Raw genomic sequence first — 288,358 nt, 5'->3', positions numbered from 1 at the left:
GTCGAGTCGAGTTTCAAAGAAAACTCGATCGAACTTGCTCGTGCCCATCCCTACACGAAATACATAAAATGATCACTAGATCTGAATATAACTTTAGTCTATTTTCAACGTAAATACTACAACTTTGGAGAAAATAAATTCAACTTAATTTACAAAAGTACCACTTCATTTGTGGAAGAGCAAGGTATGAAAGGTTACGACAGGAAAAAGGACAAGCTTAACAATTTTAGAAGTTTCCATTACCATCTTTAACATAATCCATTTATAGAACCTCGTGTCAATGTCCATATATTATATTGCGTAGTCGGAATGCCAATCTCTTCCTAAATAATAACTTAATGACCTTAATACTTTTCGTTCAGTTTATAACCTTCTGCAATATGAAATATGAGAATACACGTTAAGGTAGAATCTGAAACACATGAGCTCCAAACGTCAAATCGCTCCTGGGCCTCCTGCGACAAAGACATGCACGAAAACTCTTTTCTGCATTTTCCGTTCCGATTCTGCATCCACGAACTTGAATCTTAATTTTTGACAATCTATGTTCTAACCAAATTTGGTTGTAATCCCTTAAGTAGTTCTACAATAATTTGTCTTTCGAGCGGAAAAGCAAACAGAGTATATATATAAAGAATTGTAGGTAAGCTAAGCTCCTTAAATACGAAATGAAATTTGTTAGCTAAATGGCTAAATGTTAAACGATTGTGCCCTTTAGGCTAAAGGAGACGGACGACTAAGTCAAATGAATAATGATAAAATTAGGTCCTTGTGTTTGCTCACACAGAGTTGAACCTGAGACCCTGTGCACCAATGATCCACATGATAAGCACTAGAGTAGCGATGGGATGAGTGAGAAAATAAGTAACAGTAGTTTAAATTGGTTTTAGTTAAACTTGAATTAACCTTTAATTTTATTTTTATACGGGAGTGGCAAAATATGATGTGTACTGTACATTTAAACAGGCAACCAAATTTCAAACTTATAAATTAAATTTAAAATACTCAAAGTTCAGTGCTGAGAATTATATATATAGTATATATATAGTATGGCGCTAAATTCGTCGTACAAAGGCAGCGGAGTGATTCTTGGGAGTAAAACAAAAAAATTCCAATAAACATAGGGCAGAAATCACATCGTTTACGTGTTATAGGCTGCCGAATTAATGAAAAAATGAATTTTAATAGTACATTGCTCCAAAACTATGGGACCTAATGTACTCGGGTCAAGACTTCACTTAGGAGCTAGTATGTGCCCTATCGAACACTGCATATTTCAGAATCCTGAGGTGCTTCCACAACAATTTTAAATTGAAAATGAAAATGAAATCTTTGAGTTTTACGTCCCACGGTTATGCCGGTTAGACTAAAGTAGACGGTGATGATGAATGATGAATGAAATGGTGGAATGAAGAAAGTGGGAGGAAACGGGAGAACCCCGAGAAAACCCACGCACACGGTGTTTGTCCACCACAAAGTTCACTTGGCGGAGGCTGGGATCGAACCCGGGACCCCAAGCAGCAGAGGTGAACGCTCTACCACTGAGCCACCGCGGCCCCAATTTTAAATTGAGGGAGTTTGACTACGGGCCTATGATACAAAGCACTCTCCAGCTATTTCCATAAAAATTGTTGCTTGAGTACCTTAGGATTCTAAAACATGTATTTTTGGATAGAGCACATACTAGTTCCAAAGTGAAGTGTTCACCCGACTACAGTAGGTACCATAGTTTTGAAGCTATGGACCTTTAGAATTCTTTTTTTTTTTCATGTTTTCGGCAACCTATAACACGTAAACGATGGGATTTTCGCCCTATGTTTATTGGAACTTTTCTGTTTGCTTTATTCTCAGGAATCACTCCTCTTCTTTTGTACAACGAATTTAGCACCATACTGTATATATATATATATATATATATATATATATATATATATATATATATATATGTATGTATGTATGTATGTATATGTATGTATGTATATATATATATATATATATACATATATATATATATACACACATATATATATATATATATATATATATATATATATATATACATCCTCACGGCATTGTCAAGGCTCTATATTTGTATTTTACATTTGAAATTGCTACCGGGCGTTTCTGGCTGCCGTATACGGTCGTCCCATCATCACCCTTGTTCTTCGTGCGCACAATTATTCGAAGAACTGAAAACGTACTCTGTACACAAACAGTTTATGGTTGTGAACTCGGAAAGCCAGGTACTTCTGCTTGTATAGGTCAAAAGGTGGGAGGAAAGATGTGTAGAATGTAAAGAGGCTGCAACAGTGACTGATACTTGTAGGAAAAATATTCATTTGTAGTTCGTGCACATTCCGCCTGTGGCGCTACTGTGGCACAACGTATGTTATAACTGTATAACTCTTATACACCGCTTATAGGTCTATTGGCGTAAGTAACGACCGAAACTATGTTGTCAGCTCTGACTGCGATAAGGCACTGCTGTGCTACTTTTGCTTTTCTTTTTCTCCCTTGTCATTTGTGAGACGCCAAACATCTTGTTTTTGCTTGTTGCACACGCAGAATGTGTTCCTGCGTAGCAAAGTATTTAAGAAGTTAACTACATATTCTTGTTTACGATAGAAATACGATAAATACTTTGAATTGTAATACAGTTTTAAATTGGTTAACTGTTGAAACAATACGAAAATAAAGCTGTACTTGCAATGTGTATTAGTCGAAGACGTAGCTGCTGACAGTTTTGAATACAGATTTTCTCGTGGAAGAGTTTCATTACATTAGAGGCGAAAAGCAGTACTGCAAAAATACATGTAGTTCATATTGAACACGATAGGAGGCTATGTACATTTCAGATTTTGCAGGGCGGGGGAATTGAATAAACGATGGGTGAATATAGTACTGTAAAATTTCTGGTATATCAGATTGAGCATGCTCGGGAAATGTCCTGGAGGGAATTTGGAAGCTCTAGCCTCAAGAGCCACCTCTATAATTATCACTGACTGATATTTTCAATAATGTGTTTTATGGTCTTATGTCCGTGTTCTCATCCTTTTCCTCCCCCTCCAACTGGATACATACTTTTTCTATTCCAAAGTTTTGTGCTAGTTTTCTGCCGAAACCTTGAGTTTTGTACTCTCATCGGTTTCGAGTTAGTTAATTATTTAAGTTTGGGATTCCCTTTCTGCATCGAGGTTATATGAGGCGTGGAGTCAAAGATTATGATGAAATTTAAACACAGTAATCGTCCAAATTAAGTATGCGACTCCCACGGGGAATCGAACGTGTGACTACTTGCACGAAAGGCGCGGGTGCTAGCTACTAGAACAACGGAAAGGGCGTCACCATTTTCCAGTCTCTTCAGAATTAAGTTGTATTTCCATCTTACAAGTTGCGCGTACTTGTAGTGTAAAAAGCAAATATTTAAATTAAAATTATAAAACAAAATCTTAACAAAATCTTTATAAACGCCTAATAATATAAGAAAAGCTACCAGAACAACGGAAAGGGGGTCCCTATTTTCCAGTATCTTCAGAATTAAGTTGTATTTACACCTTACAAGCTGTGGGTACTTGCAATATTAAAAACAAATATAAATTAAAATTATAAAATAAATCTTATCAAAATCTTTATAAACGCTTAAGACTATAAGAAAAGGCCAGATATCTCTCCTCGTATGCCGTGGTGCTATTTAAAAAGTATACTTTAAAAATAATAATAATAAAAACTCTACAGTCGCACCTACAACTTTGGATGGCAAATAGTCTAGTTTTTCTTAATGCATAAGTTTACATTAATTAAATTCAAAGGTTGCATTCTAACTTCTTTTTAAATTGTATCAAAATACCACTATACGTCTTAGCACTAATTTAATTCGCATATGGATTCGCATTTAATATTCGTCCGCATTTAATAAATATTTTTGATTGCTTTTAAAATGTCATTCGTCCTGATTCTTCACGGATAAACTTGAACGGCATGAAAACACTCATTATCCATATCGGGGACTGACCCGGAAAATATGGTTTCAACACTAATATCGATCATTACAATTATTTTTAAAATGGGAGCTCCCCCTTCCCCTGTCCTTGCGATGCTAGGTGCTCCTTACTCTCCCGAGTATTTCATTCTATTTAATAGATTGTAAGACATTTCAAGTTTAGTTGGAATTAAACCAAGAGTTACATAATTATGTAAGAAAAAATGTTTAAGTGGCACAAATCAACGACTTCCGGTTTAAGATTGATCACTCTAGAGCAAAACTCGTTAGTAGAAGCTGTTTCTGAAAATCGATTAAGCGTAGTGTTGTAAATAGAAAAAAAACCGTTCGTTTTTTTTTCAGAAATGTACGTTTTTTTTAGAAATAAAACATTGCCTCTCGTTTTTTTTCTAAATTTCGTTTTTTTTCAAATAGTCATTTGTAATGTATCTTACGTTATTTAAGTCTGAAGTATTTTTATGTAGGTGTAATTACCACAAAATGCAACATAAATTAAACACTAGATACTGATACGGTACAAATATTTTACAATTTATATGAGTAGCGTACCTACTAATAATCCGTGTTTCTGTACTGTTTCACCAATATCAACGAAGAAATAAAAGTATAAATGAAAATTTGTTTTTTTTTTCGTGAAAGTAGGCCTTTAATAAGTACGAAAATAATATCACGAACAGTATAAAATGTAAATAACTTGTCTAAAGGTAAAAACTAATACTAATTTGCCTACTAATATTTTCTGAATATCATATAAATAATTTGTCGACTAGATATATGATATGCATTGCTGGCTCTACCATATGTGCAACACGTGCGTTTGCACTGGGCTGCAATATCTGTCATAAGTGTTTTATTTAAAATAAATATTTCTTGTTGGAGATAGACTTCATGATCATGGTAGCTAAATTTACTAAGCCAGGGGGGCTATGACGCAAATTGCGTCATTGAAATATTTGGGGGGATTAAAAATCTATATAAATATGCTTGAGGGTGTGTAAAAATTAATCGAAAAGATTTTTTTACATGGAAGAACACCTACGGATAGACAATTGAGGGGGGGTGCGTCATGGACATGAGGGGGTTGCACCACTGACTAAGCTGACCTTCTATTTGAATATTACATTCATAAATTATGTTTAGGTCGCATTAGTTTAAGTAACATAATCAGTGCTAAAGCAAATGGTAAAATAAATCCCAGAATAAATTGCTTGATTGTTGTCAAATACAGGAACTCAATTCTCGAATGCCTGTCCCCTTTGGTTAGTTATCAAAGTTCTGATACGAAAGCTTCTCTTGTCTTTGTCGCAAATAAGATTGTTATCATGGAAAGTGGAAACACTTTTTTTTTAAAAAAATAAAATAACAGATGTAGAAGGAAAATATAGAAATAAAGGTAAAAGAGCTTGTTGCACTATAATTGCAAACTGATATGTTGAGATTGAAACTCGATATTGAATTCTATAAAAATGATTACCATCTTTCAGATGTATTTGCTTTATCTTTCACTAACATAATAGATTAATATTTAAAGAAAAAAACAAACACAACAATATTGTATTTGTAGTAAGTATTTAAGCCTTTCTGAGTGTGAGTGTAGTTTCCCTCCCTTTCGTTGTTCATGCTGGAGTAGCATACTTAAAATCGTGACTTTTAAGATTTGTTCTTTCTGGAGAAAGATTTAGGCGGCAAATTACGTCATTGCGCGGGCGACAAATTGCCTGGGGTCGGCCCGATGATATGTACATTCATGTCCACAATGATTGTCGCATATCTATAACTGTCTTCTTGTAAGAATATAATTTGATAATGATTTTGCAGGGTACTTTTAATATTACGTGTATAATCGGAAAATGTATATTTGTTGTAAATTTCAAAGGAAAAGAATTATAAATACGAAAATGAGAAAGAGTAAAAGAAACTGTTGCTAAATGGAAAGAAAGTTTTATTTTTGTTTTATTGTTCTTATTTACTGCTGTTTTGACATGAAATTTGTCACATACATGTCTTTGCCGATTATACACATACTAATATTATAAGAAATACCAGGCGGATTCGTTATCAAATTATATTCCTACAACAACATATTTATATACATACAACAATAATCTTGGACATGAGTGTACATACAAGACATGAATATAGGATGACATAATTTGAAGTAATGCAGGGTGTTTCAAAATGAATATTAGGGTTTTGAAACTTTGTAGTATCTATTACAATTAACTTACAATTATAAGTATTATCAAATAAAAGAGCAACTCAAACAGTTTTGTACACACGCATGCCATGCATTGTTTCCTCTGTCTGCCGTTAGAAAGAGCAAGAGTGCAACCGACTGTGTGAATTGAATGTTTTGTGCCATATGGCGGAAAGTTTATGGGCCTTTCTCACCTATTGACTCTATGTGTGCCATGTGACGAATGAAGCTCACATCGAACACTTGAAGCAAAAACTGTTTGAGGTGTTCTTTTATTTGATGTATTGTTTATAATTGTGCGTAAAATGTAATAAGTACTGCGAAGACTTAATTCCCCGATATTCATTTTGAAACACCCTGCATTTCTCAGCATCAGTATTGGAACTAAGATGTAAAAAGGAGAGATTGTGATTGTTTACAACAACGATATTATTATTAGTTAAGACTATAATTAATACAACAACACAAGTTAGTAGTCAAAAAATGTAATTAAATGTACACTCGTAACCCTTTCGGACCCAGGTGGCCAAAGTGGCACATACGGATATGTCAATTTTTTAATCCGATCCTGTATGGTCACTAATTAAGATATCGGTATATATATATTTCTTGCCAAATATGGTTGGTCCATAGTTTATCATTTTAGTTTCTTTTTCTTCTGTGTGTCGAATTTCCCTCTCAAATTTCACCCCAGTCAAAAATTCGAGAATTTTCGAATTTTCTTTATTACTTTTCCCCTGTAGCTTCATTCGTTGTAGAGAGACCTCCTTAAGACTTGTCAGGTAGATACGTCGGATGGATACCTAATTGTTGACATCAATTGGACGGGCTTGCGCGCAGTGTTGCCAACTACGGAAATTAAAATCTCCTTAAATTTGGGCAAAAAATTCGAAATTTTTGTTATAAACCGTACCTATACGTCGGAATGCAAGTCAACTTACGTCAGTCGAACATTTGTTCTTACTGAACAAACTCGGGTACATATCGTTACAGTGGGGTAATTAGGGGAAGCATGAAAAATTCGGATTAAGGTTCTAACTCTTGATTTCCCCCTACTTTTCTCTTCATCGAAATATATTTTTGGTAATTAAAAGCATTGTTTCTTAAATATCGCCATGATACTTGTAGGATATATTAGTAATGTACCAGTGTTTATTTTAAGATAGTTTTCGTCTGTCTGGTAGCAGTGTTGCCACCTACGGAAAATTTTAATTCAATATGTTAGGGGAAAGTTACGTGTTTTGTCTATTATATCCCTCTTGTTCGCTACATAGGAACAAAAGTGCCAGTATCTGAAAGTCTTGTCTTTACCCTTCACAACGCACTATAGAAAGTTTCAATAGGATAGTTAGGGGAAGTACAGTTAAGGTTTACAGCAGATCTTGTTCTCTAAGTGGAAAGATAACTGTGATTTTTTTTAGGTAGACTGAAATATTTTTTAATGACCTGCTTACTTTATTAGATATTGTCACAATACTTGTAGGGTATATTATAGGGATACCAAAGCTTCTTTTAAGATAGTTTGTGTGTGTCTGCTAGCACTGTTGCCAGCTACAGAAAATTTTAATTTCCGATTTTAGGGAGAAATTTTGTGAAAAAGTCCCTTTTTGTCTCTATTATTTCCCTCTTGTTGGCTACATTCGAACAAACGTACCACTGTCTGAAAGCCTCGTCCTTGGCCTACACAGCACACCATAAAAAGTTTCGGTAGAATAATTAGGGGAAGTACAGTTAAGGCTTATAATAAACTATGTTCTGTAAATGTTAAGAAAATTGTGAATTTCTGAGGTAGAATGAGATTTTTTTTTAAAAAAATCATGCTTACTTTGTTAGATATCGCCATGATACTTGTAGGAAGTATTCTTGGGGTATGAAGGTTTACTTTCAGATACTTTACGTCTGTTTTATGACAGTGTTTCCAGCCAAAACAATTAATTCCTGATTTTAAGTAAAAAAAAATTGGCAAATTTCCCTTTTTCCTCTATTATTTCCCTCTTGCTCGCTGCGTTGCAACAAATGTACCACCACCTGAAAGCCTTCTCTTTAGCAGAACGCACCATAAAAAGTTTCAATAGGATAATTAGAGAAGCTGTAGCCCCGGCATACCTGTTGGTTTTTGCTTCTGAGGCGTAAAAAGTGTCAACATTTCATGTGTATGGAAACAGAGAATTTTTTCTTTCTCTCTTTGAATGGAAGCCAGCGACTTTAGATTTTCACTGTACCTTGTCAACGCACCAAAGAATTTTTTTAGGTGACTTAAACATATATGGCATCAGTGGTGCTAGATACAAAAATCTTGAAATTCGGTTAGGGATTTTTTGTAAATTTTCACCCCTACATTTCCCTCAGTAATTTCCCACCCTCTCGCAACACTGCAATGTAATGTACACCAAAAAATAGCCACATTCCTTTTCTAAAAAACGAGGTCTTAACCATATCAATAGGGTAAATGGTTTTTGAGCAGTAAGTCACTAATTGACAAAGTAGGAAAACGCCAAAAATGATCTGGGTCCGAATGGAATAATCACACGATTTTGCTCGTATAGGTACAAGGAAACAAACGATTTGTAAGTTACGAGGGCTTCGATTCAAGTTCTATTGATTATTTCAATAATCTTCAAGATAAATCAATAAATAATAGCTGCCAGAAAAAAAACAGACATTTGAAAAAAAACATGAAAAAGAACGATGTTTTTTATTGAAAAAAAACTTCACAGAAAAAAACCGTTTTTTTACAACACTAATTAAGCGTCCTAAGAATGCATATTATCTATGTTCTTAACATACAACTAAAACAGGAAGTGGAAGCGTTTAACTATTTCCTGTTTTTAACGTTGATTGCTATGGAAGAAAAACTGTAATAGATAACAAAACGCTGTTTTCCATAATCGATTAACCTTCCGTTCTCATCTCCATTCTTAACCCTATACTAAAACCGGAAGTAGTAGGCATCAACCCTTTCCGGTTTTAACGTTGATCTCTGCAGAGCAGAAATCGTAACCTGGTTTTCTACAATCGACTAAGAATACAGTTCATCTTCATCCTTTACCCTTTACTAAAACTGGAATTGGTAGATATCAATCTGTATACGGAAGTATATAGTAAGACGCAGTTTTCTGCATTCAATTAAGCATCCCAAATATATAATTGTGTCACCAATCAAATCCCTCTACTAACATCGAAAGTGGTATAAATCTACTGTCACTTCCTATTTCATTATTAATTACGAAAATATTGTGTGAGCCTCTTTAGTGTCTTCATCAGAGTTTATTCAATACAAGCCTTCGTCTCGCTGGATGCTTTGCCCTCAGACCAGCAAATTTGATCGGTCTAACGCTTTCCATCTGAAACCTGCAATCATTAGCGTTTGATCGGCTTACAGACTCGCACTTCAAATACCTGCAAGTATACTGAATTTAAGTTGAAATACCTGGGGGCTTTGCTCCCAAGCCACCGTGTGTGATCGGCCTATGGCCTTGCATTTTATATATCTGGAAGCATATAAATTTCAGTTCAAATACCAGGTTTCATGTTTTCAACTTTACGGGATCGCGAGATATAAACATATTAGTATAATAATAACTGTAATATCCACCTCTATTCTCTTCCAAACCATTTTTCCCTTCTAGATCACAATCAAAAACGCTGAAATATGTGTCTAATTCTCGGGTTTACAGGGTAAGATTTATAATAATATTGTACAGCTAGTATTTTGGTCCATCCCGTCCGTTACTCCGCATTAAACTCTTGAACGAAACTGAATTTGACTGCTGTTTTGTTACAACTCATAGCTAGTATAATTATCTCGAAAGAGTTCGTTAGTAGAGGATCATATACCAGGAGGTTATGGATCAGAGTCCATAAGTGGTAGAAATCAACCATTTTTGCTTTTAATGTTGATCCTGAAAACCAAAAAGGGTAATAGAATGCAAGAAACAGTTTCCGGCAGTCGATTTAACATCCCAAGAATAACTTTCAACTGCATCCTTAATACTGTATTCAAATAGAAAATGGTAGAAATAATCTAGTTGCCGCTTTAACATTGAACGGGGAAAAACGGTAATATATAGCGAGAAGCAACTTTGGGAAATCGACTGAAATATTCCAACAACACCTTTCATTTCCATCTTTAACACTTTGATAAAACTAAAAGCGGTAGAAATAAACAATTTTCGGTTAATTTTTCATTACTGTGGAGCAAATGTTGTAATACATAGCGAGAAGCTGTTTTCGATAATCGTCTGAGCATCTCAAGAATACATTTTGTCTATTCATAACACTCTAATAAAATCAGAAATGGCAGGGTGTCTACTAAAATTCCAAAATGAAATTTCATGACCTTTTCTTTAAAAACATTAAAATTCGTAACATTCTCAAGAGCGAATTTTAGTGCGACTTGGGCCAATTTTTTATACACGTGATAGAAGCGTGCTTTGCTTGTGATTTGGTAGCGTTTAAAACCATAGACGTTTATGGTCGTGAAGTTTGACGTTTCATAGAACAAAATATTCCAGTCTGTATTTATATATGTACAGATAAAATGAATCGTGATCCAAAAGCAAAATTTCGTAATTTTTCTTGACTTTCATGACCGTTTTCTAATTTCATGACTTTTAAAATTTCTTTCGTGACCGATAGACACCCTGGTAATCCGGTATGACTTCCAGTTTCAATTTCATATACATAGAACATAAGCTATAAGAGACAGCGAGAAGAGTTTTTTTAATTAGTTGGCGCTTTTCAAATAAGTACCACCTCTTCATTTACTCTGCAATCGAACGTAATTATTAGATATCAACCACTTCCGGTTTTAGCGTTCATCGTTGTACAGTCTTGTTTAAGAAATTTTGACCACTCACCCTACTATGAAAGGTGATATTCCTGCAACCGCAAAAATAACTTATAATGCTGTGTCTCTAATCTTAAACGACCAAACAAAATTCACATTTACTTGATTTATTTCTAACTGTAGGTAAAACTACAGGCCTTTTCAAAAAGAGATAAGTGGCAAAGTTTTCTTGAGCAAGACTGCAGTTAGGTATGAATGTATGTTCTGCAGACACTTTTCCCCCTTCAACCCCCTAACTGTCAAAAAAAGTATGAAGCCACCACTGACTATTGTACTTTAACACAGAGGGATAACCCAAAGTGAGATAGCATAGGCTTTTATGACATTTAAAATCATAGAAACACACATCTAAAACTTATAACTTATAGTGCTGTCTTTGATTGAAAAAAATAGTATTTGATCGAAATAGGTGTACTAATAGGTGATTAATGCGAACTTAAAGTTAAGTATGTTGCATACAGTTGTTACAGGTATATATGTATATACATTCCAGCTCTCACTGCACATACGCATATACATATATTCAGTTGAGAGAAGCATGAACATGCATATATGTGTAAGATTTACAGCCTCTCTCTTTCCTTCTTAGAACGCGACATGTAACCCGATTTTCTTTTTTCTTTTCCTCACACCATCATATTTTCTTTTCTCTTCCTTCAACAGAGCTTCTAGCTAGTAGATGCAACATGTTTTCTTTCTCTTTTAGCAGCTGTTTGGACTACAGCCAAATGTATCTCACGCTTTTCTCCCTTCTCAGTTTGAGAAAGACTTATATCCGCCACAACAATTCCCGAAGCGTCTTTCTTTCGTTTCTTGATTCACAATCGTTGCTCATAAAAAATTCTGATTGGACAACTTCAACTATGCAAATTAACAAAAAAATTTCCGTGTTACTTAGCCAGCATGAACGAGAAGCTGTTCATATAAACCATCAACAAAACTAATGTTTTTACCATGCAGTATCTCCAACTAAATATTTTTTCGGAACGTTCCAGGATTTTAATTTTTCAAGATATCGCTTTAAAACATATAGGGATGAATTCACACCATTACTAATAAATATGATGATTGTTAAAAGTGAGTTGGCAACACTGCAACCTCACCCCGAAATAATGTTAATATTCAACAGCTCGGTCCCTAATTAAGCGATTTCAAAAATTCAAACGGGAAATGAATACTAATAACGAATTTTATGAAATGCATAAATGGTTGCATAACCCTCAGGGTATTTCTCCCTTTTTCAATATCTCTACAAAATTTCATGAAATCGAAAAAATAAAAATATTACAGTATTTTACATTTAATTATAAGACGTTTTTAAAGAATAACATTTTTCCAAAAACTCAAAATAAACCCGTAAAAAATTCCCGAAATTTTGAATTTGTAATAATTCGGCTAAATACCAACTGATTTTCAAAACCCAAACGGCAATCAATAGAGAAATAAATTTACTGTCTATCGAATGTCTTGCAGGGTGCATAACTCTAAGGATATAATTACAAAAAACTCAAATAAATCCTTTATTTATACATGTATCTTTAAAATTTAAATGATAATATGTTCTGTATATCCAAAGGTCTTAGTTTTTTATAGTCTTGATACTATAAAAACACTTATACTCTTAAAACATATTTAAAATTACAAGTTTCGATATTGATAACGATACCATAAAAACACTTATACACTTAAAACATACTTTAAATTACAAGTTTTATTTTTGTTATTTTTTGGATTCATTTCTAATGTAAAACTGATGTATTTTATAACCATTATCTAAATCTTTAAAACCATAATACTTAACAAACAGCTTATAATTTTTCAAATCTTTCAACACTTGCTCAGTTTTGTCATTATACCTTTGTGGTAATAAAGTCTTATATTTCTCATCTAAATGTACTAAAACTCTTTGACCGTAACGCAGTGTTTGAATCAATTTCCATAATGTTATCTCGTACGCTTTACCTTTTTCTAACTCATCTATGCGAACGAATCTCAATGCTTTAACGTCATTTTTTATTCAAATAAATAGCCATAGCTTATTTGATACAAGGAAAATGTTGTTTTTTTGAAAATATTCATAAAACCAATCCTCATTTGCATACAGAAAATTTACATATAATTTACATACTGAACTCAACAGTTGGATAATTATCTTTTAGACCAGTGTATTTAATTTTTATTCCATCTTTAACGATCTCATCAATCATTTTATCTGTTAAGTGTTTTGTAAATCTAGGTGGTAAAAAGACTTTAAACTCCTCACACTCAACTAAAATGCTCTTTCCAAACTCAGTTTTAATATTTTCCATTTTCACAATCTTATATTCTGTATTTAATTCTAATTCTTTTAATCCAATATCTTGTTTTTGCTCAAGACTTCCAAGTTTATTTAAAAGCTGAATATGACTCGACATCGTATTTATTATATAGAAAATCAATCAACACACTTCAAGTTTTATCTTCACCAAAAATATTTAAATATTTTTATCAATTTCGTTTATGGAAAAACTTCCATAAATCAATACAAACATACATTTAACTATCTAAAACTCTTCTACTACTTTCTGATTCTTAGGATCATATGTAAAGTTCTTTTGTCCAATTAAAATCGCATAACATATAGTATTAGCAGCTACAGCTTCTGTAAAGTGTGCTACAATCTTTATGTTTGTTCTCTCATTTACCGATACATTCTTCCTCTTACTACAATTAATCACATACATTGGTCTGTTATCTATAAACTCTTTAGGATCATAGTACATTTCGGTATTACCACATGTTATTCTCTTAAATGCAGTATAATCTTCGTGCATCTTAAAATAATCCCTGTTAGCAATATCTAAGTTTCTTGATTCTTTTGGAAATACCTCATTCCTCCCATTCTTAAGATAGATATTCTTTACCTTACAATGGTCGAACTTACTTGCATCTGCTGTTTGTTAACCACTTCTATCAGTTTGGAACATTACAACTACGAAATCAGGCATCTCAAATTGTCTAGAATTAAATTAAGTAGTAACATCGAACTCCAAGAAAGAGCCTACAACAGTCTTCTGAACACATTGATAAGTTTGGAATGAAAACATAATTTTATTTTCTTTAAGAATATTCAACTTTTACTTGTTTTCATAATTAGATTCGTATTCAACAATAGGCATTCCTATCTCTATACTTTTTATTGTTATTTTTCCATCATGAGGAGCTGTTGCACCTGCTTCTGTCCCAGCACATTTGTACAAGACATCGTTATTGTTGTTAGCTTTTGTAATTTTTATTCTCAATCCACCTTTCCACATAACCTCTTTATAATCACTTTAAATGCCTGGAATTAAGATTAATCGGTACAAAACACTAAAGTCCTTTCTTAGACCAAGTTTATCATCTGTTTCAAATCCTGCTTGTTTTAAATATTGAACTTCTGGTTTGGAAATCTTTAATGTTCCAATAGCTGTAAACGTTATTCCTCATAGTTCAATCTTATCTATAACAACTCCATGCTTTCTAACCTCAATTTGAGAAAAGAAGAATGGTAAGAAGTTATCTCCAAGTTTTATAGTATCATTTGCACCAAATTTTCCTCCAACTGCTGCACCAACAACTTCAAAAGTCATATGGAAATCTGCTTTGTGTGGATGTATGAACCCATTCCCCACATCGAAATCATACTCAATATTTTTGTTAGCTTCATTCAAATTATTAAATGTTCTTTTGTTAGCTAACTCTGTAACTCGTAACTCTCAACACTATCCATTCATTATAAAGAAAATCTTGAAACAACGCTTTTATGGGATGTACCCATAAAAGAATTATACATAATAACATTTAAAAATTTCTAATCCCCATCCTAACTTAACCTTAGTATCATAGCAGTACCAACCCCCAAAAGCAGCTAATCGTTCACCAATTCACGCATCACTACTAAATGCTCTTTTCCATGCTTTAGTTTCTAATTCCTTATCTGCAATATGTCTTTACTCTGTATCTTTATTGTCTCTGTAGTATATATCGTGTTCTTTACAAGCCTCATCTAATGGGTTAATACCTTTATCACCTCTTTCTAATCTTTCTTGTAGCTTCCCGGACCACCATACGAAAATCGTAGAATATGTAATTCAAATGTGAGTTTATTAATCAAATCATTTACTAATCCTTTTCCAAGATTCTCATCATTCCAGAATCGTGGCGGTAATGTAGTTAAGATCTTAATCAAATAACCTATACCTTTCGGGTCATTAGGGATAAACTGTGAAAGCTTATTATTAATCATACTCACTATACCTACTTTCTTATTATAAAAGTTATTATTACCAGCCTTCTCTTCTCCATCTATAACTATTAACCGATCAATTAACTTTTTCACATCATCCATCCATATATATTCTTTAGGTATCTCGGTATATTGTTTAATTCCTTTACTAGTCCTTTTAAGAGTTGGAGGTAAAGATGGTTTAATATAATTATCCCAAATAGGCTTGATAATATTAATGTACTTTGAACCTCTACTAGATGCTACCTTTTTATCTCGATTATATTTTTGGAAGGCAGCATCTGATTCTATTATTATTTCCTTGTACTGTTCAAAATCGTCATCATCATAATCTTCAATGGTTTTATTAGTATTCATCGTTAACAATTCCCATAGACCTTCTGTTCCTTTATAAGTTTTACCATTAATTATCAAATCATCACCACTCACTTTAACTTCAGAATTTCTATCTTATTTATTATTTTCCCATCTTCTACAGTTATTATTCCAAATACAGTATCATTTCTTTTACTATAATATTTCGTTGCAATCTTACCAAATGATTGCGCTGTTGTTAAAGGTTCTACCCCTTCCACTTTGTCTTTAATTTGTTTTCTCATTTGTTTTATTTCTCCTTTTATAGGCGTACCACTACTACTTGGGAACTATCATAAGTTATCTTTTTAGGTGTTTCTAGTAGACTAGGATCTATTGAAACCGTCTTATGTACAACTGGAACAAGTTCAGTTATTAGGTTTTTATTTTGTTCTGCTACTTCTTTGATCTCACTTCCCAAGTTTTGAATAGCTTCAATTACATGTTGTTCTTGTGTTCAGTTATTAGGTTTTTATTTTGTTCTGCTACTTCTTTGATCTCACTTCCCAAGTTTTGAATAGCTTCAATTACATGTTGTTCTTGTGTTCAGTTATTAGGTTTTTATTTTGTTCTGCTACTTCTTTGATCTCACTTCCCAAGCTTTGAATAGCTTCAATTACATGTTGTTCTTGTGTTTTAAATTTATCATATATGCCTGCTCTTTCTTTCTTCCAAGATTTGAAGGCCTTTATCAAAAACTCCTTTAACTTGATATTCTTATTAATTTCTTTCTCATCCATTTATTATATAGAAAACGAACAAACATCAATAAACGTGAAAAAACGTCAAAGAACATCAATAATCATCAAAAAACATCAAACGTTTATAAAGTGTTTTATTTTGTTCCTATACTTACCATTGTTTACCTTCCTTGTCATATCAATTACTATAAAACCATAATTTTCTTGCCAACATTTTTAACATATCTTTTTAAATTTATCATAAGACATATCTCCCCCAACAAACTCATTATACACATGTTTAAGATTAGTATCATCTTGTCTAAATATGCATAGGAAGTTAACGTTATCTCTTATAAGCTGTTTAGGTACTTTGAATATGTCTGTGCATGATAGAAACAGTATAAATGTCTATGTCTACCTCTTGTAAAGTACTTTCTAACAGTATCTTGATTCTCTAAAATGTAATCGTCAAACACAACTACAGAGTATTTTTCACATTAATCAATAGGTACAATAGAATTATTACCGCTTAAGAAAGTTGTCATTTGCTTCTTAAACTTTAGTTCTGCTTTCTCAAATCGATCTTTTAATTGCTCATACTTTGGCTGATTCGTGGTTTTATAATATATATAGAAGTAATTATTGTTTAACCAACCTGGCTGTAATGAAAAATTAAATAACAAAAAAGTTTCACCACACCCAAATGGACGCACAATAAGACATCGAAAATCATCAGGTATAAGCTCTCCATTTCTTTTCTTAACTATTGTCTCTTTTATCATCTTTTTTACATCCCAGTTAATAGTTTTCTTACTCATTTATTATAGAGAAAATCGCCTCTTTTATGATCTTATATCTTTAAGTTTTTCTCTGATCTTAAGCAACGTATATTCGTTATCCATTTCACCATTTAATGTTTTTATCATCTCTAACTGTTCTTTAAATGAGTTAATACAAGTGACAATGGTTTTATATTCATCTTTGCTTTTGCTTATGTTTAACTTAGAAGACAAACCTGTTATTATAGCTCTTCCAGTTGCAAAAGACTTGTTAATATTGAGTAAATTGTTACAGGTATAAAAATATTAATAAACCCAATTGTTGCAGAAAGTATAACCGATAACGTGATCAAAGTGTAATATGCATATTTAACAATTCGTAGTATTCTCTTTTCCTTCTTAAAGTGTATTCTAACTTTTGAATGACATCTTCTATTAACTTAATTACTTTCTCTGTCGGAATATCTCTAGGTAATTCAAACTCATACATTTATTATATAATAAATATCTAAGGTATTTAAGTTAACGAGTGATACTTCTGTTTTAAAAAAGAAACTCCATTACGAATTAGACAACAGTAGCAACTACTTAAGCATAGGATTAGTTGGGTTTTACAGTACATATCTAACTCCAAACATAAAAACAGCAAAAAAGTTTCTCATATGGCGATAGACAAGTTTTTATACCAGAAGGGCAATATAATTTAAAATCACTTAATGAGTATTTAAAATCTCAATCCATCAACATAACATTATCAGAAGATCATTTAAGAAATAGAGTTAAAATACAAACTGATAGTAATGATGTTACAATTGGGGGTATAGGTACTGTCCTCGGGTTTAATGTTCGTGAAGTTTTAGAAAAAAAACAAATATTGGAAGTAAGTTGCCAAAGTTTCATCCGTTAATGTTCACTGTAATATAGCAGATGGTATGTTTGTTAAAGATACGGAATATACAAATAGAGAAACAGGAATTACAGCAAAATTTAAAAATGATGCCGAGTTTAAACATAGCATTATTTACGAGCCTACTTATCCATTATTTTTCCCTATATCTAAAGACAAGGTTGATAATTTTGAGATAAGGATAACAGATTAGAATGATTCCTTAATTGATGTTGGTGGAGCTACAACAACTGTACTTTTACAAACTAAGATTTTCTCTTAAATAAATAGGAAGATGTGTTCTATTAAAGGTTGTATGTTTAGTGTTCCTTATAAAGAACTAAAGGATTTAAATATTGATCATGTATTAACAAAGAAACAACTTAGTGATAAATCTAAGAAAATTAAAGAAGGTAAAGGAATGGATTTAACTTTAACTACTGCACAAATGAAAATATTAAGAAAGAGCATATGGATGGTTTTATCTTTACAATTCCAGCCATTTTATCAGCTTTAGGAGCAGTTGGCTCATTAGCAGGTGGTGCAGCAGCGATTACTAAAACTGTACCTGATGCTAAGAAGAATAAACAAGAACTTGAAGAAAAAAAGACACAACATGTCTATAGAAGAAAAGCAGGAAGGAGGTAAAGCAAAGAAGTAAAAAACTAAAACCATTGACCAACTTCGATATAGAGAAGTTGGTTAAAGAATTAAAGATAAAACGATTTAGAGGCGTATTTATGAGTGATGAACTTCCAAAAAAACACTATATAAATGAGTGTGGTGTAGTTAAATTTGATAAATCAGAAAACATTGGCACTCACTGGATATGTGATTGGAAAGATAGCAATGAAAAGTACGTGTTCGATTCTTATGGTTGTGTTCCTCCTAAACAATTAATACAATATCTTGGTACCGAAAACTTCTTTTACAATGACGAACGAATACAAGACTTTAATTCAGTTATGTGGTCATCTTTGTGTTAAGGTTTTAAATCTTCTAAATCAAGGGTATTCTTTTAGTGATGTTAAGTATATGATTAAAAATGATTAAATATTATTAAGTTTAAGTACTTTTATGGTTTATATCCATAAAAGTTTTGTTTTAAGATAAATATGGAAGCTATACACAATAGATTTTTAAATTATTTTGAGAAGCATGAGGATGAACTAAATGCACTAGTTAAATATAAGTTTAATTGGTACTGTCTGGATGTTAGTAAGATAGACTTAAAAGATAAAAACAACGTATATAATGTTACTGGTTTATGAAAAATGTTAATACCTAAATTTTTGTGTACAGAAGAAGAGTTGACAAAGTTATATCCAATAATTACCTTAAAGGACATGTTGTCAAATTATAACACCGGACCATTAAAATGTAGTAATTGTGCTGGTAAGTCATTAAAAAAAGGTAGGAGTAGCTACATTTGTGATTATTGTTCTGTAACGAATGGTTGGGTTTACAGTACTAATGAAGGAATGAGAGCTGCTTGTGTGAGAAAACCATGGTATGATACTATAAAAAGATTTAAGTTACAGCTATCCCGTTTGCAAGCTTTACAGGATAGAATTATTCCTGAAGATGTGTTGAAGGTGTTAAATGAATTTAGAGATATATCAAGATGAATTTAGAGATATATCAAAACATTTAATATCAACAAAAGATGTTCTAGAAGTACTAAAGAAAAATAAATACACAAAATATTATGATGATGTCTATTTAATACACTATCTCCTTACCGATCAAAAACCATTAAACTTACGACATATGAAAGAAACACTTATAAACGAATTCGAAAACTTATACGAAACCTTTAAAGAACTGTATCCAAAAAGAACATTGTTTATTAACTTAAAATGTGTATTGTACTATCTGTTGAAAAAGCACGATGTTCATGTTGATATTGATTTTAAACATTCACCTAAAAAATAGAGATGTTAAAGAAATGTTTTGAAAAATTAGGATGGGCATTTCTTTTATAATAAATGAGTATAGATATATTTGATAATGTTAAAGATAGAAAAGGTGATGTTAATATTAGTGAAGAAAAATTAAAATTGTTGGAGAATTTAAATGATGTTGTTAGCGTATGTCAACTTAGGTCAATAGAAGCTCAATTAGAGAACGATAGAAAACGATTTGAATATGCATTAGAAACGTTACACGACACATACATAAAGAAAGAAGATTTTCAAAAGGTTAGGATGGATACTACTAAATTGATTATGCAGAAAGAAACCATACCTCTATTATATCGATTGAGAACTAAGAATGTTAAAGATCCAATCTTTAGAATATTTAATCTCTCTAATGGTTACAAATTTCTCTATAATGGAAAAATAATGCACATAGAATTAAGTTTGGATAAATACTTTCTAGAGATATATTTAGGTGATACTTTGATAGAAAATGTACCCTTTAACTTTAACAAGAATGATATAATTACAATTAAACCAAATAAAAATTCAGCTATGGAAGAAGGTCAATTACACTAGTTAACAAATTTAAACTTTTTGTTTGTTACATGAGAAAAATCACCTGATCTTAAAGGAACTTTTTGCGCTGAATTCGAATATGTACTCGGTTTCTCTCCATCACGTAGTTTTCCCGCAACAGAGGGATTTTCGGGAAATTCCCTCAAAAATTTCCCTTTTTCAGATATTTTATTCCCCCAGCTCCTGTCCCCTTACATATAGTAACATAGAAATTATACCTGAGTATACCTTGATTTATATTTAATAAACCCTAAAAGTTTCGTAAAAATCGCTTTGTTCTTTCTAGAGAAATAAATATATTTGTATGTATACTGTGTGCACTGTTTATTGCACCTGATAGTAATGCTTTCAGATCTCACGAGTTGGGGTAAAAACGATTTGCTTTATTACTACAAACACAGACATAAAAATGAATATTTACAATAGTCAACAACACACTTGTATTGCTCTCTGTAAATTAGAAACGTGTATAAAAATAGAATGTATTTCCAACGTATATTTTTTTAAAACGTACAGTATATGTATATCTTAATACATATATATACAATTCTCCAAGTTTTTTCGTTTTGTTCATGAAATGGTTATCAATATTTGTTATCAAATGTAACATAATGCAAAAGAAAGAAACAATGGAATACAGACTCATTGTTGACAACAATGAACTAATGCAGTCTGAATTTTCCACTACGGTATCGTTTCCCCCCTCCCCCCGCGCATTTCTTTCTTTCTTGTGTTCTTGACACCTGGTGAGGTTTTGTACATTTTTATATTGACGTGTGGTTTAACACTACTTCACTTTCAAAGTTGTCTTTGCTGCTAAGAGTGCTTTCATGATTGATCTTAACGGCATTATACCCAACTAAGACCAGAAGTTTAGTTTGTGATCAGTACAATGGCATCAAGAGGACGGCGTTCGTGTGTTAACTCACCAAATAGTTTTTGTTATGTGTGTGGCCAGTTTGTACTTAAAGGACAGTGTAGATCCATTACGCCATCGGTGAAACTAGCATATTATATATATTTCGGATGTCGTGTGGGAGATCAGGACAAAACTTGGGAACCCAACATAATTTGTGCGTCGTGCTACGTCACTTTACTTGCATGGGCCAAAGGGAAACGGAGGTTCATGAAATTCGCTGTACCAATGGTGTGGAGAGAACCCACCAACCATCTGGATGATTGTTATTTTTGTCTCACAGTAGTTAACGGACATTCTAAAAAAAGCAAATACACAATATGTTATCCCAACGTTAAATCCGCAATTAGACCTATTCCGCACGGGAATAAACTTCCACTTCCCGAGCCCCTTCCAACTGGGAAGAGATATGGCCAAAAGACTCTGATGATGATCATGACCTTGATGAACCATCGACATCAACATGTACATCCAAGGATCCAACGTTCATCCCTGACTGTGTTCGCGAGCCACATTTCATCCGGCAATGTGAACTTAATGACCTAGTCCGTGATTTGCACCTAACAAAACAAGAGGCGAAACTTCTGGGATCAAGGCTCCAGCAGTGGAACTTATTGGATGCAGAAACGAACATATCAGTGTACAGGAAAAGACATGTTCAATTTTCAAGCTATTTCTCAATGCAAGATAATGTGTGCGTATGTACGGATATAAATGGGTTGATGGCGGAGCTAGGAATTCCTTACGTTCCAGAAGAGTGGAGGTTATTTATCGACGCGTCAAAGGCCAGCCTTAAAGCTGTCATTTTACATAATGGAAATAAAAAACCTTCTATACCACTTGCGCAATCAGTGAAGATTAAGGAATCCTATGACACCATGTCAACTTTGCTAAATCTTATAAATTACAAGGACCATTGTTGGCAAATATGTTGTGATCTCAAGGTAGTTGGTATTTTATTAGGACTGCAGTGCGGTTACACGAAGTACCAATGTTTTTTATGTTTATGGGATAGCCGAGCTGATGACAAACATTATGAAGTGAAGGAATGGGAACCTAGAGTGAATTACGTACCTGGAGAATGCAACGTCAAATACGCTCCTTTGGTAGATCCTAATAAGATATTACTACCGCCACTTCATATCAAGTTAGGACTTATGAAAAACTTTGTCAAAGCCATGGACACATCTGGTGAAGGTTTCAAGTATTTGCGAGATAAGTTCCCTAACCTGAGTGATGCTAAGATTTCAGCGGGAGTGTTTATTGGTCCCCAAATTAGGAAATTAATGCTTGATGATAGCTTTGACAGCAAGTTAAACAGTGCTGAGCTAGCTGCCTGGACAGCATTTAAGTGTGTTGTGCGCAACTTTCTGGGCAATAACAAAGCTGAGAGTTACACAGAAATCGTACAGGACATGATACAGAAATACAAAGAGTTGGGTTGTAGGATGTCTTTAAAAATTCACTTTTTGCACTCCCACCTCAGCTTCTTTCCTGCTAACCTAGGTGCTCTCAGCGACGAACAGGGGGAAAGATTCCACAAAGATATAATGGCAATGGAGAAAAGGTACCAGGGACGATGGGATCCTTCAATGATGGGGGACTATTGTTGGGGTCTTGTTAGAGAATGCAACATTTTTTACAAAAGAAGGAAGTAGTGTACGTTTTTGTAACCCAATGGAAGTTTCATATATTGTGATAGTTTTGATTGTCTTTTCATGACATTTTGGTACATTTGTATTATTGTTTATTGTAAATTGTCACACTTGTAAATTATATTGTATTATATTTTATATATGTGTTTGTGGTAATAAAGCAAAACGTTTTACCTCAACATAAGAGATCTGAAAGCATTACTATAAGGTGCAATAAACAGTACACACAGTATACATACAAACATATATATTTCTCTAGAAAGAATAAAGCGATTATTACGAAACTTGGAGGTTTTTTTAAATTTGAATCAAAGTATATTTAGGTATAATTTCTATGTTAGTATATGCAAGGGGACAAGATCTTGGGGTGTAAAATAAATTTTTGAGGGATTTTCCCAAAAATCCCTCTGTTACGGGAAAATCGTACGTGATGGAGAAAAAACGAGTGCATATTCAAATTCAGCGCAGAAAGTTCCTTTAAGAAAAGGTATTTCCTTTTATGTAACAAAACCTTTCTTAACTAGTGTTATTGTTTGTTGTAATGTACATAGAAAGAGAACTTTCCTAAGGACGTTTACTATATAATAAATATGGATATTTTTGGTAATGTTAAAAGTATAGTAGAAGAATCTAGAGTTTTTACATCCTGGGTTGAATATTAAGAACAAAAGATTGGTTAATGTATCTAATGTTATTGATAAACAAGATTTTGTAACATTAGAACAGCTTGAATCAGTGAAAGAAGAGCTTAATTTACTTACACGAAAAGAAATCGTTGAATTTCGATGTCGATTGGCAGAAGATGATCTTGGGAAACCAGCCTTCTTGTATATAATTTAGCTGCCGCCTACAAATTTCTTTATAGAGGTAGGTTAATGCATATAGAATCGAGTCTTAATAAACATCTTATTGACTTATTTTTAAATGACGCTTTAGTTGAAAGTTTTCCATTACACTTTAATATGTATGATCAGTTAACAATTAGACTATCCAAAGATTCTGAATTGAAAGAACGTAAATTATTATTGCTTATTATGTATATAGAAATAGAAGATGAAGGTGAAAACGAATCAAGTGATGATGACGATAATGTTAAAAGTATAGTATTTGGTAGTGATACATTTTAATTTTTTTGTTGATTTTCTATACAATAAATAATGATGATATATTGTGTTAAATGTAAGAAATTAACAGATACGGAGAAAGATACTATTAGAATTGAACAAACAAAGAATGGAAGATATCTAAAGAAAGGCATTTGTTCTGCATGTGGTGTTACTAAAACTGAATTCGTTAAAAAGAATGATTGACTATATGATGATAAAGTTGTTAGAGAAGGCATTATAGAAGAAATTCGCAAACCATCTAGAAAAAACTTTGACAGATTAAGTGTAGTTATAAAAGGTATCGATGATCTTTGGCAAGCTGATGTTGTAGAAATGGATAGTGGAGTATTAAAAGGTGTTTCCAAATTAAATAAAGGTTATAAGTATCTGCTAACGATTATAGATGTGTTTTCGAATATGCGTTTGCTGTCCTGTTAAAGATAAGGGTGGAAAAATGTTACAGAAGCATTCGAATCCATATTAAGAATGAGAAAACCTAGTAACTTACAAACTGATCAATGTAAAGATTTTACAATAAGGAATTTAAGAAGTTAATGGAGGAAAATAAGATTAATCATTACTCACTCTATAGTGGTAAGAAAGCTTCTGTTGTTGAAAGATTTAATAGAACACTTAAACAGAACATGTGAAAGAAATTTACAACACAAGGGAATTATAAATGGATAGAGATATTACCAACATTAGTTAGTGAGTATAATAATAGAGTACATAGAACAATTGGTTTAAAGCCTATAGAAGTTAATAAGAAGAATGGCCGAACAATATTGGAGAAAGTGTATCAAAAAGAATATAAGCGTGTTAAACCCAAATACAAATTAGGTGATCATGTTCGTATAAGTAAATCGAAAGGGTTATTTGAGAAAGGATATACACCTAATTGGTCAACAGAAGTATTTGTTATTAGTGAAGTTATTTCATCTAATCCACCTACATATACAATTAAAGATTTAGAAGAAGAGGATGTGCAAGGTAGATTTTATGAACCAGAACTATTAAAGACGAAACAGAAAGATGAATACTTGGTGCAAAAGGTGTTGAGAAAGAAAGGTGATAAAGTATATGTTAAATGGCTAGGATTTGATGATTCACATAATAGTTGGGTAGATAAGAGTAATGTTGTAGTGTAAATATAAATGTTTGTCTTTTATGGTTATTATTCCATAAAAGGCTAGCGAACCGTTACTCTATGTGTTAGATGATTATGATAAGGTGTAACGATTTCAAAAGAGTTAATACTTGGTAAGACAAGATGGGAAATGAGAATTTATTTGTGTGGGTAAAAACTCCGAAAATGATTAAATCAACATTTTTATATAATAAATATGAGTACTATGGATAATTGGTATAGTTTAAATGATATTTGTTACGAACAGATTAAAGGTAATTACTGGTATGGTATTTTTGGTGATTTTAAACTGATTATAGATAAGAGTACAGGATACTTCAATGCTAATAAGTTGTGTCAACGTGGTGTGAAAATATTTGATAATTTGCTGGAAAATAAAGAATCTCAAGAACTAATAGAATACTATAACGAAAGAAAACAACCTCTATAAACGTAGGAGTTTCTCTACATACCTAGTAAAAGGAGGAGACAAAGAAACAACATCAATTATCTCAGGAACATACGTTTATGGAAAATATTTATTGCTATAGCTCAATGGTTGTTTAAAGAGTTTTACGATAACTGTTATGATATTATTGAAGACTACTTCGCACAAGATGCCGAACAATACTTTGACGATAAAGAACAACTACAAGCGAAGGTACAAGAGATAGAACAACAAATGAATCAATTACGTATAAACAATAAGAAACAAGAAAAAGAAATTAATCGTCTTAAAACAATCGCAGCACCACATACAGATGATATTTCAGAAGATAATTTTCTAATCATATACAAGAAGAACAAACCTAATGATCCTTTCCCTTATTATGCTATTCGCTGTCAGAAGAGAAGCCCATATAAGGCTCTTAATGAAGCAGAAGATAAATATCCGAATCATGTAATAATATATGAAAAGTTTAGAGATCCTAACAGTATTAAGCTATTCAACCTAATGCAGCAAGAACTAGATATTCGTAAAGGTAAGGGTAATGAATTTTGGATATCCTTATCAGAAGAAGATTTGGTTAAAGAAATTGATTGTTTATATAACCGCTTAAAATCTGATAATTAAGGTTAATATCTAATAATTAAGGTTAATATCTAATAATTAAGGTTAATATCTAATAATTAAGGTTACGACTTTTATTATATAATAGTCATAAAAGGTAATTAGTTAAGCATTAAACAAACCATCTGTTGTAACATCGAATGCCAAATTCAATATACAACCTAAATCGGGATTATTATGGTATTTTCTTATAACTCTCCAATCCACAAAATGTCTAAATAAATATATAAACTCTACAGAGAGGTGTTGATAAATTGAAATGTTATGCCAATGAACTCTGTCTTTGAACTCTGCAATAAATCCTTCTGTTAAATTTTGAATCATTGAAATTATTTCCCAATCTACTTTGTCAGCATAATCTCTTATAAGGTTTTCTGATAATTGATGAGTTCCAGATAAGCGCCACCAAGAAACTTTATCTGCATGTTCTCGTATAAAGGCTTCAGAGAGTTTGCTTCCATAAGATATAGCATCAAAATCAACTTTGTCTATAAACTCATTAATAAATTCTTCAGATTAGTTTTGATTATACGATACTTCTTTCCAATCAACTCTATCTGCAAATTCTCTTATAAAGTCTTTTGATAAGTCTTAGCTTTCCGAAATAATCTCTCAATCAACTTTATCAGCTAATTCTCTTACAAACTCCTCTGATAATTTTTCCATGAACATATTTCACTCAAATTAACTTTCTGCAGATATTTACGTATGAATTCTTCTGTAATGTGATCATAGTTATATTCTCCCTCATAATCATCATAACCTATAGATAACCATTGTTCATCAGTCAGTGAATCTAATATGTCATCAGACAAGTTCATAACGTTCGCATAGAGAATGTTTTGTATAAGAAATGAGTTGTTTTCTTTAGTGGCTTTCTTGAACAAATGATCGAACATACATATGGACACGCTAAAATTTATTTTGTCTTCATCATTATAACCACCAATATCTAAATATTTACATACACAATCAAATATAGGTTTGTAAGATAATATTTCCTTGGCACTAGTCATGTTCGTTTTTATTCTTAGATTTTTTTAAAATTTATCTCATTTTTTGTTTGTTTGCTATATAATAAATATGGAGAAAGAATTTGATTTATTACATGATAAACTTAAACTAATTCATCATGATCTTAAACTCTTAGCAGCACTACTAGAGAAGCAAATACAGTTGAAGGGAAAAGAATTATTAATAATGCAACAGAAAACATCTGATTTGAGTACTGATGATGAATATAAATATGGTAGTGATGATTATGATGATGATGAGTTTTCAAAAAATGATTTAATTTTAATATGTGTATATGTAACTTTGATGGGTTATTCTCATCAAAGTCGTGTTCTAATACAGCGCGTAATATGTAGACAATGGCAGGAGTGTACAATGTTAAGCGTTGTATTAGGATAAATGGAAGTAAAAATAGTGCAAAAATGATTAGAAATAATCCGGCGAAGATAAAAATTGAGTAGCAAGATTTTCTATATAGTAAATAAGATGAGTTATTATAATAGATTTACTGTAATAGAGTTAAGGCGACAATGTAAGGAGAAGGGAATCAAAAGATATTCCCGATTAAGAAAACATGAAAAAATAAGCCTTCTTAAACAATATGATGATGAACGAAGCAAAAGACAAATTAGAGATATATTCCCAGTTAAACAAGAAGTAATTGAAGAACCGAAACCAACACGTATACCTATAAAAGTAGAATTAGAAGGAACAGCATTAAAGAAGCGTTTACAAACTATTAAAGTTGAAAACATAGGAGGATATAAAGACACAATAAAATTTTTAGATACAAGTGGAAGAGTTGCTATTAAAATCAAAGAAGAATTAAAATTTCACCCTGTTAAAGTTAACCTTGTTTTCATTTGTGACTATATTAAAGATAAAGAAATAAAAGAGCGCAATTTTGAAACATCAAACGAGAGAATATTAGAATCAACTGACTTAAATGAATATATATCTTATGCCAAACCAAAGCTTCGTATAGAAATGGAAGAATTTGAAGGTTGAGGATCAGGATGGACGTTGCATCAAATTAAATATTTACAAATTAGATTAAACAAGTATGTACCATTAAGAGCTTCTTTCTATATTGAACTTTCTAAAACCAATTAAAGATAAGATAGCAGTGATTAATATTAAAAATAAAGACAATAAATGTTTCTTGTATTCTATTGCAAGCTATTTAAAACCTATAGACAGATGTTCTCAGTATCAAAAACCTTCACATTATAAACAATTTGTTAATGAGTTGCAAAAGAAGTATTGTGATAACATTGAATTCCCAGTACAATTAAAAGATATTCCAAAATTTGAAAGAAGAAGTAATATTTCTATCAATTTTTACAGCTATGACAAGAACTATAATGTATATCCACTTCAAATCACAAAAACAAAGCAAGAAAAACATGTTAATTTATTATATATAAAAGATGATCAATACAATAGTAATTTTTGTTGGATAAAAGACTTATCACGATTAATAAGAAGTCAAGTGACAAAACATATTGAGAAGTTATTCTTTGATAGATGTTTAACAAGACGTTTTAGAAATGAGAAGCAATTACAGAACCATGAGCTATATTGTAAAGAGCATGAGGCTGTTAGAATAGAACTTCCAAAACCATACGACAATCAAATAGAGTTTCAAAACTATAATCTATCATTAAGAGTTCCATTTGTCATATTTGCTGACTTTGAATGTATCTTATGCAAGTTAAAAATAGAGCATAATTGTAGTAAAACAGTAAAATATCAAAAGCATGAACCAATGAGTTTTTGTTACTATGTCAATATTCAAATGGGGACTATAAAGCTCCTGTTAGTTATATAGGTCCAGATGCTGCGAAAGTATTTATTGAAATGTTACAAAAAGACGCAATTGAAATTATGGAAATATATAACAGGGTAGTTGATATGACCCCGCTTAGTGAGGAAGAAATAGAAGCTTATAACTGTTCGGATACTTGTCATATATGTGAGAAAAACTTAAATGACCTACCACCAGCTGTTGAGAAAAAAAATATATTAAAGAAGAAAATACAGTTCTATAAAGATAGAGATGATATGAGTGAAAAGATAAAAGGATGGAAGCATGACTTAAAAAAGTGTTTGTATAAGATAAATAAAAATAAAGCAAAAGTAAGAGATCATGATCATTTAATTGGAAAGTTTAGAGGTGTAGCTCACAGTTATTGCAATTTAAACTATAAGAATCCTAACTTTGTTCCTGTATTTCTTCACAACTTAACTGGCTATGATACACATTTGTTCATTAAGGAGTTAACTTATGATACGCAGAAAATTAAACTGATCGCTAATAATGAAGAAAGGTACATAACATATAAAAAATATGTAAAAGCAGAACCAAAAAAAGATGGAATAAATTTAAGATTTGTTGATTCATTTAGATTTATGCCAAAGAGTTTAGCAGAGTTAACTAGTAATTTAAAACCAGAACAATTTCGAGAAACATTAAAGTTTTTCCCGATTGATAAACTTGATCTAGTTAATACTAAAGGTGATTATCCATATGACATTTTTGATTCATTTTAAAAATTGAAAGAACCTGTTCCATTATCTCCAGACAAATTTACAAACAGATTAACAGGAGAAAAAATGAGTCCTGAACGTCATAAGCTTCATGTACGAGTTTGTAAAGAATTCGATCTGAAATTAGGGGAAGACTTAACTGAACATTATAACAAACCAGATGTCCTTCAATTAACAGATATATTTGAAAACTTTAGAGATGCTTGTTTAAAGGCCTATGGATTAGATCCTGCATGGTATTATAAAGCACCGTGCTTATCATGGGATGCAATGTTAAAGATGACTAAAATTAAGTTACAAATGTTGACTGATTATGATAAAATACTAATGTTAGAAAAGGGTATACGAGGTGGAATCTCACAATGTAGTAAAAGATATGTAAAAGTTAACAACAAATATATGCAGGATTATAAAAAAGATGAGTGTTCAACATACCTAGCATATCTAGACGCAAACAACTTATATGGGTGGGCGATGAGTCAATACATGCCCTATAAAGACTTTAAATGGATTACACCTTGCAGAGATATAATGAACATTCCAGAAGATTCAGAAACTGGTTACATAATAGACGTAGATTTAGAATATCCGAAGTATTTACACAACAAACATTCTGATTTACCATTAGCTCCAGAAAACATGTGTCCACCAGAATCTAAACAATCGAAACTACTAACAACACTTTATAATAAGGAGAGATATGTAATTCACTATAGGAACTTAAAACTATATATGTCGCTTGGAATGAAATTAAAGAAAGTGCATAGAGTATTAGAATTCAAACAATCAGACTGGTTAAAAAAATACATTGAATTAAATACAAATAGTAGAACGCAAGCTAAAAACAAGTTTGAAGAAAATTTTTATAAGCTCATGAATAACTCGGTATTCGGAAAAACAATGGAAAATATTAGAAAGAGGCAGCCCATACAATTAGAATGTGATCCTGGAAGAGTAGAAAATTTAATTGTAAAACCTAATTTTGATTACAGAGAATGTGTGTGCTATACAAATGAAAAATGAGCGATTAACATTTAATACGCCAATATATGTTGGTATATGATAGAACTATCAAAACTATTAATGTATGATTTTCATTATAACACTATGAAGCCAAAATATGGAAACATAATAGATTTATGCTATATGGATATCGATAGATTTATATATGAGATTGAGAGTGAAGACTTTTATAAAGATATAGCAGAAATAGTTGACCAGTTTGACACGAGTGAATACAAGGAAAATAACATATATGGACTACCACTAATAAACAAAAAAGTAATAGGTAAGATGAAAGATGAGAATAAAGGTAAGATAATGACGGAGTTTATTGGATTGAGATCAAAGATGTATGTTTATAGAGTAGAAAATAAAGAAGAGAAAAAAGCTAAAGGAGTAACTAAAGCTGTAATATCAAAGGAGTTGCAGTTCAATGATTACAAAGAAAGCTTATTTAAAAATGTTAAAACGTATAAAGACATAAACCTCATTAGAAGTTATAAGCACGATATATATAGCATAACCGTTCATAAGCTAGCATTAGATTCTTCAGATGATAAAAGATATATTATGCGAGATGGTATAAATACATTAGCTTTGGGTCATTATGGGATAGAGTAAATGTATAATTATAAGTAGTGTAGTGTAGTGTAGTGTAGTGTAATTTTAGATGTAAGTTTTTATGATTTTAAATGTCATAAAAGCATATTCAATCCTCCCTCTGTGTTAAAGTACAATAGTCAGTGGTGGCTTCATAATTTTTTTGACAGTTAGGGGTTTGAAGGGGAAAAGTGTCTGCAGAACATATATTCATACCGTACTGACTGCATGTGACAAACGGCAATAGATACACACGGTTTTTGTATTCGATTAGGCGTCCCTATAATATATTTCAACTCCACTCTAATCACTAGTCTATAACACTAAGTGGTAGATATCTACTACAACTTCTGGTTTCAATTTTAATTGAAAAATATTGGGTGATCCTGTTTACGGTCTATAAGGGATTTTGTTTTAAATGAAAAGTCCTAAAGCCAAATTTCTTGTTTGTAACTTTCAGAGATCCTGACAAGGAACATCATCTTAGTGATCCAAGCCGATTTTGATTAAATTTGGCAGGGATATACTACACAGGAAAGAAACGAATACGTGTCTTTTTTATTTTTTGCGGAAAAAGGGTTTGAGGGGCAAAAGCCCCCACCCAAAATTGTGAAAGTGTTCACCCGAAGGGCAAGAACAAGTGGACCGAAGCAAATAAATTGTACACACATACACTAGACATAAAATAAGGGAATATATGTTTCGTGTTTTCCGGGAAAAATCAGTTGGGTGGGGCACAGAATCCCCTCCAAAGATGTAAACACGAAATTTAAAAAGGGATAGTAAGTGTAATGCAAAAGTACCTGAAGCACATGCAGAATTGTAATCAAACTCGGTGTAGGAACAATACACAAAGAAAAAGCGAATATCTGTTTTTATTTGCTGCGGAGAAACGGTTTGAGGGGGCAAGAGCCCCACCCAAATTTGTGAAAGTGGGCCCCCGAAGGTTCACCGAGATACCATACTCTTTCAAGGCAAGTATTCTCTGTTAAACGTAAAGTGTGGATTCTGGCATGTAATCTACTATTCAGGAGTAGTTTCCATGAGGTGGGCTTTGACGTTGAGAGAAGGTGGATATGTTGAAGGTAAATTATGAAGCATGAAGTGTAGATCCTAATTTATTTCTGTGTTGACCACACAATGTTTCCCCACAGTCAGTGCATTTGGTAATGCGTGTTACAAACATCTTGCATGTTGTCCATGCATAGAAATGTACGTCTAGTAGTACTGACAGGTAGTGTGTTCACTCAATAAAGGTTTCAAAGTAATGATAGTCCACAAAAAATGTTGCAAACACACCAATCAACAACGAATCACACCAACTTGTCCACAAATATGCACGTGGGTACGCTATTCGTGTCGAAAGAGTACTCTGCAGTGTCTAAAACTGTGCTGGTCGTTCTGTTGTGTAACCGATCACATGGAAAGAGTATTTAAGCATGTCTCGATATAGTGACGAGGAGAATTGATTATGTGTCAATGATTGCAATTTTATTATATTGTCCCTTATATGCAAGTTCAAGTCGGACCGTTGCAACATCACTGCGTCAGAAAAGCGTCGCACAAAGATCTTCCACAGCCGAAAAAATATACATCCAGTGGTTGTAGTTTCCAGGTTAGGCCCTGTGGCATTGTGCGCAACGTTGTATAGTTTTCACTCAGTTCTATTTCGCGTAATGTGTTTTCACAATGGCCACGACATCCATCTAATAGGAGAACAGTATTTTGTTGCGTTGTTGGAAAATACACTTCAGTGAACCATGTTTGAACATGCTCTAGGCAGCTAGGTAAATGTTACGTGGGAGAAACATACTGTCCTGCACCCTTGGACCGAACTTACCTTTTGACTCCTTCAACACAACAAATAATGGTGATAGCAAGATCCCATCCGCAGATATTATTGGCTGGATTGTATAGTTATGTGTTGTCGCACTCACAGCTTGAACAAGTGTTTCGACTTTTTTCATGCCCTGCAGTGCCAAGGTACGACCGGCTTGCATTTCTAGTTGGAATCCGCTTTGGTCCGAATTATAACCGTTATTTGGCTGTATTCAATAATTAGTTGTTTCACATTGTCCACAAAGTCACTTACAATATTAGCGGAATCCTCGTCGTCTACTGCATGTGCCGTAGATACAAATTTTGTCACTTTACGCGACACAATGCTGTGTCTTCTCTTAAATTGCCACAGCCAGGTATGCGATGCTGAAAATGAAGGTATACCTAATCGGTTACTAGCTTGCAACGCCCACCTCCGGAAGTCCACATCGTGTATTGGAAAGTGAGCGTTTAGAGCATCTTTAAACGTACGTAGAACGAATTGTAACACTTAGCTAGTTTGTCCTTCCGTGTCCCTCTTGCAGCAACTTGTTTTTCCCATCGCACGAGCTGTTCCCTAGAGGTAACCTTCATGTATTTCGATCAGACAGATCCCACCGAATGAGGCCTCTTCTTACCACTTTTCTAGTACGTGACGGCATTCCGTTTATACTCAAGGGTGTCGGGTACAGCACATTCTTCCGCGTCATCCTTCGATGGATAATCTACGTCGTCCTGTTCTCTTCCTTTATCGTCATTTGCACGAGCTAATGTCGTAACTATTTTCATCTGCAACGTTGTTCCCGCTTTCGTCCAGTCTTCCACCTAATTCTGTAGTACATTTGCTACATGCTTTTCCTCCGCGGCTATTGGTGTCTCCGGTAGATGTATTACATCGAAAGCAAGGTGCAACAACGCTATAACTTTTGCAGCATTTACTGCATCCGTACTTTCGTTTGGTAGGGTCCTTCTTCTCTCTGTCTCTTTGTATGCGTGTGTGTGCGTGTGTGGTCTCTGTGCCATATATATCATCAGGCGTCGATTATGAGTTCTATGCAATCAGTATACATAATGACGCTTTTCCGGTACATGTTTGTAATAATGAGCGAGTAAATACCCCTTTGTGTACTTATCATGTTCCTTATCGCATCAGCTGCCCCTCCCGACTGGAAGTGTAAGTAAGATAACATCGTAAGATCAACAACAGTCCATACAAAGTTGAATATGTTTGCATAACTTCTTTACTATTCTTTGTCGTATGCTGTTTGCATATACTGATCTTACGAATTGAATTAGCGTTCGTTGTACTTAATGGCAACTGCACACGTAACACGTCCATTGTAAACAACACAAAGAGGTATAGTACATACAATTACATAATAGTTTTATTTACAGAATATTACATATCAATACTCAAGATAATGGGAAGGAGCGCTGAAAAACTTTAGGATTGACCTATCCTCAATTCACGTTCCAAGAAGCTTCACCATACTTCATATTAAACATCACAATTAATTTACTACTGCCACCACCACCATTAGTCATAATGATAATAATAATCATAATAATCGCTAGGCTTCCCTGAGGTCGCTATTCTTCGGTTCCCTTGTGCTATCATTTTACAACTACAATATCTGTATACAATTTCATTTGCTTCGGCTTTTGCCCCCTGACACCGTTTTTCCGCAGCAAGTAAAAACACGTATTCGCTTATTTTTTGTGTATTATTCCTACAGGGAGTTTGGTTATAATTATACATGTTCTTGAGGTATTTTTGCATTACACTTACTATCCCTTTTAAGATTTTGTGTTTACATGTTTGGAGGGGTCTGTGCCCCACCCAACTGATTTTTCCCGTAAAACACGAAACACGTATTCCCTTATTTTATGTCTACTGTATGTGCACAATTTCATTTGTTCTTGCCCTTCGGGGGCACACTTTCAAAATTTTGGGTGGGGGCTTTTGCCCCCTTAAACCGTTTTCCCGCAGAAAATAAAAAAAACACGTATTCCTTTATTTCCTGTGTAGTATCTCCCTGCCAAATTTAATCAAAATCGGCTTGGATCACTAAGATGATGTTCCTTGTGAGCAGTGTTGGGCAAAATCAATTGAAATCAATTGCAATTGATCAATCAATTGAAAGTAATTGCTCTGAAAATCAATTGCAATTGATTACAATTCCAATTCATTTCAATTTGTAATTGACAATTAATTTCTATTGCAATTGAATTCAATCATAAAATTTGCAATTAAATTTTCATCAATTGTTAATTGTTAATTGATCACCAGGCAATTGAAACTTTTAATTCTTAATTGTCAATTGCAAAGGGTGCAATTGAAACATTCAATTGTTAATTGCAACTGACAATAGAAACTTGTAATTGTTAATTGTAATTGTTAATTGCAATTGAAATCAGCAATTAAAAATGAAGATAAGAAGATGTGTGTGACTGTATTGTCCACTTGTTATTGTTTTACATATTTCAAATAAGGTACTTATAAGAAATGCTGGATGCCAACCATTACCTACCATCTTTACCCCCTCCCCCGGGAAGAAAGTCGTGAAACTAAGTATTGTTTAAATATATTATGTTTATGGTTCTATTCCCCTCGAAAGAACTCTATATGCCCGTCATGCATACAATACTAATGAGCACGAGCGAGTTTGAGCGAGTTTTCTTTAAAACTCGACTCGACTCGAAGCAGACATATTTGAGTTCGACTCGAGATCTCGGCTCCAAAAAATTTCCCCCAACTCGAGTCGAATTCGGATCGAGTTTCCAGTCGAGTCGAGCCAATTCGAGCTAAATCCTTTGTGTAGTTCCAAGAACTACTATCTTCAAGTATCCTACATAGACAATATAATTATCAATGATACTACTACTACTATAACTATTTATTATTGTAACACCGTGTACCTGTATAAACATGGAACATAGGCGGTTTGTGTCGGAATACTAAAAATTAGTTGACTGTCGATCTCGGTAGTCAAGAAATCTTCAGGAGGGAAGGACATTGGTAACGAGGTATTTGGTTTGAGGTAAGAGGAGCAAGTATTGGGGCTCGAGCCAAAAATTGTTAGAAGTTATTGAATTACAGCCAAACATGTTTAAAACTGCTCGACCCGGGTTTAGGGTTATGAACGACTCAAGCAGCTCGCTCAGAGCTCATTCACATATCGAGCCGAACCGAGAAGTGAGCCGAGCCAACAGCTCATCCAACCGAGCCAGTTCGAGCCGATAGCTCACACGAGCCGAACCGAACCGAGCTGATTGCTTACCCCAACCGAGCCGGTTCGAGCCATTGGCTCAGTTAAGCTGACTCGAACCCAGCCTATGGACTCGTTTCAACGGAGCTGGTTCGAGCCATTGGCTCCAATCGAGCCGAGTCGTTAAGTCGTCTTTACCGAGCCGGTTCAAGCCATTGCCTCAATTGAGCCCAGTCGATGGGTAATTCCAACCAAGCCAGCTCAAGCTGTACGCTCAGTTGAACCGAGCCGGGCCGGTTGACTTCACTATTCCGGTTGGGCTTCTACTTTTGCTAAAAAAATTGGACCGTGCAGTTCTCAGCCTTAATGGTAAGAACTACAAAAAATGTTATGAAATCATTAGTTTTACGTCCCACGCTTATGCCGGTTAGGTTAAAGGAGACGGTGATGATGGGAAATGAATGAAATGAAGAAAGTGGGAGGAAACGTGAGAACCCCGAGAAAACCCACGAGCACGGTATTTGTCCACCACAAAGTCCAAACTGCGCGAGTTGGGATCGAACCAGGGACCTCAAGCACCGGAGGTGAACGCTCTACCACTGACCCACCGTGCCCCCTGGTAAGAACTAGAGTATTGGTGCTCACGGCGTCATTAACTTGTTCCACCACCAACGAATTTCGAGGTACTTTGTTTTGCATCTTTTGTGTGGGTTTTGTGTCGCTTTGTGCGCCTATTCCCACATTTTGTGCATCACCAGAAGTGTGTCAAAATGGGCTTCCAAGATGGGACGAAAATGACCCACTGTTCCGCCCCTATCGAATTTCGAGGTCGTTAATTTCACATCTCATACCCTTTTGTGCGCCTATTTCGACGTTTTGTGCGTCACTGGAAGACGGTCAAAATGGGCCTCGAAGGTGAGACGAAAATGACGCACTGCTCCGCCACTACTAAATTTCGTAGTCCTTCCTTTCGCATCGACTAGTGAATGTTTCGTGCCGTTTCGTGCCCTAATTTCCACGTTTTGCGCATCACCAGAAGTGTGTCAAAATGGGCCTCCAAAGTGTGACCAAAATGACCCATTGTTCCGACACTATCGAATTTCTAGGTCGTATCTTTCGCTTCGTTTAGTGCCTATTTTTTTTAATTTTCTGTACCTACTTCCTCGTGTTGTGCGCCACCGGCAGTGAGTTAAACAGGCCTTTAAAGTGGGAGTTAAATGGCTCACTGTTCCGCCACTATCGAATTTCGGGGTCGGTTCTTTCGCATCGTTTACTGTGTAATTTGTACCGTTCTATTCTCCTACTTTCACGTTTTGAGCATCACCAGAAATGCGTCAAAATGGTCTATCAATGTTTGAGGAAATAGAGCCATTGTTCCGCCACTATCGAATTTGGTGGTCGTTTCTTTCGCATCGTATAGTGCCTGCTTTGTACTGTTTTGTTCTCCTATTTCCAATTTAGTGCGACAACGAAAATGGGTCAAAATGGCCTACAAGTATAGCGGAATAACTTAATGCTGTTCCGTCACCATCGAATGTCGAGCTCGTTTCGTTCACATTTTTAATGCATGATTTGTGTCGCTTTGTGCATCAGTGGGAGAGGGTCAAAATGGACCTTGAAAGTGGAATGAATATGTCTTTTTCTGCCATCTTTGTAGGTCGTCTTTGACCCAATTTCTTTGACCTACAAAACGTGAAAATATGCGCAGAAACGGTAAAAACATGCACTAAACAATGCGAAAAAGCGACCTTGAAATTTGATACTGGTGGGAGAGTGGAGCACTTTTCTTCCCACATTGAATGCCCATTTTGACCCCCTACCATTGATTCACAAAACGTGAAAATAGGCTTACAAAAAGGTACAAAACACGCACAAGATGATGTGAAGGAAACGACCTCGAAATCGTTCCTGACGGAACAGCATTAACTTGTTCCGCCATATTTGTAGGATAACATTAACCCATTTCCGGTGACGCAGAAAACGAGGAAATAGACGCACAAAACGACGCAAAAAATTTCCATGTAATTAAGCTAAATTTCCATTTAAGTTTGTAAGCTTAATTATATGGAAAATTTTATACATTTTTCCTTTACGTTGGTCTACTTTACGTTGATTTGGGACTTTTAAGTTTTATTCAGTTTTCCACTGAAAGTATCTATAATTCAATAAGGAAATAATTATAATTATAATTATTATCTATATAATTGAATTCATTGTAATTTGTTCCATAACAAACACTTTACCATTTAGTACTAGCTGTTATGCCCGTTCTTCTAACGGATCAGATAAAATATCAATGTAAACAAACTAAACAACGGGAGAACAATGAAGAAACATTTCTAAAATTGGATATATTTTGTGTGAATATATATCCAACAACGTACATGTGTTTTCATTGGGAAGGCCGATGGGGGCTGAATTCGAACGTAAACACTATCGGGGGTGTCACTATACGTCTGAGCAACCCCAATAAATATGGATTCGACACAAATTCTACTAATTTTACATGTCCCGGTGAACCCCCCTCAGACTCTCTTGGTTCGTATTGTGAAAAAATCTCTGGCCCGCACCAACCCCCAACCAATACCGCGAAAACTATGAATGTGAAACTAACATCTGCCATTTTCTACTACTTTTTACATATGCCGGTAAAAGTCCCTATAATCCTCTGGTTCCAATTTTGAAAAAAAAACAATGCCTCTGGCCCATAGCTGATGGGGGCTGTATTTCGAAGTCAACGCCTGTGGAACTATCACCATTCATCTCAGCGACAGCGAAAACTATGGATTTGACACTAATATCGGTCACTTTCCATTATTTTTACATGTCTCGCAATTCCCAACCCCCGGTGACCCCCGACCCGCATACAATGGTGGCTAAATTTGAAAATCATCGCTAATGAAAGTATCACCATTGATCTCAGCCACCTCGAAAACTACGGATTTGACATCGGTCATTGTGGATTATTTTTACATGTCTCATTTTCCCCTTTATAATGCCCCCCTTTCTTAGCTGATAGGGGCTAAATATGAAAGTGAACGCGGTCTTGAGTTTCACCATTGAACTCAGCTATCCCGAAAACTATGGATTTGACATTAATATCGGTCATTTTCGATTATTTTTACATGTCTCGGAATTCCCCCTCTGGTGCCCCAAGGCCCGCATACAACGGTGGATGAATTTGAAAGTCATCGCTAATGGTAGTGTCGCCATTGATATCAGCAACCGCGAAAACTTATGGATTTGACACTAATATCGGTCATTTCCTATTACTTTTACGTTTCGGTATCCCTCTCCCTTTGACCCACGGCCCGCAGCCGAATACGGTGAATTTGGAAGTTAATGCGATTGGAGTTTCACCATTGATCTCAGAGACCGCGAAAACTATGAAATCGACACTAATATCGTACTACTTTTACATGTCCCGGTAAACGCCAACCTGAGACCCCCTGGTTCGAATTTTGTTGAAAACGCTTTGCCGTGGTGTGGGACCTTGACCAAGGTATCTTTGACCAAAATTTGGTAACACTCGGTCGACTTTTCTGGTCCCCAGGCCGGTCCCGATAAACGTCCCCTGGAGAACCCCTAGCAAGAAATTTTTTTAAAAAATCTTCGTCTTGGTCTGGGGTCTAGACCAAGCTACCCGTGAACAAATTTTGAAAAGTTTCGGTCCACTCGTCTCGTCCAGAGACCTCACAAAGATAGACAGACATACACACGAACAAACTCTATTTTATTTATATTAGAAAGGTCAGATCCGCCCTTATTGTATTAGTACGGTGCTTGAGCGATTGGTCGTAGAAATTCAAACTCCGATGAACGATAATTTTATAGGCTTGTTTTATTACAAGTTTAAACCCTTTAGTCAGTAGAGAAGAGGGCGTGAATCATGGGTCAGAGTTGATGACAATGGCTTTTGGTGGGTCTGTGGGTCACAGTGGGTAAGAGTGGTTTGTGGTGGGTGGTGGGTCACAGTGGGTCACGGTGGGTCGTGGGTCACGACGGGAGATGAGTCAATTGGTCATGGCTAAAGTTTTCATTGCCCTACGCCCTCTCTGAACTACAGTGTTGAAAATTAATCACTGAAAATCAATTGCAATTGATCAATCAATTGAAAGTAATTGCTGTGGAAATCAATTGCAATTGAATCAATTGCCAATTAATTTCAATTGCAATTGAATTACAGAATTCAATTGCAATTACTTTCCATTGCAATTACTTTCAATCGATTGATCAATTGCAATTGATTCTCCTTTATTAATGGCCAACTGCAATTAACAATTAACCATTACTTTTTTCTATTGTTAATTGCAATTAACAATTAAATTTACAGATTAATTGTTAATTGTTAATTCAATTGAAATTTGCCCAACACTGCTTGTGAGATACCGACATGCTATTATATGAGTAATAATTCCTATTCTCACCTTTTTCCTTCCCCTTTATTACTAAGATATAAAAGAAATGCTGAAAGGCGTGTTAAATTATTTTAAATTGGAAATCCAAATACCAAAGTTCAAGTTCCCAGTCCTATGCGTTTCGGAAATACGGGTATCTTATTAAAATAACTCTCACCCCAATTCCTTCTCTTTTCGTGATTTTTCAATTTTTTTTCTTAGTGGTACCCCACGTCACAAATCCTATGTAGGTGTAAATTCAAAGTTTCTACGTAGTCCCTAGAGCAGTGGTTCCTTATCTCGGGTTGCAGTCACTAACAGAACTAAATTCAAAATTACAAATATGATGGATGTTGTAACAAACATTTAATTAAATATCATTTAAACACGAAATAACTATTGTGTATGAACTATTGTTTCAGTAAGGACAAAACTTGTAAAATACAATATTCCACTGCTCTACAATGCTATGCAGGAGACTTGCTGGAAAAAAAATATAAATTTGTGAGGATATGGCTATTATTATTTACTATTATTATATGCAAGCCAGTTCTTCGTACGGGTAGAATAAATTTATGGGAAATATTTGAAAGTTATATTTGATCACCCTTTCCCCGCTGAACAAAGTGACATACAGTAAAACCACTAGTTCGACCATGTTAAAAATGTGTTTCATACGATGCAGTTCTTTTACGATTCCTTTTTCCAAAGTGAGTTGATAAAAAAAAACTGGCTCAGGTGCTAAATATGTTTAAAAATTCATTTCAGATGTTTCAAACACTTTGTCATTTCGGTCATTTTGTGAGTGTACAAAACGGCAAGTTAAAAGTTTAAGAAATGGCCCTGTAACCTCTTTTAGAGGCAGCATTTTCGAAAACATTGGTGCATGCCCACATGGTGACTTCGTTAAGTAAAAAGTTTATGTACCTAGTTTCATCTCCTTGGCTTGGAAGATACTTAATATTCGCCGTATATATTAACTCCTCCACCCTCTTAGGATAAGAATTTTAATGAAACTGACATATTTAAAAAATGGCTTCAGTCAAGTGCTAATTATGTTCTAAAATTCTCAATCATTTTTCATGAGATGAGACGGAAGTGGAATTTCCTAGAACGCTGGGTTACGTGACTACTTGGCTTTATATTAAATTTCATCTTCATACATGAGAGATTTATAAGATATTGTACTTTTGTCAAATAATTTAGACGTTGACCCCTCCCCTTAGAATGCGTATTTCAGTGAAAGTGATATGATGAAACCATGCTCTAGAGTAGTTCTAAATATGTTCAATAATTCGGCTCGAACATTCTATTATGATGAGACAGCCAACGTCGATTTGAATGTCGAGAAATAACTAAATTAATTCCTTCTCCTTCTGCTTAAAAGGAGAATTTCGAAAACTGAAATACGTATTCCATTCTTTTCAGTTCAGAGTTTGAATACCAAATTTCACGTTTGGAATTTAAGCGAATTTCACATTTCATGACATTTTCTGAATAAAGTGGTAAATTTTAATATTATAGAAATCGTCTCTTTTCTACATCTTTAAGAGGGGAATATCCGGAAACCTACGTTCAGTTATTTTTAGTTAAGAAATCAATATCAAATTTCACACCTCAAACGTAAGCGAATGCAGAAATTTTAATAGGTAGACACTATCGTCCATCCTCCTCTTTGGACGGAATTTTCGGAAAAGCTGAACAACTATTGGTTTGTTTTTAGTTGAGTTTAATTTTGAAATTTCACATCTCCCATATAAAGAATTCTTACATTTATAATTTTCAAAAAAGAAATGAAATAAAACAGAATCTAAAAATTAATGTTATACGAATTGCTCCTTTCTTGTTTTCGTGCGGAATTTTCAAAAACTGTGAGAAACATGTTCAGTTATTTTTAATCGTTAGTTTATATGCCTAGTTTCATCTTCCTTCCTAGTTTCATCCTTCTTACTGGCGTGCAAAAAATTCACGAACATGATTGTATTTAAGTATTAACACTACAGTACTCGCATGAAATTGTTGAAACATGAGTGCTCGTGCGGATTACGATTGTAGTCCACTAGATAAATAACTATATCTTAGTGGTTATCCAATCGGTATTTTTTACATTATTTTTGTGGGATTTCACAAGCAATAAAGAACACATTTCAGTGCAAACATTTTGTTTTTTAATGCACGAAAAGAATTAGAAGACAAAACTTTAAAATGCGTATGCAATTTACTATATCTTTGTAAATGTTCGTTTATTTCCTTACTATTTGATAAAAAATTGAAATAATATAGGAAATTTGTATTTAAAGTGTTAAAAACTGTTATAAAAATAAAAAGAAATTGTTAAATTGTTTGCAAGTTTAACTTTTACACTTGAAAACAACGAGAAAAGTAGGAAAAAAATTTTAGTGTTTCAGTCACAAGAGTCAGTGCAAAGAGTGTGCTTGTGGTCAGAGCAGATCCACTTACTGCATCTGAAACATCTTTTTCGGGTACCCTTGTTTCTTCATCTTCCACAAAAAGGTTTGATAAGTTTCATAGCCACAGATTGCAGGAAGTCTGTACGGTTGATCATAGCATCACTGTTATTTGCTTTGAAAACAATGAGAGCGATTACTCCTGCAACGTTTAACACGTGGAAGAAGAGAGTGAGTGGCCATCTTTGCCAATTCCTGGCTGTATAACACTGGCGACACAATTTGTCCAATATGTCAACTCCATATTTAGTGTTGTTCTATCTTAATAACTATGCAGTGTAGGTATGATGTTATGACGCTGTGTTCTCGTATTTCTTGGGTGCACTAGATCAATATACCATCTGATAATTCTGTCCTTTCCAATGTAAAATTGTCCGTGAGACCTGTCTTCCAGGATAACACCGTTCCTTTCTTCATCTTCTATTTCTTCCAAATCGTCACTACCACTTTCTTCTGAGTCACTACTCGACAACATCTTCCTCTATTTCATCTTAGTCTTCTATACTCAAAACACTTTCGTTGTCACTTTAAGTTTCTGTTAGACGCTGTCGTATCTGTTCTTGCTCTGACATCTTAAACTAACATATATCACATATATTTCAGCGAATAATGTGAAATAATACATTCAAAACAAGAACAGTTAAAACGTTAGAAAGAAAACAAACTATCACGTCAGTACTCGCACGGATTACAATAGTAGTCCATGCGAAAATAACAATCCGTATTACATCAGTGCGTTGAGTTTGGGTGCTATCACTCGACTAATGGTGTTCTAGAAATGGGGGAGGAAGGTAGACGACCGCTCAAAGTCGCAAGTGTTGCCAATCCTCAGATACCAGAAAACTGAAACCCACTGGACTACAATAGTAATCCGCGCTAGCAGTGTAGTGTTAATGTGTATGAAAGTATTGTTCAATAATATTTATACATAAAATAAATATGAGCTAAAAACTCTCGTTTACGTGAGTGATCATATTGTCTCGCTAAAATTTTTGCGACAAATTATTACAACTGGTAGTAAGATCTTAAACCATTCTCAGTGTGAGATGAGTCGCCTATCGTTTATGTAATGTTATTAATGTAAGGGATGATATACTCTAATTTCATTAGAGTGAAGGTAAGTTTTGTGTCAGTGGAATACTGTTACACGAATATTGAATTATGAACGGCAACTCTCCCACTCATTTTGTTTTTAAACTTAGGGTTCATTTTCTATGTTATTTTATACTCCTACCTCACTAGAAGGTTTTGTTGTCATTCCAAAGGGGTGCGAAGAAACTTTGAATATATGATGGGTAATGGAGACTTATAAACTTAAGTGGCGCTGGTTAGCGTAAAAGTGTGGCAGATATACTTCTATCCGGCCTCACTCTTATCGTAACAGTACGAAAGAGTGGTAATGAACCTATTTCATGTAGTTATTGTATTTAAATATGTGTAATCCTTGTATTTGTGTGTAACAATTTTATTTCACGTAACTTAGTTAGAATGGCGTAAGAAGTTTAAGAATGTTTTGTTATCTATATGCAAGTTTAATTATAATATGTGTAAAGTAAGTTCGTTTATTTCCTCTTGTGGAATATTAAAATGTATAATTCTAATTAATCGGTGTTTTATCTATATGTCTGGTAAACCCAATAATTCATAATGTCTATTTCTTTGTGTTCACATTTTCTAGTTTTCGCATTTATTGTTGGAAAATTATTATCATTATATTTCATTTTATTATTATCATTATTTTATTATCGTTATATTTTTAATTATTATCGTTATATTTGGATTGTGTATTTCGTAATAGTAACATAAATAATTAATTCAATTTACAGAAATATTTAAACGTATTCACGAAATTTAATGAAGGAAATTGAAAATTTTCCTGTGTAAAAAATAAATAAATATAAAAACTGATATGATAAAGTTCTTCTCTGGCAAACCTGGCCGATTGCCCGAGAAGAACTTTATCATATACGCCACCAGGAAAGCTTCAAATCTTACTTCAAAACTTGTTATATTGTAAAATAAGTAATTTTAATACTTTATGCTTAAATAATGTCATTTTTGTATAATGTTTGTGATATTATTGATAGTAAGAGCGCATATAGCAATATTGTAAGTAAAATATTAAAAGCTTATCATGAGATTTACTTGTATGTTAAAATATAAGTCATGCACGTGTTATTTTTAAATTAGTAACAGTGACAAAAAAGGTCTTTACATACAAAAGCCTCAAAAATTTTTATGTATGTGTATACATACCCCACGAGTTCGTAATTTCTGCGCTAAAATGAGACATTTTCATGTGACGAAATGTCGCACAGCTAAAGTTCTTACAGAATTCTCAGTGAATTTTATTCTGAGTTGACATTGGGATGGTGTTTAATACTTAAGTAAAGTCACAGTACAGGGTTCTTGAACGTTTATCATTGTTCAATGGTTCACGTACATTCCTTTCGACCGCCAATGTAACTGCTCCAAATTTTTGCTTGTTATATTTTTCCGTTTTAACGCAAATTCTGCGTTAGTGTGCTTTGGTGACGTTCAATTGGTTTCCTACAGTTCATCATGTGTGTTCCTTCCGTTAATTGTGCTGCCATCTTGGGTGATCAAAGAACTTGGCGGGTGAACTATATTAATAAAAGGTGTATGATAGACAAATCTCCGTCAAAGATACTAAATTATTCTAATTTCTTCGACCTAATTGTAGACTTCTACAATTATCATGTTTCTTGGGACGAATCGCCTTATAAGTCGTCAGATAAGACGTAAAGAACTATTATTGTAAGAAGATTCATCAGATTTAGAAAATGAAAGGATTCACACCATATGATCACGAACATTCGAGTCCTTCGTCGGACTAAGAATTTGTTCTTTCAAGAAATTTCCAAGTGATACTACGAACTGACTATAATATTGGGGTGAAGTAACTTTGTAAATTTATACAGTGTTGCAGGTACGTTCAGCTATTAATAAATGGCACTCAAAGCATTTATGATTATTTGTTCCTTTTCCAGGAACATATGACTTAGGTAAAACGAGACTGTAATATTTCACGTAACTTATTTGTAAAAGTGGGTGATGTTCTCACCTAATTTCTCTATTACATCTTCGGTCTTCTCACAGGTGAAACAGACCGAGTCTGGACTGTTACATTAGAGTAAACTGCGCCTTCCTGGATCGTTGTACGATTGACGGATAGACGAACCTTCTGAACCTACTAGTAATATAGTGCAAAGCTGTATTACTTGGAGGAAAAGAATTGTGCGTACTCTGTGGGAACCGTCTAATGATAGGATATGCCGGGTCGCGCGAAGCTGTACCGTAATATCTTAAGTATTTTATCGCTTTTGCAAAAAAGTTTCGTGATTTTCTTTAATAATTTATAAATCTACAGTAAATGATGAGTGTAAAATATTTTTTGTTGTTATTGCGTCACTGGAATATAATCAAACAATTTGCATTTGTTAAAAATCAATTGTGATTCTTCTTATAGCACAAACTCACACACACAGGTCACCTACGTATATTTTTGGAAATCTTAGCACAACGAGGTCGAAATAGAAAACAAAATGACAATTTCATGTGTTTCAATAACCACAAACACAAACAAGAAATCGTAATCAAAAGTAACATTTTTAAAATTGCAAGTTTAGTAAGCGTGCTTTTCCTTTCAATACTGTTTTCTTTGCTCCTAAAAATAGCGTACCTTTTCCTACTTCTTACACAATAACCCTATGATCCCAGTTAGCAGACAATAAGCTACTAGTGTATATTTCATACATAAATACATCACAAAATATTATACTATGATCACACAGTTGTAGAAACAAACGCTTTGGGAGGATTAAGAATTATTTCTTGAAATTACTCCTCGGAAACAACATTTTGGTCTTTATTTTAACTAAATGTTGAAAAATATATTTAACCTAAGTATGAGGAAATAAATTCAACATACTTTTATCAACATGTTCTCTTAAATGAACAAGATGTCAAGTAATACGATTTACTGTAACAATTGTGGACACCTCCAACGTATTTGGAGTCAGTATCTCTACACTCTGGCCTATTCTTTGTTTCAAGTCATCTGGTATTTACGAAGCGAAAGTGCATTCACACTTCTAATATTCATACCCTGCAACATTAGACAATCATCAATACTGTAAAGGTTGGTTGGTTGAGAACTGCACAAAAGGTTCTACAATTACTCTAGTTTGTTTCGAATATATCAGTGTAGCAAACAGCAAAAAAAAAAAAAAATATATATCCACGCCACAGCAAAGTACAAAAAGTCAGGTAGAAGACCCTGGTTAGTATCTACAGTGTGATTGATATCATTACAAAATACAAAGAAATATTATCTAACCTTAGACTTACCAAGGAAAAATCAATGTTAGTTAATCACTCATTTAATTTTACAGGTTACAGTATTTTATATAATCTCTGAATCTTTCACATTATTCGTTTTAACATTACCTTCATTTTGTTAGTTATCAGTTTTAATATTTCTACCAAAACTTTATGATAAAATATCAGATCGAGGTGGTTTGACTCCAATTTTTGCTTTAGAGAATACTATTTACCAGCGAAACCATCGTATTTTTTAAATATGTTGTTGTTATTATTATTTTTCATTTATACATAAAATCTAGCGAGAAATTGTTTTGATGTTATATTACTGGTTCCCAGTGTGCTCGGAGAATGAAACAAAAGAACGAAAAAGAAAAAAAGAAAGACAATTTAAGAAAGTAAAAGCAAGATATTTGATGTGTATCAGTTCAATTTGCTAAAACCATTGCATCAGTAGAAAATATACCATATGTTTCAAATTTGACAGATATTCATATTTTTTTTTAACATAACGTGCGTTTGTGTAATTTATTCCCCAATTAAAAATACAAGCATATTTTTATTAGAAGCATATACAACATCAAAAGAATACTTGTGTTCTCTTGTAACACACTGCAATATATCATTCACTGTCTTTTGCTATATTCTAAGTAATTGAGATCTGTAATTTCGTACAGAAGAATAAACAAAAATGAACTAAAACATATATAAATATGAATATCAATAAATGTTTCGGATAATATTTCAATTGGATATAACTCCATTCTCTTTTTCTCTCTGTTAGCATGTGCATGATTCCTGCATCTCTTTTCTAGATCGAGAACTTTAAGCAAGGAAATGCCGTCGTATAAATTGTAAGAAAAAATTGAATTTACTTACTTAAAATTTGAACCTACGACCCAATGATTTAATCTAGTGCTGACACCAACTCTTGTTTCCTAACTTGAGAGGTGTGTAATGAAATGATGGTTGGAAGGAAAAAGAACGGAAACAAAAGTTTGATTTTTTTTAAAAAAAAGGAATTAAACACAGAAATTTTCGGTTTCTCGAGCGGAGACTTAAGTAGAAACAATCATAGTTAGGAAAACCCGTTTAAAGAAATCATGAGTGTGACACGATATTTCCTTCTACCATCGAAACATGTGAATCTTGTTAGTTATTTAATTAATAAGGCTAACACATAAAAGAAGCGTTTTCCGTACTAAAAAACACGGCCCACTTGGTACAGTAATACTATTGCCGAAAGTTCATGTTTTCGTGCACTACGGTAAACAGATTTTTTACACGCTCCCCTAGCCAGCTGTTTTAAGTTGGTCACAAAATGTATATCATGGGGTTCAAAGTGGAAAAAAATGAGCCTGTGGCGCTTTTAATACATGCCTACTACAACCGCTAGTACTATTACTAATATCATCTATTTTTCTTGTTCTTCTACTACTACTATTACTTCTACTATTACTGCTACTAATTTTCTGCCCCAAAATTAGTAAATTCCGAATTTTTTCTGAGTATTATTATCATATTATTTTAATGAAAAAGTTTTATGAAAAATTAAAAATTGTTCCTTAGGGAGGGTTTGAACCCGCGCCAAAAGCGTCTGCCGTTGTTATCCCGCAGCTCTTGCACTGTCGGCCACGAGGGCCGACAGCACCAATCGTTTGATTTCTGCTATATGTCCACTACGTAGCAAAAAACGGATAACCAAACAGAACCTACTATTTAGTCCCTAATTCCGAGAGCATTACTCTCCCGAGATATTAGTTAAAATAATACATTACTATCTGTCCAAATGATTTTTTTTTCACTGGTCTGCATTGTTTAGTCCTTCTTTAAATCAATGCTATAAGTCGTGGTAGACATACATCCTTGACCAGGTAATGGCAATTGCTTTGGAAGCAAATGAGAATGCAATCTGTCACATATGTAGTGATTAATATTAACTATGTCAACGATTATTAACTTATATCATAATAAAAGAAATACCAAAGACGTTTAAAAACGAGGAAACATAACGTATAACTTTGTAACTGGAACCTAACATACACATGCTCAGTGGCGTATTTACGATATTGTTTCGGGAGGGGCTTTGCTAACTTTCGGGGGGGGGCATTGCCTGGAAATGTGAAAATTCTGCAAGATATTTCATTTACTTTGCTATACTAAGTAAGATTTCAGGGGGGGCTTAAGCCCGGAAGCCACCCCCCTAAATACGCCACTGCACATGCTAATGACCAACCAGTCATCGTGTAGTGAACTGGTTCAGTGGTCAACCCGCTCGGTCAGTAATCTGGAGGTACTCGGGTTCGATCTCAGCTACTAAGCTTTTCTTAATTTAACTTTTTTCCTGACAACTCATCGGCCATGAAACACGTTTTATTATCTTAAGACATTTGAATAGTTGGATGTTTCTATAATTAAACTATCAAATCTTCACGAGAATAATAATAATTACCTCCTAGAAGATTAAAAGTTAGAAGCTTATTACATGGAGAGCGTGGCGTTTGGCAAGAATATAGCGGTCTTCTTTACTATTGCTCAAGAGAATAATAATAATTACCTCCTAGAAGATTAAAAGTTAGAAGCTTATTACATGGAGAGCGTGGCGTTTGGCAAGAATATAGCGGTCTTCTTTACTATTGCTCAAGAGAAGAGGAATTTCTCATCTCGTTACCGAAACAAAAGAAACAAAATCAAGGCGAGAATGAACATTTCATTTCGAGACGGGATATGGCTAACTCAAATGTTCGTCTCGCTTTCGAGATGACAATTGATGCGAGACGAAAAGTATCGTAAACATTTCTCGTTTTATCTCGTTTGTCGGAATAGTACTCGTATATGTCAATTCTTTAAGTAACATTGCTTTTACACTGAATCTTACACACTATTTTGTTAATTTGTATTTCTGAGCTTATCGATGTAGCTGGATGTAGATATTTTTGTAGCAAAGCTTTTGCTATTACTTCTGAATATCCTAAAAGTTTGTTTGTTATATACCTTATTGTTCACTGATATTCAGTTATTTTTATTTCAGTTATTTTCCTTGAAACGTAAAATAGAATACTTTCTACATGAAACTTAAGTGAAACACTAGTTTAATATTTGCGTAGTTGCGGAGTACTCTTCTAAAGGTTCGGACCTCATTCCTGAAATCTCGATTTTTCTATAACTTTTTCTTAATGTTACTGCAACTTTAATATGTATTATTATTATTACTACTATTATTATTATTATTTATTATAATTATTATTAATATTAAAGTTGTGTGAATTTAATGGTTCCCCTCTACCAGAAATATTAAGCGTTATCCTTAAGGTAGCTTTAAACATAGCTCACTCAGCTCTGGAGCTTCAGTCACTGGATAGATCCCAGGCTCCATACTGTGCATTGTGTTGACAGACACCATGTGTGGAGGTTTCCTCGGGGTTCTGTTTTCCCCCACTTTCTTCACGCCCCTATTTCTTTCATTTTCATCACCGACATTTCCTTGAACTTAGTCGTCATATCCATGGAACGTAAAACTTAAAAACATTAATTTCGGTACCACTAATGGCAGTATTATTATTATTAATCACGATTTTAGACCTCCATATTACATTCTATTCTATTTTCGGACTGAAGATATTTTCGGACTGATTCAGTGGTACACTCCTGTTCACATAAACTTAGAAACTAGTTCAAACATTATTTTTTAAATGTAAGCCTAGATCTATCATAATTCTTGTAGACTTATATAGAAGGATTTGCATGTTCTTCTTATAGACACTAGCTCCAAGTTGTACATATGCCGCTAGTAGGCAAGCGTGTTGAGCCGCTCCGTCTTTGTAAAGAACTTATAAAATTTAAAGATCGAGAGTTCGAAACTCTTTCTGATACGTTTTATTTATTTTTTAACCTGAAGATATGACGAAATAATTAAAAGTGTAATACTTTTTACAAGCGTAAATAAAAAATCTGATGATTCGATATTAAAATTGGTGTTTACTTCCTATATTGCATTTTTATGGTCGCTTCAGGCGTAGCTCACTCAGCTTTGGAGCTTGTGTCGCTGGACAGATCCCAGCTAACCACAGCGTGCAATGTGTTGGACAAACACTGTGTATGGAGGCTTTCTCGGGGTTCTGTTTCTTCTCACATTCTTCACTCCTCTATTTCTTTCATTCTCATCATCGACATATCTTTGAGATAAGCCGGCATAACCATAGAACATACATTTAAAACTTCAGAACATACATTTTTGTAACGGTTCAATAGACTTTCTTTTCAGGAAAGTTTATTGGAAGCCTTTTCTTTAACATTTAGCTGCTTATAGGGACGTACGAAGGGCTTATGTCTAGGTAGTGGGACACATCTTTTGCAATCCGGATTATTTTGTAATTTTACCTAATGTTACTGGCGATTTTACAAAGTTTAACAAAATTTATCCTCATACGGAATTTGAATTCTATATTATTCATATTCATATTCATATTCATATTCATATTCATATTATTATTATTATTATTATTATTATTATTATTATTATTATTATTATTATTATTATTTCTGAAGATTTGAGTCCTTAATATTACGTCCAATTCCAACAAGATACAGGACGTTTTCCTATTGGTTCAGTCGTACCGTCCTATTCACATAAACTTGGAAATTAGTTTTCAGACTAAGTCCAAGAAAGTAAGGCTAGATCCGTCACAATTTCCGCAGATTTATACAGAAGGAATTACATTCCCCTGTGGTTTCTACATAGGCGCTAGCCGCAGGTTGTACGTATGCTTTCAGCAGGCATTAGTCTTGATAAATAACTTGAAAATTTTGAAGATGGAGAGTTCGAAACTCTCTCTCGGATGTTTTATTTACTTCTAGGTAGAGTTAAATTTCCGCTGCTCCCTGCATGTGCCAGATACTAGTATGGGCATTTTACACCAACACATTTTGCAACATATCTACCAAATAACTTAAAACAGAGAATTGTCCAGAGAGTAGAGATAATCACTACAGATACGTTGGCGGAGGTGTTCACAATAGCTATAGTAAATCAGATTATTTTGTCTTGATATTTCACGAGAACATGCTGAATAAGAGTAAGTTGATATTATCTATCCTTTCATAGGTTAATTATATTAGTAAACATTAAATGATGAAAGTACCACAAAAAGCTGTTTCCAAGGAATAATTTTCAAGAAATGTTTCATATTCCTCGCGAGGCGTTTTCTCTACTTTAAATGTTTGTCCTTAGCAAATCAATTATTGATGTATTTACATGTACTACCTGTCAAAAATACTTCTATATGTTTCCTACCGGATTGTATTTTATCCCTAGCTGCTATGAAACTAAAATACTACACATTACCCAATAACATTTCTCCAGTAGTTTCCTATTTATTGATCAGTTAAAACATTATTCCTGGCAATCGTAGCGAAAATTGTATTTGCTTCTTTTTTTCGTGTATTGTACATAAAACACAGAGTGGAGGTAATAAAAAGTAAACAAGGAAAAAATACAATGCGATGAAAAATTCCTCGAGAAATCACTCAATGAAGCGCTATTCTTACAAGCAGGTCTTGATGGTGTCCTCTGTTCGATTACCACTGAAGACATACGTTTTATTTTCTTTAAAACTATAGAAGTTCTTTTTAATTAGCCAGTCATCTGAGAAAAGGAAATTGTGTACAGAAACAAACATTTTACTTTACTATTTACCTTATTGTGAAGAAGTATTATTATTTCTTTCTTTTCAAACCGTGAACAATAAGTAAGTGAATATTTGTTAAAGGCGTTTATAAACAATATCCATTGGTTTGTCGTTGGCAAGGTTCTACACCAACATAGTCAAAGAAAAAGCCACATAGTCAAAGCTATTGATAAAAACAGAAGATACATGCTTTATGTCAGATGCTTTTTAGGTTTACGCATGAACTTACTAACATTATTACATTTACGGATTGACAGATAGAACTATTATTTTACGAGGACAAGAAATGAAGTTTGAGCTGTTAGTGGCGCAAGTTTTAACTGGACTTAGACATTTTAAATTGAAAGCTCAAACCCCGGTAGTTGGTTTTTCGAAAGTTCTAATTCTACTGAATATCAGGACGGAGTTTGAGAATTTGAGCTTTCGGTGGTCCTGCAGCGTGAAGTTGGAAAGACCACCTTTCAAATGGTCTTAGGACCTTTAAATTGAAAGCTCAAATTCAGGGAGTTTTTTTTGAAAGCTCAAATTCTGGTGAATATCTCTACCGAGTTTAAGCTTTCTGTGGTCCTGTAGCGTGAAGTTGGTGTGACCATCTTTCAAATGGACTTAGAGCCTTTAAATTGAAAGATCAGATTCTGGAAGTTGCTTTCTCTGAGAGCTACAACTCTACTAGAATGCTGCACGGAGATTCAGAATTTGAACTGTTAGTGGCGCAGTTTTGAAGTGGACTTAGACCCTCTAAATTGTAAGCTCAAATTCCGGGAGTTGGTTTTTTGAAAGCTCAAATTCTACTGAATATCTGGACGGAGATTGAGAATTTGAGCTTTCGGTGGTCCTGCAGCGTGAAGTGGACTTACACCTTTCCATGCGTGAAGTGCACCTTTGAAATGGACTTACAGCCTTTATTAAAGAGATTTGGTATACATATGTTAGGATAGAGTATGTTCGCAACAATTGATAATTGAAACAATGAAATCACCTTACATTATTGAAAGGGAATTATTTATTTCAATGTTTTACGCTAATGCTCTTCAGGTTAAAAATGAAGGACAATTAATGAAAGGTTATTACTTTTATGTGTTCTACCGGAAATAGAACCCGGAACCGCATACTCCAATGGCGCACGTGCAACTGGCTATACCAACGGGAAGGGATGAAAGCTAGTATTTTATCTGAGGATAAAAATTCTATTCAATATTATTTGCAGTACTTTACGGACAGCCATTTACCTCCAACAAAGAAAAGCAATTTAAGTCCCATAGTTATGCCAACTAGGTTAAAGGACGCGGTGCTTGTAAGGAATGAATAAAATGGTGGAATAAAAAGTGGTGAGAAACAGGAGAACTCTTAGAAAGCCACACACACACGCTGTATCTTCCACAAAGTTCACTTGGGATTGAACCAGGGACCGAAGACGCCAGAGGTGAACACTTTAACACTTTTTAAACTTCCTTACTTATTCTTTATTTCAATCACATTTCACGACAGAATCGACACAAAAACATCGAGGATAGTTAAAACACACTCCTTACTAATACAGAGGGACAGGAAATCCTCACGATCGTCAGTCTAACGCTTCAGGCTGTTGAGCTACTTCCAGCGGCTTCCACTGAGCAACTGCGGCTCTAGCTTTGAAGGAATATTTATTATCTTCACCTTCGCAATCAGCTATGGAGTCACAGTGATAAAATTATACACAAAGATTGTTTTATTTAATTAGTTACTAAAATATTTACGATAGAGCAAAAATACCATCCTGTTTGTAAAATGTTTATTATCTTCATGAAGCAAAGACTGAATATTCTTCTTGGGTATAAAGCTGTCGCTTCTACACTTTTAATGGACAACTAATAGTTTGTGTTCATTATTTCTGTCAATTTTCTGCAAATTACTTGCAGAGACCATTCAAGTAAATGTTTTAGTTTTGTAGAATTTCATTAAAGTTTAATCACATGTCATTACCATTTGAAATATTTATAAGTTTCTTCTTCCGGTTAGAATAATGATTAGAAATGAAGTTTCGTCTTTTTATAATATTCCTGTTAATTGTAACACTCTTTTAAAAGGACATAATTCTGGATTGCTTGGAAATTTTCAAATAAATTGAATCAAGACGATAATAGTAAGAAATATTATTAGAACAAAACATTCCTGTTTAGAAAACTGACATAATCATGCTTTTCCAAAAAAATAGACAGTGTAGGAGTGGGATTCGAACTGTTGATCGTGGATAAATACAAAATATATCGGGAGCGCGGGCAAACCGTCTATTCTACGAAGGTATGTTTAATTTCATTCTCTTAGTAGACACGTTTCAGGAAATCACTAAAACAAAGTTCCTGATCGCTTCACATATTTTGTGGCTTACTTCGTTTTAATTGTTTCTTTGCGTATAAGAGGTTTCATACCTATGATTATTTGAGGTATGCAATATGTATAGTAACTAACATTATGAAAGATCAAGTTGTATTTCTTATAAAGCATAAAATTCCTCTTTCTCTGTACATTTAACCGCACGGTTGCCACGTTTACGAAAATGAGACTTAGAATTTATTTATGAAAGTTTCGGATACTTCTTTTCATTAAATATATCTGCTTTATATATTAATTTCTTACAGGTTTTTTTTTTGGAAATATATGTTTTTTTTTCATAATTCTACGAAGACATTTAACATTTCCTAATATAAAAAGAAAGTTGTTTTTTTATTTATGTAATATTGAAAAACATGCAATAGAAATTCTGGGCAGAAGTTTACCTTCATCTTGTATTTATACTCCATTAATAGACACAGACAAAAACACTTTCCCCCATTTTGTTATTTGTTTAAACAAATCACGTAATGGCGGAACATTTGTTTCTTTCTTACTTGTTAGCTCTAAACTTCATGCGTCTTGATTCGTTTTTTCTTTTGTGGTTTTTCCTTGTGCTGAAGAAATAAAAATGGTTCGGCATGTACGGGAATAGATTTGTGGACAAAACATTCAGACGACATAGCTATCGAATACTCCAGGAGGGAGGATGCACAGAGCAGACAAAGGGATCTCTTTATTCAAGAGACATATGCGCATTACCCTAAATAAGTTACCTCGATCTGTATGTGAATTTACACAACTGCTTGGTCTTTAAATTTTACACGTGATTTCGCAAACAAGTTATTAATAACATAACGCTACATGCAGCATTGATAAAGCATTAAAGGTAAAACACAATTTACAAATTGTAGTCGACCTTACAACCCTAATAACAAGAACGATTCTATTCAAGTTGTTACCTCACCTTAATATCTAGAAGAAGACCCTGGTTTGATTCCTGGCAGGAGCTCATGTGTTTCTGATTCCAAGTTAATCAGTACGTCCCGTCTCATATAGCCTCGCTGTTAAAATGGACATTAAACTAAAAATCAACTCCACCTATCTAAGAGAAAGGCGAAAGAAATTTCAATATTGCCACCAGCTAACAAATACTTGTATTTCATTTCTTGTCGTCGCAAAAGAATAGTTTTACCTGTCAATCCATAAATGTAATAATATTATTACGTTCATGCAGGCGCATGAAAATGTGTAACGAATGAGTTAAAAATAGAAGATTGACCTATTGGGAGATCAGGAAATTAGATGAGAAGGAAATGGAGGAGTCAAGTCGGGAAATGTTACGTTCTTTTACGGGCAACGTATTAAAAATTACCAACTGGGATAAGGGCTTTTCGTTTACAAACGAATACGTAATATCAGCAATTACATGGGTTGAGTTTGTTAATGATAGCTTTTATTTTACTTCCCTTAAGGGTCGGTAGTGTAATATTATTGTTTTAAATGTACATACCACAATAAAAAATAAGAATGACAGTAAAGAAATTTTACGAAAGAATAGAACGGGTATTTGATCATCTCCCGCAATACCATATGAGAATTCTGTTAGGCTGTTTCAATGCGAAGGTAGGACGAGAGGTTATTTTCAAACCGATTATAAGGAATAAATTTCTGCATAAGGAAAGTTGTGACAACGGCGTTAGACTCGTGAACTTTGCAAATCCAGAAACCTTATCGTGATGATTACAAAATTCGCACATCGCGACGTTCATAAATATACTTGGACCTCACCAGACGGAAAAACACACAATCAAATCGATCACGTTTTAGTCGATAGAAGAAAACAGTCTAGTACAACTGATGTTCGATAATTCAGTGGAGTTGATTATGATAATAAGAGAGAGACAATCCTTAAAAAAGATTGGAAATATTCAATATCTGAAAACGGAGCGGTTTAATTTAAAGAAATTAGAGGAGAGTGAGGTGAGAGGGAAGCCAGATTGAAGTGTGGAATAGATTCTCGGATTTAGAAGGTTCAGAGTGCACAAGTGTTCAGGATACTTGGTTGAAATTAGAGATAACATTAAGATTTCAGCAAAAAAAAATATTGGGAAACGCAGAAATACGCAGAAACAAACTATAGTTCAACCACGAATCCACTAAAGTAACAGAGAAGAGATAGCAGAAGAAAGTGTTGGGTACAAAATCCGAACGAAATAACTACATAAAATTTCACTGTAATCTGAAAGAACACTTCCAAAGCTTTTAGAACAAAGAAACGCGTTTTTTGGAAGCTGAAATTAATTAACTTGAAGATAATAGTAAAAATAAAAACATTTGGGACATGTATAAATAAGTTAACGGACTAAAGAAAGGCTATCAATTTCGTGCTTATATATTAAATAAAGCTAAAGAAACAGTTCTCACTGTTCAGGATAGCATCTTAAATAGATGAAAAGATTTCTTTAACGATTTGCTTAACACATAGCCAAAAATTAATGTGCTTGGTGAAAGTGAAATGCATACAGCATAACCGTATATTTCCAGAACCTAACCAGACAGAAATAGACGCTTTAAAAATATTTAAGAAACACACATCTCCGGGTGTAGACGTAATTCTGGTTGATTTAATTTTAGCTGGAGGTTAACAATTCCAGAGCAAGATACACAAACTTATTCTCCTTATCTGGAACAAGGAGGCATTACCACAAGAGTAAAAAGTATCAATCATTGTTCCAGTACAGAAGAAAAGCAACAAAACTGATTTAATAATTATTGAAACATTTCTCTTCTGTCAACATCCAATAAATTCTCCTAAGCATTCTATTAGAAATATTGACTACATACACAGATGAATTATCGGAGATTATCTGAGCGGATGTAGGTAAAATCGATTAACTATCGACCAGATATTTACCATTCGACTAATACTTAAAAAAGAAATGGGAATACAATAATCAGGCACAACAATTATTGACTTTAGACTAGGGTAGGAGGGAAACATTGTACAACATGCTTACAGAATTTGCAATACCGAAAAAGGCAGATTAATTAAGATATGTTTAAATGAATCCCAAAGTAAAGTTCGAGTAGAGAAATTCTTTTCACGAGCTTTCACATTGAGAATGGCTTGAAAGAGGGAGATGGGTTGGTGCAATTATTATGTACCTTTGTTCTGGAAAACACTATAAGGAAAATCAAAGACAGGAATCAGGTCCTAGAGCTGAATTGTGTTTACCAGGTTATGGCGTATGCTTATGATGCAAATTTAACAGGGGATGCTAAAATAATAGAAAGGAATGCAGAAATCTTACTTAACGCTTGCAGAGATATGGGCTTAAAAGTAAATACAGAGAACGGTGAATAAATGGAAGTTTGTCGAGATTGTAATATTGCATTTTATGGATGCGTTAAAATACCAAATTATGTTTTCTTTCGACAAAGTGGATACTTTCAAATATCTAGAATTATTATTAAAAGACCAAAACCATAATCACTAAAAAATTTGGTGTCAACTGAAAACATGGATTTGATATTATTATTCAGTTAAAAATCTTTTGTTGTCGCGAATTCTGTTGCGGAATTTGTAGCTTAAAATATAAAATGATAATCGTGCTTATTGTGCTGTATGGTTGCGAAACATGGTCACTGACTCTGAGAGAAAATCGCAGACTGGAAGTATTTGAAAACAAGATTCTTAAACCAATATTCGAACTAATAGAGGAACGGGAATGGGGAATGGCGGAAGCTTCATAAGGAGAAACTGCATAATTTTATACCGTTTACAAAAACAGTGTTAGGGTCATCAAGTCTGGGAGGCTGAAATGGGCAGGTTATGTTGCCAGAATGGAAGAAATTAGAAACGTTTTCAAAGATCTAAATGAAAATTCAAATAGGAAAAAACGAAAATTAGGAAGACCGAGGCGCAGATGGGAGGACAATATTAGAATGGTTCTCATAGAGATTGAAATATGTAGTAGAAACTTGGTCCAGTAGGCTAAGGACAGAAATCAATGTATAGAGCTTTTGTTAACTCGGCAATGAATCTTCTGTGTCCATAGGCCATAGAGCTATATGTTAAGTTGTTGATACATTTAGCTTATTTTTATTTGACAGAAATGTTATTAGAGGAACTAAAACGTTTTTCTTTGGTAAAGAGGAATTCGATTTAAGGTTCTCACAAATTAGCTATTTACGTTCATACTAAAACAAATTGGTGGTGATTTTGATATAGGGCCTAGAAAGGCATCCATACTTTCTTTCAAAGTATATATATATATTTCCGTTTGTATAGGCGCCCTTTTAGTAGACTTGTCCACCGCCCTCGTTAGAATCCCAGCACGGCCCTGATAGTATTACATTTTTCCTTGCCGCGTTTATATTACGTTAATTCTTTTGTTTTTTTCGTATAATGCACGAAAAAAAAAACAAATAATTTTTTCTCTACGGAACACTGTATCAACTGATCAGCAAATAGTATGTTACTGGCGAAATGATATGGGGTAATGTATAGTAATTTGTTCACATAGCAGCTAGGGGCAAGATACTACCCCACATAAGGTTCTTTGACAGATAATACAGTACATACGAGTAATGTATTATCTGAAAAGTGGGGTCATACAGTTAGTGTGTAAGAAGTATGGAAAATATACCCTCTCTTTACAAATAAGGCAAATAATTTTGAAATGTAAAACTAACCTACTAGACTTGTAAGCTTTAAAATGTTACTTTTAATGAAGATTTTTTGTGACACTTGTTACGTTCTCCACTGTCATTTTAGATAATATTTCGAGCTGGTTTTGCTTGAGTGTGCTGATGATTCGCTTGTGATTTGTGTGTGTCATATTGTGCTGTATTAAGTGTCCCAACTGATTTTTAGTAAATGAAAACTCTTTGACACCATAACAATAAAACTATTTGCATAATCTGTTACAGTCATAGAAGATAATTATTTACAGAAGATTTGGCATTTAAAAAATCACAAAATTGCTGCAATAATTACAAAATAGATAAGAAATCTACCTTGTTCCCGTACATCAATGTTAAGGTTATTTATTCTGCATATTGATGTGACTTTTGGAAGGGGAGATCGTAGCCCCATATCTACAAGCGATGAGCATCAGAATATTAATTCTGTGACATTTGTATTTAATTTGACGCTCATTTTGATTTCTAAAAGCAATGACATTTTTATGAAAGAATCACCTTGTACGCAGCTATGTTCCCCTAAGGCGACGCGTTACCAAGATAGCATTCCAGATTTAAAATTCTCATACCTCGTTAATAGAAGAGCATCAAGTTTCACATTAATTTATCCGAAAGGTTGCTTTTTCCAGTAAGTTCCTTCTAAAGATATTTATGGTAAATTGTTCATGTGATGTTTAGAACAGAGGGTGTACCCTTACATTAATCACTGGGACATCCAAGGAGCATCTGAGTATTATTTTTTTGAAATTTGTGATTCATCTGACACTAACTGTCATTTTCAAAATAAAATCTGGAGCTTTTATTTTTCAGAGAATACATGGGAAATAAAACTACATCTGTTTTTCAGTTCCGTTTGGTTCCGGTTAACCGTTTGAAAATGAATATCCCAGGATTATGACAGTAATTTTAAGCAAGACCATGATTTAAACAAGTGAATATGAAAAACAAACTAGTGTAATGAAAAAGTGGGAGTAGACGAAAATATCGGTCTGTCTTGTGTATATCCACGAGCACCATGTTATCCACCGCAAGATCACTTGCCTTGGGAACAATCCAGGTACCCCTCCCATCCGATAGTTTAGTAGTAGGGGTCCCCGGTGGGAGAGCCTTTGAAATTTTAAATGTTTTCGATATATTTGTTGGAGAACCTAATATATCGATATAAATGTTTTCGATATATTTGCCAGACCAATTTGAGAATAGACAGAAGTTAAAAAGATATTTTGGGTGAATAAGAAAAAACAACGAGAAAGTAGTCTGAAGCACCGGGATGCAGTTAAGGGTTCGAATAAGTCTAAAGGCAATTTTCTTCATCATGTCCTTACGTGTTTGCGTGTCACCTTTTGTTTTCAAATTTAAATGAGAATTCTCTGCACTATAGTATTTTAACATGACAGAAATGAGAGTATAATTCTTATTAAAACGTTTGAATCGTAAATTAGACGTCTTATTAAATCGTAAATGTGTGCAACTTCCTACATACACAAGTGTTTTTCCTCTTACTTAAGAGAGTCGTCTTAGAGTAGTGGCGTGCGCATTCGTTTCGTAATGAAAGGGTCCTACGTTAGATTCCCTATTACGAAACTACAGAATATTTTATCACTCGCAATTTTGGTACTGCTGATTGTATAATAATATGAAAACTATTCCATTTCTCTCGGTCTCGCAGTTGAACAAATTTCTTCACAGGTCTAATACTAACAACATCACGACATATGTCAACAACCTTTATTTGTACTGTATTATAACGTACCGTGTGTAGCAAATAATTCATGAATACATAAAGCTCATTTTTAGGGCCTAAGCCTTAGACACTAATCCTTCAAAACTATGCCTTATAAGGCAATTTACCATGTAAAAAACAAATTCTTCCCTTTTCCTGTCATTTTCAAATGCATATTTACATGTATTTCAGGCTAATTTCATACATCCGCGTGTCGTTTATTATTCTAGAGATTTTAAACCGAGAAATCGTATAAGTATTTTTTTAAAAGTAATAGCAATATAGGGAGTAAACACCAATTTTAATATCAAATCATCAGATTTGCCATTTACGCTTGTAAAAAGTATTACAGTTTTAACTATTTCGTCATGTCTTCAGTTTTTTAAAAAATAAATAAAACATATCAGATAGACTTTCGAACTGTCGATTTTCGAATTTTACAAGTCTTTTTACGAAGAATGAGCGGTTCAAAACACCTACTACATGCGTATGTCTACCTTGGAGCTAATTATATATATGAAGAAAATGCAATTTCCTCTGCTAATTATGCGGGAAGTGTAACAGATCTATGCTTACTTTTTTCGACTTAGTGTCCAAATTAGTTTCCAAGTGTATGTGAACAGAAGTGTAACACTGAAAGAGATTAAAAATATCTTTAATCTTGCTAGAATAGGATTCTCAAGTCGTGAATAATAATAATAATAATAAGATGAGGATGTATGGTATGATGATATATGAGCATTAGTTTACTCCTTCAATTGCAGAAAGGGTGTTGGCTGAAATTTTATAATTTCCCTCTACTTTTCTGAATGCCTTATCTATGGTTAACTATGCGAGGACAAATTCTGCTTCGTGCTGCGGAAATACACGCAACGAGAGACAATTCCATCGCAAGCATTAATTTTGTCTTTCAATTCTAGAAGGGTGGTCGCTGAATTTTTAATATTTCCTTTTAATTTTTGTTTGTGCTATATATTTGGTTAACTGTGCAACGACAAATTCTGCTTTGTGCTGCGAAAATACAAGAAACGAGAGACAATTCCATCGCAAGCATAAGTTTTCCCATTCAACTGAAGAAAGGGTGGTCGCTGAAATTTAAATATTTACCTCCACTGTTTGTTTGTGCCTTATATATGGTTAACTGTGGGAGCACAAATTCTGCTTTTTGCTGCACAAATAAAACCAAGGAGAGACAATTCCATCGAAATCATTCATTTTGTCTTTGAATTGTAGAAAGGGTGGTCGCTGATATTTTAATATTTCATTTATGCTGCACAAATACAAGTAACGTTAGGCAATACTATCGCTATAATTAATTTTTCTCTTTGAAGTGTACAAAGCGTGGTCGCTGAAATTTAAAATTTCCCTGTAATTCTTGTTTACGTTTAATATATATTTAACTACCGAGCACAAATTCAGCTTTGTGCTTCGCAAATACAAGAAACGAGAGACAATTTCATCGATGGCATTACATTTCTGTCTTTCAATTGTAGAAAGTGTGGTCCCTTAATTTTTAATATTTCCTTTTACTTTTTGTTTGTGCTATATATTTGGTTAACTGTGCTAGGACAAATTCTCTTTGTGCTGCGAAAATACAAGAAACGAGAGGCAATTCCATCGCACGCATAAATTTTCCTATTCAAGTGTAGAAAGGGTGGTCGCTGGAATTTTAATATTTCCCTCTACTTTTTGTTTATGCCCTATATATGGTTAACTGTGCGAACACAAATTCTGCGTTCTGCTGTACAAATACAGTCAACAAGAGAAAATTCCATCCAATGCATTGATTTTCTCTTTGAATTGTAGAAATGGTGGTCACTGAAATTTTAAGAATTCCCCATACTTATTGTTTATGCCTTACTTATGTTCAACTGTGCTGGCGCAAATACAAGCAACGAGAGACTATTTCATTACAAAAATTAATTTTCACTTGGAAGTGTAGAAAGAGTGTTCGCTGAATTCTTAATATTGCCCTCTACTTTTTGTTTATGCCTTATATATTGTTAAATGTGCAAGCACAAATTCTGCTTTGTGTTGGACAAACACAAGCAAAAAGAGACAACTCATTCGCAAGCATTAATTTTCTTTTTCAAGTGTATAAAGGGTGGTCGCCGAAATTTTAATATTTCCCTGTACTTTTTGTTTACAACTGATTTATGTTTAACTTTGCGGGCACAAATACAAGCAGAGAGAGAAAACTTCATTGCAAGCATCAATTTTTTCCTTGATGTTAGAAAGTGTGGTCGCTGAAATTTTAATATTTGATTCTACGTTTTGTTTATGCTATATGTATGGTTAACTGTGAGAGCACAAATTCTGCTACCTGGTGCTCAAATACAATCAACGAGAAACAAATCCACCGCAAGCATTAATTTCCTCATTCAAATTTGAAAGAGTGTTCGCTTAAATTTTATTATTTACCTCTACTTTTAGTGTATGCTTTATATATGGTTAAGTGTGCGAGGACAAATTCTGCTTTGTGCTAAGCAAATACAAGAAAAGAGAGAAAATTAATTTGCAAACATTAATTTTCTCTTTGAAGTGTTGAATTTGTGGTCACAGAAACTTTGATATGTCCCTCCACGTTTTTTATGACATATATATGTATTGAAGCGGTGCGTGCACAAATTCTGCTTTGTCCTGCACTAATATTAGTAACGAGAGACAATTCTATCGAGAGCATTAATTTTCTCTTTCAAGTGTAGAAAGTGTGGTCGCTGAAATTGTAATATTTCCCTCCACTTTTTTGTTTATGCCCTATATATAGGTAACTGTGTGAGCACATGTCATGCGTTGTGCTGCGCAAATACAAGCAAGGAAAGACATTTCGATCGCAAACATCAATCTTCTCTTTGGCGTGAAATAAGGCTGGTCGCTGAAATTTTAATATCTCCCTCTAGTTTTATTTTATGCCTTATTTTTTTTTAACTTTGCGGGCACAAATACAAGTAAAGAGAGACAATTCCATTGTAAGCATTAATTTTCTCTTTGATGTGTAAAAAGGTGGTCGTTGAAATTTTAATATTCCCCTCTACTTTTGGTTTATGCATTATATCAGGATAAATGTGCCAGCACAAATCTTGCTTTGTGCCCCACAAATACAAGCAACGAGAGACAATTTCATCGCAAGCACTAATTTTCTCTTTCTATTGTAGAATTTGTGGTCACTGAAATTAAAATATTTCCCTCCACTTTTTTATGACATATATATATTGTAGCGGGGCGTGCACAAATTCTGCTTTGTCCAGCAGAAATAGGAGCAACGACAGGCAATTCCATCGAGAGCATTAATTTTCTCTTTCAAGTGTAGAAAGGGTGGTCGCCGAAATTTCAATATTTACCTCTACTTTTTGTTTATGCCCTATTTATATTTTACTGTGCAGGCACAAATTCTGCGGTCTGCTGCACAAATACAAGCAAAGGGAGACAACTTCATCACAATCACTAATTTTCTCCTTTGAAGTGTAGAAACGGTTTTCGCTGAAATTGTAATATTTCCCTCTACTATTGTTTATGCCTTATATATAGGTAACTGTGTGAGCACAAACTCGGCTTTATTCTTTTCAATTACAAGCAACGAGAGAAAATTCAATCGAGAGCATTATTTTTTTCAAGTGTAGAAGGGATGGTCGCTCAAAATTTAATATTTCTCTCTAATTATTTGTTTATGCCTTATATATGGTTAACTGTGCGAGGACAAATTCTGGTTTGTGCTGCGCAAATACAATCAACGAAAGACAATTCCATCACAAGCATTAATTTTTTCTTTCAAGTGTAGAATTTGTGGTCGCTGAAATTTTAATATTTCCCTCCACTTTTTTATGATATATATATATATATATATATCTATATATATATATATATATATATATATATATATATATATATATATATATATATATATATACTAGCCTTTGGCCAGCTGGGGGCTTCGCCCCCAGACCCCCATATTTGCTCGGCCTACGGCCTCGCATGTCATATGTTCGTGCATTTATTCTTAATGTTTCCTTAAATCGGCCCAACATCCCCAGATCTCATATTTATCATCTTTTGCTCCTTAATACTCTGCTTAATAACTCACAGTTTATTTTTTTTTATAGCAACCTTTGTTTTGTCAACCACAATTTATTGACTTATTATATAATGAATGGTGATGTTGGATTCTCATTTTCAGAGTTTTTTTTTCTTATTTATAATTTTCAAAAAAGAAATCTGGGATTTTTGTTCGACCATAACTCTTGCATATTTATAAGACAAAAGTCGAATCTTTTTCTTGTAACTTTGTAGTATTTCCACACCACCCCTGTGGTATCCTGCTACACGCATACTCCTTTGAATGAAAGCCTTTGTTTCGTCATGTCTTTCGTATACTAACAAAACTGGAACGTAAGTGGTATTTGTGTCTGGGAAGGTTCGTATCATAGTGTCAAAATGAAGTTCAATATGATTTGTATTTGGACAGGCACCAAGCATTCTCCATAAAGAAGCTTAAAGGGATTTCTTTTTGCGTAGACTCTTATGTTACCATCAAGTATAATTGAAAAGAAATTTTTGCAGCAGACATGTATCATACTCCGAAATGAAAGTCCAATGGTGTTGTTCCCTGGGTAATTCCATAGCTATCACTCACTAAAAGGAACTATCGTAGAAGTTGTGGGTATACAACATTCTTTACAAAAGCGGTTCCTTCAATTATTCTTTCAGACTGAACCAGTAATACAACTGAATCCCTTGATCGGACACGTCCAAGTGCGACGTACAGTTGGCCGTGAGCGAATACGTCACTCAGAAGACGTCCCATATAAATAACATTCGAAAAATTTTTCAGTTCCCCATTAAACCACTTTACGGTTAGAAATTTTTATTTATGATGATTCACTTCCGTAAAGCTAACGAAAACGTACAAGCATACCGAATTTGAAGTTTTTATTCCAATTCTAAGTACCTAAAACATGAGATTATAGGTCCAGAAAAAGTCTCATTTAAATAACATGGGGAAATTCTTCATCCCCTCTTTACACCCTCTAAAAATTAAAAATATTCCCTTTTGGCAATTTTCCTGTGGGTTTGTCCCGAAAAGCTATAATCATGTCAAATTTAATCATTGTAGCCCTGCAGGAAGTGCTCAATAATTTGAGGGTGTAAAAGGTGTCCCATATAAATAACATTGAAAATATTTTTCAGTTCCCTATAAAACCACTCTAAAGTTGGAATTTTTTACTTTTGGCAATTTTTCTGTCGGTTAGTCCTGGAAGGCTACAATCATGCCAAATTTCATCATTCTAATCTTGCCGGAAGTGCCTAAACATTTTAGGGTACAGAAGACGTCCCATATAAATAACATTGGAAAGATTTTTCAGTTCCCCATTAAACCACTTTACGGTCAGAAATTTTTATTTATGATGATTCAATTAGGTAAAGCTAACGAAAACGTACAAGCATACCGAATTTGAAGTTTTTATTCCAATTCTAAGTACCTAAAACATGAGATTATAGGTCCAGAAAAAGTCTCATTTAAATAACATGGGAAAATTCTTCATCCCCTCTTTATATCCCCTAAAAATTAAAAATATTCACATTTGGAAATTTTCCTGTGGGTTTGTCCCGAAAAGCTATAATCATGCCAAATTTAATCATTGTAGCCCTGCAGGAAGTCCTCAATAATTTGAGGGTGTAAAAGGTGTCCCATATAAATAACATGGGAAATATTTTTCAGTTCCCTATAAAACCACTCTAAAGTTGGAACTTTTTACTTTTGGCAATTTTTCTGTCGGTTAGTCCTGGAAGGCTACAATCATGCCAAATTTCATCATTCTAATCTTGCCGGAAGTGCCTAAACATTTTGGGGTATAGAAGACGTCCCATATAAATAACATTGGAAAGATTTTTCAGTTCCCCATTAAACCACTTTACGGTTAGAAATTTTCATTTATGATGATTCACTTCGGTAAAGCTAACAAAAACGTACAAGCATACTGAATCTGAAGTTTTTATTCCAATTCTACGTACCTAAAACATGAGATTATAGGTCCAGAAAAGTCTCATTTAAATAACATGGGAAAACTCTTCATCCCCTCTTTAGACCCCCTAAAAATTAAAAGTATTCACATTTGGAAATTTTCCTGTGGGTTTGTCCCGAAAAGCTATAATCATGCCAAATTTAATCATTGTAGCCCTGCAGGAAGTGCTCAATAATTTGAGGGTGTAAAAGGTGTCCCATATAAATAACATGGGAAATATTTTTCAGTTCCCTATAAAACCACTCTAAAGTTGGAATTTTTTACTTTTGGCAATTTTTCTGTCGGTTAGTCCTGGAAGGCTACAATCATGCCAAATTTCATCATTCTAATCTTGCCGGAAGTGCCTAAACATTTTGGGGTATAGAAGACGTCCCATATAAATAACATTGGAAAGATTTTTCAGTTCCCCATTAAACCACTTTACGGTTAGAAATTTTTATTTATGATGATTCACTTTCGTAAAGCTAACGAAAACGTACAAGCATACCGAATTTGAAGTATTTATTCCAATTCTAAGTACCTAAAACATGAAATTATAGGTCCAGAAAAAGTCTCATTTAAATAACATGGGGAAATTCTTCATCCCCTCTTTAGACCCCCTAAAAATTAAAAATATTCACATTTGGAAATTTTCCTGTGGGTTTGTCCCGAAAAGCTATAATCATGCCAAATTTAATCATTGTAGCCCTGCAGGAAGTGCTCAATAATTTGAGGGTGTAAAAGGTGTCCCATATAAATAACATGGGAAATATTTTTCAGTTCCCTATAAAACCACTCTAAAGTTGGAATTTTTTACTTTTGGCAATTTTTCTGTCGGTTAGTCCTGGAAGGCTACAATCATGCCAAATTTCATCATTCTAATCTTGCCGGAAGTGCCTAAACATTTTGGGGTATAGAAGACGTCCCATATAAATAACATTGGAAAGATTTTTCAGTTCCCCATTAAACCACTTTACGGTTAGAAATTTTTATTTATGATGATTCACTTTCGTAAAGCTAACGAAAACGTACAAGCATATCGAATTTGAAGTATTTATTCCAATTCTAAGTACCTAAAACATGAAATTATAGGTCCAGAAAAAGTCTCATTTAAATAACATGGGAAAACTCTTCGTCTTCTCTTTACACCCTCTAAAAATTAAAAATATTCCCTTTTGGCAATTTTCCTGTGGGTTTGTCCCGAAAAGCTATAATCATGTCAAATTTAATCATTGTAGCCCTGCAGGAAGTGCTCAATAATTTGAGGGTGTAAAAGGTGTCCCATATAAATAACATGGGAAAGATTTTTCAGTTCCCTATAAAACCACTCTAAGGTCCGAATTTTTTACTTCTACTGATTTACTTAGGTAGTGCTAACGAAAATGTGTAACCATACCGAATTTCTAGTTTCTATTCCAATTCTAAGTACCTAAAACATGAGATTATAAGTTCAAAAAAAGGTCCATTTAAATAACATGGGGAAATTTTTCATCCCCTCTTTAGACCCCTTAAAAATTAAAAATATTAACTTTTGACAATTTTCCTGTGGGTTAGTTCCAATCATGCCAAATTTAATCATTGTATCCCTACAGGAAGTGCTCAATAATTTATGTCAGCTCATGTAGTTTTATATATAGTTAGGATATTGTAGCTGTGCGTGCACAAATTCTGTTTGTCCTGCACAAATAGGAGCAATTAGAGACAATTCCATGGAAAGCATTAATTTTCTCAAGTGTAGAAAGGGTGGTCGCCGAGATTTTAATATATCCCTCTACTTTTTGTTTATGCCTTTTTATGTTTAACTTTGCGGGTATATATACAAGCAAGAAGACACAATTCCATCGTAACCATTAATTTTCTATTTGAAGTGCAGAAATGGTGCTGGCTGAAACTTTAATAGTTCTTTCTACTTTATGCTAATGACTTATATGTGGTTAACTCTGCGAGAAGAAATTTTGCTTTGTGTTTTGCAAATACAAGCAATGAGAGACAATTTGATCGCAAACATCAATCTTCTCTTTGGGGTGTAGAAAGGGCGGTCGCTAAAATTTTAATATTTCCTTCTAGCTTTTGTTCATGTCTTATATATGGTTAACTGTGCGAGCAAAAATTCTGCTCCGTGCTGCACAAATACAAGCTATGAGACACAATTCCATGGAAACATTAATTTTCTCTGTGAAGTGTAGAAACGGGTGTCGATGAATTTTTTAATAGATTCTTTTACTTTCTGTTTATGCTATATATTGTTACAGAGTTAAGTGTCGAAGTCCTAAGCCGGATTCAAATTATGGGGTGAGACGCCGCGCTTTTCTAATTGTGTGTGTCGAAGAGAAAGAGAGAAAGGGAGAACGGAGTCAAGTGAGGCTTTGATTGTATTAGCAATCTGATGCCTCATTGACTCCAACCCACACTCATGTAATAGTGGTATGACCCTGGCTTTGATTTGCCCAAATCACAGTGCTGGGTCGCGGCTGTAAATTTATTTAACATTACGCAAGCAATAAGTACATAAAACATTGTGTATATGGAGCTGAACGTGAAATTAAGATGTATCAGTAAATGTAAAATAGGTACTTCCGCCCCGGCGTGATGGGGAAAATCATAGAAAACTAGAAGTCTTGACCACTATTGGGCTTGCGCGTGTAAAGCTTCTCCAAACTCGTCAAGGCTCGTGATGCAGCTCTCGAGCTACGTCCCTAAATAGTAGAAAATGCGTGGAACGAAGTCGCCTTATAAGCGAGGCCCTTAGCCAAGCTCAGTTTTTCGTTTCAGACATTCGTCTAGTGTAATTGGATCTTCGCTCCGGACGCTTGTTATAAGATCAGTTATGTGATTATTTTTTTAAGTTCCCTTGATATGGGATGAGCATTTGAGACTTGTCATAAATTGACGTTAAGTTACGACGTGAAGATGAGACCAAGTTTCCATTTCGGAATTTACCACTCCCCATTTGCCCAATGCAAGTTGCAAGTACACATTGTCAAAATTACAATTTTCAATAAATCGCGGTTTAGTGTGATAGCCTTCTAGCATCCAGTTTTGTAATGTAGGTGGTGTGCCCACACATGTCATGTGGTAATACTTTAAGCTTGTATTTTGATATTTCCGAATTTTAAAATTCTTTGCATTTTCATTTTTTTCCTTATTCTTATATATAAAATTAACGATGGAAATGGTCTCTTTAATTTAGTCATGCTACCCCTCCCTATCTGGATTTAGTTCACAGTCTTCATGAGTTACTTGGGTTTCGATTTCCAGTACGAGCTCTTCCTCTGAAATACAAGTGTCCCCCCCATTGTAGAGGCTTTGAGGGTGGCGAGCACCAACCAAGAGTAAGTGAAACTAAAATAGTAACTTACTAAGAAAGAAGGAAATCGGCGACTTCCAGTAGATAGTTCTGAACTAAAGGAGTGAATGACTATAGAAGTAAAATTTTCATTTACTACTGTAGTAAATTTAATTATTCCACAAGTAGTGGAGAGCACCATCAAAGAGTACACTACTACATTAGTAACTTTAGGAGTAAATAAGACCAAAATTTACTCCTAAGTACTAGTAGGAGTAAAGTTAGAGAGTAAGATGAGCTCTTTGGTTTCTGCGTGTTAAATATCGAATTCTATGGATTACCTGGTCTACGAAGAATATAAGGAGATGGCAGAAGAGGTACACATCCCAAGAATGAGGCTTTTAATGAAGAGAAGAGATCCATTTGCGATGTATAGCGACAATGATTTCAAAGAGCCGTTTGGGTTTAGTACGGAATCTTTCGAGTCCCTGTTTGGTATGCTGGAGCCGTAAATGTAGCATAATTCTGACAGAAACCGTGCTTTGTCTCTTAGCTGCAACTTCTTTTGCGGCTTGCAAATATTTCGCACTGGTATGTACTTATCAAATTATAGCAGGGGATATCATTAACTGCTGGAAGAGCTTTTAACAGAGTGGTAGACAGTTCTATTGCCTTGAAGCCACTGTATATATCAATGCCACAGAACCAAGAAAATATATCAACGAACAAAAGAGAATTCTATCGAATTGGTGGATTGCCGAATGCCATAGGGATCATAGATTATGTATATATATATACACATACCTTGTCCTTCTGGAGCACAAGCAGAACTATATAGAAATAGCCAAGATTTATTTTCTATCAATACAATCATTTATGATGTCAATATGAAGTTTTTGAACATGGTAAGCCGTTGGCTGGGTTCCACACATGATGCATGCATTTGAGACAATAGTAGAGTTGCTGTAGAATTTGGGGGGCGCGGTGGCTCAGTGGTAAAGCGTTCACCTCTGGTGCTTGGGGTCCCGGGTTCGATCCCAGCCCCCGCCAAGTGAACTTTGTGGTGGACAAACACCGTGCTCGTGGGTTTTCTCGGGGTTCTCCCGTTTCCTCCCACTTTCTTCATTCCACCATTTCACTCATCTCTCCTTATCACCGTCTCCTTTAGCCTAACCGGCATAATCGTGGGACGTTAAATTTAAGATTTCATTTTTGCTGTAGAATTTAATAATGGACAATATGATGGGTTGCTTGTTAAGGAGACAGTGGGCATTCTCTCTTCAAACACCTTATGACTCCTGTATTTCTACCCCACATAAGAAGCCGAAGAGCTCTAGACTAGAACCCGTATTGCTACAATATATGTAATAGAACTTACATTCTGTGTTGGAAGAAACGTTTCCAAATTCTTACTAAAACAATGCGAAATAAACAGAACACGTGTCGGAATGTTATTGTGGCTGCTGCAGTTCTACATTACTTTGGAATAGAACTGAAAGCGTGTTTCACCTTAATGCTATGGATGCGAATGACATCAACCAATATGCATTTCATACAGAAGCAGATGCTGCAAGGCAATCTGTCAGAAGGTTTATTATACTAAATAATTTTTAATTGAAATTGTACCTAATTTTCTAGTAAAATAACAAGCTAGTGTAAAGACTTTTCTTTCTTAAATGAATAAATAAGTCACTTCTTTTATTTACGTATAATTTTATAGTTACATTTCTCTGTTTTTCTTTTCTTTTACTTTTTTCTTTTTTGCAATTAGGGAATTAATATTTTCTTTTTATTCCTTATTTCAGTACACAAAGTTATACAATAAAAGTGTTTTGATAATCTCTAAGAAAAACAAGATGTCTGCTTTTATAATTTTGCTAACACAAATTAATATTACAATGTGGTAATTAGAAAAATTAAATGTACTAATACTGAAATAATATACACAAATGTTATGTCCTGTGGAAAACAAAAACACATAAACCACTAAAAAATATCAAGCAAATAAAATATGTTTTATACATATCAAACATATTTATATTTATTTACAAAAACAAACTTTTCGAACATATTGTCTGAAGAACCGGAACCTGAAGTTTGCTCTATTTCATTCTTGAACTTTCTATTTAAGGTTATGCTCTTCATCCATGATTTGTCTTTGTCTTTCAATTAACAACATTTTTGCATTATATTCCTCTCGTAATAAACGCATTTTTAACGAATGAAGCTCGTTTTCTTTTGCCACCAACTTGTTCACTACAACCCCATATTCTCTGCCTTTCTTCATAGGCACATCTTCCGATAAGCTTCAGGTACCGATAGAAAACGAAACGCACGTGCCAGCAGTGTCAGAAATGGCTTACTTCTTTAGTAAAATGGCGTTACTACTTTAGTTACAACTAAAGAAGTAAATAGAAATTGAGCTCTCCAACAGTTACTAAAAGAGTATATTACTACGGAAGTAATTTACTAAAGTAGTCCACACTTAAGAAGTAAAAGTTACTACAAGAGTAATTTATACTAGTTTGGTGCTCGCCACCCTTAGAGCACTTTCTCATCATCTTCGAACCAGTAAGGCCTAAGACGTCCCGCTACTGAGGCTTAAAAGGAGTTGGATTCAGTACCAACTTTGACATACTGGGTGGAGAGCAGATAAGTGATCTTGAATACGATTTCACAAAAGAAAGTGTACGCGATACACAACGGCAATCTCCAAAACTTATAACAGTTTTATGGTGGAGATGCTGGGTAACGAACTGTGTTCTTGAATCCTTGAACAAGTCCCTGGTGCTCGCTCCTTTCACTGGTGAACCAGAAATCTCAGTTGTGCTTTAGAGCCAATCGCGAGTGAATTTTATCGAAGATTTTCTTTTATACATAAAAGGGTAAAGTGTGTGGTGCGAAAAACGAACGAACAAAAGACGGGAATTTTTTTTTCTTTTTTCTAGTCAAGTGGTGTGTCTGTACTATGTAAAGTCATTAAAGTTCAGTGGCGTACTTGGCCTGGGCGGTGTTCAGCTTATGATATACCAGTATAATTCTTCTGTTCTAAATAGTGCGTTTTACAAGGAGTAAAGTGGCGATCAAAATTTTATATTCTCAACTTCTCTCGCTTTATGTCGTTATAAGTCAGCGGAATACTTGCTAGGTTCCGCAGAGCAAAACTCAGTCTACCTCACGACGTTTTCTATTGTAGTAACGGAAATGAAAAACCGGGACGCGAGTGTTAAGATATAATTCAGCTTTTGTCTCATGTACTTGAAAAATACTAAACCTGCTTATGCTTCTTCTAGCTTTTAGGGGATCACAGTCAGTTTATCGCTGGACAACAGAAAAGTCCGTTACACGGGATGAAAGTTCGTTACGTTTGTCCGGCGATAAGTGGTTAAAATCCCTACCGTTTATTTTTGGGAAGGATCAGACAGAGTTTATCTCTGGACAGCAGAACCGCCCGCAGGGATGAAAGTTCTATAGTCTTTCCGGCGATAAGTGTTTAAAATCCTTTTCCATGCAAGTTTGGGAGTCACAAGCATCTTATCCCCTTGGTTCAGCAGGGCGCCCCTATACTAGAGGTGTATGTCCTACGGCTGCCTGGGAACAACTGCCTAAAACTATGCAAATGCAACAAACCAAAAAGAAAAATATCTGCAGGGACATGATCCAATGGTTGAATGTTCATAGTCCCCTGTCTGCATTAAGAAATTAAAACGAAAAAAGTAAAAGCAAAATCATTATTATAAGTGAACAAATAAACATTTTCTTTAAAATAAATAGCAGTCTAGTCACTATCCGTTTTCCGTTCTAAAAAGTAAAGCAAGTTTATAAAGAAAGGGAAGTTGAGTATTCAAGTTCAAAGGACGTTAAAGAAAGACACTGAAATAATAATAAGTCTCATAATAAGTAAGATTTGACGTAGCAGTTCCGAGGGAAGTAGCTTTCAGTGATTAAATTCCTATTATATCAGAGGAAATAGGTTGATTACACGCTGCCCTGGTTTAAGAGGCCATTGACTAGAAAAAACAGAGTTATTTATCAAAAATGAGCTTTGCGAAAAAAATAAAATAAAAGCTTAGATTTAGGGCAATTCCATTGTCCTAAGAAACTCACGGGCAAGAACCGTTATATTTTGGGTCGGTGGAGTAATTATTATTGTATTGAATGTAATAAAGTGAAAGTACACGGGCATTCTCCTCCTCAATTTGGCCGTTGGAAAAAAGAACCCAATACCGAGATATCTGGATTAATGAAGTCAACCCAAACATCTCGAATCAACTACCACTAGCCCTCAAACTCGTGACGCACCGGCGAGTTGCTACGACCTATAGCCGCTTGCCGCGTCCAGTCCTATCCCGACTAGATATGATACAGAAATACAAAGTGCTGGTTCGGGTGATAAACTAACACCAGCCCCTAGGACAATATATGTTAATTCAGATACTGACTAAACTCCACCGGGGTAGATCCGAAAACTCTAGTGAATGAATTAAATTTAAAAGACGAACTAGAAATCGCAGAACTAATAACTGCAAGTCAGGAATGCCCTGAAGTAACAATTGAGATGGAATCAACATCAGGTGTAATACCTTAAGTTAACAGATAAGGAAAATAGATTAAGCATCTTAGTGTTAAGTTCGTGAAATAAAGATAGTGGTGTCTCAAAGGAACCAACCAGCCAAGTAGCGTTATATTTTCCTATTAAATACGAACCGTCAGATCCTACAACGCCGTTCCCAATCTTTTTATGCTGGTAGTAGTGATGAAACAGTTTATGAGGAGATCGGCCCTAGAACTACATATTCCAACTTAAATACTGAATCACGAATCTCAACGAGTATAGAGCCAATTTCCACTAACATAGGTCACGAACCACTGACCTTAGCGAGTGAAGAGCCAATTTACGAAAATGTTAGCCTCGAACTCCAGACTTTAACGAATAAAGACCCAATTTATGCGAATATAGGAACCGAACCAAGGGAAACGAAAATTCAGAGTCCTGACGAGAAAAATGAAAATGAATTGCTCTCTCTGACATAACCTAACGATGAAGCGTTAATAGACCAGATTAGGCATTAACTACAAACAGAACTGTCTTCTGCAGTAGGAAAGTTAATTCGACCTTTAACAAAACAACTACGGAACAAGAAAGTACAGGTCATAGTTGTTCGTCGCCAGGGTGAAGATGAATAGAAATTAGGTATTCTTTATCAAGCTGACCCTTTAGTCCCCTTTGAAGGCTTATTACCTGAGGAAAATGTAGTTGGGAAGTTTTATATGGAAATACAGAAAGAAGCTTTTCAAAAGAAGGATGTTAACGTTCAGACCGAATATAATTTTCCTAAAATGATCAGGATTGACACGGATCGTGACCTCAAAGTTATACGGACAACAGCTACTCAGACCAACACTGTTACGTTTGAAAATAGCCTTACCCTCCAATAGAAACTGCAATATTTGGACAGTATAGATAACAGTGGTCAAACGGAGATATTAGTAGTGCAGATTCAGATGGGGTGAATTTTTGAAAAATGATTGGTTAGGATACGAACTGCAGCAGTTACAAAATGAAGAAATAGCCCAATTTCAAGAAGACAATCCGGAGTCTCCTTCTGCGTCATCCCTGGAGGATGAGTCAAAACCTTCTTGAAACTCCGAAGAAGAACTCCAATATGTCCATTGGGATCCTCCTACGGTTTCTACTCCCCGAGTAGTGAACCTAGACCCTCCCACAGAGGACGCCGATCAGAGAAATGATCTCGTCGCCCCTGCTCCAGTGGAGAGGATGTTAGACGATGAGAAGAAAAGTGATGATGCTCTTCACTCAGTTTTCTTCGACCACCAGAAGCGAATTGTGGAAAAAGAAGAAGAAGACAAGGATTCCTGGTCCAAGAGTAGAATAAACGAGAATATTCGTAGATTATTTGATGAAACGGAAATTGGTGCGTCAGTAATTTGTTTAGATGAGGTAGAAAACAGAGACGATCCCTCAACCCCTCCAACCCAAAGTGAATCTAATAAACACACTAACAGTGCATATAATATTGGATTACAAACTTGAGCTAGTGCTAGTTATAAACTTAGTTCCTATAATGAGACTAGTGAATCACCTGCGACTAAGGAAATGAAAAAATATCAACAAGAGGAAAAGTTAGATCCCTTACAGATAGTGTTTGTTTCGCCACCTAGCAGCGTAGTTTCACCTACGACTCCGGTGGAGAAATTAGAGTTTAGCGAAGGAGAAAGGACAGAAAAATCAGTACTTAGCGAGCAAGATAGATCTTATACATCAGAATCTAGTTAGAACAAACCTCAGGGTTAGAAAGTAGAAACGCAACGGATACCGACTATAAATCAGTTTCTAAACATTTCAACACCTCAGCTTCTTTAGACAGGCCCTTAGACATGACGAATGAGCCTTTTTCACATACATCAAGTGAAGACAAGAACTTTGACAAGCAAAAATCAAATTTCCGTCCTTTTAAAAATTAGATCCTGAGGATAACTAACTAACTAACTAACTCTATGGCCTATGAAACCCGGAGGTTCAGTGCCGCGTTCACAAAAGCTCTCCACTGACTTCTATCCTTAGCTAATTTCATCCAGTTTCTACTTTGTATTCCTATCTCTGCGAGATCCATCTTAATATTGTCCTCCAATCTGCGCCTAGGTCTTCCTAATGGTCGTTTTCCGATTGGTCTTCCAGTCAAGACTTTGAAAGCGTTTCTACTTTCTTCCATTCTAGCTACATGACCCGCCCACCTAAGCCTCCTAGACTTGACGACCCTAACAATGTTAAGTGAAACATATAAATTATGTAGTTCCTCGTTATGAAGTTTCCGCGATTCCCCATTCTCGTTCCTCTTGAGTCCCTTTTCCACGAATTCCCTGCTTTTAATCGACATTTAATTTCTTCGTGAATATGATTTTCGTCTGTTAATATTGATCCTAAATATTTGAAAGTATCCACTTTATCAAAAGCATTATTTAATATTTTAACGCCTCTACAATTTGCCGTATTACGGTCCCGACGCACTTCCATGTATTTAGTTTTCTCTGCATTTACTTCTAAACCCATGTCCCTGCAAGCGTTTAATAAGATCTCTGCATTTATTTCTACTGTTCTCCTATCATCCCCTATTAAATTTACATCATCAGCATATGCCATAACCTGGTTAATGCCGTTCAACTCTAGGCCCTGGTTGCTATCTTTGATTTCCCTTATGGCGTATTCCAGCACAAAGTTAAATAATAATGGCGACAACGCATCTCCTTGTTTCAGGCCATTTTCGACGTGGAAGCTCGTGGACAAAAATTTTCCTACCCGGACTTTACTTTGGGATTCACTTAAACATATCTTAATTAATCTAATTAGCTTTCTCGGTATTCCAAGTTCTGTAAGAACGTTGTATAATGTTTCTCTCCTAACCGAGTCGTAAGCCTTTCTAAAATCAATAAATAGTTGATGTACCGGGGTATTGTATTCCCACTTCTTTTCGAGTATTTGGCGAATGGTAAATATTTGGTCGATAGTTGATCGATTTCGTCTAAATCCGCACTGATAATCTCCAATAATTTCACCTGCGTATGGGGTCAATCTTGCTAACAGAATATTTGAAAGGATTTTATAGGATGTTGACAGAAGAGAAATGCCTCGATAATTATTACAGTCAGTTTTGTCGCCTTTCTTGTGGATTGGAACAATGATTGATTATTTCCACTCTTGTGGCAATTCTTCCTTGTTCCAGATAAGCAGAATGAGTTTGTGTATCTTGTTCCACAATTTTTCGCCTCCAGCTAAAATTAACTCAGCCGGAATTTCATCTACACCCGGAGATTTATGTTTCTTCAATTTCTTTATAGCGGCTTCCACTTCTATTCGATTGGGTTCTGGAATATACGGTTCTTCGGTGTGTATCTCCTTTTCTCCACGCACATTAGTTTATGGCTGCGTGTTTAGCAAATCGTCAAAGAAATCTTTCCATCTATTTAAGAGGCTATCCGTATCGGTGAGAACTGTTCCGTCAGATTTCTTTAATATATAAGCACGAGGTTGATAGCCTTTCTTAAATTCGCTGATCCCCTTATACATGTCCCGAATATTTTTATTTTTACTATTATCTTCAAGTTCCTTACTTTTAGCTTTCAAAAAATTCCGCTTCTTTGTTCTAAAAGTTTTGGAAGTTTCCCGCCTGATATCTGCGAAATTTTGTGTAGTTGTTTCATTCGGATTTTGTAGCCACCGTAATTTTGCCTGTTTTCTCTTCTCTGCTAGTTTAATGCATTCTTGGTCAAACCATGGTTCGTTCCTACGTATTTCCGCGTGTCCCAATTTTTCTATTGCTGAACTTTTATTGCTATCTCTAATTTCAATCCAAGTATCCTCAACACTAGTGCACTCCGAGTCTTCTAAAAACCGCGAATCTATTCGAAACTTCAATCTGGTATTCCTCTCTTACCTGGCTCTCTTCTAATTTCTTTAAATTAAATCTCTCCGTTTTCGGACATTGAATATTACCTTTATTGAACGATAATCTCTCCCGTATTATCGCTTCTACCAGGTAGTGATCAGTGTCACAATCAGCCCCCCTAAACGACCGGACGTCAATTATGCTAGATTGTCTTCTTCTATCTACTAAAACGTGATCAATTTGATTATGTGTTTTTCCGTCTGGTGATGTCCAAGTGTATTTATGAACGTCACGATGTGGGAATTTTGTACTCTTCACGATAAGGTTTTTGGATGTTGCAAAGTTCACGAGTCTAACACCGTTGTCATTACTTTCCTTATGCAAACTTTCGTTCCCTATAATCGGTTTGAAAATATCCTCTCGTCCTACCTTCGCATTGAAATCCCCTAATAGAATCTTCATATGGTATCGCGGGAGTTGGTCAAATATCCGTTCCACTTCTTCGTAAAAACTATCTTGTATATCGTCCCCCTTATCTTCAGTTGGAGCATGTACATTTAAAACAATAATATCACACCACCGTCCCTTAAGAGTAATAAAAGAAAGTCTGTCAGTAACAAATTCAACCCGTTTAATTGCTGGTAATATTCGTTTGTGAACGAAAAACCCTGTTCCTAACTGGTGATTTTTATTTCCTTCCCCGTAAAAAACGTAAAATTTCCGGAATTCTCAGATCCATTTCCTTCCCACCTAACTTCCTGAACTCCTACTAAGTCCATCCTGTATTTCTCTAACTCACTCGTTACAGATTTTAACGCGCCTGCCCTATAAAGACTTCTAATATTCCATGTTCCAAATCTCATGTCCATTTTCTTTTGCTGATGTCGTGCCAAGTTATCAGTCCTTGTCCGAGGCTTTTGTGAATGTTTCTGAACAAGTACCTTTTTTTACAGGATGAGGGTGTTAGCCTTACCCAAACCCCCAAGCTGGAGGACCACTCCTAGTCGTCTGTCCGCGACTGCTTATTCAGTATATTCGCAGCTAACCTCTATATCTAGAGGCCTTCTCCTCGATCCGCAACCTGAGGACGCGCCATGCCGTGGTGACAGATCCTGTGGATAAGCATTGTATAAATTTGAAATCTGAGTAAGAATTTAAAACTAGTCCGGCTACCGAGCCATCTATCCCATATAGTTTTGAGAAACCTAAATTTACAGGTACACTTGAAACAGGCCAAGTTAGCACCCCTCCTCCCGAGGGTGACAATCAAAATTCTGCTATTATTGCTAAACCACGAGCATTTAAGATCTATCCAAATGTTGAAATTCCCTCCTTCTCTGGTGCTAGACAAGAGTGGGTGGAAACTTTCCTACAAGAATAAGAATCAGTGGCTAGCATATACGAGTGGTCGAACCCAGAGATAGTAAATTATCTCCCTTGCTGTTTGAAAAGGGAAGCTTTCTGCTTCTATTCAGTAGACATATGAAACCTTCCACCCTTAAGCTATAACGAGCTGAAAGAAAAACTTAAAATGGTGTTTCCTAGTATTGAGTACACCGCAAGATTAGAATATGACGTGGAAATTAGGATACAACAACCTAATGAAAGTACTTTAGCCTTTGTTTAGAAGATGATGAAGGAACTGAATTTCTTACGAGGTTGGATTAAGGAAAGTGAGCTGATGAGTAAGCTTAGAATGAGTTTGTTACCAGACGTCCTAAATAAGCTTATGCTTGAAGTGGATGATGGTGATAATCTCAAACAGTGCATGCAATATCTTAGAAAATATCAGACAGCACAAAGGTTAGTTAGTCAGAGGATTATTTATGACATAATATGTCAAAATGATTGTTTGGACTGGTCAATCCTTAAAGAAACTGCCCGACCTGGATTTGAACAGGTTAGTTCTTCTTACTCAGACGAAGTAGTACCAGAACCGGAATATAAAATGTATAGGAACACTCACCAAAATATTTATACTTTTGGCGACGGGCGAGCCCAGCTCAGTACAGTAAAGATAAAAAATAGGAGACCGCTGGGCGCAAGGGTCAGAAATCTCTCTGGCTTCGAAAACCCTCCTGTCACCAACATTTCCACTAAACGAGAGACTGAAGGGTTATGCAAAGCTTAGTGGGGTGGTGAGAATAGCGTGTTGTTTCAAGGATCACTTGAAGACAACCAGGCGAAGGTTTCTAGACGTAGATATAGTTGACCCATAGTTTTGCGCCTATGATGTTATTTTAGGGGTAGATTTTTTGCACAAGTATGTCACAACAATTCATTCCAAATACTTGGAGCTAGCAGATAAAGACGGGAATCATGTGGAAGATCTATCGTTCACAATCCCAAAAAGGTACAAATGGGCATCGTCAAGGGTTAATTCATACTTTAGATTTATCACATGTTGAACGATATCCACTGTCAGTAGTTATGTTAGAAAAAGGATTGCTTAACGATTTCCAATTGGCACAGGACAATAACGCTAGACAACTGGCCTTCCCTAACCCTCCTCGTAGAAAAAACTAACTTATTGGAAACAGAACCTCCCGCTCAGGAGTAAGGATCCGTCTCCAAAGTTGGTCACTGGAAACCCCCTAAATCCCGTTGCTAGTGTAGCTGATAAGAGACAAAAACTCTATGCTATAGGAATCACATCTTGAGTATTCGTGCGTTCCAGGGAAACTACAAAATTTCCCTTGGAGCCTACGAGTAGAACAGATGGAAACGTTAATAGGCGTGAAAACGCAAGACGTAAACGAACTAAGAAAAGCAAGGTATCTTCCAGTGCTCCTGAGCTGGAAACTATCAATTCGCCTAGCTTAGAGAAAGGGGAAAAGAAACTATCCAACTTGGCTCTCATGCAGGTCCTAATGGAACTTTGGTAGCTGTGGCAAATGTGGCAAATCCATGTAGGTATGTTGTGGCAAATCCTTTGAGGTTAGATGAAGAAATTGTTGATCTTTATCCGGACACTACCTATAAAGTGCACATTCCAGAAAATGCCCGCGTGCCGTCCAATGATACGTATGACAGAAATTACAGCGCCAATCGGGAAAGTGCATATTTGGGAATTCATACCGTCCAAAGGAATTCAGTATTGGCACTCCTGCATGATCCCCAGGGGACCATCTTTTACTCAGAACGGAAATATTTATCTAACTATTTTTAACGGTTCGGATCGAACTGGAACTTTGTCTAAAAACCTTTATTTAGGGAAACTTGTTCCCCAGGTTGAGTCTTTAAGTGAAGAAACAGAGAAGGACGTGCAGGCTGTTAATCAGATCATATACCTTACTAACAAAGATGAAACAGACGATGTAGAAGTTTCTGGCCAACCCCGAAAAGTCCCACAAACGAAGGGAGAATTAGCTAAATATCGGTCCAAACTTAAACCCAGGAGAAAGAAACCAGTTACTGGACTTACTGATGGAATTTAGGGATGTTGTAGCCTGGGACAAATCTTTTCTTACTGCGGCCACCGATAGGTTTATGTGCCTCTTGGAGGTCATCACAGATATTCCTGTCTCTCACTCTCCATATAGAGAGACATCAAAACAGGGAGAGATAGTCGCAGAAGAGATCCAGAAAATGTTAGACAGTAATAATGTCCGGGATCCCTTATTCGGCACCAATTGTGATAGTACCTAAAAAAGATGGCTCCACGAGGATATGTTTTGATTATCTATTTTATAATAAGATATTAAGACCCAACTTTGTGCCAGTGCCGCGCAAAGATGATATACTAGCTTTCTTAAATGGTACCAAATTCATAAATACGTTAGATTTAAAAAATGGGTATTATCATATGCTCATCCGGCCGTGTGATGTAGAGAAGACTGCATTCATCTGCAGCCGGGGAAAATTCGAATTTTTGAGATTACCATTCGGTCTAACCACGGCCCCGGCCCTTTTTCAAAACATGATGAATGCCATCTTTGGTGACATCATGTGGAAGTATGTAGTATGTTATTTAGACGATTTGGTTTGCCCTGGTCCTTTCTTTCCAGCTCTCATAAAGAGAACGAGAATTATTCTATCTCGGCTCCGGGAAGTGAGCCTAAAACTCAAAACTAAGAAATGCTATTATGATTATGAAGAAGCCTCGGTGCTTGGTCACATCGTCGGTAGACGATGAGTTTGTGTAGACCCCGCGAAAATTGAGGCTATATCAAAGGTACCATACCCCACTACAGTCAGAGAAATGCGTAGTTTTATCGAACTTTGTTCATTTTACCGAGCTTTTGTTCGAGGATTTTCTACGATCCCAAATCCACTCATTTCATTGACTAAAAAGAACGTCAAATTTGATTTTGGAGATACCGAGAAAGAGGCATGGGATACTTTGAAGTCTTCTTTCATATTAGCACCAGTCCTCGCACACTTTAACCCGAGTCAGAATGGCATAGTCTATTCGGATGCCTGTCGAGACGGAATCGGTGGATAAAACGCACAAATTAAGGAAGATAATAAAGAACACCCGATAGCCTATTTTTCGAAATCTTTGACTCCAGTGGAGCCCAATTATTCCATGGTTGAGCTTGAAGCTTTAAGTGTTCCTAAGACAATTTCGAACTTCCACTTTTTATTGGCAGTTCGCCCCTTTATTGTTCGGAATGACGCCTGCGGCATTTGCTATCTAAGAAATAATAAGATGCTAAATTCTCGTCTTTTGCGCTGGGCCATCCGTTTATAACCTTATCAGTTTACGATTGAACATGTAAAAGGCCGCAATAACGTTACCTCAGATTTCTTGTCAAGGTGTCCGTTAAGGATGAGTTTCCCTCCAAATTTAGTCAACAAGAAGACTGTGCAGACGCGTGAAACCTAGTGTTATGCCCTAACATAGGTATAAGGACAATGCAAAGAGAGGATGATAAAATTAAAGAACTAATACAAAAGAAGAAAGATAACCCTACTGATCGTGCTCTAAAACCCTATGTGGTAGTTGACGGTGTTTTATATCGAGTCATGAACAAAGATAAGAAGCTAGTGATACCGGAAAAGGCTATGCCCGACATCTTACTAGAGGACCATTCGTCTCCGCTGTGTGGAGGCCACACGAGATTCTCTCGCACGTACTCTAAACAGAACGAACGTTATTACTTTCCCAACATGGGGAAAATAGTTAAAGAATATGTCCGCTCTTGTGACGAACGTCAAAGGGCGAACATCCCTCGAGAAAAGAAACAAGGTTTTCTGCACCTCTTACCTGTAAAAGAGGTAATATTCTCCCGTTGGAGTTTGGATATTTTTGGCCGATTACATAGCTGTGCAGGCTACAGTTGCATCCTGGTTATGGTAGAAAATCTTAGCCATTTCGTAATATTAGTACCGCTGCGAAAGGTGAAAGCTCCTACAGTGGCTAGAGCCATCTTGGACGAGTTAATCACGCGATTTGGCCCCCCAAAGGAGATATTAACAGACAGGGGAACTAATTTTTGGCAGAAATAATGGCCGAACTAAATGACTTATTTGACATTAAACATGTTCGAACTGTAGCATTCAAACCGTCAACCAACGGGCTATGTGAACAATTTAACTCTGTCATTGCAAATTTCCTAACTAAGTACACGCCTAAGCAGCCTACCATGTGGGCAGAATATGTCCGATTGTGTGCATACGCTTATTATGTATCAACCTCCGCTATTATAAAATACTTCCCATATGAGATTGTCTTTGGTCCAAGGGCAATATTCCCCACTCATTTGGACACCCAGTATCAATTCACGAAAATACAGGAACATCAGAAACAACTAAAATTAATCCGTAAGCTAGCTCAGCAGGCCATGACACAAGTACAGCAACAGACTAAATAACGAGTTGATCGCAATAGACAGCCTATTAAGCTAAAAGTTGGTAATTTAGTATTGTGTAGAGACTACCTACCGAAGAAGGATATTTCTCCTAAATTGACACCAAAGTTTATGGGACCGTTTTACCTAAGAAGTATTTCTCCCACAAATGCCTGTAAAATCGAATTAGTGGCAAACCCTAACCACACTCAGATTGTAACCATTGAAAGGTTAAAGAAGTATTTCCCCCGAGAAAACTCACGCGTGCTCACTCAAGATTTTAGCAATAGTGAGGACAAGAATGGTAAGTGTAAAGTATAGGTTGACTATGAAGTCTAGTCGCCTCAATTTAGACATATTAATGCCATACCAAAAAAAGAAAAAAACTTGGAATATATCATTTATTGAGTGTGTTGAATATCTCATATACCGCATAAACCTGTAAAAGGTGGAGTACCCGTATTTAAACATGACCTATGGCACACCGGACATGTACATACATAACTATAGATAGAGCCTAAAGGTATACATACATATTGTCATGACTCGAGATCCCCTCCCTCAGGATAATTTGAACTCCAGCCCAGCCACAGAGGGATGGGTCACTAGGGTCAACTCCTGTCACTTTTTCATAATGTTAGTCTCACTTTATTACACGTATGAACACTAGGTCTTCCTAGGTTTTTCCGAAAGCAACGAAGGGATCTCTTACAAACATTAACAATGTGAAATGAAAAAAACTGTATAGTGTACTCTTCGAGAATCAGAAACAAAAAGTTGCTGCTCCTCTTCCTTCCTGGGATCCATTCCCCTCTCCCTTCGATGCTATAAGAGGCACTAGTAGGCCATGTGTAAGAGGCACTTTTCTTAGTTCGGCAGCGCTAAGACTGATCTGAGGATCAAACAAATCACTTTAAAATTATGGCCCTACCATACCAAGTATGTTAGACGCGTCACAGGGAAATTACGTCGAGTCGATACCTACATGAATGTTTTGTCAACATATTGGGATAAATATTTTTTTTGTTCTTTGTGTGAATGTGGCCGCCGCCGACTGAGTTACCCTTCTTCTTCTCCTATAAAACTCCCAATATGCTGACAAACACGGAGAATATATAAGGAAAACAAGCGTTGGTATAACTGGAAAAGAAATTAATATTATTAATCCCAAACATTTATACATACATGTGTATATCCCTGTATTACCGCGTATACTCAACCCCGGCTTTAAGTCTACTTCGTTGCAGCTGCAAAGTCTCTCATTCAAGTCAGAGGCATCCATCCGTTGCCGACACTTATTTCCTTTATTTCTTTCTCTCCAGGAAACCCACCGCTCTCCCTCTTCATGTCTAGGAATGTATTGACCTGGAACATAAAATAGATTCAGTATTTTTTTGCTCACCTACAGACTTACTCCTACCTATGATACACATGTTAATGTTTACATTTCGCTTTACATTTTCCTGGGTTGTCTACTCGTAAATTAAAAAAAAGGGGACTTGGTTCTCCCCGCCAGACATTTACATAAGCTCCTTTAACTATGCCCATTATTCCTTTCCAGGGTATCATCTTGAACCTTGCGTTTTATTATGGCCATGGCACGAGGTGACTAGGATGAGCGACCTCTACCGCTGCGTAATGTTAACTCTGTCGCTTCTGCTTATTTTCTTTCCATTGCTGGGGTCACTTTGAACCCCAATCTCTTTATCCCCTACGAATTATCTTTTCTTGTCACCAATGAATCCCCCATGGACGGGCCTGTCGTGTATGATTTTGATAATTACCTTTTGGCTACTCCTTTTTCTTCCACGGCCGACCTTTCCTATGCTAACCAGTTACGTATAGCAATACACGAAGCGTCCACTCACACCGCCTTTAGTGCTGGCCATCACCTCTTAAAGGATGTTCTGGGGAGACTAATGACTCATGTCCCTTATGCGACGGTCATTTTTACATACGGTAAAGCCGCCACCGAGTTGCTACAGGTCAAACTTCCTAAGCGACTGTTTATGGACCTGGCAGTGGTGTGCCCCAACCCCTGGCACCATTGGCTCGCGTATCCGGAGTTGGGGATTGAATTTACCTGCTCGGTGGTGGCACATCATGGCATCGATCCCACGCGCTGTGGCCACAGCGCGCTAGAAGGTATGTACACCTCTTACATTAATTGTAATCTGCCTTCCTCTAGTCCCAGTAACTGGGATCCGGACTAAGGGGCCTCTGGGGTGTTGCCTACCCAGTATCGCACCCGGGACCATTTGCACATCAGATGGGTATGACTTCATTGTCTAGTGCCAGGTCCCGTTGACATTGCAGTCCCGTTATGCAGTCTCGCTACTGGTCAGTGCGCATGCTATACCATTGAGCCAGTGCGTCCTTGCGCCCGCTTCTGAGGCGAATAAGTCAGACACCTCACATGAATGGGCTAGAGCTACCACTAAACACGGACGAAGCGTCCAGGGATATTGTCCATGGCGTGGTTGTCGTGCCCAACTTATATTCCCTAGGTACGGCCAGCCTCCTCCCCCTAACTTCTCCCTCTCTCTCTCCTACAGCCCTATTCTTTTTTCGTGTGCTGATGCTACCTTCTCTTTCCCAGAGGCGCTCATATTTCTCTAGCCTTTTTATGAGCTTTGGTCTGCTCTCCCTCTTCGACTGCTACAACTCTCACCTGCCTTTGTGTACTCCACCGATGACTTGCCCCGTTTGTTTTTCTTTTGAGCCCGTTTAGCGATTATTATTATTTTTTATTTTTTCCGGGTAGTTCAGGCGGGAAGCGTATTAAGTTAAAAAATAAAAAATAAAAAAATAAAAAATAAAAAATAGGGAGAAATACGCCTTAGTCTCTGTCATACTTTTTCTTCTGCTGCTGTGAACACCATACATATACGTGCAACTTTCCTGCGACCCTTCTGGGCGAGCACAAGTAAACTTATGCTGCTGTAAAATTGCTAAGAGATTGAAGAAAAAACTACGATGTACTAGCGTACTGTGCATATTGCACATAATGCATTTACAATTATATATGTATCGGCCATATTTTTTTACAGACTAATGTAAATAGCGAACCGTGAACTATACTTCGCTACCATTAGTTAGTACGATCACGCTACTTTTAGTTATGTTCAACCCATGTCGAATTATGATCAACTAATAACAGTTATGTTCATTAAAACTGATACTCATTCTAGACTAATGTTTTCAGTTATAAGGACATTAATGCTGTTTATCTCACTGCTAACATTCTAATTAAATAGTTACATACACCACATATTTTAACACTTCATCAAGGATATAGGTAAACATGTTAGCTTATCGATTGCTATTAAAACAATTAATGTTAGTATACTTAGTGACTTAGTGTTAAGGCTACCATAAGTATTAAGTACGGACATTGGGTGTAGATCGAGGCCCCCATTTTTTTGTCGTCCCCGCATTGGGTAATGGGCTAGAAACCGCTTCTAGTTCAATTCTTGTAACTAAGACTAGACCTTGTTTATATTAATTATCGATATGTTATGTACATTAACGGTTACATAAATAAGATCATTGTGGGCTGTAGTGATTTGCTAGCTATTGTCTTACCACTACACCACTATACTCATGTTGTTCAATCATCCCTGTGTAATGGCCTTGATACAAGTTAAGAGCTAAGCTCAGTTTGATTAAATCGCACACAACGCCGATAATACAAAGCAGAGTGGTATTAAATCACGCTTTCACTTACACATTTTGTAATTGGGTTAAAAAATCGAATAATAGATTCCATCACAATTCACACATTAAGGACACTCGAGCGCTGTCAACTCGTTTTTAATAAATCCGGTATATACCAACTTAATTCTAGTCAGAATAAAATTTATGATTACGAGACTTAAAAACTATAAGTCATGAGACTTTCAAATTGGGTGGCCCCTTCCATAAGCGTCCCTGTTTGATAGGTGGGTAACATCACATCACAGCAGCGCACAACACCGTTGACACACGATAAGTCAAAGCCAGATAATCCGTGCGAGTGATATACGAAATTTAGTATATAAATTTGTGAATTTAACGTTAATTATAATTTTAATTGGAATAAGTTAAATGTCAATCAAACAGACAAAAGTAGTGCTCTTTCAAACTTAAAATTTAATCGAATATCATTTCTTTAATGAAATTTCTTAAAATGTTTGTGGATAGTTCCTAAAACCCGTCTCTCATTCAGCGTTAAAACTCGAGCAAATCACCTTCTATCAGGTTACGAGAGTGAACCCAGCTGCAATCAGTTGCTCACGATAGTTGCGCGTAACTTCAACATTGAAGAACACATCAAACAACATTTACAGCGATATAATATATAAATAATTAAGGACAGGGGAACGAAACTACAACGAAACGAATAATAACAATAATGTTGCCCGACTAATCATCACGATTGGGATACACCGTAGTCTCTGTTGAGCAATTGGTTCTTAACAACCTCTCGTTCGATCCCCGATGAATTCCTTCTTTTATCCTATATCTGAATTGTCGCTCCGCACAAGCCCAAGCTTATAATCGGATTGGTTACGTGTAAGTAGGTTAAAATCAAATACCTTCAATAGAAATCTAGTTTTAACACATCATCACTATCTACACTAGGGGTCCCGAGTTCGAGACCCGGAATATTCATGTCAAAATCAATATCATTGTCAAAATGATCTCAGTTTCCGGTAATTATTGGCATTTACACAATCGCGTCCAACTTTGAAAAGAAACAGATAAGTCTGAGATCGAAACCCGACGGACGGACGTTCTGTATGCGGGGCACGATCTAAACAATGGTAAACACCGTTTTTACCAACAACCTGAAAGAACAAACCACAAAGCAAAGGACTTATTTAAATTCAATCGTTCTTATATCTACTAACTGGCCAGCTGAAATAATAAGATAATATGAACCACCCTCTAAGAATAAAGTGGTAGAACATGTATGGTAGAGAAGGAGTGGTAGAAAATAGTACTAATGTTTCCAGCACACGAAACTCTCGGTTACAATTCATTGCAAAATAAATACGCAAACACACTCGGAACTAGAACCTCGACACTACAAACACACTCGAGTCCCCAGGTTCAAACCATAATGCTATTTTCTGTGTGAGAATTTTTCGTTCCAGAACTTTCATTCTAGAAGCCTGCCAGCAGACGCCTGCCCAGGTGAGAGAGGTGAATGAACCTGCGCGCCTTGCATTGGAGATAACTGAGCATTCTTTTCCTTTTTTATTATTTTTTTATTATTTAATTATTGATTTACTTCTAAAAGAAATTTGTCACTTCTCCTTTGTTATTCCTACTAAGCTACCTACAAAATTATACAGATATAATAAATAACTCATAATGTGCACAATATAAGACTGTCTCCTCCCCTTAGGGTCTAATTTGTCAATAATTAACTTTACAGTGTTGCATCAAAGTTCAAAAATTCCTGTAATATTAATTCAAGGAATTAATAGCAATTGAGATAACGTATCATTAAGGATCTAGTGAGACACTTTTAAAAAAAAGGAAATCGGCATACAATTTTTAAAAATATGCACGTTAACTGAGAATTACTCAAATGCTTGTTATGCCCTCTTGTGGGATATGTCTTATCTTGAACACTATACGTACACAAGTTGTAATAAGGCGTAAAAATACAATTGAATTTCAATTATGAAATATTACATGTTTCCAATTTATATCACCTTTCCTGAGATTTTTTATTTTTTAGTTTAATTAATTGCCAAAAATATTGAAGATACAGTGGAACTACCCCCTAACTTTGTTCATATGCTGGTCAAAAAAATCTAATATGGATAATTCCAAACTAAAGACAAAAATAGTAAAGTCGAGAATAATTGAAAAAAAAGGGAGAGAAATGCTCAAAGGTACATTATCTCAATAAAGCTACGGGAACTGCCATCTACATGAAGTAATTTGTTTAATTTCAAAGATATAAAGAAATTTAATTAAATATTGTTGAATCTAAGATCTGCTTGATAATCCTATGGTTCACTAAGTTACTTGAAAGCATCTCATCAACACGTTAAGTTTTATCTTTGTTAAAATTAAAACTTAAAAAAGCGTAGATAATGTTAACATCTCAAGGTATAAAATATCGTATACAACACAATTTCTACACTCATGCATAGCAGTCCAAAAGACCGAGCACACTCATTCTCTATTTTAGAAATAAATACAAATCTACTTATCTGACAATGTTATGATGTCCCTAGTCTGAAGTGCTTGGCGAACTGGTAGAGCAAATGGCATCTTTAACAGTATATGAGATATTCTCTCTGAGTTGCGTTGCTAAACCTCCTTTACTACCCTCACCCCCGAACATACGTAACCTGAGCTGATAATTTACAAACCACATATCATTACACCAAGCTGTATAATTAACTAACTTCCGCCAAGCGGACTCAACCCAAACTTCCTTTTAAGACTCTACCCCTTAATCTGACCACTTCTGAAAACAAAATATACGACAAATGTGTGCTAATAAGACAACTAATTCCCGACATTTTAATAACATACAAGGTATTGCCTATATTGTAAATTACCTTGGATTTATTCACCATATGACTCATCACCCACTAATCATTCTAGTATATGAAAATTATATTTGACAGTCCACTTTCCTCCATCGTTATTATTCCACTTACGAAGAAACAGACCAGATTAGGTAAATAAATCATCTTGTGAAAAACTTGTCCTACCGTGGTATTATCTTCATTTCAACACAGTCACAGCTCAAACAGAAGAGGCATCCTAATAGTAATATGTGTTCAGCACACATATACATATTTACAGATTTCCGCTTCCATTCGTTCATGGTACAAAATTGATTCTTAATCTCATTCTGATATTTATATTATCACACACGCTATTTAAACAGGTATCTCTATATCTAGTCTTTGACGATATGTGGACAGCACACTCAAAACATCTGGATAAAGATATTTTCCCCGTTCGATTCTCACTTCGAGATAGCTTCATTACTAGTAACCTTCACAGATCCATTACATACCTTTCCTAAACTGATGTGTGGTCAGCCCCATAAAAATTCCGAATTAAGTTAATATATTATTATCATGCTTCCATGTCCTAATCCTCGACACACAACATTAGCAATACCTATGCTATGCATTAAGGATGAACAATCACACCTATTCTCCCGAGAAAGATACATTTGATCATCCCGTATAAAACAAGTACTCCGAACAAACCAAGGTTATTATGTCTAGCATTAATGATAATGTAGTCTAATAGTCTCTTTGATTTCAGATTCCCATTCATTGCTATCCCAATGTGACGCCTAGAGTAAGGCCCCCACAGTCCTAGTATCTGGCGATACCAAAGGGTCCAGATCACAGCTTGTCGGCCCCATCCAGGGCTGATTCAGAGGAACGATACAGAAATCGATTTTTTGAGATCCATAAATTTTTATTATTGGACAACAGTTATATAAAATCCGAACCTCCATCCCGATACAGAACATCTCTGTGCCACAAAAACTTATGAACTTCTGCAGTGACAAGGAAATTTCCTTCATCTACAGACAAACTCCCAATTGCAAACAACAGTTCATTTTTTACAGGTGAAAAGCTCTTCTAGTACCAGAAGAAACACAAAATTTGGACAAGTGACTATTCTCATAAGCAAAGGGAATAAAATTCTTTCCAATCGGCGTTGTGACAAATCATAACCAGATTGTAATAATAAACAAACAGAGAACCTCAAAAGACCATGAAACTCTACTCGGAGTAACTCAATACCAATGTAATAACCACGATAATAATGTAACAAAACTATTGAAATTTGTTGCCTGATATATGGTTCAAATTCCTATAATTTGGTAAAGTAATACACAAGACTCGTTTCAGACAATTGAGAAGTCTATACGTGAGTATGGTAATCGTATCTCCATATTCTCATTGAACTAAGTTGGAGACCGTAATTTTTTGTAACCCCAGGACATTTATCTTATGTCAAAAACAAAGGGAGAAAGAACAAGAACGTGTTTTATTGAATTATCCACTGCACATTGAAATTATTCATAAATGCATTCAACCTTTGCTCAACAACAGGATATATATATATATATCCATGTATTTAGTATCTATGTAAAATTATTCTCTGTATAGCTATGCCACTTACAATATGTGTTTAAAGTTGCAAGTGACATTTTTGGATAACTTGCGTGTTTTTATGTTTAAATAATGCTTTTAATTTAAATATTGTTTAATATAAGTATATTGGTATTGATTTGCATGTTTTAAGTTATTATTATTATTAGGTTAAAAAATCCAGATCTGGTCATTGGGTGATTAATTATTGTTATTATTAATTGTATGTAAATGTAATTGTTGTATTTACTATGTATATTTATATTATTTCTATTTTCAGCTATTACAAAAAATACCTCTAGTAAAAAGAATAGTTAGATAGCAACTCTGTTGCAGAGAATAACAGTCAGTTTCAAAGCATTCTGAGAAAGCTTCTTTTTGGTAGGAGAACGTCCTCCTCCCCACCATTCGTTTTTTCTACATAGCTTTCATACGATAGCTTTCCTATATAAACGGAAGATTTTTACAGGAAAGGGGTCAGTTGACCGTCAGTCTTGGGGGAGACTTGGAACAGTCTCCAAAATGTAGTCTATAGAACTTATTCGGCTCGGTGAGCCGAGTGGGAGCTTTTCTCCTCATAAGAGAATATTAGGACTTCAAGTAAAGAAGGGGGAGTATTACGGTAGTCTTGCTTAGACTCGTCAGGTTCTCCGAGTCTTAAATAGGGCAGAAGGCATGAGCTATATTAGGTATTCTAGTAGGTTTTTATTTGTAAGAGACTTTCTTTCTTGGACTAAAATGAGGTCCTGTGAGAAGAAGGGATATAGAAAAATAATTCTTATACTAATTCAAGAAAGAATTTTGCTAGGGAATTAGGCCCTGTAGAAAAGAGACACCTGAGTTTCTATCTCTCTTGTTTTTGCATTTGTATATGCGTTCATCTCTTTGTAAGGAAATAAAAGAAGACATGGTAAGTCCGCCATACTCCTATGTAATTAAAGTTGTTTTGGAACATTTAAGTTCCTGCCAATTCTTCATTTTTATTTTAGAGCCATCTAATTAGAGACTTTAGTTCAGATAGCTTAGAGCAAGACTTGAAAATAATTTTACTCCCTTCAGTACAGGTCAGTTATATTATAGAAGACTGGGTTATACGACTAAGTATATCGATAGTTTAAATTTACTATCATTCGTGGACTCACGCCATATCAATAGTAAGTGAAAGTTTTCTAGTATTACACAATCAAGAGAAATTTAAAAAATCAGTCTACTTGGTCGTTGAGGTTTCTCGGAGAGAGACCGAAGAAGCTTCGTCGTATGTAATCAATTAAAAGTCAACATACGAAAACAATAAATTACAGTATGGCTACAGTTTCGTTGTGCCGTTAGTACCTGCCAGGACTCGAACCAAGTGTCCTAAGTTCGAATCGACGAGTACATCAGGGCGAGTAGCATGGAACTTTTGGCTCATGCACACATAAGAAGTTCGAATCCTGAACTTGGGTGCGAAATTGGACAATTTTCGATGAAGTATGCATAAGGATGGTTGCAGCTTAACAAACCCTAGTGGCAGGGGCCGCTTTAAAACTATCCAGGATGTCGGAGATAGTAGCTGAGATACAACTTTATTACACTTGATGGATATTTACGCTAGCTGTGTTGTGGAGAACTTCAAAGTGACTAGTGTTGGTGCGTGTGTAAACTTCGAGTTCAAATTGATTTCGAATAACTGTTCGAGACAGTAAACTATGAAAATCGGGAAGCAAGATTGCTTTCCCAGTGAATTAATTTTTTTGTTTATTAATTTTTCATTCTTTTTTCAGCAAAGGTATTGTGTGAATTCAGTGGAAAAGTATTGTGTATTATGTGGTAAAAGTTATTCAGATTAGAACTGATCCAGACTATAGCCAATTCAAAGTGAACCACATGATTGACTAAAAATTAAATACAAAGATAATTTTCAAGTAAATTTCGTGTTTAATACTTGTGTAAGTGAAGTGTTTGAGTGTGGTGAGAAGGGTCAGAGTTTTCCTTTCTTGTATAGTTAAGGAAAAGACTGAAAGAGACATTGAACTTTAAATGAAAAAGTGGGCCCTCTCACACAATTAATTGTTCTTTTTTTTCGCAAAGACGCCGGATATGCAAGTGACACTTTTGGATCACTTGCTTGTTTTTATGTTTAAATAATGCTTTTAATTTAAATATTGTTTAATATAAGTATATTGGTATTGATTTATATGTTTTAAGTTATTATTATTATTAGGTTAAGAAATTCAGATCTGGTCATTGGGTGATTAATTATTGTTATTATTAATTGTATAACGTGGGTTCCTGTCACCACGGCATGGCGCGTCCTCAGGTTGCGGATCGAGGAGAAGGCCTCTAGATATAGAGGTTAGCTGCGATTATACTGAATAAGCAGTCGCGGACAGACGACTAGGAGTGGTCCTCCAGCTTGGGGGTTTATGTAAGGCTAACACCCTCATCCTGTAAAAAAAGTACTTGTTCAGAAATATTCACAAAAGCCTCGGACAAGGACTGATAACTTGGCACGACATCAGCAAAAGAAAATGGACATGAGATTTGGAACATGGAATATTAGAAGTCTTTATAGGGCAGGCGCGTTAAAATCTGTAACGAGTGAGTTAGAGAAATACAGGATGAACTTAGTAGGAGTTCAGGAAGTTAGGTGGGAAGGAAATGGATCTGAGAATTCCGGAAATTTTACGTTCTTTTACGGGGAAGGAAATAAAAATCACCAGTTAGGAACAGGGTTTTTCGTTCACAAACGAATATTACCAGCAATTAAACGGGTTGAATTTGTTACTGACAGACTTTCTTTTATTACTCTTAAGGGACGGTGGTGTGATATTATTGTTTTAAATGTACATGCTCCAACTGAAGATAGGGGTTACGATATAAAAGATAGTTTTTACGAAGAAGTGGAACGGATATTTGACGAACTCCCGCGATACCATATGATAATTCTATTAGGGGATTTCAATGCGAAGGTAGGACGAGAGGATATTTTCAAACCGATTATAGGGAACGAAAGTTTGCATAAGGAAAGTAATGACAACGGTGTTAGACTCGTGAACTTTGCAACATCCAAAAACCTAATCGTGAAGAGTACAAAATTCCCACATCGCGACGTTCATAAATACACTTGGACATCACCAGACGGAAAAACACATAATCAAATTGATCACGTTTTAGTAGATAGAAGGAGACAATCTAGCATAATTGATGTCCGGTCGTTTAGAGGGGCTGATTGTGACACTGATCACTACCTGGTAGTAGCGATAATACGGGAGAGATTATCGTTCAATAAAGGTAATATTCAATGTCCGAAAACGGAGAGATTTAATTTAAAGAAATTAGAAGAGAGCCAGGTAAGAGAGGAATACCAGATTGAAGTTTCGAATAGATTCGCGGTTTTAGAAGACTCGGAGTGCACTAGTGTTGAGGATACTTGGATTGAAATTAGAGATAGCATTAAAACCTCAGCAATAGAAAAATTGGGACACGCGGAAATACGTAGGAACAAACCATGGTTCTACCAAGAATGCATTAAACTAGCAGAGAATAGAAAACAGGCAAAATTACGGTGGCTACAAACGGGATTTTTTGAAAGCTAAAATTAAGGAACTTGAAGATAATAGTAAAAATAAAAATATTCGGGACATGTATAAGGGGATCAGCGAATTTAAGAAAGGCTATCAACCTCGTGCTTATATATTAAAGAAATCTGACGGAACAGTTCTCACCGATACGGATAGCCTCTTAAATAGATGGAAGGATTTCTTTGACGATTTGCTTAACACGCAACCAAAAACTAATGTGCGTGGAGAAAAGGAGATACACACCGCAGAACCGTATATTCCATAACCCAATCGAATAGAAGTGGAAGCCGCTATAAAGAAATTGAAGAAACATAAATCTCCGGGTGTAGATGAAATTCCGGCTGAGTTAATTTTAGCTGGAGGCGAAAAATTGTGGAACAAGATACACAAACTCATTCTCCTTATCTGGAACAAGGAAGAATTGCCACAAAAGTGGAAAGAATCAATCATTGTTCCAATTCACAAGAAAGGCGACAAAACTGACTGTAATAATTATCGAGGCATTTCTCTTCTGTCAACATCCTATAAAATCCTTTCAAATATTCTGTTAGCAAGATTGACCCCATACGCAGGTGAAATTATTGGAGATTATCAGTGCGGATTTAGACGAAATCGATCAACTATCGACCAAATATTTACCATTCGCCAAATACTCGAAAAGAAGTGGGAATACAATACCCCGGTACATCAACTATTTATTGATTTTAGAAAGGCTTACGACTCGGTTAGGAGAGAAACATTATACAACGTTCTTACAGAACTTGGAATACCGAGAAAGCTAATTAGATTAATTAAGATATGTTTAAGTGAATCCCAAAGTAAAGTCCGGGTAGGAAAATTTTTGTCCACGAGCTTCCACATCGAAAATGGCCTGAAACAAGGAGATGCGTTGTCGCCATTATTATTTAACTTTGTGCTGGAATACGCCATAAGGAAAATCAAAGATAGTAACCAGGGCCTAGAGTTGAACGGCATTCACCAGGTTATGGCATATGCTGATGATGTAAATTTAATAGGGGATGATAGGAGAACAGTAGAAATAAATGCAGAGATCTTATTAAACGCTTGCAGGGACATGGGTTTAGAAGTAAATGCAGAGAAAACTAAATACATGGAAGTGCGTCGGGACCGTAATACGGCAAATTTTGGAGGCGTTAAAATATTAAATAATGCTTTTGATAAAGTGGATACTTTCAAATATTTAGGATCAATATTAACAGACGAAAATCATATTCACGAAGAAATTAAATGTCGACTAAAAGCAGGGAATTCGTGTTACTATTCGGTTCAAAATCTCTTGTCGCCGCGAATTCTGTCGAGGAATTTGAAGCTTAAAATATATAAAACGATAATCATGCCTGTTGTTCTGTATGGTTGTGAAACATGGTCGCTTACTCTGAGGGAAGAACATAGACTGAAAGTATTTGAGAACAGGATCCTGAGAAGAATATTCGGACGCAAGAGGAACGAAAATGGGGAATGGCGGAAGCTTCATAACGAGGAACTACATAGTTTATACGGTTTACCCAACATTGTTAGGGTCGTCAAGTCTAGGAGGCTTAGGTGGGCAGGTCATGTAGCTAGAATGGAAGAAAGTAGAAACGCTTTCAAAGTCTTGACTGGTAGACCCATAGGAAAACGACCATTAGGAAGACCTAGGAGCAGATGGGAGGACAATATTAAGAGGGATCTCGCAGAGATAGGAATACAAAGTAGAAACTAGATGCAATTAGCCAAGGATAGAAGTCAGTGGAGAGCTTTTGTGAACGCGGCACTGAACCTCCGGGTTCCATAGGCCATAGAGTTAGTTAGTTAGTTATTATTAATTGTATGTAAATGTAATTGTTGTATTTACTATGTATATTTATATTATTTCTATTTTCAGCTATTACAAAAAATACCTCTAGTAAAAAGAATAGTTAGATAGCAACTCTGTTGCAGAGAATAACAGTCAGTTTCAAAGCATTCTGAGAAAGCTTCTTTTTGGTAGGAGAACGTCCTCCTCCCCACCATTCGTTTTTTCTACATAGCTTTCATACGATAGCTTTCCTATATAAACGGAAGATTTTTACAGGAAAGGGGTCAGTTGACCGTCAGTCTTGGGGGAGACTTGGAACAGTCTCCAAAATGTAGTCTATAGAACTTATTCGGCTCGGTGAGCCGAGTGGGAGCTTTTCTCCTCATAAGAGAATATTAGGACTTCAAGTAAAGAAGGGGGAGTATTACGGTGGTCTTGCTTAGACTCGTCAGGTTCTCCGAGTCTTAAATAGGGCAGAAGGTATGGGCTATATTAGGTTCTACCTTCTAGTAGGTTTTTATTTGTAAGGGACTTTCTTTCTTGGACTAAAATGAGGTCCTGTGAGAAGAAGGGATATAGAAAAATATTTCTTATACTAATTCCACAAAGAATTTTGCTAGGGAATTAGGTCCTGTAGAATAGGGGCAGGGTTTGATTCTTGAAATGATACATTCCATATTTAGGTGGATATGGCATTTAGATTAACAATTCCCAAATACTAGAATTTTTGAGTACGTGTTCAAAACTGAAGCTGTATACGGTTTTGGTCGGTTATAAGGTAATTTGTTCCTCTTGCAGGACACAATAGGTTTTTATGAACACTTTGAAAACAGATTTCTGGGTTCGATCCCTCGAAGTGGACTCGTAAGATGCTACTGATAGAGTTTTGGATATTTTTTTTTGAATCACATCTCCTAATTCAGGGTTTATGGTTCTTAACTAACCTTTATCTGCCAGATCTATTTAAGAATCTTTCGCTACTATAAGGCGAACTCATTTTCCTTACCTACCTATCCCTATAATAAGTATTTAGATAGATATCCTTCTAGTGCATCTCCTATTTAAGGGAGTACACGAAATAGGGTCGTAGGCCAGGGCTTTTGATGTAGTGAGTCAATGCCCTTTATAAGTTAAGGTCGACAGAGGACGCTTTTAGTGAGGGCTAACCCTTCTGTCTGCCACAGGCACATGATTAGAGAAAACTTAGCTTTATTAATTTTACTAAAACTAGAGAATAATTAAGGAAATAGAGAAGAGAATACCCTACAGTATTTCTAATGCACTTTTAAAGAAAGATATTACATAGAATTATCAACTTTCTCTGAATAAACTTTTAATAGGAGTAACTCATGTGTTATGATTTCATATGTTGATAAGATCCTGAGTTGTAAACCTATTAAGTTAATTACCCTAGACATTACATATTTTATTTTAAGATACGAGTCTGAATATAATTTATTATATTATATTTTATTTTTTAAAGTTTGTCGAAAATTTTGTGATAGAGACACGAATAGCTATAGCTCACAGTCTGACGGATTTTAGAGTTACAAAGAAAAAGTAACATAACCATATTATAATTTTTATTTTTCGACAAACAAAGTTTACAACAGAAAAGTTCGGCAGAGAAGGAAGCATATGATTGAGTTATCGATCAAGGTCATTTGATTTAAAATTAGAGAACGGAACATACTTCCGGTGTTAAATAAAAGTAAAATCTTCTATCACAACCATAGCTTTGCTGTGGCTAACTTTTGCGTTTAAAATCTAACCTATAAAAGAACTGGAACCACCAACATGATGGAACACGATCCCTGTAACTTTACGACCTAGATTTCCTTCTAACTACAAAGAAATAACTCTCGACTTCGTTTTGTATTTAGAAACATAAAATAAAATATAAATGCTAATACAAATACTACTTCTAATACTAATAATAATAAGAATAAGAATACTAACAATACTAACCTATAGACCCCCCAAACATCCCCCTAATTACGAAGAAACCTTATAGCGTTTCCTTGTACAGTCCATTTCAAAAACATGTACTCTAGTATGGTTAATGTAACTGCACCCCAGACCATTAGAATTTGTATCCGATATTACCGTAGGCCATTAGGGCATAGACTAACACACTAACCATAGGGCCAGTTCTTCAACTATTAAGTCTCCTTCTTGCTGACAGAACCTCTCATAGAAATTAGATCCATACTTATTCGTATTCAATCCCAGGGTGCGCTAAAGTGGCTAATCAACCTGCCATGTCTGTATATTGCCAGTATATGTAAATGTCAATGTGTCTAGCGTGATGCATACCGCACAGGATGAGAGAACCAAATCAAGGTCGCTTCAGCAAACAAAATAAGTTAATTTAAAAAATACTTTGATCACTAGTATAGCACAGAGTTATGCAGTAAGATTGTAATATATTGCACTTATTGCAACCAATGTAGATAGTAATAGCTAATAATGTTAGTTATATTCTTAGATAAAATTAGATTTAATTTTAACGTCAAATGTTTATAGACGAACTCGAAAAATTTAGTAAGCATTGTTTCTTAATCGTTAGTTGCTCATTATTCAACATACAATACCACATTCAAGTTATATTACATACACGCTTTAAGCATTTAGCATGCGATCGATTCTTGTATTACAAGAAATGTATTACAGGATATGTAACATTGTACTTAAATAATTTTCAAGTTATATTTTTTCTTATATGCCATAAATATTCAACATTCACATGATTCCTGTTTTATAGGAAAGTAGAGTATCGCCTATGCTTTGCTTATCATAAATGGTATATTGGAACAACATACTGAATTTTGTTCACTAACTGTAAGGCACAACCCCGCAAGGTTTTCAGAAATAGGGCAAAAACGGTCGAGTGTACTATTCTATATCGTTATGTGTTTCCCATCTGGTTTATACTATAGACAAGAGAAACTGTTCTTGTAATTTTGTTATGCAGATCAGTCAAACTTTAAAGAGCTTCACGCCATTTTTTGGGTGTACTTGACTTTGATCTTTTTATTTCTTTACTAAATCATGTTAGTAGCCTGAAACAATCACATTTAACTAGAGATGCAAGGGCTCGAAAAAAAACCGGCTTTTTTGGAAAAAAACTCGGTTTTTTCTGCTTCGCTTTTTTGCTTGGGAAATTTTGGGCTTCTTTCAAAATTCTGCCTTAAATTGATAAACGAGATTTTGTTTCGCTTCTCTATAACACAAAAAGTCATTTAATTAGTGGTTGATGTCGATAATAATATAAAACCTCGAAAATAAACCATCAATTTCGAAAAGACATTTCAAACAGTTTTACTTCTCAACATATTTACATTATGAATTCCAAAGGATTAACCAATGTATATAATAAGATTTTTTTAACCTCCTACATACAAAAGTAAGCAGGGTTGGCAAGAACCGTGGTTGTTTTTGAAAATGCCAAAACCCCGTTCTTGAGGGGGAGTTTAAATTAGGCTTTTTTGGTTTAAACCAGGCTTTTTTGGGTTTAGATATTTTGCTTTATGTATTTATATTACATATTGACAGAAATAAGTTTGTTTCTCCTTGGTGGTATTATGCAACAATGGGGTTATGCTGGAAGAAGTCACATAAGCTTAAGGAAATCCGGTCAGTAAATTTCTTAAATTGGGAAGCTCCCGCCCTAGCCATCGGGAAAATCCCGTCATTACTCTAAATGTAAAACAATAACGGAAAAATCCTGTTATTGCTTTGCATGTAAAATTTAAAGGTCAACACATAATCAGTACGCTAAAACTGAGGTACTAAATTACAAATTCAGTACGTGCATATCATTGAAAGTCCAATCTAAGCTAATGTTGGAAGCTATGTAGGCAATCGATAAATTTTGCCAATTTCTATCAATATATTTAAGTAACCCTTGGCTTCTTTATAAAACAACAGGCATTCAGGCATGCAGAAATATACAATTTGGTTTCGTTTCGTATGTTCAGGCTTAACATCCTTACGTAATACCGAGGTTATCAAGAAGAAGACTTTCGTTTAAAGTGACATCCGAACCGCTACTTTGTTTACGCATCTCTGAAAAAAGGGTTGTGGTTCGACCGAGAATTTAACATGGGACAACTTGATTAAAAGGTGAAAAGAAAATAAAACTAATGCAAATTGTTTGATGTGGGGAAACGTCACCATGAAGTTCACACGATTCGCATTTTTCGTTCTTTTTATTTTCTTGGTTTAAACCAGTTGTTAATTTAAAGAAAAAAACTAGCTGGTGTGAACCAGCCAACCCTAAAAGTAAATACTTATTTTTTTGAAATACACAAATAACTAGCAAAATTTTATGTAGTATTTTTCAAAATATTCCACACCCTCTTTTTGGATCCAAATAAAATTAAAATAAAACATAAGAAGAATACTTAGATTTATATGATACACTTAAAGGCTGCACATCTAGAGCTTTTGTTTTTGTATATTCTTGAAATTCTACAGTTTTATATAACCGCCATCACGGTTTACTCAGTCCTCAAGTTTTCTGAATTTTTAGCAAAAGGGATTCAACTTATGAAGGGTATGAGGCAAGAACATGGCAACCCACAATTTTAGTATTTTAAGAAATTAGAAATTTTCTGCAGCACAATCCATTTTGAAAGTCGGTAAGCTAATTTTTTACATAAGACTATACATGAAGGATTAAACGAAGCGGTATGCGTAGCTGTCTATCTGGTGCTGCATAACTCAGCAATTGAAAATTTGTTAGTTATCATGTTCTTGGCTCACACCCCAGTGGCGGCCGGTGGATTGTGGTTTCGGGTGTTACAGTACGAACGATAAGAGACAGAAGATATAAAGTGGACTAATTGACTAATCAGCATAACTTTAGATGCAAATGCTACATGACATGTTAAATTAAATAAAATTCTGTTTATAATAAATAAAAAAATGCAGAACATTTTATCCGATTAATCATATTAATTAATTAGTAAGTTCATTCTTGTCTCTTTGATTGGAGCAAATCTGTCTAATACATGCTGGTTGAACTCTGGTATTCTTATTGTCAGGTCTTTTTCGATGGAAAGCATAACCAATGGTGATAACCTTTCTTGGGACATTCAATTCCTTGAGAGTGTCAATTCCTTTTCATGTAGAAAAATACTTTTCGTCTTTTGCTGACGCCATAGGTACAGTTAATATTAATTTCAGAAGTTTTGTTCTGTAGATTCACTAAATATTTTTCTAGATTATTGCGAACTATTCATTCTAGCAAACTCAGTCCCTGACAGTGATCCGAATTCCTCTTCAGCGTTGACTGAAGAGAGTTCGTAACAGAGATTAGTGTTATAAAAAAATGTCAGTTGAACACACTTTATTCACAGTTTATCCGGAAAATTTAAAATGAATTGAGGAAATGTAACTAGTGCAAACATTACGGTACTGCCATAAAATATTCAGTAAATTTAAACTGGATTTTTTCGAACACTCTCCTGAATTGACCTATGCTTGTTTTGTCTAAGCCTTAATTGCAAGCTTTTCCTGAATTGAAAGCTGGTCAATGTTTTTTCTAACTTATTTACAGAAGTCACGGTATACAATTCATTCAGAATTTGTAGGTTATTTACAGAATTAATGCACACACAATAAAATAAAATCTAATAAATAAAAACCAAAATTGTGATACAAAAGAGGTACTTGTAAAGGGGCAGATCCAGGGGGGCGATCGGGACGATTCCCCCCCCAGAAGAGGAAGCTTTCCTATTTTATCCCAAAGTTTGGAGCCCTTAAAAGTAGCAGTATGACACAAGTCTCTTCCCCCATTATTGAGACTTTTAGAGCACTTTCTCATCATCTTCGAACCAGTAAAGCCTAAGATGTCCCGCTGCTGAGGCTTAAAAAAGTTGGATTCACTACCAACTTTGCCATACTGGGTCGAGAGTAGAGAAGTGATCTTGAATACGATTTCACAAAAGAAAGTGTATACAAAGCACAACGACAATCTCAAAAACACATAATAATATATAAGTGCTTAACAGCGAGCACAAACTCTGCTTTGTGCTTCTCAAATACAAGCCACGGCAGAAAATTCAATCGAAAGAATTAATTTTTCTTTCAAGTGTAGAAAGGATGGTCGCTGAAATTTTAATATTTCACTCTAATTTTTGTTTATGCCTTATTTATGTTTAAAAGTGCGGGCATAAACACAAGTAAAGAGAGACAATCCCATTGCAAGCATTAATTTTCTTTTTGAAGTGTAAAATTGTGGTTGCTGAAATTTTAATATTTCCCTTTAGCTTTTTGTTTATGGCTTATAAATGGTTAACTGTTCAAGCACAAATTCTGCTGTCTGCTGCACAAATACATGCAAAGGGATAAAATTCCATGGCAAGCATTAATTTTCTCTTTGAAGTGTAGATATGGTGGTCGCTGATATTTTAATGTTTCCCTCTACTTATTGTTTATACCATGTATATTGTTAACTGTGCGAGAAAAAACTCTGTACTTTGCGTCACAAATACAAGCAACGAGAGACAATTCCATGGCAAGCATTAATTTTCTCTTTCAATTGCAGAAATGATGTTTGCTGAAACTTTAATATTCCCTTCTTCTTTATGCCTATGGCTTATATATGGGTAACTGTGCGAGCACAAATTCTGCTTTGTGCTGCAAAATAAAAGCAACGAGAGGCAATTCCATCGCAATTATTAATTTTCTCTTTGAAGTGTAGAAATATTGCTTACCGAAATTTTATTTTGTCCCTCTATACTTTGCCTCATATATGGTTAAATGTCCGAGCACAAATTTTGCCTTGTCTGGACAAATGCAAGTAACGAAAGACAATTCGATCTGAAGTATGAATGTTCTCTTTGGGGTGTAGAGAGGGTGGTCGCTGAAATTTCAATATTTCCCTTTAGTTTTTGTTTTTGCATTTTATATGATTAACTGTGCGAACACAAATTCTGCTTTGTCCTGAACAAATACAAGCAACGAGAGACAATTCCATCGCAATCGTTAATTTCTCTTTTGAAGTGTAGAAAGGGTTGTCGCAGAAATTGTAATATTTCCCTGTAGTTTTTGTTTATGCCTTATATATAGGTAACTGTGTGAGCACAAATTCTGCGTTGTGCTGCACAAATGCAAGCAACGAGAGGTAATTGCATCGCAAACATTTTGTTTTCTCTTTGAAAAGTAGATAGGGTGGTCCTTTAAATTGCAATATTTCACTCTACTTTTATGCCTTATATATGGTTAACTGTGCGAACTAAAATTCTGCTTTGTGCTGCACAAATACAAGCAACGAGAAGCAATTACATCCCAACCATTACTTTTGTCCTTCGAGTGTAGAAAGGATTGTCGTTGAAATTTTAATATTTCCCTCTACTTTTTGTTTATGCCTTATATATGGTTAACTGTGTGAGCACAAATTTTGCGTTCTGCTGCACAAATACAAGCAACGAGGGCGAATTCGATCTCAACCATTAACTTTCTCTTTGAAGTTCAGAAATGGAGCTCGCTGAAACTTTAATATTCCCTTCTACTTTATGTTTATGCCTTATATATGGTAAACAGTGCTAGCACAAATTGTGCTTTAGGCTGCACAAATACAAGCAACGAGAGACAATTCCATCGCAAGCATTAATTTTTTCTTTGCAGTGTATAAAGGTGGTCGCTGAATTTGTAATATTAACATTTACTTTTTGTTTACGCCTTATGTATGGTTAACTGTGATAGCACAATTTCTGCTTTGGGCTGCACAAATTCAATCAACGAGAGGCAATTCAATCGCAAACATTAATTTTCTCTTTGAAGTGTAGAAATGGTGGTCGCTGAATATTTAATATTTCCTGCTACTTTTTGTTTGTGCCTTGTATGTGGTTAACTGTGCGAGCACGAATTCTGCTTTGTGTTGCACAAAGACAAGCAATGAGAGACAGTTCCATCGCAAGCATTAATTTTCTTTTTCAAGTATAGAAAGAGTGGTCGCTGAAATTTTAGTATTTCCCTTCCCAGCTGAAAGTCATCTTCGTTGACAACGTGTTTTGTTTTGTCTTCATTCTGTAATTATTGCAGAAAAATGTTCTAATACCTGCAGCATAAATCAGCACAAATTGATCACAATTTTTTTTCTTGATATCTGTATGGTAGGGGTTGGTTTTCAGAATGTGTTCGCCAACTTGACGTCACTTTGGGGACCAACTTTCTTTTCTATTTTATTGTTTAACTATTGCGGAACACATTCTAAAATCTGCATATATATTAGCACAAATTGAGCACAAAATAAGTTTTTGATATAGTCATTTTGGGATTGTTCTTGCGCGATGTGGTAGCTAACTGTATGTCAGTTTGGCGACCATCCTGTTTTCTTTTTTCTTCATTCTGTAATTACTGCAACAGAAATTTTAATAACTGCTAGATAAATCAGCACAAATTGAGCACAAAATAAGTTTTTGATATAGTCATTTTGGGATTGTTCTTGCGCGATGTGGTAGCTAACTGTATGTCAGTTTGGCGACCATCCTGTTTTCTTTTTTGTTCATTCTGTAATTACTGCAACAGAAATTTTAATAACTGCTAGATAAATCAGCACAAATTGAGCACAAAATAAGTTTTTGATATAGTCATTTTGGGATTGTTTTTGCGCGATGTGGTAGCTAACTGTATGTCAGTTTGGCGACCATCCTGTTTTCTTTTTTCTTCATTCTGTAATTATTGCAACAGAAATTTTAATAACTGCTAGATAAATCAGCACAAATTGAGCACAAAATAATATGTTAATAATAATTTGTTAATATCTCTAGGGGAAGGAATTGTTTTTCGCAATGTGGTGGCCAACACAAATTCTAAAAACCTAGGATAAATTAGCACAAACTGAGTACAAAAAGATGTTAATATTAGGGTGATGGCTATACGTGTGATCGCCAACTTGACGTAAGTTCGCTGCTCTTCCTCAAATTCTCTTACATTACGTTAATTTTGACTTGATTGCGTGGAACTTGTTCCTTCTTCTTCCTTTTAACAATACATTCCAAACGATATACTAATTTGTCCCATTTTCCCATTTCAAAATTTTAATTTTCAGTTGAATCTTACGTTTAACTTCTGACAAATTATTTTCTCTTCCTTTAGCCAGGGAATAATTTTGATACGTTTTCACATGAGAACTTTGCAAGTCCTACTAGCGCATATACCTTGGTTGTAACTGGTTCTGGGTTGAATTCCCAGTAAGACCCAAATAATAATTGTATAATCCTTTAGTTGCTTTGCTTGCTTGCTGTCTTCTCTAGCATAAAAAGCATAATCGTGGGACGTTAAACTAATGAATTTTCATTGATTTTTTATGAATGTGAATTCTTTTGGGGAAGAGGAGCTTAAGAACAAAATTTCTTCTTCATTCTTTAAAAGTAATATGTAATAGGATATCTTGCCTTTTGGGATTGACTAGTAAAATATGATTACAGTTAATCTTTCTTTTAGGATTGTTTTTGAAATCCAGAATTTTGTTAACTGTAGAATAAAATTATTGATAAAACAGCAGCGAATGGGTGTGTAAGTGGAAGTATAATTGCTTTAGCACATAATAAATTTGCAATTTCTATCACATTCTATGTTTCAGGTGAGAAAAATTAATTCAACTCTTTTCACACACAATATAATCTTGATACTTGTGAAATTAGTATTATCTTTGTGTCTGTAATACGTATGAATTTGTCGATAGACTTCAGAGGATTGAGTTTATTCTGTAAGCACAAGTTGCCTATAGTTCAATCATATCCGATGTACGACCGTCTTTAATAGAACCTGACCCTTCCCCTTTTCTATCTGAAAAGCTCTGTATTGTTATCCACATATGAAATTCAGAGACAAAGGCAATCCTCCACAACCAGTTGTTTTTTTATTTCAAACTTTAATATTTATATGTGCTTCGTATAGTTGTAAAAGGTTCAGTGGCTCTATTTTTTAATCCTGAGTTTAGGTACCTAAAATTGGCACTCATTTAATGGATTGATGTAAGAAGCTTCTGCGTGATTCTCGGCCAATTGTTTCATAGCCGGTATCGTTTAGAATTATGCAAGTGATTTTGTTATGCAATACATTTTCACTCTAAGAGAAAGAAGGAATAAGGAATAAGTCTCAATGTTAAACTCTGTGCAAAGTGAAGTTACGTATAACTATCAACACAATTATAATTGTAATATATATGTGTACTCTAAGAAAACTGAAATGGCTTGAAAAACCTGGCGGCGGACTCTGGGTCAAAACTTCTTACCTTGATACGTTGTGTTTTTTTTCTTTTTAATGAAGATAAACTTTGCTTCTCTTTCTCTATCTGTTTAACTGTTTCAGATTTAGAGTGACTACAATCTTGAACTAAAACTTTGTTAACACTTCAATCTTCCGCCAAATGGAACAGAATTAGTGTAGAGACTCGGGGCGGTACCTAAATACTGGAAACCAGTTAGTTGGTCTACGATTGTTCCTCTGATTTTAAAATAGCCGCAGTTACCTTTAATACCAGCTACCGCAGTAGCTTTTCTTTTTGTCCTGTAGTATTCTCTGCTCTTCATCAAATTCTCTTTCATTACATTAATTTTGACTTGATTCCGTGAAACTTGTTCCTTCTTTTTCCTTTTAGCAATACCTTGCACACGATATACTAATTGGGCCCCTTTTCTCATTTCAAAATTTTAGTTTTCAGTTGTATCTTACCGGAGACCCTCCGTGCAACCCTGTGGTAAAGTTTCTTACCTCCATACCTGGTACGGGCACTTATGAAGAAATGCTTATTTTCTCCTTTTGACATTTGTTCTACTGTTTCCGATTTTCAGCGTGGACAACGGACTTTATGCTTTGGCTTCTCCCTGAAATAATAAGCATTTAAGGGAGCGGATGGATACAGCTTGATATCTATTGGTTTGTTTAGGCTGAAGTTAGATTAGGCAAAAATTAGATAGAATCAACCTAGATGGATTAACTTTCAGTTGCAGACAAATATGATTCTGAAGTTTACACTAGTAGTTGCCCATTACATTTAATTTATTTTAGGTATAAACTATTAAAAACATTTAAACGAGTAAGTGCTAACTTCATAGGACCATGAGGCCACGGACTGTATATTTCGAATCTCGACGGCTTCAGCCCTGTTTCAGTTTTTAGCGTCCTTTTTAGTTAGTTCATAAAGTAAATAAGAGAATCGCTTTTGATTCGTGGTGGAAGAAACTATCTGCAGCAGTGTTAGATTTTGTTTTTAAAAAATTAAAAAAGGCCGTGTCGGTTCTCCGAAAACTCGTGAAAAATACAAGCAATACCCAGGTTAAAATGCCTTGCTGGTCTCAACAAGAATTCAACCAGGAATTGTTATGGAAGGTTGCTGATTTTTGCTGGATATGCTGGATGGAGCAAAAGGTTCCAAAATGGACCAGATATTCTGTAAGATTTTACTGTATTAAGGTGGTCCATCGTATATTTAAACCTGTGTAGTTAATAGAACGACAAGTGCTAAATTTCTAAAATTGTCAGAGATAGTAAAAATGTTAAATGCCTCATTACAAATTAATGTTTATGCAGGTTTTCTACTGGTCAGGAAAATGACTTGCAATCTTGGCAAGTCGGAGTAAGTTTATAAAATATAGTTTTTCTAACATTAATTCAAGCTTCACCAATTTCTGCTTAGACAACCATTAATGATCACAGTATGGGACATTGCTGAGATTTTTATGGCAAGTAAGTGGAATGTACGTATAAGCAATTGATTACTGTTGGTCTCTATAGAATGAATAGTCTCATATATAAATATTCACCGTTATATATTTCTTATTTATATGTCAATGTAATCCGACATCTGTCATGAATGTCAGAAAGATTCTTGAAAATGATCAGGGAAATACAAGGAATAGTAGTACTATTTAGCCAACGTAGAAAGTGAGGCTATATAATAACTTAAGAAGATATTTATCTGTTCTTTTTCTTGGCCTCGCCGAGACCGCCATCTTGTTTTCCGTTCTGTGTGCATCGTCTATATTTCTAAAGTTCAAAGAATTCCTTGATAGCTTCGGCTGTTTCCTTTGTTTTCTCTTTTTCCATGTAAGTACTGTTGTTACCATAATTTTAACCTGTTCTACTTAAGAAACGCATGTTTCGAAGCGGTGCGGTACGTGCCGAAGGAAATCATCTGAAAGAGCTTGACGAACCAACAGTAAATTTCATTGGTTCGTAATCGCTCTGGGAAATCCTTTGCGCACACATCGCACAGTTTTGAAACACATCTTTAAAATAAAACATTTATGATTTCGTAAGTGATCTATTAAGCTGCACTACCTTCTAAGTTGAATAATATTTGAAATATAGGCCTCTGAAGTTCATTTCATATGCTTTTGGGAGCCTACATCTCTCATATGTAGATTTTGTCCTAAGTACAAGAACAGTTTTTCTTGTGTTGACACCCATTTTTTTGTATACGTATTAATCTAACACCCTGTATGCACCTGGAAATTTGAAAATTTTGACAAGGAAAAGTCAGAAAATTTTCGGTCGCCACAATAGTTGAAATTATGGCATATTTCCTTAAAGGTCACTAATATATTCCTTGTATAACTCCTTATGCTATGCCATATTGTAATTATTGTATCTTTGTCAAATGTGAACAATATGTAGGTACTTAAAGTAATAGTTTTATCTAATATTTAGATATAAATCGTAATACAGGACATATTGTACCACAGCAATTTCAATATTTTTTTATAGTTTGTATTCCATGTGTCTAATGTTTAGTTAAGTGAATTTCAGAAAATACATTTGTGTTTAACAAAGTTTTTTTCTTAATTTTGTTAAAAGTGTACTACTTGTAGAATAGTGAAGATGCACTTCATTGTATTCATTTTCACTACTAATCAAGACTTTGTTCTTTCCATTTTACCTGCGGGAAGTGTAATGGATTATGCTTCCACTGAAAAGGTAAGAAATTCCCTTTCAAGTGCTCTCTCTTCCCGCAGGTGCATGCTGGTTGTATAACATTATATACAGTGTATTGTGTTTATATGTATATTGCTTTACATGCAGTGCATATGGTAAGGCGCGGTGGTCTGTAGTCTCTAAAAATGAGTGCAATTGGTTGATTTAAATAAGAGTAGTATACGTGAAAGTTTATGCAACTTTTCAGATGTAACAGCTGACTACAGCATTTCGCATGATGGACTAGAACTTCAAATTTTGTTTTCCTCTTTATGTTTCAGTAAAACTTGTAAGAAAATTCATCAAGGGACGAATTCTGAATCTAAGCTCACTGGCCGATTCAGAATTCGTCCCTTGATGAATTTTGTTACACAGAATTTCACACTTGTATGCCGTGCATACTCCAGCGCGCTTCTTCCTTTCAGCCAAGTTCGGCATTCCACCACCACTTACAAGTGGCGCTCTAAGTAGAATTATAATTGATAGCGCGCTAGCCTCCAGATAAGTCAAAAATAAACAATATATTTATACGCAGAAGTTAAGTAAATCCCTCTCCGCATAAATGTTCTTTAATCTCTCTTTTTTATATTATTATTTAACGTAAAATCGTTACAAACTATACCAAAAAGCAAAGACAAAATGAGAACAGCCCATCATGACGTAGTCAGCAGTTACATCTGAAAAGTTGCACAAAGTTTCACGTAAGTAGTAGAAAAATTATCAATCTGGGTCAACATAGAACATACTAGAACAACTCAGGAGCCCCTGGGAAAATGACCACCGTGCACCGTGAGCCCACGGTCTTTTACGACCTCAAATTTAGGGGTGAATTTAATCCCTTTTATGAGCACCTTTTAGGGGGTGTATTCGATCTCTTTTATGACCACTTTTAAGGGGTGAACTCGTTCCCTTTTACGAGCCCCACCTGGGAATTGACCACCATACAACGTGAGCACATGGTCTTTTACGACCTCCATTTTAAGGGGTGACCTCGTTCTCTTTTACGACCTCCTCCATTTTAAGGGGGTGTACTCGTTCCCTTTTATGAGCACTTTTTCAACCCTTATTTTAACATAGGAGATAACACATAAGATTACGAGCACATAGAAGAGAAGATAACACATAACACTACGTAACACACAGCAGAAAAGACAGATAAGAATATGAAACATAGAAGGGGTATATTCGTTCTCTTTTATGAGCATATTTTTTAACCCCTACGAACACAGCAGATAACACATAAGAGTATTCCAGCTCCTATTTTAACATAGCATAGAATATATGGAGACTATGAACATACAGCAGAGCAGATAACAAACATAACCATCTCCATTTTAGGGGAGTATTCATTCCCTTTTATGAGCATATTTTCCAACCCCTATTTTAACATAGCAGAAATTACACTGAGACTATGAACACACAGCAGAACAGATAATACATAGCACAGCTAATAAAAGAACATGGCTTATTTTCCATCCCTTATTTTAACATAGCAGAAATTACACTGAGACTATGAACACACAGCAGAGCATAAGAGTACGTAACACACAAGGGTGTATTCATTCTCTTTTATGAGCATATTTTCCAACCCCTATTTCAACATGACAGAGACTACGAAACATGGCGGACATAGCACAGGGGGTGTATTCATTTTCTCCACCCCTAATTGAACATAGCAGAAATTACACTGAGAGTACGTAACACACAAAAGCTCCATTTTAGGGGTGGACTCGTTCTCTTTTATAATTACTTTTCCAACCCCTATTTTACCATAGCAGAAATTACATAAAATTTTTTTCAACCCCTATTTTAAGACAATGAATACCTATGTAACATAGCGATTCGATACGCTCTTTGAACCGATTTGGATGAAACTCGGCATATGGGGGTTTTCGACCATGCTGAGTACGAATATCATACTTATTTTTACCTGGGTCCTATAGTTTATGTGGCATACGCCCTTTCTATGACAATTTGAACCAATTTGGGTGAAACTCGGTATATGGGGGTTTTCGAACATGCTGATTACAAATATCATACTTATTTTTTCCTGGGTCCTATAGTTTATGTGGCATACGCCCTTTCTAGGACAATTTTAGCCGATTTGGGTGAAACTCGGTATATGGGGGTTTTCGGACATGCTGATTACGAATATCATACTTATTTTTACCTGGGTATTATAGTTTATGTGGGATACGCTCTTTGTATAACACTTAAAACCTAATAACTCAAAAACGAAGCCACATATTGAAGTGCTGTTTCCAAATCTAGTAACTGGTCATCAACTACTAAAAGTTTCAAAAATAATGGTCATCGAGGTCAAAGGTCAAAATACTTAAAACCTAATAACTCGAAAATGGAGCCACATATTGAGATGCTGTTTCCACATATAGTAATTGGTCATCAACTACTACAAGTTCCAAAATAATGACCATTGAGGTCAAAGGTCAACATACTTAAAACCTAATAACTCGAAAACGGATCCAAATATTGAGGTGCTGTTTCCAAATCTAGTAACTGGTCATCAACTACTACAAGTTCCAAAATAATGATCATCGAGGTCAACATACTTAAAACCTAATAACACGAAAACTGAGCCACATATTGAAGTGCTGTTTCCACATTTAGTAATCGGTCACAAACTACTACAAGTTCCAAAATAATGATCATCGAGGTCAAAGGTCAACATACTTAAAATCTAATAACTCGAAAACGGATCCAAGTATTGAGGTGCTGTTTTCCAAATTTGATAATTGGTCATCAACTAGTACAAGTTTCAAAAATAATGGTCATCGAGAATGGTCATCGAGGTCAAAGGTCAAAACTCGAAAACGGATCCAAGTATTGAGGTGGTGTTTTCCAAATTTGGTAATTGGTCATCAACCACTTCAAGTTCCAAAAATAATGACCATCGAGGTCAAAGGTCAATCTCGTAAATGAAACCACATATTGAGATAACGTTGTGTGATCTATTCAATTTTGTACAAAGCAGAAAAAAAGTGAAGAAGGAATAAAATTGAGAACATAATTTTAACTAGCGCACAATTTCTGTACCTTTTTGGGCTATTCAAAAGAAAGCAAAGATAAGCCATATTAACTAGCTGAGAATTATTTAAGCAAAACGAAGAAAGCGAACATGGACCATTTTACTCAAATTTAGATGGAGTATTTATCTTTGTATGAACCAGAAAAAAATGAAGAAGATCCGTTTTGACTAGTTCAATATTTCTGTACAATTTTGTACTACCCAAATAATCACCAGAAAATCAAAGAAGGGTCATTTTATACCTTTTTGTGCTATTCAAATAATAGAGGCAACAAATTTCAGTGGTCTATTTTATTTTTGTACCAATCAGAAGAAAAGCAAAGATATGCCATTCTCAGACTTTTATACCATTTTGTACTACTCCAATAAACGAAGGAATACCAATCAGAAAAAAAAGAAGTGAAGATCAGGTGGATTATTTTCTTTTGTACCAACTGGAAAAGAGAAGAAGAGCTACTTTAACTAGCTCATTATGTACTGTTTAAACAAACGAAAATTGAGCATTATGTAACTTTTGAACTACTGAAATGTTCTATTTTTGTATCAATTAGAAAAAACCGAAGAAGGATCATTTTAACAAGTTCATAATTTCGATGTTCTACTTTTTATACCAACGACAAAAAAATGAACTAGCTGAATATACGAAATAATAAATTTAAGTGACCTATTCAATTTTGTACCAATGCTGAAATGTCATTTTTAACTGGTTCAGAATTTTAACACTCAAATATACAATGGAATATTTAGTTTTGTACCACCGAGAAAAAACAAAGAATATTGTACCATTTTGGAGTTTTCAAATAAACAAAGGACTTATAATTTGTGTCAACTCTAAAAAGGATCATTTTAACTAGTCTAATAAACGAAGGCATAAATATGATTGAGACCAGAGAAAAACCGAAGAAGGCCCATTTTAACTAACTGAGAATTTCTGTACCTTTTTGTACTATTTAAACAAACGATGAGATAAATTTGAGTGACCTGTTTTTTGTACTAACCAGAAAAAGCGAAGAAGGTACCTTTGTACTAGCCCAATGAACGAAAGAACAAGTTTGGGTGTTCTACTTTTTTATACCAAACGAAGAAGAACCATTTTAACTTGCTGAGTATTTTATACCATTTTGTACTACTTAAATAAACGAAAGAATAAGCGAAAAAAGACCTTTTTAACTAGCGCAGAATTTCTGTAACGCAAAAATTAATTTGGATGGAGTAACAAGAAAGAAAGCAAAGATATGTCATAGTAACTATTTAAATAAACGAGGAGATAAATTTAAGTGATCTATTCCATTTTGTACCAAGGAGAAATGTCATTTTTATCTAGCGTAGAAGGGCTAAATTTGAGAAAGCGGACATGAACCATTTTACTCAAATTTGGATGGAGTATTTAGCTTTGTATGAACCAGAAGAAAAAGTAAAGAAGATCCGTTTTAACTAGTTCAATATTTCTGTATAATTTTGTACTACCCAAATAAACGAAATTTTATTTTTGACCAATCACAAGAAAATCAAAGAAGGGTCATTTTAACTAGCCAAGCAGAAAAAAAGGAAAGAATTAACACTTTGTACTAACCAGAAAATAAGAAGGGTCAGCATTCTATAATTTTGGGCCATTTATTGGGGTGTCCTATTTCTTTTTTTACCAACGAGAACCATTTTTAACTGACTTAGAATTTTATACCTTTTCGAAAAATTTGTATCAAATCGAAAAAAGCAAGGAAATACCATTTTAAATAGCTCAGCATGTTATAGCTTTATGTGTTTTTGGTCTACCCAATTTCTTGACCATGTTGTACTATTTAAACAAACAAAGGAATAAATTTGTGTGACCTATTCACTTTTATAGCAAGCAGAAAAAGGAAAGAATAAATTTGAGTGGCTTAAGCAAAGAAGGTCAATTTATACCTTTTTGTGCTTGACCTATTGAAGAATGAATAAATTTTGTTTGCAATTAAAAAAGCGGAGAAGATCTAGTTTCTGTACAAACCAGAGAAAATCAAATTTGTCTAACCTATTCACTTTTATAGCAAAGCCCCTTTTAGTTTTATACCAACCATGAAGGTCCATTATACCATTTTGTATTACTCTATTTCATTTTTGTAACAATTAGAAGAAAACAGCTCAGAATTTTATACCTTTGTGATGTTACTTTTTGTATATTTTTGTGTCATCCAGAGAACAATTTAAATTGACTCTCCCTGACAATTCAGTTGCCAGAGTCAAATGTTACTTATCTATTAAATTCTTAATATTACAGTACTACAAATTGATCCAGTTAACAGTTCAAGTTCTTGTATTCTTACACAATCAAATGCATATGATACAGTGGGCTCAGTGTTCATTTACAGAATTAAATAATTGTTTATCTTTCTCTAAAAACATTTCTACTATTTTGTTGATATAATAATCACACTGTAATGTATTCATATACCAGATTAAATTTTTCTCCACAGTATAAGTGTTCTTAATATTACAACCTTTAAAATGCTTCTTTAAATAAAGTTTATAGATTTTCTCTCTCATTTCACATTTAATTAAGATCGTCCACACCTTTTGCAATAATTCGTAATCATACTGCAGCAAACAGTTGTGATCTTTTTCATTCTCATTATGTTTAGAACATGCTTCACATAATAATACTGAATTTGGTGTATACTCATTAAATAATTGTATAACACATGTATGACTAATACTTTCACTAGTACACCCGCACTCATTAGCTTCCAGTTCAAAACAAATAATATTTGAAACACTGTCATCATCACTTTCCGGGAGTATTTCATCATTATATCTATTATAGCGTCTAAAATAATACACATCTTCTATTTTCTGTGTTGGATATATGATTCTCACTTTATCACGTAATTCATCTGGCAAATCGGGGTCAGACGGGTGAATTAACAGTATAGGTTTTCGTTTTCACGCTGAATTTCTTTTTCTCTAGGAGAAACATAAACAATTTCCATGCTAGTCATTTTTTCTGCTCTTCAGCAAAAACCAATTAAATAAATAATTTTATATACCTACAATGAAAGCATTCTATACATTCTCCGTGTTTAATAATATGTTTCAAGCAATATAAAACATCATGATGTATGTTCTATTATTTTCCAAATATACTCTATAAACTTATATTCCATTATAATAAAATATATAAATGCAAAAATATATATTTGTCTTTTTGACTTAGACGAGGAAGGAAAGTTCTAAAAAATAACTGAATCGTTGAACAATAGGCAGTACCTTACAACCTTCACTACATTAGGAATACAAATGTTAAATATCTGTAGCAACATGGAACTTTGAAAACTTCTCTTACTTTGATATAATCTCTTCTTCTGCTGTGATTCAAAATGGTCAAGTATGCTGTTACGTTAATTGCTATGTAGTCTGTTCTACACAATTATGACTCAAATTTAGCCCTTCGTTTTGTTTAAATAATACAACATGCACTAGAAATTCTAAGTTAATGGCATTTCTCCTTGGTACAAAATGGAATAGATCACTTATATTTATCCCTTCGTTTTGTTTAAATAGTTAAAATGGCATATCTTTGCTTTTCTTTCTTGTTACAGAAATTCTGCGCTAGTTAAAAAGGTCTTTTTTCGCTTTTTCTTTCTTTTATTTGAGTAGTACAAAATGGTATAAAATACTCAGCAAGTTAAAATGGTTCTTCCTTGTTTGGTATAAAAAAGTAGAACAACCAAATTTGTCCTTTCGTTCATTGAGCTAGTATAAAGGTATATAAATTCTGAGTTAGCTAAATTGGACCTTCTTCGATTTTTCTAGTTAGTATAAAAAACAGGTCACTCAAATTTACCCCATCGTTTGTTTAAATAGTACAAAAGGTACAGAAATTCCAGTTAGTTAAAATGGGTCTTCTTCGGTTTTTTCTGGTTAGTACAATTTTGTTCTTTCGTTAAAATACTCAGCTACAAAATTAAATAGCTCACTCATATTTATGCCTTCGTTTATAAGACTAGTTTAAAATGATATAAAATGATCCTTTTTTGCTTATTCCTTTGTTTGTTGAAATAATACAAAATGCTATAAAATACTCAACTTCGGTTTTTCAAATGCATTACTTCGTTTAATTGATTTTAGAGTTGACACAAATTATAAGTCACTCAAATTTATTAGACTAGTTTAAAATGATATAAAATGATCCTTTTTTTTGCTTATTCCTTTGTTTGTTGAAATAATACAAAATGCTATAAAATACTCAACTTCGGTTTTTCAAATGCATTACTTCGTTTAATTGATTTTAGAGTTGACACAAATTATAAGTCACTCAAATTTATTCCTTTATTTATTTGAATACATCAAAATGGTGCAATTTGTTTTCTTGGTGGCACAAAACTAAATACTTCATTGTTTATTTGAGTAGTAAAATTATATAAAATAGTCCTTCTTCGCCTTTTGCTGAGCCATTTCTCATTGGTACAAAATTGAATAGGTCACTTGAATTTATTATTTCGTATATTCAGCTAGTTCATTTTTTTCTCGTTGGTATAAAAAGTAGAACATCGAAATTATTTTTTCGTCACAGAAATTATCAACTTGTTAAAATTGTCCTTCTTCGGGTTTTTCTGATTGATACAAAAATAGAACATTTCAGTAGTTCAAAAGTTACATAATGGTCAATTTTCGTTTCCTTAAACAGTACATAATGAGCTAGTTAAAGTAGCTCTTCTTCTCTTTTTCAGTTGGTACAAAAGAAAATAATCCACCAAAATTTTATTCATTCTTCACTTATTTTTTTTCTGGTATTCCTTCGTTTATTTGAATAATGGCCCTTCACTTTTTCCAGTTGGTACCTAAGGAAATAACCCAATCAAATTTTTCTGGTTCGTACAAAACTAAATACTTCATTGTTTGTTTGAGTAGTAAAATGGTATAAAAGTCTGAGAATGGCATATCTTTGCTTTTCTTCTGATTGGTACAAAAATAAAATAGACCACTGAAATTTGTTCCCTCTATTATTTGAATAGCACAAAAAGGTATAAAATGCTGATCTAGTTAAAATGACCCTTCTTTGATTTTCTTGTGATTATTTGGGTAGTACAAAATTGTACAGAAATATTGAACTAGTCAAAACGGACCTTCTTCATTTTTTTCTGGTTCATACAAATATAAATACTCCATCCAAATTTGAGTAAAATGGTCCATGTTCGCTTTCTTCGTATATTTAAATACTACAAGATGATATAAAATACTCAGCTAGCTAAATTGAACTTTCATTTTTGAGGACACAAATTATTTCTTTCTTTCACTTGAATAGCACGATAAAGTACAGAAATTATGAACTTGTTAAAATGATCCTTCTTAGGTTTTTTCTGGTTTGATACAAAAACAGAACATTCAAATTTGTTCTTTTGTTACTTAAATTCTGAGCTAGTTAAAATTGTCATTTCTCGTTTGTTTAAACAGTACCTAATGATATAAAATTCTAAGATTGTTGAAGTGGCTCTTCTTCACTTTTCCAGTTGGTTCTTTGCTTTTCCTCGGTGTACAAATTTATTCCTATGTTTATTTAAATAGTTAACATGGTCCTCCTTCGGTCTGTTTTTCTAGTTGGTACAAAACTGAATACTTCTTCGTTTATTGGGGTAGTACGAAATAGTCCTTCTTCGCTTTTTTTTTCTTAGTTAGTATAAATTTATTAATTCGTTTAATTAAAATGAGCATTTTTCGCTTTTCTTAGGTTAATACAAATTTATTCCTTCGTTTGTTTGAGTAGTACAAAATGGCATTCCTCGTTAGTAAAATAGCAAATAAACCACTCAAATTGATTCATTCTTCACTTTTTCTGCTTGGTACAAAACTGAAAAAGTCACACATGTTTTTTATCCGACACGCTGTTTACATGTTATTAAGGCTTAAATATTTTACCTTTGACCTCGATGGTCAGTGTTTTCAGAACATGTAGTAGTTGATGACGTATTACTAGATTTGAAAAGAGCACCTCAATACGTTGCTCTGTTTAAGAGTTATTTGCATTCATTGGTTCATTGGGCTTTCATTATTTTTGGAACTTGTAGTAGTTGATGACCAATTACTAAATTTGGAAACACCATCTCAATATGCGGCTCCATTTTCGAGTAATTAGGTTTTAAATACTTTGACCTTTGACCTCGATGATCATTATTTTGGAACTTGTAGTAGTTGATGACCAGTTACTAGATTTGGAAACAGCACCTCAATATGTGGCTCAGTTTTCGTGTTATTAGGTTTTAAGTATGTTGACCTTTGACCTCGATGATCATTATTTTGGAACTTGTAGTAGTTGATAACCAGTTACTAGATTTGGAAACAGCACCTCAATATGTGGATCCATTTAAGAGTTATTTGGTTTTAAGTATGTTGACCTTTGACCTCGATGGCCACTATTTTGAAACTTGTAGTAGTTTGTGACCGATTACTAAATGTGGAAACAGCACCTCAATATGTGGCTCTGGTTTTGAGTTATTAGGTTTTAAGTATGTTGACCTTTAACCTCGATGGTCATTATTTTGGAACTTGTAGTAGTTGATGACCTATTACTCAATGTGGAAACAGCACCTGAGTATGTGGCTCCGTTTTCGTGTTATTAGGTTTTAAGTATGTTGACCTTTGACCTCGATGATCTTAATAATTTGGGACTTGTAGTAGTTGATGACCAGTTACTAGATTTGGAAACAGCATTTCAATATGTGGATCCATTTTCGAGAAATTAGGTTTTAAGTATGTTGACCTTTGACCACGATGGTCATTATTTTTGGAACTTGTAGTATTTGATGACCAATTACTAAATGTGGAAAGAGCATCTCAATATGTGGCTCCGTTTCTAAGTTATTAGGTTTTAAGTATGTTTACCTTTGACCTCGATGACCACTAATTTTGGGACATATAGTACCTGATGACCTATTGCTAAATGTGGAAACAGCACCTCAATACGTTGCTTTGTTTTCGAGTTATTAGGTTTTAAGTATTTTGACCTTTGACCTCGATGACCACTAATTTTGGGACATGTAGTAGTTGATGACCAATTGCTAAATGTATGATATTCGTACTCAGCATGGTCGAAAACAACCATATGTCGAGTTTCATCCAAATCGGTTCAAAGAGCGTATCGAATCGCTATCTTTCATAGGTATTCATTGTCTTAAAATAGGGGATGAAAAAGTAATTATAAAAGAGAACGAATACACCCTTAAAATGGAGGTTTTTGTGTGTTACGTAGTCTCAGTGTAATTTCTGCTATGTTAAAGTAGGGGTTGGAAAATAAGCCATGTTCTTTTATTAGCTGTGCTATGTATTATCTGTTCTGTTGTGTGTTCATAGTCTCAGTGTAATTTCTGCTATGTTAGAATAAGGGTTGAAAAATATGCTCATAAAAGGGAATGAATACACCCTTGTTATGTTATGTACTCTTATGTGTTATCTAATCTTCACTATGTTTCGTAGTCACTGTCTGATGTGCTATGTTAAAATAGGGGTTGGAAAATATGCTCATAAAAGAGAATGAATACACCCTTGTGTGTTACGTACTCTTATGCTCTGCTGTGTGTTCATAGTCTCAGTGTAATTTCTGCTATGTTTAAATAGGGGTTGGAAAATATGTCATGTTCTTTTATTAGCTGTGCTATGTATTATCTGTTCTGCTGTGTGTTCATAGTCTAGGTGTAGTTTCTGCTATGTTAAAATAAGGGTTGAAAAATATGCTCATAAAAGAGAACGAATACACCCCTTCTATGTTTCATATTCTTATCTGTCTGTTCTGCAGTGTGTTACGTAGTGTTATGTGTTATCTTCTCTTCTATGTGTTCGTAATCTTATGTGTTATCTCCTATGTTAAAATAAGGGTTGGAAAATATGCTCATAAAAGGGAACGAGTTCACCCTCTAAAATCGAGGTCGTAAAAGAGAAGGAGGTCACCCCTTAAAAAGACCATGGGCTCACGTTGTATGGTGGTCAATTCCCAGGGGGGGCTCGTAAAAGGGAACGAGTTCACCTCTTAAAAGTGGTCATAAAAGAGAACGAATACACCCCCTTAAAAGTGCTCATAAAAGGGATTAAATTCACCCCTAAATTTCAGGTCGTAAAAGACCGTGGGCTCACGGTGCACGGTGGTCATTTTCCCAGGGGCTCCTGAGTTGTTCTAGTATGTTCTATGTTGGCCCAGATCGATCATTTTTCTACTACTCACGTATACTACTCTTGATTAAATCCGCCAATTAAACCCAATTTTTAAAGAATACAGTCCTCCATACCTTATCATATTCACTGGATGTAAAGCAATGTACAGACCAGTACAATACACTGCAGATAGCATTATGTCACCAGCATGCACCTGCGTAAAGGGGAATACCTGAAATGTGATTTCTTACACCTTCGGTGGGAGCATATTCCATTGCACCTAGCACGTGGAAGCATTTACACCCTAACGTGTAACAAAGAGGTATACTATATCCCTAGTTACACACACTAAGGTGTAACTAGAGTGGAACAAGAAAATCTTGTCATCCTAACGTGTAATGTTACACCTTCCTTTCCAGTTACACCTTCCAACTTACCAATTACACCTCAAAAGTGGCTGCATTTATGTTCCACCCCAGGGTTAGGTGAAGGCAATGAAGTTACTCCTCAAAGGTGTTTGTTTACATCCAAGGTGTAATAGTTATGCGGCAAAATTTGCAGGTCGGTTACACTTATAAAGTCTTTGGTAGCACCTTACAAGTGTTAGTTAACACTTTTGGGAGCAAACTTACACCTCGTGGGTGTAGGTGTGCGAACTCGATACTGTACACCTTTGGGGTGTAACCAATCAGCCGCTGGAAACTTCACACCATTCACTAACACTTTGAGATGGAACCTAAATGATGTCACCTTTTTGGTGTAAAGTTACACCTTTTTTATTTACAGTGTAGTTCGGCCATTAGTTTTTGCAATGTGTCAAGCAAATGATATTATTTTTAATTTCTGGCACCGTTATTAATTTGGAGCTTTGACACGTAGCTGGAAATCAAAAATATATGGCAGTTACTGTTTCGACGGACCTTGCTTGAGTTTACCCTTCATACATATGTACATACATATTGAGATACATCTGCAGAATTCTTTCCAAGGGAAGTAAAAGACCTATCCTAAGGGGACATAAGACTAAATCCTATTGCAATAGCAAGTTGGACTGACACAAAACATCGATAATGCATACATACTTTAATGCACTCGTATATACTGTATCATATAAAGCAACAACATTTAAGTACATATTCTTATTAACAACAGTATTATAGTATTCAATGTAAATATTGCCAACCTGCGTTGCTTCTGACTTAAGTTGAATAAAACTCGACTAAATAGAGCACTCTGAGCTCCCCAGATTGATCTACTTAACATTGATTAACTTTGGTTTTACTATTCGTTTACTCGCATTTAAGAGAGAGGTAATCGGGGATGATCCACCACTGGTTGTATTAATTGAGAGCCACCGGAGCCCTGCCAAAATGATAACAGAAACTTCTATTTTAAATATGTGTATTTGACAGATTTGTTAAACATTTTGTGTTCAAAGTGTTGTTAGTGTAATGTGAACTCAGAAGGTTGTTGTTTGGTGTATGGATATGTATATGAATTGGATTAGCACAGTATCTGGTTGTGACACATACATGCTGGTGATGATGTTGGAGCCAAGCACTGAATATCCGTATTCAAGAGACAACAGTTGGTTGTACTTTATCGTTGATAATTCAATTTGTAGTATGGTACTTAGACTGTTGTTCTCAACACTCTGTGTCTGTTGATATATATTACTGACTAATTACTATAATCTCCCACACTGACTGAAAGCTCTCTCCAACAATTCTCCATCCTCAGTGAATAAAATAAAAGCTTTTATGCAACCCAAACGGCTGACATTCCAGAGATATGGTTTGAGCACTCGGACCGATTTTCATCCACGTGTGTCCCAGATCTTAAAATATCTTATTCAACCAAATTCTCCCAACCTCAATTCAATCATGATGACACGAAACAATGTCACTTTTCTGATGTCATCATTGTCTGACGAAAGTGTATGTGTTGACAAATTAATTACATAGCATTATAAACTTTTGTTGTCAGAATAGTATGCGTACAATCTGAAATATACACATAGTGTTTCATCTGCACATATCTTTTAAAAACAAACAAGATTAAATCAGGTTTCTATAATTCAAAATAATATAACAAATTAATCATAGATTATCTATGTTCTAGACACCCCCACCGACAAGATTCCAACTTGTCGTCGCAAGTGGACGCCAAGATAAGTATTTGAAACATCCTGTATTCTATTTAACTGAGAGTTATAAATAACAGCAAGATCTTGGAAATAACTATAAGACATTATTAAATACAAAATGGATAATAATTGACTGGCAGTGCAATATTATATAATATAATAACCATGACCTTAAAAATTGAATGAAAATTATACATAATATAGTAAACTTATCATAATTTATCTAAGTGTCCGAATAAGGAAGTTTACTGTATACAATTTACAACACATAAAAGTTTACCAAAGCTTAAACCATTTCTTCATTACTGAAAATGTTATTACTATTATGAAACTTGAACTCTTTCAACGTAACTCCCGCTGTACGTAACTCCTGTAACTGGGTGTCTGCGTGATAGGTTGTAAAATAACAAATATATAACATATAATGGAAACATACATAATATATAATATAGTGGAAAATAAAACATTTTATTGAATTCCTTGAATCATCCTTCTCTCAGTGGCTCTTTCATTCGGTTTGAAATCAAGAATAAGCTTGAGCCATCTGTTGGTTGTTTGTCGTAGTTTGTCAGTTTGATAATAAAGCAGAAATATTCACACTTATCTCTCCTGTTGCTTTTAATTCTTCCACTTGGAAAGACAAAGACGAATGCAGTCTAATGCAAGAGAGACGAAAAAAATATATATCTTAGTTATTCATCTTTGTGCACATGAGAGAGAGAAAGTGTAGTATAGAACGAGAGATCCGATAAAAGTGCTGATGCAAAAGGGGTGATCTGCCCTTTGTACCCAATTTGCCTGACTGAGTTACTGTTGACTAAATGGTCTCATGCGATCACTCACTGCATAGTAGAAAACTCACTAGTTTTTTCACTACTTATAAAGACTAATGAAAACAGTGAGAAATTAAAATTTGTCTTTCCCTCTTCTTCTATTTTTGAGGGAATAAATTACACTGCACGCAAACAAAACATAGCACATATACTTTTGTACTATAACAAATGTAATAAAAGATACAGGGCGTCTGAAAACACTAGTTTATTTCCACTCATTGTTCCCCTGTACTAACTTTTCCTGTTATCAAAATTTGCAACATTAGTTCACATCCGGCTACGCTGGGTGATGGAATGATTGATAAACGTCACTTTGCCCTGGGGCTCCTTCCGTTTTCTGTTGAAAAACTGGACTAAATTAAGCAAACATTGCACGGGACTATGCCACTGTCGTGTTGTAACTGGAGAAGTTCACGTTGGAGTAAACTTTTATTAAACTTTGGATATTTTGAACTGTTTTTGGAAACACACTTTTCCACTAAATCCAGTTCGGGCGTGAAAATTTGCTCGGCAACGGTGTTTTGGCTCGTTTTCTTTGCTTGTCCTTTGCAAATATAATCTTCGTCGTGTGTCGCCTCTGTGCTGTTTGTGTAGTTTTGTGTATTTTCTTTGTTAATTTTGTATAAAATTTCTAGTGTGTCAAGTTTTGCTTGAGTAAGGATAGAGGGGGTAGTGGAAAAGAATGTAAAGATGGAGGTGATGTTGGAAAATTCCTCTGTTCCTTCAAGATGGCTGAATCGCTTATTGCACATACTTCCATGAGTGTCTGAATATTCCCCCTGACTTGTGTTTGTGATTGAGCTGGATACCTTTTCAATGTTAATGTCATAGTGATGGGTGTCATTGTTAAACAAATTCTTTAAAAAAATAATATCGTCGTCATTCGTCTGTGTTGTAGAGCAAATACTATTTTCCTCTTTGCTTTGTAGTGAATCTAATATGTGGATGTGAGATACAGACGTCTCAGAAGAAATTACCTTCTTGCCTTTTAAGCTCCATTTTTATACACTCCCAGCACTATTAAAGCAATGCCCAGCAGAAGTGTTAATGCTACTGCTGATAGTAAAATAACAACTTATTTTTCCATTTTTTCTGCAATAGAGATTAAAATATGCTTTCGCCAGGCTTGTCATATCCCTAGATATAATATCTTGTACTAGCTCCAAGTATAAAATTGTACACTGTTATATATTAAATACTTAATATTTAGTAATATTTTGTTTACATATTTACACACATCTAAATCTGGCTTTTATTAGCAACTGAATCTCGCGTCCAGCAAGATTATGAATTGGGCTAATTTATATAAAACTTCTGTTTTGATATTGTACACTGAATCGAACTCAAAATTGATTTATTAAAACAATATCTATTTTGATTACTGATTTTAACGTAGTTACTTCTGATAGGTTAATACCTCATCTATTGTCTACGTAATATTTTACTTATATCTATTTTTCATTCATACATCTCATATATTGTTTTCTTGCACAATATAATCGATATTTATCATTCAAAATTAATATAATATTATAGTAAATAAATAGTAACTTTCATTAATAGTAATTTTATAGTAACACATAATAGGTACCCTAAATATCTAAAAATATACATACTTACTTCTATCAGTTATGTTATTATTATATAGATAAATATCAGGCCTTCACTAGTAAATAATGAATCATTAATCAATTGATAGGTAATAATTCTCATCAATAATTATCGATTGATTGAATATCGATTCAATGGAAATCGATTGATTTTTTAACTTAAAATTTTCCGTACACTATTCTTTAATGCTTGTCTCTGTGAACTTTGTCTCTTCAAGTATTTTATGTAAAATAATATCTGCTTCATATAACACAGTACATATATAATGCGATAAAGTCAATATTTTGCTTTTTAATCCATTTTATTCTATATAACCGATAAACAAATATAACAACGCTATCGATATAACAACACATTCTTACATTAATATTATATTTCTTGTTTTAGCTTGACGAAATGGACATTTCTGCTCTATTTATTATAGCTTATTTATATATATAACTTAAAACTATATTTACTTAGTTTTGTTCTTCCGTTTTTCGCGGTTCGCAATTTTTCAGTTTTATATAGCCGTCCGATAACGTACCAAGCATATTTTCTTGTTTGCAACTTTACTATATTATTTTACAACTGTTAAATATATAAAAGTTTTCCTTATTTCTTACTTCCTCATAAACACTTTAAAATTTCCAAATATCCTAATCTTAATTTCTTCTTATATTTAGTTGATATTTGATTAACGATATTCATTTCAAAATTTCATGATTTTAAAATTTCTAAACTTTAAAGTATTTTAATTTATGTTTCCCTTTTAGTGCAAGGTTATATTTGTATTTGTGCATTTAGTACAAGAGAACCATCCACACTTACACCCATTAGTGCAAAATATATTTTGCACTTTAACTTCAATTTTCATATAAACTTAGTACCTTATTACAGTATTAATTAAATTATCAAAATATTATTCAACATTTATTTATTTTTATTATTATTTATTTTTTTCCAATTTTTGATTCTACAAATTAATATCTCATATCTCTTGTAGTTTTCCTCTTTATTTTTCTATATAATTAATATTTGAGTATTATCTTTTTATTTTATTTACCTGTTTTATTTATATATTTAATAATTCTTAAGTCGAAATATTTTCCCAAAATATTCGGTAAGTAATATTTACTACTAAATTAATATTTACATGCACATTAGAACTATTAACTGAACTACATTAACTATAATATTTATCCCAAATTATAACTTGCAAACCTCGTACTATTTTTTGCAACGCTTTTATTTTGATAATTTATATTTTTTTATTATCAATAAGTGCTTTAAATCCATACTTACGATTTATGTTTTACATGTCTTTCCTACGGCTTATCATTCCTTATTTCGTATGTTGAAATGAGTTTTGATACTTTAACATAAATAAAAGTGGATAATATAATGATAATGGATAACACTCTTAAAATTCCTATATTCGCGTATATAATATATTCACTTTTAGTTGGAGATCTGGAATAACCTATTTTATTTTTAATTTTAGCATTTTTTCAGCCAAAATATCCAGTTCTTGCGTATCAGTTGTGAACTTTAAATGTTATTCTGACCAATTTCCTAACAAAGTTATAATCTCGTTTGAGAGTTGTAAAATGTTCTTCCTCGAAATTGCAATGTCTCCGAAAATCAGATTATCAAATTGTTCATAGGGAATAAAATATGATCTATTACCTCCAAATTGAACTCTTTCCGAATGTACTTCTTCTTGTTCACCCAATTTTGTCATATAATCTGTTTCTAACGATAAATTTAACACAGCGGCATGAGTGTAAGAATTCGATATATTAGAATATCTTTGTGATCTTAGTTGACAGTGATCCACAGAATTTTTGAATATTAAATAGTTGAAACATTTACATTTCATATTAAAGTTAACACTATTACAAAAATACAAAAAAGCTTTTAATGTACATTTATTCTTTTCCAAACTATGAAATTTTCCTCCTGTAAAATATACCATTTCCGGTAATATATATAATAATATATTCGATTATGGATGAGAAATCCCATTGTTGTTACCTCATACATTTTATATATACTAGTTTCTTAAACAACTGGAGTTCTTAATAATAGATCAACATTATTTTGGTTGTAATACAATTTTATTAAATTTTTTCTATAAAATAATCTAATATCCTACGAATATACTGTATGTTTTACTACATCGTGAGAATTTATAAAATGCGAAACCTTCTGATTACTTAAGATATGATATGTTGGCTCGTCAGTAAAATATTTTTCAAAATTTCGGAAACACTTTTTTTGCCATGTGCAAAAATAAATTTGTTAAGATATTCCGTTGAGCTTGGTGTATATAACAATTCTGATCGAAAACCATCCAATATTTGCTTTTCTTTAACAATTAGACCATTAATTACACTAATTTCACCATTCATAGATTGTTTTATTCTTCTAACTTCATTAGTTAATACATTTTCATGTTCGGTTAATTTATTTATTGAAGCTGACATTTGTTGTCCATGCACTAAGTTATAAGTTGATAGTCCAATGAAAGAGAATCCTAGAATCCATGAGAAAATAGATCGCCTGTTTCTGTTATTACTCATGCACTGAGCTATACCATCCTTATATAAAAATGTACATGTAATAGAATTCAAAATGTTTGTACGAAATTCTAATTCTTGTTTACGAAATTCTTCAGAAGTACCTGGCATTTCAGGACAAATTTCATGTATTGGAACTGACTCATGAAAATTTACATGTAATTTGACAGTGGTGTATACCTCATTTAATGTATGAACTGCAAACGAATTTTCAGAAACTGCAATTCCTAATTTTTTCAACGTATATTGCTGATGTTCTGCTACTGATATCATTACAACTGCGATGCCGACTAATATTAGTTTCCCGATCATAATATGACGGTTTCTTTTTTTCTTCCACAATGCGTAATTTATGGAAAATTTCCTAAATTAACTTCCTACTAATTTATTTACTTATTATTATTATTTTTTCATATTTATGATTGTTTCAAACATTTTAAACTTAATTAACTACAATATTAAATATCATTATTTTACTTTATTTTTGTTTATTTTTCTTTCTAACCATATAACACTCCACGAGACGAGACCATTTCCTGTCCGTCAAGACATTAGCCTTTGGTCCTTTGGAATATGTGAACACTAAGTTTATTACCCAACTAGGTCGGGCTAACTCGAACTATGTCGGTGCTTATACATATAAGAAAAATAAATTTTGTGTTTACTTTCTGTTTTTGTAATGACTTAGCATTTTTTCTCCCTCTACTTCCTCTTCAATAAATGGTTTTATTCTACGAATTTCAACTGAATCATATTTTACTTGTCCCTTATTATTAGAGTACTTTATCTTATATGAATTGTTATTGAACTTCTCGACAATTTCGGCTCTAATATTATACTTTTCTGCAAAATATGCTGGCGTCCCTGGTGCTGTTATTTGACGAACTAAAAACTTTTGACCAAATTCATAACTTGGTTGATCGAATTTTTTCTCCATATACTTCTTTCGTGTTTTAAACCGTTTTTGCAAATTTATATGTGCTAAATCTCTAGCTTCTTCTAACGTCGCGAGCCGGTACTCATTGTATTCATGTTCGTACGGGATATCTAAGGAATTGTAAAGTGGTGTTCTAGCCTCCTTACCAAATAACAAATAATAAGGATTATACTCCGTACCATCATGGATTTGTGTATTCAAAGTAAATACAATACTTGGTCATACAACATCCCATGAGTTCAACTTCTTTTCACAGTTGTCTCTCATTACTGTTTGTAATGTTAAGTTCATTCGTTCCGCCTGCCCAATTCTATAATGTGCACCCGTGTTGGCGAAGTTTAGATGAATTCCAATCTCTCTGCCATTTCCTCCATTAATTTTCCACGATGTGATGACAAACGATCTAATAAAATTTGTTTTGTTATACCATATTTCAATAATAACTCCTCGTACATTGTCTGACATATCGTTTCTGCGGAAACAATTGGTATTGACCTTGCTATTAAATATGTCGTAGCCTGATCCACCATAACAAGATGTATTTATGCCTATGGGTACTCCATACTGGAAAAGGTCTAGCTTCATCTATCACTACGCTATCCCACGGTTGGTATTGTGGATACGTCTGAAATGTAACGGAATACCCTCTGTTTTCTCTTATTTATTTGAGAGCTTATATAAGATGTACATTTATCATGAAAAAAATTCTTCATATTAGGAAAATAAATTTTCCTAACTGCCTTTGCATAACACTTGCTAAACGAGAATTATCCTCCTCCATATTGGTCCACATGGAATTACCTAAAGCATGCTGACGCAAAGAAAATGAAATGCACAATAAATATCGTTTTGCGTTAGCAAAACTATGTATTCTATATAATCTTCCCTATCTTATTTCGTACACTCTCACTTATTTCTGCAGTTCAGGTGTACATTCGTCTGCATGTTTTATCGCAATTATCAGGTGACCAAATATTTTATTTTCCTCTGCAACTCGCCTACATCTATGTTTTCTTCGAACGTCAAAAACGTGTCAATTGTATCCAAATCAAAGCCATTTTTGTCCGGAGTTGTTCTATTCCTACTTAATACATTTGACGGATTTTTACCCCCGTTACAGTGAACAGGGATGTAGTTGTACTCCTTTGATTCCAAGGACCAGCGGAAGAGTTTAGGTGATAATTTAGGACATATTTTCAAATGGGTAAGGGCTCTACAATCGGTATAAAACTCGAATTAGTTCGCATATAAATAAAATTAAATGATTAACTTGCTGCTAATATACTAATCAGTTCTTTTTCCACAATATGTCTAGTTATTTTATTTGGTCTTAGTAGCCTGCTATAATATCCTAATGGTTTCCAATCACCAATTTCTTGTTGTTGTAACAACTCTGCTCCTACTGATTTTGAACATGCATCCGTGCATAACGTGAAAGGTCTCCCCTGTACATATGGAGATAAGAATGTAGCAGATAATAGTGCAGCCTTTAAATCCTTACAAGCTTTTTGCTGGTTTTCATTCCACACAAACTTTTGTCCCTTTTTCAAAAGTTTCTGTAACTCAGCTGTTAAATTTGCATAATCCTTACAAAATATCCTTATATAATTAGTTGACCCTAAGAATGATTTTAACTCTTTCGCGGATTTCGGTGGTTTAAATTCTTTTAAAACCTTTACTATTTTTCACCAATCTCATATCCACTCTGACTTACTAGATGACCTCAAGCTAACTCTTTTTGTTTCAGGAATTGACTTCTCTACTGAAAGTTTCATGCCGAATTTTCTTAACGTTTTGAAAACATTCCTCAATGCTTCTAACATTTTATCCTGTTCATTCGTAAATACAAAAATGTCATCCATGTAATAGGACACGGATTCTACCTATATGTTTGACAGTGCCATTGCCATTATCCTAGAGTATACAGCCGGTGAACTCTAGTAACGTTGAATTAGGCGAGAAAATCTATAACTTCCTCGATCTAGTATATTAAATCCTGTACAATCACGTGATTCTTCCGTGATCGGCACTTGAAAAAGGTCGATTTAATATCTAGCACTGGGTACTACTTATATCCTCCCATACAGAATAAAATCGAATGTATGGGGGTAGAGTTACAGTGAAAAACTCTGCATGCTTGTTTAACTGTCTGGCATCCTACACACTTCTCAGACTCACGTCTGGTTTCTTAATAAACAACATTGGGCTGTTATATGGACTCGAAGCCTACTCTTTTATGTCCTGTTTTTAAAGAACATTTATATGCTCTCTAACTTTATCTCTCAGCGCTACTGGTACTGGATACTGGCGCCTAAATGGAACTTTGGTCTTTAATTCAATGTGATAGCAATAGTTCTTAATTTTGTCTATACTTTCTTCCATGCAAACACATCCGAATACGCCCAGCTTAAGAACTCCAACTTTTGTTTTATACTACTCTTCAATTCAATTATACTACTCTTCACATATATTCAATTTTGTTTTTTCAAATCCTTCCTAGATTGTATCACTTCCTCAATCTCTTGCTGTGTCAATCCCTGATCTATTAACTCCTGCTCTTGGACCTAACCTTCTGATTTTACTATATCCTTATTAAATGTTAGCCATACCCGTTTCTGAGTAGGATTCACTACTTCCATTGTCCGATTAGGTGCTAATAGCGCTCTAGGAATAAAAATATTAGGAACAATTACTTTATTTCTAGGAGGTAGAAATGTTTTCTTTGCTACCACAAATTTCGTAACCAAGCATACTCTTAAAATATGCGATATTCTATCTGAAAGATTTAATGGACTATTATTAAACCTATCTCTTTTTGCAGGTGGTCCAAATCTCTGCAAAATGATCTGTTTCTTACCATAATGAATTTGACAATTATGCGGGTGTAAAAAGTCATTGCCAATCAAAATTTGACTAAGGGAAATCCTTAATAATCCTTCATATATGATGAAAATTACTACCATTTATTAAAAATTGAACAATTGCTACTGTATCAACTGTCAGCAAATTTTCTGTGATGCCTCTAATTTGGGTTTTCTCGGGAATAACTGTAGCATTTGTTGGTAGTAATTCCCCTCCTATTGTCGATAATTGCGATCCTTTATAAATTGTTGATTTTATCCTTCGATTTGCAATATAAATTGGTAAAAATACCATTTAATTGTCACATTCTATTGAGGATATTAATTCTTTCATTTTCCTAAATCTATTACCTGTATATGTGCCCATTCCATTTACAGTTTGTTTTAGTTTGAAGTCTGAGTATGTGGACTATAATAAGTCATTGCATTTAATTTTTGTGGAGCAATTGTTATTACCACTGGCTGCGACTGTGGAGCCTGTTGAGATACCATTGGTATCTGTTGATAATATTGCTGTTGGAAATTTGGCTGAAACTGAGGATTATACTGATAACCATTTTGAAAACTATTTTGAAAAGTCTCCTAAAATTGCATTGTCCTCTTCCATTTCCTGATCTATAATTATTTGTACGTCCTCTATTTCTTTTGTTATTATAGTTACCATTCGTTCCATTGCAACACTGATCATTCCAACACTGATTAGGTGGTGCATAATTATTGTATATTTATTTGAAACTGATAAACATCATGGTGAATATTGAAGTTTGTCTTCTCTTCCTTCCGTTTGGCTAGCAGCTAAAAACGTCTGCCGTTGCCGAATATAACTATGTACTAAATCAGTATAAAATTTTGTAACGATATTAGATTAATAACACCGGTACGCAAAATAAATAAATAAACACAATTTCTGTTATTGAAGCAAAACAGAGTGCTATATAATTTGGCCATGAATCCAAGATTAATTGCTGACTTTTTTCATCGGCCTCAGTTTCCATGAGAAAGTGGTTTTCCTGCATGCCTATGGTAGCTTATGTATGATATGTATTTGCCATTAAGGCTTGGTCTCACAATAATAGTTTCTTAAATAAAGTTTCAAAAAAATCAACATTAGTACACAAAGGAATAAAAGAGATGAACAGCCTAAAAGGAATTAAAAATTAAGAAACATCCCTTCAAATACAATACCATCAAATCCTACTTCAAGTACAATATCGCCATAATTCTCGGTCTTATGTATGCCTGAAAAGTTCTTGCACACATTAACAAAGGAGAGCCATGCCATTTTCTCAACATCAGTCAAAAAGTGAACAAAATTCTCACCATTCATTAATTCCCTAATTTGAAGTCTTACAAATTCCGTTATTTAAGCATCACTGATCTTTGGGAACTTGTACTGCAAGTAGACGAATACACTTAATTTTTGGCTGATGCGTTACACAAGTTTTTGGTAAGTCACTATTTAACGTGCATTTTTAGGGGCAGCAATGCCCCACTTTTATTTGCAGGTTGCAGATCAACGCTAGCAGATTATTTTTTTTCCCAAATAGTATTTTTTCTGACATTGCTGTTCCATCCTTACAGCAAGCGGAAGTACTTTGTGTATCCCTGCTATATGTTAAGGGAAATAGTAATTACATTTAGATCTCCGTCTATATTTCATTTGTATGTATCATGTTAGATAAGAATGAGAAGCAGTTTAAAATTTTCATAAGTCTCCTTAAGGTCACTTAAATGAGCAATGGAAACAGGGGGAAATTCTTTCCCGTTGTGAAGAACTGCTTTGAAACTCAATTTACAAACTGACAGACGCTCTTATTATACTGTATACATGGCCAGTAGTATTTCGTATGCATTTGATATTGTTACAGAAACACCTTCCTTGGAGAAATATTCCGAAAAAATAGCTTGCTGGTCACGAAAACTGATAAATAAATACAATTTCTGTTACAGCTGGTCGTGACAGCTGATCTTGATAACTTTGTGTTAACATGTGATGGGAATTTGATTCACAGTGCATTTCAAATATAGGGTCGGCATGTGTGGATCCCCAATCTTATGATCCTCCTTCTTGGACCTTAGCAGGTTCATGATACCTGATCATCACATTTTCTGAACGGTCAATATTCTTTGTTTTCGACCTGATTCCAACATTGTCTGTGGTTCAGTTGGAAAGCCATAGGATATTTTCTGGCCGTATATTTTCTGTATATAATACTGGCCGTATAACATGTGTATTTTTGTGATAGCCCTGAATAATCTTTTTTCTTAGAAGGTCATTGGCGGCTTCCAAAATGTTTAATTAAGTATGTAGCGCTTCTACCGTTGCAAACCTTTCGAATGATATGTTATTCAGGAAGACCCTATGCAATCCCAAGGATATATTATGGATCTTTTCTTCTTCAGTCGCTTCAGGTATTAACTGCCTTATTGCTCGAAACTTACGTAAAAAGTATGATTCTATGTATCCATTCCGTTTTGAACCGCGAACGATTCCGGTTCTGCTTCACACGATGTGACCTTTGCCCTACACAATGCTACTAACAAAGATTTAAAATCGGCATAGGACATTCTATCAAATTGATTCTGCTTTTTAAGCTGTGACACGAGATCTAGTGCTGTGTCTTGTAAATATCTTGGTAGAATTTCCTTCTTCTTGGCCGGTGACGATGACTGCATGTTTGCAATATAGTCGAACAGCATAAAGATTTTGTCCGGGTCTTCATGTATGTCTCCCGCAAACTTCGTCAAATATGGCATGTTATATTACTTGCACCATTTATGATATTTGTGTTATTCTCTTCTGATGTGTATGTTTGACACACATATAGTAGGGATACACAAAGTACTTCCGCTTGCTATAAAGATGGAACAGCAAGGTCAGAAAAAAATACTATTTGGGAAAAAAATAATCTGCTAGCATTGATCTGCAACCTGCAAATAAAAGTAAAGCATTGCTGCCCCAAAAAATGCACGTTAAATAGTGACTTACCAAAAACTTGTCTAACGCATCAGCCAAAAATTAAGTGTATTCGTCTACTTGCAGTACAAGTTCCCAAAGATCAGTGATGCTTAAATAACGGAATTTGTAAGACTTCAAATTAGGGAATTAATGAATGGTGAGAATTTTGTTGACTTTTTGACTGATGTTGAGGAAATGGCATGGCTCTCCTTTGTTAATGTGTGCAAGAACTTTTCAGGCATACATAAGACCGGGAATTATGGCAATATTGTACTTGAAGTAGGATTTGATGGTATTGTATTTGAAGGGAAGTTTCTTAATTTTTAATTTCTTTTAGGCTGTTCATCTCTTTTATTCCTTTGTGTACTAATGTTGATTTTTTAAAACTTTATTTAAGAAATTATTATTGTGAGACCAAGTCTTAATGGCAAATACATATAATACGTAAGCTACCATAGGCATGCAGGGAAACCACTTTCTCATGGAAACTGAGGCCGATGAAAAAAATAGACAGCAATTAGACTTGGATTCGTGGCCAAATTATATAGCACTCTGTTTTGCTCCTGTAACAGAAATTGTATTGATTTATTTATTTTGCGTGTTATTAATCTAATATCTACAAAACTTTATACTGATTTAGTACTTGGTTATATTCGGCAACGACAGACGTTTTTACCTGTTAGCAAAACGGAAGGAAGAGAAGACAAATTTCAATATTCACCATGATCTTTATCAGTTTCACATAAATATACAATAATTATCGACCACCTATTTGAAACAATACTATGACTTCGTAAGTGGATGGTAACGAGTCGTCGTTTGAAAACATAGATCTAAATGTATATGTTGTGCATTTTTCACGAAGTACATCATTCATACAACATAGTATGTTAATTTGAAGCGTCAATCATGTATACATTTGCCAGTACATATAGTATATATAACTAAATATATTTTCTTGTTTATAAAACTTTATCAAATTGAACAAAATGTAAATTACTGTCTTCCAGTAGTGATCAATGCATTAGGAACACCAATCATTTCTCGATGCTGCGTGAGTGGTTTCTTCAGGGTCTTTACATCATGCTAAACTTATTTTATTACATGTTTTAACATGTTTTAAGGATAATTTCAATAGAAGAGTCTAAATATAAATAGACCCCTAATAATTTTTAAATGATAAGAATCACTGAAAATTCCCCACTATGATAAAGAGATGTAATATCTATATGTGTGAAACTTTTAAATTTTGTGATGAAGGAAACTTGGAATTTATACACGATAAACAATCTTTTATCTCCAAAGTGTAGCAACATTGTGTATACGGTATTTTCACTATTACCATATTAATTGAAATAATAAATAATAGATTGTACTTACGGGCACATACAAAATCTGTAACAAATAAGGAAAATAAATTTAACCCGAAGTTATTCTGGTATATACTATTAGCTAATAACAAAATATCGGAATTTTGTCATTCACTTAAACCTGTTAACATTGTCATTTAATTCTGAAATTATGCTCAACATTGCTTAACAAATTTCAATTCGGAAAGTCAATACGAATCACGAAAAGAATACCTGTTTAAACTATACAAATTATCAATATCTATGTTCTTACTAATACTCCAAATGTTTAATTCTTACTACTTTCTTGAGTTACCAAGCATGCGCAGAAACTTACACACAACAGTAAGAGTATGAACATAGTAGAACGACCATAACACTGCCAGTAGTGTTTTTTTCACGTATTACTTAACACCAGGGGTGTAGTCATTCTCATTTGCGAGCACTTATTGATGTAAAGAAGACTACGGCAACATAGAGAGCAGAGATCTAAAAATAACAACAGCATTATCAATACACAGTCTGGTATCACTTGTAACATAGGTGTCGTTAGTCACACACACTCATACAAACACTTGATTGCTCATGCGCAGTAAAATTAAATTTACAATTTAGTAGACATTAAGCGCATGCGTAGAACAATTACAGTTCCAACTTCGACTTCAGCTTCCGATTATAAACGCCACCACCGACAACAGACTAGAACATAGAAGATTATGACCAGATACTACAAAGGCCACAACTCTCTCTCACACACACACTTGGTTTACGGAGCACTTAGTAGCTCATGAGCAAATCGTTCCGACTCAAGCTGGAAAATAAAATGAAATCTTTAAGTTTTACATCCCACGGCTATGCCGGTTAGGCAAAAGGAGACGGTGATGATGAGTGAAATCGTGGAATGAAGCAAATGGGAGGAAACGGGAGAACCCCGATAAAACTCAGGAGCATGCTATTTGTCCACCACAAAGTCATGGGATCGAACCAAGAACCGCAAGCACCGGAGGTAAACTCTCTACCACTGAGCCACCGCGCCCCCTGGACTGAAGCAGGAGTACAAGTTTTGGTTCCGAATACACAGCATAGAGAAGCTGCGCCCGACTACGAACATAGCAGACTTTTTAAGATCACGCAAGAAAGGCTACGGCACAGCAGCAGCAGACTACGCAACACATATTCCAACTCCCAGTGTAGAAAGGCTATGACCACATGCAGAAATGCAGTAGCGGTGCCTAAATAACATACAAAGTCAGTCCGTTTTACTCGTTGGCTCTTTTACGATGATACAGTGAAGCAAAGATTACAATGAAGACTCCTGTTACAATTCCGGTTCCGATACCACGCAGCAGCCGACTACGAACATAGAAGAGTTAGTAATTCATCGGAGGGTGTGTTTTTGTGACCGTTATGAAACCTTTGGCCTGTTTTTCATTTCCCAAAGCCCATACAATGTATACCCGGTTTAATCGTTTGCTCCTTTACAACGGAAATATTGTATCAGACATTCAAACACACACACACACAACACACACACGGCGCACTTGGTAGCGTATGCATAATAAAATTAAAGTTGCAATTTAGTAGAAATAACACGCATGCGCAGAAATATTAAAGTTCCGATTTCGAATACTGTTGCAGTACCTGTTACGATAACACATGAGCAGCACGAAAGTATGACTTTGGCGGCGCTGTTTTATTGTATCCTTTTATGACTATGACGTACAGTGTAGATTTTACCTTATAGTTTATGTGGGATACGCTCTTTTATAACAATTTTAACTGATTTGGATGAAACTCAGTATATAGGGGCTTTCAAACATGCTAGATACGAATATCAGTTTTGCTTTTACCTAGGCCTTATAGTTTATGTGACATGTGCCCTTTTTCTGACGATACTAAGAACATGCATAAAACTCGATATATAGGGGCTTTCCAATATACTGATTATTAATACCATCTTTGGTTTTACTTAGGTCTTACAGTTTATGTGGGATACGCCCTTTTCCCAACCATTTTAACCGACTTGAACGAAACTCGGTGTATAGAGGTTTTCAAAAATGCTGATAACGAATATCATACTTATTTTTGCCTTAGTCGTATAGTTTATGAGGGATATGCATTTTTTACGACAAGTTTAACCGATTGGGAAGAGCTCGGTGTATAGAGGTTTTCAAAAATGCTGTTTACGAATAACTAACTAACTAACTAACCCTATGGCCTATGGAACCCACATGTTCAGTGCCGCGTTCACAAAAGCTCTCCACTGACTTCTATCCTTAGCTAATTCCATCCAGTTTCTACTTTGTATTCCTATCTCTGCGAGATCCATCTTAATATATCCTCCCATCTGCGCCTAGGTCTTCCTAATGGTCGAATATCATATTTATTTTACCTTAGTTTTATAGTTTATGTGAGATACGCCCACTTGATGATAATTTTAGCCAATTTGCATTAAATTTGATATATAGGGGTTTTAGGACATGCTGATTACTAATAACATCTTTGCTTTTACATACGTCTTGACATTTATGTTGGATACGCCTTTTTATGACAATTTTAACCGATGTGGATGAAACTCGATGTATAAGGGTTTTCGAACATGTTGTTACGGATGTAATATTTACGTTTACCTCTGTTTTATAGTTTATGTTTTTATACTCTCTTTTTATGACAATTTTAATGAATTTGCATTAAACTCGGTATATATGGGTTTTAGTACATGCTGATTACGAATACCACCTTTCCTTTTACCTAGGTCTTATAATTTATGTGGGATACGTTTTTATAGCCGTTTTAACCACTTTGCATAATGCTTGGTGTATAGAGGATTCCGAACTTGGTGATTACGAATATATTATTTATTTTTACCTGCGTTTTACAGTTTATGCGAGATACACGTTTTGATGACAATTTTTGTTTTTCTGGAATATTACGATCACTTTTTCATTTAGTAAATGAAATAAAATGGCTGCCCGAGTTACACGTTTTTAATGTGAAAAAGACATGGCAACATAGTAGAGCTGAGGTTTTAAAAATAGTAATTTCGGTTTCTCAGTGGTTCGCTCTAGCCTCGCGCATCGTTTTTTAGCTTATCCGGCATATTTGTCTGACGTAAAACTTAATAATTGCATTTCGGTTCATTTACGCACATATACACAAACACACAACTATACGCGTATTTGCGCACTTGTTACCTCCAAGTTGGGAGACCGACTTGTTGGAAATAAATGTGCATAAGAAACTAGAAGAGATACAAAAACAAGAGTGAGATCAAAATGCAATAATTTTATTCATATTTGCGGTGGGAAAATACTTATGTCGCTATTTCTGGCTATTTCTTGGGAAACACGTGTGGTGCCATACTATATTTATTGGATCCTGATGCCAACATCTCCTGCAAGATATAAATGGTATCGGTACCAATAACATATCTGGATGATCTAATGTTACACACACACACACTATTAACATTCTTCTACAGAATTGCAGGCGTTATGAGGACCTCTACAGTGTTGCCATATTTCAGTTATCTACAGTGTAAAATAATAGCACAAAGTAGAAAAGTACACGCAGTTTTGGAGAAATAAGTCTACAAGAATTTAAAAATGTGCGGAAAGAAACTACATAGTTGTTTATATTTAAATTATCAGATATCCCTCAAGTGAACTTACTACACTACTCTTTAAATCTGGTAACTACGTTAAACCGGGAGACACTATGTATGTTTAGTCTCCACTTCGCTTTATCGGGGTAGAATTGGGTATTTAAAACAAGTTCTACCTGGAAAGAAACAACTCGTTAGTAAACATGCAAGAGGTCATTCGCGATTTCCTATGATCACAACTGGTTCCTGCAGTTGTTAATAAACACTCAGAAGGATGTATTAACTCTCCCGCCATTCAAAAAGTTCCTTTACCTTCTGCGTGACGATGACGTAGTAACATTCTCACGACAGTGAGACTCCTTTTATATCACATTCGTCGATAGAAAGGAAAAACATAAGATCTGAACTGTTTCGAAAGAAAAATGTTAATACAGAAACATAAATAGGATATGCTGAGAATTTTAACGCGTAGCAAATTTTTGCATTTTCTTGCTAAGTTCTTAGACGTTCAATATGGGACATTTGGAATTGCTTTTCGGGTAGATGAACAGGACTTTTGATGTTGCTTCTGTATTGATCATATGGATTTAAGTGTATTCCACATTTGATACTTTAAGAAACAACTTAATTACATTGAAACAAGAGCACTCAGTACAAAAGTTGCACATTAGAAAATGACGGACAACTTTGTTTCCACAGTTTGTATGTAATTTCTAGAATTAAAAAAAATATTCTTGTAATAGTCGTGGTCACTGTGTAAGATAATTCTATTGGCCATCAATATTATATTACTGAATGCGTCTCTAACAAGGAAACTTACGGAAGTATAACTCACCGATTTAAATGAAACTTTGCAGATTTGTACATCAAAAAAAAACTTATTTTTTCTAATTTCGGCAATGGTGCGCGTTTATGGTCTCTCGATAACCCTTTGAACGTTCAGGAAGGTTTTGGAGCATAGACAGAAAATAATGATTTAATATTGAAGAAACGAGGGAGGTTTTAGAACAGCTGATTCAAAATCTGACGTAAAAATTTGAAAATTTAAAATTGCGGATCCAATATGTTGATTACAATGAACAAGTCTTCTGGTTTGAGATTGTTTGTAGTTAGTCAAGACCAGTCATAGGTGGCAGTAGTTATTGCGAGAACTTTGCATCCGGTTTGAAAGCTTCACGTTTGATTAAAGTGAGTTTTTGCACCTATCACTATTCAGGGTGCTTGTTTAAAGTGAGGCTCCTCACCTCTCACTTGTTATGATGCTTATTGAAAGTGAGTCCCCTCGCTTCTCACTATTAGAGGTTTTTATTGAAAGTGTGTCCCTTCGCCTCTCACTAGTGGGAGGCGTAATTAGGTGATTTATATTATATTTGAGTCCTCCTCTATAACACAAATTAACATCTCCGTAATAATATAATTAAGATCCAATCTTTGATTCATAAATAGGTTTTTCTCTCATATTTGCAAATATTATTACGCATCTGTGATAAGAATGCGGTCATTTGTAATAAAAGCCTCCTACGTTTGACAATCCCATAACATTCTATTTCAAATATTGTGCATAATTTTGCAATTTGTGCGCAGTAATTGCTGCAATAAGGTGTGCGTTGTGTAAACTATGTTTATGCATCACACATCTTTTTACGGAATATCATTACTGTGAAACGTGTTTCAATAAATTTATAATTATAACAACTGAGGATATATGAAACTCGTACATATTGAAAGCGAGGAGACTCACTATAAACAAGCTCCCCGAATATGAGAGGTATAGGGATGAACTTTAATCAAGCATCTCGTTAAAATAAGTAGAGAAAGGTGTTTCAAATTGTTCTGCAACCTCCTCGCAGTAACCCTTGCCTGCGATAGTGGATAATTGCTCTTGGCTAACTGCAGACCATTTCAAACCAGAAGACTTTTGCAATTGTAATCACCATATTCGATCCACAATTTTGCATTTCCTAATTTTGACATCAGATTCTGAATCAGCTGTCCTGAAACCCCCTGGCAGTATGTTTTCTTTCTACATTAAGTAATTGTTTTCTGTCTGTGCTTCAAGATCACCTCTAACGTGCAGGGTAACCTCTAAAGTTTCTTCTACTCTTAAACCCGCACCAATGCCGAAATAAAAAAATACGTGTCGATTGTTTTTCGATGTGTTACAAGTCTACAAAGTTTCATTCAAATGGGCGAGTTTCACTTTCGTAAGTCTCCTTATGAGATAAACATCCTATCCATAAATGTTTAATCTGTCTCTGAAATTTACTTTTTAGATTAACTTTTAAATAAAACGTGCATTTTATATATGTTTAATAATATAATGCTTTTCTCAATATTCACTATCGCTCCAGTGCTCTGGATAATAATAAGTAGTTTAATGTAATCTTTTGTCGTGCAGAACGGAACGTACATGGACATCTCATGTGCTTCCGCAGCTTGATTGTTTATTGGTTCAGATTTTAGCTTGCCTTTTGAGCACTGAATCATTTGACACGAACTTCCGCCTTATCGTTATGTCCTAACCCCTTCAGTTCCCACTCAGAATGTTGTTGTTTTCAGTTCATCGTCTCTTTCACCAGCTAGGCTATATGAGACGTGGACCTACTGTTTAACGTGGCTGTCGAAACACATGAGTTCCCGCCTTGAATCAATTTCGCGTCTTGTGCCGAACGTGCATATACCTACTATATAACAAAATTGCCAGCTTGTGAGGTGGAAGTGGTCGGATCAGAGTCACAGTCTAAATCTTTTTTTGAATTTGTATCCGAGATCTGGAATTGAATCTAAATTGGGAGATATAGTTCTTGTGATTCAGCGTGTTAGTAAACAAGTAGTTCCCCATCTCTTTCCAGCATTTGAATCATATCAATATTAGTAAGTGAAAAGTATTGGTAAGATACCGAAATAGAACATTTATATTTCTTCACAGGTGACTTCAGCGAAATTAGGGTTGCCATCCTTTCGGTGTTTGCCGAGCATGTCCGACATATGGCGATTTTTCAATGCCAAGACGTCATTTGAATTATATTTGAATAGTCTGACATTTAATCATATTTATATTTGTTCAATATTTTACTTGAAAAATTAGTATGTTTCTCAATTGCGTTAGAAAACTGTCCTTCATTGGTTTTTAATCAACTCTTTATTAAAATTGATTCTCTAAAATGTGTCGAAGTCCAAACTTTAAATTTGATCTCATCTAACTCGGGAAATAAAAGCCTGCACATCATATTTATTTCACATGAGTACAACGTCAAGATTTACACAACTTGCCAAGTTTGATTCAGATCAATGAGTTTGGTTGAATTTGTACTCTGTAACTCCCTTTGATCTTTCAGAAAATAATCAATGAAAGACGTTACTATAAATGATGAAAGTTATGTAAGTAGTTATGTAAGCATAGGCATATAGCAAACTGAATAAGGAGAAAGGTGCATACAAGAAAGCAACGAGCATCTAAATGGTGCAGTTATAAACAGATTTGTTTTTTGTATAGAAACAATGTGTTGTGCTTTTATGAAATAAAGATGATGATGTAAAATGAAATGCAGTGCATACACGCCAGTCACAAACACAGTGTCAGGTATATGAATGCAGGTTAGTTCTTCTGTCTCGGGGCGACTCGAGACTGATGGAAACAAGGGGGCAGCCCAAGGTTAATATTGAAGTCAGACATTGTGCTACAATGGAAACAAATGAGGAAGATGATCGGGTATATGATATATATTAAAGATGTCTTGTTCTTCAGCTGTAGGATGTGTGGTTGTTAGATATAACGTAAGAAGAATGTTTAATGCTGAATGTAAATATTTATACGGTGCGTCAGTTTCGGCATCAGCTTGTAAAGTGTCAAGAAGTAATGGATGGGAGGCTGATAGGCGGGATAGTATGTATTTCAAACGAAGGTCGGCTATATGTTGAATAAGGTGAGGGAAACTGATATGTTCATATGTCAGGAAGTTCGGATATGGTAACTTTATACGATATGCAAGTCGGAAGGCATGGCGTTCCAATATCGGTAAACGGTCGTAGAACTTTGTTGGAGCATTGCACCAAGCAATGTGACCAAATGTTAAGATAGGTCTAAGGAACATTTTATATGTATTTAGTAGCAATGGGGCGTTTAATCCCCAAGTAGTTCCAGTTAGCCGACGTAGAAGGTTGAGTCGTATATTAGCCTTTTGTGATACTTTTTCAAGATGAGCCTTCCAGTCGAGTTTTGTGTCGAATACAACCCCGAGATATGTTGCCGTAGATGATGTTTGCAGAGAATGTTCATTACGCGTGACTTTGATGTTTCGCGGATTATGATGAACCTTGGAGCGGCGTTTCGGAGCTAAAAAGACTAACGCTTGTGTTTTATCGCTATTGATAGTAAGTTTCCAAGTTTTGTACCATTGCATAAATTCACTGAGAGTGGATTGTAATCTCATGCTAATCTGATGCATAGTTTTGGCAAGAGCTAGAAAGGCCGTGTCATCGGCATATTGAAATAAGTACACCTTTTGCATAGGTTTAGGTATATAAGAGGCATACAGTATATATAAGAGTGGACTGAGGGCAGAGCCCTGTGGAACGCCACAATACGGAAAAATGGGATGTGAGATGGCAGATCCTATGTATACATATCCTATTCGGTTAGCTAAAAATGAATATATGAAACGTAAGTAGCAGATAGGGAGGTTTAGTTTCTGTAATTTTTGTATAAGCCCATAATGCCACACTTTATCGAAAACCTTTTCAATGTCCATTAATAAAAGGCAAAATGGAAAGGCCTTGTTATATTGGTTTGTTATTAGTGTAGACAGCCGAAGTAACTGGTCGTTAATGGAAAAACCTTGGTCGAAAACCTGCTTGGTGTATGGGCAGTAAGTTATGTTCTTAAATATGTAAGTGGAGCCGATGGACAAGAATTTTCTCAAACAGTTTACTGAACACTGTTGTCAGTTGTATTGGGCGACAAGAAGACACAGCGTGCGCTGGTTTATGAAGCTTAAGAAACATGCAAATCTTGGATACCTTCCAATCCATTGGGTAAAAGCCGGTGCGCAGAATGAAGTTGTAGAGAGCAACAAGTAGTGTAAGTAAAGTGAGTGGAGCTTCTTTAAGGAGCCGGTAGGAAACATGAGCGATGCCTGGTGCAGGTTTCGTTTCTTACGAAGTGCGCGTTGAAGTTCGTGAGTAGTGATTGGTTCTGTGAGAGGATGGTCGTTATCTATGACGTGCGAGAGTGATGGTTGAAGAGCTGGGATAGTAGACAAATCTGCGCGGTTGTGAGAAATATATGACATTCCAGGCGTAAAGATCGATTGTAATTGTGTTGCGAATGTGTTAGCCTTATTTTGGTCGGTAAGAAGAGGGACATCATTGTCCAACAGAGGGTACGATATTTTAGTGCTTTTTCCTGTGAGTTTATGAAAGGTTTTCCAATATCGGTTTGGTGAGGCTTCATCGGTTAGTTTGTTACATGCGCTGATCCAGTTGCGACGTTTATATGCTATGAGATAATTTGTACCAGTTCTTTGCCATTGTCTGTGTTGACGGAGACATTCTTGGTTGCCGGTTCGTTTATATTCTCGAAATTGTTGGCGTGATTTTTGGAATTAAAGGTAATGCAATCAAATGGCAACATTATGGCAAACATTTTTTTCTGGGAGGGGATATAGTAAGGGTATACTTTTCATTGAATACCTTCAGGGTCCAACGACAATTACAAGTGACTACTATGCCCAACTGATTCCAAAAGTAAGGCAGGCAATCAAGGGGAAACGCAGCTACACATGAAAGTGCTGCTGCTGCAGTACAATGCTTCTACTCACAAAGGTCACCTTTCCTCCACCGCTATTGCCGATGTCAGGTATGAAATACGTGAGCACCCTCCCCACTCTCCAGATCTTGCCCCAAGTGACTTTCACGTGTTTCCCAAGATTAAGTAGCACCCGCGAAGAACAAAGTTTGCCAACAATGAGCATGTTATGCAGGCTGTCGGAGAATGGCTTCCAGTATAGCCGTTAAGGATTTTTTTAAACTGGTATTCATGCTCTAGAACATTGTTGGGATAAGTGCATTATAGTGAAAGGGGACTATGTGGGAAAATGGAAGATCTTCTATATCACGAATTATCGAACACTCCTCGTAATATCATTCACCACTGCCTACATTGCCTATTCACCTATATATACTGATTTTCCTTCCTATAGAAGGTGAGGGGGCGGTTTACAACTCCTATGCATGAAACTTTGCCTCTGTCGTCTCCCACATTGTATGGAGAATATCTCACAAGAAAACAATGTCTTTAGATTTATTTAGGATCAAATCAGCAGCACGTCTTCAAAGTTTGGCAATATTGTTGATGAACTTTTGGTGTTTGACGTTTTGTCAAGCGTGCGTTCGCAAGACGACTCCACAAATCGTATACCGAAATCTTTCGATGTATCAGAGGTAAAGCAAAACATTTATGTGATTGGTGTAGAGCCCATGTCGTTTGGTCACTGCAGTTAAAGAAAGAAAACAATCTATAACCCAAGACACCAAAGAATAGGAGTGTAGACATGCCAACACCTTACAAAAGTAAGCAAAGGTTTCCAGTGCATAACTAAGGTCTGTCACTGATATTAATTATGAAGCAACTTGGCACAGTGGTGACGGAACGGGTTTTGTCTTATCCATCTGTATACTAGAACAGTGATGGGCAAACTACGGCCCACGCGCCAGATGCCACCGGCTGAAACATTCTATCATGTCCGCAAGACGAAAAATGATATGAAATCTTTAAGTTTTACGTCCCACGCATATGCCGGTTAGGGTAACCCCTTCAGTGCGTAATTTCCAGATGCGAACCGCTGTAAAAAGTGTAGTTTCTTAGAACTTTGGAATTTGTTACCTTTTAATAACTTTTGAACCTCTCAAGCAATCACAATGAAATTTTCGGCATTTTGATCTTTGTTGCTTTTAATTAGCTACTATAACTTGTCATTGCCGTATTTATGGTTATCATCATCATCATATGGTTAGGTTACACAAAATTTGGAATGCCTCAACAGATCAAGCCCAATTTTTCTGTGTGGTCTCTTGGGGTTCCTAGGTAAGCGAAACTCACTAAATATTGTCGGGAATAACATTACTCATACTATGGGCAAGTATATTCTAATACGCAATACAAAATAGCCAAAGAAAAGTGAAAGCGTATATATACATCATCCGCACAGCAGGTGCGTTTTGAAGACACGAACTCGCCACCCACACTGAAGGGGTTAAGGAGAAGGTGATGATGAGAGATGAGTGAAATGGTAGAATGAAGAAAGTAGGAGAAACGGGAGAACCCCGAGGAAACCCACGAGCACTGTGTTTGTCCACCAATAGTTCCGCAGTATGGGTCCTGATCTACAGAATTTAACTTCGCTTCTGAATATCCGTGAATCCCACTTTAATCAATATTGTGAGAAACTTGTAGAAATGCAGTACAAAATTCATTTAGCACTTCCACTTTATATTCTTTCAATCATGGGCTTAGTATTACAAGAAGCTTTTTTTAAGAAAATGTATAGGCCACCAGATTATTCTTTTTCTTTGAATATTAGCCCGCGAAAGTGTTTTTATTTTTTTCTTTTGGCCCCTTCCTAAATAAGTTTTCCCATCACTGGAATAACACCCAAGAACTGTGCAAAACAGTTTCGAGGTTCACACCTCCTCCAGGGGTCTGGAGGATCGTTGCTACCACCTATTTGCTTGATACTACTATTAGCACTGTGGGTTTAATTAATAGTATGCATGCTTGTGATAGAAGAACACAAATTTATCGAATTAAAAAGTTGGTGATTGAAAAAGTTGGATCATTATATAACAGTTAAGAAGCAGTTCTTATCAAAAAGAGAGAACCATTATGGTAACCAAGTTTTGCTTCTCATCGTTCTCTCTAACTAGATCTGATACAAAGAATGTATTTATTTTATTTATTTAAGTCAGATATACGAGGGGTGTTCAAAGGGAAATGTGAAAGATGACACTGTGGACATAATGGAAATCTTTGTAAGAAAGTAATTACCAGACGCCTGAGCACAACTATCCCACTCTTTATGCAATCCATTTGGTGTGATAGCAGCCAATCTTCCACCGTTTCTTTCAGTTCTCGTCCGAGTTCAACCGCTTGCTTTGAGATGTCTTTTTAGCGGACCAAACAGATGGAAGTCGCAGTGATATATGTCCAAACTGTAGGGCGGAGCTGCTCCCACTTCAACTTATTCAGTACACTTCGTGTGACCTGCGAGACGTGTTGACAAGCGTAATCGCGGAGCAGAATCACTCCACTTCCTCACTGACTTGTTGGACACACAATCTCTCCCGTATACAGTCACCATCCGGCGATGAATATCGACCGATTAATCCACTTTTCCCAGTCAGAAATCGGATAATACCTCGCTGCTCCTCAATCATCGAATGTTTCATTGCGAACGCTATTATTTACTCACACACACTGCCGAGTCAATTCGACTTGGACGGACCACATAATTGCCTGATTCTCTCCTGCATCATGTGAAAGGCAGCCACACAGGGCACAACCAGACCGGACACTACATTCTCTCCTTAGTTGTCGCAGTATTTTATTTCAAAGCGATATATTCCTATTTCAACATACGACGTTTGGTTTTTACGACGTTTCGTGCCTTTTCATTTGAAAATTCCTTGAATGTATGACCTCGAAGTACGGGTCTTAGCAATGAGACCGCGAATGCACTTTAGGTATACGTAGTCCCGCACACATTATCAATCAATCCAAATAATTACCGCCATTGTATGTCCTTCGTGACAGATTATAATTATGGTTCCAAATCAGTTATGCTAACTTCAAACGTTATAAAATCCCACTCGTGGTGTAGAAATACCCATTTTGCTCTTGAATTTCCCACGTTATGCTAATTATAAATTTACGAAAATTGCAAAATAAGAAAAACAGAAGTACTGAATGTTATTTTCTGCGATATATAACACTAGTTAACAAATTTAAACTTTTTGTTTGTTACATGAGAAAAATCACCTGATCGTAAAGGAACTTTTTGCGCTGAATTCGAATATGCACTCGGTTTCTCTCCATCACGTACAGTTTTCCCTAACAGAGGGATTTTCGGGAAATTCCCTCAAAAATTTCCCTTTTTCAGATATTTTATTCCCCTAGCTCCTGTTCCCTTACATATAGTAACATAGAAATTATACCTAAGTATACCTTGATTTATATTTAATAAACCCTAAAAGTTTTGTAAAAATCGCTTTGTTCTTTCTAGAGAAATGAAATGAAAATGAAATCTTTGAGTTTTACGTCCCACGGTTATGCCGGTTAGGCTAAAGGAGACGGTGACAATGAGTAATGAATGAAATGGTGGAATGAAGAAAGTGGGAGGAAACGGGAGAACCCCGAGAAAACCCACGCACACGGTGTTTGTCCACCACAAAGTTCACTTGGCGCGGGCTGGGATCAAACCCGGGACCCCAAGCACCAGAGGTGAACGCTCTACCACTGAGCCACCGCGGCCCCTATTTCTAGAGAAATAAATATATTTGTATGTATACTGTGTGCACTTTTTATTGCACCTGATAGTAATGCTTTCAGATCTCCTGAGTTGGGGTAAAAACGATTTGCTTTATTACTACAAACACATACATAAAAATGAATATTTACAATAGTCAACAACACACTTGTATTGCTCTCTGTAAATTAGAAACGAGTATAAAAACAGAATATACTTCCAACGTATATTTTTTTTAAAACGTACAGTATTTGTATATCTTAATACATATATATACAATTCTCCAAGTTTTTTCGTTTTGTTCATGAAATGGTTATCAATATTTGTTATCAAATGTAACAGAATGCAAAAGAAAGAAAAATGGAATACAGACTCGTTGTTGACAACAATGAACTAATGCAGTCTGAATTTTCCACTATCTTATCGTTTCGGTCCTCCCCCCGCGCATTTCTTTCTTTCTTGTGTTCTTGACGCCTGGTGAGGGAGTTTTGTACATTTTTATATTGACGTGTGGTTTAACACTATTTCACTTTTAAAGTTGTCTTTGCTGCTAAGAGTGCTTTCATATTTGATCTTAACGGCATTATACCCAACTAAGACCAGAAGTTTAGTTTGTGATCAGTACAATGGCGTCAAGAGGACGGCGTTCGTGTGTTAACTCACCAAATAATTTTTGTTATGTGTGTGGCCAGTTTGTACTTAAAGGACAGTGTAGATCCATTACGCCATCGGTGAAACTAGCATATTATATATATTTCGGATGTCGTGTGGGAGATCAGGACAAAACTTGGGCACCCAACATAATTTGTGCGTCGTGCTACGTCACTTTACTTGCATGGGCCAAAGGGAAACGGAGGTTCATGAAATTCGCTGTACCAATGGTGTGGAGAGAACCCACCAACCATCTGGATGATTGTTATTTTTGTTTCACAGTAGTTAAGGGACATTCTAAAAAAAGCAAATACACAATAAGTTATCCCAACGTTAAATCCGCAATTAGACCTATTCCGCACGGGGATGAACTTCCACTTCCCGAGCTCCCTAACAACTGGGAAGAGATATGCCCAAAAGACTCTGATGATGATCATGACCTTGATGAACCATCGACATCAACATGTACATCCAAGGATCCAACGTTCATCCCTGACTGTGTTCGCGAGCCACATTTCATCCGGCAATGTGAACTTAATGACCTAGTCCGTGATTTGCACCTGACAAAACAAGAGGCGGAACTTCTGGGATCAAGGCTCCAGCAGTGGAACTTGTTGGATGCAGAAACGAACATATCAGTGTACAGGAAACGGCATGTTCAATTTTCAAGCTATTTCTCAATGCAAGATAATGTGTGCGTATGTACGGATATAAATGGGTTGATGGCGGAGCTAGGAATTCCTTACGTTCCAGAAGAATGGAGATTATTTATCGACGCGTCAAAGGTCAGCCTTAAAGCTGTCCTTTTACATAATGGAAATAAAAAGCCTTCTGTACCACTTGCGCACTCACTGAAGATTAAGGAATCCTATGACACCATGTCAACTTTGCTAAATGTTATAAATTACAAGGACCATTGTTGGCAAATATGTTGTGATCTCAAGGTAGTTGGTATTTTATTAGGCCTGCAGTGTGGTTACACGAAGTACCAATGTTTTTATGTTTATGGGATAGCCGAGCTGATGACAAACATTAGGAAGTGAAGGAATGGGAACCTAGAGTGAATTACGTACCTGGAAAATACAACGTCAAATACGCTCCTTTGGTAGATCCTAATAAGATATTACTACCGCCACTTCATATCAAGTTAGGACTTATGAAAAACTTTGTCAAAGACATGGACACATCTGGTGAAGGTTTCAAGCATTTGCGAGATAAGTTCCCTAATCTGAGTGATGCTAAGATTTCAGCGGGAGTGTTTATTGGTCCCCAAATTAGGAAATTAATGCTTGATGATAGCTTTGACAGCAAGTTAAACAGTGCTGAGCTAGCTGCCTGGACAGCATTTAAGTGTGTTATGTGCAACTTTCTGGGCAATAACAAAGCTGAGAGTTACACAGAAATCGTACAGGACATGATACAGAATTACAAAGAGTTGGGTAGTAGGATGTCTTTAAAAATCCACTTTTTGCACTCCCACCTCAGCTTCTTTCCTGCTAACCTAGGTGCTCTCAGCGACGAACAGGGGGAAAGATTCCACCAAGATATAATGGCAATGGAGAAAAGGTACCAGGGACGATGGGATCCTTCAATGATGGGGGACTATTGTTGGGGTCTTGTTAGAGAATGCAACATTTCTTACAAAAGAAGGAAATAGTGTACGTTTTGTAACCCAATGGAAGTTTCATATATTGTGATAGTTTTGATTGTCTTTTCATGACCTTTTGGTACATTTGTATTATTGTTTATTGTAAATTGTCACACTTGTAAATTATATTGTATTATATTTTATATGTGTTTGTAGTAATAAAGCAAAACGTTTTACCTCAACTTAAGAGATCTGAAAGCATTACTATAAAGTGCAATAAACAGTACACACAGTATACATACAAACATATTTATTTCTCTAGAAAGAATAAAGCGATTATTACGAAACTTGGAGGGTTTGTTAAATATGAATCAGAGTATACTTAGGTATAATTTCTATGTTAGTATATGCAAGGGGATAAGATCTTGGGGTGTAAAATAAACGAAAAGGGAAATTTTTGAGGGATTTTCCCGAAAATCCCTCTGTTACGGGAAAATCGTACGTGATGGAGAAAAACCGAGTGCATATTCGAATTCAGCGCAAAAAGTTTCTTTAAGAACAGGTATTTCCTTTTATGTAACAAAACCTTTGTTAACTAGTGTAATTATATATCCGCAAATATAGATTTTCTACGTTCGTCAAATATCTTTTAAAGAATGATTTTCCTTAAAAGAAGCAATTTAGCAGGTTGACAGAAACAAATATTTTGTTTTCAAAACATATTATTTCTGCCACTCCTTATCTGTGCCATTATCTTGTACTGGATGCAGCAACAAAAATTAAAATGAAAATAAGAAGAAAAGGAAATACGAAAAATAAAAAAAATCTTCATTTCGCAGTATATATTTTCAATGCCAGAGTACAATTTAAGTTTGTTTGCGGCTGATAGCAGTTTTTTTAAAGACATGTTCCTCTACCATGTGTTTGTAGCATAAAATTACAATTAACCTGATTTTAGATTGAAGATTTATTAGGCTATTTTCGGTCCATAAAATAATTGTTGGCGTCGATAAGGTGTAAAAATCCCACATAAAACTACGCTGCCAATTTCCACGAAAATTCCCTTTATCCCTTTTCTAAAAGCAAATGTTAAAAAATCCTACAATATGGATTTCTCCCACAAGTTGATATCATTGGTTCAAGTTTTAGTGTTGGTAGTTGCTTCAAATACAAACCCGAGCAATGTGTTTTGGATATTACATTAGTGTGCCTTTTGTGATATAGCCTAGGTGCTAAAAAGGGAGACTTAATTCGAACCAGTCGATCAATGAGCGTTGTCAGTCATTGGTCATTTTCACACATTACAAAACCAAAATTAATTTGCGATTGGAACCATAGTGCTAATTTAATGTCATTATAGAAGCCCTCCAAATCTTCGTGGGTTGTAATGTCAGGACCTTTATCGTTATACAAACACCTAAATTAAATTCTTTTCTTAAAAAGAAATCTCTTCTACATGAAATCTTATGTCAACATACTATTACTACATACTATGTCAACATACTATTATTATGAAATTTACCTATTTAACTTCTATGTTCGGTGATTTTTCGATATACAGGATTTTTGACAAAGTCTGGACGGATTTAATTTGCTTATAATTTTCATAAAAATGCTCATAATGAAATCAAATAAAGTGCAAACGGTACCGGAAGGATTAAATTTTTAGTTGGCAACATTGTTAGATAAGCATGAACTCTGAACACGTTGAAAGAGGGAGAGGGAGGGCAAGGGTCAGTTTCTTACCAAATACCATCCATTGTTGTTTTCATTATTGTTTCAATATTGACTGTTAAAAGTAAGTTTTAAGATGTATTGAAGTGTGCGTCTTTTAAAGAAATAAATAAATGAAAAACTCCTCTGAGAAGACTATTTTTTTACCGTATCAAAGATGACGACGGTGAAAGGAAAGCGCAATGTGTTCTGTGGTACGCAGAGCTAAAATCATAAATTCTTGTGTGTCCAAAGTTCACCAAAGAGTTCAAAAAGCCGGCACCTACTGAGAGTGCAATCCAAAAGTGGCATGCTAAGTTCTTAAAGACAGGAAACGTCCTGGACCGTCCTCGAAGTGAGAGGCCGTCAACATCGCCTGCAACAGTGAGCAGTGTAAGGGAAAGCATTATCAACAGCCCACACAAGTCGAATTCTAGACGGTCCATGGAACTCGGAATCCCACAGACAACCGTATTTAAGATAGCCAAGAAGACGATCAAGGCCAAAGGTTACAAAATCAAGATAGTCCAGGATCTGCATGATGAAGATTTGGACATTCGGTTGAACTTCTATGACGCCATGCTCAAGTAGTTGGAACATGGCGACGTTTTCCTTTCAGCCATCATGTTCTCAGATGAGGCAACCTTCCATGTCTCCGGGAAGGTTAACCGACACAACTGTCAAGGTTTGGGGCACGGAAAACCCAAAGGAATTTGAGACACTTGAGAGAGATAGCCCTAAAGTGAACGTTTGGTACGCTGTGTCCTATGATCATCTGATTCGACCGTTCTTTTTTGAAAAGGAGACCGTGAATAGAGATTCGTACCTGGATATGTTGCAGAAATACCTTATTTCGGAACTGGAGGCACGTGGAATCCAGAACGACATCGTGAATCAACAGGACGGGGCACCCCGTCACTATGCACTCAAGACGAGACAGTTCCTTGACTAGAAATTCCCTAACCGATGGATTGGCCGCCGTGGCCCGACCGCTTAGCCGCCAAGATCACACGACCTTATCTCCTGCGACTTCTGGTTTTGGGGTCATGTGAAAACGGAAGTTTATGCAAAGAAGCCAAGTGGTTTGGGAACTTAAAGGAAAAATCAGGGCGTCTGCGGCTGGCATTTCGGATCAAACACAGCGGAACGCTATGAATGGATTCCAGCGCCGCCTACGCGAATGTGTGGACGTAAATGGCGCCCAGTTGGAGATGTGCCGTGAATAAACTGAGCTGGTGCAGATTACAGGCTGGTGCAGATTAATCCTTCCGCTACCGTTTGCACTTTATTTGATTTCAATATGAGCATTTTTATGTAAATTATAAGCAAATTAAATCCGTCCATACTTGACGAAAACCCTGTATATCCGTCCGTCCGTTTGCTAAGTTTTCTTCAAACTAGAGTAGTTTACTGAAGAGTAAAAATCGAAAAACACGATTTTCTCAAAAATGACTCCAACAATTCTTTTATGTTCCATAAATCAATATTTAATTAAGAACCCTGTATTGTGGTATGAGACATTTCCCTGGAAAAATCTTCGAGGGGTAGTTTATTGTTGGGGTTGAGCTTTTTATCGATACTTTTCTCAAAAACAGCTCAGCATATTTTATTCGTATTTCATAAATAAGTATTTCATGAATAACATGCAATAAGGCATAAGTGATTTGACCTGAAGAAATATACGAGTGAGAGTTTATTATTGGGGTGAGTTGTTTATCAACGATTTTCTCAATAATGTCCCAGCCGATTTTGTTGATAATTCATAAATATTTCTTTAGCAACCCTATATTGTGGTAAAAATTATTTCCCTGGGAAAAATTTACTAGAGTAGTTTATTGTTGTATTTTTCGGCTGCTTTTAGTTTTAAAAAACAACTCAAGTTATTTTATAAAGAAGTATTTCATTAGTAATCTAATAACATGGAATAACTCATTGTTCGTGAAAAAACACAAGGGTAGTTTACTCAAGGTTTTCCCGGATAATTTTCTCAAACGACTCAGACAATTTTGTTCAAGTTTCGTAAATATATGTTTCATTAATCAGATAAAAAATATTGCTAAACTAGCATGATCGAAAATGATCCACAATATGTAGTTTACTCTTGGGGTGAGATTTCTAACGATTTTCTCAAAAATGACTCAGGTGCTTTTCTTAATATTTGAAAAACAATTATTTTGTTAATTGCTCTAATGTACAATATGACATATCTAATGAAAATATCTGAAGGGGTGGGGTATTTTTTGGGAGGAAGGGTGAAGTTTATTCAACTAAGTTTTCCAAAACAAATTATTTTATTCCTTTTTCCCAAATACAAGTTTCCATAGGAAGTGTGGCCTAAAAGTTTCGGAAATTGGAGCGCCAAAATGTAGTGCGGTGGCCCTTATCTTTTATAAAAATCAAGACTATAACTTTTTCCTACTCCTTGTTTATCAAAGCAGAATTTTGTTCATATTAGTTACACAAGACGATAATTTTATCATTTTCATTACCGTTTCTGTTGTTATCTTAAGGTTTAGTCCATAAGCATTAAGCATTATTTTTATAATCATGCATCAAATTAATCAATCATGTTGTAATTTTCAGTTGCGGTCGTAAGATTTATAATCAATAAAATCCTATTGGTGGTTTTGATTGTATCGAAATCAGTGACATAGCCAAGATATATATTTAGGAATTTCGACTTTATACTGAAAATAAAAAGAGTTATCGAACCTATATTATAGTGTGACTTACAATCTTCGCCTTACTTATATATTTCCAAAGTCCTGACCTGTTTGGTGGTGACGTCGCCGGGAATCTATCTTGAAGCAGCTTTGACAATGAGTATTATATACGACATATACGGTATACTCGTATATTCTTCAGATTAAACAGAAAAACACTGTCAGCGTTTAACATTGGACACCTTACAGTGTGGAGCGGAAACGGCTGGAGAGATTGGAATAAATCCGAGATTTTAGATTGAAAACCTTCTATTTCCAACAACTTTCCTTTTTCTGTTGTTGCATCTTTATCATAACAAAGTTCCGGTCTTTTGATGCACCCAGTATACTAGACGAGTGATCTGGAACCGGCGTACCGCGGCGCCAGAGTGCCATGGCAAGGTGAAAAATGTAATGCAAAATTTTAGATATCGTGAGAAATTATTTTTTGAGTTATTATTATTGTTATTAGAGTCTATTATTGTTACAGTTACTATGCTTCATAAGCTTGTATAGTATTTCGTTCTCTGTCGTATTTTATTCTCTATATAATTTCGTCGGTTGTTGGAACAAAAAACGAAGACGTTTATGACTGCTACGCAGTGACGACACTAGAAGGGACCAGGGGAACGGGCGCCTTCCGACCATATCGTCCGCCTTCCGTCCTCGTGACAACCTCCGCTTCCCAGGCAAGCTGTATTATCACACAGCAGTTTTTGGGTACACAAAAATATAACTGGGTTTCCAAAAATGTATTTGCCTCTTCAGACACATCCCTTCCCCCAAGAAAGTAAAGCTGGTGTTGTCACTGCTTCCACGGTGCGTGTTTCGCAAAAAGTACAGATAGCTAATTACAAGATATCCGAACTTACCGTTAAGACCAATAGATCACACACAACAGTTGAAACGTTGTTAATGCTACTTGTAAATAATGGTGAAAATAGTCCTAGGCTTAGATAATAATGAAATTCCAAACTTTCTCTCCCAGCCGACAATCAGTCTCCGAGTTCGTTTTCAGCTAGGTAAGGGCACGAAAGATACAATTTTGTTATTTAACAGACTCAGTGAAATGCGGTTCGTAGAAGGAGGGACTATAAAAGAGGCCAGTAATTGCATTAATGTCATTCTCCGTCATGTTCGTTTGTTGCGTGGAGCTATCGATCCAAAGTTTCGTTTTATGAATGTCAATGCTTGTCCGCATCGAACAGCTGCCGTGGCCGCCCTCCTTGAGGAAGAAAATATTCATTAAATCTAATGGCCAACGTATTCCCTGGAGTTCAACCCATAGAGCATGCTTGGGATGCTCTAGGGAGACGTGTTGCCGAGCGTATACCTCCGCCAAGTACTCTTCCAGACGTTCGAAAAACTCTCACGGAAGAGTGACAGACAGTGCAAAAAGAACTGTTTGCCAAAGTACGATTTTTTATTAAATGGTCTGTATTGGTGAAAAACTAGAAGTGACAATTACCGTCTATGCCCTCCCAAAATGTCGTTCCTGTAAAGAGGATTTTTGTCTTCTAAATCCGCTATTTTTTAAATAGCTTAAATTTTAATAAAGTCACTTAAAAATTTTGCATTCTTAATAGACGCCATTTATTATTATTTTCGTTTACATGTTATTAATGACCAGAGTAGCCTTAGTCTCCTTTCAAGAATATAGAACAGAGTAGAACGATAAATACTTATAGAATACTCGTATAGAATACTGATGGAGAGATACAGAATATAGAGGGATATAGTGATATAGAATACTGATACGAAGCTAAATCTGCTGATACCTCAGTTGATTAAGTTATGATAAAAAGACAACTGAAACTTTATCCAAACAGAAATGATCAACAAAGCTTTTAAATACATTTTTCTTAGGTATTCTTGTGTTTGAAAATAGTTGAATCCATTGCTTCATAATGGCCTAACATATTATGATAAAGGGAAACATTCCTGTAAACACTAAAATGAGGAAACGCGTGAGCGCGTCGTGAAACGGGTACTGCTGAAGCTCTAGGCTACTCAATCGAGAAATATGAAAATATAGAAAGTAAAAGAATAGCTCCTCATAAAGACAAAACGTTACCGGATGAGCGCAGAATAACTCCATATAAGCATGGGCATCTCTTGAATGTTACAATTGATGGGTACATCTAGACTTAACTAAAGTTATGTTGAAATGGTAAGGCAATTGGATTTGTATTTGAATTAAAAGCTAATGGGGTTTCAATATTTAGCCTTCCAAACTATGTTATACATAAATATCGGAAGTTTTACAAAACGGCTGTACGCGACCTTCCATTTGTCGACGGGGATTAGAGCAAAACAGGTGATATATATATATATATCGAGAAGTGGGTTTTGAAAATCGATTCAGCGTCTCAAGAATAGGCACAATCTTATCCTCCGTTAATCCTATTGAAGTCCTAAGTGGTAAAAGTCAACCTTTTGTAGTCTCAACATTGATCGCCTTAAAATTAACACAGTAATAACAGTAATAATCAAAAATCTTTTCAAAACTTTACGCAATACTATGATTATTACTGGCTCATTGGCTACCACTCGTATCATTGGCTACGACTCATGTAGCTTCTCACTTGAAAAGAGCTGCAAAACATGTTGTTTTCGGGAACCAATTCAATTTTTGAAAGATTTTAGAATCTTCATTCATATGGTGTTAAAATCGAAAGCATTATAAATTTAATGTTACTTCCTGTTGAAATATTGATATCCATAGAACAAAACGATACGATATATCGAAAAACAGTTTTTTAATCGATTCCCAAGATAGGTTTCTGGTTACTCCGTTCAAACAGAAATGGTAGAAATTAAGCATAACGGGAGCTTTACTAGATATTGACAAATAGTTTCAAGAAATCGATTCAGTTTCTGAAAAAAGAATCTGTATTTCTTTACTATAATTTCAAATTGTAATATTTTACTACTGTTTCCGGTTTCAATATTAATCTACACAGGGGGAGGGAGAGAGAGAGCGCGAAAGTAAGATATAGAAAATGAGATTTCTTGAATCTATTATGCTGCTGAAGAATAGATTCAATCGGCTCTGATAATTCTCTATTCAAACTGGAAGTGGTAGAAGACAACCGTATCTGGTTTCAAGATTAATTGCCATAGAATAAAAGCTTCAATATATAACGACAAGTTTTTTTTAATGGATTGAACGTGTTAAGGAAATATATCTGTTGTCTGTCTGCTAAAACCAGAAATTATTACTATACTTTTTTCACATGAAAACCTACTTCAGCGGTAGCCAATGATACGCGATATTTCTAGGTATTGCGACAGATATTGACAAAAAGCATAGTAGTACGAAATTCCGTGTGACTATATACTGTCTGTCATCTGCCCCACAATGATGACAACATCGCTTCACTGCTATTGAAGGAGCAGGAAACCTTCTCAAAGGTATTTATCTTGACATTTAGAAAGAGCTATAGTTAACGTTTCAATATCAATCTCCGTACATGAAGAAAACCGTAAGGTATATCAAGAAGCGGTTTTCTGCAATTGATTCGGCATTCCAAGAATAGCTCCCATTTTCTCCGTTAACCCTTTTCTAAAACCGGAAGTAGTGGAAATAAACATTTTACGGTTTCAACACTGATTACCATAGAAAGAACGGAGTAAGAGATAGGAACAACCTGGTTTCTAGAATAAATTGAGCATCTCAAGAAAATATATCATCTTCACTTTCTCTCTCTATTAAAGCGGAAATGGTAAACAAATTACTACTGCTGCTAGTGTCAGTATTGATCTGCATTGAGATAAAACTGAAAGTTATGTATGAGAATCGGTTTTCTGTGATCGAGTCAAGGTTCCAAGGATCCATTGAGTCTTTGACCAATTTAATTAAGAAGTGGCCAACGTAGAAAATTTCTGGTTTTAACGTTAATCTCGATACAGCAAAAATGGAAATAGATAGCGAAAATCTGTTTTTTGTATTCGATTCATTGTCCCAAGAATATATTTTTTTCACTCTTACCTCGGCACTAAAGGCGAAACTAGTAAAACTGAACACTACTTCCGGTTTAATTATTGATCTCCATAGAGCAAAAAAGATAATACATAGAACTTTTTTGTTGTGTATTCACAGTCCGAAGAACATGTAATCTCTAATCTTTTCCTCTATTGTAATCGAAAGCTACATATCTCCTGCAGCCAGTTTTAATATTGAATATTCATACTTTCAAAGTATACCGTGCTCACATTGCGACACGAAATACTGTTGTTGTCTCTACTTCAGTATTTTATAATTCATTATAGCTCTTTGCCATCACAAGCAGTCCACTTGAAACGAATTTTCAAATTAGCGATTCTCAGAAATTTCATCGTCCTCACATGCGAATTGTCAGCTTTAATACCATCATAAATTGTAGTATTTATCCCTTTCCTCTCCCATGTACTACCGCCTCTCCCACAATACAATTATTTTCAACAGGGATGGCCTAAACTATTTTTGTCTCCAGTTTCGTTCATTTCTTCTCTATTATTCCCTATGGGCTCCGGTGAGTGGGATCGCTGGTTTGATTACGCCAAATAAACTTTGCGGTGGACAAACACCGTGTTCGTGGGTTTTCTGGGGGTTTCTCAGTTTCCCTCCATTTTCTTCATTACACCATTTTATAACCATTACTATCTTCTTTAGCCTAGCCGGCATAACTGTGGCACGTAAAAGTGAAAGACTTCGTTTCATTCCCAATGGGCTCTTTGGATTTACGTTTTACATAGCTACGGTCGCATGTTTTCCAACAAAATTTTGGATAATTTTAGTTTCCTTCTTTAGTTCCCTTGTAGCTAAATCACCATCGTTAGTCTTCGATCCAGAAAACCTGGATTCGAAAAACATTACTCATATTACTGAATAAACTAAATTAATCAACGCTACTATTACGTATAAGCCCTACCTACAAATAACTTTAGAGCACCACAATACGAAGATAATCAGACGGCAAGGCCATTCTACAAGAAATACTGTCACTCATGGCGCAAACATAGGTCGAATGCCTGCATGTCGCAGGTATGCTTATGGTTTTCATGAGCTTGTATAAGGCTACCGAGTAGTCCCTTCTTAAATTGTCATAAATAAAGAGTCCAGGGAAAAAGGGGATGTCCATTTTTACAATTTTTTCAGGAAATGATTTTTAAAGTTCAAAACATTTTATATCCCAAACTAGTCGTGGAAAATGCTTCAGTTTTGGTTTACAAGTTCTTTATTATATTGGAAACTAGCTTGCAAAATCTTATGTTGAATATATATTATTGTAGGTTAAAGTATACAAGAAAACTGACATGAGGTTGGTATATACTGGGAAAAACGGGTCTATTGCAGGGAAAATAACGGAAAAAAGAGGCAATTGTTTTTCAAATTATAAGTAATATTATTAATAATATGACATCTTTGTTCTCCTTTACTCCGCTAATTATTTGTTTTGATGTTTCGTATAGAAGGCTTAACCGCAGAAGACATTCAGAGCATACAGATCCTACCATTTTTCTTCCTAGGTAGACAACTTCCCTTTAAGAAAGAAGAAACGATCTTGTAAATTCCATCAATAATTAATGTTGCTCATAGCATCCTATTCAAACTGTTCTCAACCGATTTAACCCAGTTCCTTGATGTACAACGAAAATCTTGGAAGTGTACTATTATCCTCTAATCAATATCAAGTACGGGAGAGTGAAATAAATAGAACAAGTGGGGTACAAAGTTTCATTGAATTTGTTGATCTGAGAGTCAACGCCTTATTAACGACTATTTGACATTGCTTACGGAAAGATGCAGTTGCTTAAGCAAGTTTGACGACATTAGAATTTTAAAAATCGGGTTATGGAACAATAGTTATATACTTTAACTCATTTAATAGTAATTCATTGGATATACGTGTATTGCACGCATGCCCGTGAAAGATCAATATCACGAATGCATAATATGATTTTTACAATCTGGCCCTCTTTTTATTCGATTTTTCTTCTTATTTCATAGTAATGTATATGCGGACCTTTGCGAATTATTGCAGTGTTATTGAGTTGTTGAGTTGAATTTCAGTTTAGCGTCCCTTTCAACAGCGAGGCTATATGAGACGTGGACCTACTGATTAACCGTGTGAATCCGATCCACATGAGCTCCCACCGGGAATCGAACCCGGGTCTTCCGTGCAGTGTTACTGTACTATATTTCAACATTAATACAATGGTATAAGCGTCCAGCTTTCCGACGCGAGTCATTTATGGATTAAAGAATTCTCCCTCCAATAAATCTGGTTAGTGGTGGGCCATTTGTTAATAGTAGGTGAATCACAGAAGAAAACCAAAGTCCATTATAAGTCTCTCGAGGTATCACAAAACATGGGTGACTTTTCTCTACTCGAAGCTCATGAATGGCCTAGAGTGAAATGAGCATTTCCCCAAGTACAGTGGTAAGAATGATATCCAATCACGAATTATGACACTGTAGATTTACTTACTTTATATGGTGTAGGTTTAACTCTGCTGCTTTTAATTACATTATTCCAATCCTCTGGTATTTGATCTCTTTATTTTATGTTCATCAGTCTCATGTTCTTATCACGTTCAAGGTAGGAATGACACGAACTGGGAATGTTTCTTGAAAGAAAATTAACACCGGCCTTTCATGTGCAATGCAATGAAGGCATCTGAATAAACTATAATCCTTATTTTGACTGCAAGAGTAACAGAAAAGGTCAAGATTATGGATGTTGGGAGATGATTTGTCTTACTATTTTTTTAAAAAAAATAGATTGTTGAAGCTACATTTAGCTATATGATCAGTCAACACTGGAACATAAATACAGTTAAACGTTATCGACAAAAGAGACAGAAAAATAAGAGTAAAATGAATTCCCCTTTCTTCCACTGTAAGTGATGTCGATACCTCCTTCCATTTTAAAAGGATTTTTAAACTCCTATACCAGACTAACCGTAAACCTTTTCCCCCTTTTCGATATATTGAATGAAACTCGCAGCGTGCTCAACAAGATTGCATGAAAATCGAAATTTTGCCCAAAAGTGGACTTCCCGCATTTTCCCCTGGACTCCTCAAACGTTAATTAGACGGTTGCTATCTTTCCTTTGGTCGAGTTCTTTCTATAAAATGAGATTTTTCATCTTTCTAAATTTCTCAACTGTGAACAGTTTCGAAACATCATGACCTTCGTTGACAGTCGGAATTGGAATACTTGGTTTATAATTTTGGTACAAGTTCTCAACGAAATTACTCGTTCTCCAGTTATCTTTCCTGTAAATATTTGTAACAGCGTGTTAATGTCTTTGCTCTGTCTGCTAGATGCTAGGTGGGTTGAGCTTTCGCATTACCTACCCATACCTCAATTGCGGAAAAACTTCTTGGTATTCAATGGGTTTTCTCGGTGTTCTTCTGTTCCATAACGGAGACAATTATACCATAAAGTACCAGATTCCCAAAAATGACGACATAATCACGGGCACTGATACAACGGTATGCGTCAGCACAGAATCTACTGAAAACAGGATATTTAAGCCTACAACGACACAGAGCCGTCGACATGTTTCACTGTTGATATTGTGCCAAAGCGTCATGGTCCATTATGAAGGCCATCTATGTCAGGTTATATTCATGTCATGTAACTTGGCAGACTGATTGTCGACGCCGGTTGAGGAAGGTTCTATTTATACTTCTCCATTATTTGCTCCGCAGTCATACAACGATCCAGGGTGACAATACGCCGAATGCTTAGCGAGATCTCTCAATGGCGGTTTTGTTCCATATACTCTTTCACTTCGCGGATGATGATTTGCCGTCAGTTTTGTAGGTTGTTCTCACTTTAGACACTGTCGTTTGCGGAAAACCTAACAGGCCTGTAAGTTTTGTTGCGCTAGCAGAACTTGACGGAGAAACAATTTTCCTTCCTTGAAAACTAAATAGAACTCTCAGTTTACAGTAAAACTGCTCAGCTCACTGTCCATTCACGTTCTACTACCACTCACGTAGTATGGAGTTGGCCGTAACACGCCACTACCATCGTCTCAGATCTGTGGTCACCGCGTAATCTTTAGTGACCTAGATATATGACGTGTTTCCTACTACAGGTGTGACTGTCAAATAGTTAAGCATTTGTAGATCTGGAAGAACAAATATTAATACGTTGGGTATATTGAGTAGAAGTGTATTTAGTGAATTCGTTGATAGTCCTTAGAAAATACAAATTTAATTTCGGATATTCTGAGGAAGACTTACTGGATTTTCGCTTTCATATTCCCTAGTGGTTACATGGTTAGCATGTGCGCCTTAAGAGCGTGAAACCCGGGTTTGATTTCTGGTGGGACTCATGTGGATAGGATTCCGCGTTACGCTGCATTTCATGTTTCCTATAGCCTCAGTGCTGTATAGGATGTTAAGCCCTGAGTCAACCAACAACTCTTGCGTAAGGATCAGAAGAACGGATGAATGTGATGCAGATATGTAAAGAAAAAAAGATGATGACAAAAACCACCAAAAATAGACTAAGGTTGGGTGTTAGAAATCAAAAAGTTTCAAGTGCGCTAAGTGAAAGATGTTTTTCTGTGTTGAGAAAATAGAAACTGTCCTGATGATTTGCATGTAAAGTAAAACAGATATGAAATACAGAAGAAAGAACGGACATAATAATAATAAAAATTACAATTTCAACACCAAACTTGGCTCCGGAGGGAAGTCATGTCCGTAAAACTTAAAACTTTTGTCGTATCTCACTGAGAGAAGAAATGCTAATGTTCCCATTTTTGTTATCAACAATCAGAACACGAGAAAGTATTACATCTGTTTGTTTTACGCAATATCACTTTATTTTTTACTGTCGTAATTAACCTTACAAGCCGCCTTTGGTAGACACCTTTAAGATATTGTGCTTGTATTTTGATAGTTGAACAACTCTAATATACATAGTGCACTAGATAACAAATGTACTGAAATTCACAGGTTTTCTTTATTTTTTCGCCTAGGCAGATTCGGGTTATTAAAATAAATATACGTAGGTACTGCCTTCTTACAAAACGTCATTTCTATGTTTTATTACACTTCAATTTAAAAATATACAAATTTCCTTTTCCTACGATACAAATACACAAATATATACATTTGTATGACTGCTGATAATTACCTGGGCTTGAAGAGTTTAAATAGAAAATATCGAAATATTGTGAAACATGGACATATTAAAGCATTAAAAGTATCGAAGAATCGTAATATCTTAATACTGAAAAATACCAAAATATTGAAAAATATTGAAATATTAAAAACATCGATCTTGAAAGTTTTCGATACTTAAAAATATCTACGAATCGATATATCGTAACATCGCACAGCTGTAAGTAGGACCCGTCAACGAGGATTTTCTTTTAACCACGGTTCCTCTTCGAGTATGTGTTTTCCCCGTAAATTTTGTAGAATTTCATCACTTTGATCGTCACCTAAATGTTGTTACTCGCGACACACTCAGCATACTTACCACTTTCACCACGCTAACACCATATATCTGAGCTTTAATAATTTGGCATCTTTGGAAATTAGTTAATTTATTTTACTTTATGACCGCTTGCTCGATACAGGCACACTACTATTCTACTGAGACTCAGAATACATAGTTAGCCCTATCACCCCCATCAACAATCAAGGGCTGTGGTCGCTGCCTATCCTTTGCCAAACCAGACATCATACGTGTTACCTACTCCATATGTTTGAATTAATTTTGATAAATCTCTTTGCGACATACGAGGCCTGTCTAAAAAGTATCCGACCTTAATTTTTTCCACGCAAAGTAGTGATTCTCAGGCGGCGCCACCGTGCACGGTGGAAGGAGGAACCTTAGTGCGCATGCTTGAATTTTTTCACCGCGTTCGCGTGTGCCAGTCGTGAGCTGGTGGTCGCGAAGTGAGGTGCTGTTGGTAGTGTTCGTCGGATTTAGTGTTTCTCGCAAGATGACTGAACGAATTCAGCAAAGATACTGCATCAAATTCTGTCAAAGGCTGGGTGATTCTCAAAGCCAAACAATTCGTAAGATTCAGCAGGTGTTTGGAGAAGATGCGATGGGTGTAACACAAATTAAACAATGGTTCAACCGATTCAAAGATGGCCGCACATCAGTCGAGTGTGAGCAGCGTAGCGGCAGGCCCCAAACTGCACGGAATGCAGCTGTTGTTGAGCGGGTGAGAAATTTGGTGATGGAAGATCGCCGTTTGACATTGCGGGAGATTGCAGAAGATGTTGGAGTGAGTAAAGATTCTGCACATGCAATTGTAAGTCTTCAAGCTTGGAGCATTCTAGTGTACCTCTTAGGATACATTTGTTTTTGCTCTTGTTCAAATAAATTAACTATCGCTTCAGACACTGGTCTTAGACCTTCTTACATGGAGCAATAGAAAATCGAAACACACGGTATGTACGCTTCCAAATTCGGTTCGAAGGCCAGTTCCAGTTCCAATGCACACGACCAGACTGTCAACATATTTAACATAAAAAATATAACAGGCTCTTAATAAAAGCTACTAGCATATTTTTATAACCCTATGTAACATTGCAGAGCCAATAACAAAGAAATATATATATTTTTACATCCTTAAACCCCTATGTAACATAGCAAAAATTACGCCCTTTTAACATTTTAGATAAAGAGAGTTTTGACAAGAGTGTGGCATATTTTTACATTTCCTATTTAACATACCAGAAATTAACTAGCGGTGACTGCAAACTTCTTCCAGCTAGAAGCATTTTTCTGCTCCGACAAGAGAACTGTAATTTGATCTATGTTGTAGGTGTGTTTGTATTCTGCACATAAAGACAGAACGTTCATAATTTCAATAAATCATTTTCGTATAGCTCAACAAAATGATATGACTAGTATGCGTAATTTTTGAAGTGCAGCGCGGAGTATATCCTCATTATACAGTTCAAGAATACCAAATTTTGGGTCTACTGCAGCGGCCCCGACGAAGCACCGGGTGGGTGTAAAGTACCCTTCAAAAGACCAGTGTGTGCTAATTATGGGACACGGTAGCTCAGTGAGGGAGTGCTTAACAACTGTGCGTGGGGATCCATCGTTCGATTCTTTACTAAGAAAGTTTGTGGTGGACAAGATTGTGTCTTCCCGTTTAGTCTAATTTCTGATTCCACCAATTCTTCCATTATTGTTCTCCCCTAACCTAAAAAGGCATAATTGTAAGCCGTCAAACTAAATTATAAAAATACGATTTCAGAGATTCTACTACTGTGTGTAGTTTAGATAATTTTAATGGTACTAAGAATATGTTTTTATTTGTTACAAAAATAATACCAGACTCTTTCGCCTCTCCCTCCTTTTCCTACCACCGTAAATTTCTCAAAGTAGAAGAGAGTGTTCCTGTTTTTTAAGTTGCATTGATCGCTGCATTGTGCATTGAAAACTGCTACCATCTGATTAAAGGATTAACACAAAATTCTGAAGCCAAATCTTCTCTTACGGAACAATAGAATGACCACGGGGTTAGTCGCGTCTCATTACGTAATCGACGTTTTCTTCAGAAGCAATTGACAACCGCAAGTAATGTTGGCAAGACTAACTTCAAGGCGAGGCATGTTGAATTAAAATTTACTAATGTTCTTGTTCTATTTTACAAGCGTGCTTTGGGAAGCTAAATTAGTTTACTAATTTTAAAAATAAACAAAAAACTAATTTTAAATATTTATTTCGTAGCTGTTATTACTTTTGCAAAAAAGAAAAACATATTCTTATCATCATTAAAATTATTGAAAAATACACATAATAATTAAATTTCTGACAACGTATTTTATTTTTTTAGTTTAACGGCTCACAATTATACCTTTTTGGTTAAGGGATAACAATAATGGAAGAATTGGTGTAATGAGAAATTAGGAGGAAACAAAAAGTCATAATGTTGTCCATCGCAAACTTACTTGGTAAAGAATCGAACGAATTATCCCTACGCACCAGAGATAAGTGCTCTATCACTCAGCTACCGTGTCTCCCAATTAGCACGCAAATTGGCTGTTGAAAGAAACTATACCCACCCTGTACTTAGTCGGGGACACTGCAGTAGTCCCAAAATGTGGTATTCTTAAACTGTACACTTAAGATATACTCTTTAATTATGTCATAATTTTTGTTATGCGCAGTCGCGTGAACTCCAAGTAGCCTACCTTTTACATGACATAATTAAAGAGTATAAGGTGGGTTGAAATCAGGGGAGGTGTTGCTCACAATTTGAAAAGCGTATATGCATATATGCACAACTTAAGCTTCCAGAAACGATGGGAACAGAAGCAAAGATTGTGATAAATAAATTGAAGAGAGACTAGCGTAAAACATATAGACAGCGCAAGATCTTATCGAGACACAATTATTGTTTCTATCTGCGTACGTACTTCGACTTTCGGTTGCCCAAGATAACAAGGTCTGGGACAGATTAATCCATTTGAACAAGAGCGAAACAAATGTAGGCTTAGAGGTACACTAGAATAGTCTAATTTTGAAGATTCACAAGCACATTTGCAAGTCACAGATTCATACACATCTGCATAAAATATGTTCCAAATTTCACACTATTTTATTTCCTTCGTTTGTCAAATAAAAATGTTAGTTTAAAAATAATAATAAACTAAAGATTTATTTTAGAGTTTAACATATAAAAAACTAACAATCCAATATGTAGCTTACCAATATGTAGTATACAGATTCATTAAATTAATTCAAACATATAGAGTCGGAAACACCTAAGATAGCAAAGGACAGGCAGCGACCGCTGCCCATCATTGTTGGTGGGAGTGATAGGGCTAACTACGTATTCTGTGATGCTCAGTAGTATAGAATGGTAGTATGCTTGTGTCGAGTAAGTGGTCACAAAGTAAAATAAGTTAACTCTTAGTTTCAAAAAGGCCAAATTATTAATGTTCAGCTATGTGATGTAAGCCTGGTGAAAGTGGTAATTGGGCTCAGTTTGGCGCGATCAACAACATTTTGGTAACGGTCAAAGTGATGAAATTCTACAAAATTACGGGGAAACCACAATCTCGAAGAATGGTTAAAAGAAAATCCTCGGTGACCGGTCCCACCTACAGCTGTGCGATATTTCGATATATCGATCGATAGATATTTTCAAATATCAAAAATTTATAAGATCAATGCTTTTAATATTTCGATATTTTAATATTTTTCAATATTTCTTCATTTCTCAGTATCAGGTTATTACGATTCTTCGATTCTTTTGTTACTTCAATATGTTCATGTTTCGCAGTATTTCGATATTTTCTACTTAACCTCTTCAATCCCAGGGTATTTATCTGCAACAGTAGAGAAAGCAAATTTGTATATTTTTAAATTGGAGAGCTATAAAACATACAAATGACGTTTTGTAAGAAGACAGTACCGAGGTATATGTATGTTTATAACCAGAAGCTGGATAATCGAAAAATAAAAGAAAACCTGTGAATTTCAGCATACTCATTATCTAGTGCGATATGTATATTAGAGTTATTCAACTATCAAAATCCAAGCACAATATGTCAAAGGTGTCTACCAAAGGGGTTCCTAAGGTAAATTATGACACTAAGAACTAAAGTGATATTGCTTCAAACAGTGACGAAGGTGAAAGTCTATTTCTGTTATTTGCTTGTTAAAATTCCACATAATGTAATGAACTGCTATGCTATAATGTAGCAGTTGTCACTAAATAAATATAACTAAATTACACTATTATTTTTTATGGGAGAAGTGGAATATTCTAGGAAAAAAACAACATAAATTTAATAGTATGAAGTTTATTAAATACTTAGAGTTGTAACATACAACAACATAGACTTTGAGTACTTCAACAAGAGTAGTTTAGATTGTTTGACAATGAACTTTATAGTTTGATATCATAGTATAGATTGATTGATTTATCGGATAAAATATTCAGGTAATTAAGTTAATGGAGATGAATGATAAAATGCAAGTATAGGACACCAATTCTTAGTCTTGAAATTTGACTATGGGTATAAATAAGATTTTGAAATACTGCATGACATTTCTAAGCTGGAAATTACTGATGCGAGAAGTGTTCGTACATACCTTGCAGTAGCAGTCATCTAACTCTTAGAAACTTGATGATAACCAACCTTTCGAATCTCTGACTCTCGAAGCTCCGAATGTCGGAGTATCTGAGTCTCTGAAAGTCCGAATGAATTATTAAGATCTTGAGGCCCCTTTTTATTATTTAACTAGAGACACACCCAAACCTCGTATCAGTCAGTTCCTCCTTTTGCGTCAGATCCACAAATATTGCTCTTTTGCATTCTGATTGGCTCTTAACAAGGACCGCACCCAGGATACATGGCATGATACACGTGGACGGCGTGACAGTCACCGGCGAAAAAATTCAACATGTTTTCTAGACTTATCCATATCTATCCATAACTTGTCCATAGATTCTTAACTATTTAACCAACTTTCCTCACTTAATGCGAGGCCACGTTGTGGAAATCGTGATAGTGTATCCTGTTGGTGAGTAAGCATAACCTTCAACAAGTAACCTCCCTACGAAAATTGCGCAGTACGAGCTACAGTAGTCACCTTCATAAGTTATGCGTATTTCCTTTCTCTGTTGCTAGATTGTGGCAAGCCAAGAGAGAAGAATGCCTTGAATAATTCATATTAATCCAAAATAGCCTTTTCAAATACTTCAATAAGGAGCAGTGTAACCATATTTTTGGGCCAAGTGTCACATTCCCACTGCTTCATAATTTTCGACCTCGATAATTACCAACAAGCGAGCGTTGAAGCCGAAACATGGGTAACTTACTTTCCGAGTGGCCCTCGCATTGAACAAATCGAAAGTATATAGAATAAACATTTTGCAAAAGGGAAGGATATTGTATGTCATGCACATAATTATAAGCCTGTTGTCAGCATAGTCTTATTTCACTTTATCTGTACTATAATACAGAGAACATTTACAACAAAACTGGTGTGTCTGTTCCTTCGATAACACAGCTAAATGGAAGAAAAGTGATTGTGAGTAACATCAAGTTAATAAGCATCTTACTTGGTATAACATATAGCGTTGAAGAAGTACGATATTAAGGTTAAAGGTCAACATCCTTTTGAACATACTATAATTTCAAGTAATTACGTGAATGAAATATTACATTAACGTTGAAAAATCAATAATATTTTGAACATGCTACATTTGTAAAAGTTACATAAATGAATGACCACATTGAAGTTCTAAATTCAATAATAGGTTGAACATGCTGCATTGGCAAGAAGTTACTTGAATGAAATACTACATTGAGGTTGAAAAATCAATAATATTTTTAACATGCTACATTTGCAAAAGGTTAACATTATAACAATCTATTAATGCCCTGGATGTTCAGAATAGTTAACAGTTCTCATCTCCTCCAAGGATTCATTACAACAGAATCATGCATAAAACGTTGAACGACAAACACCCATATTTTATTGGAAATTTGTTACGTGCTAGGAGAGGTCATAGATCGAAAATAACGACATATAGTAAATTAGATTACTTGACAATAAAAGAGAACCGTTCGGTTTATCATTCTAACAATAACTTTGTAATGTTCAGAATACTATCTTAGATTCGAACTCATTTCTTTTAGTACCATTGGGCTACTAAGGTTAATGTTCTGGAATTTTATTAAAATTAAGTGTTTATATATATTACGTATGTTAAATGCTTACAATCTAGCGAGATGTGTACCATCTCATACTCAACGAAATAAGGTCCCATTAGAAATTGAACAATACACTATTAAGTAGGAAGTAGAATTGTTATAATTAGTACATAATGTGATATACTCATGGGCAAAAAATAGTTTGTAAAATGTTACTACATTACGCATATTGTGATATTAACATTATGCTTATGAAATGATTAAGTGTGGTAGGAGAAGCATTAAGAATGGGTTAAGAGATTGACGCATTTATGGCATCTAATTGAGTGATATTAGCAATTGATTTACAACAAGGTTCATATTGTTTATGAAGAACAAAGTTCGAACATGAATGGAATAAAGTTATGCCAATACATAGGTTATGGTAGGTTATGGTAGATCCGTCTTATTACGTCATTTGCAAAATGAGTATATTTGCGAATTAGCCACCCCAACTAAATAATTAGAAATAACAACCATTAATGGGGTTTAGCTAGAAATATCTGCAGTTACATAGCAATGTAGAGAGTTTATTACGTAAACTTGTGATATCTAGGTGGGCTGACGCACATTCAGTGACTACCATTGATTTGTTAGTTTTTTTTTTGTTTCTACAATGAAATCCTAGTACGGAAGATGAAGAATGAAGGGTGGGCTACTGTCACTGGATTTTGCAGGTTCGTAATTCTGCAATTTTAAATTTAACAAATTACACAAGATGAATAGAGGTTTAATAGTGAGTTGACGTGTAGTCACTGCCTTGAGTATACATGATATGTATTTAAATGTTTGTTTGGAACCCTGTTTCGTTTTTGGAACCCTTCGAATAATGAGTAATCTTCTCTCTTTCTTCTGTTATTTACTTTGTGTAGCCAATGAAGCGAAGAAAAAGGATTTCAGATTGTCAATCTGTAATGAAGGATAATCGAACCGATGATTACTCGCATTCAAGAGTTAGAACTTATCCCTAATACAAGTTTTTAAATCAACGTTTCCGGTGGGCTATTCTACTAAAATCATGACGACTGGACATAAAATTTTAATTTTAAAAAAAAGCAATTTTAATTGTGCATTTCCTGCATAGACGATTTACAGCAGAGGAAGGATTAGTTAACAAGTATTATGAGTCGCGTCTTGGACACACCACAGTGCGCTGATATGGGCTTCCTCTTTACGCATTAAAGTGATATTACATGAAACTTGTGTGAATACAGCGAAGAAAGCAGAACAGTGTTTCCATTTTTGATTGTGAATTTCAAACCAAGGGAGGGTGTAAAGAACTTCTACAACTTATATTCGGTCAATCTCTTTTGTGATATAGATATATTAGAGAAGAAGTGTTGGGATGGTAAATCTTAAGTTTGACGAATGGTAGGAAGTGAATCCCAACCACCTAATATAGTTTGAAAATGGGGATTTTGTCATTATATTGGTCATTGCAAATTATTAGTGGAAACCCGGACGGGCGTTAGACTGAAGTTTGAAGACTTTCGTATCGAAGTTTGTTCTTCAAATATTGGACCCTAAGTAATGAGGAGGTACGCCACGTATGTGGCGTGCAGCGTTAAGTTTGGGCAGCGTTAAACTGAAACAAGGTATATTACAATTTATTTAGTGTACTTTAACTGCAAATTTTCCTTGTAGAAACCTTGTACTGCAAATTTTCGTCGTTGGATTATCACCGTTGTAGAAATAGACAAACAACAAAGCGAGGAAAAGGAAAGTTTCGTTAACTACCTAAGTAAATAGCCATTCTCTACTTTCTTTTCCTAAGTTCTACTAAACATCATCTAAAATAATACATTAGTACTGGATGGTCGTGATACTGTAAGTGTTCCAGGAGCACCATGATTTTCGATGGGTGAACTTATCCTCTTGAAAAAAAAAACAGCCTCCCAAATTTAATTCCAATAGCGGTTTTAAGTATCTGAAGGTTTAACCAGTTTTAGAAATATCTCCTCCCAGCACTTGTCGTTAGTGTTGAACGAGACGACTCTCGTGCCGTATTCAAGAGTTACTCATGAAACAAAATGTACTTTAATATTATTTTTTAACTTTAAATATATATATATAAATAAACTATAATTAACAAAATCCAAATAATTAATACATATTAATAACTATAATCACCATTAATGAATTTTATTAATTTTATAATAAACAATTTCTGTAGCAGCCCAATACAATTAATAGGTTGAAGAGACAGTAATAAAAAGGATGATTAATTTATTTTAAGTTGTATTTTTATATTTTGTTTCTTTGTATTTTATTCTATGTTTGCATGAATATGAGAACATTGGTGTAAAATATCTAAAGATTTGCGTGTATAACTATATAGAAATCATTGAGTATGTTTATTTATATGAGTGTTCTTGCTCTATCGATAACAACTTAGTTAAAACTTGTGATGATAATTTCTTCAATTTTTCAACTCTACGTGTTTTGAATTCGGCATGTTTTGTATTAGATGTAATAGATTTTAATTGGTTCCTTTTTTTGCTTATGCCTTTTCCTTACTCTTTTTCTTATTCCTGGAGGGTGGGTCTACCCCAGTCGCAAAATTAGCAAGGATCTGAAAGCATGACTAGTCCGTTTTGCGATGAAGGATCCATTCTTGATACCCGGTAAGCAATGCAATAACCTATGATCATCCAATTGAAATTAATTGTAAATTAATGTAGTTATTGAGTTATTTAATTTAGGCATTTAGATTATTATTATATGCGTACCAATATTTGGCAGATACACACTCAACAGTTCACATTTTGCTTGGTTTGCATGGATGGTTTACAACTAGAGAGTCGCGAGTCTACTTTGTTTCCTTAGTAATAAAATTTGAAAGAAGTTAAATTAGTAGATTGTCTTCTGCTTAACAAAAAATTTAGAGAAATATGAGTATACTTACAAATTATGTCAAAAGAAATATTATTATCTGTAAAGAAAAGAATTAGATGAGTACAAAATCATACTATTTCATTTTAATAAATACCTTTTCGTACGATAAGATTAATGTGATAGAATTATTAAGAAAGGAATTATATCTTAGAAAATAAGATTAGAATGGAACAACAGAACTTCAGAAGAGGGAAATTGCATTCGTCAACATTCATTGATATTATAAGGACACAAGGAGGTTTGAACTACTGACCGCTAACCATCCCAGATACTTGTGGTACAAATGCGAACGGTAATACCATTTGTACGTGAGTATTTATAATGGAGGATAGGAAACTTCATTCCATAGATGCTGCATGAGTTAAAGGGGACTTCTTGGTTTGTATAACCCGACAAATTGCATGTTTAGTCATGGCCTCCGTAAGGCACTAGCCTGACCTAACATATTTTCACTCATACCGTTTGGCTAGTTCCGAATGGAATATTGTTGATTCATCTCACATGCTCTGACAAAGTGGATGAAGGGAGGTTCGAAGATTTTCACACATTAACACCTACGCAAGACGTAAGCAAGGCTTAGATGCATGGAACCTGGATAAGGTATATGTGGAGTTAGTAATTAGGATGAAATGTAGCATGAGTAAGGATATATAGCATGTAGTATTGAGAAAAATTACTTGACTGTATTATCACTCTTTTTGCATTTTTGTTATTACGTTTTTTTCTGGTAGAGTCTTTTCCCGGGAAGTATTTTCCTGTAGAGTTCCTTCTTCGCCAGATGTTTAATTTCATAATCGGAATCATATTTACTTGATTAAGGTGTTGAATTTTCTGGGAGTTTACCATCCAAGGGTTTTTCCACGTGAGGTGGTATACCGAATAGAAAATAAACTTCCTCATCCTCAACCACGTCTGAATAAACAATATGCTGTTGTTTTTCTTTCTTTAAGGGTGCTGAAGCTAGCTTGAGACCAAACTCAAAATCACTCGTTATAACCCCAGGAGACTATTCAAAAGAATTAGCTGCAACTTCATTAGAAGAGTCAGTCAATTTTTCTGGCTTAAGGAAAATTGTTCCTTTCGCAACCACAGGTTTGTATTGTGTACTATCCAAAGGAGTCAAGGATGGCATTTTATTACAAGTTTCTTCAAATTTAGCTAGATTTTCCTTATAACGCTGCGTTTGCGTTATCGGTCGCCTCCGCACAAAATCCAGTAAACTGTACTACTGTGGATGGTTTATTCGCTGTTCAAGTAAAGTAGGCGAACTGGCTACTGGTAAACTTGCTTGCTGCGCTGGCAAATCTGTTGCTTCTTTTGCCATGGGACACAATTCTAAGCGCTAAGCCTTCCTAAGCGCAGTTTTCTGAGCGAGAGATTTCCTACAATACTAGCAAGATGCTTCACCCGATTTTGCAATATACCAAGCATGAAATTTTGGTGCAGATTTCTTAGGTTTGGAAAAGGGAATCAATCGAAAGACATCGCGAAATACTTCATTAACTGTTCGTACTAATCAAAAACATTATCGGGGGTATTTCACTATGAGCAATATAATAATACAACTAATTGCCATTACTTCACAACAACTTAATAATTAACTTAATTTAACATACACAATGGACATAATACATAAAAGAAACATGAAATGAAGATAAGTAAAGATGTCATAGGAGCACCACAAAATGTTTCGTCCCGTAAAATGAAGAGGAAGAAAATCTTTGGACGAGCAACCATTTGTGACGTAGGTGCAGATCTCTTTCTGTTTACTTAGCTCGTTAAAATTCCATATAATGTAGAGAAGTGCTCGCTCTATAATTTAGCGGTTGTCACAAAATAAATATAATTAAATTAATCCATGATTTTCATGAGAGAAGTGGAATATTCTATGGGACTGACAACATAAATTTTAAAATATTAAGTTTATTATGATACTATACAATACTTAGAGTGGTAATATACAACAACATAGAATTTGAGTATTTCAACAAGAGTAGTTTATATTGTTAGATAGTGAACTTTATAGTTTGATATATCAGTATAGATTGATTGATTTAACGGATAAAATATTCAGGTAATTATGTTAATGGAGATGAATGATAAAATGCAACTATGCGACAACACCTCTTAGTCTTGAAAGTTTGACTGTGGGTATAAATAACATTTTGGAGTACTGGATGACATTACTAACCAGGAAATTACTGATGTGGGAAGTGTTCGTACATACCTTGCAGTAGCAGTCTTCTAACTCTTAGAAACTTGACGATAACCGATGTCTCGAATCTCTGGCTCCCGAAGCTCCGAATCTCGGAATCTCTGAGTATCTGAATGTCAGAGTGAATAATTGAAACCTTGAGGTCGCTTTTTATTATTTTACGAGAGACACCCAAACCTCGTATCAGTCAGTTCATCCCTTTGCGTCAGATCCACAAATATGGAAACTTATTCTCTTTTGCATTCTAATTGGCTCTTAACAAGGACCGCACCCAGGATACATGGCATGATGCACGTGGACGGCGTGACAGTCGCCGCCGGAAGAATTCAATTAAATGATTTCTAGACTTACCCATATCTATCCATGACTTGTCCATAGATCCTTAACTATTTAACCAAATTTCCGCACTTAATGCAGGGTCACGTAGTCAAAATCGTGATGGTGTATCCTGTTGGTGAGTAAGCATAGCCTTCAACAAGTAAACTTCCTACGAACATTGCGCAGTACAAGCAACATTAATCACCTTCGTAAGTTTTCCGTATTTCCTTTCTCTGTCCTGGCTTGTGGCAAGCCAAGAGAGAAAAATGTCTTGTATAATGCATATTAATCCAAAATATCCTTTTCAATTACTTCAATAAAGAGCAATGTAACCATATTTTTGGAACCAGCGTCACAAAACAAGCAGACGTATAATTTTCTCAGGTTCTGACTGTTAAAAACGAAAATAAGAACAGTAAGTAACATTTCTTCTCTCAGCTTGATGCAACAAAACTTAATTTTTACGGACATGACTTCTCTCTCGAGCCGAATCTGGTGTCTACATGGTAATATTTATTATTATTACGCCACTTCTTTCTCTTTCTGTATTTCCTGTCTGTTTTACTTTGCATGCAAATCATCAGGACAGTTTCTATTTTCTCAATACACAAAAACATCTTTCACTTAATGCACTTCAAACTTTTTGATTTCGAACACCTAACCTTAGTCCATCTTTGCTAGTTTTTGTCTTCAGCTTTCTTTCTTTACATATCTGCATCACATGCATCAGTTTCTTCAGATCATTGCGTAAGCGTTTTTGGTTGGTTCAGTTCTTAGCACCTCGTACAGCACCGAGGCTATAGGAAACGTGAAATTCAATTTAATGCGAGATCCTAACAACATGAGCTTCCACCAGAAATCGAACCCGGGTTTCACGCACTTAAGGCGCAAATGCTAACCATGTAGCCACCAGGGAATATGAAACGGGTAGTCTTTGTAGGAGAATCCGAAATTAAAATTGTCTTTCCTATGGGCTATCTTCGAATTCACAAAATACACTTTACCTCAATGCCCATATACCCAACGTACAAATATTTGTTCTTCCAGATCTACATATAGTTACCTATTTAATACATGGAGCTGGAAACACATCAGATATCTGGATTATAAAGAAACACGTGGACACCGCAGATCTGAGCCGATGGCAGTGGCGTGTTATGGCCAATTCGGCACTGCATGAGGAGTAGTAGAACGTGAATGGTCAATGAGCGGAGCATAAAGTGATAGCGTAAAATGAGCGCTATATCCAGTTTTTAAGGAAGGCAAATTGTTGCTCCGTCAAGTTCTGTAAGCGCGATACAACTTGCAGATCCATTAGGTGTGCACAAACTACAGTGTCCAGAGTGATTACAACTTACAAAACTGACGGTAATCCTCATAAGCAAAGTAAAACAGTGGGTTTAATAAACCTCCAGGCATTGTGGCGTATTTATCTCTAAGAGTCCTCGTGTGACTGCGGCACAATAAATAGAACCTTCCTCAACCGGCGTCGACAATCGCAGTCTGCCAAGTTACATGACATGATTATGACCTGACATAGATTGCCTAAAATAATGGACCATGACGCTTTAGCACAATGTCAACAATGAAACACACGGCGGCTCTTTGCCATGGTAGGCTCAAATATTCTGATTTCAGTAGGTTCTGTGCTTATGCATACCAATGCCCGTGATTGTGTCGTCAATTTTGAGAATCATCTACTTTCTGGTCCAGTTGTGTCCGTTCGGACACAGAAGAACACTCAGAAAATCCATGGAGTACAAAAGTTCCCCGCACCTGTAATAAGGGTGGGCAATGCAAAAGCTCACCCCACCTAACATCCTGCAGACAGAGCAAAGTGACATTAACGCGCTATTACAAATTTCCACATGAAAACTACGAGAAGAATGAATAATTTCTTTGGGAACTTGTACCAAAGTTAAAAACCAAGTATTCCGATTCTCGACTATCAACGAAGTTCATGATTTTTTCAAAAAGATTTGTTCAGAAATGAGAAATGTAGGAACGAACAAAAATGTTATTTTATAGAAAAAACGATTAAATAAACGATAGCAATTGTCTAATTACATTTGAAGAGTCAAGGGAAAAAGGGGGATGTCCAATTTTGGGTGATATTTATAACATATAGATAAAATATATCAATTATGGAGGAAAAGTTTACAGTTAGCTTGCTATAGCAGTTTAAAAGATTTTTCTCAAATGGGAGAGTGTCGTTATCACTTACAGTGGAAGAAACAGGCATTCATTTTACTCTTATTCTTTGCATTTTTTGTGTTTAATATTCAACTGTTTATGTTCCATGTTGGTTGGTGATAGATCTAGATATAGCTTCACCAATATATTTCTTAAACAAATAATAAAATATAATATATCCCATCATCTTTAGCTCTTCTGTTATTTTTGCAGTGGTAAAAATAAGGATATACTTTAATCGGATGCCTGCATTCCATTGCACATGAAAGGCAGATGTTCATTTCAATTTAACTAACATTTTCAGTTTGTGTTATTCCTACCTTGAACGTGATAAGAACATGGGACTGGTGAACATACAATCAAGAGCAGAAATAGCAGAATATTTAAATAATGTGGTCAAAGGCAAGAGAGTGAAAACTACACCAGATCACGTAAGTAAATTTGGCAGTTTCATGATTCGAGATTGGATATTATTCTTACAACCAAGGAACTTGAGAAAATGTTCATTTCACTCTAATCCAATCATGGAACTTCGAATAGAGAAAAATCACCCAAGATTTCTCATACGTAGGGACACTTATAATGGACTTCGGTTTTCTTCTGTGATTCACCTACTGATATAAAAAGGCCCACCACAACCAGATTCAATGGAGGAATAATTCTTACATTCAGGAATGACGCGCGTCGGAAAGTTGAACGCTTATACTGCAAATTGTATTAATGCTGTAATTTACTACAACAACACTTTACAATAAAGCGTCAATGCCTGCATATACATTACAAATTGACGAAAAATCCACATATATCACACATATATCCACACATATAGCATATACATTACAAATTTCTTAAATTTGACCAAAATCGAATGAAAAGTAGGCACCGAGTGTAAAAATCATATTATGCATCCTAGATATTGTTCTGTCAAGGGCATGCGTGCAATACAGATATATTCAATGAATTATTATACAGGGTGGACACTAATTCTTAGTACAACAGTCAAACATCATTAAAGCTAAACTGACTAGGGAGCTACCTTGTGTAAAGGAGCTACCGATTGATGCATGCGTGGTGATTGACGGCCTTTTTGAATCCAGGTTATTCTTTAAATAAGGAAGTAGGCAGGATATCCATCACTTAACACGGTTTTTGCAGAGGAATGCAGTCCCGGAACCTGAAATTTGTTATCATATTTTGTTCCCAAGTTATGGTGCCGCAAAATTTACGATTTTCTGTTTCTTTGCAGGGAGAGCGACATGACACAAACGCTGCAAGAATACCTCAAATTTGACAGGTTTTCTTCTCGTTGCGGGTAGAGCGGGAACCGGTCAAAACCCCCACACTCAAGAAATGTCAAAACGCCCACACAAACGGTCATAACCCCCACACAAATGGACAAATCTCCCAAACGCACGAAGGGTCAAAACCCCCAAAGCCAAAACCCCCACACTCAAGAAATGTCAAAACACCCACACGATCGGTCATAACCCCCACACAAATGGACAAATCTCCCAAATACACGAACGGTCATAACCCCCACAGCCAAAACCCCAACACTGGTAGTTGGTCATAACCTCCAACGGTCATAACTCCCACACAAATGGACAAAACAGCCACACATAACAACGGTCACAATCCCCACATAAATGGACAAAACCCCCACACAAATGGACAAAACTCCCATATGCAGAAATAGTCATAACGGCCACACAAATTGACAAAAAACCCCATACTCATGTATTGCCTTTGTACTTTTTAATAACATTTTTTATTCCACTTAAACTGATGTTGCAACTATTTTTTTGGCCGTCATAAAGAGCCGCAACAAAGACGTGAAATGACGATCATTTCAGAGTGTGAGGGATTTGTCCGATTTTGTGGGAGTTTTGTCCATTTATGCGGGGATTATGACCGTTGCTATGTGCGGCTGTTTTGTCCATTTGTGTGGGGGTTATGACCGATTGTATGGGCGTTTTGACATTTCTTGAGTGTGGGGGTTTTGGCTGTGGGGGTTTTCACCGTTCGTGCGTTTGGGAGATTTGTCCATTTGTGTGGGGGTTATGACCGATCGTGTGGGCGTTTTGACATTTCTTGAGTGTGGAGGTTTTGGCTGTGGAGGTTTTGACCTAGACCTGGTAGAGCAAGATAGCACTAACGGAGCAGGAAAGAATTTAGATCATCTGGGGAGAGAAGAAGTCGTGTGATTGCAGAGGACTTCCACGCACGTCACTCTTAAAGATCTATAATAAGCCACAACAACGTTAGCTACCTCGTAAGGAAATTCAGTGTAAGTGATAATGTCGTCAACAGAGCACGGTCAGATCCCCCACAAACCGCGACAGATGAGCAAACATCCACAATGCTGCTTGCTGCAAGTGTGAAAAGTAAGAAGCGCATCACAAGAAAACTATCAGCGATAACAGGTGTACCACGTGCTTCCGTGATGAGGATTTTCCATATAAACAAGTGCTGCACCTTGTCCACAACCTTTGAGAGGATGATCAAGATCGGCGCATGGAATTCGCAATTGCGCTTTGTCACAACACCACCGAGATCCGCATTTCCCAGCCAGCGTTCTCTTCACAGAATTGGCTAACTTATTTGGATGCGGCAGTGAATCGCCAGAACATACTATATTGTTCACATGCAAACTCACATGAGATCAATCCCTGCAAGAGATTGCCTCTGCTCATATCATGGAGTGGTGTGGCATATGGAACACATCGATCATAAGAGTCTTATTCATTCCTGGTACTCTAAATGGTGTCAGATATCTGGACATGTTACAGGAGTTGGTGTTTGCGCTGCTTCTCCGCCCTGATGCCACCTTGCCGCGATATTTTCAGAAAGATGCTACCCCAACGCACTATGTTCTGCCTGAGCTGGAATGCTTGGATCGTCATCGTGCAGGACGCTGGATTGGCCGTGAAGGCCTTGTGGAGTTGACAGCCCGGTCGCCGAACCTCACTCCCTTAAAGTTTTATGAGTGCACATAAAACACCTGGTGTATCAGAAGATTCGGGATGTTTCACTCCTACAGGGACATATTCAGGATACCTGTGATAGCATCACCCTGGCTGTTTTGATAGGGTTCAGGAGGACTGGATTAGGATACTTCGGCTGTGTGTTACAATGGATGGGCAATATGTGGTGCATCCTGTAGGTTAGACTTTGGGGCGACATAAATTTCGAAGGGACGCGATGACGCATTTATGCTTTCGGGACTGCATTTCCCTGCAAAAACAGTGTTAATTGGTGTGTGACATGGCTACCTTCCCATTTGAAAAAATAACTTGCATCCGATTTGGCGGCCATTCACAACTCATGCATCAATCGGTAGATCCTTTATTCAAGTCCGCCGTCTGCTACTCACATTTGCTTTAATCATGTTTCTTTTCCAAAATAATTAACTGTACTAATACTTTTGGATCATCCTGTATATTAAATAATTTAAAATTATATAACTCTTGCTCCAGAACCTGATGTTTAAAATTTTAATGTCGACGAACTTGCTTAAGCAACTGCACCTTTCCCTAAACAATGTCAACTAGTCATTTATACGACCTTGATTATTAGATCAAGAAAGTCAATGAACGTTTGTAGCACACTTGTTCTCCTTGCCTGATACTGATGCTGATTACAGTACAAAAGTACATTTCCGAAATTTTCGTTGTACATTAAAGAACTGGGATAAATCGGTTGAGTACGGTTTGAATAGGATGCTATGAAAAACATCATAATTATTGATTTGATTTAGAGGATTTTTCCGCTTTCTTAAAAGGAAGTTGCCTATCTCGAAGAAAAATTGTAAGATTTGCAAGCTTTGAATGTCTTATGCAGCCCATATGCTCAAGCCTTCTATATGTAACTCCTAAAGAAGTAATTAGCGGAGTAAAGGAGAATAAAAATGACAAAAGAAGAAAGCAATCTATTTTTAATAAAATTGTTTATAATTGAAAAAGCAATGGCCTCTTTCATCCATTGTTCTGCCTGAAATTGACCCGTTTTTCCCCAGTATATACCGACCGCATGTCAGCAGTCTTGTATTATTTTACTGACAATAATATACGTTGAATATAAGATTTTGTAAAATAATTCCCATATGATAAAGAACTTGTAACTGAAATTTGAAGAATTTTTCTGACAGTATTTCTTCACGAACGGCCTTGCGTCTGATTGTATTCGTATGATGGTGCTATAAAGCTATTTGTATTTAGCGCTTATACGTAATAGTAGTCCTTGTTAATTTAGTTTATTAAGTTGTATGAGTCATGTTTTTAGAATCCAGGTTGTCGGTATCGAAGACAGTAACTACAGCGATTTAGCTACAAGTTAACTAAAGAAGAAAACTAAAATTATTGAAAATATTTGTGTTGAAAAAATGCGACTGTAACAGTGCAAAACGTAAAACCAAAGACCCCATAGGGAATGAAACGAAAACTTTCACTTTTACGTACCACGGTTATTCCGGCTAGGCTAAAAGTGACAATGAATGAAATTGTGGAATGAAGGAAATGGGAGGAAACTGAAGAACCCCAAGTAAACCCTAACACACGGTGTTTGTCCACCACAAAGTTCATTTGGCATAATAGAACCAGGGACCTCACACACCAGAAACGACAGAGAATAATAAAAAAAAGAACATAACTGGAGACAAATGTAGGCCATCACTGATAAAAAAAATGTATTGTAAGAGAGGCGGTAGTACATTGTAGAGGAAAATGGACTAATACTACAATTTATGGTGTTACTAAAACTGACAATTCGCATATCAGAGCCATAAAATTACTGAGAATCGCAACGATGAAAATTCGTTTTAAGTGATCTACTTGCCATGGTAATGAGCTACAATGAATTTTATAATACTGTAGTAGAGAGAACAACTGTACTTCGGTCACAATGTGAATACAGTAGACTATGAACATATTCACATTCAATATTAAAACTGGTTGCAGGAGATATATAGCTTTCGATTACAATAGAGAAATAAAGCCACAGATAAGACGTTCTGAATCCACAACAAAACATTCACTGTACATTATCGTTTTCACACTATGGAAATCAACAATGGAACCGGAAGTAGTATTCGGTTTTACCAGTTTCGCTTTTAGTGCCTAGATAAGAGTAAAAAATATCTATATCCATTTTTGCTCTATGGAGATTAACGTTAAAACCAGAAACTGTCTACTTTGACCACTTCCTATTTAAATAGGTCAAAGATGGGATGGATCCTTGGGACCATGATTCGATCACAGAAAACCAATTAACATATATATCTTTCAGTTCTATGTCAATGGGAATCAATTCTGACACTAAAAGCAGTAGTAATTTCTTTGGGTCTAGATGAAAACCCCCACAGCCGAAACCCCCACACTCAAGAAATGTCAAAACGCCCACACGGTCGGTCATAACTCTCACACAAATATACAAATCTCCCAAACGCACGAACGCTCAAAACCCCCACAGCCGAAACTCCCACACTCAAGAAATGTCAAAACGCCCACACCATCGGTCACAACTGCAACATAAATCGAGAAAACCCCCACACAATCGGACAAATCTCCCACACTCAGAAATGTTGCTGCTCTTTATGACACCCCCTTTAGCGTTTCTGTCATTAGAAAACAGTGCAAGAAGAATTGTTGCAACATCAATTTAATTGAAATAAAAATTCAATGAATTATGCTATTAAAATGTACAAGGGCAAGACATGCAACCAGTAATATTTTACAGGGTGGGAGATTGGCCCGATTGTGTGGAAGGTTTTGTCCATTTTTGTGGCAGTTGTGACAATTTCTGCATGTGGGAGTTTTGTCCATTTATGTGGGGATTATGACAGTTGCTATGTATGAGAGTTTTGTCCATTTGTGTGGGAGTTATGACCGTTGGATGTTATGACCGATTACCACTATGGGATGTGTGAGTTTTGGATGTGGGACTTATGACTGTTCGTTCATTTGGGAGATTTGTCCGTTTGTGTGGCAGTTATGACCTATTGTGTGGGCGTTTCGACATTTCTTGAGTGTGGGAGTTTTGAATGTGGGGGTCTTGACCGTTCGTATATTTGGGAGATTTGTTCATTTGTGTGGGGTTATGACCGTTTGTGTGGGCGTTTTGACATTCCTTGAGTGTGGGGGTTTTGGCTGTGGGAGGTTTGACCTGTTTCCATTTCTCTTTACCATTTAAGGTTTAATAGTGAGTGAGAAAGAAACTGAAGAGAGTATACTTTCTTCAGATGCTCAATTAATTCTAGAAAACCGGATGTAGCTATCTGTTGAATCAGTATTGAAACCGTAAAAGGCTGATTTCTACTACTTCCGGTTTCAGAAATCCGTTAACAGAGAAAATGGGACCTATTCTTGAGATGGCGAATCAGTTCCTGAAAACCGTTTCTTGATATACCTTACGGTTTTCTCTCTGTATTGAGATCGATATTGATACAGGAATAATAGCTCTTTTCAAATGACAAGTTACATAGCTTTGAAAAGGTTTCCTGCTCCTTCAATAGCGACGTCATTTTAGGGCTAATGACAGTGAAAAGACATACTTTAGAAGGCTAGAGGGCTACTCTAGTCATTAATAACATGAGACGGTGTCTATTAGGAATGTGAAAATTTTAAGTTACTTTATTAAAAGTTAAGCTTCGTCCAAAAATTCTTGATTTAGAAGGCAAAAATCCTTACCACCAGCAATGACATTTTGGGAGGGCACAGAGGGTAATTGTCACTCTTTTTTTCTCTTTTTTACAAATGCATACCATTTAATAAATTGTCTTAGTCGCGAAGGAGATTCTGGAAAAAGTCTCCAAAATAAGAAGTTGGATCAACCCGAGAGAGTAAAAGCAACCGGTGTTCCTAAATTATCAAGTCCCCTATCCTTATCATTTCTAGACCGCTGGTCGCTTGATGCGATTGGAAGGTCTTCCCGTACAACCCCTCCCTCCTCTACTGAAGCTAAAAAATAGCATTTCAAATAAAAAAACATATCTCCGAAACTAATCAAGATATTAATGAATTTGCTTTTCTCTCCTCTAAGGTGCCCTTTACGCTTTTGCCTATTCATGCTTTGGATAGACCCAACGGGCTTTCGGAAAATGTAACTTAAACATTAAAAACTGACAGAGGGGAAAGTCGTCTGATATCGGACAGTGGGTGGTATTGGACAAAAGCATCTTTTGTTATTTCCTGCTTAAGGCGGCACCTGTCAAGCATACAGTTAGATGATCGAAAGGAATTAGCCAAGCCCAGACCATAGTGGATTTGTCCGATGAACTGTGTATCTCGTACTTTAAGGTTTCTGTATTTCTGCGAGTGATCAGGTGCACGGAGATAGATTTATGTGCCTGCAACCTCTCACAAAGTAAATATATTGATATACTATTGCTATCACAGCTTTTATTAGGGTGTATATATTATAATTTAGGCGTATAGTTGCCTCCGTGTTGTTACAAGCTGGTAGATAGCCATTCATAAGTTACAAGTATTTCTTCTGGTATCGAAGAAAAGGGAATTGAGTGGTATCGGACAAAATACTTGTAAGTAAACTTGACGTTTTTATTGGTTTCTGGCCTCTTCAGGAAACCATGGGGAAAGTACATGGTAATTGGAATGAAGGTAATATGAAGTTGGCCATTAATTAATTATTTCCAAAGAAGCACGTGTGGCCAGTGCTAAATATGGTGTTCCTTAGAGTACATTAGGAGATGGTGTCGAAAATCTGTCGGAAGGGGAAAAGGTGACAGCTAAGCGTCGCTGCTCGAATAACAAAGACACGTCTAGTAGAACGTGACCAATTAGAAATACTATACCATCATGTAAAGGCTTTGTATAGTTAATTAGCTTAATGCCACTAAGAATACCAGAATTTTTAAAACTAGTTTAGAAACATGCTGAGATACTAAACATTATAATCTGCGGGGAGTCTTTTGATTATTAGATACAGTGCAATATGAAAAGTTTGAAGGCAGACTGTTTTATCATTGTGATTTATGTCTGAATAAAAAATAACTCTTGATTAGACTGAGCATTTTAAGATACGTTTTTACTCTTATTTTGGGATGTATTTCAAAGCGTAATAACTAGTGCTCTCAACGGGTCGGGTCGGGTCGGGTTGAAGACCGACCCGACCCGTGACCCGAATTGACTGACCCGACCCGATGACCCGACCCGACCCGACTGACACGAACCGTGATCCAACCTGATTGACCCGACCCGATAACCCGACCCGAGTTGACCCGATTGACCAGACCCGACAACCCGACCCGAATAACCCGACCCGGGCTGACCCGATTTACCCGACCCGACAACCAGACTCGAATAACCCGACCCGACCTGACCCGACTGACCCGACCTGATAACCCGACCCGAGTGACCCGACCCGATAACCCGACCCGACTGACCCGACCCGACAACCCGAAACGAGTTGACCTGACCCGACCCGATCCGTTTGAGAGCACTATGGTCACAACACTGGGTGAACACCAAAATATACTCCCATTGGGAATTGAACCCGGACCACGTGTACCGAAGTCTTACACGTTGACCACTAGCTAGATCAAGCGGGGATTTGTATATGCATCTTAATGAATATTTGGCACTTTTGAGGATTGGTTATTTCTTTTTTAACTGATACCAATGTCCGACGTGGGAGAAATTTATTTTTATTTTTATTTTATTTATTTATTTTTATTTTTAAATTTTTTCCTTAGTTCTATGTGACGAAATTTTTCTTCAAGGTCAGTGTTCTCACCTGCTGGGACGGCAGGGCGTCTTCTCGGAAGGCAGTAGCAAGAGTCTCTTGGCGGAGACAAAAGGAAAGCGTTTAACTACAATGATAAGGGTTGGGGAAACAGGAGAACACCTGTGATTTTTTTAACCCTTCAACTTTCATTCCAAAATAGGTTCTTATGATTCCGGGACCCATACCACTTTGATTTTTCTTTCTCGGTAATTAAAACGTATTTTACAGTATATATAGTTGCACGTAAGAATATACATAATATGAATTTAAAATACAGGTTGATATTTAATTATAAAGTACTAACTTTATTTCATCACTTTCAGCCCAACAAATGAAATTCAAACAATTCGCTCCCTAGGTCTTGGTCATCAATACTGCGTCTTATTCTTTGTCTTGCAGTCAAGTCTTGGTCCTGCATTTCGTAGTCTTGGTGATCTTTCATGCTATACAAGAGCCAAGAATGCTCACCTCATCGGTACAAATGAAGACCAAGTGTGATTTTGATTATGGTATTTCATACTATACGGAAAGCTAGAAAATACGCTCATCGCTACTTGGTGATCATCAAAACAAGGCCAAGAGCAAGATTACTATGCAACTCGTCTTGCATATCCAATCTTTATCTTGTTCTTGTATCGATGTCCTTGGGCTTGGTGAAATAAAATGAAATATTCACTTTAAGCAGGGGTGTAGCCAGCAGGTTCGTGTAGGAAGGGCCCGTCATTTTTTAGGGGGGCGGCTACAATGTACAAAGCAAAAAATGTGTTGCTGCTAGTGTTTTTCAGGCCTAAAAGAAAGGAAAATTTTGGTTTCCTTCTGGAAAACTAAAAACACTATTTTATCTTATTTATTATTATTATTATTATTATTATTATTATTATTATTATTATTATCCATAAATTATATTGAAGATAGTTTTTATTATGCTTAATCAAGAACTACTGCCCGGGACCAAAGGCTATACTTTTGTGCATAACTATAAAAATAACCAGAAAGTTCTGTCCCTTTTCGTGGAGGTCTGTGTTCAATTGGACCTCACACCGTGAGTTGAATGCGAGTGGAGATAAGGCGAACGTCAGTTTTTGGTGTGGGTATATCCAACATACTACCTGGTTGTGGCAATTCAGATACACAGTGAACTTGCGTAAAGCCAGAGGGAACATGGGTCATCCACAGAGCGTCATAAGAGCATGTATGCTGAACGAGTTCAAATGGAGGTCAAACGCCGCTGTAGCGGGACAGAAAATATGCCAGGCCTTTGTTGAGGGTGTCGTGACGACGCGGACAGTGCAGCGATGGTTTAACAAGTTTAAGGACGATGACCAAACACCCGAAAACACCACATGCCAGAAGACCAACACATGTACGGACAAAGAGGAACTGGGACTACAATTCAGTGTGTGGAGAAACCATTCGGCAGCACATTCATCAAGTTGGGAAGCACTACAAGTTTGGTCTCACATGTTTTGACTCCGGGCCAGAAGGCAACGCGGCAGTCGCATGGGTTTATTTACTGCTTCGAAGCCATTTCTGGACAGGGTGTTGACATGTGATAAAAAGTGGGTCCTATACGAAGCTCCACGGCGCCGTCATCATTGGTTAGCATCCCATGAACCGATTTCAAAACAGTCGAAACCAGCACTGTACCAGAAGAAGGTCCTTCTGTGTGTTTGGTGCATCGTGCATCGGGAACTGCTACCAGCTGGTTAGAGTATCAATGCAACTGTGTAGTGTCAGCAGTTGAGCTGTGCTCAACAAAAACTCAAAACTCTGGAGCCATCACTTCTAAATTGCAAATGGGTCCTCGTTCAAGGGACACGTGGCTAGGATGACTCAGGACACCATTCTCCGCCTTGGATGGGAAACAATATTGCAACCACTATATTCCCCGGGTATTGCACCGTCCGATTATTACCTGTTCCATTCTTTGGACAATCACCTTAGAGGCCGAAGATTCAAATCCCTAGTAAAAGTCCAAAATGCACCTGATACCTTCTTCGTTTCACGGCCCACCAACTTCTACCGCGATGAATTCCATGGCCTTCAGGAACGTTTTCAGAAGGTCGTCGATGTTGATGGGGACAATTTTTGATCTTCCAGGTTAGGTGACGTATCGATGTTCGAAGCTGGTGGGTGAAAAAGCAACAAAACTTTTCTTGGTTACCTTTTTATTTAAATTTAAGACCTTGTATACAGAACCTATGTACACAAGAGTGATTTTCTTTAAATTTCACTTAATTTCTTTATAGTTTCCTGACAAAAATATTTATTTATTATTCGTGACTAAAAAAAAAATATTTTATTACACTGAGTAGAAATAAAAGAGAGCGAATGAAATCCAAAATGAATAAAAACATTGTTTCTCACCAAATTTTTCATTCTCTGTCTTTTAAAATACTTGTTAAAGCATACAAAAATATAATGTACTTACAAATCAGTTTAGTACCTTTGTTTTATGGCTGTATTTATAATATCTTGTTAAAATGTTTGTCTTTAAACTGTCAAATATAAATTGCAGTAAATTGTGTAATCTGCTGTCACAAAAATGTATCCTATTTTTCGATCGCTATGGAAAAACAATATTTCTCCATACTATTTTACCGTATATTATTAATTGTCAATAACTTTCTTACTTTTAAATGAAGGAAGCGAGATAATTTTACTATGATGTTTTTAAAGCTGGTCATTTGGGGGTGACAGGTAACCATTTGGGGGGCCTGGACCCGATGGCCCCCCCTTAGCTACACCCCTGAGTTTAAGGTCCCTCGATTCTGCTTCGAGGCTAAGGGATATGGTGACCATGAGAAATGAATGAAATGGTGGAATGAAGAAAGTGGGAGGAAACAGGAGAACCCCGAGAAAACCCACTACACGGCGTTTCTCCACCACAAAGCCTACTTAACACAAGCTGGGATCGGACCATGGACACCATGCACCAGAGATGAATTCTCTACCACTGAGCTACCGCGGCCCTGCTTGGGCTTGGTCGTCCATATCCAATCTTTCCTTTGGCCTTGCTTAAACAACTTCTAGTTTTGTTCTAAATCCAGACTCAATATTGGCGTAGATATTAATATTACAGTCGATTGGTAAAATCAATCTTCCACATTTAAAAATTAAAGTACACACAAGTACAAAAATAAGCATTTACCATAAAAACACTAGCTGCAAGTGTTCAAAATACATTTATGGCTTCTATAAAATCAACTGAAAATTGCTATTTTTAATTACGCAGGTAGTGTAAAACAGCAGTTTTCGACTCCAGGGAGATTAAGCTCAACCTAAACTTAGTTGACCAAACTGAACTGACCCGACTGACCCGACCCGACTGACCCGACAACCCGACCCGACTGACCCGACCCGATAACCCAACCCGAGTTGACCCGATTGAAAAGACCCGGCAACCCGACCCGAATAACCCGACCCGACAACCCGACCCGACCTGACCCGATTGACCCGACCCGAATAACCCGACCCGACAACCCGACCCGAACTGACCCGACTGACCCGACCCGAGCTGACCCGACTGACCCGACCCGACAACCCGACCCGAGCTGACCTGACCCGACCAGACCTGACAACCCGACCCGAGCTGACCTGACCCGACCAGACCCGTAACCCGACCCGTTTGAGAGCACTAGTAATAACACTGTTTTGTGTGTAAGAACTCCTGTAAGTAAACAGGTAATATTTTGCGCAATTCTGTATAGTTTCATATTTGTCCGATACCACCCTCCACTTTTTAAAAACGCTAATTGGCGTCCCTTTTATTTTTTACAAAAATATATAATATTAGTTTTTTTTGTCATATCGCCTTCAACACGTTGTGTGTAAGATACCAAGGTATCTTTTTGTGCATTTTGTTCAACGTACCAATATTGTTTGGTTTACATACAAAAACAGCCATACAGAGAGGTAATTTTGAAGGAAAGTGCACTTTGATTCGTATGCTGATGCTCCGAACGGCACCACTGAATTTCACCTCACGTCAGTCAATAAAGGTTTTGTTTCCCAGAAAAAAGCTGCTTTTTCCCCAATATTTAAAGAACGGTTCTCACCCTTCTCCCTTGAAGTCTCCTGTGCTGTCATAATCATTTCTAGTTCTCCGGTCTGTTGATACTAACGTGTGTTAAGTATCACAAAAATTTTGAGATAAGTAGAGATACCTTTTATAGTGCTAAATCCATTTACAGCTCATACTCAGGTTGATTCAGATTTTTCAACTCTATTTGTGTGCAGTATTTCCACCGGTCTTTGAAAATAATTCCTTATTTCTTTAACAAAATTGTTTATCTTACCATAACGAAAAAAGTAGAAAATACAAGGTAAGAACATATGTAAAGATTTCTTAAGTAAAGGCAGCAAATACCATTTATATGTGATATATAGGGTGATTGATAACATCGTTGTACACCTAAAGGGTATTTCTAAAATTAAGAATGATCCGTGTCTCCTCAATGGTCTCTAAAAAAAAATGTTTTTTGCAGAAACCTAAATAACTCCATTTGTATGTAATTTATGAGAATATTACATCGAATTTCATTAAATGCTTACTAATTACAGAAAACAAGGAAAACTATTATAATATTCTACATTATCATATCAAATCTGCGCAAAATTAAATGTTTCTTTAATCTTTTAAATCCTCATAAGATGAATCATTTTCTGGTACATAAGTGTTTATAAGTAAGTCATAACATTTGTTGCCATTACAGCTACAGGTTTGCATGCACTTCACTGAAGCTTGCACACAGCAACTTTTGCCATAGGCTCCTGAGTGGTCCATTTGGGCACCACTTTTTCATTTTGCCAACCAAGTAGTACGACTCGAAGGAAATCAATATTCGAGTCGCTGACGTGCCGCTAACTGTATGTTTGAAGGTGTGCTCACTTGATGTTGGGCATTAGAACATCCTTCGTTGGTGTAAGTTGGTCTGAGTTTTTGTGACCGACCAAATCCTCACAGACAGCTCTGATAGAATTTTTTTGTGAGTCGTTGTAGTTTCATTGCAAATTCTTCTGAACGTGCTATCGTCTCATCCACATTACCAGATCCTATGTTACTTAGCAAGTATGAGTTTTGTACAATATACATTCCAAGTTTTTTTTTTTTTCAATTGCAGCGAACTGACTGGTGATGTCGCTTCCAGTAAGTACATGGAATGTTGGAAAGGAATGTCATTTCATCGTTGAGCTAATTCATAATAGTGTGCATTGGAATAGATTTAAGTTTTATGGCTGTTCTAATAGACATCCATATTCCTCCGACTTAATTGTTTTAAAAAAAATGTATAAGGAGAACAAGAACATCGGTGTCTTTGGAGTCAATGAGCAGCTGCTTATAACTGCACCTGAAAGGGTGGTATGCGCGATGTATTATCCTCGTATCACCCTATTCGTAATTGTATATCAGAAACGGTAGGAATTCTCCCTCTGGTGAAAGTAAGCCTGAAAATCCACCCGATGTGATAACTAACTGTTTGCCTACAGAACATAATCAGCTATAAAAAGGAAATGCTGCGAAGTCAGATTTCTTTTCAGGCAAATCAATAAAACATTTCCAATGTTGAGGAATCGGATCAATTCGACCTTCATTATTTCTCCTGATTTGTCATCAGTAAATACTTGCTGTTAGTATAAATCTTGTATCTCCTTTAATAGAACATGGACTCTAATAGTCGAATTCGTGAGCACGCCCTGTTCAGAAAGTTCATCACACATTCTAAAAAAATATCCGCCAAATCACCACTAGTCACTTCACAGACATTGGAAAACAGAAAGCATGGAATGTATATTGTAAAAAAAACTCATCTGCTAATAACATAAGATCTGGTAATGTTGATGAGACAATAGCACGTGCAGAAGAATGTGCGATGAAACTCTACACGGACTCACAAAAATCTCGATCAATGCTGTCTGTGACGATTTGGTCGGTCACAAAAACTCAGACCAAATGATATGTTGTAGATATTGTGTTTCTAAAAAAAAAGTCTTAAAGGGCACAACCAGCCAGCCATCTCTGACCGTTTGACCACTATAGGGCCACTTTTTTGAAAACAGCCGAAGCAAACGACATTCTAGATTTCGTTAAAAATGACTGAAACCGTGAAATGTTGTAGCTATTGTGATCCTGAGAAAAAGTCTTAATGGGCATAATCAACTATCACTGATTATTTAGCCACTACGACGCCGCATTTTTGAAAGCAGCAGAAGATAACGGTATTCTGGATTTCGGTTGAATTGTTGAAACCGTGATATGTTGCAGATATTGCAATAATCCTGAAAAAATTCTCAATTAGGTCCAGCCACCAACGAATGACCTTTTGGCCACTACAGGGCCACTTAAAAGACATAAGATAATGGTATTCTGGAATTCGGTGGAATTTCTTGAAAGAGTGATACATTGTAGATATTATGATCCTGAGGAAAAGTTTTAAAGGGCACAAGTACTGCTCACAGACCGTTTTCTCACTACGAGGTCACTTTTTTTGAAAGCAACCGAAGATAAGGATGTTTTCGATTTCGGTGAAAATGAGTGAAACTGTGATATGTTGTAGATATTATGATCTTCAGAAAACTTCTTAATGAACACAACCACTAATCACTGACAGTTTGGTCTCTATGACGCCACTTTTTTGAATGCAACCGAGCCGAAAATACTGATATTCTGGATTTCCGTCAAAATGACAGAAACCGTGATATGTTGTTGATATTATCATCCTGAGGAAAGGTCTAAATTGATACATCCTCAAAATCAGTAATCGTTTGGTTACTACAGGAATACTTTCTTAAAAACAGCCGAGTACAATGATGTTCTAGATTTCGGTACGATTGAGTAAAAGTAAGATGTGATGAAGATCTTCTCATGGAAAAAGTCTTAATGGACACAGCCATCGTATTATCGAGTTATGACCGTTTGGCCACAAATGGTCCAGATTTTTTAAAACAGCCGGATATAACAATATTTTTGATCTCGATGTAAATGAGTGAAACTGTGATAAATTGTAGATGTAGTGATCCTTTGAAAAATTGTCTAGGCTCTCCAGGGTTTTTCTTTTTTCTCTAGATCAACATCGGAATGTTGTCTATGGTTTAATGATGTTGGCCGCTACTCTACCCATTCCTTTTCCGGGCTGTAGGATAGGACATTTCAGGGTTTCAAACAATTCTACCAAAATTCCAGAGTATCTTTACCTTCTACTATTTTTAAAAATTGTGGCCCCGTAGTTGCCAAATAGTCACTGATTGGTGGTTGTGTCTCTTGGGCAAAGCACGACTATTTTGCAGTGTCACAATGTCAACAACATATGGCAGTTTCATCCATTAAATCGAAATCCAGAATACCGTTATCTTCTGTTTCTTAAGTGACCCTGTAGTGGCCAAAATGTTATTGATTGGTGGTTTAGCCTGTTGAGACTTTTTTATGACGGTTTCAAGCAATTCCACCGAAATCCAGAATAACGTTACCTTCTGCTGTTCTAAAGAAATGGTATGTACTGGCCAAACGGTCATGGTGGTTGTGCTTATTGAGACTTTCCCTCAGGATCAAAATTAGGGATGTGCACGAATCGAGACGTATCTCGAATCTCTAATCGAATTCGAGTCGAGATTCAAGTTGAGACACACTGTAAGATTCGAGAAGAGTCGAGATACACGTATTTCTATACTCGCATTTTCGGGTCGAGACACGAGTCGAGTTGAAACTGCTTTTATAAATCTCGACTTGACTCGAATGTCTTGTAGATCTTTCTATAACTTTGAATTCGAGTCGATTAGAAACAACATTATGACCACCTACCTACTATCCATATAAACTCGTCCAGGCGATAGGAGAGTCACCTGCCGAGGAATGCCTGCTAGTCACACATGCGCACGGTGCCTGTAGAATCAGTGAGAATGCTGGTCATGTGTAGAATGGGGAAAGCGCGCGATCTATCTGAGTTTGACCGAGGGCAGGTTGTAATGACCCGAGGACTCCGCATGAGAATTTCGGAAATTGCAGGACTTGTCGAATGTTCGAGGAGTGCTGTGGTGAGTGCCATCAACAAGTGGCTAAAACAAGAAGAAACGACGTCCAGAGGTCAAGGGGTTGGCAGCCCCACCTCATTACAAATGTCATACGTCGTAGGCTGATCAGACTGGTAAAACAGGACAGGCAGCGAACTGTGGTGAAACTAACATACAACTTCAATACTGGGCAAAGTACAAGTGTGTCTGAACAATTGGACATCACTCCATCACATTCCTGAGCTCGTGACATGGTGCATTATCTTGTCAAAAATGACACTACCGTTGGGAAACATGGTCGTCATGAAGAAGTGTTCGTAGTTTGCAATCAGTGTGCGATACGCGTCGACCATCACGGCGCCTTGCTTGAGCTCCACTAAAGCGTGGATGCTCATGTGAATGTTCCCTAGATCATAATTAAGCCACCGCTAGCTTGTCTCCGTCCCGCAGCACACTGGAGATTCCCACTCTCCCATCGTCATAATGAAGGTATCGGGAACCATCAGACAATGGCACACTCTGTCACTGCGCCAAGTTCTAGTGGCGATGATCACGTGTTTATTTCAGTCGTACCTGCCTATATCGTGGAGTTAACATTCGCTCATGGATGGGTCGTCGGCTGAGGCCCACAGTTAGGAGTATTCGATGCACTGTGTGTTCAGTCACACTTGCACTTTGTCCAGTATTGAAGTTGTATGTTAGTTCCACCACAGTTCGCTGCCTGTCCTGTTTTATGACTCTGCTCAGCCTACGACGTCCGACATTTGTAATGAGGTGGGGCTGCCCATCCCCTCGACCTCTGGACGTCGTTTCTTCTTGGTTTAGCCACTTGTTGATGGCACTCACCACAGCACTCTTCGTCTTGAATTTTACAAAGTGTGTCTCAACTTGAAACTCGATTTTAATTCGAGTAGAGATTCGAGACACGTCTCGATTCGTGCACATCCCTAATTTTGATCCTGAGGAAAAGCCTCAATAAGCACAATCACCATGACCGTTTGGCCAGTACAGACCATTTCTTTAGAACAACAGAAGGTAACGTTATTCTGGATTCCGGTTGAGTTGCTTGAAACCGTCGTAAGTTGTAGATATGGTAATTCTAAAAAAGTATCAGCAGGCTAAACCACCAATCAATAACATTTTGGCCACTACAGGGTCACTTAAGAAACAGAAGATAACGGTATTCTGGATTTCGGTTTAATTGATGAAACTGCCATATGTTGTAGACATTGTGATCCTGCAAACTAGTCGTGCTTTGCCTAAGAGACACAACCACCAATCAGTGAATATTAGGCAACTACGGGGCCACATTTTTTAAAAATAGTAGAAGGTAAAGATACTCTGGAATTTTGGTAGAATTGTTTGAAACCCTGAAATGTCCTATCCTACAGCCCGGAAAAGGAATGGGTAGAGTAGCGGCCAACATCATTAAACCATAGACAACATTCCGATGTTGATCTAGAGAAAAAAAGAAAAACCCTGGAGAGCCTAGACAATTTTTCAAAGGATCACTACATCTACAATTTATCACAGTTTCACTCATTTACATCGAGATCAAAAATATTGTTTTACCCGGCTGTTTTAAAAAATCTGGACCATTTGTGGCCAAACGGTCATAATTCAATAATTCGATGGCTGTGTCCTTTAAGACTTTTTCCTTTGATGAGAAGATCTTCTACACATCTTACTTTTACTCAATCGTACCGAAATCTAGAACATCATTGTGAAGAAAGTATTCCTGTAGTAACCAAACGATTAGTGATTTGAGGTTGTGTCAATTTAGACCTTTCCTCAGGATGACAATATCAACAACATATCACGGTTTCTGTCATTTTGACGGAAATCCAGAATATCAGTATTTTCGGCTCGGTTGCATTCAAAAAAGTGGCGTCATAGAGACCAAACTGTCAGTGATTAGTGGTTGTGTTCATTAAGAAGTTTTCTGAAGATCACAATATCTACAAAATATCACAGTTTCACTCATTTTCACCGAAATCGAAAACATTCTTATCTTCGCTTGCTTTCAAAAAAGTGACCTCGTAGTGAGAAAACGGTCTGTGAGCAGTACTTGTGCCCTTTAAAACTTTTCCTCATGATCATAATATCTACAATATATCACTCTTTCAAGAAATTCCACCGAATTCCAGAATACCATTATCTTATGTGCAAGGGGCACTTCGTTACCTTGCTTTGATATTTCAGGTTATATATTTTAATATTAAATCTATTTATTCATAATTAAGTTGTGTGTATTAATAACAAGTCAGGCCTGACACGTATTTATCTAATGCATTTATCTGGTTTTATCTATTTAATAAGTATAGCATAATATATAATTTTACTATGTTTAATATATGTAAATGTATGTAAATATCAATTAGTGCATTAAATCAAATCATTTATATCAGCCAAATTTTCTTTTATGATTAACATTCAGTTACTTACATCGAGTATTACTCTCGCTCCCATTTGATTATAGACCTGGTAGAGAGGCTAGTTTTTTGAAGATTTCACTTTTCTTTCATACTTTTCCAGTAATTTTCCACTGCTGTAGAAGCTTCTAGAACCGTTAATACTTAAATTTTTTCTTCATTTTTTCTGTCCCCGGCAAAACATATAAAAAGGCGGATTTTTTATGGCTTTGGCTGTTTCAGCTAAGGAGGCCTGTAGAGTAGAGGGCTATGCTGGTGGCTGTTCAGTCCGAAGGGAATTAGCAAGAGAGCTTTTTCCTGGAAGGTTTGGACCTTTAGATTAGTTACTGGTTGTCCAGTGGATATGTTAGTCCGTGGCTTCCAGTCCCGCTAGAGAAAGTGGTCTCTGGTCGTAACTTAGGTGAATTCCAGAGTTAGGAATAGGAATTAAAGAATGAAGTAGGATTTTTGAGCTCTACGTCAGATTAATGACATAACTGGGCTCTAGTTAAAGGTTAGAAGGAGTGAAAAGTAATTTGCTCTTGGGGTGACCCTAGGGAGAGAGTGAACCCAGGGCACTTAGGTTTTGAAACTCTCCAGGTGCTGGAGGTTTTTCCCATTTAAAATAGAATCCAAGTTGCGATTTGGTTTCGTTTCCCTGTAGAGTCATGCAATAGAGAGGCTTGGCTGGTGTTTTTTGTTTTCACACTGCGACTTTCGTGTTTGAAAGTATTAGAGTGTGTGTTCACCTTTTAATCTAGAGTCTTGAATGGAAGACGTTAGTCTTGAATGGAAGACGTAATATAGCTGGGCCATGAGTGACGGCTGCTACTCCTAATTCCCTAAGTTACCTATCCTTAAGATTTTAGCTAGTTCCTTTTTCTGGATTTCTCAGAGAGTTGAGAGTCCAAACCAGGTGTAGGCCGGACTGTTACTAAATGAAGTTAAGCAGTCCTCGAAAGCAAGGAATGTGGACCTAGAGTAGAGAGAGTACTAGTTTCCATATTACCGCAGTTCCCAAAGAATTATTAGAGAAGTCTTTTATTTTTATGTTTTAGTGATGATGAGTTTTTGGGAAGTCGAGCAAAATATTAAGGATTAATTTTACAAGGGCGAATTAACGTCTTTTGAATCTCAGATTTCTAGTCACTCACCTTACCTAAATTAGAGAAACATTAAGCTTAATAAATCAAGTTATTCTCCGTAAATCTTTTGACTTGTTATTTTTAACTCAATCGTATTTTTGAACCTGTTACCTAGCCAACAGCGAGCGGACGAATTATTTCTTTGGAATTTCTTTCTTTTTTGTTGTAAGGTAAAAATGGCAGACTCGTAAGAATGGTGAGATAAAAAAGAATATCGATTAGGAATATAGTTTAAATATAGACATAAAGCGATATAGATAAAGATATCGAATAGCAAAAATATTTTTTATTCTTTTTTTTACCTTACATAGTGATGGCCATTCTCGTTCAGGATTGGGTTAGAAAATGAGAGCAAGGCATAGGGAAAACATGGAGAATATGGTGGATTTGAATGTACTAAAGACAGCTCTGGGAATAGGGTTGGAAGCACAGATGGGTGTGGAAGATATAGTACAAGAGATAAGAAATCTCAGAGGGGCAAATCAAGGAGAAAGCAGTCAGCGAAGTTGTAACTGTAGGAGTTTAGACGAAGTTAAAATAACGCTTACTTTATTTTCCGGTAAGGTATCAGAGAATCCTTTTGATTTCCTTGAAAACGTAGTGGACTATGCGAAAAGTAAGAATATTACATTAGAGGAAATGTTAGAGAAGGTAATTCCTAAGCTATTGCAGGCAGATGCGAAGAGATAGTTTAATTTCAAGGAGAAGTTCTCTAGTTTTGCAGAATTTAGAAACAGTCTTTAACAGGAATATTTTAGTTTCAATTATGAGAGTGAGATAGAAAGTCAATTGGCAGATAGGATTCAGCAACCTGACGAATCCCTATCGAAATTTATAAGGGAAATGGCGTTACCTTTTTCCCGTCTAAGAAGGCAAATTCCGGAAGCTGAACAAATTCAAAAGATAGTTAGTAAAGCGCGTCCGAAATATAAGCAGTATTTGCATGAAAAAGAATTCAGAAATTTGAGGGAGCTTGAAGAGTACGCTTTGAAAGTGCAGGCATTTTTGTTAGAAAATTATAATTACACAAGACAGCATTATGCTGGGAAGGGAGATAGCGTTCAGATTGCCGCCATTAAAAGGAGTCTTTTAGAAGTAGAAGCAGAACCAGAGATAAAACCCCAGGCATTAAATCCAGCGTACTTTAGTAGGAGGACAAAAGAACAGAGTGAAATTAGGCAGGAAAAGAAAGAAAAAGCTGTAATTAAATGTCATGCTTGTGCGGGATTTGGTCACAAACGTTTTGAATGCCCGAGTAGGAAAAAGGTTGTAAACCACGAAAATAAGCACCAGATCACTGCGTCTGTAATTAAATTCCCTAGGAAAATTGCTAACGGAAAAAACGTTCTACCATATATTTTTGGGCGTTTTTGTGGGAAAATAAAGGACTGTTATCTTGATAATGGCTCGTTTATATGTCCTGTAAACCAACAGACTTGTAAGCAATGGATTCAGAAAGGAGCGAAAACAAGGCGAACAAACGATACTGTATTATTAGCGTCGGGACAGGCAAAGACTAGGTGGATCCTACGTTTTTTTTATAAAAGGAAGGAAGTTTTCACATAAGTTTTACGTTTTGGAAGACCAGACTATCGAGTTGGTACTAGGCGCAGACTTTATTGCCAAGGCTGGAATTAATATTTTCCTCTCAAGGAATTCTTGGTGTTTTCAGAATGATTCTCGTCTTAGTAGGTTTATAGAACCAGAAACAGAGGCAGAAGATACTAAAGTTGAGAAATTTTCAGGGTCACGTTGTCCCAAAAGCTCTAACGGTGTTGGTTGTAATGCACCTGTTGTTGTAAAAGCAGAAAAAGAAGGAGGGAAAAACAAAGACAGAGATCCTTTTTTAGCGCTGCGAGGAAAAAAAGGCAATTCAGGGAAGGGACACAGAACCTCTCATAAAAGCTTCAATTCTTGGGAGGGATGTTCTTCTTTATTGCGATACAGGAAGTCAGCTCTCTTTCATTGACGAAGAAGAAGCGAAAATTTGGAAAAATAAAGGAGCCAGATTCAGAAAGGAATTTTTGTCGCTTTGTTTAGCGAAAGGAACTACAATGGCTGAAGAAAGTGTCATTGTAAATATAGAATATTGTGGGCATATAGTCAGGCAGAAGTTCTACCTTTTGAGAAGTCTTTTGAAAAAATGTCTGGTTGGAAGAGATTTCCTATCGAAAACAAGAAACGGTTTATTTCTTTGAACGGCTGGTGTATTGACGACGGAAAGATGTCCATTTGTGAGTTTGACAACCCAAACAAGGGGAAAGGGGGAGATACAGGCTGTGCAGTTGTTGAAAGATCCTCGAAACAGATGATTGAAGGAATGTTAAGTAATTCATCTTGGAATCTCTCGGAAAAAGAAAAGAAAGGTCAGAGAGTGTGGTTAAGAATAACAAGGTTATCTTCGCCTACAAACAAAGTTAGTGCTTCATTATTGCCGAAGTACGGAGGACCTTGGTTAATACAGAAGCAGATTGCCGCTAACACATTTTTAGTAACGAATCAGGACAGTGGAAGAATAGTAAAGACAAACGCCGACATGCTCAAACCGATTTTTATAGCTCCCAAAATTTGTAAACATGTAAAAGAACTACAACCAGAATTTGCGAGGACACTTTTTCCAGATGAAAAGGTCGCAAGGGCAGGGGAAAAATAAAACATCCTACGGATGAGGTTATTTAAAGTTCTTTCACCCATGTTTGTTATATATATATATTTTTCTTTTTATTTTGAAATTAGCTAGAGGTTAGGGATTTAGCCTGGTAGTCCACCAGTTGAACAGTTACTTTTTTGGTGTAGACATCGTAAGATTTTTTTAGTAAAATAAAATGGCAGGACTATTCAAGAAGCCAAAAACTTCGAGAAATGTTTTCGTGGCAGCTCGCCCTAAAGCTGGATCAAGTTTCGAATTAGAACTTTTGTGTCACGTAGATGCACCAAAAAACAATAAACCAAGGTTGCTTTTAAGTGATAAGTCTGGTGAGGTGCAAGTTAAAAAATTTCGGAAAAACGAAGCGGAATATACCTTGAAGGAAATACGAGCTGTTCAGTTCCAAAAATCGGCTCGGAAATAATACCAAAGTCTTTTACGGGAAAAGGCTAACAAGGATGAAGTTGGAGAAACGTCAGGTGGTGGATCCTCGAGCGTAGCCCACGTCGAGGATAAGTTCGTACTTGATCTCATTACTGATGGAGAAGAACTTGACTGTGAGTCACTCCCAAATACTCCAGGTAAGAATCTGGTGTTCCCAATTCCCTCTGAAGGTGCAAAAAACGTCAAGAAAAAATTGAATTTCTTAGTGATATAGTGATATTTTCTGAAATTCAAGAGAACAGTGAGGAATGATTTGTGAAAATTGTATTTGAGAATTATTTAGTGATTTTTTTTCTAAAAAATATTTCTTTCATTTAGAACGGTACGAGACAATAAACAGTGAAGGGATATTATACCCTCAAGTGAATTAAAGTGGTTTTTAATGTGTAAATTCATTTTATTTTTACAGTGAAATTGTGAGTTTTTGATCAGTGACTGTTTTCGAGACTATAAACTCGCATGCCCAGTTTGGAGGCAAGAATTTTTTTCTTTTTCTTTTTTCTTTTTTTTTATTGGAATGGGTATATGCAAGGGGCACTTCGTTACATTGCTTTGATATTTCAGGTTATATATTTTAATATTAAATCTATCTATTCTTAATTAAGTTGTGTGTATTAATAACAAGTCAGGCCTGACACGTATTTATCTAATGTATTTATCTGGTTTTATCTATTTAATAAGTATAGCATAATATATAATTTTACTATGTTTAATATATGTAAATGTATGTAAATATCAATTAGTGCATTATCCCAAATCATTAATATAAGCCAAATTTTCTTTTATGATTAATATTCAGTTAGTTACATCGAGTATTACTCTCGCTCCCATTTGATTATAGACCTGGTAGAGAGGCTAGTTTTTTGAAGATTTCACTTTTCTTTCATACTTTTCCAGTAATTTTCCACTGCTGTAGAAGCTTCTAGAACCGTTAATACTTAAATGCTTTCTTCATTTTTTCTGTCCCCGGCAAAACATATAAAAAGGCGGATTTTTTTATGGCTTTGGCTGTTTCAGCTAAGGAGGCCTGTAGAGTAGAGGGCTATACTGGTGGCTGTTCAGTCCGAAGGGAATTAGCAAGAGAGCTTTTTCCTGGGAGTTTTGACCTTTAGATTAGTTACTGGTTGTCCAGTGGATATGTTAGTCCGTGGCTTCCAGTCCCGCTAGAGAAAGTGGTCTCTGGTCGTAACTTAGGTGAATTCCAGAGTTAGGAATAGGAAAAAACGAATGGAGTAGGATTTTTGAGCTCTACGTCAGATTAATGACATAACTGGGCTCTAGTTAAAGGTTAGAAGGAGTGAAAAGTAATTTGCTCTTGGGGTGACCCTAGGGAGAGAGTGAACCCAGGGCACTTAGGTTTTGAAACTCTCCAGGTGCTGGAGGTTTTTCCCCATTTAAAATAGAATCCAAGTTGCGATTTGGTTTCGTTTCCCTGTAGAGTCATGCAATAGAGAGGCTTGGCTGGTGTTTTTTGTTTTCACACTGCGACTTTCGTGTTTGAAAGTATTAGAGTGTGTGTTCACCTTTTAATCTAGAGTCTTGAATGGAAGACGTTAGTCTTGAATGGAAGACGTAATATAGCTGGGCCATGAGTGACGGCTGCTACTCCTAATTCCCTAAGTTACCTATCCTTAAGATTTTAGCTAGTTCCTTTTTCTGGATTTCTCAGAGAGTTGAGAGTCCAAACCAGGTGTAGGCCGGACTGTTACTAAATGAAGTTAAGCAGTCCTCGAAAGCAAGGAATGTGGACCTAGAGTAGAGAGAGTACTAATTTCCATATTACCGCAGTTCCCAAAGAATTATTAGAGAAGTCTTTTATTCTTATGTTTTAGGGATATTTAAATTAGAGTTTGTGCTCCTTGAACTCTCATGATGAGTTTTTGGGAAGTCGAGCAAAATATTAAGGATTAATTTTACAAGGGTGAATTAACGTCTTTTGAATCTCAGATTTCTAGTCACTCACCTTACCTAAATTAGAGAAACATTAAGCTTAATAAATCAAGTTATTCTCCGTAAATCTTTTGACTTATTATTTTTAACTCAATCGTATTTTTGAACCTGTTACCTAGACAACAGCGAGCGGACTTATTATTTCTTTGGAATTTCTTTTTTTGTTGTTGTTGTTGTAAGGTAAAAATGGCAGACTCGTAAGAGTGGTGTGATAAAGTATATCGATTACGAACATATTTTCGAATATAGATAAAGCGATACAGATCAATAGATAACGAAAAGCAAAAAAAATTTTTTTACCTTACATATGTCTTTTAAGTGGCCCTTGTAGTGGCCAAACGGTCATTCGTTGGTGGCTGCACCTTTTGAGAATTTTTTCAGGATTATTGCAATATCTGCAACATATCACGGTTTCAACAATTCAACCGAAATCCAGAATACCGTTATCTTCTGCTGCTTTCATAGAAGCGGCGTCGTAGTGGCTAAATGATCAATGATATTTGATTATGCCCATCAAGACTTTTTCTCAGGATCACAATAGCTACAACATATCACGGTTTCAGTCATTTTTAACGAAATCTAGAATGTCGTTTTCTTCGGCTGTTTTCAAAAAAGTGGCCCTATAGTGGTCAAACGGTCAGAGATGGCTGGCTGGTTGTGCTCATTAAGACTTTTTCTTAGAAACACAATATCTACAACATATCATTTGGTCTGAGTTTTTGTGACCGACCAAATCGTCACAGACAGCATTGATCGAGATTTTTTGTGAGTCCGTGTAGAGTTTCATCGCAAATTCTTCTGCACGTGCTATCGTCTCATCCACATTACCAGATCTTATGTTACTTATCAGGTGTGATTTTTTACAATAGACATTCGATGCTTTCTGTTTCCCAATGTCTGTGAAGTGACTTGTGGTGATTTGGCGAATATTTTTTTAGAATGCGTGATGAACTTTCTAAACAGGGCGTGCTCAAGAATTCGACTATTAGAGTGCATGTTCTATTAAAGGAGATACAAGATTTATACTAACAGCAAGTATTTACTGATGACAAATCAGGAGAAATAATGAAGGTCAGGATTGATCCGATTCCTCAACATTGGAAATGTTTTATTGATTTGCCTGAAAAGAAATCTGTCCTCGCAGCATTTCCTTTTTATAGCTGATTATGTTCTGTAGGCAAACAGTTAGTTATCACATCGGGTGGATTTACAGACTTACTTTCATCACAGGGAGAAGGCCTACCGTTTCTGATATACAATTACGAATAGGGTGATACGAGGATAATATATCGCGCATACCACGCTTTCAGCTGCAGTTATAAGCAGCTGCTCATTGACTCCAAAGACACCGATGTTCTTGTTCTCCTTATACATTTTTTAAAACAATTAAGTCGGAGGAATATGGATGTCTATTAGAACAGCCATAAAACTTAAATCTATTCCAATGCACACTATTATGAATGAGCTCAGCTAAGAAATGGCATTCCTTTCCAGCATTCCATGTACTTACTGGAAGCGACATCACCAGTCAGTTCGCAGCAGTTGGAAAAAAACGTATATTGTACAAAACTCATACTTGCTAAGTAACATAGAATCTGGTAATGTGGATGAGACGATAGCACGTTCAGAAGAATTTGCAATGAAACTCTACACCGACTCACAAAAAATCTTGATCAGTGCGGTCTGTGACGATTTGCTCGGTCAGTAAAACTCAGACCAACTTCCACCAACGAACGATGCTCTAATGCCCAACATCAAGTGAGCACACCTTCAAACATACAGTTAGCGGCACGTCAGCGACTCGAATATTGATTTCCTTCAAGTCGTAGTACTTGTTTGGCAAAATACGAATGAAAAGTGGTGCCCAAATGGACCACTCAGGAGTCTATGGCAAAAGTTGCCCAGAATTAAAGATTTTTACATGTAAACATGCGTGGGACACAAATAATTGCAACTGTGTGCAAGCTTCAGTGATGTGCATGGAAACCTGTAGCTGTAATGGTAACAAATGTTTTAACTAACTTATAAACACTTATGTACCAGAACATGAGTCATCTGATGAGGATTTAAAAGATTAAAAAAAAACATGTAATTTTGCGCAATTATATATTATAAAAGTTTTCATTTTTTCAGTAATTTGTTAGCATTTAATGAGATTCGATGTAATATTCTCATAAATTATATACAAAAGGAGTTATTTAGGTTTCTGCAAAACATTTTTTTTGTGACCATTGAGAAAATACGAATCATTCCTGATTTTAGAAATACCCTTTAGGTGTACAACGATGCTATCAATCACCCTATATATCACCTATAAATGGTGTTTGCCCTCACTTAAGAAATGCTGTTTGCACTCACCGGTGGAAATACTCCACACAAATAGAGTTGAAAAATCTGAATCAACCTGAGTATGAGCTGTAAATGGATTTAGCACTATAAAAGGTATCTCTACTTATCTCAAAATTTTTGTGATACTTAACACACGTTAGTATCAACAGACCGGAGAACTAGAAATGATTATGACAGCACAGGAGACTTCAAGGGAGAAGGGTGAGAACCGTTCTTTAAATATTGGGGAAAAAGCAGCTTTTTTCTGGGAAACAAAACCTTTATTGACTGACGTGAGGTGAAATTCAGTGGTGCCATTCGGAGCATCAGCATACGAATCAAAGTGCACTTTCCTTCAAAATTACCTCTCTGTATGGCTGTTTTTGTATGTAAACCTAACAATATTGGTACCGTTGGAAAAACGATTTAATGCTCTACACAGTTAACTAGGGATGTTTGTATTCATATCTCAACTCAATGGGGAGATACAGAGCAAGAAAAGAATATTAATTACAAAATAAGGGAAAGTCGTCTGGTATCGGGCACCTTAGCTTTTTCTAGTTTGTGAGGCTGAAAAATAGCTATATCAAATTAATTAATGCACAAAATGATACCATGGGATCTTACACCTAACGTACTGAAGGCGACTTGACAGGAAAAAACTAATAATATATATTTTTGTAAAAAAATCAAAGGGACGCCAATTAGCGTTTTTAAAAAGTAGAGGGTGGTATCGGACAAATATGAAACTATACAGAATTGCGCAAAATATTACCTGTTTACTTACAGGAGTTCTTACACACAAAACAGTGTTATTACTAGTGCTCTCAAACGGGTCGGGTTACGGGTCTGGTCGGGTCAGGTCAGCTCGGGTCGGGTTGTCGGGTCGGGTCAGTCGGGTCAGCTCGGGTCGGGTTGTCGGGTCGGGTCAATCAGGTTGGATCACGGTTCGGGTCAGTCGGGTCGGGTCAGTCAATTCGGGTCACGGGTCGGGTCGGGTCGGTCTTCAACCCGACCCGACCGGACCCGTTGAGAGCACTAGTTATTACGCTTTGAAATACATCCCAAAATAAGAGTAAACAACGTATCTTAAAATTCTCAGTCTAATCAAGAGTTATTTTTTATTCAGACATAAATCGCAATGATAAAACAGTCTGCCTTCAAACTTTTCATATTGTTCATGTACTAAGTCTTTACATATATTGCACTGTATCTAATAATGAAAAGACTCCCCGCAGATTATAATGTTTAGTATCTCAGCATGTTTCTAAACTAGTTTTAAAAATTCTGGTATTCCTAGTGGCATTAAGCTAATTAACTATACAAAGCCTTTACATGATGGTAGAGTATTTCTAATTGGTCACGTTCTACTAGACGTGTCTTTGTTATTCGAGCAGCGACGCTTAGCTGTCACCTTTTCCCCTTCCGACAGATTTTCGACACCATCTCCTAATGTACTCTAAGGAACACCATATTTAGCACTGGCCACACGTGCTTCTTTGGAAATAATTAATTAATGGCCAACTTCATATTACCTTCATTCCAATTACCATGTACTTTCCCCATGGTTTCCTGAAGAGGCCAGAAACCAATAAAAACGTCAAGTTTACTTACAAGTATTTTGTCCGATACCACTCAATTCCCTTTTCTTCGATACCAGAAGAAATACTTGTAACTTATGAATGGCTATCTACCAGCTTGTAACAACACGGAGGCAACTATACGCCTAAATTAAATATATACACCCTAATAAAAGCTGTGATAGCAATAGTATATCAATATATTTACTTTGTGAGAGGTTGCAGGCACATAAATCTATCTCCGTGCACCTGATCACTCGCAGAAATACAGAAACCTTAAAGTACGAGATACACAGTTCATCGGACAAATCCACTATGGTCTGGGCTTGGCTAATTCCTTTCGATCAACTAACTGTATGCTTGACAGGTGCCGCCTTAAGCAGGAAATAACAAAAGATGCTTTTGTCCAATACCACCCACTGTCCGATATCAGACGACTTTCCCCTCTGTCAGTTTTTAATGTTTAAGTTACATTTTCCGAAAGCCCGTTGGGTCTATCCAAAGCATGAATAGGCAAAAGCGTAAAGGGCACCTTAGAGGAGAGAAAAGCAAATTCATTAATATCTTGATTAGTTTCGGAGATATGTTTCTTTTATTTGAAATGCTATTTTTTGGCTTCAGTAGAGGAGGGAGGGGTTGTACGGGAAGACCTTCCAATCGCATCAAGCGACCAGCGGTCTAGAAATGATAAGGATAGGGGACTTGATAATTTAGGAACACCGGTTGCTTTTACTCTCTCGGGTTTATCCAACTTCTTATTTTAGAGACTTTTTCCAGAATCTCCATCGCGACTAATACGATTTATTAAATGGTATGCATTTGTAAAAAAAAAGGAGTGACAATTACATTCTGTGCTCTCCCAAAATGTCATTGCTGGTGGTGAGGATTTTTGCCTTCTAAATCAAGAATTTTTGAAGAAGCTTAAATTTTAATAAAGTAACTTAAAATTTTGACATTCCTAATAGACACCATTTATTATTATTTTCGCTTCATGTTATTAATGACTAGAGTAGCCCTCTAGCCTTCTAAAGTATGTCTATTCACTGTCATCAGCCCTAAAATGACGTCGCTATTGAAGGAGCAGGAAACCTTTTCAAAGCTATGTAACTTGTCATTTGAAAAGAGCTATTATTCCTGTATCAATATCGATCTCAATACAGAGAGAAAACCGTAAGGGATATCAAGAAACGGTTTTCAGGAACTGATTCGCCATCTCAAGAATAGGTCCCATTTTCTCTGTTAACGGATTTCTGAAACCGGAAGTAGTAGAAATCAGCCTTTTACGGTTTCAATACTGATTCAACAGATAGCTACATCCGGTTTTCTAGAATTAATTGAGCATCTGAAGAAAGTATACTCTCTTCAGTTTCTTTCTCACTCACTATTAAACCTTAAATGGTAAAGAGAAATGGAAACAGATCAAAACTCCCACAGCCAAAACCCCCACACTCAAGGAATGTCAAAACGCCCACACAAAGGGTCATAACCCCACACATATGGACAAATCTCCCAAATATACGAACGGTCAAGACCCCCACATTCAAAACTCCCACACTCAAGAAATGTCGAAACGCCCACACAATAGGTCATAACTACCACACAAACGGAGAAATCTCCCAATTGCACGAATAGTCATAACTCCACATCCAAAACCCCCACAGTGGTAATCGGTCATAACATCCAACGGTCATAACTCCCACACAAATGGACAAAACTCTCACACATAGCAACTGTCATAATCCCCACATAAATGGACAAAACCTTCCACACAATTGGGCCAATCTCCCACCCTGTAAAATATTACTGGTTGCATGTCTTGCCCTTGTACTTTTTAATAGCAATTTTTATTCCAATTAAATTGATGTTGCAACAATTCTTGTTGCACTGTTTTCTAATGACAGAAACACTAAAGTGGGCGTGATAAAGGGCCGCAACAAAGACGTGCAATCACGATAATTTCTGAGTGTGGGAGATTTGTCCGATTGTGTGGGGGTTATGTCAATTTATGTGGCAGTTGTGACAATTTCCGCAATTGAAGTGGGAGTTATGACCGATTGTGTGGGCGTTTTGACATTTCTTGAGTGTGGGAGTTTCGGCTGTGGGGGTTTTGGCCATTCATGCGTTTGGGAGATTTGTCCATTTGTGTGGGAGTTATGACCGACCATGTGAGCCTTTTGACATTTCTTGAGTGTGGGGTTTCTGCTGTGGGTTTTTTTACCTAGACCCAAAGAAATTAGTACTGCTTTTAGTGTCAGTATTGATTCCCATTGATAGAACTAAAAAATATATATGAGAATTGGTTTTCTGTGATCGAATCATGGTCCCAAGGATCCATCCCATCTTTGACCAATTTAATTAGGAAGTGGTCAAAGTAGACAGTTTCTGGTTTTAACGTTAATCTCCATAGAGCAAAAATGGATATAGATATAGTTTTACTCTTATCTAGGCACTAAAAGCAAAACTGGTAAAACCGAATACTACTTCCGGTTCCATTGTTGATTTCCATAGAGTGAAAACGATAATGTACAGTGAAATTTTTGTTGTGGATTCAGAACGTCTTATCTGTAGCTCTATTTCACTATTGTAATCGAAAGCTATAAAGCTCCTGCAGCCGGTTTTAATATTTAATGTGAATATGTTCGTAGTCTACTGTATTCATATTGTGACCGAAGTACAGTTGTTCTCTCTACTACAGTATTATAAAATTCCTTGTAGCTCATTACCATGGCAAGTAGATCACTTAAAACGAATTTTCATCGTTGCTATTCTCAGTAATTTTATGGCTCTGATATGCGAATTGTCTGTTTTAATAACACAATAAATTGTAGTATTAGTCCATTTTCCTCTACAATTTATTACCGTCTCTCTTACAATACATTTTTTTCAGCAGTGATGGCCTATTTTTGTCTCCAGTTATGTTCTTTTTTTTATTATTCTCTGTCGTTTCTGGTGTGTGAGGTCCCTGGTTCTATTATGCCAAATGAACTTTGTGGTGGACAAACACCGTGTGTTAGGGTTTACTTGGGGTTCTTCAGTTTCCTCCCATTTCCTTCATTCCACAATTTCATTCATTACTTACATTATTGTGACTTTTAGCCTAGCCGGAATAACCGTGGTACGTAAAAGTGAAAGTTTTCGTTTCATTCCCTATGGGGTCTTTGGTTTTACGTTTTGCACTGTTACAGTCGCGTTTTTTCAACACAAATATTTTCAATAATTTTAGTTTTCTTCTTTAGTTAACTTGTAGCTAAATCGCTGTAGTTACTGTCTTCGATACCGACAACCTGGATTCTAAAAACATGACTCATACAACTTAATAAACTAAATTAACAAGGACTACTATTACGTATAAGCGCTACATACAAATAGCTTTATAGCACCATCATACGAATACAATCAGACGCAAGGCCGTTCGTGAAGAAATACTGTCAGAAAAATTCTTCAAATTTGAGTTACAAGTTCTTTATTATTTGGGAATTATTTTACAAAATCTTATATTCAACGTATATTATTGTCAGTAAAATAATACAAGACTGCTGACATGCGGTCGGTATATACTGGGGAAAAACGGGTCAATTTCAGGCAGAACAATGGATGAAAGAGGCCATTGCTTTTTCAATTATAAACAATTTTATTAAAAATAGATTGCTTTCTTCGTTTGTCATTTTTTTTCTCCTTTACTCCGCTAATTACTTCTTTAGGAGTTACATATAGAAGGCTTGAGCATATGGGCTGCATAAGACATTCAAAGCTTGCAAATCTTACAATTTTTCTTCGAGATAGGCAACTTCCTTTTAAGAAAGCGGAAAAATCTTCTAAATCAAATCAATAATTATGATGTTTTTCATAGCATCCTATTCAAACCATACTCAACCGATTTATCAAAGTTCTTTAATGTAAAACGAAAATTTTGGAAATGTACTTTTGTACTGTAATCAGCATCAGTATCAGGCAAGGAGAACAAGTGTGCTACAAGCGTTCATTGACTTTCTTGATCTAATAATCAAGGTCGTATAAATGACTAGTTGACATTGTTTAGGGAAAGGTGCAGTTGCTTAAGCAAGTTTGTCGACATTAAAATTTTAAATATCAGATTCTGGAGTAGAGTTATATACTTTTAAATTATTTAATATACAGGATGATCCAAAAGTATTAGTACAGTGGATTATTTTGGAAAAGAAACATGATTAAAGCAAATGTGAGTAGCAGACGGCGGACTTGAATACAGGAGCTACCGATTGATGCATGAGTTGTGAATGGCCGCCAAATCGGATGCAAGTTACTTTTTCAAATGGGAAGGTAGCCATGTCTCACACCAATTAACACTGTTTTTGCAGGGAAATGCAGTCCCGAAAGCAGAAATGCGTCATCGCGTCCCTTCGAAATTTATGTCGCCCCAAAGTCTAACCTACAGGATGCTCCACATATTGCCCATCCAATGTAATACACAACCGAAGCAACCTAATCCAGTCCTCCTGAACCCTATCAAAACAGCCAGGGTGATGCTATCACAGGCATCCTGAATATGTCCCTGTAGGTGTGAAACATACCGAAACTTCTGAAACACCAGGTGTTTTATGTGCACTCATAAAACTTTAAGGGAGTGAGGTTCGGCGACCGGGCTGGCAACTCCACAAGGCCTTCGCGGCCAATTCAGCGTCCTGCATGATGACGATCCAAGCATTCCCGCTCAGGCAGCGCACCGTGTGGGGTAGCATCTTCCTGAAAATATCTCGGCAAGGTGGCATCAGGGCGGAGAAGCAGCGCAAACACCCACTCCTGTAACATGTGCAGATATCTGACACCATTTAGGGTACCAGGAATGTATAAGGGTCCTATGATCGATGTGTTCCATATGCCACACCACTCCATGATATCAGCAGAGGCAACTCTCTTGCAGGGATTGATCTCATGTGGGTTTGCATGCGAACAATATAGTATGTTCTGGCGATTCATTGCCGCATCCAAATAAGTTTGCCTCGTCTGTGAAGAGAATGCTGGCAGGGAAATGCGGATCTCAGTGGTATTGTGACAAAGCGCAATTGGCGAATTCCATGCTCCGATCTTGATCATCCTCTCAAAGGTTATGGACAAGGTGCAGCACTTGTTCATATGGAGAATCTTCCTCACGGAAGCACGTGGTACGCCTGTTATCGCTGATAGTTGTCTTGTGCTGCGCTTCTTACTTTTCACACTTGCAGCAAGCAGCATTTTAGATGTTTCCTCATCTGTCGCGGTTTGTTGGGGATCTGACCGTGCTCTGTCGACAACATTATCAGTTACACTGAATTTCCTAACGAGGTAGCTAACGATGTTGTGGCTTATTACAGATCTTTAAGAGTGACGCGCGTGGAAGTCCTGTGCAATCACACGACGGCTTCATTCCCCAGACATGAGGATGATCTAAATTCTTTCCTGCTCCGTTAGCGCTATCTCGCTCTACCTGCAACGAAGTAGAAAACCTGTCAAATTTGAGGTGTTCTTGCAGCGTTTGTGTCATGTCGCTCTCCCTGCAAAGAAACAGAAAACCGTAAATTTTGCGGCATCATAACTTGGGAACAGAATATGATAACGAATTTCAGGATCCGGGACTGCATTCCCCTGCAAAAACCGTGTTAAGTGATGGGTCACCTGCCTACTTTCTTATTTAAAAAATAACCTGGATTTAAAACGGCCGTCAATTACCACGCATACATCAATCGGTAGCTCCTTTACCCAAGAGCGCCCTCCGCTAGTCAGTTTAGCTTTAATGATGTTTAACTCTTGTACTAAGAATTAGGGACCACCCTGTATAATAATTCATTGAATATATCTGTATTGCACGCATGCTGGGACAGAACAATATCTAGGATGCATAATATGATTTTTACAATCCGTGCCTACTTTTCATTCGATTTTGGTCAAATTTAATAAATTTGTAATGTATATGCTATATGTGTGGATATATGTGTGATATATGTGGATTTTTCGTCAATTTGTAATGTATATGCAGGCATTGACGCTTTATTGTAAAGTGTTGTTGTAGTAAATTACAGCATTAATACAATTTGCAATATAAACGTTAAGCTTTCCGACGCACGTCATTTCTGAATGTAAGAATTATTCCTCCAAAGAATCTGGTTGTGGTGGGCCTTTTCTTAACAGTATGTGAATCACAGAAGAAAACCGAAGTCCATTATAAGTGTCCCTACGTATGAGAAATCTTGGGTGACTTTTCTCTATTCGAAGCTCCATGATTGGAATAGAGTGAAATGAACATTTTCTCAAGTACCTTGGTTGTAAGAATGATATCCAATCTCGAATCATGAAACTGCCAAATTTACTTACGTGATCTGGCGTAGTTTTCACTCTCTTGCCTTTGACCACATTATTTAAATATTCTGCTATTTCTGCTCTTGATTGTATGTTCACCAGTCCCATGTTCTTATCATGTTCAAGGTAGGAATAACACAAACTGAAAATGTTAGTTAAATTGAAATGAACCTCTGCCTTTCATGTGCAATGTAATGCAGGCATCTGATTAAAGTATATCCTTATTTTTACCACTGCAAGAATCACAGAAGAGCTAAAGATGATGGATGTTGGGAGATATTATGTTTTACTATTTGTTTAATAAATATATTGGTGAAGCTATATTTAGATCTATCACCAACCAACACTGGAACATAAACAGTTGAATATTAAACACAAAAGATGCAAAAAAATAATAGTAAAATGAATGCCTCCTTCTTCCACCGTAAGTGATAACGACACTCTCCCATTTGAGAAAAGTCTTTTAATCTGCTATAGCAAGCTAACTGTAAACCTTTTCCCCATAATTGATATATTTTATGTATATTTTACAAATATCACCCAACATTGGACATCCCCCCTTTTTCCCTTGAATCTTCAAATGTAATTAGACGATTGCTATCGTTTATTTAATCGTTTTTTTTCTATAAATCAACATTTTTGTTCGTTCCTACATTTTTCATTTCTGAACAAATCTTTTTGAAAAAATCGTGAACTTCGTTGATAGTCGAGAATCGGAATACTTGGTTTTTAATTTTGGTACCAGTTCCCAAAGAAATTATTCATTCTTCTCGTAGTTTTCATGTGGAAATTTGTAATAGCGCGTTAATGTCACTTTGCTCTGTCTGCAGGATGTTAGGTGGGGTGAGCTTTTGCATTGCCCACCCATATTACAGGTGCGGGGAACTTTTGTACTCCATGGATTTTCTGAGTGTTCTTCTGTGTCCGAACGGACACAACTGGACCAGAAAGTAGATGATTCTCAAAATTGACGACACAATCACGGGCATTGGTATGCATCAGCACAGAACCTACTGAAATCAGAATATTTGAGCTTACCACGGCAAAGAGCCGCCGTATGTTTCATTGTTGACATTGTACAAAAGCGTCATGGTCCATTATTTTAGGCAATCAATGTCAGGTCATAATCATGTCATGTAACTTGGCAGACTGCGATTGTCGACGCCGGTTGAGGAAGGTGCTATTTATTGTGCCGCAGTCACACGGGGTCTTTTAGTGATAAATACGCCACAATGCCTTGAGGTTTATTAAACCCACTGTTTTACTTTGCTTATGAGGATTACCGTCAGTTTTGTAAGTTGTAATCACTCTGGACACTGTAGTTTGCGCACACCTAATGGACCTGCAAGTTGTATCGCGCTTGCAGAACTTGACGGAGCAACAATTTACTTTCCATAAAAACTGGATATAGCGCTCATTTTACACTATCACTGTCTGCTCAGCTCATTGTCCATTCACGTTCTACTACTCCTCACGCAGTGCCGAATTGGCCATAACACGCCACTGCCATCGGTTCAGATCTGCGGTGGCCGCGTGTTTCTTGGCAATCCAGGTATCTGACGTATTTCCAGCTCCATGTATTAAATAGGTAACTATATGTAGATCTGGAAGAATAAATATTTGTACGTTGGGTATATGGGCATTGAGGTAAAGTGTATTTTGTGAATTCGAAGATAGCCCATAGGAAAGACAATTTTAATTTCCGATTCTCCTACAAAGACTACCCGTTTCATATTCCCTAGTGGCTACATGGTTAGCATTTGCGCCATAACTGCGTGAAACCTGGGTTCGATTTCTGGTGGAAGCTCATGTTGTTAGGATCTCGCAACTTAAATTTAATTTCACGTTTCCTATAGCCTCGGTGCTGTACGAGATGCTAAGCATTGAACCAACAAAAAGCACTTACGTAAGGATCTGAAGAAACTGATGCATGTGATGCAGATATGTAAAGAAAGAAAGCTGAAGACAAAAACTAGCAAAGATGGACTAAGGTTGGGTGTTCGAAATCAAAACGTTTTAAGTTCGTTAATTGAAAGATCTTTCTGAGTATTGAGATAATAGAAACTGTCCTGATGATTTGCATGCAAAGTAAAACAGACAGGAAATACAGAAAGAGAAAGAAGTGGCGTAATAATAATAAATATTACCATGTAGACACCAGATTCGGCTCGAGAGAGAAGTCATGTCCGTAAAAATTAAGTTTTGTTGCATCAAGCTGAGAGAAGAAATGTTACTTACTGTTCTTTTTTTTTGTTCTCAACAGCCAGAACCTGAGAAAATTATACGTCTGCTTGTTTTGTGACACTGGGTACTAAAATATGGATACATTGCTCTTTATTGAAGTAATTGAAAAGGCTATTTTGGATTAATATGCATTATACAAGACATTATTCTCTCTTGGCTTGCCACAAGCTAGGACAGAGAAAGGAAATACGGAAAACTTACGAAGGTGATTAATGTTGCTTGTACTGCGCAATGTTCGTAGGAAGTTTACTTGTTGAAGGCTATGCTTACTCACCAACAGGATACACCATCACGATTTTGACTACGTGACCCTGCATTAAGTGCGGAAATTTGGTTAAATAGTTACGATTCTATGGACAAGTCATGGATAGATATGGGTAAGTCTAGAAATCATTTCATTGAATTCTTCCGGCGGCGACTGTCACGCCGTCCACGTGTATCATGCCATGTACCCTGGGTGCGGTCCTTGTTAAGAGCCAATCAGAATGCAAAAGAGCAATAAGTTTCCATATTTGTGGATATGACGCAAAAGGATGAACTGACTGATTCGAGGTTTGGGTGTGTCCCTCGTATAATAATAAAAAACGACCTCAAGATCTCAATTATTCACTCGGACGTTCAGATACTCAGAGATTCCGAGATTCGGAGCTTCGAGAGCCAGAGATTCGAGACGTCGGTTAACGTCAAGTTTCTAAGAGTTAGAAGACTGCTGCTGCAAGGTATGTACGAACACTTCCCGCATCAGTAATTTCCTGGTTAGTAATGTCATCCAGTACTCCAAAATGTTTTTTATGCCCACAGTCAAACTTTCAAGACTAAGAATTGTTGTCGCATAGTTGCATTTTATCACTTATCTCCATTAACTTAATTACCTGAATATTTTATCCGTTAAATCAATCAATCTATACTGAGATATCAAACAATAAAGTTCACTGTGCAACAATATAAAGTACTCTTGTTGAAATACTCAAATTCTATGTTGTTGTATATTACAACTCTAAGTATTGTATTGTACCATAGTAAACTTAATATTTTAATTTATGTTGTCATTCCCCTAGAATATTCCACTTCTCTCATGAAAATCATGGTGTAATATAATTATATTAATTTTGTGACAACCGCTAAATTATAGCGTGAGCAGTTCTCTACATTTTAACGAGCTAAGTAAACAGAAAGAGATCTGCACCTACGTCACAAATGGTTGCTCGTCCAAAGATTTTCTTCCTTTTCATTTTACGGGACGAAACATTTTGTGGTGCTGCTATGACATCTTTACTTATCTTCATTTCATGTTTCTTTTATGTATTATGTCCACTGTGTATGTTAAATTAAGTTAATAATTAAGTTGTTGTGAAGTAATGGCAATTAGTTGTATTATTATATTGTTCATAGTGAAATGCCCCCATAATGTTTTTGATTAGTACGAACAGTTAATGAAGAATTTCGCGATGTCTTTCGATTGGTTTCCTTTTCCAAACCTAAGAAATCTGCACCAAAATTTCATGCTTGGTATATTGCAAAATCGGGTGAAGCATCTTGCTAGTATTGTAGGAAATCTCTCGCTCAGAAAACTGCACTTAGGAAGGCTTAGCGCTTAGAATTGTGTCCCATGGCAAAAGAAGCAACAGATTTGCCAGCGCAGCAAGCAAGTTTACCAGTAGCCAGTTCGCCTACTGTACTTGAACAGCGAATAAACCATCCGCAGCAGTATAGTTTACTGGATTTTGTGGAGAGGCGACCGATAAAGCAAACGCAGTGTTATAGGGAAACTCTAGCTAAATTTGAAGAAACTTGTAATAAAATGCCATCCTTGACTCCTTTGGATAGTACACAATATAAACCTGTGGTTGCGAAACGAACAATTTTCCTTAAGCCAGAAAAATTGATTGACTCTTCTAATGAAGGTGCAGCTAATTCTTTTGAATAGTATCCTGGGGTTATAAAGTGTGATTTTGAGTTTGGTCCCAAGCTAGCTTCAACACCCTTAAAGAAAGAAAAACAACAGCATATTGTTTATTCAGACGTGGTTGAGGATGAGGAAGTTTATTTTCTATTCGGTATACCACCTCACGTGGAAAAACCCTTGGATGGTAAACTCCCAGAAAATTCAACACCTTGATCAAGTAAATATGATTCCGATTATGAAATTAAACATCTGGCGAAGAAGGAACTCTACCAGGAAAATACTTCCCGAGAAAAGACTCTACCAGGAAAAGACGTAATGACATAATTGCAAAAAGAGTTATAATACGGTTAAGTAATTTATCTCAATACTGCATGCTATATGTCATTACTCATGCTACATTTCATTCTAATCATTAACTCCACATATACCTTATCCAGGCTCCATCTAAGTCTTGCTTACGTGTTGATTATTTGTTAATTTGTGAAAATCTTCGACCTTCTCTTCATCCACTTTGTCAGCGCATGTGAGATGAATCAACAATATTCCATTAGGAACTAGCCAAACGGTATGAGTGAAAATATGTTAGGTCAGGCTAGTGCCTTACGGAGGCCATGACTAAACATGCAATTTGTCGGGTTATACAAACCAAGAAGTCCCCTTTAACTCATGCAGCATCTATGGAATGAAGTTTCCTATCCTCCATTATAAATACTCACGTACAAATGGTATTACCGTTCGCATTTGTACCACAAGTATCTGGGATGGTTAGCGGTCAGTAGTTCAAACCTCCTTGTGTCCTTATAATATCAATGAATGTTGACGAATGCAATTTCCCCCTTCTGAAGTTCTGTTGTTCCATTCTAATCTTATTTTCTAAGATATAAATCTTTTCTTAATAATTTTATCACATTAATCTTATAGTACGAAAAGGTATTTATTAAAATGAAATAGTATGATTTTGTACTCATCTAATTCTTTTCTTTACAGATAATAGCATTTCTTTTGCCATAATTTGTAAGTATACTCATATTTCTCTAAATTGTTTGTTAAGCAGAAGACAATCTACTAATTTAACTTCTTTCAAATTGTATTACTAAGGAAACAAAGTAGACTCGCGACACTATGGTTGTAAACCATCCATGCAAACCAAGCAAAATGTGAACTGTTGAGTATGTATCTGCCAAGTATTGGTACGCATAAAAAAATAATCTAAATGCCTAAATTAAATAACTGAATAACTACATTAATTTACAATTAACTTGAATTGGATGACCATAGGTTATTGCATTGCTTACCGGGTATCAAGAATGGATCCTTCATCGAAAAACAGACTAGTCAGGCTCTCAGGTCCTTGCTAATTTTGCGACTGGGGTAGACCCACTATCCGGGAATAAGAAAAATGTAAGGAAAAGGTATAAGCAAAAAAGGAACCAATTAAAATCTATTACATCTACGACAAAACATGCCGAATTCAAAACACGTAGAGTTGAAAAACGGAAGAAATTATCATCACAAGTTTTAACCAAGTTGTTATCGGTACAGCAAGGACACACATATAAATAAACATACTGTATGTTTTCTATATAGTTATACTGTTGTTTGTCTATTTCTACAACGGTGATAATCCAACGACGAAAATTTGCAGTACAACTTTTCTACAACGAAAATTTGCAGTTAAATTACACTAAATAAATTGTAATATACCTTGTTTCAGTTTAACGCTGCCCAAACTTAACGCTGCACGCCACATACGTGGCGTACCTCCTTATTACCTAGGGTCGAATATTTGAAGAACAAACTTCGATAAGAAAGTCTTCAAACTTCAGTCTAACGCCCGTCCGGGTTTCCACTAATAATTTGCAATGACCAATATAATGACAAAATCCCCATTTTCAAACCATATTAGGTGGTTGGGATTCACTTCCTACCATTCGTCAAACTTAAGATGTTCCATCCCAACACTTTTTCTCTAATATATCTATAACAGAAAAGAGATTGTCCGAATATAAGTTGTAGAATTTCTTTACACCCTCCCTTGGTTTGAAATTCACGATCAAAAATGGAAACACTGTTCTGCTTTCCTCGCTATATTCACACAAGTTTCATGTAATATCACTTTAATGCGTAAAGAGGAAGCCCATATCAGCGCACTGTGGTGTGTCCAAGACGCGACTCATAATACTTGTTAACTAATCCTTCCTCTGCTGTAAATCGTCTATGCAGGAAATGCACAATTAAAATTGCTTTTTTTTTAAATTAAAATTTTATGTCCAGTCGCCATGATTTTAGTAGAATAGCCCACCGGAAACGTTGATTTAAAAACTTGTATTAGGGATAAGTTCTAACTCTTGAATGCGAGTAATCATCGGTTCGATTATCCTTCATTACAGATTGACAATCTGAAATCCTTTTTCTTCGCTTCATTGGCTACACAAAGTAAATAACAGAAGAAAGAGAGAAGATTACTCATTATTCGAAGGGTTCCAAAAACGAAACAGGGTTCCAAACAAACATTTAAATACATATCGTGTATACCCAAGGCAGTGACTACAGGTCAACTCACTATTAAACCTCTATTCATCTTGTGTAATTTGTTAAATTTAAAATTGCAGAATTACGAACCTGCAAAATCCAGTGACAGTAGCCCACCCTTCATTCTTCATCTTCCGTACTAGGATTTCATTGTAGAAACAAAAAAAAACTAACAAATCAATGGTAGTCACTGAATGTGCGTCAGCCCACCTAGATATCACAAGTTTACGTAATAAACTCTCTACATTGCTATGTAACTGCAGATATTTCTAGCTAAACCCCATTAATGGTTGTTATTTCTAATTATTTAGTTGGGGTGGCTAATTCGCAAATATACTCATTTTGTAAATGACGTAATAAGACGGATCTACCATAACCTACCATAACCTATGTATTGGCATAACTTTATTCCATTCATGTTCGAATTTTGTTCTTCATAAACAACATGAACCTTGTTGTAAATCAATTGCTAATATCACTCAATTAGATGCCATAAATGCGTCAATATTTTAACCCATTGCTAATGCTTCTCTTATCACACTTAATCACTTCATATGGAAATTGGTATCAATTTTGATTTCTCTCTAAGTTTTATTGAAGTAGTGGGGATCCATAGGTACATTTTGTACCACAAGCGTTTTTCATGGTACATTGCGTTATTTCTCTTTTATTTGAGATTTTTCCTCCAGTTGTTTTAGTTTTTCAAGTCCAGACACATTGTAGAAGACATTACGTATGGTTTCAGACCGCACTGCGTCCAGACATAGGAGGTGATGACGTCATAAGTTAAAAATGTATTTTTACATTTACTAAGCCTATGTTCAATATTTTTGGCGGGCTTATTTTTGCACGTAGAAGATTGAAATTTTGCACAAACATTTAGTCCACCGAGTTGTATTTACCAGATTTTTTTTTCAGATTTCTGAGTTGAAACAGGGGGGTTACCAGAGGGGCAAATTGTTGAAAAAAGGGATACTTTTACCCCAAAAATCCATTTTTTCAAGATTTTCCCGCCTAACTTACATGATAGAGGCACGTGAGTCATACCGTCTGAAAGGCGGTTCTATTCAAAAGAGAATAACGGTCGAATCATTATCCTAGGAAAATTGGGGACGTCTCAGGGATTTTTTGAAAAATATACTTCTACATACGGAGAAATGGGACATGGTCGGTATATATATTTTTGGCGGCCTTACTTTTGCACCTAGAAGAATGAAATTGTGCACAAACATTCAGCCCACCTAGTAGTATTTATCAGATTTTTTCAGATCTCTGCACTAAAACAGGGGGGTCCAGAGGGGAAATTTGAAAAAAAGGGATTTTTAGACCAGAAAATCCCGTTTTTCACGATTTTCTCGCCTCACATACATGATGGAGGCACGTGAGTCATACCGTCTGACAGGCAGTTCCAGTCTAAACAGAATGACGGTCGAATAATTATTCTAGGGTAATTAGGGATGTCTCAGTGATTTTTTTAAAAAAATATGCTTCTGTATAGGGTAACATGGGGCATTTTTTGAATTTTATATATATATATATATATATATATATATATATATATATATATATATTTGGTGGCTTATTTTTGCACCTAGAAGATTGAAATTGTGTACAAACATTCAGTCCACCGGGTAGTATTTAACAGATTTTTTCAGATTTCTGCGTTAAAACAGGGGGGTCCAGAGGGGCTAAAAGATGAAAAAAGGGAAATTTAGATAAAAAATATCCCTTTTTTCGGGAATTTCCCGCCTTAGATACATGATGGAGTCATGTGAATGGTACTGCCTGAAAGGCAGTTCTATTCAAAAGAGGATATGGGCGACACATGACCCTGGGGTAATTAGGGATGTCTTAGGATTTCTTTCCTGAGACCGTAGTGTTTTATGCTAATTTGGGGCATTGTGGGAATTCTTGATAAAATCTTTCCCGCCCTTACTATTGAAGATAGAAAATTGAAATTTGGCAAACACATTCAGTATACCAGTACTATTTATCGCGTTTTTTGTATGGCTGCGTTCACACATGGGGGTCCAGGGGGGACCAAAACTTGAGAAAATATTTTTCTCCCCAAAATTTTCACTTTGACATCATTTTTTCCGCCTTTTGGTATATGGTATGAGCATCTAAGTGCTACCATTTGAAAGCCAGCTTTATTCTGAAGAGAGTGAGGTATGAACCATGATCCTATAACAAACAGTAACGAAGCAGTAGCTGCTTGACTGAAGGTCTAAAAAATTGCCCAAAAAGCCGGGAGCCGGAAAGGGTTAACGGGAAACACTTTTCGTTAAATTCTGCGGTTTGGGATCTACATCTGTTATTTGAAGTTGAATTGCTACTATTAGTCCACCAGGCACAGGCATTTTTCTCTGTTCGTAGTGCACGTAGACACTTCAAAAAAAAGGATTCAAATTGTACCAGTAGTGTGCGTTGTGTATGCTGACATCTCCTTTACTCTTGAAGGTCGCTTCATCGGTCCACAGAATGTCCCGGTGGAAACATGGGTTTCCTGGCACTCATCCACTGACAAAAATCTAGACGGATATGAAAAGCTTGTTCTCGGAGTTCCTGATTCAGATGAACATGGTCAAGATGGAACAAATTGTTGAGCAGAATCCTCCAAACCTTTATGTTGCTTATCGCAGCATCCCTGGCGAATCGTGTTTTCGAGATTTTGGGAACCACATAGACTGCAGCAAGAATGCCGGGAGAACGTTTATCCTTAACACGGCGCCTGATCTTCTGACGTCTTTTGTGTTGAGGAGGGACATGCCCAGTCCTCTGCACACCAAGTGCCAAGCGACGAAACGCTTTCCTCGACTGCCCAGCCCGATTGGGAAACCGTTGACCATATAGCCGCGCAGCTTTGCGATAATTCTGCCGACTTCATTCAACACTATTAATATATCAAAAGCTACGATGTTCGAAAACATTGTTTGGGTTCCCTTAAGCACACGAAAGAATATTCAATAGGAGCCGAAATGAACATTCAACAGTTTATCTTTCAACTACAAACAACAAATATTCAACTGTTTTATATCAGAACTTTTTTCCGTTTTCTTTCCTTCTTCTACTTTGTCAGATGGCACTTCATTAATGTATTCTTTCGCTACTAATAACCATCATACAAAAATTTCTCCCTTTTCACTCCTTTTTGCAGCTTCTTTTCCTCTTGATCCACCTCTTCACTTGTATCTCATTCTTATGTGCAGGTGTAGCTTTGGCGCACGACACTTTGAACTATTTACATGTAAAATTCAATACTTTGTATGGATAGGCATGTTTATAAAGAACAAATATCTGCAGGCAACAGAAAGAAATACAAAGTAATACTCTGTATTAGAGGTATATAAGTGTAGTGTTCCTAGTCTAAAATGATTACAAGTGGTTTACGCCGGATATAATAGGTGAGTGTATATGAAAGATGGCACCTATTAGATGTTATTTTCTACTGGCAGCATGGTTTTTGCAAAATGAAAAAAAAACCTGTATTTTATGTATTCAAGTGCAATGTTACTAGTACGAAACAATTACAAGTGCTTTTGAAATGCGTACCATTGACAAAACCCATTCCTTTCCATCTTGGCTTCCGCATATATCCCCGACTGCTGACAGACTTGTTCCTTTCGGACGCACTCCCCTGCTAGCGTACGGGCCAAGCAGCTTTATTCTTCCCTGACCCGAGTGGATAGCATTCGTGTTTTAATGGCCACCTAACACAGGTTGGTTCGAGTTTTTGCATTATAATATTTAATTATGTATCCCTGTATTTTATCTGTGCCAAGTGAGACATTTTCATGTCGCCAAGGGAAACCTTTTAGGAGACAATAACAAGGAAATTAGTGAAAGAATTATAAGTTTTAGCAATTGTTTCTAGTGGTGTGCCAAAAGGAAACTTGCACGCATTTCTTTTCTTTCTGACTCTTCTTCACCTGTGTCTCAACGGCTTGCTTTAATTCTTCAGACTTCCATCCATCATCCTTTTATATCATTTCTTTAAACTTATCCTCTACATCTGTTTTCTTGATTAATTCCTCTCTTTCTTTCTCCTTCTCTTTTATTTTTACACATCCTTATTATTCCACTATCTACATTTCTGTATTGTTTTCTTCTGTTTCTTTCTTTCGTAACTTTATTTTCTATTTTCACCTGTTTACCATATTTGTTTTGGACTTCTATTATTTGTATTCTTTCCTTCTATTATTGTTGACCTTGTAGGTGTTCCCTGACTCATACTAAGGTGTTCCGTTTCTTCTACCTTTTTGTCGGTGTGTCAGTGTGTCTACAGACCTGATTCCTCTGTTATCGATTTTATTTTTCAAGATTCTCGTGTTTAACCTCTGGATTTCGCTTTACCAACTGAATTCGATTAAATACTAGTGAGCATATTTTCTTCTCTGTATTGGCTACCTGAATGGAGCTTAACATACAATCTCCACTGAACTAAAATTTCGTTCATCTTCTACTTTCGTATTTGCTTCAGTCATCTAATTCTTCTGTAATTCAGTAAGGATGAAGATCTTGTCTTCCTTCTGAATATCTTCATCAGGTAACTCATTGATTCTTCCTATGTACTTATTTGTATACCTTTTGGACAAAATGATTATATTCGTTGCAATTCCTACATTGTGCGCTCCTAGCTGAACATTGATGTCTAAAATGTTTTCCACATGCTAAACAACCATATTGATAACATCCATATTTTCCTGTGATTGTTTCAGAACGAAATCTATTGATTTTATGTAGTTTGTCTTGCTAGATATTTGTATCTTTCGTTGATTGGTTGCGATATTCACTTGTACCGAGAAGAAATGCTTTTGTACACTGATTTAACAATACACATCGCATAGATATAGCAAATCATGTAGCGTTACTGGAAAGGGAAGTAACAATGTTTTGTGAATTTTATTCAAGAATGGAAGAAGTGAATCCAGCTGATCTCACTCTATTATTGGTCTCCATTTGGGCCTAATTATCTGTTCTATACAAGCAGCCTGTGCTGAATGGATACAAAATCATTGAGAACATGGTCGTCCCTGCATCAGGATTCATAAAACTCGTAGTGCCGTAACAAGACGGAAGGCTGGTGTAAGGGAGCACTGCCTCCACTAATTTCAGGAGGGGACTTGATTGGTGTCCAACTTTTTGTTTTGCACAAATTAATACCTAACTCAAAAGTGCTAAGCATTTTCCGAAAGTAAACCTGAAAATATAAACAAAATATAATTCCCCCAATGTATTAGTTCACATTTTTGGGGGAAAGGGGTCAGCCCCAGACAATTTAACACATTGAACTATCTCTTGGAAAAAGATGTAAAATTGCCCCGAAATAAGCCTGAAATATGGAATGTGAACTTTAATAACAAACTGAACATATCGATATAAATGCTAAAATAATGAAATAAACAAATGGCAATACAGATCGCTACATCTCACATATTTGGAATATTGGCGAGTACTAACGAACTCGGAAGATGATGGGAAAATATCCTATTCTACACCTAGAAATTTTACACCTACACCAGAAGCTAACAGTGGTAACGTGTAATGGATATCTGTTGATTCAATTGAGTTGCCGTTTCATGAAACCAGCCATCGCAGGATTCACACTACACTCAGCCTTCATTGAACGTTTCACCACAAATTATACATTTAGTGGGGCTTTTTTGTTAATATTTTCTAGTTGTCTGTGTAGTGGTTAATTAGCTTCTTGTGACCTTACTTTGCTACTTCATTTGCTAAAGTCACTTTTTCTCTCAATTTGCCTCTTATATGGTATCGCGCTCTACTCAGTTCTTCTGGTACGTGATGCTAAACGTCTCTTGCAATGTTCCGTCAATGATTATAACTGTCCACTAATCGAGAGCTCTTTACTAGTTGATGGAAGAGAAGATTCTGATTTCTCGGTCATATGTGGAGAACATGGATTCTCTGCAGACGACAAACAAGAAGTACCTCCCTTTTCCTTAACCCCTAATGAAGTTGAACATTGTGGGTCTTCACATGTAGATCTAGTGTATCATCTTGCAACACGAATCAAGTTTGCGGACAGATAGTCGGGGTAGGTAAATATCTGAGGGTTCAGTGAATATATTCCGGTGCACGCTAATCTACTGAGAGCAATATCCATGCGACACACGTTTCAATATGCCTCTGGAACAAGTTTAAGGCCGTAAATTAGTTTGAAATAAATAATTGCTAGCTTATTTTCAGATCAGTGTTATGGTTGCAAGGACAGTAGCAACACCATGCGGCTTACCTGTAATGTTTTTGCCTCTACCGAAGTCGATGGTGATAAGTAGCTTAAGATTAAAAGGTACAATTTTCTATCCTACAGCGGCCTAGGGTGGTGATTTAAAGGATGTCTTTGTTACTTATCGTAGTTTTAGAAGATAGTATTGTTGTATCTCTCTGCTTACACGTGCTCCGGAGAAGGTAGTTATAGAAATATTTCTTTGCCTATTACGGCTTCAGAAGTTGGATTTAAGGAAACCTCCTTAACACAAAACGATTTCAGGAATAGTATAGGAAGGTTAGCGATCAGCACTGGAACTTATTCTTCTGTCCACTTGAGGTATTCTTTTATGGCTGTCCTCTGAAAAGAAAGTTCATGAGGAGAGGGTTGGCCATCTTCGATTTCCTTCGGAACCAACTTTGCGTCTTTCTGGTATCCTCCTTCCACCCTCTGCTGGTGCTTATATTTTGAATAGAAAACACGTGCTCGTTAATGAAGCATGCTTTATAGCAGTTGCTTACACCTGAGGTAAGGAACCTTACAGCCCCCTCAACAGGAAAATAATCCACAAGATTATTTGAAAACTACAAATATTGTTGTGAAAACATTTGTTAAAAAGGTTCTATTTTCATGGCAAAATCCTTGATACGTCCCAGTAAGTAGGAACATAAGCCCGTAAAACTTTGCAAAATTCACTTTTGGTGGAATCCTGAATTCTGAATTTTTGGCTTTCTTGCAGAGATTTTCATAGAATTGCCTGATACCAAATATCCGAAAACATTCAGCTCTGAGTAAACTAAATTTGTCTTAGGTAATGCATAAAACTTTTTCATTTTTTTTAAATAAAATTCCGATAGCTACGTTGAAAACTGTAGCCTCCCAGCACGATATCATCGGCAAAAGATCTTATTCATTATCAATGTCAAACCATTCTAGTTGCAATTAAGAGACCTTGCGTGGTAGTTTTATGACCCATCACGGATATGAGAATTTTGTAAGATTTGCTTGTATGATTGACCTTGAAGATCATGTATCAGCGGTTTTTCGGATGGAGCAAGATTTGGAGAACACTGGCGATTTAGAGATGCTTATTTTGTGATTGTAGCCCCTATAATGTCGAATTCCGTCCAGAATGTATAAAAACTTTTTTATATTTGTACAATAACTCATGAATGGCCTGTTTCTGCGAATAGTCTAAATTAGGATTAATATCAAAAACATCAATTTTGAAAAAATTTATCTATACTTCAAAGAAATGACAACCTGTTCTTTTCCTGTACAATTTGTATTTTCTTCTATTCTGTACGCTTTCCTTGCTGGAAAAGATTAATCCTTGCATGAAACAAGGTTACCACTGACGTATTTTTCCTTAAAGTTACAGGATAATTATTTGGATTGGAAATTACATGTTCTTTACCTTGTAAAGGAAGTCGTAGAGAAACAATTCGAAGAAAGATGTGTAATCTTCAATCTGTCTTTTTGCTATAACCGGAATAAATGCGTGGAAAAATTGAACTAACGTAATGCGTTTGTCGATAAAAGAGCAAGCTTTTCTTTGTCTAAGTATATGAGTGGTGTGTTGTGATAAAATGTTTTCCTGGTTCTTTTCTGGTAATCTTGGCTTCTTATGATTTTAAAATAGAGATATAAGATTCTTTGTTAAATCGATTGTAACGTAAGCGTTTAAGCAAGTCTAAACTAAAAACAACTGGAAAACATGATTTCTTCCTCATACAAAAGTAATATGAGAATGTCGTTTCCCAACATTGAATGATACCATTGCTTCATATTTCAAGGTAATAATTTTATTTCATATCCATTTAACCACTGTCTTATGTGATATTAATTGAACATCAGAATGTAAATATTCGAAAGGCCAGATGGAAATGCGGGATCCGGTTTCCAGTAGCACTGTTCGTCGGTGTAATTTAGTGACTATTTGTAGGCTTTGTTCTGCCATTAGAATTGCTTGATCTTTGATTCCTGAAAAAGGGTCGGCCCTATTCGCTTTTTGGACGTTTAAAATAGGTAGAATCCCAGCTTTCTGCATATTGCGAAGTCCAGTATTTGATCTTCTGTTGTGGATTTTGTTGGAGGTTTTGTGGTGTCCCTTCTTTTCCTCTATATTTCACCCCGTTGTAATAGTTTCTTTTTGTTTCGTCGCTTCTTCCCTTAATTCCTCTTCTATTTTGGTTATGCAAGCTGGTTTGTGTAACCATCAAATACGGCTCTGCCATCTTATTGGCCAGGGAAGAAAAATCGTTTTAAACACAAATTTTCTGCTTGTCTGGAGATTCTATGACGTTGACGTTAGACTTCTGGTCTTCTTTCTGTAGTTGTGGCGGTGCTATTGAAGTATGTAATGGCGGAACAAGAGGATTTTATTGAGAAATACGACTTTGTCTAGGTACTGCAAATTTGACATTTATTTTATCCTGTAATGATTCAAGAGACTGAGGTAGTACATTTATATGTATACAAATACAGTGCTCCAATATATAACGAATTGAGTTCAGTATAACCCGTGTTCGATTCTCGGCGGGTGCTCATGTGGTTCGGATTCCACGTTAATCAGTAGGTCCCGTTTCATATATCTTCGCTGTTTAAAGGGATGTTAGCAACTCAACTGAAAGTATATGTCTAGGAGTGGCTAGCACAAATGTCAGTAGTTGAGCAGTAACAGAGTTACACATTGATAGTATTATTATTACTGTTACTATTATAATAATAATTACTATTAATGATTAGAATGTTGCAATTACCTTTTTGTTCCCTGAATTTGGGAGGTCAACTACGGAATCTCATAGGTAAAACCGGCCGGTCGTAATATTCTGGTATATTGTGTTTTTGGCAACACTTAAATAATCTTCCTCCCTATCAAGAGATGGCGTGTCGAGGTCGGGTCGACTTACGTGACCTGCAGCGGTCATGAGCAGCCGCAGCCAGTGAAACTTGTCGAAACTAGTTGAGAAAAAGGCCTCGTTGTGTTAAGCCGGGTGAGTGTCAGTGTGTGATAATGCCGTATTCGATACCCGAGCGTGTTGCCATTGTTGAAGGGTTCATTCTCACTGGATCTTTTGTGAAAACAAAGAATTTGTTTCGGGAGAAATTTCCAGGACGTTCTGTGCCAGCAAAAAGCAATATTCAGGAATTGATTGAAAAATGGCAGCGTACACGATCGGTTCAAAATGCTCCCAGGAACAGATGACCATCTGTCTGCACACCTGAATTAAAGATGCAGGTGGAGGAGATAATGACAAGAAGTCCTTGAAAGTCAACCAGGAGATTGAGTCAACAGGTTCATGCGAGTGAGAGAAGTTGCAGACGAGTTTTAAGGGGACTGAAGTTAAAACCGTACCTGATAAGTGTTGTGCAAGAACTGAAGGAGCCTGACCTGCAGAAGAGGGTGCATTACTGTTCTTGGTTGTTCAGCAATGTTGCCAGTGTTTTTTGGATCCACTAATGCTCATCATGAGTGACGAGGCGTGGTTCCACCTGTCTGGGTACGTAAATTCCCAAAACAACCGGTATTGGTCGACAGAAAATCCACACGCAATCCACCAGGTACCCTTGCATGATGAGAAGATTGGTGTTTGGTGTGCCATTTCCGCCACACGCGTTATTGGGCCCATATACTTTGAGACGACAGTGAACAGTGACGTGTATATGGGAATCCTGGAGGAGTTTTATACACACTTGAGCGAAGAGGAGCGCCAGTTATGTTACTTTCAGCAGGACGGTGCAACATGCCACACATCAGCTGCATCATTGTCTCTTGTGCATGAGATGTTTACACCAGAGAGGACAATCAGCAAAGGCTTCTGGCCTCCTCGGTCACCAGACTTGTCCACGTGTGACTTTTACTTATGGGGACTGTTAAAGGGAAGAGTATACGAAACAAATCCACACACAATTGAAGAACTGAAGACCAGGATCCAGGATGTCACCAATAGCGTTACAACACAAGAACTGACAAGGGTATATATGAATCTCGTCATCGTGCTCACATGTGTGTTGAAGTGGGCGAGGGACACTTTCAGCACCTGCTGTGAAGGCTGCTGTGAAGGTGAGTAGTCATATTCAATACATTACATTTCATTTATGTGTTGTGGTTAACCATATTCAATACATTACATTTCATTTTATGTGTTCACTTTACGGGCCGGTTTTACATGCCGCACCCTGATGCTTATGTGAATCATTTAGTAGCATTTGAGTTTCGCAATAGTTCGTAAGGGCAGTGAGTCTTTGAAGCAAGCCGGTAGGACAGAAAACCGAGAGAACAATGGTGCACATGTAGAAGCCAGGGATCAAGTTTTGTTGGTCACTAACTTTGGATTCCAATGGTCTCGCTATTCTCTCATTAAATTACAGTTGAATCCCTTGGGAGCAAATATATGGATTTCATGGAGAGTTCAAAGTAGAAGTAAATCTGTAAGAGTACTGTAAATATGCGAAGACAGACGGATAAAAATGTTGTCAAAAAAGTGAAGGCACAGATTATTGCTAACCATTCGCATTAAAATTGAAAACATTGCGTATTAGCATAAGCTATGGTTTGTATCATAGTTATTACGGATAAAATAGAAAAATAGATAAATTGATTCGATTAGACAAATATATAATAATATTCCAGAGCAACAGAAATTTTAAATGATACAAGGTTACGACGTTTAATAGTATACTATTCATAGTATATGAACTACTATTATATTAGTTCAATATTATAATAGTATATTTGTGTGTTGTTGCTAAGTGTTAATGCAAGTAACATGATAATGTCTTAACGTTTTAAAATCTCTCCCTTGTCAATTTTAAACTTACTGCCTGTTTCGTTTTATTGTTTTATATTATATCTTGTTTTGCAGTATTCCTGCCGTTTAGTACTTCATTTTCGACGTTATAACAAAAATATTAAATTGGATGGTACGAATAGTTGAGTTAAGTTGATTTTGTGTATAACATCCCTTTCAGCAGCGAGACTACATGAGACGGGACCTACTGATTAAAATGGAATCCAATTCACCTAAGCTCCCGCCGGCAACCCGGGTCTCCCAACTGGCATGAATAATGTATCTTGTTTCGGTGTTTCTTCTAGGCATATAATATTGTTCTTAAGCTGGCTTTGTAGCTGGCACGTGCCTCTTTGGTCACATTGTCTCATGGAAGCAATTATAAAATCTGAAATATTATACTGGTTCGGATTCCACCTTGAATTATAGGTCTCCGTCTCATACAGCCTCAGTGCTGAAAAGAAACACTAACCTGCATCAAACAAACAAACAGATATAACCCTACTTTAGTCTCATCACTCCTTTTCAAAATGAAATGAAATCTTACAGTTTAACGCCACACTTGTGACCGTTAGGTTAAGGGAGGCTATGACTAAGGCAAGTGAATTACGATGGTAGAATTAGTGGAATGAGAATGTGGAACGAAATGGGAGTACTTCGATAAAACACATTGAAACAATGTTTTTTGTGGTGGACACAAACTAACTTCTGCGGGGTATTGAATCAATGCGCTATTCCATTCGAAATGAAATGAAATTTCTAGTTTTACATCAATTGGTTATACTCTATAGCTTATAATAGACGTGTGATTAATGAGAGTGAAAGATTATGAAACAATTGGTGCAAAGTAAATGTGGAAAAAAATTGGAGGACCCAAGAAAGTCAATAGCATTAATCCATGTGTTTCATTTGTTACAAATTTAACTAGTGTTTAAAGTAATTGCTCAAATTGCATTGCTCAAATTTACTCACTGAACTCGCATTTTACACATTTTACACACAATATCTTTGTTCGTTAGTGTCTTCGTTTGTTACATTTACTCGTTTAGCAAATGCCCAGTTGGTTTGAGTGCTCATTTGTACGTACCCAGTCAAGGTCGAGATACTGCATTCTGGAGCCTCTGGAAATGCAGCTTTATCGATGACGCAACTTTTGGGAGCGTATCAAGAAATTAGCTCCAATAAAAACGCAGATATGAGTTCATACTCGGTGTTCATATGGCCCAACTCGTATACGCCTTTTGTAGGATAGACAAACAGGTGTGTGCGTGTGTGCAATTTTGTAAGTTTTACGTCCCACGCTTATGCCGAATAGGCTGGATAAGGTGGTAATAATGAAACATACGCACACCCAAAGCCAGTTGAGGTGTAATTGGAACCAGAACTGGCACTGGAACCGGAATTGGGATTGGTACCGGAACCGCAATTGGAAGTAAATCACAGAAACACCTCTCAGCCCTATACTTATAGTGTTATTATTATTTAATTTCTGTTCCATTATGTTAAATTAGGGAGTCATAGTCTCTTTCTTTACACCAAAACAAGTGATCGTAAAGAGTGAACGATATTATATGTTATTTTGGGTCGTATTTTTTATAAAGATTAAGAAAAACGTCACAGCCGTTTTCTTACTCATTCTTCTATTTTTCTTGTCTCTGCAGCTCCTGTGGGTATCGGAACCGAAATTGGAACAGGAGTCGGAATTTGAACTGTACTATTTCTGTACATACGTGTAATTTATACTAAACTAGAACTTTACTTTTACTGCGCATGCACCATCAACTGCGTGTGTGTGTGTTTGTGTGTGTGGGTAAATCTCAACTTCACTATTTTCGTCGTAGAGGTCTGAACGAATAATACGATCCGACATTGTATATTATTTAGGTCATAGTCTTAAAAATGGTCGTAAAAGGCTACAAAAATACCGCCTTTCTAAATTGGTATTTAATTTCAAATAGGAAAGAAAATAATTTCAGCGCTACGCATTGTAGCGGCAATCAGATTTAGTAAGTTTTTTTGTTTTATTGCCCTGTAGTTGCTTATGAAAGATTACGTTCTTTGTATAATTATATAAAAATAAATTACATACTGCGTGTTATAATTCTCGGATGTTTCAAATTGCCTTGGAAGAAAATATTGTGTAGACAAATCTAGAGCATCCTAATCAGTACATTTATTTAAAAAATAAATGTATAGCTCAATATGCCATTAACTTGGGGATATATTAAATAGAGGCATGAAAGAAAAGAGAGGAATTACAACATAATATCCTTGTTTAGATAAGTATAGCCTAAATAGTTCATTGTAGAATACATGTAGACTAAACCATTATGGCAAATAATGTATCAGAAAGGAAACTATCTAACTTAAATTGCAGATAAAAATCTACAGTAAATAATAATCTTTAACTATTCTTATTAAGCTAATTAGACAAGATAATTTAGACGGTACTATACTAAACTTGGATAACAATAATATTCTATAGTACTACAGTTCATTTCCCGAGTAATAATCGTTTTTCAAGAACAATACAAGTAGTTTTATATAGGCTATAACAGCAGTCTTTCGAAGGCATTACACTATTATATAGTTGGATAACAACAATTGTCTATATTCGTACAATGTATTTCACGATTAACAGTAGGTTTTACATGAACTTTAAACCAGTTTTTAATAACTTAAATTGCGCAAGATATTCCAATTAATTGCAATCTTAAGAGTAGCAATATATTATATGTTCAAAGGTGCTTTACATTTGTGTATTATAGTTTAAATTATCTAGTCTACCAGCAATAATAACCGCAGAATAATTTCCTTGTTTTTTATATAATAAATGGTCGCTGAGATTTCTATAGTTTATTCTCCCAGAGAGTTATTAGGTAAAGATAATACAACAGCAGAGCGATTTAACCATTTGCTATTTGAACAAACTTACACGATATAATTTACTTAAGAACATTGAAGATATTATTTATGCTAGTGTAGAACAAAGACTCCTATGTTTAAACAAAATACACCATCATTCTGAGACAATGTACTTCTTTTTAAGGTAAGCTCCTGGGAATTATGTTGCGAGGGACAAAGAGTTAACAATAAATATCTAATTAAGGAGGAAGCTGTATTTCTTTAACACTTTTATACGATCTATTTTCTCAGATTTTCTTTAGATTCTCTTTAGGGCTATATTACATTTCTTTCTATATTCTTTTACTAAAAGCGAAAGAGGTGTACAGCAAAATTGTGCAAAAGTATTTGGGAGATATAACTACGAAATACAAGCATCCGATCATTATAGAATAGAAGGTGGAATTAGCATATGTGCCACAAAAAGAATGGTATTTCTTCCAAATTTCTATATTATATAAGAATTTGCAGATATATTTATTAAGAGAGAAATGGAAAAAATATCTCATTAGTAATTTTAATTTAGAATGGAAGATTCTTCTATAGAATTTTTGGAAGGATAAGCCTATTAACAATATTTGTAATAACGATGATTCCGTTGTTTTAGATGGAATACAAGTAATTCTTCCATTAAAATTTACGAAAAGTTTATTTGCCAAATATCTTCCCCAGACGTATTTAAAGTATTGGGTAATCACTTAATTGATTTTCTTACTTGTCTAGACAAGCGTTTACGGGGTACTTTGGACAGTAATCTAGCACAGCAACATGGAATTACGAGATTGGAATCTATTGTCTTTAACTATTCTATTCATGAATGGATACATTCTAATAACTGGGATTCGGACTATTTAGACCTAATTTTACACATCAAAAATGTTTTACAGAAGCTCCGTTTTATAAATTCCCGATTTCTAAGATGTGGATAATGCTAACAGATAATTTGCAGAACAGTTGTTTAGTAGTTAATGAAATACCAAAACTTTTTAAATTATGCTTATTGACGCAATTTACATACTGAAAAGCTAACAGGCTTCAAGATAAAGTTGTTGGATAAAATAGAAGATAATAATATTTGTACTTTCTGCTTTTAATTTAAGTACGTTGCCTATTAATTATATTGCTATAGAGGAGTAAGGAGAATCGAATTTCTATTCAGCAGAAGTGTTATTTAAAGGAGAGAAATACATATTTGACTAAAGCAAATTCGCTCTTCTCTACTGTCTTGAAAAATATTAATCTTGTATATCTTGGTCTACTGGATACAAGTAATGTTCTTCCAGATTTGTTTCGAAGATGTTTAATATGACCAACCGTATGGATCCATTTACTCTTCGGGAAGTATATCCAACTACTAAGGTATATTTGCAGTGTATTAATAAGAGATTGGAAGAGCTCAAATACAACAAATGCATGAAGAATATCTAGATTTAGTAAGAGGACTGTAAAAGAAAGAAAGGGTAGATATCTTGAATTATTGAACGTTATTAAAGAGAGTGAACAGCAAGAAGAAGAGCTAAAGAACTTGTTTGCCAATTGTACTCGATTTTGAGTCTTCTTATTATATCTTTGCTTTTACTGTTAGAGAGATTAGGTCTTTTAAATACGTAGGAGCAATGGTAGCTAAGAATAACCACCCTGAAAATAAGCTTGTTTGTTATCTAAAAGTGGTTATAAGACTATGTTTCTAAACTTATATTCTCATATGAATTACCTAAAGAAAGAAGGATTTTGTTTTTCAAAGCGTAATGAGTTTCCAGTTGTTAATGTCCAAAACTATATTAGTTTTGCTACTTTGGTAACCGGTGGTTTAAGTTATTTTAATGGTTATTCTTTTACATGTTTTAGTAGTGTTACTGGAGACGATAAAGTTTTAAAGAGTTTATTTATAAGGGAGAGTTTATTGGGACGAGGACACTTTGGACGAGATCGATACTCTATTAATGGGAAAAATACAAACTAATTTTAAAGTGAGGTATTGCAAAAGATTAGAGGCTTGGCAGGAAGGACAAGAATTATTAGAACCTATCCAATTATTAGAATATAGAGGTATGTGTTAAAGTTTGCATTTATTTCCGAATTGTATGTTTCTAATTGTTGGTTAGAACACGAGTTAAGAAATAAAGAATTAGAATTATGTATTAAGTTTAAAATAAAGGTAGGTCCTCTCAAAACTACACTAAATATTCACAAGGAGAGAGTGGTATTTACTGTTGTTTAAAATAGACTTTTATCTGTTTTATTTTATGTGATTTTTTTCCATAATGTTTTAATCTATATGTACTCTAAAATGAATTATTTACACTATACTTATCTAAAAAATATTTTATGTTATAATTCCTTTCTTTTGTTTTGTGCGCCTTTTTAATACATTCCCAAATTAATACAGTGATTAATTATCGATCTGGCTCATACTAGCTCATACGTGCTCAATCCAGGTTCCGCCTAATCCGAAGTACTCAATAGTCCAGTGTCTCACGATATACCATGACTCACGTACTGTCCAACCATGGAAAATCAAACACCCCGAAAACACATTTTCTTTTATAACGGTGTACTAGTTCTTTTTATGAGCACTTTTTGAGGTGTGCTCGTCCCCTTTTATGAGCACTTTTTGGGGGTGTACTCGTTCCCTTTTATGATGACTTTTTCAACCCCTATTTTAACATAGCAGAAACTACATAAGACCATGTAACATAGCAGAGCTAATGAGAGAGTGTAGTTTATTTTAACGTACTAACACACAACTATGTAGCATTTTAGAAAGGCTAATAACATAATAGGAGTGTACTCGTTCTCTTTTATGACCCCTATTTTAGCAAAGCAGCGCTAATTTACGGAGGTAAAATCGTCCAACCATGGAAAATCGAACAGGCTGATAACCCGTTCCCTATTATGAGGATGTATTCGTTCCCTTGTAAACCCCTATTTTAACATAGCAGAAAACACATAAGACTACGTAACATAGGAGAGCTAATAAAAGAGTATGGCTTATTTTTAAACACCTATATAGCATAACACATATTACATAAGACTATGATCGTTCTCTTTTATGACCCCATTTTAGGGGTTATTCGTTCTCTTGTACGACCAAAATTTTAACAAGATAATGAACACATTTTCCAAACGCCCATTTTAACATAGCAGAATGACATAAGACTACGCACATGTCAAAACTGCAGACCCTACCTTAATATGTTGTTTCGTTTACGGGTTATTAGTTTTAAGTATTTGACCTTTGACCTAGATGGTTAGTACTTTTGGAACATTCAGTAGTTGATGACCTGTTACTAAAGGTGGGAAGAACACCTCAATATGTTGCATCGTTTACAATGTATTAGGGTTTAAGTAGTAACTTTTTTCGGCAACTTGGCCCTGTGATGTCGTACAAGGCTGAAACATGGTTCCAAATGTAAAAACGACAAGGGGTGAGATCGGGGAGATTTGTTTGATTATTGTTTTGATATTTTTGACCGTTTTCGAGATGTGGACGATTTTACGTATTTTGGACTATGAAAAAGAAATTTTTAGCAATTTCTTGAGTGATGAAGTCGTCATATCTCAGGCGTTTTGTTTTGGATTAATGAAGAATTTGGAATAAATAGTTATTCCATTTTTCGAGCCAATAGTGAATAGTTTTATTTAAGCCAATTAGTTACTTGATTTTTAGATTTTTGTCCAATGAAAATTTGATTTATTTTAGGCAATCCGAGAAAAGCAAAAAAGATATATAAGGCCTGATGCTCGGTGTCATTTTCAAACAGTTATTTCTTGGCTTCTGAAAATTGAACATTGTGTTGCAAACGTTAACATCCAGTGTGAGCGTGTGGCCCCCCTCACTCCCATTCCATTTTAAATTTTCCCAGTTTTTCTTGGCTGAATTGGAATGAGGCTGCATGGATTATACGTCGACGCAAACTTTGTGTTAGTTTTATAATTTTTTTATGAGTTGGCAGTGCTGTGAGCAGTAACTTGTATTTCCGGTTGACCGAACAAAAAGGATGTGACATGGTGATGTTCCGAAAAATAGTACCACAGTTTCAAAAGTCATCCTAAGATGTTTTTATTGATTTCAGTATTTTAAGTATAATATGTTAATGGCAAGATTATTTAACACCCATGATCCATATTTTTTGTAAACAATACTGCTTATGGATATTTTTTTTAAATAATCCTTTGGTGTGATTGGAGTAAGCTAACCGACGCTAGAGTAAGAAGGCGGGAACAGTGTGCGCGAAAATGGATGTAGTAGTAAAGAGAAGAGGTACATGGCACAGCATCAAAATCTTATGTTAATTTAACAATCCTTTGTGAAATCGCATCAATATAAGTAAGAGTGAACTGCAGAAGTTGTGTTATTTTATTATTCACGCAAGTTACAGTGAAGTTCTACGAAAATAATACAAAATGCTTCAACTCAGCTCAAACTAAGTACGAGCACACCTTTTCAGTTTTGTGACAGCGTTGTTGTTCAGACCTAAATAATAAGTCTAATGTTGAGTTTCACTCGTGTTTATGATAAAGAAACGTAGGTAAAACAAGAGATCAATTTATTTTGTAGATTGTTAATCAGTGGAAACATAAGTAAGTACATTGCCAACTACACAGCTGAATAATGAAAATAGAAATTAATTTGGAAAACATGACATCCCTTCGAAGAAAAATGGGAAGAAGATTCTAAAAAAACTGCCCTCCAATACATCTATTGACCCCCCCCTCTTTTTTTCAAAATCTCCAAAACCCAAGTGCGTGTGTGAATTGGTGATTTGTTAAGTAATTTGCCGGCTTCGTCGTTATAGTTTAAAATTCAAATTCAAGTTTTCAAAATCCTTTTTTTATTTTTTTTAATTCTCCAATAAAATTCATGGGCTTGTATTCAATATGGTAAATGACAAAAGAAAATCCTAAAATATAAAACTTACAGAGGTATTAAACTAAAACGTTGAAGTAAGTATGTATGCTGTATGTATAATACTTGTGTTTAAGTAAATCAATATCATACATGTATTATGTTTCAGTTGCTCCATACCAGTTTCTCACGCAAACCACTACTGGAACGGTAAGAATATTTGGTTGGTGTAGAAATTGTACGGATGTGTACCGGGCGTGTCACTGAGCGTGGGTACGCGCATAAACTGACTTGGATCGAACCCATCTTAATTAATGACTATGTGCAATTCATCCCACAATCTCTAACCACTACTGCACAAAAAAAAAAGAATCTTATATTCCGTTCCATCATTCAAATTCATTACAAATGGAAACTCTCAGTGTCTAAATAAAATAATTATACTTAGTGAAATCATAATACAGGCGTACCGAACAAGACATGAACCCTACCGGTCATAAGAATGGCTGCCCCGAACCGGAACCGAACCCAACACAATCCAATTGTGTTATACCAGTGAACATCGAGTGTGAATTAGGGGTAAATATGTTCGAATTTTTTCAAAATTTCGGCGTGTTGGTTTTTAACTTTTCCTTATAATCTCACCCAGGTTTGATTATTTTTTTGAATTATATGATGTGCTAAATACGTTCACAAAAACCAGAGATCGCTGCGTAGAAAAATAATCGAAATATTGATTTTTAAATATTTAACTATTTTTTGAACTCCATTTGGGGGGAGTTTGAACTCAAATTGGCTTCTGAAAAATGAACACCGTGTTACAAACGTTAACATCGAGTGAACATCGAGGAGAATTAAGGGTAAATATTTTCGAATTTTGTCAAACTTTCGGCGTGGTAGTTTTTAACTTTTCCTTATACCTCACCCATGTTTGATTACTTTTTGAAATATATGATGTGTTAAATACGTTCATAAAACCCAGAGATCGTTATGGCCAAATTAGTCGAAATATTGCTTTTTAAAGAATTTTATTATTTATTACTATTAACTATTTTGAACCTTCTAAAAATTTGGGGTGGTGGTTTGTAAATGTTCCTTATAACTTGACGTTTGCTCTTTTTTGAAATATACGATGTATTAATTAGTTTTTTTTATTTTTTTACATGTTTTAGAAAATATTAGCGTGCATACATAATTACAAGAACTGTTGTGTAATTAATTAATTATATCTAGAAGGAGCGTGTTATAATTATTAAACTTATATTAGGTTGTTAAAAATTAAATAAACATTTCGTTATTTAATAGTAATCGTAATGACTTTGTAGTTAAAAAAGAAGTGTTATTTTCAAACTATAAAAATGACAAATTACGTAAAAAAGAAGTAATCTTAATAATCAAATCATATCAAATCAAAGTGTACATAATGATAATTTGAGACATTCTATACTGGAAGATAATTGTTAAATACAGTGTTTAAATAATAAGTGGCTGTGTTTAAATAATAAGAAAAATGAATGCTTGGAAATATAAAAAAGGAACAAGACAATTCATCCTATAAAGTTAATTTTAATTTGGCAACCACGTTTGCGAAACCACTATCACAATTAAAAGCATGTAGATTCTTTGTAAATAGTGGGAATGAAATCGTTTTACCTACTACGGATTTAAATGAACTTATTGGGAAGATTTTTAATAACATTTTAGTTGTGCAAGAAAATAGTAATTAAAAAATGAGGCTACGATTAATACGATTAATACGAAATAAATACGATTCCTTGATGGCCTCATCATATGTACGGCTACACAATGGATTTTATCTAAATAACGTTTTTAAAACATTCAAAAAGTGATAATAGATGTTTTATATATTGTATTCTAGCAGCTTTGCACCCCAGAAAAGATAATCCACTGCATATAAATAATTACATACCATATATTTATACTTTATTAACTTTATTTGAACAAAGTAATATATCATTCCCTGTTGAAATAACAAGCATAAAGAAATTTGAATGTATATATATATATATAATTTTAAATTTATTAATGAACCAATTTCTATCGATATATACTGAATTGATTATGATAACGAGAAAATTTTTCCTTTAGATATAAGGAAAAACATCTGTATGTAATCATATTGATTTATTGTATCTTGAAGAAAATTTCAATAGTCATTATTGTCTTATAAAAAATCTCAATGTCTTATTCAAAAGTCAAAAAGAAAACTAACTATATAAAATTGCCTAAATAGACTTTGTCTAAAAAATTGTGTTTTAAATATTCAAAATAATGATAATAGATGCTTATGTATTGTATTCTAGCAGCTTTGCACCCCGCAAAAGATCATCCACTGCGTGTACATAATTACATACCATATATTAATACTTTATTACCTTTATTTGAACAAAGTAATATAACATTTCCTGTTGAAATAACAAGCATAAAGAAATTACAAAATATATAATTTTAAATTTATTCATGAACCAATTTCTACCAACATATACTGAATTGATTATGATAATGAGGCAATTTTTCCTTTACATATATGCGAAAACACATCTTCGTGTAAACATATTGATTTATTATATTTAGAGGAAGATTTAAAGTCCTATTATTGTTTAATTGCAAATTTAAAAGATTTAGTTAGAATTCAGTTTCGTACTCATCATTTATTTGTAGACGGTGTTTATTTTATTTTTATTATCAATCAAAATTAGACGAGCATGAGAAATTATGTTAAGAACACACTCCAACAAAAAATAATATACCGAAACAGGGAGATGTTTTAAAATTAAGAAAACTAAAAATATTATTAGAAACCGATGTCGTAATTGTTGCAGATTTTGAATGTATTTTAAAACCTATAAATAAACAAATTGGATCCAACACGTAACACATTCTGGAACAGATACCGTGTAGCTTTAGTTATATTGTATAATGGAGTAATCAATATTTAAAATCAGAACTTATTTATCGTGGTGAAAATCTGGCAAATAATTTTCTATCTGCTATGGCGAAGGGATTAAAAAAATAACATGTATATTAGATCAACAAACAAATATGATCCCATTAACTAATTCTCAGCTACACGTTTGTAATCAATCTACTCAATGTTCTGTTTGTAATACTAATTATATGAGTGAAAATCGAAAAGTGGGACATCATAATCATTTAACTGGAAAATATATTGCCACGGTATGTAATAACTGTAATTTAAAACATAAACGACAAAGTAATTTTGTTGCTTTCTTCTTTCATAATTTATCTGTATACGATGCACATTTATTCGTGAATAAGCATTGGTGTTGCAAACCTGGCAAGATATCAGTTATTGCGCAAAGCACAGAGAAGTATATCACACTATGCAAACATTTTAATTTTAATGGTAGACCCATTGAGTTACGGTTTATTGACTTATACAGATTTCTCCCTTACAGTGTCGAAAATGTCGTGTCAAAATTAAAACCTGCACAATTTGTATATACAAGACAAAATTTTCGGAAGATAACTTTCCTTTAATTCTTCGTAAGGGAATCTATCCGTATGAATACATAACAGAGTTGGATAAATTTAACGAAACTCAAATGATTTATCCGCGAAAGAGGCGTTTGATAGCAAGTTGAACGCAACAAAAATTTCCGAGACGGACCACAAATATGAACAAAAGATTTGGCATACGTTTACTTGTCAAAATTTAGAGGACTATAATATTCTGTACTTAAAATATGATGTACTCCTCACAGCAGATGAATTAGAAAATTTTCGGAAAACATGTTTAAGTGCTTACGTTATTGATCCAGTTAATTATTTTACTTCTCCTGCTTTGGCATGGCAAACCATGTTACATAAGACGAAAATTGAACTCATATTACCTTCCGATATTAATATGTATATGTTTATCGAAAAATCGATTAGTGGAGGTACTATACAATCTCGTTTAAGGTATGCGAAAGCTAATAGTCCTTACATGATTTTGATCCTCAAAAACAAAGATCGTATATACTATATATTACCATGAACAATTTATACGGTTTGGCAATGATTGATTTTTTACCACATGGTGAACCTCAGTGGGAAGAAAACATTGAGCATTGGCAAAACAAGAACAAAGTTTCAAATTGGCCCACTATTAGTGATAGGGATTTGCTTCTGGTATTGTGTTTAAATTATCCAAACAGTTTACGAGAAGACAATGGTGTTTTTTCGCGTGGTCCCACACACGCTATTCCACCAATTGGTAAATACTCAAAATTTACTTTTAACACACAATTCTAAAACATTACATCTTACATTATAGAGTTTTACAATTTTATCCATCGCAAGGTTTGCTATTGGTAAAGATACATAAACTATTATGGTTTCGTCAATCTAAATGGCTTGCATCTTATTTACAAGAGAATAAAAAGCGTCTTGCAAATGCTGCTATTGAATTTGAAACCGATTTCTGTAAACTACTTAATAATTCCGTATACGGAAAGACAATGGAGAATTACGTAAGGGTATAGATGTAAACTTAATTCATGCTGAGAAAAGTGCAAAAAGTTAGTTGCGCAAGATCAGTTTCAAAATTGGGTAAAGTTAGGAGACAATCTTGCATTATTTCATGTTAAAAAATTTGTCACTTTAAATAAACCGATATATGTAGGAGCCACTGTTTCAGAGTTATCACTATTAACAATGTATCAATTTCATTATGTCGTGAAACCTTGATATGGAGAGAGCTTAGTATTGCTTACATGGACACTGTCTTATTTATTTATTTTATTAAAACTGAAGATGTTTATAAAAACATAAAAGAAATGATTGATTGTTTTGATATTTCGAATTATCCACAACCCAACACGTACAATACTCCATCAAAAATATTTTTTAGATAAAACGAAAGACGAAACGGAAGGCATACCAACTGCTGAAAATAAAGCCTTGAAAAAAAATATAATTGGATCAAGAAAAATGTAGTTGAACAACAAGTTACGTTTGAAGACTATAAATCATGTTTATTTGAAATCGAAAATATTATCAAAACCCAAAATGAATTTAAAAATTAACATCATAATCTAACCACAAATCAAGCAACAAAACTGGCCTTAGCTCCACATAGAAATAAACGAAAAATTTTAAATTGCACATTACACACTGTTCCTTGGGGGTATCATAACAATAACTTAACATGTGGGATTTGTATATTGTGATTATAATATTTTAGTTTTTGTCTGTATTCATGTAATACTATTGGTAAAAATGTCACAGTCAGTTCGAGAACAAATAGTTCCAGAATTACATAAAGGTGAAAGACGAAACCATCCTAGAATACCCGTTATAACGAAAGGAATTAATGATTTATGGCAAGCTAATTTAGTTGAAATGAATACTAGAAAATTGAAAGGTCTATCAAATATTAATCGAAATTTCAAATATTTATTAACTCTGATAGATACATTCTCTAAATATGTTTGGGTTATTCCTCCAAAAAAATAAAACTGGGAAAGAAATTACACAAGCATTTACAACAGTTTTAACCAAAGTAAACAAAAGCCCAATTTTTTACAAACTGACAGTGGTCGAGAATTTTATAATTCAGAGTTCCAGAAGATAATGAAACAGAATAACTTTGAACAATATTCCACGTACAGTGATGTTAAAGCAAATATTCTTGAAAGGTTTAATAGAAAATTACATAATTTAATGTGGAGAAAATTACACTGCACGGGAATTATAAATGGATTGGTATTCTGCAGGAATTACTAAATAAATAAAATAATAATATTCCTTCCACTATTAAAATGAAATCCATCAACGCTATTAAAAATAAAAATGAAAAACATCAATTGATAAGCATATTTTGCACAAAGTTTTCTATGGTAAGAAGAAAAAGGAAATTTATGATAGGTGAACATGTAAGAATTAGTAAACTTAAGTGTTTTTGTTTAGATAAAGGATTTAGACGCAATTGGTGTACATAATTTTTTTCAAATTCCTAAAGTTTTCTTTACTAATCCTCCTACATATCACTTATTAGATTCAAATAATAAACCTGTTGAAGAAAGATTTTACGGGCATGAATTACAATTAACGAAATTTCCTAAGACATTCGAAAGAATTCAAGAGACAAAGACTTTTGAAAGAGTTTTGCGAAAGAAAAATATTAAGGCCTATATTAAATGGTTAGGTTTGTCAGCAAGTGAAAATTCATGGATTAATCTTTCCTCTATGGTGTAAATATAAAATGTTTAAACGAGCCTGTATTAGAGAGAGACAAAAAATTCAATGGAAAATTCCTTTTACATGTATGCTAGCCGGACATACAGGCTGCTGGAAATCACATTTTGTTAAAACATTTCTTGAACATTACAGTACTTTATTTAAAAATATTGTATGGGTTATGGTGAATGGCATAAATTGTATGATACTCTTTCATGCTGCAAGTTTAGAGAAGGCTTATATCAACATGAAGAATTTAAAGCACCCGAGCGACCACATCTTGTAATTATTGATGATTTAATTCTTCAGTGTGATAATCGAATTGTAGATATTTTTACCAAAGGTAGCCATCATAGAAATATAAGTGTAATTTTATAACACAGAATATTTTTATCAAAAAAGGGAATGTGGGATATTTCGCTAAATTGTCATTATATAGTGTGTTTTAAATATCCAAGAGACCAGGCTCAAATTAATTACCTGGCACGACAATTGTAACCAGGCAATACTTGTTTTGTAGTAATATAAATAATGACTTATCAAAAATTATGAAGAAAGAAAATCAATTATGTATGACGCAACAATACTCTTATTTGTGCAAAATGATGAAGCTCAAGAACATTATAGGAATTAAACAAATAGTTGAAAATAGACTAACAATAATTAATAACAAATTTAATGTCATGAATTTTCAAACATTTACATCATTAAGGTGGAACTGTCAAACCACAATAAATCAATTTTATCTGACTTTCTTTTGTGACAGTCTTACACAAATGATCACACTTATCACCAAAAAGGACTTCTGAAAATCGGTTTATTGGAGGACAGTCCCCAGTTCTAATATTGGAGGGGGCAGGTCTCCTTCATCCCCCCGGGATTTGTGCCAGTGTCAAAGATATAGATGTGTATTACGAATACACATTAACAAGAAATATGTGTCAACAATGACAGAAGGTTATATTGGTGATGATTTCTGCGAGCTATTAGCAGAAAAGCAATTTAAGATGATGAAAGCTTCAGTTATGTATATCATTTGTAAATATTAATTTATTAAACTTTGATGTTATTCTAGTTAAGCTTCTCTTTCATTAGGAGGGACATTTAAGATTTATATATACAGTTTAATAGAATTTGTTTCAGAAAGGCTCCGATGAGAACAGAAACTGGCTTTCTTTTGACAGATGTAGGACTGAAATTAATCAATACAGTATATGCGAATTAAATATGTAATTATAATGCTTTCTTGAAACTAATGCATATGTGAAATGATGGTGTGAGTTCAAACTGCTATTGGTAGAAGCTAGTATTGGAAAATCTCTCAAAAATTAATAAGTTGTAATTCGATTGCGATAAATGTGATATTCGAAATTTGCTACCTATAGAGTTAAAATAATAATACATTCATGAACTTCTTCTAATGCCCTAAATTGTGTTTTACCTTAAATCTATACGTTTTTCTTTATATTAGAAGAGCAAGAGCACCTAATTTTACTTGTAAGGTATAATGTGAATCGAGCTCGTGTTTTACAGGATATATGATTGCGATAATACATTACCAAACGGAGAAAAGCATATGAAATATTTGCGGACAAAATAGTATACGTTTTGCTGAAATTAGCTGCTATGAAATACCAAATAATTTACTTGGTTATTTATTTATTGGAGATTCTTATTGACGTGTGTTAGAATAATGGTAGGTTCATTTTAAAATTATTTTAAATTTTAAATTTTGTATCTACTCATTTCGTCATAAAATTTATCTTTGCTTGTAAAGTAGAAAGGTTAAATGTAAACAATGGTTTCTCAACTCCGTAAATTAAGAAGTGGTGACCACTATGAGAACTAATATGCTTTCCTATCACCTACAAATTTTACATTTTATATTATATTTCCTCTCTCTTTGAATTCACTTTCTTTATAACTGTTTGAACACAATACCAAGATGTATACAAAAATTATAAAGGACGTTTACGTTGCTCTTAATAGATACGTAAAGCAAGAAATTAAACATAATTTAAACCAGTTCTCAAATGCTGAATGAAATCCCAGGTTTCCTCTTTAGAAAAGGAAAATGTTATTTTAACCAAAATTGAAAATTGTAATTTAAAGTGTTATCTTAGTGGAAATTTTATAGTTATTTGAAAATGTGTTATTTTGTCATCATAAAATTAATGATTTAAAAGAATTTTATTCATTTCATTAATTCATTAAGAATTTCATTATTTCGTAATGAAACAATTGTGCATACTCACAATAGCATGTGTCTGTAACACATAGAAAATGTATAATATAATATTATTAATTTTAAAATTTCTCGCTTTTTCATGTATTTTAAATGCAGTCTAATACTTCCCTTGGGACAATAATACATATCCTAAAGATTCTAACAAATACAATTAATGCACAACTACACACACACACACACACACACACACACACACACATATATATATATATATATATATATATATATATATATATATATATAATTTAGGATACAAAGTTAGTTAAATTAGGTAAAGACCACATGCGTACATTCAAGTGATACTTACTTAACAAAGAAAATACGAAAACAATCTTTATTTAAAAAAAATACGGACTCCTTTTAACTTGAAGCACTGTCTCAGCGACGTTAAATATATTAAAACTATATTTACAGATTGAACCTTCGAAATACTCAAACAAATTTACTACCTGTAGTTTCGTGGTTTCTATCTCTTAATATTGACAAATATTTTACCACCATGCAAGTTTCTGAAAGGACCATGTATAAGTTCTCGTGAAAAATAAAAGTTCTATTTGCTTCGTTTTTTGCTGTATTCCTATACATATAAAGGCAAACCGTCAGGAAAAAAAATATTTCGACGATACTGATGACGATGACAGAAAGGTGCGGCCAAAATACCGCAAATGTTTATAAAAGGGCTATATGGGAAATTACATGTTATATTCGGACTTTTGTAGGTACCGTCCACAACTCTGAGATCAATGATTGGCACATATGATGTGCATCAGAGTACGGGACAAGTAATAGGTACAAACGAAAGTGGTGTTATGTTTCCTTTGGCTGATACAGGGTGTTGTTGAAATTGGGCATCAACTGGTAGTTTAATAGACTGTATAGAAGAGTATTTGATAACTGGGAATTGTATTCCGTGCCATCAGCGCCTCCGAAATGCAGATCAAGATAATGTGATGTTCCTCTCGAAATCAGGGCTGTGACTCGGAGGTCTTTGGGCAAGGTTAAACCATGACGATTTGCCATTGCTTGCCATGAGATAATGACGTCCGAAGGATGAAAACAACAGTTGAAAAAGGGATTCGGAATTCCTCTGTTCCCACTGGGAATCGAACCTGGGATCTCTTGAGTACAAGGCGAGGAAATATTCTGACAAATAAGACCATTGTCATATTCTGATGTACAGCAGGGTAAGGGGCAAGTAATAGTTGATAACGTCAGTGGCATAATGTTCTCTTTGACCGATCCGGACGTTTGAGGTTGTCTATATGCAGACATTCGCTTCATAATATATGTCTGTTGCGATGCTCCTCTAGCCAAGGAAATACAGTAGAAGCGTCATTGTGGAGGTGTTCATGTTTGTAGTAGCATACTCGTCTTCAGTGACTGCAAGTAAGTGGTAGGTTTTGTGCCTACTTCATTGTGCCTTCAAGAAGTTGCAATTCTTGCATGCTTTTTTTCCGGTGACTTTTGTTGTTCTGTTTCTCGCTACATGTATGCGAACTTTGTTGTTGTGTACTATTTGGTGTTATTTTCTGGTATGTTTCGCCAGTGTGGAAACGCGTCATGCAAAAGCCGTATTATTCATTTCAAAACAAGTTGGTGACGTATATGACAAATGGCTTCGGGTTGAAACACTGATAAACATAGGCAATGTTCCGTGTCCGAACTATGGTTTGGAGGACAAAGAAAGCGCCCGGTGTGGAAGTGAGTTCTTACCAGCGGTTAGTTACATGTGTGGGAGCAAAGGTAAGTCATTCCAGTGCTTCGGTCCGTCAACAGTACTATGTACTGCATGCGACATAAAGGCAAGTTCTTATGTGAGAATTGTGCAGAGAAAACCAGAAATGGGCAGTCATGGATCGGATCTCAACGTTGAAGATACGTCAAGTGAGCCTCCGCACATGAAGGTAAACCTCGCAGAAATTCCTGAAGAAGAGTTAGTAGTGTTCATGGGATTAAACAATGAAAAGTCTGTGACACCTTACATAACAACAGTGTTACAAACGTGGAAACCAGACTGGGCGTGTTGTTAATAAAACTCAGGCATGATCTTTGTAATGACTTTGTGGGAGCAATATTTGGATATCTATGCCACGGAAGTGTCTCAAATGCATTGAAATCAATCTGACAGGCATTGATGAGGCAGTTCGTACCATCCGTATTAGGTTCAAAGCGTTTTGTTCGTTTCATCTGAGCAAAGTTTCAGCTTGGGCCCGCAAATTTTATGGGATAGGGCATGACAAGCTGGTTTTAGTCTTTGACGGAACATATATTTACACCGAAAAAACGACGAACTACACTCTGCAAACGCGTCTGTATAGTGTGCAAAAAGGACGTCTATTGTGAAACTCATGATGTTACACCCAACGGGTACCTTGTCAACATTGTTGATCCACTTGTTATTGTAAGTAATGATGCTAGTATTACAAACTCTATGTTCGACGACACAGCCAATGGTTTAAACCAGCTCTTAAAACAGGGTATTCCGAAATTCAATGACGGTGTTGGAGGAAGTGGGGATCATTGCGAAAATGCCATTTCTTTTAAAAAATGTAAAGAAGCAGCATGACTGCCTGGCCGCAAACCAATCCCGTATTGTCACAGAGGACAGGGGTGTGTAGAAGGGGAAAATGACAATAATAAAATGAAATACAAAATATTTACGGATAGGGTTCCAATTGCGGCTCTTCCCTACTTACGAGATTATTTACTCATTTCAGGTGCCTTAGGAAATCAGTTTGCGCTTCCATTGACCAACGTTGCACCAGAAAAGACTGACGAAAGTATTGATATCTTATCACGTTCACCTTTAACAAAAGAACTTCAAAAGAAACTACAGACATCCGGCGATATTGACAAATGCTCAGCAATGATTTGGGGAACCGTGTGACAGATCGTCAATTACTTACTTCTCTCGATAGACAGAAGAAGACATATTCAAAATTACACTTTACCAAATCCAAAATGCTCACGCATATGCAACAAAGCATATGAGATCTGATGGTAGTTTCTCACTGTTCCATTTGCATATCACTCCACACATTCTGAGGTTTAAATTCAATCTCGACATGTACAGAGTTCAGTACACACTTTTCATTAAATATGATCCAGAAAAATCAGGAGATGACGCTATTCTTGGATGGTACTGCAAATGCCCAGTGGAGCTCGCGTTCTCGGATGTTGCTCACATGTTCCATCCGTTCTTTAGTATCTTGGTATTGCTCGTTATGAAACTGTTCATTTTCAGCTTCTTCATATAAGTGGTATTTTTCTCGACACTAAGGACATACACGGTAATGAAGATCCAGGCATGATTTACCTTTGGTTATAAGGAGGCCTTCTGCACATTTTGACCACTAATCGCGCTGTTGGCATTCACATCTTCGAACAATGTTGTCCATTATCCAACAATTTAACACTTTGTGATCTTTACGTTTCCGCTGCCTTATTTGTATGTCTGTATGTGTGTGTGCGTGTGTGAAACAGAAACAAATACTTTCTTTTCTGCCTATTTCGTAATATTAAATGTCATAAAATGACAGTGGTGTTATTTGTAAGGGAATGTGTCCCCGGTGGATGAATGGATAAGCTCTTCGCCTTGTAATCAAGGGATCCAAGGTTCGTTTCCCGATGGGGACAGAGGACATCCGCATCTCTTGTTGAACTTAGGTTCCATACTTCGAACGTCATCATCTCATGTCAGGCAATGACAAAAAATCGTGGGTTCACCTTGTCCAGGGACAGCCCTGCCTTCGGGAGGAACACATCATCTTGATCTGCATTTTGGAGGGGCTGATGGTACGTAATACAATTCCCAGTCACCAATACTCTTCCATACAGTCTATTAATCTACCAGATGCCAGTTTCAATACCCTGTATCAGCCAAAGGAAACATAACACAACTTTCTTTTCTACCTATTATTTGTCCCGTACTCTGATGCACATCATATATGCAAATCATTGATCTGAGTTGTGGACGGTACCTACAAAAATCCGAATATAACATGTAATTTCTCATATACTGCATTATAAACATTTGCGGTATTTTGGTGCTACTTTCTTGACATCGTTATCAGTATCGTCAAAAGTTTTTTTTGTGAGGAGTTGCCTTTATATCTATAGGAATACAGTAAAAAGGCGAAGCAAATAGAACTTTTATATTTGACGACAACTTACACAGCGTCCTTAGAAACAAGAAGTAATCCCAAACTGCTACGTCTGTCAAATAATTGCATGAGGAAGGAACTCTATCGTTAATTCATTGATTAATTTTCACCATCGTGGTTACATATGTGTGAATTGATGTAGGGTATATTGTCTTCATGAAACAAAGCTTCTTTTTTGTCCAAACATAGCAGTGCCTTTGTTGGAATCATTTGTGAAACTCTTCAATAATTTTCCATGGTATTCGGCGTTCATTATTTTCTTTTTCTTTTAAAGAATAATCAATGTAACCAATACCTGGGGAATTCGAAACGTAATGACGCTATGACCTTGCCACCAAATGGAACTCTTGATTTCCTGTTTCGCTTAGCGGAGTTACTAATTTTCATGAGAGGTAAGGGAGATTGTGAAAAAAGATATTTATTCTAAAGCACTATGATTTTTTTTACTTCCTCTAAATTAAATTTAAATTTAAAATTGTCTTATAACGAGATAATGTTTTAAGAAAAGCAAATTAACTGTTTCATTTTGCCATGTTTTTATTTGTACCAGAATTTTGAATTTAACTCCCATTTTTTAAAAGATCTTACCTCGCTTATTAATGAGCTGTTGACAGGTGGTGAAACGTCTTAGAACCTGATTTTTTCTTACCTACGATATTAATATTTTTTTTCAATATTTTCAGGTGTTGTAACTATGAACGAAAATACCAAAAGACGGAAGATTTTACAATATTCTGAAGATGCGATGCACAAAGCCATTTCTGAAGTACGGTCAAAGTCCATGAGTATCAAGAAGGAGGCTGCTGCAATTTTGGGTGTTCCTCGAATGACGTTATCAGATAAAGTTAGTGAAAAGTGCCTGAACAAAGAAAAATGGAACCAAAAACTGTACTGTCACCACAAGAAGAGGACATTGTTGTTAAATGGTTGGTAGATCTTGCAAAGAAAGGAATTCCAAGGAAAAAGCACGATCTCCTGGATATCGTGCAGAAAATAATTAAATCAGATGGCCAGAAGTCACCTTTTGCAGAGGGGAGACCTGGAGAAAAATGGTACAAAGTAAGTAATGCCAGGTTTTATTTCTATTCTAGATTAACTAATTGCTAATCTGATGAAATTTCCAAACATAATGCTGCTCACTTTATTCGTAAACAGTATGGATTAAAACTAACAGTTTCATGTGTAAACAAAATATTACAGTATATTTCGTCCCACTTGATGTAACTTTCTTAGGTGCACAATTTGCGTCTGGACAAATGTCTTAATTTCCATTTCAAAAATGTTCCTATTACCTCGCCATTTTTTCAATTTTTGAGTTACGTAAGTTTGTTTCACTTCTTTGTTAGCTTGACCGTAACATTATAAAATGCTTTACAAGCCCTCTCTACGTATGATTGAGTTAATATCTGATAGAAGTTCGAAAAGTAACTCTGCTCATGGTATTAAAAACAGTGTGAATTAAAACGCATCCCTCCACACGTAAAAATATTACTATAGGTATTTCGTCCCACTAACTAGGACTTTAGTTGTACAGTTACAACCAGGAAGTGGGATAAATTATCGTGTAGTAATAAGTTTTGTTACACGTGCAAAGATAAATTTTGATTCATATCGTTTGTCACTTATGTAGTTAACTAATAAACCCAGATTCTTTTTCAGCTTTTCCTACAACGACATCCGATTCTCAGCCTGCGAACTGCAGAGTTCATAACTACCGGAAGAGCTCAAGTTTCTGAACAAAGTATTCGGAACTGGTTTGAAAAAGTAAAGGAATTCTTACAGGGTGAGAAATTAGTGGAAGAGTTTAGTGACACAAGGAAAGTTGGAAATGGGGATGAAACGAATTTCCAACTATGCCCCAAAAGTAGAACTGTTATTGGAGTAAAAGGGTGGAAAAACTTTTATGAAATAAAACACGGAAACGAAAAGGAAACCATTACAGTTATATGCTCACTTTCTTGGGATGGAGAAGTTTTACCGGGAATGATTTTCTACCCTTACATTAAGCCACCTAAAGAAGTTTGTGAATCCGTCCCGGCATCATGGGGAATAGGACACTCTGAATCTGGATGGATGAAGTCAGATGTGTTTTTTGAATACATTCCAAATATTTTGTATCCCTACTTAAAAGAAACTAGCAGACTTCGCTTTCTATATTTCATTGATGGACATAAATCTCATATTATCAAAGAGTGTTGTGATTTCTGCAGCAAGAATGGAATTGTTCTTTATGCTCTTCATCCAAAGGCCACACATATAATCCAGCCTGCAGATGTAGAGGTTTATAAACCAATAAAACAACAATGGAGGAAAGCTGTTTATGACTGGCAGAAGCTTAATCCAAATCGAATAGTGACCAAAGCAGATTTTGCACCAATTCTAGCAGACGTTGTAAAAACCAAATCCACCCTGCAGACAATAAAGAATAGCTTTCGGGTATGTGGACTTGCCCCTTTAAATGTAGATGCAGTTGATTATTCGAAATTTTTATTTATTTATTTATTTATTTAACAATTACCAGATACAGCTCTGAGGCCATTTTATACTGGATATATAACAATATCAACAACAATGGAAAGGATTTGGGAAGGTATCGGCCAGGGCCTGTTTTAGTAGGTACCATCCCGGCATTTGCCTGGTAGGATTGAGGGAAACCCTGGAAAACCCCAATCAGGATGGTCAGCAGCGGGAATCGAACCCGCGACCTCCCGAAAGCGAAGTCAACGCTCTACCACTTGAGCTACATCGAAATGTTTGGATCACCACACACGGGGAGAAACTATCGAACATCAAAGCACCATATCAAAGAAGAAAAGTATCGAAGAATATCACAGGGCTCTTAATGTTTTACAGAATGAAATCGGTCATGATACAGTTGTTAAATTTAACCACGTCTTGGGAGGAAAACCTACTATCGACCCTGAGGACCAAAAGCTCTACAATATCTGGGAATCAATTAAGAATAAAGCAGAAATAAGCGATCCTCTGCTCAAAGATTCTGTGTCTGCGAGTGTGGAAAATGAGCCAATATTAACTAAACCGTCGCAAACTCCCGTGAAGGAAGGCAGTTCTAATGGAGATTCTCTTGTCAAATCACAAGTCGCTGTTCCTTCTCCGTTTAAGAAACATCTCTGGTGGCCAAAAGAGGTGGAACGCAAGAAAACCGAATGATCAACTCAGAAGTTCCCATCAGCTGTTTCGTCTGGTGAATGGAAGCAATTCTATGAGAAAAAGGAAGCTGAGAAAAGAGAAAAATCTCTCTCTCAAGAAGCAAGAAAACGAAAAAGACTCGAAGCTAAAACAAGAAAGAAAACAACAATTAGAAAGCCACGCAATGAATCTCAGTTATGTGCCAAGTGTAATGAGTTAGTAATACTAACTGATAACCCTACGTATATCAAATGCAACAAAATCTTTCACCCTAATTGTATTAGCAAATCACACGAATTTTTCCCAGGTGTGGATGATTCTGATTCAGATGTGGAATTCATGTGCAAAAATTGTTTCGATGTGCGTGATAGTGATGGTGATATTGACAGCCTTTTACATGCTAGCCACTCATCTTAAGCGTTAATACTTGCATAAGCTTGAACTATAAGAATTTGTAAGAGTAACGAACACTGGAAGTTGAAGGTGACGGCTTGGAGAATTTTTGTGCATTTTTCGCATGTTTGGTTTGTTTTAATTGCAAACTTTGTTTTATGTGTTTTATATCAAAGGTAATGATCCTGTATCACACAATAAGTTACAAATATTAGAACCAATTTACAATTTAAGCATTCAACTGTTAAAAGTTATGAACTAAAAGGCAAAGTTGCAATCAAAAAGTGACGACTATTGGTACAATCACCCTATATTATACAAGAAAATCAAATGTAAAGATTTAAAATTCATATCTGCAAACTAAGCTAAGAAAGAAACATAAAGGCTCAGTGGTTATTATCCAAAGCTCTGATTGGCAAAGAATTTATAACAGAAGATAAAATGGACACTTTCTGTAATGCATAATAATAATCCTCAGTGAAGTAGAAAGTAAAAATAAAATGTTATGTATAATTTTGAACTTAAAATATTTTTAGTGACTATTTGATACAATATAAGTATACCAAAAGTCTTTCTGCAAGCTCGTAAGAACAACTAGTAAGATGTAAAGTCAAATATTAGGATCAATTACAGAAAAACTGAAAGGACACTTACTAGAAAACATTGAAGACAAACTTGAGGGATATAAGCAATTTCATGTTTGATATTGGCTAACTAACTAACTAACTAACTAACTCTATGGCCTATGGAACCCGGAGGTTCAGTGCCGCGTTCACAAAAGCTCTCCACTGACTTCTATTCTTAGCTAATTGGATCCAGTTTCTACTTTCTATTCCTATCTCTGCGAGATCCATCTTAATATTATCCACCCATCTGCGCCTAGGTCTTCCTAATGGTCGTTTTCCTATGGGTCTACCAGTCGAGACTTTAAAAGCGTTTCTACTTTCTTCCATTCTAGCTACATGACCTGCCCACCTAAGCCTCCTAGACTTGACAACCCTAACAATGTTGGGTAAACCGTATAAACTATGTAGTTCCTCGTTGTGAAGCTTCCGCCATTCCCCATTCTCGTTCCTCTTGGGTCCGAATATTCTTCTCAGGATCCTGTTCTCAAATACTTTCAGTCTATGTTCTTCCCTCAGAGTAAGCGACCATGTTTCGCAACCATACAGAACAACAGGCATGATTATCGTTTTATATATTTTAAGCTTCAAATTCCTCGACAGAATTCGCGACGACAAGAGATTTTGAACCGAATAGTAACACGAATTCCCTGCTTTTAGTCGACATTTAATTTCTTCGTGAATATGATTTTCGTCTGTTAATAATTTGATATTGGCTAAAGCTGGAAAATGCAAACAAATACTTATCGCTGAATAGTCGAACGCCTGTGTGCGTCTAAAGGGTACTTCAAGAAATATTTATATGTTTATTTTATTTTGTATAGATTGGTTTCATTAACAGTTTTATAGTAAGTATTTGCCAAAACACATTCAAATCTTTTTAAATAAGGGTTATGGAATTATCCAAAGAGCAACTTCAGAGTGCACCTAACGTTATTTGTTGTTATAAGCATTATTATTATTATTATTATTATTATTATTATTATTATTATTATTATTATTATTATTATTATTATTATTATTATCGGATACGTTTTGGAATGATCACAAAGTACACGTGAATGAATATTACTCACAATCATAATATTTGAATAATGAATACATATTTAAAAAATAAGTCATCAATAAATAAAGCAATAAAACTGGAATGAAATCCTCCGAAAAATGCGCAAACCCTAAAATAAAAAATCTTCATTCAGGGAAAAATGGAACATAAATAAAATTTCAAAATCTGACAGATGCGTTCCTTTATACTCTTTGCAAACTATATTTCTTTAAAATACTGGTTAACAGTATTATTTGACAATTTAATATATTTGGAAACAAATTGTAAACTAAAAGATGCTTTTCATAACACTCACAATTAATTTATTAATTTTCTTTCAGCCCAAATACAATATCCAAAACATAACTGTTTAAAATATAATTATGTGAAGCGTTGGATGGCAAGTTGACGTAAGTTAGTTTTGAAACATTTGGAGATATTGAGAATCACGTCACTTTGTCGTGAAGAGTAATTGTAAATCAGAATTTACGGTGTTCTTTACGTTTCCATGTGTTGGCCTATTTTTATCACTGAGATACGGAACTTTGCCACCCACCAGGTTAGGCTTTCAATTCGCGGGAATTGCTTAACACTTGAAACGAATGCGTGAGTCAAAACGACTCGTTTCATTTTTCAAATGGCAAATATTTTAAATATTTTTCACTCGGTTCCTTCCACCTTTATCGATTTTATCACATATTTTCTCATTATATTACATGTGTATTTTAAAAATATTTCAATGAGTAGTTCTCGAGATATTGCTATAAATACCTACAAGGACGGTAAGAGTCATTTCGAATCAATATTATTAGAATATTAGCTTTTCATTAATATTTTCAATTATAGCAACTAGAAGTTTAGTAGCATATATCTTTGTTATGAGCAATGTCTACTATTTCATTATTATTATTATTATTATTATTATTATTATTATTATTATTATTATTATTATTGACAAAGAACGGAGCTTTCCATGTTGTAATTTGCAAGTTTTTCAAATTTTGAACTCTTTATGGTACATCCATACTAGAGTGGGTCGAAAAAAACGATTTCTTTCAAATCGAATTCTAACAGTGCGGAAAAGTTGGACCATCTATCGAAACGTGTAAGTGTATTTTTTTTTTAAATCGCGCAATATCTTCAGTTCGCGCAACCAGGTTAAAGTTTTACCAAATTGTCAAAAATCGTACTTTTTTGGGAACACCCTGTATACATCACAGGTTCCTTCTGGTAGTTGTAATAGAGCGCTAATTTTAGGTAGTCAAACTCTGGTAGATTTTTTTGTCTTTAGAAATGACAAAATACTCGATGTTGTTACATGGGTCATTATTGGCGGTGATGAAAATTTATATGTTGACCAATCTGTCAATTCGGTATAGTCAGTTGCTTCAAAATTTTGGTAAAACATTTCTCACACTTTTACCTGATGGTGGTTGATTCATCGATTTCAACAATCTTCTGAAAGTTAATTTCCTTATGTTTTTCCGTTCATTACATTTTAATGAGTTACCTTTGAGACATCTTTTCGAGTACCTAGATGGTGACCCTTCAGACCCCAAATCATTTTCTGGTACTATCCGCAAACAATTGAAACACCGTGAGCAGCTTCCTGTTGTTGGTTATGAGAATATTCAGACCGAAGATACCTCCGTAAAAGAAAATTATCTGAGCAAAGACCAAAAATATCTTCTTGATATTGTTAGAACTATAAACAGCGGCGAGTGTCCAAGTGATCTTGCAGTAAAGGATCCAGGCTCAATAAGTCATTCAAAGTGGCTTACTATAGCGAATTGTATTATAAGGTTACATATTTCGACGGAAGATCCTTCATTTGAGCTGAAGACATTGGCGACTTACATTGTGAAAACATATGCACCAGTTTCGTTTGCTATTAAACAAAATTCTTCTGTAAAAGATGGTGGAAAACATCTGTTTAAATTGCTTCAAATATCACGATATCTACCGGAAAGTTTACTAGAAATTATCGATCCTGTAATACAGCGAAACGCTTTCTTTGCGCACCTTGTAAATCTTATTTTGGCCATGGCGATGGATGAACGGAAACACGTAAGAGAATTAGCTTTCAAAAGATTGTGGAAATCGAGGAATCAACCACCATCTGGTAAAAGTGTGAGAAATGTTTTACCACCTGATCTAAATTTTGAAGCAACTGACTATACCGAATTGATAGATTGATCAACAAATAAACTTTCATCACCGTCAATAATGGCCCATGTAACAACATCGAGTATTTTGTCAGTTCTAAAGACAAAAGAACTACCAGAGTTTGACTACCTAAAATTTCCATGTCACACGCAGTCCGTAGAAAGATGTGTTAAACTTGTAACAGAGGCTGCTACAAACGTGTGTGGCTCCTTAAGCAGAGATTGTTTTATTGGGACCACACTTTTGTCACGCTCTATAATGCCAGATTTTACTAATTTTAAAGTTATGCCCGAAATACAAAAGAAATAAATTTGAAACTTCTACAATGGTAGGGTGGTTGGGAAGGGTGTGGATGGAACTCGAAGTGCAGCCACCTCCTCGTGGTGAGTTCTCGGTCATTTGTGAAGATCTGAAATGAGCGAAGAGTTGCATGCTCAGATCGAAAACATAGTAAATGGTTCCTTTCGTAAAATTTTCGATTTTTAATTTCAAATACACGAACTGAAGATACTATCCAATTTCTATTTTCTTTTTTCTGAATATTCCCGCATGGTTGGGAAAAATAGAACCGCCATATTAAAACTATAACAACATAAACTATTTTATAGAGTGTTTTCGAAAAAGTAAGATTTTTTACAATTTCACGAGATTTTGACCTTAGAACAAGAACTGAAGATATTATCCGATGTTGATTTTCTTTTCTTCTGTGTATTGTTACATGCCTACTTGAGAATTAGCTCTCTATTACAACTATCAGAAGGAACCTGTGTTCTGTACAGGATGTTCCCAAAAAAGTACGTTTTTTTACAATTTGGTAAAACTTTAACGAGGATGCGCGAACTGAAGATATTGCGTGACTTGAAAAAAAAATACACTTACACGTTCCGATAGATGGTCCAACTTTTCCGCACTATTAGAATTCGATTTGAAAACAATCGTTATTTTCGACCCACCCTAATGCATACCCAGGCACAAATATGCATATTTCTGGGGACATATATTGTAAGGGTTCCCACATCAGGACAAAGTCATCTGTATAACTCCAAGCTATTGTTTACAAAAGCAGACGATACATTAAAGAGGAAGACAGGAAGAAAACTGAAAGGAGATGGACCGCACGAAAGGAGGATTAGCCTCCCGAGGAGGACACATTAAAAGAGAGACCACGTGGAGACCTGGCATCAGTGGACCAAATAATCGCAACCTATCCTAATAACTCTGGAAGCCTCTATGAAACTAAGTTGTTTTTCTAGCCACAAATAAACTCTGGAGGCTGCTGTAAAGCTAAAAAATTCACCTTAGACATTACCGTATCTGGTGAAGACCGCTATGAGCTGAGGTTTCCTAGAACCGAATTCTTGAATAACCCTGGAGGATGCTATGTAGCTAAAGGGTTATCCGTACAGAACATTGTAACTTAGAAACCTAGAAACATTATAGACCTTTTATAAAACAATCGTAGACAAAATAGAATTAATTGTATAATAACATTGGTGAAGGAATAAATCTTGGTCCATCTTTGATTCTGTCCACAAAACATTTCATGGTGATAGACTCGGGAGGTTTTTACGTGACGCTCTTTTTATTAACATTTTATCAGGCACAAAACTAATAAGGTCAGTATTAAAATTTATCTAAGTTTAATTTCTTTCATTTTTTTTTTTTTACTTTTTTACCTTTCTTCTGTGAGATTTTAAGCCGGCAAGGGGTTCTGGAAAAACAGACATATAAGTAAACTGCAAATAACAATACAAATTTTAATATGACAGATTGTGCATCCAGTATGTCCTTTGGTATGCCTCATCTTACAAATTATTCCGGACACGTCCATGAGGACCCAGAAAGATTTTTCATGTTGTTCCATCACATGGCTACCTGCAATCATGGTCACCAGGCAAAAGGGAGGAAATTTTACCAATATACCTACAGCATTAGATTTTTTGTAACAACTTATGAACCAAAATCAATTCGTAAAATTGTGCACAGTTATGTACCTGTATCCCAACAACAATTTAATGCCTATCAGTCTAATCCGTCTTTACAAAGACAGCATGCTTGTTTGCCTCAAGCTTGCCTGTCACTTTTATTTGATTTTATTTCGCTTTCGCTTGAACGCAAAAGCTTATTGTTGCTTAGCACAAGCTGTAGTGAGGGCAACCCAATACTCACTTGCGAGGTGCTTTTCTTTCAATTAGAGTAAAAAGCCAGTGCGCGTTCGATTTTCAGTTGTTCCCAAAAACCACGTGGAGCTGACATCTTAACTTTCGGCGACACAATAGTGTTCGCGTTGTTAGCGAATTTTAGCTTTCACCTTCAATAAAGAGCAAAACCTAATTATTTTCTAAATTGTGTCATCTATCTCTAGTCCCGCGTACCAATAATGTCACTGTTATATTCCTGATATTTCGTGTAAATATGTAACATAACAAATTGTAGTATTTATGTATAATTCATAAATGTGAACATAGGTGGCAGGAGATTTGCGCCTTCTTATTTCGCGAAAGAATATAGACCTGCTGCAGAAATTTAATATGAACTTAAAGTTTATCTTACAGTATAAACTTCATCTGAATACTGTGTTTAAAATATAAACATATTTTCGACGTTTTTATATAGAAAGGTAGAAATTTCAAGCACTCGCGGCTAATATTGCATTATATTGGATATTGGCAAGAGGGAAGGTCGAGTTGATCACCCGAAGAAAGGGCACAACCCTTTAAACGGGACGACGAACAAAAAAAAATCGCGTTGATCGAACTGGCCACCTGGAATCTCTAACCAGGAAAAAAATAGGGTATCCGTAGCTGGCGGAGAAAAATAAGCGAGTCACTGATTAATCCATCCCCATTGGTTGAATCGCGAACTTCTGAAATACGGTTGGATTACTTGCCTCACTGAGGATTAAGGAAACAACCGTCGAATTGTTTTAAGCCTCTACGGAGGCTAACTTATCTAATTGACTTTACTGTTGACGAACTTACAATTCTCTTGGGCCAACGATTTGTTTTGATATTCTCCTCTTCGGAGGCCTATATCATCGAAACTAATTGACGACTTTGGCACCTCCACCGGATACCGATTTTATTAGTGCTTCGGCTTTGGCTCTAGGACTTCTCATCCCTATGGCGGACTCTGGCAATGCTTCCGGTCCATCGACTCTTGTTCAAACAACTCCATTGAACATTGGCCCACATGGTCGCCAAAAAACGCAACCGCGTATTGTTACCGGCACTACACGGCTAGTACCAACTACCACCACTGTTCCTACCACTTATGCAAACTGGGTCACTAATGGACAACGAATTCGATCCAGATCTCTTTCTGACGGCGAACAAACCTCAGATTCCAAGAAACAACGGCTTACACCAATAACAGATCCTACTGCTACTAATGTCAGCAACAATATGGATTGGGCATCCACTTCCAGTGGAAATCAATCAACTTTACACCAAGAAACAATTTATAACTTCCTACTAACTGATTTCGATCCAAAATACGACACAGTGCGCGCTGTCTTTCAACAACTAGTAAAGTATGTTCCTCGTCCAGAAATACGAGAAATCATCAAGACGCGCCGGGGTATCATTCTGAAATCGACAAATCCGAACTTCGCTACACATGTCCGCAACAATGCTACTTTCGAAATTTTGGGGTTAAAAGCAAAAATATCAACTTTAAGTTCCAGCGGACGAAAAACACCACCTCCACCACGGCGTCCTCCAATGTTATCTGTCGTCATATGGGGAGTGGAACCTGAATTCACTGATGAGGAAATTTACTCCGAATTACACCAAGAAGGACTACCTGTCAAGCGTTGTAAACGTATCAAGAATAACCAGGGTCCAACATACTTAGTCCGCGTTCTTACTGATCAACAACAACTGATCGACCAACTGCTTCTCCACGGTGCCTATATATACCGGCGTCGTTACAAGGTGGAACCATCTCGCACACCAGCACCTCTGCCTGTTAGATGCGAGAAATGCCAACAATACAATTCCCATCCGACATCTGAGTGTCCGAACACCATCAAATGTGGCTACTGTTCACTTGACCATCCCACAAAAACCTGCCCTAATCTTAAGGAGCCACCACATTGCGTTCGATGTTCTGAGGGACACCCTACCTATAGCTACAAGTGTAAAGCTAAACCTAAACCCGATCCAGCTAAGCCAGAACTCGTTGTACCCATACGCTCTGTTGACACTCCAACACCGACAGCAAATTCGCTGCGCCATCCAATAACTGTTGAAGACCTATTACGCTTCCTCACTATTTCTCTACAAAATATCCATCCTTTTGATCGCAATCATATCCTAAATCAGATCATGTATGCAGCCAAATTACTGTTTAACCTACAACTTCATGCTACATATTCCGGACCTACAGTTCACTTTCAAATTCAACCACTCGAAGTCTACGTTTAATATGGGTACTTCTGCATACGCTAGAATAATACGTATCATTATGGCTTATAACTTACTTTTTCTTAACATTCGATCAGTCTTAACACACCATGTGCTCTTTACACAACTTCTTCAAGACGTAAAAATAGTTCAAAATGCTTGATCTTAGTGTCAAATCCATAGTTTTCGGGGCTCTTTGATCAGGGATGAAACTCCGAACACATTAATATATCATCTAAAGGGGTCCGAATGAATGTCCCCAGTGGTGATATCGTGGATCTGGCTACCCTATATGTAGTTTCCAAATATAAGCCGTACAAGAAAATTTTTGATGGAAATAAAATTAATAGATATATATTGAAAATATATTCGATCTTGCATCATGGGTCACAATATTTTCGAACGGTCCCTCAGTTGAGTTTTACTATTTTTTGCGGACTCAGATCATCATACTGAGTTGTGATAGTTTGGATGTGGTTACACTATATGTAGATCTCCTTATATAAGTGGTACCAAAAAATTTCAATTGAAATATAATTATTAAATCTTGGATGAGCGGTCACAAAATTTTTGAACGGACCCTAAATCGAGTTTTCATATTTTCTAAAGATTAATACTGAATCTAGTGATAGTTTGTGTTTGGCTGCACTGTAAGCAGTTTTCCAAATATAAGACGTAGAAGAATTTTTTTTTATTTAAAGATATTTATTAGATCTTGAATCAAAAGTGAAAAATTTTAAACGGCCTATATAGAGTTTTCGTATTTTCTAAGGAATAGGAACATCATAGTGAGTTAAGTGATAGTTTAAGTATTGGCTCCACTACAAGTAGTTTTCCAGATATCAGGCGTACAAGAAAATTTTTGATTGAAATAAAATTATTACATATATATTGAAAGTATATTCGATCTTGGATGTGGGGTCAAAAAATTTTTGTACTGCCCCTAAATACATTTTTCGTATTTTCTAGGGAATAATAATAATGTACTGAATTAAGTGATAGTTTAGATATGGATACACTATATGTAGTTCTCCAGATATAAGGCGTACAAGAAAAATCCTGATAGAAAATATATTGGGTCTTGGATGAAGGTTTATACAATTTTTGAACGGCCCCTAATCGAGTTTTCGCGTTTTCTACGGAATACGATCACAATACTGAGTTAACTGATAATTTTCAAAATCATTGAGACACCATGCCCACCGTAAGAGGAAGAGATCAAATCTCTCACTTTAAATTTCCACAAATATGCTCCTTACGCAAATGGGAACACATAAGTGAGACAGGTCACAGGTGGTGGAAAGTGAGTACCGAGAAAACTCACGGATACGATTTTGTCCACTATAAATTTACTCGATTGGACATCAATTTAGGATGATCCTAAACACCAGCGATAAGCTAAATTTATCAATCAGACACCGTGCACCGTAAAACAGATATTATATTTCTCAGATTAAAGTGCCCTTTTACGCAAGGGAACACATATAATAATGGTTTGCAGGGGAAAATCAATAATATTAAGCTCGGTCTCTCGCAAGTAAGTTTATGCTGATATAACGTCGAATGAGTATGTACTTTCGTTAAGAAAGACAATGTTATAGAAAGTGAGAGAAAACGGGAATACTCTATAATACAGTGCATAGAATGACTCATGTTAATACTGAATTTACAGTTGCTGAGATCAATGCTCACAATCAGATCAACTCATGCATCCATTTCATCGACTAACGTAGGAAATAGGGATAACTGAATATGTAAAGAAACGGAGGATGTTAGTGTAAATACATATTTTTCATGGTCGCTGAAATTAGTATTGATGCTCTGAAATAATAAGTATAAGAACCACGTACACAACGTTTGCTCATCAGAGAAAACACTTGAACCAAATTCTGAATATACATTTGTTTCACTCATGTAGAATACGAAAAAAAATAAAAAAAAACATTTTAGTACCCGTGCGATACTTAAAAGGTATGCTTTTTCTTGACATCATAAAGTTCTTTCTTAATATATATATATCTACTATTTTATAAGTATTTATAATGTGTTTATAGGTAAAGAGGTGAATTTTCTTTTTATTTTAGGCTGAATAAAAATAAGCAAAAGTAAGTGTTATTCCTTTCCTTATTCTTATCTATAACGTTATTCCTTTTTAAGTACTTATATATACATATGGGAAAGTATCACTTTCAAATATATTGTGACGATGTGCAGGTCTCTTTCTGTTTACTTAGCTCGTTTTATTGCACCATAATGTAGAGATCTGCTCACGCTAATTTTCTAGCGGATTTCACAAAGAAAATATAATCAAATTACACCATGGCTTTCATGGGAGAAGTAGTTTAATCTAGGGGAATGACAATATAAATTCTAAAATATTTGAGTTTATTACATAAATAAAATTATATTATACAACAACATTTAATTTAGTGATTCAAGAAAAGTAATGGAATATCTGATAGTTCATTTCATAGTTAAATACCTAAATATAGATCGATTAACAGGCAAGATATTCAAACATTTAACTTATTGGAGATGGAAGATGAAATACGAATATGCGACTTCCGTTCTTAACCTTGGAAGTTTTACGATAGGTAGTCCAATCATTTTATATTACTGCATGACATCTCTTATATTGAAGTTAGTAATGCAACAAGTGCTCTTACATACCTTGTATTAGAAGTCTTCTAACACTTTGCAACTTGGCATCCCGAATTTCTGGATCTCGATGCTCCTAATCTCTGCGTCTCTGGGTGTCCGAATCCCTCATTGAGACCTTGAAGTCCCTTTTTATTATTTTACGAGTGACTCTCCCAAACCTGATGTCAGTCAGTACATCCGTGTTATTACCTCCTCAAATATGGAAACTTATTGCTTTTTGGCATTCTGATTGGTTCCTAGAGACTGCCGCACCCAAGATATGGGGCGTGACACACGTACACACGTGTACTGTCACAGCCGGAAGAATTCAATAGCATGATTTCTAGACTTATCTATAGATTCCTAACTATAAAACCAATTTTCGCTAATTAATGCGGTGTCACGTTGACAAAATCATGATTATGTATCCTGTAGGATGACTATGAGTAACCTTCGACAAGTAAACTTCCTACAAAATTGCGCAGCAAAATCAACATTGGTCACCTCCAGAAGGTTTTCCGTATTTCCTTTCTCTGTTGCTAGCTTGTGGTAAGTCAAGGGAGAAAAATGTCTTTTAAAATGCATATTAATAAAAATGATATTTTTCAATTCCTTCAATAAAGAGCAATGTAATATTTTTTGAACTCAGCCTCACATTCACACTGCTTCAGAATTTTCGACCTCGAAAATCATCAAGAAACGAGCGTTGAAGCTGGAACATAGATACTCTTACTTTCCGAGTGACCCCCGTAAAAAATATATTGAAAAAAGATAGGTCATGTATACTTATGAGCCTGTGGTCAGCATAGTCAAATTTCATCGTTTCTTACCAATAATACAGAGAACGTTTATAACAAAATGGTGTCTCTGTTCCATCACATAACACAGCTAAATGGAAATACAGGTGATCATGAATGAGTAACATCAACTATCAAGAATATTTTAGTTTGACATATCATATAACATTACCGATGTACTATATCAAAGTTAACGATTAACAATATTTCAATATGCTAAAATTGCAAGAATTCACTCGAATAAAATACTACACTAAAGTTGAAAAGTCAATGACATATTGAACATGCTACATTATGATAAAAAGTCAATTTTCTCAATTGTCATAAATGCTACGATTGCAAGAATGTAACAGGAGAACAACCTACATAATGTTCATTAATAACTAACAGTCCTCAGTTCTAAGGATTCATTACTAAAACAGTCTTGCATAAAAACTTTAACGACAAGCATCAACATTTTATTGGAATTGTAATATATGCAAAAGGACAAAGAGTAAAGTAATGACAAAGAGTGAATTAGACTACTTGACAATAACAGAGAACCGTTCGGTTTATCATTCTAACGGTGATTTTGTAATGTTCAGCATACTATCTTAGATTCAATTCAGTTTCTTTAGTACAGTAGATTCACTAATGGCAAATTCTGAATTTTAATAAAGTAAATATTGATATACGGTTACGTACGGTAACTACTACAATCCAGTGAGATGTGTACCATCTTATACTCAACGAAATAGGGTTCTATTAGAAATTTAACACTACACACAAGTAAGTAAGAAGTAGTATTGTTATAATTAGTAACAATGTAATATAGTCAGGAGCACAATGGTTTGCATTATTTCATTACATTACACACACATTTTAATTTCAATAGTCTGCTTATGAAGTGATTGAATGAAATAAGAGAACATCAACCATTGATTAAGAGATTGGCACATTTGCGGCATCTAGGTGAATAATATTAGCAAATTGAAGAGCAAAATTCTAACATAAATGAAAAAGAAGATATGCCAATACATAAATTGTGGTAATTACATAGCAAGACAAACTTGTTTCATTGTTTACAAAGATAAATGAATGATTACACTTTAGTCACTCCAAGTAATTAGTAATGAGTAATTAGTAACGTCAACTATTAATGGGGTATAAATAGAGATCTCTACAGTTACATAGCTCGTAGAGATTTGGTTACATAAGGATTCGAGATATCAACAAAGGTTGAATTACAATTATTGAAAACCAATGTTTTATTTTATTATAAAGAATTTCCAATATTTAAGTTCATGTGGATTCAAAGGGGGACTACCGTCAAACTGTTGATATTATGTTCTTGAATTTTAATTTATCTCTTTACAATAGGTTATATTATTTTAAACTTGACAAAACAAAACAAACGAATAATAGTTCAATATTCAGTTTACTCGTAGCCGTTGAATTGAGTCTACATGTCATGAATTTAAAATTTATTGTAACCCTGTTTCGTCTTAAGTAATCTTCCAAAATAATGAATAATCCTCTATCCTTTCTCTATTATGTACTTTGTGTAGCCAATGAAGCGAAGAAAGAGGATTTCAGATTGTCCGTCTGTAGTGAAGCGGGATCGAACAGAAGATTACTTGCATTCGAGAAGTAAACCGTATCCTTAATACAGAGCTTAAATCAACGTATCCAAGGGGCTATCCCACTATGGCCATGATGATTGAACAGACACAAGAAAAAAATTGTTTTTTGTTGAGAGAAAATGCAATTTATAGCAGAGAGAAGATTATATTAACTCATATTCTGAGTCGCGTGTAGAATAGACCACAGTACGCTGATATGGACTTCCTGTTTACGAATTAAAATGCTATTACAGAAACTTGTGTGAATGCAACGTATTAAGTTGCAGCAATATTTCCATCAGTAAGTATCTATTTTAAACCAAGATAGGGTATTACATAATTCTACAGTTATATTCCTTCAAGCTGTTTATGCGCGATATCGATATACTAGTGAAAAAAAATGTGGGGGTGGAACGTTTTAATTCTTATTAATGTTAGCAAGTCAACGCATAACGCCTAATATGGGTTGAAAATATGTTTTCTGTTATTCGAATGGCGGCTGAAATTTGTTAGTGGATCGGGCGTTGGCCGGAAACGTTGATTCGTATCGAAGTGTAATATTGTTCTTCAAATATTCGATCCTAGGAATTCAGAAGTTATGCCACGTATGTGGTGTACAGTGTAAAATTTGGGTGGCGTTGCAAGGAACAACGGCATTTATTTAGAGCAATTCTACTACAGTTTTAAGGTGAAGTGAAAGATTAAGCTCAAACAAATGTTGCAGAATTAGAAACGACAGGATTAAAACGAATACAAGAAAAGGAAAGTTTCGTTAACCAGATAAGTAAATAGCCATTGTCTAATGTCTTTTCCTTAGTCCTACCAAACATCATATGTAATAATACATTAGTAATACTGCAGGTGCTCCAGGAATACTATTTTTGAAGGTTGAACTTATCCTTGTAAAGTTTACAGTCATCCACTTGTCCGTCCAATAGCTGTTCAAAATGTCTGAAGAATTAACCAATTTTAGAAGTATCCCCTTCCAATGCTGGCCGTTAATATTGAACGAGGCGCCTCTCGAGCCGTGAGTCAAGAGTTATTCATGAAAAGACCATTGAAAATATATTAATTCATAATCTTTTAAGTTCTAAATAACAACTAAATAAACTCTTATTAACAAATCCAAATCACTAATACATAACAACAACCATTAATCACCATTAACGAATTTTAATACTTTAATACTTAATAATAACTTCTATAACAGCACAACACAATTAATAAAATGGATAGATAGTAAGGAAGGATAAATAATTTATTTTATATTCTTATATTGTTATTTTATATTCTTGTTCGCCTCTTGTGTGTTTTTTTTCTTGCATGAGTATGAAAACGTTGGTAGTATAATCTAAAAAGTGCATTCGTAGCCGCATAATAATGTATTTGTCTGTTCATTCATATGTGTGTCCTTGTTCTGCTGATAGCGAGTCATTGGGATTTTGTGATAATAAAGTCTTCCGGGCTTTCAACTTTACGAAATGATTAGTTACCTAAATGTTTGCATGCAATTTATTATAATGGAATAATTGTGTAATGAATATAGAATTAGTATTAACTTTTGTTTCTTAAGCATAATAATAGACTTTCTCTTTTTTCATAAGTCTCTTAGAAAGGTTGTAAATAGATAAAAGGAATCATTCCACAATTGATATTAAGCAAACCCCTGTTCATAGGATTAAATTATTTATGGTGTTATTTGTATATTTACCTAATCAAGATTCTACCTGTGCCTTTTAATAATAGAATTTGTATTAAGAGATAATAGGGGTCTGTCGTCGGCTGGAAATGAGAATACATTTTAAATGATTATACTTACAACTTGTGGCAAAACAAGCTTTTATCTGTATAGAAAGGAACTAGATTATTACGAAATTACTTTATTTTCTTTTGTTAAATACTATTTTGTACCATATAAATTAATGCGATAATATTTATTAGATACTGAAAAATGAATTGAATTTCTTTAATTTTACGTCCCATGTTTATGCCGGTTAGGCTAAAGGAGACGGTGGTGACGAGCAACGAATGAAAATGATGAAATGAAGGAAGAGGAAAAAAACGGAGAATCTCGAGAAAACACACGGTGTTTGTCCACCATAATTAGTAAGATAAGAACACTAATGGGTAAGATCTTAGAATACCAAGTTAACATAAACATCAGTACATTGAAGAGGAAGAAGGAACTCATCGACATTCAATGACATTTAAGAAGACACACTCACTGGCCGTTAAAGGTACTTCCGGAACAATTTGGCAAAATTTACGCCAATTGTTTGGGAGTGCCTGTAGCAGAAAGTGAAACTCAGTTACATATAACACAAAAGTTTTTCCATGTTCCATGTACATGGTATGTGATGTTGAGTGTTGTTTTATTTGTTACAATTTCATATTCAGTAGTGTATTCAAGGGAGTTATATCAATATGTGTGATAACATATATAAGCAATATAGTATTGCAATATATGAGTAATATACTAATTAATAAGCTAATCTAAACGTTACTGAACATAGTGTTCTTATGTAAAGTATGTGAATTGAAGTCAACAATATTGCATCTTGTACAATAGCATCTTGTGCAAGAATATGTATTGACAATGTGCAAAAATATATAATAATCTAACCATGTAACTAAATAACTACTACATATACATATACAAATAAATCTAGCAATTATATAACGTTACTTCTAAACTTCTAATGATAAAACAACGGTAAATCAATATTAAATCAACATCACGTCACATCAACATAAAATCAACATTAAATTAACATTAACCTGAAACATAATTTGCTCAACTAATCTCTTCTTTCGTTTGTATTATAAATCAAGAGAAATACACATATATTTGTGTACTAATATAACTACATTATCATCTGTAATCAAAGCAATATAACGTTCATAATAGTACATTAATAAGGAGTAGTAGTGCGCATAACTCAATAACATTTGATAGATTCTGATAGTCAGAACAGGTAAGAGTCAAGCTGTATGTGAAATTGAAGTCACTCTTAGGACTAACGATTCATCCAACCTAAAGCGGTCAGAGTAAGCGTACTTGTACGCAGAAGGGCCTTCCTGGAAAAGGCTACTGTGGAGCACATATTCCTTATTAGCCAGTGGAACAATATTTTTTTTAAGCTAACGACAATAGCTAATTTAAGGATAAAAATAAATAACAATTTAAAGGCCATGATTAAAGACAAACGTCTAAACAGAGTTCAAAATGGAGCAGTGGGCGAACAAAGATCAGCCTTCAATTTGTGACACCATATCAAAGGGCAATTCCATGCTCACTCGAGAACGGAAGGCTTCCTATCCGAGGGCATCCTAAATTTTCTAAATTTTCAGCTTTGATTAAATAACTTTAGAATTAACTTTATGTTATTATTTCCCTTGCAGTATAAGTTGTTGTTTCGTGTGATAAAAATGGAAAGCAGTTCTTTTACTGCTGAAATAGAGATCCCATCAGAATACGACCATTCTAAACCATGAATATGAATGGTCTGAAAGTGAATACGTTTTTATAATATGCACCCTCGAGAAAATAAAAGGTATTTATAAGAACCACTGCCTTGTACTTAGCAATGATGATTGAACTATGCTTATTAATGGATGTTAATTAATTATTAATGTTATTATTGTTTCCAGATTATAGAATGCTTATGATTATTCAGTTGTTTTAATGTATGGTACAATTTAGTTACCCTTTTTTTATTATTATTATTATTATTATTATTTTATATTATGGAATGCTCATGACTTATCCATTTATTCTAATGTATGACACAATTTATTTTCTTTTATTATTATTATTATTATTATTATTAGCAGTAGTAGTAGTAGTAGTAGTAGTAGTATTGCATGAAAACTTTTTGAGTAAGGCTGCTGCCATTCAACTTGATCTAATTCCAATAGTAGAACATTAATCTCAATTAGTAATGGTGGTGATTTTATATTTTAGAACCTTCTTCTTTTTAAAGTAATGCACTTAATTGCATGCAAATTGTAGATAAAGATTGTTGTGCTGTGAGTGTGTGCTGATAACAGTTGAGTAAGGAAGTAGATAACTTACTTCCGGAATGCAGAAACTTTGCAAGAGAACACTATTACATAATAGCAGATAATTCTGTTATGAAGTAAGATCGGTGAGAAAAAGAAACAATATTTGAATTAACAAATATGAAGTATATAACAATATTTTATTTAATAAATATAATACATAACAAAACATATACTTGTTCGTAGAGAAACCTTTGAAAAAGGTGCAGAACGTTGCAGGAAAAGGCCGGAAATAGACCGAAAATAAAAAAGTAAAGGTGAACGAAAAAGTCCTAGCTTCCTAATAGAGTACTATACCTACTTTCATGCCAATCCAAAAAAAAGAGGGGGTACACAGGTATTTCAGTGCTACCTATAGTGCTCACGCAAACGGTGAATTGTGAATTGTCATCTATCTACAATATTTGAAATACAATATTGTATGTAGCTATAGTACTTTATATAGAATATACTGTAATGTTACATTGCATTAATATAAACAAAACAAGACGTAATAACTTACGACCAATGACAATTAATAGAGGCATTATCTGTAAAAGGAAGCAAAACATGATAAAACAAAATTAAGATTGTTGTCGCTCGTGTTCTTTTCTTGCCTTTGTCTTTGTTTCCAAATGACAACTTCTACGTTCTCACTGATTCATTATATAATGTTCTAGAGTAAAATAATACGAATATAATTATGGAAACGTACACCTCTCTGCTGTACGAGGACAAAGCATACAGTGATTCATGATTGGTTATCTTACAATATAAGGGAATATAAATTATTATATCAGTCCCTTTTATACATATTTCCTTAGCTAACTCTTCTAATAACTAATAACTTGCGCAGAAATTAAACAGTAAAAGGAATAAAATAAAATTAAAAGAAACACAATGAATACGATAATTAAAAAAATACAAATGATCGCTTATTTTGTAGTTTTATCTATAGATCTTACATTCTGAGAGTTCTATTTCTATCGTTAATCTGTCTTCCACCTTTTAACTAACTAACTAACACTATGGCCTATGGAACTCGGAGGTTCAATGCCGCGTTCACAAAAGCTCTCCACTGACTTCTATCCTTAGCTAACTGCATCCAGTTTCTACTTTGGATTCCAATCTCTGCGAGATCCATCTTACTATTGTCCTCCCATCTGCGCCTAGGTCTTCCTAATGGTCGTTTTCCGATGGCTCTTCCAGTCAAGACTTTGAAAGCTTTTCTACTTTCTTCCATTCTATCTACATGACCCGCCCACCCAAGCCTCCTAGACTTGACAACCCTAACAATGTTGGGTAAACCATATAAATTATGTAGTTCCTCGTTACGAAGTTTCCGCCATTTCCCATTTCTGTTCCTCTTGGTCCGAATATTCATCTCAGGATCTTCTCTCCTTTGAGCCTATGTTCTTCCCTCAGAGTAAGTGACCATGTTTCGCAGCCATACAGAACAACAGGCATGATTATCGTTTTGTATAATTAAAGCTTCAAATTCCTCGACAGAATTCGCGACGACAAGAGATTTTGAACCGAATAGTAATACGAATTCCCAGCTTTTAGTCGACATTTAATTTCTCCGTGAATTTAATTTCTCCGTCTTCCATTTTATTCTCGGTTATTCACAATATCTTCCACTGCTAATCTGTTCATCACGGCTGGCATCTATTATTATTATGACCTATTATACCACGGCCTCTATTATTATAAAATCAGTGTTCTCCACGATTCATCAATACTCTTTGTCGATTGATTTTAACTTGGGTTGATTACATTCCACATTATGGAGCTCCAAGGGAGCATCAAATAGGGCACGTAAACCTGCTTGAACCTTAGATGATCCATTAAAGTTTAGTCAATCAACTTTATTTACACACAACCTGGCTCACGAGTAAAATATTTTCCAACGCGCGGGGTCCAAATCTTCCAATATTTATCGTTTTCACTTATATTAAGTCTAGTTTGTTACATACTCTTTGAACTGCAAAATGTTTTCTTCCATCTTGCGAATCACTAAGCTCAAATGAGGCTGCGAAGGCAAAAGCCTATCTGTACCTACAAAATACAAAGGCGTATCCTGTTTTTTAATTATTATTCTCTCTTTGTAATTTTATTCTCATTAATGCGATTCTTAATCCTTCTAACGGAAGTTTTACCTTTAGCAAATAAAAATAACTTTTGTTTTTCTATCCACTTCTCTCTTTCTCTTTCTCTTGGTGTTTTTTGACTGCCTGTCTGTCTGACCATCGGTCTGTATGTCAAAACCAGGAAAGTAATACCTACTTAAGGAATCAATTTGTTTCCTTCGTTGTATATATATTCTTCTTGTTCTCTTTTTCTTTTTATTCCTTGTAGCAGAGTTTCCGACCATGCATGGATTTTAAAATTCATATACTCCTTTCTACTGTTTATCTCTATTTTTCTCTCTCTCTTTTCAACTTACAACTCTTTTCTCTATTTATTCTTTTTATGCACATAGATATATTTACTTAATTGATTGGGTTTATTTATTCAATTATTCATTTTATGTATTAACATAACATTTCTTTCAGAAAGCCTGCATCATCATTGAATTTCATGTTAGAAGTTGAATTTCACGTAGAATTTCACGCATCTCACGATAACTTATTTAATTTTACGTATTTTAATTATACCTTGCGTGTAAGATGATTGAACAAAATCGATCAGGTTTGGGACTAGAGAACTTGGATAATATAACTTCATTCTTTCTATATTAACTATCTTTGGCTGATCTTCTTCGTTTACATTCAAGAAATAACCCCGGCTTAATTACTAAATTTCTAATGAGGACTAAATCAGATTTTGATTCTTCAACTTTCTCAGCGGGGAGTGAGCTGGTTTTAACCGTGTTCACTCTTACCTCTGGTGCAGGAACACATTTTTCTAAATGTCCTACGATTTCAGAGTCACGTATAAGCACATCTCGTTTACTCAGATTGAACACAGGCAGTTTGGCAAACCAGTTTTCTTCCACAAAATTGTGGATGGTACTAAACATGAGTAAGATCCATGTAAAACGTCATTCGGCTCCACATAATAATTTCCAACTATAGAATAACTTGGCTTAATTTCTACCAAACCAATTTTTCCAGCAGGTGTTTGCATGCACTCGACTGCTTTAATTACGTTACGTGATGATTGTGTTCCAGTACAATTAATCTTCAAGATAGGACATTCGTTCTCCGGTTGTGAATCTAGAATATCAACTTCAGAAGAGGAACCTGAATCATTAAGCTTTAAACAATTTTGAGACACTTCAGCGCTCCCACGCGGTACTGATGTTGAGCTAACTTTTCTATTTGTCCGAGGGTTACCATTTTTGTTGTAGGAATGAACATGTGACAGATTTAATACTGTTAGTTCCTTTCGGCTTAGCAAATACTGTACATGAAACTTCATGTTTGGCTGTCTTTGATTGTCGTTAATAGTTATAGACTGTAACCCTATACCGTATGTGTAACGCTCAATGAAATCTATTCCTGGAAGCATTTTCTCATGTAATTGAGACTGTTTAACTAATGCCACATTTAACCATAAACGACGCGATCTTCGACCATAGGTTCCAACTTGGAAACTTAACGCAACCACTGGGAGTGGTTGAGTTAACTTATCCCCTAACGTGCGTAGACGAATTGTGGCACGCATTCACTTAGCAATTGGAAAATTTTGAGGAATCATTTCTTCAGCCAAAACAGAGATATGCGAACCAGTGTCTAACAATGCATCTACGTTTCTATTAAAAATTCGAATGGGAATCGTAGGCAATCGTCACACAATTTCGTTCGAGCTCGTTTCACTTTAATTGACCTACCATCTCTCCCGATTTCACGCTTATACGTCCACATTCTTTTAACAAACGAATTGTATTTAGCAACCATATAAGGTTTTACATGATGTGGTCTTAATTCTCTACATTTTCTCTTCATTTCCTGATGAGATTCAGTATAAATGTCAGCTAAATACAATAATCGTAATACATGAATAGCCTGATCTATCGTTGATACTTCCTTTAATACTAAGGCCTGGACATAATTTGAAAGCAACGCCTTATACAATAGGCGTAACAATTCTTTCTCTCCCATTTCAGGTCTTACGAACATCCAGTCTCGTATTAAAGTATACGCGAAATTATCAGGAGGGAAATGAGGAGGGAGTCGTTTTCTCATTAATTTCTGTTCAAGCTCTCCTTTATATAAATCGTCAGGAAATGATCGAGAAATCATTTGCTTTATTTCCCGAAACTGGAACTGTTGAATGTCATCTTTATGACATAAGAACCTATCAAGAGTTTTCAAGACAGGCCACTAAATAAATGCATTGCTGCTGATCAAGCCAGTTGAGGGCACGATCTATTCTTCAACTTATCTAGTAACAGATTCTTTAGGGTTTCCTTTAAATTCCGGCAATTTCAATACCGGTACACTGGCTACTCGATCGTCAGTTTCTTCCCGTACACTTGATTCATCAAGATTTTGCCTATTTTCTACTTGGGGTTCTGTCGGAGGGGGTGAATTAACTGCTAATGACTTATTCTCGTCCAAGGGTAATGAATCCTCTGATGGAGTCTTCACTTCGTGATTATCTAAAATTTCTTGCCTAATATTCTTATATAACAATAGTGCAAATGCGTTATCAGCAGTGGAGGAATATTTCACTGAGGAGAGTGGGAAGCAATTTGCGGATATTTAGGAAAACTTAAATTCTCAATATAAATTTCTTCATTTACAAACTCCTTGAATTCTTCACGTGAATCATATGAGAAAGGACTTCATGTTAGTACTTCACGAGCAGTCTATTCCTGATAGAGCTCCTTCTTTCCAAATTGTTTAATTTCGTCATCGGAATCATATTTACTTAATTCAGATAGTGAATTTTCAGGGAGTTTATCCTCCAAGGGTTTTTTCGCGTGAGGTGGTATATCAAATGGAAAATAAACTTCTTCATTGACGTCCTTGACCAGGTCTGAAGCAACCATTTGCCGCTGTCCTTCTTTCTCCAAAAGTGTTGACGCTAATTTAGAGCCAAACTCAAAATTACTGGTCATAATGCCAGGAGACTATTCGGATGAACTATCTGCATCTTCATTAGAACTGTTAGTTGTTTTTTCTGGCTTAAGGAAAATTGTTCGTTTCGCGACCACTGGTTTATATTGTGTACTGTCCAGAGGAGTCAAGGATGGCATTTTATTACAAGCTTCTTCAAACTTAGCTAAATTTTCCTTATAACGCTGCGTTTGCGTTATCGGTTGTAGAATATCCAAAGGATCCATAAACTATACTGCTGTGGATGGTCTATCCGTGGTTCAAGTAAAGTAGGCGAAATAGCTACTAGCAAACTGGCTTGCTGCACTTTTGTTGCTTCTTTTGCCATGGGACAGAATTCAGAGCGCAAAGCCTTCGTGAGCGCGACTTTCTGAGCAAAAGATTTTCTGCAATATTTTCAACTTGCTTCACCCGATTTTGCAATATACCAAGCATGACATTTTGGTGGAGATTTCTTAGATTTGAAAAAGGGGATCCAATGGAAGGACATTTCGAATTACTTCAATAAGCAATTCGAATGAGCAATATAATCAGATCACTAATTTCCATTAGAATCCACAATAACACAATTGCAGTAATGCGACAGCTTACATAATTCACTTATTATCATGCACTATGAACATAATACCAAAACGTAACATAAGACACAAAATAAAAAACGGAAAGATGTCATAGCAGCAGCACAAAATTTTTCGTCCCGAAAAATGAAAAAAAAAGGAAGAAAAGCTTTGGACGAGCCATAAATTTGACGATATGCAGGTCTCTTTCTGTTTACTTAGCTCATTTTATTCGACCATAATGTAGAGATCTGCTCACGCTAATTCTGTAGCAGATGTCACAAAGAAAATATAATCAAATTACACCATGATTTTCATGGGAGAAGTGGTTTAATCTATAGGATTGACAATATAAATTCCAAAATATTTGAGTTTATTACATAACTAAAATTATATTATACAACAACATTTAATTTAGTGATTCAACAAAAGTAATGGAATATCTGATAGTTCATTTCATAGTTAAATACCTAAATATAGATCGATTAACAGGCAAGATATTCAAATATTTAACTTATTGGAGATGGAAGATGAAATACGAATATGCGACTTCAGTTCTTAACCTTGGAAGTTTTACGATAGGTAGACCAATCATTTTATAGTACTGTTGACATCTCTTAAATTGAAGTTAGCAGTGCAACAAGTGCTCTTACATACCTTGTATTAGAAGTCTTCTAACACTTTGCAACTTATTGCACTATTTCATTCTGATTGGCTATTAGAGAATGCCGCACCCAAGATACGGGCGTGACACACATGTACACACGTGTACTGTCACAGACGGAAGAATTCAATAGCATGATTTCTAGACTTATCTATAGATTCCTAACTATATAACCAACTTTTGCAAATTAATGCGCTGTCAGGTTGTCAAAATCATGATTATGTATCCTGTAGGATGACTATGAGTAACCTTCGACAAGTAAACTTCCTACAAAATTGCGCAGCAAAAGCAACATTAGTTTCCTTCAGAAGGTTTTCCGTATTTCCTTTCTCTGTTGCTAGCTTGTGGAGTCAAGGGAGAAAAAATGTCTTTTAAAATGCATATTAATCAAAATAATCTTTCACAAATCCTTCAATAAAGAGCAATGTAACCATATTTTTTCAACTCAGCGTCACAATATATATAAAATATGGCTTCCTTATATATATCAATACATACATATATATACATACATGTATGTATTGATATATCCTGTTTAAGTACTTACATATAGGAAAATATACTTTTGAATTGTTTATGTACATGTAGGGGGGAAGAACATGGAAACATCAAGAGTACAGAGTAACTATTAAAAGAGATTACAGCTTCATTAACGACATAAAAGAGGAAGAATGAAAAGACGTACAAAATAGAGACGCAAGTTCATCTAAGGGAAATAGATGTAATTGGGGTAGAAGAAGAAGATGATCATCATAAAAGGAACGAAGGAGTCGATACGAAAGAACACGATGAAAGGAACAAGAAGAAAGAAACACATAAGGAAGAAGTAAGATTACCATGAGATGGAATTGCTCAAGAAGAAGAAAGCCATATAGTTCATGACATTTAAATAGCAGAAGAAGAAGGAAAAAACGAATAGATGAAGAACATTACTGAAGAACAAGAAGAAAGAGATGCAGTTAACTAAACTAAAATAACAAAAGAAAAAGATGAAGAAATTAAGAGGTGATAAACGAACATATGGAAGATGATGAGGAAAAAGAACTATTAGAAGTACTAGAATACGTAGGTACTAGAATGATAACACAAGAAGAAGAGCATCCGCTTGTATCGAATAAAATAAAATAAAAAGAGTTACAAGAAGGAGGAGAGGAAGAATAAGACGGAGAAGCGGAGACAAATGTAGAAAGAGTTGCTAAATCTTAGGTTTTCACAGATAATAGGAGAGGATTTCAATTAGGAAGAGAAGAATGCAGAAGAATAAGAGTTTTACGAAAATGAGTTACACAATTGGCTTAACAATTTGCTAGAAAATAGGAAGAAGCAGAAATATATTAATTGTTTATGGAAATATTAGCAGAGGCTAAAACTGTATATGAAGAAATAGAAGTTGATTTAGACGAAATAGAGAAGCGAATGGATGAATTGTTGTCAGAATTTCAAGAAGAGTGAAAGTACAAGTGGGAGGTAATCATGATAACAATAGATTTTATATAATAGAAGAACGTAGAAGACATTACAGAAAACAAAATATGGTTGGTAAATGCCAAGAATCTGTTTAGCCCCGTGCGTGCAGATGAAAATACTTTTACGGCAATTGAAGCAAATTTGCGAACTCTAATACATTATTTGGACCAACATGAAATCGTAGGAATAACAATCACAAATGAAAGAGAAGGACATCGCTCTTTTTGGTTATCGCTCTGAGAAACAACATATCTCTCAGAACAAGTGTTAAGGAGATGTTATGGGAAAGTACTGCAAAATAATGCTGCTCCTCTTTTAAATGAAGATTGCTTCTTGAACTTTCATCATGAACGTATGCCAACAGGACAAGTTCGTTTGAAACAACGTGTTATGAATACCCAGGAATATGTAAATTTAAAACGTGGTGTTGTTAGACTCAGAACAAAGGTACATTTATTATATTATTCTTTCAAATAACACGTTTCACAAGTTACTTCACTTTCAATGTTTAATTTCATATCATCACTAACAATCATCTTGTTCCGATACGAAAATAACCCCCTCCTGCAAAAAAAAAAAAAAAAAGCATGACCGTAGCGAAAGGGCGTGAACCTTCTTTATGCGATTAATCGGGTCCAATATTTCAATAAGTCTCTGCACACAAATATTTCAGTAATAGAGGAAAAGTTATTCAAACTTTCTAAATACCTATTTATGGTCGAAATTTGGTTCCCTTGGAAATTTTGGAGAGTTTCAAGGGCCGCCATTTTGAACATTTTCATCTGATTATTCTGGTTAACGAACTCCTCAAGATATTTCAACAATTAATGTTTGTGCCAAGTTTCGTCTCAATCCGCTGAAAATTAGGGTGGTTATGGCATTCACAAATACCGTTATATATATACAGATAGATAGATAAATAGACACACAGAGGGAGAGAGAAAGTGTTTTGCTCTCTTCTCGCACCTGTGGTGCGTCAGAGCTAAACCGGGCCCCTTTGCAAAACGTATTGACCAGCCTAACCTAAACACAAACCTCCTACTTGCTAACGTAGAAACGTGGTCGGGAGGTGTAAGGCATGTAGAAATTTTATTTTTAATTACCATGAGTATGGTCTACTTCCATGTTTTTCTTTTTACTTTTTGGAGCTACATCGGAACGCTCAATTTTTATTCTTTACTAATTGCAAATGGCGTTTACATTCAAAATATGAGGAATTTTGGTGGCATTTGTTCGGATATTCTTCTCTTTTGAAATGAAGAAAAGAATAAAAGCAATACGCAAAGACAAAAAGTATTATCAGTACTAAACATTACCAATAATAATTGCTACGAAAGACTAAATACGACCTCTTTTACCATCTCTCATGAGCTGCATGTATTATTAACAAAAAAAATTTAAAAAAGTCTTCATTGAAGATTCGAACTGGCGATCTTTGCATTTGTAAGTCAGCACCTTAAGCACTACACCAAGATCATGGCATGGTGATCGTTTAGTTGTCGGCGTATTTGTTGTATTTGTGTTTTATGTTCCCACTTCAACAATTTTTATTCTTTTTTCTAAGTTTAACAGCTGTTTCTGGCTTTCTCTTTTGGTGTCGTCCTTTATTTACACTTTGCACTATTCGTATTCACAGCTTGTGTCCCTCTGCAATGTCTTATTCAGATTAAACTTTTCTTTTTGCCCCTCAGTAAACATTTGATTGATTTAATTCTCATACTCTCCACGGATGGAGAGCAGGAATGCCAGACTCGAAAAATAGGTGTACATTTACTTTCCTGACAGATAATACCAGAAACTGACAACGCTCGGCGTAATTATTTATGTTCGAGATATCTACCGGATGGTACAGCGAGGGAAACTTCTGGATGGTACAGCGAGTGAGTCTTCTGGATGCTACAGCAATATGGAGGTTTACGACTAAAGTGATCCAACAGTTGAGTTCGAAGCATTTTCCGGGAAGTATTGCAACCGAATTAACTTTAAAAAGAGGCGGGTTGCATAATCGTCAGGCACTGAAAATTTCCGTACACTTGGACGAAATCCCCACTATCGTCTACAGCATCATTTCTCCAAATGAAATGAATCTACTTCTTATGGCAAACATATTATTTAATATTTGTTCTATTTGTAAAGATAAATTGAAACAAAAAATTAAAGTTCAATCCTGTTGCTGATAGAATGAACACTCTTTCTGTCGTTTGATCTGAAATGACTTTACAGAGTCTGAATAAATATTGTGTCACTTCAGGAGGGTAGGAATATCATATACCCCCTCATTCAGTGTGAAAACACATACATTTATTAAATGCTTAGTGAGAGTGAGCCCATTGGTACGGCACTTTTATGATTTCAAGATTTGTTCCCAAGCCATCTCACGCCATAGCTGATGACATTGGAGAACGAGAGATGCAAATATGATGAAAGAGAGATACAGTCGCATGCGCAAATTTAGAATTTGAGACAAAATGATCGGATAGCATCCATATTTTGTCGAAAATTTTGATTTGGTAAGTAGACATGTAAATGCTCACCCAAACCTGAGAGCATCCCACCACCAATTGTTGAATTCAAGTGAAGAACTCAGTTGAGAGCACCAGATGATTACGAGGGGAGAAACATCTTCAGATATGGGAAACAAATAATGAAAAAGAATTGACTCTTCTGAGGACTCGAACAATGGATCTTATCATTACTAAGCAACGACTCTACTCACTCATCCACAGAGCCACACTGAACACTAGGCAGTTATACGTCAGACACAGATCGTTTGTTACTTACAAAACTTTTTTGTAAGGTGGAAAGCTAAGGAAATTCCCCGTCTCTAGTATTTCTTTCCCTGGCACTAACTTAATTACTGTTGTCCCAGCCCTGGAAGAATATTTTCCACCCTATAGAAACTTTCCTAACAATTTTCATACATTTATATATAGCAGCACAAAACATTTATCCATGGCTGTTCTGCACAATTATACATACACAAAACAATTTCTTCCAATTTTATTAATTCCAGTACGAAGTAAACAGAAATACTGGATATGAAATTGTATACTTTGGTTATAGTCTTGCATAAAATATAGAAAAAAATCAATTTTTGTACTTGGAACAGGAGGACCATACACGAAAGTTGCAACCAGGAGATTTGTTTTGCTGAGGAGGGAACAGAAATTTACATTGAAAATGGAAAAATCGCATGTTTAGTTATAATTTTATTTTCAAGAAAGCCAAATGCGAAGGAGAACGAATGTATTTCTATGGCTTGAAAGAATAAAATTATACCTAAACGTTCGATTTTCCATTTTCAATGTAAATTTCTGTTCCCTCCTCCGCAAAAGAAATCTCTTGGTTGCAACTTTCGTGTATGGTCCCCCTGTTCCAAATAGAAAAATTGATTTTTTTCTATATTTTCTGCAAGACTAATTGCCAAAATATACAATTTCATATCCAGTATTTCTGTTTACTTGGTACTGGAATTAATAAAATTGGAAGTAATTGTTTTGTGTATGTATAATTGTGTAACCTCCGGACATTTGCACAAGTTGTTAAAATAAGGCCCAAGGGTAGAAAGATACTGAAGAGACATCGCGATCGAGGTCGAGGTGTCACTCTCGTTACTGGCACAAACACATGGATTCAAATGTGTATGCACATACGGGTACGCTACATTGCGATCTAGAGGTTGACCGCGATGGTGAATCAGTGGTCGCGATGATAAACAAGCGAGTTTTTTTTTTACATCGATGTTCAGCGGAATCACCGCAGTGGCTCATGTTCTCTTTGGTTCTCGTTGAAGCACTCCAAGGAATAAAGTCTTTATTTCTCTAAAATTTCGTCTGCAGACGATTCCGCACGTGTATACTCGACAGGTTTTCCTGAACTGTTAAATGTGATTATGAAAGACATATTAATAGAACTAGTGAGGAATGTTCCAGCAATATCGGATAAGAAAAAAACATCATAATAGATACGTTTTAAATAGAGAATGGAAGAAATTAGCAACTGAATTCTGAATGTCGGGTAAGTTATTCATATTTATTTGAGAATTACACTGTAGCTTATTAAAAACGAAGCTACTGTTAATTATATATATGCTTAAAAACTCCATTCGTTTCCCCCAATTCCGAGATTAATAAAAATGGTTTCTTGTAAATTCGTTACTTATATAAGGTAAAGAAATACCTGTAAAGACAGGTATATATCCATAGGGAGAAAATGTCGTATAATGGAATTGCAGTGACGAAACTTCATTTGCTACAGTTAATACCGCCCCCAAACCGAAACCAGAAGACATATCTGTTTTTTTTCAAGCACCTGGAGGAATGGCGACCCCTGGTGCAAGGAGTGGAGCCGCAATTTTTTAGTTGCCAAAAGCTAGCCAAGAGCCTAAGTTCTTTCCCCTTCAGAAAATCAGTAAAGAAAACATTGGTTACTACTGTGTTAGTTAACATTTATTTGAAAGAACCGTCTGCT

This window comes from Thermobia domestica, chromosome 4 (genome assembly GCF_964235325.1).
Source record: "Thermobia domestica chromosome 4, izTheDome1.hap1.1, whole genome shotgun sequence".
In the NCBI taxonomy this organism is placed as follows: Eukaryota; Metazoa; Arthropoda; class Insecta; order Zygentoma; family Lepismatidae; genus Thermobia; species Thermobia domestica.
Note: the sequence above shows the minus strand (reverse complement) of the source record.